This window comes from Cydia amplana, chromosome 9 (genome assembly GCF_948474715.1).
Source record: "Cydia amplana chromosome 9, ilCydAmpl1.1, whole genome shotgun sequence".
NCBI lineage: Eukaryota > Metazoa > Arthropoda > Insecta > Lepidoptera > Tortricidae > Cydia > Cydia amplana.
The window spans coordinates 311,153-583,466 of NC_086077.1; the positions used below are offsets into that span (position 1 = coordinate 311,153).

Genomic DNA, 272,314 nt, shown 5'->3' on the forward strand with positions numbered 1-272,314 from the left:
TTATTAGTCTTTACACTAGGAGGGTTTACTGTGCGCAAGATAGAAAATTACAACACAGGGATACATACTACTGTCTCACTCTAACAGTAAGTCGCTCTTTCACGTTGCGAAGGCGGCGGCGCGCCGGCGCTCCTGTTGAAGTATTTTATGCAGCAATTTATTTCCTGACGAAACATTTTGTAATCTAATAAATGATGGCTATTTTTTCTGATGTTTTATTTCTGTAACTGTGATTTTGTACGGTTCGCACACTAATGTGAAAACTGCGTCACGTAGGTAACCTACCAAAACGTGACGCACACGCTAACTTGATAGTCCCGAACTGGCAAATCATATTCAAATTTTAGTTGAAACTTGACCTATAATTTCTATAAGCTTTTCTATCTTGATAACTATCGCAGGTTTATGAAATTTAAAAGTTCTCATTTTTAGTTACCTACCTAGTTAAATTAATAATCAAATGCATGAGTGCTCTTCTCTTGGCGAGAACCACAATCAAAGAGTATAATAACTATATATAGTAAACCACAATTTAGCAATGTTTTCCAACATGTACCTAATTCGTGATATTTTTTTGAGAAAAACCAGAGTGTAGAAGGTGCTAACAAATGAGGTACCAATATTTTGCAGTATGATGTTTTGATGATGTTCAAATACCTTCTTTACATAAACCTCCTTTGTATAATTTAATTTATTTCTATAAAAGCCCTACCTACACTACGTGTGACACTGACATCAGCTTGTCAAAAGTACACATACATTCGCCATACTTTCAATGTAATGTTGAGGTTATTATTATTGATGGTATGCGTGAGCCACGCTTGTGGGTCGGGCGACGCCATGCTGGAGCGCCTGCTGGTGGGCGGCGCGCTGCCGGCGGCGGTGTGCTCGGGACCGGGAGCGGGCTGCCGGGGCGCGGTGTGGGCGCGGCGCTGGCTGCTCGCGCGCGCCTCGTGCCTGGCGCGCCACCACCGCCCCCGCGCGCGCGTGCTGCTGGGGAGGGGGCCCGAGGAGTGCCGAGCACTCGATGGTTAGATGCCTAAGGCAGCAGAAATATAGGCATTTCCCGTAATGGTTTGAACTTTATTTCAAAGTGATAGGGTTCAATTTAGCGTAATTTTTACATGACTTCCTTATGCCCGCTTGTAGGGTAGTGCTATTTTACTCTATTAGGCGCTCGAGTACGGCTAATTTAGAAGGTTTTAGTTTTCTTTCTTTCTTTCATTTACGAGGAAGGAGCTTCGAGTGACAGCGAATTAAGTTGACTGTTCGAACAATCTTGTTAATGTTCTGTTGCAGTGGGTAAGATTATAGAAAAGCACGATAAAACAAACCCGTTCAAACACCTTTCCAATTATATTTTACACAAAACTAACTCCTATTGTTTTCGACACAACATCGGTTAGGTACTTATTGACAAAACAAATTTGTAAAATTTTAAAATAAGGTAAGTAATATTCAACGTACGATTAAACGCGTACCTGCCTGCCTTGCATGTATGTACCTAATGTATGTATGGTGCAGGTTCCGAAGCCCCCGGCCTGCAAGCGCTAGTGAGCTTCGTGCACCCAGGCTACTCCCAGCCCGCGTTCGACGATTACGAAGAGCCGACGACGCCCGAGCCGCTGGACGCTGCCTTGGTGCTCCTGTCTGCGAACGCGCCACCCACGAGAGCGGACAACCATTCGGCCACCATTGCTCTGCTACCACAGTTAGTACCAGTAGTAACCACACCTTCCTAAGGCCTATAATAATTTACTCTGCCCGCGTTCGACGACTTTCTTCGGATCTTAACATATTTAAAGTAAAGCCTGACCAGTAATATTGTCAAGGGGGCGCTGTTATTCTCATGTATACGGTGCCCAATAAAATTAAATTTAAAAAAGCACTAATGCTACACTTACTGAAAACACTTGGGTGTATGCCTGTACCTGCAAATGTCACTCAAGTGAAGTTAGTTATAGCTACGATGTTAGTTTTAATTTTTAATATGTTACGTTGATTATATAAGTACTTACAACAGAGACTCGCGCCTGCAGTCAAACTGTGCAAACAGTTTTGCAGGGAACTGTATTAGATTATAAGTTTATTTCATGTATTAATAATAACAAATAAATAAATAAAATTAATAAATAAAATAAATAAATAAACAGTTCAGTATAGTATGAAAAAATTAGTTCCAGTGAAACTCCGGAACATGGCGCGTGATCATATATTCCTGGTCAGGCTTTATAAACAAAGCAAACCCATTGCAGCCTGAGCTCGTGGCTGCGCTACGTGCCGCTGCGCGTGTCCCCCGCGCGCGCGCGCACCCCGCTGCGCCTGGCGCTCGGCACCGTGGTGGCGCCCTGCACGGGGCTGCTGCTCGCCTTCCTCCTGCTGCTGCGGTGGCCGGAGCAGACCAGCAAGGAGGCGCTCGTGGAATATGAAGTGCTGGATGATGAGGCCGAGGCTGATTTTAAATGTTAATTGATGGGATAATATACGCAAAACTTGTTTAGAATGTTTAGAGTAATTTTTTCCCTTCAGAGTATGAAGATTTAGGTCCCTTAGAACCTCTTCCCTAGATCCCTTTCAGGTCCTACATAGACAGTTTGTTAAATGCTTTTCATGTCCATAATGCGAAGAAAAACTGTTTTTACAGTAGTGGTATAGCAAACATGGCAGCAAATCATTTTTTAAGTAGATCAATTTTTATAGATTCAGACTAGTACTGTACTTGCATTAAAAGTAAAGTAAATAAAACTTTTCGCATTAGAAGATTTTATTTACAATATAAATATGTATTTCACATCAACCAAAACAATGTCTCTGCATAGCAAATGCAGCACTGGGACAACTAAATCTGGTGGAAAGCCTGGAAAACAACAGCTCCTCTGATATAATATTCAAATTAACTATTAAACTAGTCAATCACTAATACACAAATGTCACAATTACTTCTGCCTAATTCTCACAACTGCACCAACATTGAACAGCCAATGATTGTAGTTCTTGACGGAGAGGGAGGCAGCTAAGTAACCAACGCGACACTATTCCGTCTTCTCCTTGTCAGCGTACCGGCGCCACACCTTCACCTTCCCCCGCAGTTCCCTTAACCGCTTCATCTCCTCCTTGAAGTCCTGGTGCTCGTCGCGGAACAGCCCGTACTCGCGCAGGCGCAGCACCAGCGCGTGCGTCTCCACGTGCCGCGGGTAGTAGTGGATGATCTCCTCATTCGTGTGGACCGGCTTCGCTGAGAACATCTTTACCACCTTCATGGATTTGGGATTTGTGGGTATAGCCACCTCGCCGAAGATGCGGTTGGATAGGCGCTTCATTCGCTGCGCGTAGTTGCTCGAGTGTTTGATGAGTTGAGCGTATTTTGCGTAATTTGTTGCCATTTTTTGGGAGTCCTGTAACCATAAAAGTTACGTTAAATACTTACTAAGGACATTTGTTTATAGACTATTGTTTGTGGACAATATTTATAGGTATATCAATTGTTTTCTAAATAGTAATATAGTTAAGATTATTTAAAAAATAAAGCAAATACCTTTTATCACAAAAATAACATAACCTCAATTCTTATATCACGAAACTGTCACTGTCAAAAAATTTTTTTTTAACTTAAGGCGTTTTGATTGTCTGCACTTCTAAAGTGTTAACACACTATCGCACCGCGCCGCGACCTTAGTGCGTCGCACCCATAAGTGAGAGCGAGAAAGAGATATCCTTTTCTCACGGTCCGATAGTGTGTTATTACTTTTAGTGATGTTTTAAAGCCAAAACAGACTACGGCACCGCAACCTTGGTGCGAATGGTGCGGCTTAAAGACCGCGAGCGACAAAAACTTGTATCGTGATAAAATTATGCATAAATGAAAGAAAAATGAAATGAAATGAAATTTATTAACTTGGAGGATACAACTAAACGGAGTAGCCATTAACAGGCTTTCCCCTCTGTCGAAAATAGACGGCCAACGGTCATACACAATGTATGGACTGACGTTTATCTGACATGGCTATTTTTACGTTACGCATACATTTGACGTTCCCCTCCCCCGCAAAAATCGGCAGACTGTTTTGTACAGAAAATTACAGACATGGCGTCTCCGTTTGATTATATCCTCCAAGTTTATTAATGTATGTTGAGAATGACAGCGTTTTACACAAAAATAAAACGCTAATTAAATAACTTACCATATTCGGAACCTAAAGTAATATATTGAGAGTGGCAACACTGTAGTTAGTCGTATTGTCCTTTTCTAGCATATACGTCCATCTCTCTCCCACACCCCCACCACTTCAGGCAGTTGCGTTTGACAATTTTGACACTTAGAAATAAACGCAAATTACCTCATTGTCTCAAAATTATACATATTTACACCAGGCAGGATTAAAACTTTAGGTTCCGAATATGGTAAGTTATTTAATTAGCGTTTTATTTTTGTGTAAAACGCTGTCATTAAACAACTGTACCGATATTCGGAACCTAAAGTAATATATTGAGACGTGTTTGTTATCGCCTGGTGGTGGGAAGACGCCAAGCCAATGTGATTATACATGTACTTACATATTATGTATATGTAATATTATTATATTAGGAGTGTTTAATTAATTAATTAATTATGTAGTACACCCTTTATTTTAATACATGTGAGGAGAGAGGTATTTAGTAAAGCATACAATTTTATATGCCATTATATTATGATACTAACTTTCCATTTTATATACGTATTTAATGTAGGTACTTATAAATTTTCAACGAAAATAAGTGAGTCACCACAAGGGTGCTATAGTACTTAATTATATGTATGTGAGACTATGTAAAAGAAGATAAGTCAGTCTACTCTTCAGGGAGCATACAACATCTGTGATATGGAGTGATGTAATTAAAATATGAAAAGATAAAAATCATAAAGTACTCGAGTAGTTTTTATTTATAACTCCCAATTATTGACAAATTTGATAATAATTATCTAGTAAGGTAAGCAGTTGCAGGATATAACAAGGACAAGACCTTTCTTATTTCCAGAATCCCTCAGGATTAAGTAGACGAATATTTTAAATATTCGTTATATCACTATCACTACCCACAAAGTTAATATTGGGTAGGTACTTAATAAAATGTCATAGGGAATACTTTTAATGATTTTACTGAATTCTTTTAATGACTGTGAGCCAGTGTGAGCTATTTATTTGGTTATAGCTATAAAATTCATTTAATCGTTTGTACGCTTTACTAACGCGAACGCGAGCTAATGGACCTAAACAAACCTTACTTAAAATTGTGAAGGTTACTTTGAGAGCTTAAGCCATATCATAATACTCATGTGGGCACTAGTTACGACGCTTTTTGGTGCTCTTGGCGTTCAAATGGTAAATGTAGAATTGCCACAGAGCTTTATCAATGATATTTGTATAGGTGCAGCTCATTCTGCTTATATTCATGTTTAGCTATTATCAAGTGACCTTAATTGTACTCATTATTGTCTATATATGCAGTATGAGTAGTTTACCTTATCTGGTGCCTACTAGTAGACATAAACTTGATTGTTTCTGAACGCTAAAGTGGCTTAATTTATGTAAACCATTCATAGACATAGCTTAATTCTGAATATTCAGTCTTCTCTTTCCAGATTAAGAATAAGGTACTTAATTCGAAACCTTAGCTCATCGCATATTTGTTTTTAACCAAAATGAAAATTTGTGTTTATTTTGTGATTTTACATTATTTGCAATAACTGTGCGGAACCATGGGGTCCCCGACCTTTTGCCGGGCACCCGTGGGCCCAAAGCCAACAGCGCAGATGCCGTTTAAGAGGAACCTATTTTATCCAATGCTAGGGTCAACACTTTGTCGAATATATTTGATATTTATGTATATTTATCCTCCTTATGACCTAAGGGTAGGTAATTGTAACTTTTTGATATCAAATATACGCAGAATAGTCAATTATTTTGTATTCTGAAGTGCATATAATATTACTGGATTTGGGCCAGTGTGCTTTTGTATACTATATCTCTGGCCTACTATATAGGCTAGTCTATTAACATCCCGCCTCCTGGAAGGCAGTATACAGACTTCTTAGATATATTCACGGTAGTGCTAAGAGTGTGGACCTGGTTTTCCGACACTTGACTGCATGAGATTATTTTTTCAGGTCTCGAGCAAGAAGGGTGCCTAGATAGGTTGAGGTCCTCAACTTGTGGATTTGGTAGGAGCAAGACACAGACGGGGTGTAAATTAGTTAATCCACCATGTTTCAAGAGATTCATGTGCATTCATGCCTTCAGGTTACACTGTAGAGACAGACTAACACTTTGGCAGAGTTTTGCTAACATATAATAAATGATTGCATTTGTTTGGGTGTACAATTACATGTTCCACACCAAAAACATAATTATTTATATATTTCAATCTATTTTTGAAAGGTTTGCGTTTCAAAATAGCTTCGCCTTTTCGCAAGGCGTGCTCCTGTTCCCCTATTTTATTGTGCAAAGCGAACAGTATCACAATGCTATAATTTTGTATAAATTGAGAACTAGAGGGTCATGCCCTAGACGTGACCGCCCAGAAACTGTGCTAGAACCGTTCGTGCAAACCATTCAGTCACTATTTTTAAAAACCTTTTGTAGTGGGTACATTCCACGGTCTTAAATTTATTAAACGTGTAGTATCAAACTATGACAAGTCATGATAAGTGAAATAAGTGATAACAGTATCTGGTCCGTGCATAGAAGCACTTGCCCTTGAGGTTAGGGCATGGGTAGTTTATTATAAACTTAATCCGTGCATAGGAGCACTTATGATACAGGTGGTTTAAAACTTCCAGGGTCACAATACAGACACAAGGGTGTAAAATACATAATTCATAAACGCCCGTTAGGCCAGTTTTGTATATTTTATTTCAAACATGCTTGTGCAGCACCGCCAGCACATGATAATTTTCCTAATATACCATGGCAGTCAGGGATATAATAATTATGTAAAAAGGTAGGTAACCTTGGTCATGTCGTGTACATAGGTAGGTACTCGTAAACATGTTAACTGAAAGACAAGTGCTCTCCAGCCAAATGTAATTTATGCAACTGTGAGCTGCTCTTACATTGGGATCATATGTATTTATTTCTAGTCTGTCATATTGTAGCAGGCCTAGACTTCAAAGGTTTGTAGATGTTTATAGGGCCGTTAAACGGACCCTTTGTACACCTTGAGCAGGCTGTTTGTTTCACACCATGGGTAATATATATTGTAAACATAGCTTATTTCAGAATGGAATCGTAAGCTCTGTCGTGTCGTGAGCTTACCGAGTCTGATTTAATTAGAGTCCACAGATTGTATGGACCTTGGAGGATTGACCACTCCTTATTCTAATTATCAATATTCTGCCTGGGCTTATAGTCGAAATTAGGTGACTAAATCTCTTAGTATTATCTATGCCACCCAAGTTACGAGGCTTAGCGTCTCCAGACCACAATTTTATATTAGGGTGCAAAGATTTTTTCATCTTTAAAATAAAAATGAGTCGAGATAGGCCTGGAATCTTAGGTTTTTATTTTACCTATTATAATTTTAGAAATGTTATGTAAATGGAAAGCAGTTTTCACTTTTACCACAGTTAATTAGCCCAATTTCGGGTTTAGCCAATAGGGTGTTCGGGACCCTTGAAATAGATTGGTAAACAAAAATGAAAACTCTAATAACGAAGCCTTGCCTATTTCGACTGATTTTTAGCCAAAACATTATTTTAAACCATTTTTACTTTCTCTAAAAAGAGATATTTACAACTTAATCTTTGTAATATTTTTGTGATTGTGGTCTACTCGCACGCCTGTGTTATGACCATATCATTTATATTTCTGTGAATATGTCTGACGTGCCTTGCGCAGGCTTACATAGGTTATAATATCATCATCAATAACTTGACGTCAGTTTGTGAACGAATCAAAGATTCTTTTGGCACACCTTACGCAGGTGTAAACATGGCAGCCTTGCGCAGGTTTAGATAGGTACATAATATATTGGTTTCATCACAAATAACTTGACGTTAGTTTGTGAACGAATCAAAGATTCTTTTGGCACACCTTACGCAGGTGTAAACATGGCAGCCTTGCGCAGGTTTAGATAGGTACATAATATATTGGTTTCATCACAAATAACTTGACGTTAGTTTGTGAACGAATAAAAGATTCTCTTAGGCGCACCTTAGCAGGTGGAACCATAACAAACGTAAGTTTAAGAATAAGTATCATTCAAATCAAATACCCTGAGTTTATGGGTAATATTCCCTAAGTTGCGGGTTCCTTGCTCGACAAGGTGAAAGGCTTTACGCAGGCTTTAACAGGCACTTTTAGAAAGTGTCATTCACGGTGACGTACAGATTTGCCAAAACTAAACTTTAACTCTACAGTTAACTAATATAATTTGACAATATGAACCAAACCATGCGTCTTCGTCAATGAATCAATCTAAAGATTCCCGTATCGTTAATGCCCTTCCATGTCACAGGCTTCCGATTTTATTTGAAACGTTTAATTTAAGTGTACTATTTATGTAGGTAGGTAAGTAGGCTTAAGAATTGACCCTCTTGTATGTAGTTACGTATAGAATTAATAATCAAGTTATTCAAATTCAAAATAACACAAGCACATATAGCACCTACATGCAAGAGTTCTTTTCCTTAACCTTTAAAGCTGTAAGTACCTGCTAAGTTATATATTTAAGTAGGTACCTACCTACATAAATCAAAGATCTAGTTGGAGAGATATAAGTTGATAGATACAGAGTGAAATACTTCACGAATTCGCATGTCATTCTTGCGCAGAGCCATGCTAATCTCTCTCTATGTCTAGTCAGATTTAAGTTTATGTACTGCCGAAGTACTCACTTTCCACAAAAATAAATGCAATGTTTGCGATGTAGGTTTGTTCGTTACCTTGTGTCCCTTAGAGCGGAAATATCGTCGACTCCTATTCGGGTACACGTTATTTATCAGCAAGTTTATTACCAAAAAATTAATTTTGCAATATTCCTCCACACATCACCATTTAAGTATTATATAATTTCAACCGTTATTATACACACACAAAGATTTAAACTAAGAAGACTCGGAAGAGACTTAATAAAATTAAATTATAATGGTGACACGTGCACGCTTTACCAGCTCGATGTGTTTTCTACCATGTGATTTTAGTATTTTCATTGGCATAGCGACGGTGCGCGCAGGCAGCCTTTGAAAACACTTGCACATCACTATTCCGGATCATTTTTATTTGCTAGATAGTTTAACGGACAACTAAATTTAAATATTTATTTCGAACGGCAAAAGCCGTTAGAAACTGTTTTTCAATATAGTCAGCTAAACTGGGGTACAAATTCAAAAACTCACCAGCAGTTTAGCTTCACGACCTTCCAGATGGAAAAACAGCAAGCCAATGAGGTAATTTGCGTTTATTTCTAAGTGTCAAAATTGTCAAACGCAACTGCCTGAAGTGGTGGGGGTGTGGGAGAGAGATGGACGTATATGCTAGAAAAGGACAATACGACTAACTACAGTGTTGCCACTCTCAATATATTACTTTAGGTTCCGAATATCGGTACAGTTGTTTAATGGGTAATAAAATACTTTTTTAAACTGTCAAGTGTCAAAACATGGTAAACTGACAGATTCTCACGATGCTCAAAGTTTTCAATGTTTTCATTAATCTTTATCTATATCTACAAATAATAATGAGCTTTATTGCATTGGACTACATTCTAGATTGTGTTCTTTCGATGTAATTCGCTGATTGTAAATTAAAGCAAATAAATATTAACTCGATAATTGAATAAACAAGGTGTGTAGTGGGTGTGTATGAAATACACTGTATTGTATAGTTTCAGTACGCGGTTTTCAGGAATTATCATACGGTAAAATAAAAGAAACTCCCAATATTAACCAAATACTAAACTCGCTTTACGCTAACGCTAACATTGTTCTAGCCAGTTCTAGCTTGCATCCGCGCTGGTGTGGCCAAGGATACATTTTCAACTAACTGTTCAATAGCTTGTCTGAATGTCTGTGCTGGCGGCGGAGGTCCCGGCGGTCCTCGTGAAACCTGTAAGCTTTTCTAACAAGTCTAACAAAGTCGCAACACACCTAAAGACCAAACATTTCATATTGACTGGTGTTTCAGGGAAAAATGTTCGGCGTCTGGTCGGGCAAGCTAAAAATCGCGGTGATTCTTCTGGCGCTCGCGTTGTATGTCTACGTCCTGGTGTATTTGAAGACCATGTATATGAGGAGTAAGCGGCTTGACAGCATTGAGGAGTTGGTAAGATTTTAGGGATATACTTTTTGTGCAAAATGTGGGAGGTTTTGGGGGCGTATCAATATAGGTTTAACGAAAGTGGATAAAGTAGAGTAAAATGAGAAGTCCCTAATGACAATTCAAACTGCCAGGGACAGGAACGCATTCACTCAATAATTTATTTCTGTTTTAGGCTTTGAAGAATGAAAAGCTCATAAAGCACATCCACGGTCTAGACGAGCAGCTAGCAATGAGGGCCAACCGTCTCAACGAGTTCTACGAGGATTACTAGCGCCTGCGTAATTAGCCTGCGTAGCCAATTGAAAAATGGTATATTTAGGACTACTTAATTACAATCCCACCTACATTATCCAGTAAGTGTAAAGGATTTGTATAGCAAAATCTAGGTATTATCTGAGACTTACAATGCAATTAGTAATCTCAGTTTATCAGTTTATCAGTTTATTTATTGCATCCATGGTAGTTACATTTGGTGTTACATAGTAAAAGTAAGTTTCACATGGGCCCTGGTAGGGCAGAGCAATAGTCTTAAATCTAAAATAATTATGCTAGGTACTAGACAGTGTTAATGAAATAGTTGTCTCATAGGCATTAGTTATTGAGACTTGTGGGTCAAAAAGCTTCTATATGGGGATGCAGGAGTATTCCCATTTCTCCCCACCCCACTCAACTGCCGCGAATTCGCGATACATGAGGCAGGGACATATGGGAATGATTTATATAAATTAACCAGATACACCTATTCCCATCTGTGCCCGGCAGGGACAAATGGGAATACACCTTACACGAGGTCCCGAGGACTTAACAAAAAGTAGATTTTCTTACAAGTATAGTTAGTAGCATTGGGAAGAATTGAAAAACACATGTTGAAGTTAATTATTTGTGCCATCTGAATTCTGAACAAGAGGAAACATTAGTTAAGTATTATATATTCCAAAGCCTGTTCCAAGGTCTGGTTATTGCAAAGCATATTACTGCAAATATTTTTTGTGTAAATAGACAAGCGCAGCCTCATAATGTAAAAAAATGCAGGTAGGTTAGGGAGAATAAAATCATAATTTGGTGTCTTATTGGATACCACTTTCATATTTATATTAAGTGGAAGCAGAATGTATTTAAACTCTGAGAGAGTAATAACTTTTATTATTTGTTATTTTCTTTTGTTGTTTGTTAAAGTTACCATAGTTTAAGTTTTAACTATCAGCTATGTGTTTTGTACTTATATTTTTTCGGAATTATATTAATTATGAGTTACAAAATAAAAATCTGTTAATTGTTAAAATTTTATTCTTATTTCATTGTAAACAGTAAATATTATAAAATAAATAAAAGTTAAAACATACATTAAAATGGTCTTTATATTTTTAGTTTTAAATATCAGACTATTGTTAGAATTAGAAGGTTACAGTGTAACCTCCTAATTCTAGTAGGTATCTGACATGACATCTGTGTCAACTGTGTCCGTTACACAGTTGACACAGATGTCAGATACCTACTGGCAAGATTTGAGTACAGATCAATTAGTATAGTAGATAGTAGTAACATTCACATTCATACAACATTTATTACATTTTTATTTATGGGATTTTAAGTCTTATTGTAAACATCTAATTAATATAAAGATCATAAAGAGTATTTTAGTAATTTGAGTATTATTGTTTGGGAACACTGTGTTTTAAACACAAATATTTCATTAATACTAATTGGTATTTTATTATCTAATTTTTTTTAATCACAAAGAAGACATTGTCTTGATATCTCAGATATTAAAATGACTGTTCGATTTTCCAACATTGGATGTTCAGTCAAATACTTACGTAATAAGCCAATAGTGTTCCTACCAGAATCAGACTAGCATGACCACTTCGTCATACATCTTGTCACGCGACAAATTCTCTTCATATAGCACGTTCGTGATGTGTTGATAGATGATATGTTGCGATAGGGCCATCCCACATCTAGCGTCTTTCGAGCGTCGGCGTCTACAACTCTATGGCCGCTGCTCGACGCAACTGCGCAGCGACGTCATTTTCCATAGCGCTGACCAGACGCCGGTAGACGCCGACGCTCGAAAGACGCTTGATGTGGGGTGGCCCTTAGTTGTAAACGACATGTTAATTTTGGAGTATTTACGTAATCTCGTTGACGAATAAGCGAACCAACGCCTTGCTTTCCGGTAACTTTAAGCCCCCTCCACAATCGTGCGTGAATCACGGCGCGAAGCCGTGAATGCGAGTGTGGAGTCGATTTTCGCAGTCAGCAAAATCGACCCCACGCACGTAGTCTGGAGGGGGTTTTAGGATGTTGCCTCTACTGGCTAGCGCGGATAATACTGCATTAACGTGTTGTCGAGACTGCGGCACTGCGCGCTGCCCTCGAGCACGGCGTCGGGCGAGCACAGCCAGGGGTCGCGCGTGGCGCGCTGCCAGCTCGACAGGCGCTCGCGCAGGGAAGCCTCCACGTGCTCCAAGGCAGGTTTACCTGCAACGTCACGATTGTTAAAACGTTTCTGCAAAAGTGAACGCAGTCGGTTAAAGACAGACGGAAATAAGTAGGTTTTGCTCTTGAAAAGAAGGACAGGAATTTAATTCCGAATACGTAGGTATATAAGATATCAATATTATGTATGTAGTAGGTAACACTCATTAGTCGTCGTTATTTCCCGCACGTTTTGTACTGTATTTTGAGATGATGCCTACATAAGATGATTATCTTACGAGACGTGATATTAGCTAGTCAACTTTTAATAACTTAATGGCGGCGCGTCAAAAATATTCGCTGGGTAAGCTGGAGTTTATTTGATTTAATTTGGCTTGTTGTTTCTTAGAGATTTCCACAATAAAGTTCTCAGCGGTCTCTAAATAAGCAAGCCGGTGGGAATCGAGTTCTTTGGACGCTCCGCCAATAACACAAAGTTCTGTATTTAATTTGTATGTAGTAATGAAGAGCCGTATTACCGTGTAGATTGTTGGACTCGGTGGGGTCCGCTCGGACGTCGTAGAGCTCCCACTGCGGGCGGTAGTAGTACTGCTTCAGCGTCTTGTACCACGGCAGCTGCTGCTTGCTGCGCGTGCGGTTCAGGATGTCCTGGAGAGTAAACGGTTTTAATTAACTTATTATAAAACAAACTATCAAACCGTTACCCTGACCAATTGTTACTATAAATCTAGAATTTATTATCAAACCTTCTTCGAAGATTAGGTACGACTTTGATGGACTTTGCACTTACTAAGTATGTTTCTCTCTTCAACATGTTTATTTTGTACCTATGCGGGTTGCCCATAGTCCAGGGAACTGACTTTTTTTTATAAGTTCTTTATTACAAGGTAATTAATTAATCTAGTGTACATTTGCATCCTAAACCGTAATAACAATAAATGAATACAGTTTAGTGAGCTATTAGGCGCTCATTATAAACTTTTTAACAACTCAGTGTTAAAAAGTTTGGAACTGATTATTTTACCGACGTCCAAGGGAACTGACAACAAATAAAAATGCTTGCCAACAGGTATGTTTGACCACCACTGGCATATTTAAAATTTTGGGGGCATCAAACAATTTCTATGGGACTTCAAAATGTAATGTAGAGCACCTGGAAAGTAGGAGACGCGTAGAGATCCTGGTCAATAGGGAAGGGCATCCCGTAGTTAAGGTTGTGTATGAGCTTGTAGCGGCGCGTGCGCACGGCGCGCATCGGGTAGTACATCGTGATCTCGTGGTGCGTCTGCGACGCGAACACCGCGTCCAAGTCCGACGGCGGCGGCTCTGGGCAAATGGGAAACTAAATTAGTATAGCGGTGGTTTATCCATTTGAGGCAATTTTTAGGCTAAAATAAAATAACATACTAAGTACACCTTCAGCAAAGGATAGCGTGTGTTTTATAAATTGCGCTACATTTGATATTCGGCGTGGCGCTGCTAAGTCCTGTCCTCTATAGGTAATAGTCTCTCTTGATATCCTTGTAACTTTTAATTAATCTTCACGTGTTAACCCTTCGTATGTCTAAGCACTGATCGGTGCGAATAAATTTAAACCTATTGTAATTAAACAATGGATTTAAATTCATGCGCACCGAACAGTGCTTAGATATACGAAGGGTTAAGAGTGTAGAAAATAATACTAGAACGTGGCAGGTAACTGAAATTCAAAATAAACCTACAATCTATAATCGACTCACCCTTTTTCAAAATCGGCAGCAAACTTTTCGGCGTATCATCCTGCCAAATATCATTGCTTTCCTCATGCTCCCAGCGTACTCCGAACCAGTCCAGCACGGTCGGCATGACGTCCAGCAGGCTGACCAGCGCGTAGGAGGCCTCGTTCTTGCGCGCGGCGCGCGGGGCCGCCACGAGGAGCGGCTCGCGGAGCCCGGGGTCGTAGAAGTTGGTGCGCCCCGAGGGGAACGGGATGCCGTTGTCGGAGGTGTACATTATCAGTGTGTCGTCGCCGTGACCGGCTGCTATTAGCTCTTTGAGGATTAAACCCACGCCTGAAATAGATCGAATAAAATTAGACCTTTAAATACATGAAAAATGTTGATACTATGTGGCCTTTATGCAAACCGTCATCCCGGAGCCGATGTTCAAATACATTGCGTAGACCGAGTCATATCCAGTAATAGTAATGTAGGTACTCGTAATAAGAGACAAGATTAATACCTTGATCGAGCCTCGACATGGAAGTGTACTGAGCGGCTACATCTCTTCTGGCTGCTTCTGTGTCCTGAAAATGGTTAAACCGTTTAATTTTAACAATATCTATCACAGTACCAGTTTTTATCACACTAAAATTTTGAACTCGGCGCTGTGTAGTTCTTCAAACATTACTTTTTTGTATCCAAATTCTCAGGTTTTCAGAATAGCATTCTAGACATCCTATTAAGCGGCTAATAGTAAACGATGGGCTATAGCTCATTGTGATAAAAGTACTGAATATGGGTACCTGTATATGGAAGGGCAGCTCAATCTCGTCCCACTGGTAGTACCAGGGCGTCCAGTCCGCGATGCGACCCATGCCGGGCTCGCCGGTCCCGTAGTGCTCGCAGAAGACGCCATACTCCGGCGTGCTGTGCCCGCAGCGGTGCGGGTCGTGGAACCCGATGTAAAGGAAGAATGGTCTGCAAAACAAACAACAGGATGCGATCACCAAATGTGGGCAGAAAAACGCTGCCTACCTTTAGTCAGGAGTTCGGATCGGCGCCGAAAAACAAAACACCCGTAAGGATCAGCAATATTATTAGTATCGATATATTTTGCTGTATAATCGGCTGATCGCATGCTGCGAGCTGCAGGCGCTGCAGCTCACCACGACGGCGATTGGAGAGGAAGGGAGAAACTATCTAAATACATGTCGTTTGGACAGAAACTGGACGAGAGTAACCCGTTTTAATACAATACAATACGTTTATTTGTCGCTCAGCAGGTACATACAATTAGGAGCTCCACGTTTGGCCATATGAGGCATACAAATATTTAACGTAAGTGGCGGTGTAGCCCATGAATATAATTTGATACTTGTCTTACTTGTTTTCCTGGTTGGCCAGCTGCAGGAACGCCCTGGTGAGCAGCTTCATGTGCGTGATGTTGCGCCCCACCATGTTCACGTGGTTGTTCTCCTCCGTCTGCTCGAAGTCGAACTTGTACACGCTTTCTGGCCCGACGTGCTTCTTGCCGATTATACCTGAAGAAGATAACAACAACATGACGCATACGTTTCTCGTTTATCAATGTGGATAAAATGTGCACTGCATATTTTTATATTCGTAGGTACATGCAGTTGGCAGTTGTGTTATAATAGTTAGAGATGTATAGGTGAACCAGGATCTATTGAGGGTGCGCCATGTTGCGGAATTTCACTGGAACTAATTTTTTCATACTACACTGAATTGTCACCCTATACATGAGAATAACAGCGCCCTCTTGACAATTATCATATATTACTGGTCAGGCTATAATAACTAATAACAATAACTAAAGAAAAAAACGTGCTCCCTAGTTTGACAGTTGGAATAGATGGCGTTTTATCTCATCATAAGGTTTGTGGTTATTAAATTGTCAAATGTTTACAGCTTGGCAAAAAAGAGTAGAAATTAAAAAGTGGCAACATTGTAGTGTCGTCCCTTTCAAACCAATTTATATAAGAAAATGGGACGACACTACAGTGTTGTCACTTTTTAATTTCTACTCTTTTTTGCCAAGCTGTAATTTTGTCAACCAGAGTTTCTGCCTCCAGTTTTTTAATGTACAGAGCGGGACAGCGCCATCTACATCATCTGTCAAATTAGAAGCATGAATTTGTCTTATCTTTTACACGTTTTACATAAACAAACAGACAGACAAGCTCACCGGTATATACTCCTTGGCGCTTAAGTATATTAGGTAAGCTAGTGACGTTGTCAAAGGAGTTGAAGTGATGCACGCCGTGGTGCAGCCCGTACATGCCATTTTGATGGCTCGGCTTGCCAGTTAGCAATGCTGCGCGGCTGTAAGCAATATCAAGAAAAATAAAGGTAAAATTTATTTGGTAGCAGACACGTTTAATTTGGGACTGTCTGGAGAGGTAAACTTCCAACAACAATTTTCATAGCACAGACTGTGCAAGTGTTATTTAAATACGTCATAATTTCATAGAAGTTTGAACTCTACTCACTTTCATTGAAACTACATTGGTTCCCTGTTCGACATAGGTTTTGTCTTGTTGATATAAAAATAAAACATGAGTATTAAGTCAGTGACCTGGGCGAGCAGCTGCTGACGGAAGTGAAGGCATTGTTGAATATGACGCTGCGGCGCGCCAAAGCGTCGATGTTGGGAGTCTGGCAGATCTTGTTGTTGTACGCCCCCAGCTCGAATCCGCCATCGTCCGCTAAGTCATGTAAAACATCATTTTATTAAATACATTTAGAAATTTTGGCTTAAAAGACAATATTTCTGTCGTCCTCAACATTTTGTTTATCATCCATGTATATACCTATTATAAAATTTATAAACGTAGAAAATTGATTCTTGAGAAGAGTAGGAGAGTAATATATGATCAGGGACTGTACATTTTCCTAAAATCTGTAAAAATGCATCGCATGTTATGCACCGACCAAGTGCGAGTCGGACTCGCGCACGGAGGGTTCCGCACCATCAACAAAAAATTGAGCAAAAAAATCGTGTTTGTTGTATGGGAGCCCCCCTTAAATATTTATTTTATTTTATTTTTAGTATTTGTTGTTATAGCGGCAACAGAGATATACTTGGTCAACCAGATCTTGACAGTAGAAAAAGGCGGCAAATTTGAAAAATGTAGGCGCGAAGGGATATCGCCCCATAGAAAATTTGAATTTCGCGCCTTTTTTTACTAACAAGATTTGGTTGACCAGCTATACATCATTTGTGAAAATTTCAATTGTCTAGCTGTCGCGGTTCATGATATACAGCCTGGTGACAGACGGACGGACAGACAGCGAAGTCTTAGTAATAGGGTCCCGTTTTTTACCCTTTAGGTACGGAACCCTAAAAAATCAAAAAAATGTAAGATATGGTTTTTAGATAAAACTGTTGATGCTGTTCTCTCCGACTTATTTAAAAATCCACTTTGTATTACGTCAAATAGTGGCGAATGTCTTGTTTATCGTGTTATACTACTATATTGGCATCATGCTAGCCCTACTTTTCAGTTCGAGGTTGTTTGTTTCAGTACATTTAAGTTTTTTGAGTTAAATATAAGAATGGTTATATTAAACTTTCATCTTAATAGTTAAGAATGTTCAGTCATTTATTTACTTTAATACAAATTTGTTTTTCGATGTATTTTCATTAGCGCAAAAGAAAAAATATTTTATAATTGTTATTGTGCAGCGACACGTAAAATGAAACGTGACCGAACTGTCAAAATAAATCTACTGTACCATGGATTGATGTAAATATTGCAAAATCCACAAAAAAATACTGATAACACTTACCAAGCAGTATAAGAACGTTGCGTTGTTTACTTGATAACACGGTTTCTGTGACTGATAGGCACATTAACAACGCGTACGCGACCGCCGACGCGCTGCCCATGTCGTCGCCTGACGTGTCGAACTGAAGTGCAGTGTTGGCAACTTGGTACCGGGACCGCGCCTCGCCGCTCGCCCGCCGTCGGCGACCTGACCTACTTATTGACCGGTTTGTTTTGCCTCCAAAATTTAAAAGAAAAATACCACCACTACTATTTTCATGCTTAAATCTGAGCTAAATACGCAATGTCGGGACGAAAAAACGTACTATACTTGTTCGACGTGGACGGAACGCTCACAAAACCGCGGCAAAGTATCTCGGAAGACCTGTTATCATTCCTCCTGGACAAAGTGAAGCCACACGCGCGCGTGGGGCTGGTGAGTGGCTCGGATTACTCGAAAATCCTAGAGCAGATGAATGGCGAGCGTCACATGTCTCAGTTTGACTACGTGTTTTGCGAAAATGGTCTAATGTACTTTAAAAATGGTGAGCTGCAAAGTAAACAAAGCATTTTGAACCATGTTGGTGAGCAAAAGTTGCAGAAACTGATCAATTTCGCATTAGGATACATGTCTAAGATAGAATTGCCAGTCAAAAGAGGTAACTTTGTTGAGTTCCGGACAGGTTTGATTAATTTCTGTCCTGTGGGGCGGTCCTGTAGCCAGCAGGAGCGGGACCAGTTTGCTGCATATGATGCGGAGCACAAGGTCAGGGAGCAATTTGTGTATGCACTGCAGAAAGAATTTGATGATTACAATCTAACATTTGCCATGGGAGGGCAGATCAGCATAGACGTGTATCCTAATGGCTGGGATAAAACCTACTGCCTCAACCATGTGGCGGATGCAGGCTTTGATGAGATACACTTCTTCGGAGACAAGACTGACCCGGGCGGCAATGACCATGAGATCTACTGTGATGGCAGGACCATTGGACACAAAGTCACCTCTCCCAAGGATACCAGAGAGCAACTTGCTGCGTGCCTTAGCATTTGATTGTGATTTAAATATAAAAATGGGGGGGGGGGTAAAAATGGGGTGGGGGTTAAATGTGATGTAGAAATACAAGCATATTTTTTTATACAGTAAAAGTGCAATTTAATTAAGGTTTTCTCTTTTGTGAAACATAATCTGCAATATATTTTTTAATTTACAGTATACTTTTTCATGGTTTATTTTATTTTATTGAAATCAAATAAGGTAAATCTGCAACCAAAGAGTAGCAAGCTACAAAGCACATAAGGCAAATTGCATAAGGTGCATTTTGATATGAAATTGGTTGGTCTTAATACTTTTTGACAGCTGCTAAAACACAAAAACCCAAGTCTCCACTTGTTTCTTGCAGCTACTACTCGTATAATTTGGCCCTGGACTGTCTCATTTCTAATATAGACAGAGAGAATCATACTTTGTCTTACGCTAGTACTAACACCCAAAAGAAAGGGATGAGTATAGTCTTTTTTGTTCTTATTTACTGACAAGTTGTTTACCAGACCATACTCTGCTACTAGAGATCCTAGAGATAGGGTTAGACCTAGATAAGTCTGCAGCGATTTTGATAGCCCACACTAGACTGAGAAAGTGTTATTTATACGCCATACTTTCATAGAAGTTTGACGTTTAAAATAACACACGAAGTCTAGGCTACCTGTTAAACTTATTTTGGTCTAGGATATCTAAGTCGCTGCAGACTTATCTTGGTCTAATTCTAAAGCTTTTTACACAATTTTACGGACATTTTTTGCCATCAAACATTAGTTTACTAATTTCTGAATGTGTCGAAGCTGTCACTTCCTTAGTTTTGACTTCTGTCACTTTGACAGTTATTATTGTGTCAATTCCTCGTGTTGCTGTTGATTCGAATCGAAGTATTTATTTCTTTCTGTTTTGATCCAAGATATAATAAGTATTCAAACTACTAAAGATATATCAAGAAAATGCCTTCCGATTCTTATACTTGTGACCTTGATCCAGAGACGAATAGTACTCTTAAAATGTATCTTTTCAAGAACGTTGAAAATGTGGAGGAAATTCGGAACAATATTATCAAAGGAGCGTGGAACTGCGCTGTGATCAAGCCCAGCTTGATAGTGGACCCTTTCCAGGTGGTCGCCGCCGCGAACCGCGCCGCCGTGTCCGCGAAACTTGGCTCCATGGTAACAAGAACAGTTTATGCTGAGATTCTATACAATTTGTCGTTAACCAAGAACATTTCGCAGAGTTTAAGCAAGTTTGGAGTTGAGAAAGACCCGAATATGCTCGTCTGTTTCATCACGTCTGTAGGTAAAGACGAGAGCAATGATATTGTACCTTTGATAAAGGGAGAAATATGTCCAATGTCGGACCTAACACAGTTTACCAATATGAAAGACTTGAAAAGTGTGTATAAGCTAAATAAGGTTGATTGTAAGAGTAATAACGATTTGTTGGACATTGTTGTGAGTAGGATGGTTACAAAAAACTTTGTGTCACATTAAAATTATCCCAAATATATGTTTTTAGTGCAAAACATTCTTTATGAAGTATATTTTAACTTTAGAATTTTTATGAAAATATTGTCACATATTGTAAGTAAATACAGATATATAATATAAATACAGGTATAGGATGGAGGTAATTTGAAAACAACGCAATTTATGTACGATGTTTTATTTCAACAACAACAATTTTAAATTGTATAATGTACAATTAAATTACACAATTTGTAAAAGCCACTAATTAAATCAACTTTACAAATGCATACATGTTCATTTGACCGTCAGCGCTTTGTTCCCGCGGGGGCCGGCTCCTACGTCTAGTAAATCAACATAATGTGCTGTATGGCCACAAATTTCATTTATTCGGCGTGTTAAAATGTTCTACATTTTGTTCAATCAACTGCATCACAAACAATTGAAGTATAATAGATGTGCAAATTAAACAAGAATTTAAGTTTTAAAAAAATTGTTGTCAATACAACTCAGTCCCCGAACACCTAAAAGATAATTATAAGGATAATCTAATGACAACACTAATAAAATTCTTGTTTAAATCTGTAAGGCATATTTCAATATACTATGGCAAGCTAACTTTGTCAATAAACAGGTGCAAAATTTAAAATTTATCAATTTGCTACCATTTTCTACTGACAAAGCTGGCTAGCCAGAGTATATTCAGCAATTAGGGAATTGCTCGTAATTCTATTATAGTCCAATTATTTGAGACTGAATGTAGATAATTATTAATTTTATTTATCATTAAATGCTCATTTTATCACTTTAACCTAGCGGCCACCTGTACAAACTTATAAAATATAAAAAAATAATTCTTTGAAAATACACTTGCACATAATCTTTTCAACTATTGTATATTATGCTTCCCCACATCCATCACATACAACTAAATTATAAATAAGAACACATATTAGCTGCTTACATAGTGAACATAAACTTAGAATAAAAATGGCATCTAGTAATTATTAAGTGTTAGGAACTTTTTGTAAATCACTAATCACAAAATTCATTTGAAACAGAACTTGCTTGGTTTTATACAAAACTTACATTAGTTTGTCAGTTGGGGCAAGTATGCCTACTCCAGGTACAGTCATGCTCCGTGATTGTTACGCCATTTTTGGGTTCTAGCTAAATTTGACATTCCATAGCGTAAGTATGGAACAACCAATTTAGCTAGAACCCTAAATGGCGTAACAATCCCGTGTGGTGACTGTACAAACGCAAGTAAGGGCCCTTCCATCATGACTAAAGTGAGGACGCTAAGCACGTGGAATTTCCTATGATGACCCGCCTGCTCCTATCTCTATCCGAGCGAGCAGGAAACCAATATAACATAACATATTATATAACTACTAGCGACCCGCCCGGCTTCGCACTAACAAATTATACATAAACCTTCTTGAATCACTATTTAAAAAAACCGCTACAAAATCCGTTGCGTATTTTTAAAGATCTAAGCATAGGTGCATAGGTACATAGGGACAGACAGACAGCGGGGAGCGACTTTGTTTAATACTATGTAGTGATGCGCGTGCGATATACGTAGATAGGAAATGGCGGATAAATGTATGGTATGGAATTCTTCGTGCGTAGCGTCCATACTTTACACTTTTTCTAGTAAGGTAAGAGAATGGTTGGCTCTACGGCCTCTTACATCACACACTTATTTACAGTTGCACCTAATACAATATAGGCACAGTTCTTTGTACAGTCTGGCAAAAAATAGTCGAAATTAAAAAGTGGCAATACTGTAGTGTGTCGTTTTCAAATAATTCTAAGAAAAACGGGACGACCCTACAGTGTTGCCACTTTTAAATTTCTACTCTTTTTGCCAGGCTGTATGATGCGCATGCGCATAAGTAGGTACTTGCCCCAGTTGACCTCATTATAGCAGACAACTAAACTAATAGGTGTAGGTACTTTAGTTTAGATGAATCAAACATTTGCGTTGCCAGTTTTACTTATAGCACTGGGCTATAACCGCGAAAATCGAAGTTCGCAAATTGCGGGCATTTGTCTTTGTTACTCTAATTACGCCTTCATTGGAGTAAAAGAGAAAGATCCCCGCAATTTTCGAAATACGGTTTTCGCGGTAGCCCCTCTGACACTGAAGCCTGTTCTAAGATTGTCAAATTCATTGTGATGGTTTATTCCCATTTGTGTCCGCCCCACATAACCGTCGCCATATATGAGATGGGGACCGATGGGAATGATTCATATTGCCATCTGTTCCCGGCGGGGACAAATGGGAATATAATATATGAACCATTTTATTCGATTTCACACGTCTATTAGTTTAGCTTTCTGTATTTTATTGTTAATATTGTATACTTCCACTCTAAAAGAGGCCTTAGGGCGATCTTTAACAATGTCATCGGCCATCGCCTTAAAGACCCTTTTCCTGCGGGTCGACACATGCTGTGGTATGTCAGTGAGTCGATCAAAATGCGTGTAGAGGAAGTAGCACCCTTGAGCAGTGAACACTATCTGCGCCCCGTGGGGGCCTAGCCTAACTCGTCGATTGAGTGTATTGTGTTTACAGAACAGCGGGCGCAGCATGGTTCCATTTTTATCGACTTACATACTTGTTAGAACGTGACAGGCATGGTGACAAGCGATAAAAATGCGACCGTGCTACCGCCGCAGGACTAAAATGCGTAAATATTTTTAGATGTAAACGTAAACGTAGTTGTAGACTTGATGTCATCAGAAGTAGCCTTACTAACCTATAACTATAATATAGTATATATTATAGTAGGACAGTGAAAACAAATGAGTCTATCCATTTAACCAAAAGGCGTTTGCGTGCTCAAACTGTCAAATTGATATTTAGACAACCAATTAAGTGCTGTTATATATTAAAAAAAAATGGTTTAGCTAACTGGAAACATTAACCACTATAAATTTAAAGTAACATTTCGACTTTTTAGCACAAGCGCAGAAAAAAGTAGTCGTTTCTCCGTGTGCGAGGGACAATGCATCACGGCGGTGTATTCCCATGTGTCCCCTTCACGTGACCGCCGCCACATATGAAGCGTGGACCAATGGGAATACATCATGCTAAATGCTAGCTTGACTATCTAAAGCGGTCAGTAACTTGCAATAAAAATCACCACAAAGCGCAAAAATACATCTTATGGCTCTACAAATAAGATTGTTATTTACATATATGTATATATTTTTGCGCGCTTCGTGGTGCAAGATAATTGCATGCGACTGCACAAGTGCACATAAAGCATAACTACATTGTCAGTGATCAGAATATGTAGCATTATTTTGATTTAAAGTTTATGAATATTTTTTAGCACTTCTCTATTGATGCCTTAAAATTTCTGACAGTATTAAATTCATATATTCAATCAAGTATTTTGAACTTTTCTGCACATAATACATATACAGGTACAAAACCAGAAATAAGGGCTCATTTAAACGGTGCGAGAACTCGCATGCGATGAATTGATGTAACCTCAATGGTCCGCAATGCAACTTGAGCCTTAAATGTCAAGCTTTCATTCTAATGCTTCCAAAATCTACCAGTTCAATCATAATAGGTATATTCCGTGTTACATGGAATCTATACGGGAAAAAGGCAAAATAAATGCGTTAACTTCGTTACGAAACTGATAAATTGTATCAATATCGTAACAATTTTATCAGTTGCATAACTAAATCATATCGCTCCTAGACCAATTTATCAGTTTTGTAACAAAGCTAATACTAGTTGTCGGCTCGGCAGTAGTGGTGACTTACCTACAGTCAGCAGAAGTTGTTAAGCGGGCGAGGTGTTCAAAATTACCTTGACACGCTCTTATTCTCTTAACAATAAAGTCGCGTCAAGATCATTTTGAACGCCTCGCCCGCTTAACAACTTCTGCTGCTGACTGTACAATGGTAGGGACCAGTGATTGGCTGATTGGCATTTCATAGTGCCAATCTTTATATAGCTAGTTTACCCTACTTCTTTACCCTACTTCATTATTTGTCCCGTGTCCATAAGCTACGTATTCTGACTCCTGTTAGCGCAGTGCGGTTATCATGTATGACGTAGCACCAGATATTCCTAATAACTAGGGCTATTTCCACAACTTTAACATTTTGTCGTTTATCGAGTGGATAAAATATTCGTCAACGACATACTTGCCAGATCGTCGTAGATGTTTTATCACGTGGTTATTATACGTTTGATTTTTCATTCAAAACACATACAGAATAAAGTCAATATTTAAAACAATAATATAAGTTCATAATTGTCATGATTTCATTTTTGGTACCTACACGCTTTTATCGCTGACTGTACTTTTCTTTCAACACTTAACTAGTACTCATCGAGACAATTCTAACAAACCCAAACACAATTAAGTTGCATTGTTTCATCACAGAGTTCCTATGGCCACCTCCTGTCTCCATCATCAGATCAGCTCGATGGTACCATAATATTGCATATTGTCACCGGCTTACATATTATGTAAGCAAATTTTCAGCTTCATCGGGAGCTCAACCGGGAAGTGGGGTAAATATAACTTGCAAGATTTAACAAGTACAAACAAAGTTACATACATTGCAAGTTATATAAAAGATAGTCAAAACATCACAATCACGACGCTTCATATCGAGATTAGCGGCGGTGTCATGGTCGTATTTTATCATATGTCATGTTACGCGTCACTTTCGCACTTAACATACTTGTTAGAACGATAGAACGTGACAGCTATGATGACAGATGATAAAACCCGACCATCTTAGCCCTACAGAACTAGCAAAAACTAACTAGAGAATAATCCTTGCTGTATGAAGGAATTTTAACTGATTTCTTGACACAACAGCCTTTTTACTAAGTATCTAATTAAAGTTGTGTAACGTCGCCCCAGTTAAGCCAGCTGTCCGACCGGCGGCGACAAAGCTTCACGCGGTCGACTGTATTCTCGAGCAACAAATGTATATAAAGTAAGATCGCTAAGAACGAATAATTTCGTGCGTTCACCCGCCATTTCCTATCTCTATCGCACGCGCATTATTATATCACTTTTCCGCTCGCACAGTTGACCGCCGGCATCATAGGCGGAACAGCAATATAATTACGCGAGTGCGATAGAGATAGGAACAGGCATAATAATGTACAATATTCTTCGTGCTTAGCGCCCTAATTTAGAGTGCGGAAAAAGAGTCGTGGAACATAAGAGATTCTATGGCTCTTATCTTTCTGTACAGATTCTATATACTGTATGAATAATGGATGCAAATATTAATCGATGATCGCTGACTGACAACGTCTTTTTCTAAGAGCCCTATCACACTGGTGATTTGCGAGCGAGTTGGAAACGAGGCGAGCGTGCCTATAGCTGGTCAACCAAATCTTGACAGTAAAAAAAGGCGCGAAATTCAAATTTTCTATGGGACGATATCCCTTCGCGCCTACATTTTTCAAATTTGCCGCCTTTTTCTACTGTCAAGATCTGGTTGACCAAGTATATCTTAGTACGCTGTAAAATCTTTGGGCGCTCGCGGCGAACTCGTTGGGTGCTCGCGGCGACTCGCTCGCAAATCGCCAGTGTGATAGGGCCCTAAAATAAAACACTCACCCGCTAAAACTTGTAGTTTATCGCCGCGGGTCGGATGTCTGTTTATGACATATTTCAACGCATCCTACATTACATGTAGGTGTATATATTAGGTACATGTAAACATACGCAGTCAACACGTCAGTTCGGTCGCGAGGGCCATGTCACGAGGCGACTAGTGGTTATATCCTAGCGTTGAATAGCGTCCCATGTGGCGCGCCTCCCTGTAATATTAGTTTTGTATAGCAATAATTCCTAAAATCAAGCGAATACTTTAACAGTGACAGAAGGTTTGGTGCAACGACCCTATTTTACCTATGGATAGGTATATTCTATGATTTCGACGCGAAATATTCGTTTGATTTCCACTCCATCTTCATGGGACTAAAAGGGAAGCTCAGTTGACAGAACGATGGGAGTTCAAATCTCGTTGAAGGCGGTGCGGTGAAGTTTTCTATTTCAAAAATTCTGTTATGTTAAAATATTTTTGCAATAATTAAGTAAGTTGAGGAATGTATAGTTATTTGATGAAATGACGAATAATTTGTTGATATTTTAAATGAGTACCTGTGTGTCACCGGCGCTCCTGTGTCGCCCCCACGTACACGGACACCATGGAGTCCTTCGAGCCCACGCCCAGCGCGCATCTGACATACATAAGTTACATAACATAACCAATCTATTACAATTTCAAGAAAATCACTTGCTTAAGTTTAATTTTACCCTAAGGCAGTGGGGAGACACCCCTCCTGACTTCGGGCAAACTCGGCTCAGCATTGCTCCGAGCAATTATTAGGGTTGACACAACTTGACGTCCCTTTGCGTGCACGACCACAGATAGTCCAAGATAACGACTTGAATTTTGACAACCCTAAATAGCCGAAAGGGATAGTGCCATAAGTTAGAAAGGGATATCATGATTCGACCCTGCATCGCTGTCAAACTTTCTGTACAGTATTACCTACTATTACTTATTCTGCCTAAGGCAGAGCTGCACAAGGTAACGGGGCGGCGTGACCGATCGGAAAACATCCTCCACATTGCTAAAATTTCAAAAACCTTTAAGCACATAACAACACCAAGCAGCAATAATATTTAACTTAAGTGCTAGTCAAATCATATCATACAGTCAAGACTTCACGAGTCATCTATCATTTAATAAGTCTACATCACGAACTGGGGCCCATTTCTCGAACGGTATTAGACTAATAATTATTATTAGTGCACGAACTGTCAAATCGTATGGGTGTCCAATTGTCCATGACAACACACTGATAATAGACTAATATCGTTCGAGAAATGGGCCCCGTGTCGACACTGATATCAAACCGTACTGACCTCAGCGGGTGGAAGGCGAGACAGCAGACAGGCCCGATGCGCGTGCCCATGCCCATGAACCCCTCGTGGGATTTGATGGTGTTGAGCGCGTTGCCGCTCAAGTCGTATAAGCTGATCGACTGATTCACAGAACCGCTGTAACATTAACAATATCACTATGAGAGAATTATTGTCACTATAGTTAGTGTTTTTAGCATTAGAAAGAAGGTAAACGATCTTGACATGTCTTTTTATTCTGCTGCTTCTGCTCGCGACTTCGTCTGCATGGAATGATGATGATGATGATTGATAAAGACTACCCTATGTCCTTTCTCGGGGCCCAAACTATCTCTATACCAAATTTTGCCCAAATCGGTTCAGCGGTTTAAGCGTGAAGAAGTAACAGCAGACAGACACACTTTCGCATTTATAATATTTGTATGGATGACTTGACTCGGGACCTATAGTGAAAAGTATGCGATTACAGTTTGGTATACCATTACAGTAGAGTAGAAAAAAAACCAGCCAAGTGCGAGTCGGACTCGCGTTCGAAGGGTTCCGTACATTATGTCCGACTCACGCTTGACAGCAAATTTCTAATAGATTTTCCTGTCATATAGGTAAAGAACTATTTTGTGTATTTTTTTTTCACAATTTTAGACCCAATAGTTTCGGAGATAAAGGGGGGGAATGGTCGGACAGACAGACGCACGAGTGATCCTATAAGGGTTACGTTTTTTCCATTTGACTTCTGAGGTACGGAACTCTAAAAAGTAGTCCACATATACCACTCAATGAGGTCCAGTAACCTATCACCTGTGGAGTGTATATAAGGCTCACTTGCACCATTCCACTAACCCGCGGTTAAGCGGTTAAACCGTTAACCTAGTGTCAAATTGTATTGGTAACCATGGTAACTCCAGGTTTAACCGGTTAACCCCGGGTTAGTGGAATGGTGCAAGTGGGCCTAAGGGTCTCACCACGCGATGAGGTCGAGTAGGGGGTGCACGTCGACGGCGGCGAGCGGGCCGGGCGCGCGCACCGTCTCTATGGCTTCCATCTTCCGCGTGTCGTAGATGCGGATCTCGCCGTTCATACTGACAAACACAAATTACGATGCAATCAAAATCACAAGTACAGACACGCATTACAAACCACACATCATTTTCTGATTCAGTTTACTTTATTTTACAGTTGATTCAGGTGATGAAACACTTCAAAATGATCACCATTTCCTTGTACAATTGTCATTAGATATATCGGAGCAGCTCAGATATATCTGACCTCCGATATATCTGAAGACGCACTTTAACGCTTTGATAATATAGGCGTGTTTAGGTATTTGTCAGCGCCTTAGCCGCTCCGATATATCTGACGGCGACTGTATATGTTTTTTTGTTACTAATCAGCTGGTGTAATTGTGCTTATTTAATGTTGCGTTATTCCAAACAGCGCATGCCGTACACACGCTCGTTTAGAACATCCAACTGTGAAGTGTGCCGATAAGCCGAAATAATTATCTCTTGTGTTACCATAGACCGCTAGGCTTAAGTGAGACTATTGTCGTGTCGCGTTATTCCAAACGGCGCATATCACAGACGCGGTGATGCCACAGAGTGTTCCATATTTCCCAGTCGCAAATGCTTACGAACGCAATCGGTCCAGTAATGAGCGAGTTAAAAATGGCGGCCGTTTTTTCGTGTTTCACCTACAAATGTCACTATCTACCGACCGGCCGGCGATCAGCTCGCGGGTCTCGGTCCCGCGGCGGCAGCACAGTCGCATTTTTATCGCTCGTGGTGACGTACTTGCGCATGGTGATGCCTGTCACGTTTTAACAAGTACGTAAGTGACAGGCGATAAAAAAGGAACCATGCTGCGCTCGCTGCGCAGAAGGCAAGATTACAGGGGCACTAGAGGTGCGACCAGCTTGTGCGTGCTGGTCCTGGGCACGGCGCACAGCACGGGCGCGCGGTGGTGGTGCGGGTGTCTAGTGTGAGACCTACAGGTGTTAGTATATACTGACCAGCCGGCGACCAGCTTGTGCGTGCTGGTCCTGGGCACGGCGCACAGCACGGGCGCGCGGTGGTGGTGCGGGTGTCTAGTGTGAGACCTACAGGTGTTAGTATATACTGACCAGCCGGCGACCAGCTTGTGCGTGCTGGTCCTGGGCACGGCGCACAGCACGGGCGCGCGGTGGTGGTGCGGGTGTCTAGTGTGAGACCTACAGGTGTTAGTATATACTGACCAGCCGGCGACCAGCTTGTGCGTGCTGGTCCTGGGCACGGCGCACAGCACGGGCGCGCGGTGGTGGTGCGGGTGTCTAGTGTGAGACCTACAGGTGTTAGTATATACTGACCAGCCGGCGACCAGCTTGTGCGTGCTGGTCCTGGGCACGGCGCACAGCACGGGCGCGCGGTGGTGGTGCGGGTGTCTAGTGTGAGACCTACAGGTGTTAGTATATACTGACCAGCCGGCGACCAGCTTGTGCGTGCTGGTCCTGGGCACGGCGCACAGCACGGGCGCGCGGTGGTGGTGCGGGTGTCTAGTGTGAGACCTACAGGTGTTAGTATATACTGACCAGCCGGCGACCAGCTTGTGCGTGCTGGTCCTGGGCACGGCGCACAGCACGGGCGCGCGGTGGTGGTGCGGGTGTCTAGTGTGAGACCTACAGGTGTTAGTATATACTGACCAGCCGGCGACCAGCTTGTGCGTGCTGGTCCTGGGCACGGCGCACAGCACGGGCGCGCGGTGGTGGTGCGGGTGTCTAGTGTGAGACCTACAGGTGTTAGTATATACTGACCAGCCGGCGACCAGCTTGTGCGTGCTGGTCCTGGGCACGGCGCACAGCACGGGCGCGCGGTGGTGGTGCGGGTGTCTAGTGTGAGACCTACAGGTGTTAGTATATACTGACCAGCCGGCGACCAGCTTGTGCGTGCTGGTCCTGGGCACGGCGCACAGCACGGGCGCGCGGTGGTGGTGCGGGTGTCTAGTGTGAGACCTACAGGTGTTAGTATATACTGACCAGCCGGCGACCAGCTTGTGCGTGCTGGTCCTGGGCACGGCGCACAGCACGGGCGCGCGGTGGTGGTGCGGGTGTCTAGTGTGAGACCTACAGGTGTTAGTATATACTGACCAGCCGGCGACCAGCTTGTGCGTGCTGGTCCTGGGCACGGCGCACAGCACGGGCGCGCGGTGGTGGTGCGGGTGTCTAGTGTGAGACCTACAGGTGTTAGTATATACTGACCAGCCGGCGACCAGCTTGTGCGTGCTGGTCCTGGGCACGGCGCACAGCACGGGCGCGCGGTGGTGGTGCGGGTGTCTAGTGTGAGACCTACAGGTGTTAGTATATACTGACCAGCCGGCGACCAGCTTGTGCGTGCTGGTCCTGGGCACGGCGCACAGCACGGGCGCGCGGTGGTGGTGCGGGTGTCTAGTGTGAGACCTACAGGTGTTAGTATATACTGACCAGCCGGCGACCAGCTTGTGCGTGCTGGTCCTGGGCACGGCGCACAGCACGGGCGCGCGGTGGTGGTGCGGGTGTCTAGTGTGAGACCTACAGGTGTTAGTATATACTGACCAGCCGGCGACCAGCTTGTGCGTGCTGGTCCTGGGCACGGCGCACAGCACGGGCGCGCGGTGGTGGTGCGGGTGTCTAGTGTGAGACCTACAGGTGTTAGTATATACTGACCAGCCGGCGACCAGCTTGTGCGTGCTGGTCCTGGGCACGGCGCACAGCACGGGCGCGCGGTGGTGGTGCGGGTGTCTAGTGTGAGACCTACAGGTGTTAGTATATACTGACCAGCCGGCGACCAGCTTGTGCGTGCTGGTCCTGGGCACGGCGCACAGCACGGGCGCGCGGTGGTGGTGCGGGTGTCTAGTGTGAGACCTACAGGTGTTAGTATATACTGACCAGCCGGCGACCAGCTTGTGCGTGCTGGTCCTGGGCACGGCGCACAGCACGGGCGCGCGGTGGTGGTGCGGGTGTCTAGTGTGAGACCTACAGGTGTTAGTATATACTGACCAGCCGGCGACCAGCTTGTGCGTGCTGGTCCTGGGCACGGCGCACAGCACGGGCGCGCGGTGGTGGTGCGGGTGTCTAGTGTGAGACCTACAGGTGTTAGTATATACTGACCAGCCGGCGACCAGCTTGTGCGTGCTGGTCCTGGGCACGGCGCACAGCACGGGCGCGCGGTGGTGGTGCGGGTGTCTAGTGTGAGACCTACAGGTGTTAGTATATACTGACCAGCCGGCGACCAGCTTGTGCGTGCTGGTCCTGGGCACGGCGCACAGCACGGGCGCGCGGTGGTGGTGCGGGTGTCTAGTGTGAGACCTACAGGTGTTAGTATATACTGACCAGCCGGCGACCAGCTTGTGCGTGCTGGTCCTGGGCACGGCGCACAGCACGGGCGCGCGGTGGTGGTGCGGGTGTCTAGTGTGAGACCTACAGGTGTTAGTATATACTGACCAGCCGGCGACCAGCTTGTGCGTGCTGGTCCTGGGCACGGCGCACAGCACGGGCGCGCGGTGGTGGTGCGGGTGTCTAGTGTGAGACCTACAGGTGTTAGTATATACTGACCAGCCGGCGACCAGCTTGTGCGTGCTGGTCCTGGGCACGGCGCACAGCACGGGCGCGCGGTGGTGGTGCGGGTGTCTAGTGTGAGACCTACAGGTGTTAGTATATACTGACCAGCCGGCGACCAGCTTGTGCGTGCTGGTCCTGGGCACGGCGCACAGCACGGGCGCGCGGTGGTGGTGCGGGTGTCTAGTGTGAGACCTACAGGTGTTAGTATATACTGACCAGCCGGCGACCAGCTTGTGCGTGCTGGTCCTGGGCACGGCGCACAGCACGGGCGCGCGGTGGTGGTGCGGGTGTCTAGTGTGAGACCTACAGGTGTTAGTATATACTGACCAGCCGGCGACCAGCTTGTGCGTGCTGGTCCTGGGCACGGCGCACAGCACGGGCGCGCGGTGGTGGTGCGGGTGTCTAGTGTGAGACCTACAGGTGTTAGTATATACTGACCAGCCGGCGACCAGCTTGTGCGTGCTGGTCCTGGGCACGGCGCACAGCACGGGCGCGCGGTGGTGGTGCGGGTGTCTAGTGTGAGACCTACAGGTGTTAGTATATACTGACCAGCCGGCGACCAGCTTGTGCGTGCTGGTCCTGGGCACGGCGCACAGCACGGGCGCGCGGTGGTGGTGCGGGTGTCTAGTGTGAGACCTACAGGTGTTAGTATATACTGACCAGCCGGCGACCAGCTTGTGCGTGCTGGTCCTGGGCACGGCGCACAGCACGGGCGCGCGGTGGTGGTGCGGGTGTCTAGTGTGAGACCTACAGGTGTTAGTATATACTGACCAGCCGGCGACCAGCTTGTGCGTGCTGGTCCTGGGCACGGCGCACAGCACGGGCGCGCGGTGGTGGTGCGGGTGTCTAGTGTGAGACCTACAGGTGTTAGTATATACTGACCAGCCGGCGACCAGCTTGTGCGTGCTGGTCCTGGGCACGGCGCACAGCACGGGCGCGCGGTGGTGGTGCGGGTGTCTAGTGTGAGACCTACAGGTGTTAGTATATACTGACCAGCCGGCGACCAGCTTGTGCGTGCTGGTCCTGGGCACGGCGCACAGCACGGGCGCGCGGTGGTGGTGCGGGTGTCTAGTGTGAGACCTACAGGTGTTAGTATATACTGACCAGCCGGCGACCAGCTTGTGCGTGCTGGTCCTGGGCACGGCGCACAGCACGGGCGCGCGGTGGTGGTGCGGGTGTCTAGTGTGAGACCTACAGGTGTTAGTATATACTGACCAGCCGGCGACCAGCTTGTGCGTGCTGGTCCTGGGCACGGCGCACAGCACGGGCGCGCGGTGGTGGTGCGGGTGTCTAGTGTGAGACCTACAGGTGTTAGTATATACTGACCAGCCGGCGACCAGCTTGTGCGTGCTGGTCCTGGGCACGGCGCACAGCACGGGCGCGCGGTGGTGGTGCGGGTGTCTAGTGTGAGACCTACAGGTGTTAGTATATACTGACCAGCCGGCGACCAGCTTGTGCGTGCTGGTCCTGGGCACGGCGCACAGCACGGGCGCGCGGTGGTGGTGCGGGTGTCTAGTGTGAGACCTACAGGTGTTAGTATATACTGACCAGCCGGCGACCAGCTTGTGCGTGCTGGTCCTGGGCACGGCGCACAGCACGGGCGCGCGGTGGTGGTGCGGGTGTCTAGTGTGAGACCTACAGGTGTTAGTATATACTGACCAGCCGGCGACCAGCTTGTGCGTGCTGGTCCTGGGCACGGCGCACAGCACGGGCGCGCGGTGGTGGTGCGGGTGTCTAGTGTGAGACCTACAGGTGTTAGTATATACTGACCAGCCGGCGACCAGCTTGTGCGTGCTGGTCCTGGGCACGGCGCACAGCACGGGCGCGCGGTGGTGGTGCGGGTGTCTAGTGTGAGACCTACAGGTGTTAGTATATACTGACCAGCCGGCGACCAGCTTGTGCGTGCTGGTCCTGGGCACGGCGCACAGCACGGGCGCGCGGTGGTGGTGCGGGTGTCTAGTGTGAGACCTACAGGTGTTAGTATATACTGACCAGCCGGCGACCAGCTTGTGCGTGCTGGTCCTGGGCACGGCGCACAGCACGGGCGCGCGGTGGTGGTGCGCGGCGAGCGCGGCGGCGGCGGCGCGCGCGTCCCAGGCGCGCACGGAGCCGTCCGCGAAGCCCGCCACCAGCGACCACGCGTCCGTCGAGCCGCGCCACAGGGACGTCGCTGCGCTCTCGCATTCTGCGACATACACGAGCTCTTAGAAAAGGTCGACACGGGACACCTGATGTACTCATTTGATGATGATCGAGCGCGACTTCGAGTATGGACTCGCGCGCGAGGACGCGACTCATGCTAGACCGCCTGGTGTGCATTAAATTGCGAGATGTGATAGATGGATTTAATTAGTTGCGTCTGCTTAGCCGGCAAATATCTAAAATCTTGAGTGGATCCCGTAAAATAATCTAACGAATCGGAAACTCTTTGTGAAACGTTAAAACAATTTTTACTTTAAATCGAGAATATGGAAAAAAAAAATAATTAACGGACCGCACACCAATAAAAAATGCTGATTTTCACCGTCAGGACCAATATTCGAAGTACAGCAAACATTTCGAGTGATTGTGGTGCTACTTACCACATTTTAGACTGTTACGGCGTTATTCACAAACGGCTGCTAATATAATCAGTTTATGATCGTTGTTCGCCCTATTTGTCGTTATGTCATAAGGAGGAATAAACGACACTCATCAGCTGATGAACTTAGCAGCCGTTTATGAATAACGCCGCTAGTGATTACTAGAGATGCCCCGAATAGTGGTTTTGGCCGAATACCGAATATTCGGCCCCTCTCTCGGCCGAATACCGAATATTCGGCATGACATGCGAACATTTTGAGTCACAATTATTATGAAAACTGATCGCTAACAAAGCTCAACGTTACACGACGTTAGCTAAGATATATTTTTGTTGAACAGCATTCATGAATCAAACAAAACAGACTCATGATAAAAACAAAATGTTTTTTAATCAACAAATGCTCAAAAAAGGGTCTTCGTATTTAACAACTTTCCAAGAACACATTCTAAATATACCTACATAGTTTTTGGTTATTTTTATTGTGCAATTTTTCTTTTTATGTAGGTGCGACAGATATTCGGTATTCGGCCGAATACCGAATATTCGGCAAAGTGGCCGAATACCGAATATTCGTGGCATCTCTAGTGATTACCTGTGTTTATATCGGCTTCCAGTAGCTCCGTGCTGGCGTCCCACAGCCGTATGGTGCTGGACAACCCGGCCAGCGCGAGCGAGCGGCGCCGAGCGCACCAGCGCAGCAGCACGGGGGGTGGAGGGGGGCTGTAGGCCGGCACGCCCGCCACCCCGGCCGCACCGAGGGTGTCTAGTGATTACCTGTGTTTATATCCGCTTCTAGTAGCTCCGTGCTGGCGTCCCACAGCCGTATGGTGCTGGACAACCCGGCCAGCGCGAGCGAGCGGCGCCGAGCGCACCAGCGCAGCAGCACGGGGGGTGGAGGGGGGCTGTAGGCCGGCACGCCCGCCACCCCGGCCGCACCGAGGGTGTCTAGTGATTACCTGTGTTTATATCCGCTTCTAGTAGCTCCGTGCTGGCGTCCCACAGCCGTATGGTGCTGGACAACCCGGCCAGCGCGAGCGAGCGGCGCCGAGCGCACCAGCGCAGCAGCACGGGGGGTGGAGGGGGGCTGTAGGCCGGCACGCCCGCCACCCCGGCCGCACCGAGGGTGTCTAGTGATTACCTGTGTTTATATCCGCTTCTAGTAGCTCCGTGCTGGCGTCCCACAGCCGTATGGTGCTGGACAACCCGGCCAGCGCGAGCGAGCGGCGCCGAGCGCACCAGCGCAGCAGCACGGGGGGTGGAGGGGGGCTGTAGGCCGGCACGCCCGCCACCCCGGCCGCACCGAGGGTGTCTAGTGATTACCTGTGTTTATATCCGCTTCTAGTAGCTCCGTGCTGGCGTCCCACAGCCGTATGGTGCTGGACAACCCGGCCAGCGCGAGCGAGCGGCGCCGAGCGCACCAGCGCAGCAGCACGGGGGGTGGAGGGGGGCTGTAGGCCGGCACGCCCGCCACCCCGGCCGCACCGAGGGTGTCTAGTGATTACCTGTGTTTATATCCGCTTCTAGTAGCTCCGTGCTGGCGTCCCACAGCCGTATGGTGCTGGACAACCCGGCCAGCGCGAGCGAGCGGCGCCGAGCGCACCAGCGCAGCAGCACGGGGGGTGGAGGGGGGCTGTAGGCCGGCACGCCCGCCACCCCGGCCGCACCGAGGGTGTCTAGTGATTACCTGTGTTTATATCCGCTTCTAGTAGCTCCGTGCTGGCGTCCCACAGCCGTATGGTGCTGGACAACCCGGCCAGCGCGAGCGAGCGGCGCCGAGCGCACCAGCGCAGCAGCACGGGGGGTGGAGGGGGGCTGTAGGCCGGCACGCCCGCCACCCCGGCCGCACCGAGGGTGTCTAGTGATTACCTGTGTTTATATCCGCTTCTAGTAGCTCCGTGCTGGCGTCCCACAGCCGTATGGTGCTGGACAACCCGGCCAGCGCGAGCGAGCGGCGCCGAGCGCACCAGCGCAGCAGCACGGGGGGTGGAGGGGGGCTGTAGGCCGGCACGCCCGCCACCCCGGCCGCACCGAGGGTGTCTAGTGATTACCTGTGTTTATATCCGCTTCTAGTAGCTCCGTGCTGGCGTCCCACAGCCGTATGGTGCTGGACAACCCGGCCAGCGCGAGCGAGCGGCGCCGAGCGCACCAGCGCAGCAGCACGGGGGGTGGAGGGGGGCTGTAGGCCGGCACGCCCGCCACCCCGGCCGCACCGAGGGTGTCTAGTGATTACCTGTGTTTATATCCGCTTCTAGTAGCTCCGTGCTGGCGTCCCACAGCCGTATGGTGCTGGACAACCCGGCCAGCGCGAGCGAGCGGCGCCGAGCGCACCAGCGCAGCAGCACGGGGGGTGGAGGGGGGCTGTAGGCCGGCACGCCCGCCACCCCGGCCGCACCGAGGGTGTCTAGTGATTACCTGTGTTTATATCCGCTTCTAGTAGCTCCGTGCTGGCGTCCCACAGCCGTATGGTGCTGGACAACCCGGCCAGCGCGAGCGAGCGGCGCCGAGCGCACCAGCGCAGCAGCACGGGGGGTGGAGGGGGGCTGTAGGCCGGCACGCCCGCCACCCCGGCCGCACCGAGGGTGTCTAGTGATTACCTGTGTTTATATCCGCTTCTAGTAGCTCCGTGCTGGCGTCCCACAGCCGTATGGTGCTGGACAACCCGGCCAGCGCGAGCGAGCGGCGCCGAGCGCACCAGCGCAGCAGCACGGGGGGTGGAGGGGGGCTGTAGGCCGGCACGCCCGCCACCCCGGCCGCACCGAGGGTGTCTAGTGATTACCTGTGTTTATATCCGCTTCTAGTAGCTCCGTGCTGGCGTCCCACAGCCGTATGGTGCTGGACAACCCGGCCAGCGCGAGCGAGCGGCGCCGAGCGCACCAGCGCAGCAGCACGGGGGGTGGAGGGGGGCTGTAGGCCGGCACGCCCGCCACCCCGGCCGCACCGAGGGTGTCTAGTGATTACCTGTGTTTATATCCGCTTCTAGTAGCTCCGTGCTGGCGTCCCACAGCCGTATGGTGCTGGACAACCCGGCCAGCGCGAGCGAGCGGCGCCGAGCGCACCAGCGCAGCAGCACGGGGGGTGGAGGGGGGCTGTAGGCCGGCACGCCCGCCACCCCGGCCGCACCGAGGGTGTCTAGTGATTACCTGTGTTTATATCCGCTTCTAGTAGCTCCGTGCTGGCGTCCCACAGCCGTATGGTGCTGGACAACCCGGCCAGCGCGAGCGAGCGGCGCCGAGCGCACCAGCGCAGCAGCACGGGGGGTGGAGGGGGGCTGTAGGCCGGCACGCCCGCCACCCCGGCCGCACCGAGGGTGTCTAGTGATTACCTGTGTTTATATCCGCTTCTAGTAGCTCCGTGCTGGCGTCCCACAGCCGTATGGTGCTGGACAACCCGGCCAGCGCGAGCGAGCGGCGCCGAGCGCACCAGCGCAGCAGCACGGGGGGTGGAGGGGGGCTGTAGGCCGGCACGCCCGCCACCCCGGCCGCACCGAGGGTGTCTAGTGATTACCTGTGTTTATATCCGCTTCTAGTAGCTCCGTGCTGGCGTCCCACAGCCGTATGGTGCTGGACAACCCGGCCAGCGCGAGCGAGCGGCGCCGAGCGCACCAGCGCAGCAGCACGGGGGGTGGAGGGGGGCTGTAGGCCGGCACGCCCGCCACCCCGGCCGCACCGAGGGTGTCTAGTGATTACCTGTGTTTATATCCGCTTCTAGTAGCTCCGTGCTGGCGTCCCACAGCCGTATGGTGCTGGACAACCCGGCCAGCGCGAGCGAGCGGCGCCGAGCGCACCAGCGCAGCAGCACGGGGGGTGGAGGGGGGCTGTAGGCCGGCACGCCCGCCACCCCGGCCGCACCGAGGGTGTCTAGTGATTACCTGTGTTTATATCCGCTTCTAGTAGCTCCGTGCTGGCGTCCCACAGCCGTATGGTGCTGGACAACCCGGCCAGCGCGAGCGAGCGGCGCCGAGCGCACCAGCGCAGCAGCACGGGGGGTGGAGGGGGGCTGTAGGCCGGCACGCCCGCCACCCCGGCCGCACCGAGGGTGTCTAGTGATTACCTGTGTTTATATCCGCTTCTAGTAGCTCCGTGCTGGCGTCCCACAGCCGTATGGTGCTGGACAACCCGGCCAGCGCGAGCGAGCGGCGCCGAGCGCACCAGCGCAGCAGCACGGGGGGTGGAGGGGGGCTGTAGGCCGGCACGCCCGCCACCCCGGCCGCACCGAGGGTGTCTAGTGATTACCTGTGTTTATATCCGCTTCTAGTAGCTCCGTGCTGGCGTCCCACAGCCGTATGGTGCTGGACAACCCGGCCAGCGCGAGCGAGCGGCGCCGAGCGCACCAGCGCAGCAGCACGGGGGGTGGAGGGGGGCTGTAGGCCGGCACGCCCGCCACCCCGGCCGCACCGAGGGTGTCTAGTGATTACCTGTGTTTATATCCGCTTCTAGTAGCTCCGTGCTGGCGTCCCACAGCCGTATGGTGCTGGACAACCCGGCCAGCGCGAGCGAGCGGCGCCGAGCGCACCAGCGCAGCAGCACGGGGGGTGGAGGGGGGCTGTAGGCCGGCACGCCCGCCACCCCGGCCGCACCGAGGGTGTCTAGTGATTACCTGTGTTTATATCCGCTTCTAGTAGCTCCGTGCTGGCGTCCCACAGCCGTATGGTGCTGGACAACCCGGCCAGCGCGAGCGAGCGGCGCCGAGCGCACCAGCGCAGCAGCACGGGGGGTGGAGGGGGGCTGTAGGCCGGCACGCCCGCCACCCCGGCCGCACCGAGGGTGTCTAGTGATTACCTGTGTTTATATCCGCTTCTAGTAGCTCCGTGCTGGCGTCCCACAGCCGTATGGTGCTGGACAACCCGGCCAGCGCGAGCGAGCGGCGCCGAGCGCACCAGCGCAGCAGCACGGGGGGTGGAGGGGGGCTGTAGGCCGGCACGCCCGCCACCCCGGCCGCACCGAGGGTGTCTAGTGATTACCTGTGTTTATATCCGCTTCTAGTAGCTCCGTGCTGGCGTCCCACAGCCGTATGGTGCTGGACAACCCGGCCAGCGCGAGCGAGCGGCGCCGAGCGCACCAGCGCAGCAGCACGGGGGGTGGAGGGGGGCTGTAGGCCGGCACGCCCGCCACCCCGGCCGCACCGAGGGTGTCTAGTGATTACCTGTGTTTATATCCGCTTCTAGTAGCTCCGTGCTGGCGTCCCACAGCCGTATGGTGCTGGACAACCCGGCCAGCGCGAGCGAGCGGCGCCGAGCGCACCAGCGCAGCAGCACGGGGGGTGGAGGGGGGCTGTAGGCCGGCACGCCCGCCACCCCGGCCGCACCGAGGGTGTCTAGTGATTACCTGTGTTTATATCCGCTTCTAGTAGCTCCGTGCTGGCGTCCCACAGCCGTATGGTGCTGGACAACCCGGCCAGCGCGAGCGAGCGGCGCCGAGCGCACCAGCGCAGCAGCACGGGGGGTGGAGGGGGGCTGTAGGCCGGCACGCCCGCCACCCCGGCCGCACCGAGGGTGTCTAGTGATTACCTGTGTTTATATCCGCTTCTAGTAGCTCCGTGCTGGCGTCCCACAGCCGTATGGTGCTGGACAACCCGGCCAGCGCGAGCGAGCGGCGCCGAGCGCACCAGCGCAGCAGCACGGGGGGTGGAGGGGGGCTGTAGGCCGGCACGCCCGCCACCCCGGCCGCACCGAGGGTGTCTAGTGATTACCTGTGTTTATATCCGCTTCTAGTAGCTCCGTGCTGGCGTCCCACAGCCGTATGGTGCTGGACAACCCGGCCAGCGCGAGCGAGCGGCGCCGAGCGCACCAGCGCAGCAGCACGGGGGGTGGAGGGGGGCTGTAGGCCGGCACGCCCGCCACCCCGGCCGCACCGAGGGTGTCTAGTGATTACCTGTGTTTATATCCGCTTCTAGTAGCTCCGTGCTGGCGTCCCACAGCCGTATGGTGCTGGACAACCCGGCCAGCGCGAGCGAGCGGCGCCGAGCGCACCAGCGCAGCAGCACGGGGGGTGGAGGGGGGCTGTAGGCCGGCACGCCCGCCACCCCGGCCGCACCGAGGGTGTCTAGTGATTACCTGTGTTTATATCCGCTTCTAGTAGCTCCGTGCTGGCGTCCCACAGCCGTATGGTGCTGGACAACCCGGCCAGCGCGAGCGAGCGGCGCCGAGCGCACCAGCGCAGCAGCACGGGGGGTGGAGGGGGGCTGTAGGCCGGCACGCCCGCCACCCCGGCCGCACCGAGGGTGTCTAGTGATTACCTGTGTTTATATCCGCTTCTAGTAGCTCCGTGCTGGCGTCCCACAGCCGTATGGTGCTGGACAACCCGGCCAGCGCGAGCGAGCGGCGCCGAGCGCACCAGCGCAGCAGCACGGGGGGTGGAGGGGGGCTGTAGGCCGGCACGCCCGCCACCCCGGCCGCACCGAGGGCGTCTGTCAAATGTACACATTCACGCTATAGGCAAGAGTCCTAGATCGAATAATGTTCAAATCAACTTTGGGAACAAATCAAATTATATTATTAAATACTTTTGATTTGTGTTTTTATATAAATTATAAACTGAAATAGACGTCATATATCAAAGAAAAAGTGACGAAGCCTTTCAGTGGTGAAGGCCGGAGTGGTGGTGGTGGTGTTTTTTTTTTCTTTGATATATGACATCTAATTCAGTTTATAATTCGAATAATGTTATTCATAAACACTAGAAGCCTCAATTAATGTGCGAGGATGCGTAGCAACGGATGTGTCTGTTAAGAACTAATAGAATCAACCCATTAACCGATCTTCACTCAGCGCAGCTCTAGTGGGCAACATTTTATTGGTTTTTAAAAAACACATTCGTGGCCACGCATCCTCGAACATTAATAAAAAAAAAAATACATAAATTAACGCTCCAATTTATACTCCGTATTGAAGCATAATATGTATCACTAGTCACTACATAATATAAGACAAAGTCGCTTCCCGCTGTCTGTCCCTATGTATGCTTAGATTTTTAAAACTACGCAACGGATTTTGATGCGTTTTTTTTTATAGATAGAGTGATAAAGCAAGGTTTATGTATAATTTGTTAACCCGTGCGAAGCCGGGGCGGGTCGCTAGTAAATGATATGATGCCATGAATGAATGATTTCAAAACGCGGCCGTTTTTCAGAGCCTTGCTTATCATTATCACACACCGCGGATCCGCGCGTCTCTCCGGTATGCGAGCCGGACATCGCTATATACGCGCATAGCGCTGGCTCGCTTATACACTGGTCCTGATCAGTGTGATAAGGTTATGTTTAGGTGAAGCAGGCGTATGTATAGTATGAAGTTAGTAATGGCTATGTGGATGAACTCACGGTCCTGCGGCGGCGGCGCGGCGCGCTCGTCCGCGGACAGGAACTGCTCGGACACCAGCTGCGCCAGACCTGCGCACACGCACCCGTCAGCCCCCACGCCACGCACACAATGCCATGATATAACACATTCAGTGCCGAAAACCCGACTATCGGGTATTTTATGATTTCGTTCCCAGGCCGGACGACCCGATAGTCGGGATCGTGGTACTACAGCGTTATATGATGAAATTGTTGTGGCCTGGCGCGGATGTCTTGTTTGGCTGGGTGGCAATGAATGTGTTAATGGAATGAAGCATGCTTGGTCTTGTAGAGAAGTGTGAAGAGTTGTAAGACACAATGAAAAACATGATCGGCTTTAGGTTTATTCCGTGGACGAGTTTTCACGCTATCCTCCTAAGGTCCAGCCATACAAATGAAAAACCCAAAAGCCACTGAAATTTGAACCTATAGTGCAGGGAATAGAGTAGATTTTTATTTGTTTGAAAATTAAACGAGACAAATGAAATGCAACTCCGTTCCAATTGAATATGGTTTAAATTTCATCGAACTGAAGATCCTATAGGTAGGATCTTGGGCCTTAGGAGGCTATAGAAACCTCAAAATACACACACACAGACTAATCTTAGTGGTTCCGGAATACATTTGCCGCAACACACTACAGACAACGCTACACTAACTACGCTAGTCATTTCGGGTAATAGTTTTTTTGTCATTTGACCGTCGACCTCATGAATATAAACCTTATTTGTTCTGTAATAAGACCCTGTAAGTATAGGTACTGTAGAGGGGTTGTGAATGAACATGGACCACAGGAATATAAACCTTATTTGTACTGTAATATAGCCCTGTAAGTATACGTACAGTAGAGGGGCTGTGAATGAACGTGGACCACAGGAATATAAACCTTATTTGTTCTGTAATAAAGGCCCTGTAAGTATACGTACTGTAGAGGTGTCAATGAACGTGGACCACAGGAATATAAACCTTATTTGTACTGTAATAAAGCCCTGTGAGTATACGTACTGTAGAGGGGTTGTGAATGAACGTGGACCACAGGAATATAAACCTTATTTGTTCTATAATAAAGGCCCTGTAAGTATACGTACTGTAGAGGTGTCAATGAATGTGGACCACAGGAATATAAACCTTATTTGTACTGTAATAAAGCCCTGTGAGTATAGGTACTGTAGAGGGGTTGTGAATGAACGTGGACCACAGGAATATGAACCTTATTTGTTCTGTAATAAAGCCCTGTGAGTATACGTACTGTAGAGGTGTCAATGAACGTGGACCACAGGAATATAAACCTTATTTGTACTGTAATAAAGCCCTGTGAGTATACGTACTGTAGAGGGGTTGTGAATGAAAATGGACCACAGGAATATAAACCTTATTTGTACTGTAATAAAGCCCTGTGAGTATACGTACTGCAGAGGGGTTGTGAATGAACATGGACCACAGGAATATAAACCTTATTTGTACTGTAATAAAGCCCTGTGAGTATACGTACTGTAGAGGGGTTGTGAATGAACGTGGACCACAGGAATATAAACCTTATTTGTTCTATAATAAAGGCCCTGTAAGTATACGTACTGTAGAGGTGTCAATGAACGTGGACCACAGGAATATAAACCTTATTTGTACTGTAATAAAGCCCTGTGAGTATACGTACTGTAGAGGTGTCAATGAACGTGGACCACAGGAATATAAACCTTATTTGTTCTGCAATAAGACCCTGTAAGTATACGTACTATGGAGGGGTTGTGAATGAACGTGGACCACAGGAATATGAACCTTATTTGTTATGTAATAAAGGCTCTGTGAGTATACGTACTGTAGAGGGGTTGTGCGGGGGGCGGGCGGTAGTCGGCCGCGGGCCGCACGTCGAGCGCGCGCCACGCGGACACTAGAGCCGGCTCCATACTGCTGCCGGTTGGCCTGCACACAATAGGGATGATGACACATGTTGAATTTTATAACAAAATCTAGTAAAATAGATAGCAAACGAGCAATCTATCGCAATAATGTGGATATTAAAATAAAATATTGAAAATTTACAAAAATACAAGACCTGAATGTTTCAAAATTTAAGTTTTTTTTAACTTCCAAAAACGATAAAAGTAAGTGTACCATTCGATTCCTTACATTTCATCCAAAAAAATATTGTATAGCAACTATATACATAAACGCAATATTTCACCGACAAAAACGCAATTTTCTTGTTTTGTCCATACTACAAGATGGGCGATGACGTCACGGCCTCTGGCCGTTTTGTATAGGGCGTTTCGCTAGTGAAGTGCGACTGTCGGACTTTGACTACAATTTCTGACTTTTGTGTTACTTTAATGCAATGGGTCCCATATAGACATTTGATCCTAAAAACAAACCCGATCGATTGATACCATAAAAAAAATTAGTCATGTAGCCTATTATAATTGGTCAAACCAATTTGTCAGTCAGTAAGAACCAGGTAAACTATACTCATCCTTTTCTTTTGGGTGCTAGTACTAGTGTAAGACAAAGATAGGATGATTCTCTCTGTCTATGTTTGAAATGAGACAGTCCTTTGACAAACTATTATATCCATATGTTAACTATAGATCATAGCATGAACAGTAAAATGCAAAACTAAAAGCACGTCTCCGACCGAGACTCAAAAGAGAAAATGCTCAACTGACTAGTCAATATTAAAGTTTGCGATACCTAGTTCCATTGAAACTTCGAGAAACTTAGTATGCAACGTCACCACTGTGATTTTTCAAAAAAAAACCGGCCAAGTGCGAGTCGGACTCGCGCACGGAGGGTTCCGCACCATCAACAAAAAATAGAGCAAAACAAGCAAAAAAACGGTCACCCATCCAAGTACTGACCCCGCCCGACGTTGCTTAACTTCGGTCAAAAATCACGTTCGTTGTATGGGAGCCCCTCTTAAATCTTTATTTTATTCTGTTTTTAGTATTTGTTGTTATAGCGGCAACAGAAATACATCATCTGTGAAAATTTCAACTGTCTAGCTATCACGGTGCGTGAGATACAGCCTGGTAACAGACGGACGGACAGCGGAGTCTTAGTAATAGGGTCCCGTTTTTACCCTTTGGGTACGGAACCCTAAAAATGTAAAAGTAGTAATGGGATTTTCACCTATAAATGGCGACGTGTCCCTGATGACTAGCGACTGCGAGCAGCGCCCTCTCGTGGGCGTTGAGGTAGGCGAGGGCTGTGACTCGGCCCCACGTCTTGCGCCACGCGCCCACGCATAACTTGGCCGCTGTGCCCCAATCCCAAATCCTGCACATACAAAAACAAAACATAAATACGGAGACAACTCTGTCATGCTTATATGACACAATAAGCCTCTACAACCACTTCATATCAGTGTAGTGAGGCCACACAGCTGATCACAGCTGATTAGCTGACAAATAGATAAATTATAATTCTTTTCACGCTTCAATAATAATCGGTATTCCAATGTAACTCGAGACGACACAATTATGATTCATTGCGATTTTCCACATGATTGAACTCAGACAAAGGATGTAAATTAGTATATAAGGCCAACAATTTCTATTAAAGTATTCATTATTTACCCGACTATAGTGGTGTTACTTTCTACCCTTCCGTATCATAGATCATGGCGACCCTGCCAGTCGGGCTGCTTGAGGCAGCCCCAGTTTAGACGCCGCCCAGTAGCCCAGCCAGCCACCCAGCCAGCCAGCCACCCAGTCAGCCAGCTAGCCCAGCAGCATAAAATAGATACACGAACGAAGATCGCGCCGACCAGCCCAGCCAAGCCGAACCAAGCACCAACCCGAGGTCATGGACAGCCAGCCCGCTAAAACCTACCAAAAAGGAAAGGTCATCATCGCTCCGAAGGAGGCGTCCAACAGCGCAAGCACTAGCCAAGCTGACAGCGGCACAGTGACAATGATAACAATAATGATAACGGTAGATACCAAGGGACAGAAAGCCTCAAAAAGATCAGTCCAGTGGGCCACAAAACAACCTGGTTTTCAACGTCGACCCCAACTACCAACCCGGCCAGACCACCAACCGCCTCATGGACATAACAGAGTCAACACTTCCAGGAAGCAGAACCGAAGCCGATAAGTATGCCGCAGCCAAGCGAACATGACGACCAAAACAGCATCGAAACCTATAGAAGACGAAGGAAAAGCATATGAAAACTAACAAGTAAGCAAGCACACCAACTACTAAAGATTATTATTTATTTTTCTCGCCTTATTAAAATTATCAGTTTAAATTATCATTAAGTATAATATTAATCAAATCCATAATTTATCTATCTATGGGAAGATAGATCTATAATCTTAATAATGTATAATCTATTCTTCAAATATGCAGATTCGTCTGCGAGCGATATTCCAAATTCTACCATCTATTTATCTATTAATACAATTTCAATTAATTTACGATTACTACTTTATGACGAAAAACAAAACATGAATACATGTCAAAAAAAATATATATATATATACATATAAAATACATATTCACCAGTTAACCACAAGTAATTAATTTTAAGGTAAACAAAAAAACAAAAATATATTTTTCACAGTAAAAAAAAAAATGGTTATATATGTACATATAGATAAAATTGAATATCAACAACTTATTAAAATAAAACAAGTAATAAAACATACATATAGATAAAATTAAATATCAACAACTAATTAAAATAAAACAAAAAATAACATAAAAACATTTTCTAATATCCATCAATAATTTCAACCAGTGCATCATTCGTTAATTAAAACAAATAAACAAAAATTTAAACAAACAATACACATATAACGCGTCGCATGGTTAACTCAAAAAACTTTACACAATCAGCAACATTAAATAATTAACACGGGGGTGCATTCCATTATTCCCATTTTTGCAATTAACTTAAGTATATTATATATTTTAAAGGCTACAACATAAAAAAAAACCACCTCGACAATAACACTAACATTGACGTCATACTAACATCATTTAGCTTCAGTAAAAACAAAACAAACCACTAACCCACCACCACCCATAACTAACAATAACACTAACATTAACATCATAATATCATAATTTAGCTTCGTTTAAAACAACAACAACCCACTAACCCACCACCACCCACCACTAACACTAACACTAACAAACTAACCTAACATTTCAAAACAAAACCCATTTCCCAAGATAAAGACAAAACCACTAACAAACTAACCTAACATTAACTTTGACAAGCTGACAAACACTAGAATCTACTATTCCACACATTAAACAACATCACTTATGGTCTTTTCAAATTATTATCCAATTTAACATAAAAAAAAAAAAAAAAAGTAGCTTTCACACCATTTGGTTTTCAATAGGTAACATATATTTAATATATTTTTGCAAAGGCCCTCTTAACCAGTTACAAATTAATTTCGTGTTTAAAAAAAAAAAAAAAAAAAAAACCCAATCAAATCATATCACTATTACAATTAATCAATCAAACTTTTATTGGTAAAATAGAAGTATTTTATATGTCAGCACTTCATTACTATTCCAAAACACATTATTATTTTATACATGAAAACATTACTTACACAGAATATTATTATTATTTTAGGTCAAATAATTTCAGCTTACATATACTTTAATACCTTTAATGCGAATTATAATCTATTTTTTTTAAATATTATCTGTTCAATTTAATAATTTGATTTCATTTTTTTTTATTGATTAACGATTTTCTATGACATGTAGTCAATCTGAGTAGATATTTTGTTTTTAAATCTAAAAAGTGGATAAATAATAATCTTACATTAACATACATTAACTTACATTTATATATCAATAATATTCAATCCGCGAATCTACTACATAACTAATGAATTATTGCATAAAAATAAGAAAATGCCATCAGCCACTCACCACTCTCATATAAGTACTTATAACAACCAAATATAAGGAATAATACAAAAATTTAATTAGAAAAACAATATTCACATCCAACAAATTACCAATAACAACAAAACATACAAAGTAACACAAACATATCAACACTAACTACTAATCAACATAAACATATGATTAATGGAATGCACCAGACTTGTGAAGGCCGCGCCACGCGTGCTCGTCACACGTCAACCAATACGGAAGCACATGCAACATATGCTATGTCATCTAAAATTTCGAGTACATAGAAACAAGAAAAATAAATAACCACACAAAAAAAAAATTATACATTTGACGCATTAAAAAAATATATATAAAACTAGAAATTATTCACAACACGTAATGTGATGATAAAAGCAAAATTTAGGTATTATACGAGTAGCTATAAAAAATATATATATATAATTAAAGAAATAAAATAAAAAGAAAGGAAAAATATAAATAACACATTGAGAGAGCTAAATCAGATAAGTGTTGCAAACAAACAATTAGCCTGATCACCTAAAAGTTATTGCGACTCTTATATGCTTTAAGTTTTCAAAATGATGGTTTCCTTTCAAAACTGGGAAGCTCGTGGAAATAAATAATGTAAGCAAGGTACACCAGGATACAACCAGGCAATAACCCTTGAAACCTAGACAATTCGAGCGAGCTCTCAATTGCAGCGGTCCTTGGGCACACGGAAAGTTTTTTACAGCTGTTCCGATGTGTGAAAACAACTGTCTGGCAATACATATTAACGCGTAATATGTATTAGCGCGCTATAATAAATAATAAATAATGAATTTTTGTATCCTTAATAAATATATTGTATGTAAACAAAGGGTCGGCCGACCGAGAGCGCTATTAAAAGGCGCTGTGTACTTTTTAAAAGACAGGTGACAAGAATCACGAAGTCAGCTTACATTATTAGGTCACAATGCAGACATTACAAAATGGCTCATTGGCGATCGATTCTTGGAATAATAAACAGTTTCCCACAAATCACGAGCAAGAATTATGATTGAGAAAAAAAAAAAAAGTAGAAAAAAACCCAGGAAAATAATAGACACTATAACACTATTAGGATAGATTTTTTTTACCAAGCACTGAATCCTTGAGACATCATGGTACGGTCGAGTTACCTAGCATGAATATCCTTGGACACATAGTATGTTTATTAATATAAACATGTGTTAAAAAAAAAAAACAGCCTGTAAAAAAAACACATATGAAAATCTAAATATAACATTACACTAAATAAATAAATAAAAAACAACTCAATCAATACAGAAAAGAAAATAAATAAATAATTAAATAAATTATGAACCAAATATATTTAAGAATAAAACTAAATTAAAACAAAGAATATTAACCATATCTAAATTAAACGTAATACTTACATTAAATAAATACCTAAAATTACAGTGATAATGATAAATAAATCAAGTAAATAACAATAAAAATATATACTTAATTAAATAATTAATAATAATAATTTTATAAATTACAATTATATTCATATTATAAAAAAAACCCTAACTTAAGATGAAAGATAAATAAAGATTAAAATAATAATCACATAAAATACCTTACATGTAAAATATGAATACAATACACGTTGTATTGTGTCAAGAATATAATAATAAATAAGTGAATTCATGAATAGTTTACATGTCAAAGAGAATTAGCAAAGATAAGTAACTAACAATCTACTTGCCATACCTACAATAGGTCCATATGATAAAATATAAAAATGAATAAAATAAAATAAAATAAAACCCACTTAATTTAAAAAGATAGAGTTTGTTCGTCATCAATGTAGAAAAGTTCTTTGTAACCACATAGTTATAACTACCCAATGTATAAAGGAGCCAATTACTGTTATTCAAAATCAAGGTACAAATATTAGCATTCAGTAAAGCATACACACACACATTTTTATGAAACCTTTATATTGTCAATGACATATTATCAAAAGTATTATTTAATACTTTTCGGCATCTAAAAAAAACAGTTTAAATTAAACCGTAATCATATATAACAAATATTGTAAAACAAATAGACCCATTATAATTTTAACTCTTATCCCATAGACCTTAAGTATAGATTACAAAAATCCAGCCAAAAATTAAGTCAAAATTATCAAGAAAAACAAATTATGATGTAAAAACCAATCCCATAAATTATAAAACAGGAGATTTAGTATTAGTGAAAAAGGAAAATAGAGATAAAATGGACCCAGTGTATACGGGACTATTAACGGTAATTCAAGATCAAGGTGAGAATGTTAAAATATTAGTTTCAGAAAAAAGAATATTTGATGCATAAAAACCGAACAAAACCCTACCATGTATAAAAAAAAAAAAAAAAGAAAACAAACACAAAAAACAGATAAAACCTAAGATCTAAGCACATGCCGCCATCCAAATAAGGAACCATAAGTAAAAGAGTGTCCTATAACGCATAACATGTAGGTAAAGATAAACACATATAGTAAAATTACCTACTTATAGTAAAATTATTACATACATGTTATTTATTTCCTCAATATATACTATATTACCCAAGTATTTATTTAGCCTAAACATTAAACCTATCTTCACATATGTCATAGTATCATACAGTATAATATTATAAATACATACACAAACATAAACATATATATATATATACACATACCTATATTATTTTCTACACAAACTAAAATAGTCTTAGCCGTAGAGTGTTAAATAAAAAAAAAAAAAAAAAAAATGTAAATTTCTATGTCTACATGTTAGTGCAACAATGCATTCAATAGCTATCTTAAAAATATAATGTTAGAAATAGGCATGTAAGCAAATTATGTATCCAGGTAGCAGTAAGATATGTTAATTTAATCTTTAAGAACCAATATGTATACCATAGAATTAAGTACATATATTTGTAAACCAAAAATAGTTCTATAAATGTACTATTTTTGTCTCAAAAAAAAAGGAGAGAGTTGTAGTGAGGCCACACAGCTGATCACAGCTGATTAGCTGACAAATAGATAAATTATAATTCTTTTCACGCTTCAATAATAATCGGTATTCCAATGTAACTCGAGACGACACAATTATGATTCATTGCGATTTTCCACATGATTGAACTCAGACAAAGGATGTAAATTAGTATATAAGGCCAACAATTTCTATTAAAGTATTCATTATTTACCCGACTATAGTGGTGTTACTTTCTACCCTTCCGTATCATATTTCATCAGAAACACGATTTTCACGATTTGGAAATGATAAAGTAGAATAAAACAAATAAAGCTTTGGATTCCTCCGAAAGCGGTGCCGTCATATAGCGGCCGTCGTATAGCGGCCGCAAAAGACGGCCGTCTTTACGGTGACGACATGTGGAAAGTACCACGGCGTCATAACACACCGTCATCCACCAAGGTCAAAGCGGCAAATTTGAAAAATGTAGGCGCGAAGGGATAACGTCCCATAGAAAACTTGAATTTCGCGCCTTTTTCTACTGACAAGATTTGCTTGACCATCTATTATTTACTTGGAGGATGAAATATCATCAGAAGAGGAAAATAATCGTAGTACGGAATCATTTATTCAAATCTCGTGTCATTTATTCAAAATGGCGTCACCGCTATCTAATAAAACGTTCACGGAACTATCCGTCATCACGGCCGTCATCCAAATGACGGCACCGCTTTTTTACGTTACGTTGACAATCAACGCCGTCTAGGAAACCGCGCCATCTGGTTTACATAGACAACGTTCTAGTGACGTCATTCACTGCTATTATAGCGGCCGTCATATGACGGCACCGTTTTCGGAGGAATCCAAAGCTTAAACCATATAGACTGTTTAGATTACAACCTCAATCTAACTAGCAGGTTTGGTAAGCAATCTTTCTTTTGACAACACAGTATGGTTTTTTTTTCTTATCAGCGGACAATAGGGTCTGTATTCTTACCCGAAGTTGTCCTTGAAAGCCAAAGCAATGTGTTGTTCGTAGGGGTGGAAAAGTATTACTCCCGGCGGCAACTGACATCGCGAGTGGAAAGCTTGCGTCTCTAACCGCGGCACTTTTGATCCCACCAACGCTGAAAAATAACATTTCGATAAATCCCATGTCACCTTGGACGTGTTTTATCACCTTGGACGTTAAGTCATCTTGAGTCCATAGCGATGTTAAATTGTACGGTCTACCGTCATACCTTCTCGTAATATTTATGTAAGTTCATTTGCGCCCCTGATTTTGGCGTGTGAGTCACATTTTTCTTTAGGACGGTTACATTTACGTACTTATTAGGTATACCATCTTAATGACCTTATCTACTACTAGACTAGTAGTAGTTTCTTACCTCTGGCCTCGTTCCTGAGACTCCTGTTGCGCTGGTAGCGCCACACCCTGGCGTGGTGCGCTCGCGACTCCACGTCCCGCTCCGCGCCCGCCTCCGCGTCCGCTCGAGCGAACAGCGTGTGCCGTTGGCTACTGTATGCAGGTTACAGGTTGTCACTAGTACACTATTACCTCTGGCCTCGTTCCGCAGACTCCTGTTCCGCTGGTAGCGCCACACCCTGGCGTGGTGCGCTCGCGACTCCACGTCCCGCTCCGCGCCCGCCTCCGCGTCCGCTCGAGCGAACAGCGTGTGCCGTTGGCTACTGTATGCAGGTTACAGGTTGTCACTAGTACACTATTACCTCTGGCCTCGTTCCGCAGACTCCTGTTCCGCTGGTAGCGCCACACCCTGGCGTGGTGCGCTCGCGACTCCACGTCCCGCTCCGCGCCCGCCTCCGCGTCCGCTCGAGCGAACAGCGTGTGCCGTTGGCTACTGTATGCAGGTTACAGGTTGTCACTAGTACACTATTACCTCTGGCCTCGTTCCGCAGACTCCTGTTCCGCTGGTAGCGCCACACCCTGGCGTGGTGCGCTCGCGACTCCACGTCCCGCTCCGCGCCCGCCTCCGCGTCCGCTCGAGCGAACAGCGTGTGCCGTTGGCTACTGTATGCAGGTTACAGGTTGTCACTAGTACACTATTACCTCTGGCCTCGTTCCGCAGACTCCTGTTCCGCTGGTAGCGCCACACCCTGGCGTGGTGCGCTCGCGACTCCACGTCCCGCTCCGCGCCCGCCTCCGCGTCCGCTCGAGCGAACAGCGTGTGCCGTTGGCTACTGTATGCAGGTTACAGGTTGTCACTAGTACACTATTACCTCTGGCCTCGTTCCGCAGACTCCTGTTCCGCTGGTAGCGCCACACCCTGGCGTGGTGCGCTCGCGACTCCACGTCCCGCTCCGCGCCCGCCTCCGCGTCCGCTCGAGCGAACAGCGTGTGCCGTTGGCTACTGTATGCAGGTTACAGGTTGTCACTAGTACACTATTACCTCTGGCCTCGTTCCGCAGACTCCTGTTCCGCTGGTAGCGCCACACCCTGGCGTGGTGCGCTCGCGACTCCACGTCCCGCTCCGCGCCCGCCTCCGCGTCCGCTCGAGCGAACAGCGTGTGCCGTTGGCTACTGTATGCAGGTTACAGGTTGTCACTAGTACACTATTACCTCTGGCCTCGTTCCGCAGACTCCTGTTCCGCTGGTAGCGCCACACCCTGGCGTGGTGCGCTCGCGACTCCACGTCCCGCTCCGCGCCCGCCTCCGCGTCCGCTCGAGCGAACAGCGTGTGCCGTTGGCTACTGTATGCAGGTTACAGGTTGTCACTAGTACACTATTACCTCTGGCCTCGTTCCGCAGACTCCTGTTCCGCTGGTAGCGCCACACCCTGGCGTGGTGCGCTCGCGACTCCACGTCCCGCTCCGCGCCCGCCTCCGCGTCCGCTCGAGCGAACAGCGTGTGCCGTTGGCTACTGTATGCAGGTTACAGGTTGTCACTAGTACACTATTACCTCTGGCCTCGTTCCGCAGACTCCTGTTCCGCTGGTAGCGCCACACCCTGGCGTGGTGCGCTCGCGACTCCACGTCCCGCTCCGCGCCCGCCTCCGCGTCCGCTCGAGCGAACAGCGTGTGCCGTTGGCTACTGTATGCAGGTTACAGGTTGTCACTAGTACACTATTACCTCTGGCCTCGTTCCGCAGACTCCTGTTCCGCTGGTAGCGCCACACCCTGGCGTGGTGCGCTCGCGACTCCACGTCCCGCTCCGCGCCCGCCTCCGCGTCCGCTCGAGCGAACAGCGTGTGCCGTTGGCTACTGTATGCAGGTTACAGGTTGTCACTAGTACACTATTACCTCTGGCCTCGTTCCGCAGACTCCTGTTCCGCTGGTAGCGCCACACCCTGGCGTGGTGCGCTCGCGACTCCACGTCCCGCTCCGCGCCCGCCTCCGCGTCCGCTCGAGCGAACAGCGTGTGCCGTTGGCTACTGTATGCAGGTTACAGGTTGTCACTAGTACACTATTACCTCTGGCCTCGTTCCGCAGACTCCTGTTCCGCTGGTAGCGCCACACCCTGGCGTGGTGCGCTCGCGACTCCACGTCCCGCTCCGCGCCCGCCTCCGCGTCCGCTCGAGCGAACAGCGTGTGCCGTTGGCTACTGTATGCAGGTTACAGGTTGTCACTAGTACACTATTACCTCTGGCCTCGTTCCGCAGACTCCTGTTCCGCTGGTAGCGCCACACCCTGGCGTGGTGCGCTCGCGACTCCACGTCCCGCTCCGCGCCCGCCTCCGCGTCCGCTCGAGCGAACAGCGTGTGCCGTTGGCTACTGTATGCAGGTTACAGGTTGTCACTAGTACACTATTACCTCTGGCCTCGTTCCGCAGACTCCTGTTCCGCTGGTAGCGCCACACCCTGGCGTGGTGCGCTCGCGACTCCACGTCCCGCTCCGCGCCCGCCTCCGCGTCCGCTCGAGCGAACAGCGTGTGCCGTTGGCTACTGTATGCAGGTTACAGGTTGTCACTAGTACACTATTACCTCTGGCCTCGTTCCGCAGACTCCTGTTCCGCTGGTAGCGCCACACCCTGGCGTGGTGCGCTCGCGACTCCACGTCCCGCTCCGCGCCCGCCTCCGCGTCCGCTCGAGCGAACAGCGTGTGCCGTTGGCTACTGTATGCAGGTTACAGGTTGTCACTAGTACACTATTACCTCTGGCCTCGTTCCGCAGACTCCTGTTCCGCTGGTAGCGCCACACCCTGGCGTGGTGCGCTCGCGACTCCACGTCCCGCTCCGCGCCCGCCTCCGCGTCCGCTCGAGCGAACAGCGTGTGCCGTTGGCTACTGTATGCAGGTTACAGGTTGTCACTAGTACACTATTACCTCTGGCCTCGTTCCGCAGACTCCTGTTCCGCTGGTAGCGCCACACCCTGGCGTGGTGCGCTCGCGACTCCACGTCCCGCTCCGCGCCCGCCTCCGCGTCCGCTCGAGCGAACAGCGTGTGCCGTTGGCTACTGTATGCAGGTTACAGGTTGTCACTAGTACACTATTACCTCTGGCCTCGTTCCGCAGACTCCTGTTCCGCTGGTAGCGCCACACCCTGGCGTGGTGCGCTCGCGACTCCACGTCCCGCTCCGCGCCCGCCTCCGCGTCCGCTCGAGCGAACAGCGTGTGCCGTTGGCTACTGTATGCAGGTTACAGGTTGTCACTAGTACACTATTACCTCTGGCCTCGTTCCGCAGACTCCTGTTCCGCTGGTAGCGCCACACCCTGGCGTGGTGCGCTCGCGACTCCACGTCCCGCTCCGCGCCCGCCTCCGCGTCCGCTCGAGCGAACAGCGTGTGCCGTTGGCTACTGTATGCAGGTTACAGGTTGTCACTAGTACACTATTACCTCTGGCCTCGTTCCGCAGACTCCTGTTCCGCTGGTAGCGCCACACCCTGGCGTGGTGCGCTCGCGACTCCACGTCCCGCTCCGCGCCCGCCTCCGCGTCCGCTCGAGCGAACAGCGTGTGCCGTTGGCTACTGTATGCAGGTTACAGGTTGTCACTAGTACACTATTACCTCTGGCCTCGTTCCGCAGACTCCTGTTCCGCTGGTAGCGCCACACCCTGGCGTGGTGCGCTCGCGACTCCACGTCCCGCTCCGCGCCCGCCTCCGCGTCCGCTCGAGCGAACAGCGTGTGCCGTTGGCTACTGTATGCAGGTTACAGGTTGTCACTAGTACACTATTACCTCTGGCCTCGTTCCGCAGACTCCTGTTCCGCTGGTAGCGCCACACCCTGGCGTGGTGCGCTCGCGACTCCACGTCCCGCTCCGCGCCCGCCTCCGCGTCCGCTCGAGCGAACAGCGTGTGCCGTTGGCTACTGTATGCAGGTTACAGGTTGTCACTAGTACACTATTACCTCTGGCCTCGTTCCGCAGACTCCTGTTCCGCTGGTAGCGCCACACCCTGGCGTGGTGCGCTCGCGACTCCACGTCCCGCTCCGCGCCCGCCTCCGCGTCCGCTCGAGCGAACAGCGTGTGCCGTTGGCTACTGTATGCAGGTTACAGGTTGTCACTAGTACACTATTACCTCTGGCCTCGTTCCGCAGACTCCTGTTCCGCTGGTAGCGCCACACCCTGGCGTGGTGCGCTCGCGACTCCACGTCCCGCTCCGCGCCCGCCTCCGCGTCCGCTCGAGCGAACAGCGTGTGCCGTTGGCTACTGTATGCAGGTTACAGGTTGTCACTAGTACACTATTACCTCTGGCCTCGTTCCGCAGACTCCTGTTCCGCTGGTAGCGCCACACCCTGGCGTGGTGCGCTCGCGACTCCACGTCCCGCTCCGCGCCCGCCTCCGCGTCCGCTCGAGCGAACAGCGTGTGCCGTTGGCTACTGTATGCAGGTTACAGGTTGTCACTAGTACACTATTACCTCTGGCCTCGTTCCGCAGACTCCTGTTCCGCTGGTAGCGCCACACCCTGGCGTGGTGCGCTCGCGACTCCACGTCCCGCTCCGCGCCCGCCTCCGCGTCCGCTCGAGCGAACAGCGTGTGCCGTTGGCTACTGTATGCAGGTTACAGGTTGTCACTAGTACACTATTACCTCTGGCCTCGTTCCGCAGACTCCTGTTCCGCTGGTAGCGCCACACCCTGGCGTGGTGCGCTCGCGACTCCACGTCCCGCTCCGCGCCCGCCTCCGCGTCCGCTCGAGCGAACAGCGTGTGCCGTTGGCTACTGTATGCAGGTTACAGGTTGTCACTAGTACACTATTACCTCTGGCCTCGTTCCGCAGACTCCTGTTCCGCTGGTAGCGCCACACCCTGGCGTGGTGCGCTCGCGACTCCACGTCCCGCTCCGCGCCCGCCTCCGCGTCCGCTCGAGCGAACAGCGTGTGCCGTTGGCTACTGTATGCAGGTTACAGGTTGTCACTAGTACACTATTACCTCTGGCCTCGTTCCGCAGACTCCTGTTCCGCTGGTAGCGCCACACCCTGGCGTGGTGCGCTCGCGACTCCACGTCCCGCTCCGCGCCCGCCTCCGCGTCCGCTCGAGCGAACAGCGTGTGCCGTTGGCTACTGTATGCAGGTTACAGGTTGTCACTAGTACACTATTACCTCTGGCCTCGTTCCGCAGACTCCTGTTCCGCTGGTAGCGCCACACCCTGGCGTGGTGCGCTCGCGACTCCACGTCCCGCTCCGCGCCCGCCTCCGCGTCCGCTCGAGCGAACAGCGTGTGCCGTTGGCTACTGTATGCAGGTTACAGGTTGTCACTAGTACACTATTACCTCTGGCCTCGTTCCGCAGACTCCTGTTCCGCTGGTAGCGCCACACCCTGGCGTGGTGCGCTCGCGACTCCACGTCCCGCTCCGCGCCCGCCTCCGCGTCCGCTCGAGCGAACAGCGTGTGCCGTTGGCTACTGTATGCAGGTTACAGGTTGTCACTAGTACACTATTACCTCTGGCCTCGTTCCGCAGACTCCTGTTCCGCTGGTAGCGCCACACCCTGGCGTGGTGCGCTCGCGACTCCACGTCCCGCTCCGCGCCCGCCTCCGCGTCCGCTCGAGCGAACAGCGTGTGCCGTTGGCTACTGTATGCAGGTTACAGGTTGTCACTAGTACACTATTACCTCTGGCCTCGTTCCGCAGACTCCTGTTCCGCTGGTAGCGCCACACCCTGGCGTGGTGCGCTCGCGACTCCACGTCCCGCTCCGCGCCCGCCTCCGCGTCCGCTCGAGCGAACAGCGTGTGCCGTTGGCTACTGTATGCAGGTTACAGGTTGTCACTAGTACACTATTACCTCTGGCCTCGTTCCGCAGACTCCTGTTCCGCTGGTAGCGCCACACCCTGGCGTGGTGCGCTCGCGACTCCACGTCCCGCTCCGCGCCCGCCTCCGCGTCCGCTCGAGCGAACAGCGTGTGCCGTTGGCTACTGTATGCAGGTTACAGGTTGTCACTAGTACACTATTACCTCTGGCCTCGTTCCGCAGACTCCTGTTCCGCTGGTAGCGCCACACCCTGGCGTGGTGCGCTCGCGACTCCACGTCCCGCTCCGCGCCCGCCTCCGCGTCCGCTCGAGCGAACAGCGTGTGCCGTTGGCTACTGTATGCAGGTTACAGGTTGTCACTAGTACACTATTACCTCTGGCCTCGTTCCGCAGACTCCTGTTCCGCTGGTAGCGCCACACCCTGGCGTGGTGCGCTCGCGACTCCACGTCCCGCTCCGCGCCCGCCTCCGCGTCCGCTCGAGCGAACAGCGTGTGCCGTTGGCTACTGTATGCAGGTTACAGGTTGTCACTAGTACACTATTACCTCTGGCCTCGTTCCGCAGACTCCTGTTCCGCTGGTAGCGCCACACCCTGGCGTGGTGCGCTCGCGACTCCACGTCCCGCTCCGCGCCCGCCTCCGCGTCCGCTCGAGCGAACAGCGTGTGCCGTTGGCTACTGTATGCAGGTTACAGGTTGTCACTAGTACACTATTACCTCTGGCCTCGTTCCGCAGACTCCTGTTCCGCTGGTAGCGCCACACCCTGGCGTGGTGCGCTCGCGACTCCACGTCCCGCTCCGCGCCCGCCTCCGCGTCCGCTCGAGCGAACAGCGTGTGCCGTTGGCTACTGTATGCAGGTTACAGGTTGTCACTAGTACACTATTACCTCTGGCCTCGTTCCGCAGACTCCTGTTCCGCTGGTAGCGCCACACCCTGGCGTGGTGCGCTCGCGACTCCACGTCCCGCTCCGCGCCCGCCTCCGCGTCCGCTCGAGCGAACAGCGTGTGCGCCCACTCCACGAACTGCGTGGACACTATCGGTTTCTTTGACTGTTGACCTGTGGGGGAAAACATGCGTTTAGTTTTTACGAAAAATTGTTAAGTACTTAAAAAAGACTCTAAAAATTCCAACAAGTACATGAGTACTTATTGAGACTATTTGCACCCGTAAGAATTTCAAGGTTAAATGCTTATTTATGCCACGTGTGCATTTAGCGCGTGGGCTAAAATGAGCAGAATACTCACTAGAAGTGGATGAGACGGAGTCCCGCTCGCGGCTCGCCATGGAGTCCTCGGAGATGGTGCTCGGCAGCCCGCCGCGCGCGCGCCGGCTGTCTACACACACGCACGTTACCACACAAGCACAACTAGTCTAGCGGCTACTTCCGTTATGTCACACTCAGGTGACTAATTAGATTGGAGATGTCTAGATTGGAAATATTTACTGCTGATTACTTGATTAGCATACACAATAAACTAGAATCTAGATCATTCGAGTGTTTGAACAGTGTCTTTTTCGCTGTCACAATGGGGATGTAGAATTGTAGATTGATGAAATGATAAATCAAACCGGTTTTTTTTACTGTAGTTCGTTTTTTTAGCATTAGAAAAAAAGTAAACAGTCTTGGCGTGTCATTTTGTTGAAAAACACTTTTGAAAAATAAGTCACGGTAAATAGAAAATTGAAATTTGAAATGTGTAACAATTATTAATCATATACAATTATTTACATTCATTTGTTTTCATAAGTACTAATATTTAGTTACTGATTTTTAAAAAGCGTTGTTCAATTAAAAGACACTTTAAGATTGCTTACCTTCTTTCTAATGCTAAAAAAACGAACTCTAAAAAAAACAGACGCTTACTCGTTACTCTCGTTAGTACAATACAATACAGACAGACACATACCTCTGTTTATACTCACACCAGACACCAACCCCTCATACCAGAAGTCCCTCTCCGGGACTCCGGAAGACCCTGGTAATCTTGGCATCGCGTTTTTCATCAGACGCCCCGACTAATGGGGTTGGCATTGGCAACTGTCAATTGCATAGTTGGCGCCATCATAGCTTGCCGCTTTTTCTCTGAGATTTGGCTTAAATGGCATCCGGGGCATTAAAAAACAAAAATTTGACACAATTCTAGGGATTGACAGGGCAAGCTAAGATGGCGCCATCTGCTAAATACTTCGACCCCATTGCCCTCTGATGAAAAACGCCGCTGAACGACGCGCCTCTATAAGCCGCTGAAGTAGGGTTACCAGATCCAAATTTGGAATTTCCTGACAAAATTCCTGATTTGCGAATTTTTTTCCTGCCGCTCATATCGGCGGGCGACGGGGTCTAGCCGGTAATCGATATCTATGTATCCTTGATAAGTAAATTTGAATAATGTACCTTTTTAGGTACATATTGTTAATTCACTAAAAATTCCTGACATTTTCGTATTCCGGGCGCGTTCCTGACAAACAGCCAAAATTCCTGACATGTCAGGAAAATTCCTTGCGTCTGGTAACCCTACGCTGAACGGACGAAGAGACCTGAATTGAAGTGATTGAGCCGCACCAGTCCGGTGGTGGGGGGTGGTACTCACAGTGCTGGGGCTGCCGGGCGTCGCGGGGGCTGACGGCGGGGCGCAGGTTGGGGGAGGGGGGCAGGCTGGAGGAGCCGCCCGAGCCGTGCGCGTGCGCGCCCAGCCCGCGGGGGTCCATGTCGCGGGACACGTTGTCCAGCTGTGGTGTGGTGGGGGTGGTACTCACAGTGCTGGGGCTGGCGGGCGTCGCGGGGGCTGACGGCGGGGCGCAGGTTGGGGGAGGGGGGCAGGCTGGAGGAGCCGCCCGAGCCGTGCGCGTGCGCGCCCAGCCCGCGGGGGTCCATGTCGCGGGACACGTTGTCCAGCTGTGGTGTGGTGGGGGTGGTACTCACAGTGCTGGGGCTGGCGGGCGTCGCGGGGGCTGACGGCGGGGCGCAGGTTGGGGGAGGGGGGCAGGCTGGAGGAGCCGCCCGAGCCGTGCGCGTGCGCGCCCAGCCCGCGGGGGTCCATGTCGCGGGACACGTTGTCCAGCTGTGGTGTGGTGGGGGTGGTACTCACAGTGCTGGGGCTGGCGGGCGTCGCGGGGGCTGACGGCGGGGCGCAGGTTGGGGGAGGGGGGCAGGCTGGAGGAGCCGCCCGAGCCGTGCGCGTGCGCGCCCAGCCCGCGGGGGTCCATGTCGCGGGACACGTTGTCCAGCTGTGGTGTGGTGGGGGTGGTACTCACAGTGCTGGGGCTGGCGGGCGTCGCGGGGGCTGACGGCGGGGCGCAGGTTGGGGGAGGGGGGCAGGCTGGAGGAGCCGCCCGAGCCGTGCGCGTGCGCGCCCAGCCCGCGGGGGTCCATGTCGCGGGACACGTTGTCCAGCTGTGGTGTGGTGGGGGTGGTACTCACAGTGCTGGGGCTGGCGGGCGTCGCGGGGGCTGACGGCGGGGCGCAGGTTGGGGGAGGGGGGCAGGCTGGAGGAGCCGCCCGAGCCGTGCGCGTGCGCGCCCAGCCCGCGGGGGTCCATGTCGCGGGACACGTTGTCCAGCTGTGGTGTGGTGGGGGTGGTACTCACAGTGCTGGGGCTGGCGGGCGTCGCGGGGGCTGACGGCGGGGCGCAGGTTGGGGGAGGGGGGCAGGCTGGAGGAGCCGCCCGAGCCGTGCGCGTGCGCGCCCAGCCCGCGGGGGTCCATGTCGCGGGACACGTTGTCCAGCTGTGGTGTGGTGGGGGTGGTACTCACAGTGCTGGGGCTGGCGGGCGTCGCGGGGGCTGACGGCGGGGCGCAGGTTGGGGGAGGGGGGCAGGCTGGAGGAGCCGCCCGAGCCGTGCGCGTGCGCGCCCAGCCCGCGGGGGTCCATGTCGCGGGACACGTTGTCCAGCTGTGGTGTGGTGGGGGTGGTACTCACAGTGCTGGGGCTGGCGGGCGTCGCGGGGGCTGACGGCGGGGCGCAGGTTGGGGGAGGGGGGCAGGCTGGAGGAGCCGCCCGAGCCGTGCGCGTGCGCGCCCAGCCCGCGGGGGTCCATGTCGCGGGACACGTTGTCCAGCTGTGGTGTGGTGGGGGTGGTACTCACAGTGCTGGGGCTGGCGGGCGTCGCGGGGGCTGACGGCGGGGCGCAGGTTGGGGGAGGGGGGCAGGCTGGAGGAGCCGCCCGAGCCGTGCGCGTGCGCGCCCAGCCCGCGGGGGTCCATGTCGCGGGACACGTTGTCCAGCTGTGGTGTGGTGGGGGTGGTACTCACAGTGCTGGGGCTGGCGGGCGTCGCGGGGGCTGACGGCGGGGCGCAGGTTGGGGGAGGGGGGCAGGCTGGAGGAGCCGCCCGAGCCGTGCGCGTGCGCGCCCAGCCCGCGGGGGTCCATGTCGCGGGACACGTTGTCCAGCTGTGGTGTGGTGGGGTTGGTACTCACAGTGCTGGGGCTGGCGGGCGTCGCGGGGGCTGACGGCGGGGCGCAGGTTGGGGGAGGGGGGCAGGCTGGAGGAGCCGCCCGAGCCGTGCGCGTGCGCGCCCAGCCCGCGGGGGTCCATGTCGCGGGACACGTTGTCCAGCTGTGGTGTGGTGGGGGTGGTACTCACAGTGCTGGGGCTGGCGGGCGTCGCGGGGGCTGACGGCGGGGCGCAGGTTGGGGGAGGGGGGCAGGCTGGAGGAGCCGCCCGAGCCGTGCGCGTGCGCGCCCAGCCCGCGGGGGTCCATGTCGCGGGACACGTTGTCCAGCTGTGGTGTGGTGGGGGTGGTACTCACAGTGCTGGGGCTGGCGGGCGTCGCGGGGGCTGACGGCGGGGCGCAGGTTGGGGGAGGGGGGCAGGCTGGAGGAGCCGCCCGAGCCGTGCGCGTGCGCGCCCAGCCCGCGGGGGTCCATGTCGCGGGACACGTTGTCCAGCTGTGGTGTGGTGGGGGTGGTACTCACAGTGCTGGGGCTGGCGGGCGTCGCGGGGGCTGACGGCGGGGCGCAGGTTGGGGGAGGGGGGCAGGCTGGAGGAGCCGCCCGAGCCGTGCGCGTGCGCGCCCAGCCCGCGGGGGTCCATGTCGCGGGACACGTTGTCCAACTGGAAAATAATAACACCTATAACTTCTACTCTTCTACTTGACGACCGGTCTGGCCTAGTTGGTAGCGACTCTGCCTGTGAAGCCGTTGGTCCTGGGTTCGATTCCCGGGAAGGGCATTTATTTGTGTGATGAACACAAATATTTGTGTTTTCTATGTTTATAAGTATGTGTCGTCGCCTAGCATCCATAGTACAAGCTTTGCTTAGTCAATCAATTGGGGCTAGGTTGATCTGTATAATATTTATTTACTTATTCGTTTTCAGCCTTCGTCGACCAAAAACTTGTCGTAGTGTAGGCCTTTTTCAAACCTTTCCCCTCCATTTTTCCCTGTTCTATTCTAGGCAGTTTGGTTCCGGTTGCTGCCCGCCACTTTCTTGTCATCCTGCCATCGCATCTGGGGCTTTCCTCTTGGTCTATTTACAAGCTTTTGTTTAACTTGCCCCGTTAGTATACAGCGTGGATTTTCTTTTTGGGTCAGTGAGGGCAGCTACCAGATCCCGTGCTGCTACGAGAAAACGGTCCTAGAAGACCTTCCCTCGATTTCAAATTAATGAAGATTGGCTTTTACAGATTTTGGAAAAAACATACAGGATGCGATGTGATAGGCAGATGCGCGTATCTACACGTAGGTCTCGTAGTATACATATGTACACGTAAACCACGTAGTGGATACTTAGCGAATTAATAAACAGATAAAACACCTCTCCATCCGATAAGGGATTTCCTCTTCAAGACACGTAGTTTAATAATATATATAGTTGATCATTAGAATTACTGGGGAGATTGGTGGTGACTTGTAAAGTGACATGATATAAACTATAATACAGGAACCCGAGTTTAGTGTCTACTCCCCTCCCGGTACTCTGCCTATTTCAGCGAGAAAAAGGTCATTTTTGACAAACTTTTTTTTTGATGCCAATCGATCCCATTCCTATTGAGGATCAAAAGCTTGTATGGACCCGAAAAAAAAATTCCGGCTAGAAAAGCCACAAATCGAGGAAAACTTTTCCCATACAATTTGTATGAAAATAAAAACTTTTATTTTTCACATGCGATTTTTGTATGCCAATCGATTCCATTCCTATTCAGTATCAATAGTTTCCTAGGGGTCAACTTACGGTAATGTACTAAAAAGCCACAAATTATTAAAAACTTTTTCCAAACATTGACTATGGAGAAAACCTGAAATTTAATTCACAATTTTCTATCTGTCCCATCAGTCCTACAGCAATGTCTTCATACAGTATTATGGTCCTTAAATGTAACAGGACTGATTGGGCAGATAGAAAATTGTGAATAAAATTTCACGTTTTCTTCATAGTAAATGTATGGAAAAAGTTTTTATTAATTTGTGGCTTTTTGGTACATTACCGTAAGTTGACCCCTAGGAAACTATTGATACTGAATAGGAATGGAATCGATTGGCATACAAAAATCGCATGTGAAAAATGAATTTTTTTATTTTCATACAAATTGTATGGGAAAAGTTTTCCTCAATTTGTGGCTTTTCTAGCCGGAAATTTTTTTTCGGTTCCATACAAGCTTTTGATCCTCAATAGGAATGGGATCGATTGGCATCAAAAAAAAGTGTGTCAAAAATGCCCTTTTTCTCGCACCCTGTATGTTTTTTCCAAAATCTGTAAAAGCCAATATTCATTAATTTGAAATCGAGGGAAGGTCTTCTAAGACCGTTTTCTCGTAGCAGCACGGGATCTGGTAGCTGCCCTCACTGACCCAAAAAGAAAATCCATCCTGTATATGTATCTTATCTTATACCGTTTAACGAGCAATTCTTGTATATTTTTACATTTCGGGGATCTCGAAAACGGCTCTAACGATTTCGATGAAATTTGCTACATGAGGGTTTTCGGGGACGAAAAATCGATCTAGCTAGGCTGTATCTCTGAGAAAACGCGCATTTTTGAGTTTTTATATGTTTTGTCTCCCACATATTATGTACCTATGTATGTTAGTTAGTTAATGTGTGTCATGTTTACCTGGTTGGAGATGTAGTTGATGATGTCGGTGGCCATCTGCGAGACCTGGGGGTGGGGTTCCTTCGACATCGACATCAGGGTGTTCCACAGCTTCATGTACACCGATCCAAACCCTGGGTACAAACAATACAATACAGGGTGACATTTTAAGAGTCTCCGGCAAACTCGATTCTCCATACAAACGTGGTTAGCCTTTCATTTAAAAACGACTAGTTAGATTGCTCTGAAACTTTGTACTTACAACAGGATAATGTATATCTAGTTCTGTAATTAGTTAATATAGCTTCAGATATCATTGTTAAAAAATTCAGCGAATTTAATTTTTTCATATAAGAATTGTTTTTGCTCTATTACGTTTGTTTTATAAACTGGAGCTATATAAACTTATTACAGAACTAGATATACCTCATATGATTGTATGTGCAAAGTTTCATTACAATCCAACACGTAGTTTTAAAATGATAACAAAACTCCGTTTGTATGGGAAGGTGAAATTCGGCCGAACTTGCCGGCGGCAACTCTTAACCATACCAGCCATACTCTGCGGAGGGACTTTATAGGTCATACTGAAAAACTTTTACTGAAGCGCTGGTGGCTTAGCGGTAAGAGCGTGCGACTTGCAATCCGGAGGTCGCGGGTTCAAACCCCGGCTCATACCAATGAGTTTTTCGGAACTTAGGTATGTACGAAATATCATTTGATATTTACCACTAGCTTTTCGGTGAAGGAAAACATCGTGAGGAAACCGGACTAATCCAAATACGGGCCTAGTTTACCCTCTGGGTTGGAAGGTCAGATGGCAGTCTCTTTCGTAACAACTAGTGCCCACGCCAATCACTGGGATTAGTTGCCAAGCGGACCCCAGGCTCCCATGAGCCGTGGCAAAAATGCCGGGACAACGCGAGGAAGATGATGAAGATGATGATACTGTTTCATACATTCCGGCTGATGTGATGCGGTTGTGAAATTTGTTTCTCTCAAAACTTCCAGCGAGGGTGTGGAGGAACTCGAGCATCGGGGCCTCCGGCACGGCCTCCTCGGAGCCGGCCTCACGCTCACGCTCGGTGCCGGGGCCTCTGGCACGGCCTCCCCGGAGCCGGCCTCACGCTCACGCTCGGTGCCGGGGCCTCTGGCACGGCCTCCCCGGAGCCGGCCTCACGCTCACGCTCGGTGCCGGGGCCTCCGGCACGGCCTCCTCGGAGCCGGCCTCACACTCACGCTCGGTGCCGGGGCCTCCGGCACGGCCTCCTCGGAGCCGGCCTCACGCTCACGCTCGGTGCCGGGACCTCTGGCACGGCCTCCCCGGAGCCGGCCTCACGCTCACGCTCGGTGCCGGGGCCTCCGGCACGGCCTCCTCGGAGCCGGCCTCACACTCACGCTCGGTGCCGGGGCCTCTGGCACGGCCTCCCCGGAGCCGGCCTCACGCTCACGCTCGGTTTCGGGGCCTCTGGCACGGCCTCCCCGGAGCCGGCCTCACGCTCACGCTCGGTGCCGGGGCCTGCTGGCACGGCCTCCCCGGAGCCGGCCTCACGCTCACGCTCGGTGCCGGGGCCTGCTGGCACGGCCTCCCCGGAGCCGGCCTCACGCTCTCGCTGGGTGCGGGGCCTGCTGGCAACACTCACCGATGGTGGGCAGCGCCTGCTGCGGGCGGCGCGCGGCGGGCGCCAGGCCGCGGCCGCCCGCCACCAGCGCGTCCTGCCCGGCGTCCACGGGGCCGCCCGAGCCCGAGTGCGGAGCCCTGGGAAACAGTTTAACATTCAAGCTTGGTTGGACACTGTTGCCGGGAGATGGAATGAACGTGGCACATACGTTGATTGAAGAAGTTTTAAATAAATAGTTTTGAATAGTTTTTAGGGTTCCGTAGCCAAATGGCAAAAAACGGAACCCTTATAGATTCGTCATGTCTGTCTGTCTGTCTGTCCGTCTGTCTGTCCGTCCGTATGTCACAGCCACTTTTCTCCGAAACTATAAGAACTATACTGTTGAAACTTGGTAAGTAGATGTATTCTGTGAACCGCATTAAGATTTTCACACAAAAATAGAAAAAAAAAAACAATAAATTTTTGGGGTTCCCCATACTTCGAACTGAAACTCAAATTTTTTTTTTCATCAAACCCATACGTGTGGGGTATCTATGGATAGGTCTTCAAAAATGATATTGAGGTTTCTAATATCATTTTTTTCTAAACTGAATAGTTTGCGCGAGAGACCCTTCCAAAGTGGTAAAATGTGTGTGTCCCCCCCCCCCCCCCCCCTAACTTCTAAAATAAGAGAATGATAAAACTAAAAAAAAAATATGATGTACATTACCATGTAAACTTCCACCGAAAATTGGTTTGAACGAGATCTAGCAAGTAGTTTTTTTTTAATACGTCATAAATCGCCTAAATACGGAACCCTTCATGGGCGAGTCCGACTCGCACTTGGCCGCTTTTTTTTGTATCTTTGTGTTTTTTTTTTCAATACTATTGTTATTGCGTTTTTTGTAATTCGACATTTAGAGGCTTTATACATCTCTATGTTAGTTTGATTTGATATTTACGGCTTAGTTGTATTTTATAATTATTGATGTGTTTTTTTTTTGCTGTATGTAAATTCCATATTGACGTGTAAAAGTGCCCTTGTGGCCTATTTGCTGAATAAATGTTGATATTTGATATTGATATTTGATAATGATGAAACATTAAATTGTGAAGAATTGTTAGTTGAAGTACGCTTGATACTGAGATTGAACTTACCTGTCACTTTTCCTCATCCGTTCCTGGATATAAACTGCGATGAAGTGCTGCTCGAATATTAGCACCAGCCATTGAAGTGCTGTCAACAAAAGTAATAAAAATATTCATTACTGATTTTGAAAATAGTTCCTTGTTTAATAGTTTAATTACATTAAGGGGACGGTATATGACGTTTTCGATTTAGACCTCACTTTGTGCAATCAATTTGTTCAATGAATGATTAATAACTGCATTAAATTATACGTAAATCTGTTCACGAAGAAGCCGTGTACCGGCTCTTCACGCCATATTTTTTTTTATTTCCTGTAATTCTCTACAAATCGACACTAAAAGTGTCAAAAAATCAAAATATGGAGTTCCGTTTGAGCAAGACGCATTACAGTTTTGTCTTTGACAGTAATTGAGTTGTTGTGGGATTTTGAAGGCTAGATAACTAAACTACCAGATTATTATCTACTTATATTTTTACTCACAAATACAACACAGAAATTCAATCCCAAATGTAAACTTTCGTATAATTTCCATACATTGACGACATCACTCAAAACTCTTCTTCGAGTCAGATGGCCGTTGGCCTTGCATCGAAGCAGACGTGTACGTCGTCATAGCTCGTTTTTGACATTAATAAAGACATTTCATCATATACGCATACGAAAATGTATACCAGTAGATAAATTGTATTTCATAAAATAGGGTAAATAAATATAATCACGTCGAGCTCCAGTCAAATTTTAAATGTGAGTTGTTGTTATTTACGGGTCGTAACGGTCGAAAACAGCAGTAAATTATCCTAAAACAATACGATTACAATCGAATTTAAGTAACTTGTTCCTTCAAAACCCGCTTAAAATTAAAAAAGTTTAAAGACTCGTTTTACTGATTGGGATTGATTTTCATTATGCTGGTATCAATTTTGCGTCATTATAAAAATGTATATGACTTCTGTACGTCAATGACTTTTGATGTCAATTAATTGTAATCTTGTATTTATGTTAGAGAATATTATATGTTCATTTAAATATTACTCATCTATTAATACGAAGCGTAATTCGTTTAATACCTAAAGACTTGCAGTGTCTACACCTACTTTGTTGACGTTCGTTCCGTCTATGTATGCGATTACGTAACGTGCTGTTCTGATAATCTTCAAGAATCAAGATAATTAATAACGGCAAGACCAGCATTTAGTACCAGCGAGTTTTGCGGATTTGGAGACCGAGATGAAGCTTACAGGCCAATATCGCTGCGGCCTGGCCTGCTTATTGTTATGTGTATAAATCGAATGTTATATTAATTTACTATAAAAAACAATGTTTTATTTCAATGACATTCTGTGCGTAGAGGTATGTATGTTCCGGTGATTATAAGAATTATGTCCACACAATAATCGTGCAAAGCAGAGACTGCATTATTTCTTTACGGTATAAGCGGTAAGGAAAAACTCATTGGTATCCTGGCTCGTACCAATGAGTTTTTCGGAACTTATGTACGAAATATCATTTGATATTTACCACTAGCTTTTCGGTGAAGGAGGAAACATCGTGAGGAAACCTGCATACTCGTAGTGCATACATTTGCGAAGAAATTCAAAGCTGTGTGTGAAGTCCCCAATCCGCATTGGGCTAGCGTTGAGATTATTGTCTATACAGGGTGGTCCAAACCGTGACGTCCAAAAATCGTGGGCTATCATAATGTACCCCATATGTATGTTAGCCGATTTTTCGTACTTTTCAAGTTATGATTTTTTAAGCTTTTAACTTTTCCTATGTAGGTAATATTCTCCGACCGTCCTTAGTCTGGGACCGGTCTGAAAACCAGCGCCGGGCACCTAGGCCCGGCACACGCTGAGACTGGAACCCTTTGCCTAATACAAAGATCTTCTCACTTTTGTTTTGTATATGATAACAACTGTTTTATTTTATTATGTAAGTAATTCTAACTCTATTTTATGTTCATGTATGTGGCAATAAACAATTCTTATTCTTATTCTATTCTTATTCCTATGAAATTCCGGGGTTCCCATACAGAGTGGCTGAAAAATAACTGCATTCCGTTGCCAGGGAGGTGTTGGGATTATACTGAGCAACTTTTATTATGGGACCAACCCCGAAATCGCGAAAAAAAAATTGGCTTTTTATACATTTTGGCTAGTCCATTTTCTATGGAAGGGTAATTTTTTTTCGCGGTTTCGGGGTTGGCCCCATTGTAAAAGTTGCTCAGTATAATCCCAAAATCTCCCTGGCAACGGAAATGCAGTTATTTTTTAGCCACTCTGTATGGGAACCCCGGAATTTCATATGAAAAGTTAAAAGTAAAAAAAAATCATAACTCGATAACTACGAAAAATCGGCTAACATACATGGGGTATATTCTGATAGCCCACGACGTGAGGAATCTAAAAAAAAATTTTTGTACGTCAAGGTTTGGACCACCCTGTATATAGGCTGAATTATTATTATTATTTATAGGCGGTACGGTACCGTTATTATTTATCAATACCGCTTCGTTTTGAAGGTACTATACCTGTTGAAATATAAAGTACGGTACCGGTATAAAATTGCAGCAGGTACAACAATTTTTTATAGGTGTACAGTCAGCTGCAGAGAAAAGGTACCACCCCTGCATACAATCTTCTATGCAGGGGTGACCTGCAGCTGACTGTACCTAAACCATCACTGACCGAGCGTAGGCGAAGGTCTCCGTTTCAGCTTGGGCAAAAATACTTTCGTTTGTTCGAATGTTCTCCTTTGCATATCACATTTCTCAAATATCTCGAGAAAATTTGTAAGCAGGTTCGGTAGTTGGATATAATTACTCGGTTTCTTTTTTTTTTATAAGTTCTAATAGGAAGAGATTGTCATAAAGGACTTAAGCGACAGTAGGGTCTGTGGTACTTAAGACCATTGTGATTATTCGTAGTGTCCGACCGAAGATTCGGTTTCGGTTTCGGTTTCGGCCAGTTTCGGCCATAAAATCATGTTTCGGCCGTAGTTTCGGTTTCGGCCAAAAAACGGCCGAATCTTTCGGCCTGGCCGAAACATACGAAATAGTACTTCGTATTATGAAACTAAACTATGTGACAAAGACCAAAAGTTGGGGAGCAAGTAGGACAACAATATTTATATATACAGAAATTTGTGTTTCGGTCGGACACTAATTATTAGGTACTTACTGATTACGCTGCGCCGCGTGGAACGTGAGGTGCGTTGGGGTAAGTACATACAAATCATTCAAGAAAAAAATCCCTTTTAAGATCACTCGTGTGTCTGCCCCTAATAGACTAATTCAATTGAAATTTGGTACACATTTTTCACATATGACAAAGAGTCGGTGATCCAAAGATGAACTAGTAACGTAAATAAATAAACTTTTAACTTTGCGGCCATTTTTTTGTATCGTGTGATATATCAGATACTAAATTGTAAGATATTTACTAATAATAAGCATTGGTCACGTAAATTATTTTTAGTCTTTTTTTGCAAGTATGAATGATATAGAACATTATTTCAATTATTTTTAAAATTAAGCCTATCCAAAGGCGACTTGGAAGATGTGTCATGGGGATCTATATTCGTTGGGTGAAAAACAAGTTTTTTTGTCTAATTATCGTTTAAAACACAATCGATCGGCAATAACGCGGGCACATAAAACAAAAAACTTCTTTTTTCACTCATAAAACTCCTTAAACCTAATAAGAGCTAAACAAAAACAAGTGCGAGTCGGACTCGCATTCTAAGGGTTCCGTATATTAAGTCCGTCTCACGCTTGACTGCACATTTCTTATAGATTTTCCTGACATATATAGGTAAAGAACTACTTTGTGTATTTTTTTCAAAATTTTAGATCCAGTTGTTTCGGAGAAAGTGGGCGAAGAATGATCATTTTTTGCCTATTTTCATGAATAACTGCTGAACTATTAATCCTAAAATTATAAAAAAAATATATCTTTGAGATTCTTACAATGAGCTCTTTTATTTGATATGTAACACTATATAGTTTAAAAAACATATTTTTTAATTTTTTCATTTACCCCCCCCCCCCAAAAATGGCTACCGTATTTCAAATTCTCTAAAATACATTTTATTTACGTTACACGTCCATCTTTGGGTCACAAATTTACATTTGTGTGCCAAATTTACATATGTGTGCCAAATTTCAACTGAATTGGTCCAGTAGTTTCGGAGAAAATAGACTGTGACAGACGGACGGACAGACAGACAGACGCACGAAGAATTATATGTATATGCACTTATCCCAACGCACCTCTCGTTCTACGCTGCGCGGGGTTCATTGCCGCTCCTACCGCCGTAAGTTTAAGTACAACTACATCATCAAGGCTACGATCGAAGATAATCAGTTTAGCACTGAAATAATAGCGGTGGAATGCCAGTATAATATTTAATTATTTATTTTAATTTTATAAATTTAATAGCAAAACAAATAGCGAATATACGATACTCGTACAAGTAAATCTGTAAAGATCTTAGGGGTACATCAGCCGACATATATTATTAAATTTTATTTTGTCGGCCTTAATTACATTTCCACCCTGCCGAAACTTTATTTATTTAAATTTTTAATTGAATTGATTTTTCGCCTTATGAATAACCGTATAGAGTAGTAAATAACATTTTACATCTGACTTAATGACATCTGGGTTTATTCGGTTTAACTTTACAAAACGCGTATCTCGACAAAGCCATAATATGCAGAAAATAGTTAACAATCAAATGAATTAAGTTAGAATTTAAATACGTCACGTGTGACATGAACAGACAAGGAGAGCAAGATTTAATGTATTGTTTCTCTTTCTTCTTTCAATGGAACGTTTTTACAGTTTCTGTTCCTCAAAAGAGGTCAGTGGTTAACACTAAACTCAAAACGCTATCTTAAAAAAACTTGATGGGTCAATGACCTGTCCCAGTAAAGTGAGGTAGTGTGCGTGAAGTGCGCTTGTGTGTGAAATGGGGTAAATTGACAGAATCTGAAAATTTACCCACCTCTACCGTCACCTTAAATAGACATACATAATTTTTTATATTAAAATAAGTTTCGTCTTTTTTTTCGTCGCTAAAATAACAATAATAACAAATCGGCAGCGCCAACGCCGAGTCCAAGATACACGGGCCTTTTGGACGGACGGTGTGCCGCGCCTTGGCCACGCTAACCATAGTAACCCGTTCAGTAGCCTGACCCGTGGTTTTCACGGCCGTTTATCTCTTATGTACTGTACATACCGTGCAGGGTCTCCGCTCGCACTAGCGGGCTGGCGTCGTGGGGGAGGGCCCTCGCCAGCTCGGCGCCGACCTGCTGGTCCAGCGCGTTGGCGTGCTCGGTGCCGGCCGCCACGCACGTGCATGTACTGTACATACCGTGCAGGGTCTCCGCTCGCACTAGCGGGCTGGCGTCGTGGGGGAGGGCCCTCGCCAGCTCGGCGCCGACCTGCTGGTCCAGCGCGTTGGCGTGCTCGGTGCCGGCCGCCACGCACGTGCATGTACTGTACATACCGTGCAGGGTCTCCGCTCGCACTAGCGGGCTGGCGTCGTGGGGGAGGGCCCTCGCCAGCTCGGCGCCGACCTGCTGGTCCAGCGCGTTGGCGTGCTCGGTGCCGGCCGCCACGCACGTGCATGTACTGTACATACCGTGCAGGGTCTCCGCTCGCACTAGCGGGCTGGCGTCGTGGGGGAGGGCCCTCGCCAGCTCGGCGCCGACCTGCTGGTCCAGCGCGTTGGCGTGCTCGGTGCCGGCCGCCACGCACGTGCATGTACTGTACATACCGTGCAGGGTCTCCGCTCGCACTAGCGGGCTGGCGTCGTGGGGGAGGGCCCTCGCCAGCTCGGCGCCGACCTGCTGGTCCAGCGCGTTGGCGTGCTCGGTGCCGGCCGCCACGCACGTGCATGTACTGTACATACCGTGCAGGGTCTCCGCTCGCACTAGCGGGCTGGCGTCGTGGGGGAGGGCCCTCGCCAGCTCGGCGCCGACCTGCTGGTCCAGCGCGTTGGCGTGCTCGGTGCCGGCCGCCACGCACGTGCATGTACTGTACATACCGTGCAGGGTCTCCGCTCGCACTAGCGGGCTGGCGTCGTGGGGGAGGGCCCTCGCCAGCTCGGCGCCGACCTGCTGGTCCAGCGCGTTGGCGTGCTCGGTGCCGGCCGCCACGCACGTGCATGTACTGTACATACCGTGCAGGGTCTCCGCTCGCACTAGCGGGCTGGCGTCGTGGGGGAGGGCCCTCGCCAGCTCGGCGCCGACCTGCTGGTCCAGCGCGTTGGCGTGCTCGGTGCGCGGCCAGCAGCCCCCGGCCGCCACGAACGTGCCCAGCGCGAATGCGCACGCTGCGCGAACCTGAGAACAAACACCAAGTTTTAAGTCCAAATCTGTGTAATGACTTTTAACTATTTGAACGCTATACCTGTCAGTTGTGAGCGGCGCATCATCGTGAACCTTATCGGAATGCATGAAGGTTGATATTGGGCTGTAGCCGCGCACGTCAGTTGAAATTATGCACGCCCACTGTCGCAGATAAAACTACCTGTCCCTCATTAATTAATACAGTTTGAAAAGGCGAGATATTGTGGCGCCCCTCCCGTGCCGGGCCTCAGCTACCTCAGGGTGCGGCTCGCGCAGCAGCGGGTACAGCTTCTCGTGCGCCAGGTCGCGCACGCCGGCCCAGCGCGCCGCGTCGCAGCCGCGCCACAGCCGCCCCAGGCACACACGCCCACTGTGCCGGGCCCCAGCTACCTCAGGGTGCGGCTCGCGCAGCAGCGGGTACAGCTTCTCGTGCGCCAGGTCGCGCACGCCGGCCCAGCGCGCCGCGTCGCAGCCGCGCCACAGCCGCCCCAGGCACACACGCCCACTGTGCCGGGCCCCAGCTACCTCAGGGTGCGGCTCGCGCAGCAGCGGGTACAGCTTCTCGTGCGCCAGGTCGCGCACGCCGGCCCAGCGCGCCGCGTCGCAGCCGCGCCACAGCCGCCCCAGGCACACACGCCCACTGTGCCGGGCCCCAGCTACCTCAGGGTGCGGCTCGCGCAGCAGCGGGTACAGCTTCTCGTGCGCCAGGTCGCGCACGCCGGCCCAGCGCGCCGCGTCGCAGCCGCGCCACAGCCGCCCCAGGCACACACGCCCACTGTGCCGGGCCCCAGCTACCTCAGGGTGCGGCTCGCGCAGCAGCGGGTACAGCTTCTCGTGCGCCAGGTCGCGCACGCCGGCCCAGCGCGCCGCGTCGCAGCCGCGCCACAGCCGCCCCAGGCACACACGCCCACTGTGCCGGGCCCCAGCTACCTCAGGGTGCGGCTCGCGCAGCAGCGGGTACAGCTTCTCGTGCGCCAGGTCGCGCACGCCGGCCCAGCGCGCCGCGTCGCAGCCGCGCCACAGCCGCCCCAGGCACACACGCCCACTGTGCCGGGCCCCAGCTACCTCAGGGTGCGGCTCGCGCAGCAGCGGGTACAGCTTCTCGTGCGCCAGGTCGCGCACGCCGGCCCAGCGCGCCGCGTCGCAGCCGCGCCACAGCCGCCCCAGGCACACACGCCCACTGTGCCGGGCCCCAGCTACCTCAGGGTGCGGCTCGCGCAGCAGCGGGTACAGCTTCTCGTGCGCCAGGTCGCGCACGCCGGCCCAGCGCGCCGCGTCGCAGCCGCGCCACAGCCGCCCCAGGCACACACGCCCACTGTGCCGGGCCCCAGCTACCTCAGGGTGCGGCTCGCGCAGCAGCGGGTACAGCTTCTCGTGCGCCAGGTCGCGCACGCCGGCCCAGCGCGCCGCGTCGCAGCCGCGCCACAGCCGCCCCAGGCACACACGCCCACTGTGCCGGGCCCCAGCTACCTCAGGGTGCGGCTCGCGCAGCAGCGGGTACAGCTTCTCGTGCGCCAGGTCGCGCACGCCGGCCCAGCGCGCCGCGTCGCAGCCGCGCCACAGCCGCCCCAGGCACACACGCCCACTGTGCCGGGCCCCAGCTACCTCAGGGTGCGGCTCGCGCAGCAGCGGGTACAGCTTCTCGTGCGCCAGGTCGCGCACGCCGGCCCAGCGCGCCGCGTCGCAGCCGCGCCACAGCCGCCCCAGGCACACACGCCCACTGTGCCGGGCCCCAGCTACCTCAGGGTGCGGCTCGCGCAGCAGCGGGTACAGCTTCTCGTGCGCCAGGTCGCGCACGCCGGCCCAGCGCGCCGCGTCGCAGCCGCGCCACAGCCGCCCCAGGCACACACGCCCACTGTGCCGGGCCCCAGCTACCTCAGGGTGCGGCTCGCGCAGCAGCGGGTACAGCTTCTCGTGCGCCAGGTCGCGCACGCCGGCCCAGCGCGCCGCGTCGCAGCCGCGCCACAGCCGCCCCAGGCACACACGCCCACTGTGCCGGGCCCCAGCTACCTCAGGGTGCGGCTCGCGCAGCAGCGGGTACAGCTTCTCGTGCGCCAGGTCGCGCACGCCGGCCCAGCGCGCCGCGTCGCAGCCGCGCCACAGCCGCCCCAGGCACACACGCCCACTGTGCCGGGCCCCAGCTACCTCAGGGTGCGGCTCGCGCAGCAGCGGGTACAGCTTCTCGTGCGCCAGGTCGCGCACGCCGGCCCAGCGCGCCGCGTCGCAGCCGCGCCACAGCCGCCCCAGGCACACACGCCCACTGTGCCGGGCCCCAGCTACCTCAGGGTGCGGCTCGCGCAGCAGCGGGTACAGCTTCTCGTGCGCCAGGTCGCGCACGCCGGCCCAGCGCGCCGCGTCGCAGCCGCGCCACAGCCGCCCCAGGCACACACGCCCACTGTGCCGGGCCCCAGCTACCTCAGGGTGCGGCTCGCGCAGCAGCGGGTACAGCTTCTCGTGCGCCAGGTCGCGCACGCCGGCCCAGCGCGCCGCGTCGCAGCCGCGCCACAGCCGCCCCAGGCACACACGCCCACTGTGCCGGGCCCCAGCTACCTCAGGGTGCGGCTCGCGCAGCAGCGGGTACAGCTTCTCGTGCGCCAGGTCGCGCACGCCGGCCCAGCGCGCCGCGTCGCAGCCGCGCCACAGCCGCCCCAGGCACACACGCCCACTGTGCCGGGCCCCAGCTACCTCAGGGTGCGGCTCGCGCAGCAGCGGGTACAGCTTCTCGTGCGCCAGGTCGCGCACGCCGGCCCAGCGCGCCGCGTCGCAGCCGCGCCACAGCCGCCCCAGGCACACACGCCCACTGTGCCGGGCCCCAGCTACCTCAGGGTGCGGCTCGCGCAGCAGCGGGTACAGCTTCTCGTGCGCCAGGTCGCGCACGCCGGCCCAGCGCGCCGCGTCGCAGCCGCGCCACAGCCGCCCCAGGCACACACGCCCACTGTGCCGGGCCCCAGCTACCTCAGGGTGCGGCTCGCGCAGCAGCGGGTACAGCTTCTCGTGCGCCAGGTCGCGCACGCCGGCCCAGCGCGCCGCGTCGCAGCCGCGCCACAGCCGCCCCAGGCACACACGCCCACTGTGCCGGGCCCCAGCTACCTCAGGGTGCGGCTCGCGCAGCAGCGGGTACAGCTTCTCGTGCGCCAGGTCGCGCACGCCGGCCCAGCGCGCCGCGTCGCAGCCGCGCCACAGCCGCCCCAGGCACACACGCCCACTGTGCCGGGCCCCAGCTACCTCAGGGTGCGGCTCGCGCAGCAGCGGGTACAGCTTCTCGTGCGCCAGGTCGCGCACGCCGGCCCAGCGCGCCGCGTCGCAGCCGCGCCACAGCCGCCCCAGGCACACACGCCCACTGTGCCGGGCCCCAGCTACCTCAGGGTGCGGCTCGCGCAGCAGCGGGTACAGCTTCTCGTGCGCCAGGTCGCGCACGCCGGCCCAGCGCGCCGCGTCGCAGCCGCGCCACAGCCGCCCCAGGCACACACGCCCACTGTGCCGGGCCCCAGCTACCTCAGGGTGCGGCTCGCGCAGCAGCGGGTACAGCTTCTCGTGCGCCAGGTCGCGCACGCCGGCCCAGCGCGCCGCGTCGCAGCCGCGCCACAGCCGCCCCAGGCACACACGCCCACTGTGCCGGGCCCCAGCTACCTCAGGGTGCGGCTCGCGCAGCAGCGGGTACAGCTTCTCGTGCGCCAGGTCGCGCACGCCGGCCCAGCGCGCCGCGTCGCAGCCGCGCCACAGCCGCCCCAGGCACACACGCCCACTGTGCCGGGCCCCAGCTACCTCAGGGTGCGGCTCGCGCAGCAGCGGGTACAGCTTCTCGTGCGCCAGGTCGCGCACGCCGGCCCAGCGCGCCGCGTCGCAGCCGCGCCACAGCCGCCCCAGGCACACACGCCCACTGTGCCGGGCCTCAGCTACCTCAGGGTGCGGCTCGCGCAGCAGCGGGTACAGCTTCTCGTGCGCCAGGTCGCGCACGCCGGCCCAGCGCGCCGCGTCGCAGCCGCGCCACAGCCGCCCCAGGCACACACGCCCACTGTGCCGGGCCCCAGCTACCTCAGGGTGCGGCTCGCGCAGCAGCGGGTACAGCTTCTCGTGCGCCAGGTCGCGCACGCCGGCCCAGCGCGCCGCGTCGCAGCCGCGCCACAGCCGCCCCAGGCACACACGCCCACTGTGCCGGGCCCCAGCTACCTCAGGGTGCGGCTCGCGCAGCAGCGGGTACAGCTTCTCGTGCGCCAGGTCGCGCACGCCGGCCCAGCGCGCCGCGTCGCAGCCGCGCCACAGCCGCCCCAGGCACACACGCCCACTGTGCCGGGCCCCAGCTACCTCAGGGTGCGGCTCGCGCAGCAGCGGGTACAGCTTCTCGTGCGCCAGGTCGCGCACGCCGGCCCAGCGCGCCGCGTCGCAGCCGCGCCACAGCCGCCCCAGGCACACACGCCCACTGTGCCGGGCCCCAGCTACCTCAGGGTGCGGCTCGCGCAGCAGCGGGTACAGCTTCTCGTGCGCCAGGTCGCGCACGCCGGCCCAGCGCGCCGCGTCGCAGCCGCGCCACAGCCGCCCCAGGCACACACGCCCACTGTGCCGGGCCCCAGCTACCTCAGGGTGCGGCTCGCGCAGCAGCGGGTACAGCTTCTCGTGCGCCAGGTCGCGCACGCCGGCCCAGCGCGCCGCGTCGCAGCCGCGCCACAGCCGCCCCAGGCACACACGCCCACTGTGCCGGGCCCCAGCTACCTCAGGGTGCGGCTCGCGCAGCAGCGGGTACAGCTTCTCGTGCGCCAGGTCGCGCACGCCGGCCCAGCGCGCCGCGTCGCAGCCGCGCCACAGCCGCCCCAGGCACACACGCCCACTGTGCCGGGCCCCAGCTACCTCAGGGTGCGGCTCGCGCAGCAGCGGGTACAGCTTCTCGTGCGCCAGGTCGCGCACGCCGGCCCAGCGCGCCGCGTCGCAGCCGCGCCACAGCCGCCCCAGGCACACACGCCCACTGTGCCGGGCCCCAGCTACCTCAGGGTGCGGCTCGCGCAGCAGCGGGTACAGCTTCTCGTGCGCCAGGTCGCGCACGCCGGCCCAGCGCGCCGCGTCGCAGCCGCGCCACAGCCGCCCCAGGCACACACGCCCACTGTGCCGGGCCCCAGCTACCTCAGGGTGCGGCTCGCGCAGCAGCGGGTACAGCTTCTCGTGCGCCAGGTCGCGCACGCCGGCCCAGCGCGCCGCGTCGCAGCCGCGCCACAGCCGCCCCAGGCACACACGCCCACTGTGCCGGGCCCCAGCTACCTCAGGGTGCGGCTCGCGCAGCAGCGGGTACAGCTTCTCGTGCGCCAGGTCGCGCACGCCGGCCCAGCGCGCCGCGTCGCAGCCGCGCCACAGCCGCCCCAGGCACACACGCCCACTGTGCCGGGCCTCAGCTACCTCAGGGTGCGGCTCGCGCAGCAGCGGGTACAGCTTCTCGTGCGCCAGGTCGCGCACGCCGGCCCAGCGCGCCGCGTCGCAGCCGCGCCACAGCCGCCCCAGGCACACACGCCCACTGTGCCGGGCCCCAGCTACCTCAGGGTGCGGCTCGCGCAGCAGCGGGTACAGCTTCTCGTGCGCCAGGTCGCGCACGCCGGCCCAGCGCGCCGCGTCGCAGCCGCGCCACAGCCGCCCCAGGCACACACGCCCACTGTGCCGGGCCCCAGCTACCTCAGGGTGCGGCTCGCGCAGCAGCGGGTACAGCTTCTCGTGCGCCAGGTCGCGCACGCCGGCCCAGCGCGCCGCGTCGCAGCCGCGCCACAGCCGCCCCAGGCACACACGCCCACTGTGCCGGGCCCCAGCTACCTCAGGGTGCGGCTCGCGCAGCAGCGGGTACAGCTTCTCGTGCGCCAGGTCGCGCACGCCGGCCCAGCGCGCCGCGTCGCAGCCGCGCCACAGCCGCCCCAGGCACACGCACGCCCACTGCCGCAGCAGCCACGACGGGTCCGACAGCTGCTCCAGGCATATGGAGATCATGGAGCCCTGGTCAACAAATTACACTTTATACATTGAAATAGATGCCATATACTAGTGACTTCAAATTCGAACCGGCGTCATGACCCGGGCAGCCTATAGGTCTAGGGCGTAATTTATATATAGTAATGTGATTATGTGACCTACTTGAAAGAAACACAGTTCAAAATGTTTGATAAACTATTGGATTTGTTCCCAAAGTTGTAAATAACAGTTTAAATTTCAAATGTTCATCTTTTAACTCAAGGAGAACAGATGACGTTGTATGGTTTTCAAACTTTAGATGTCTTAATCATTATGACTAAAATGCATTACATGGCGACCCTGTCAACTGTAGTCTTATTTCCTTACCTGTTGCGCCGCTTCTTGTCCCGCGGAGTAGTTGTCCACGATTCCGGCCAGAACGTACGCCGCCAACGTTCGGTGCTCGCTCTGTAATGGACGGACATGTTACAGACTGAAACATTTTTGGTGGCCTATGAGGGGTTATGTATAAATATGAGTATACACCAAATTTTTTGTAGGATGTATAGGTAAACCAGAACTTTGGGAGTATTGTCAAGAGGGCGCTCGTTTTCAACTTTATATAGCAACAATTTGTATAGTGGGGACAATGGAAATTGGCAGATGATTTTTGTTTTATTCCGACAACTTTAATAAGTGCGAAGTTTGATGTTTGGATATTTTTTCGGTTTTTACGCTTAAATGGCTGACTCGATTTAGATAAACGCCGCCCTTCGCTAGCAATCCGTGATACCGATGCATGCGATACACCTAATACACAAATCAAATTATTACAAGACATCAACCAAATCGTGACGACCTGACTATAGTGACATTTGTCCATAAGTTTGAAACTTACCCGTCAATTCAGATGCTAATTTCGTTATGTTTTCTAATGGAAGAAATTTCTCTCCCGCACGTTTTTTTTCAATAAATAACTATATACACTATTTACAACTTTTTTCTCTGTAAAATCTAAAACTTTCGGCATGATTATTGCAGTCTAATAATGATTCACACGAAACTAGACAAAGCAATGTTTACATTGTCAATATTGACAACTATCATAGAGGGTAGATGTTGCCTATTATTAAAATTGTTGCCATTGCTAGAAATTAGTACCAACAAATTTCCGTAACATGGCGCACCCTCAATAGATCCTGGTTCACCTATAGTTAATTTCAACATATGGATAAGGGTTGAAAACTACCCTTTATGTTGTCAATTTTATCAACAAAAATGTTCAATAATCAATAACTAAGGGTTGTGGGCACACTCACGTCAACGGTAGAATCTGCCAGGATCGACAGGAAGTATTTGTGCCCTTTTGCGTTCACCAGGTCCACTTGGCAACTCTGAAACAAAAAAAAAACATAAATACCCTTCAATAATAAAAAAACGTGGGGGTAAAACCGGCAGCCTAGTAGCGTGCAGCTTCTAAACCGGAACTTAAGGGTTCGAAGCCTGGCTTGTACTGAGTTTATCTGAATATCGTTTAATATTTATTTAGCAGTCGCTTTTCGGTGAACGTAAATATCGTAGGATCCGGACTAATTCCTAAAATATTTAGTCCTAGAGTTATAAAGTGTTTTGTCGATTTCAGTCCCCGTACTATACCTACCTAGCTGTATAGCCCCTCATTAGTTGCAATAAATAATGTTTAGAAGCCAGACGCGTTTGCTTTGAGATTCACCTGCAATCGAAATTGAACCTTATCCCGTAAATAACAGTGACATAAAATAATAATAGTGCGTGTTAGTGTTAATACGTAAACACTAATAGTGTTTACGTTAATTCTTAGGATCAATTTTCTGAGTGCACTGCATGCTTCTAATTCCCAGGGACAGCAGTGGCAAAAAGCTGGGACAACGTCAGGAAAAAGTAAAAACTCTTTATTTCTCATCTTCAATAAAGGTAACAAACTGCTCGTACGAAACAAGAAGCAGTTGTTAGGCTGCGTTTCCACCAGAGACGTGCCAGGATGAGTGGGAAGGGATGTGTTCGTTAAGAGCCAATAGAAAATTACCGACTAGAGCTGCGTCGAGCGATGATAGGTAAAGTGTCATTCTATGAAACTTTCTATGTAAACAAACTGCCATATTGAAATCGTCTCTGAATGTCAATTTACTAGTGACTTTTGTTTACATAGTTACCAAGTTCCATAGAATGACACTTTATATCATCATCTTCCTCGCGTTGTCCCGGCATTTTGCCACGGCTCATGGGAGCCTGGGGTCCGCTTGGCAACTAATCCCAGTAATTGGCGTCGGCACTAGTTTTACGAAAGCGACTGCCATCTGACCTTCCAACCCAGAGGGTAAACTAGGCCCGTATCGAGATTAGTCCGGTTTCCTCACGATGTTTTCCTTCACCGAAAAGCGACTGGTAAATATCAAATGATATTTCGTACATAAGTTGCGAAAAACTCATCGGTACGAGCCGGGGTTCGAACCCGCGACCTCCGGATTGCAAGTCGCACGCTCTCACCGCTAGGCCACCAGCGCTTCTATAGAATGACACTTTATATGAATTAATCTAATGGTTCTTAACAAACCCATTCATTCTCGTATCTAATGTATGTTCGCACATCTCTGGCGGAAACGCTGTCTCAATTGTTTTATTAACAGATGGGCAGTAAATAGGGTCAAGTCCGTCGGTGTGTTAGGAGTCAAACTATTCAACTCGTTACCTGCCGACATCAGATGTGCCCCTAGTGACGTCACATTTGCTAATAAAATCAAAAAGATATTAGTAGAAATGGCCTGCTACACCATCGACGAATTTTTCGATAAGGTCATCGATCCACGCACACAATGTAAATAAGTAAATAGATCATAAGTTATTATTTATTGCATTTTTCTAATGTCTCCATTGTACCTGTGTACTTGGATTTTCAATTTGTAATAATGAAATTGACATTTGTATTGAAACGATTGTATAATTTACATTTAGTTAAATGTAATCCAATCGTATGTAACAGGGATGTTGCGAATATCCGCATCCGCATCCGCAACCGCGGAACTTCCGCACTATTTTCAACATCCACATCCGCATAAAATCGATGCGGATTTAATGCGGATGCGGATGTGGAACAGGTCGGTACAGGAACGTCTTAGCATCGGCGTAAGTGCTAGACTGCTAGGTAATTTAGTCATTAACCAAAAAACCTATTAGAAATGAGCAGTCAAGCGTGAGTGGCACTTAATGTACGGAACCCTTGGAACGAGAGACCGACTCGCACTTGGCCGGTTTTTTAAAATAGAAATTACTAAAATGTAATATTTGACGTTTTTTATGGTACTATCTTGACATCCGCATCCGCGGATGACAAAAAATCGGCATCCGCAACATCCCCGGTATGTAACAAATCTTGACGTGTAATTACTTTTATCAATAAAAATATGAATGTGAAATTAGTCACCGGGTCTTGGGCTATGATCTTGGCCCAGATGTACACCATGGAGGCCCTCAGCTCGTGCGCGGAGGCCTGTAGCAGCTTCAGCATGTAGGGGAAGATGCCGACGTGCAGCACGGCGCGGACGGCGGCGGGGCCTAGCGCCAGGAACCGGCACAGGGTCTGCAGCGCGCGCACGCGGTGCAGCGTGCTCAGCAGCACCTGCAGCACCATGGGCAGCTGGTCGGGCGGCGGCCGCGACCACAGCCCGCCGGTCAGGGAGTTGGCTGCAACCAAATATGTAGCTTACAAATAAATAAAACCGGCCAAGTGCGAGTAAATACAAATACAACAAATACAAATACAAATAATTTATTGAGAAAAGTATAGTACAGTGGTTGCTCTTAAAGACTAAGAATTTATAAAGACAAGTGATTTACAAATGCCTGAACTAGGATTCCCTGTGTTTCAGGCAGCGAAGGACAATATTAACTATTTATTAATTATTCACTTAATTATAAACTATAAGTAGTACACAATATAAGTCTTATTACCTAAACAAAAAAGTAGATTCTTAAGTATTAAATATCAGAATACAGTAGGCAGTAGGTAATCATTTTACGACTATACAAATATTACAAGATAAGCGTTTGAAAACCTAATCCGACTTAACTCCTTTATCAAAGTCTTTTGAAATGGTACTAATGGTAGTCTGATGTCTCAACGGGGTATCATAAACTCCAAAATCGGCTCATTAGTTTTGTCGTCAAATACATACATATTTACATACATAGACCGTTAAGAACATAACTTTTCCCGTAGCCGGATAAAAAAAACCGGCCAAGTGCGAATCGGACTCACGCACGGAGGGTTCCGCACCATCAACAAAAAAAATAAAAAAGCGGCCAAGTGCGAGTCGGACTAGCCCATGAAGGGTTCCGTATTTAGGCGATTTATGACGTATTAAAAACTACTACTACTTCAAACCAATTTTCGGTGGAAGTTTACACGGTAATGTACATCATATATTTTTTTTAGTTTTATCATTCTGTTATTTTAGAAGTTACAGAGGGGGGGACACACATTTTACCACTTTGGAAGTGTCTCTCGCGCAAACTATTCAGTTTAGAAAAAAATGATATTAGAAACCTCAATATCATTTTTGAAGACCTATCCATAGATACCCCACACGTATAGGTTTGATGAAAAAAAAATTTTTTGAGTTTCAGTTCTAAGTATAGGGAACTCCAAAAATTTATTGTTTTTTTTTCTATTTTTGTGTGAAAATCTTAATGCGGTTCACAGAATACATCTACTTACCAAGTTTCAACAGTATAGTTCTTATAGTTTCGGAGAAAAGTGACTGTGACATACACGGACAGACAGACAGACAGACATGACGAATCTATAAGGGTTCCGTTTTTTGCCATTTGGCTACGGAACCCTAAAAACGGTCACCCATCCAAGTACTGACCCCGCCCGACGTTGCTTAACTTCGGTCAAAAATCACGTTTGTTGTATGGGAGCCCCACTTAAATCTTTATTTTATTCTGTTTTTAGTATTTGTTGTTATAGCGGCAACGGAAATACATCATCTGTAAAAATTTCAACTGTCTAGCTATCACGGTGCGTGAGATACAGCCTGGTAACAGACGGACGGACAGCGGAGTCTTAGTAATAGGGTCCCGTTTTTACCCTTTGGGTACGGAACCCTAAAAAACCGGCCAAGTGCGAGTCGGACTCGCGTTCCAAGGGTTCCGTACGTTAAGTCCGACTCAAGCTTGACTGCACATTTCTAAAATTTAGCTTAATAGCATCGTTTGATTCATTTGCATAAGTTTCTGCTTCAAAAAAAAAAGAAAATTAATAAATTATTTCCACTGAATTTATCAATTTCTTGCACGTATGTTCTGTGTAGGTGTACATCATTTCAATTTTTAGGGTTCCGTACCCAAAGGGTAAAAACGGGACCCTATTACTAAGACTCCGCTGTCCGTCCGTCTGTCCGTCCGTCCGTCCGTCACCAGGCTGTATCTCACGAACCGTGATAGCTAGACAGTTCAAATTTTCACAGATGATGTATTTCTGTTGCCGCTATAACAACAAATACTAAAAACAGAATAAAATAAAGATTTAAGTGGGGTTCCCATACAACAAACGTGATTTTTGACCGAAGTTAAGCAACGTCGGGCGGGGTCAGTACTTGGATGGGTGACCGTTTTTTTGCTTCTTTTTTTTTGCTTGTTTTGCTCTATTTTTTGTTGATGGTGCGGAACCCTCCGTGCGCGAGAGACTCGCACTTGGCCGGTTTTTTTTGTATTGACAGGTTCGTTTTCGGCCTCGTCTCCTGGAGGGCTTGGTTACTTTTCCGTAGTATAAAACTTACATTTCCCGAGATCCAGCCACACTTGGAACGCCGTCAGCTGGTCCCTGAAGAACGGCGAGTGATGGTAGACCCTGGGAGAAGGCCCCAGCATGGCGGGCAGCTGTGCCAGCGCGAGGTCCAGGGTTTGGTCCCAGGCCGCCCACAGCGCGTGCTGCGCGAGCGAGGGTAGCGGGGGGGACGATACTGGGGTGCAGTTGTATGATCTAGAAGAAATTATATGGTCAACCGCTAACAGCTAAGCGCCACTAGCACCATCCCACTACCCTGAGGTTAAGCGGTTAAACCGTTTACCTAGTGTCAAATTGTACTGGTAACCATGGTAACTCCAGGTTTAACCGGTTAATCCTGGATTATAGTTCGGTTTTTTAGCATTAGAAAGAACTTGAAAGAAGGTAAGCGATCTTGAAATGTCTTTTAATTGAAAAACGCTTTTTAAAAATCAGTAACTATTACTTATGAAAGCAGAAGAATATAAATGATCGTATTAGATTCATAATTGTTACATATTTGCCGTAACTTATTTTTTTAAATGTGTTTTTCAATTAAAAGACACATCAAGATTGTTTACCTTATTTCTAATGCTAAAAAAAACGACCTATAGTAGGTTATTGCAAGTGGTGCTAAGAACAATAATTGAGAAGGCCTTATGGGAAGTAGTCAGCGCCGGCACACAGCAGATATTTGTAATAAGAGCAACTGATATGTTTTGTAGGCATTTAAATGTGCCTGTGATTTACTGATGTGCAACTTGCAGAAATTTCCCGAGAGTTTGGAAAGTTCTGGATAATTACAAAGGACTTTTGTGTTGATGTCTTTTTTTGGGTACTTTACGTCGGCACATCAGTGCGTTGCCTTCTTGCTGCTTTTTTCAGATCACTCTAAAAATTCTTCAAAAGCGACAGAAAATCATCCAAAGCGTTTTTTTTTTTTTTTTTTTTTTTTTTTTTTTTTTTTTTTTTTTTTTTTTTTTTTTTTTTTGCGCGCGAAAAGCGAAATTTGTATGTCTACATCACATATACAGATGACGGAAGGCATACCTCATAATCCGATCAGCAAGTAAGAAGTTCCGGCACAGGCTGGCCGTGAGGAGATCAGCTCGGAACAGCTGCTGGAACAGCTCCGGAGGTAAAGAGTTCCAGGCGATGGTGTCCGTGATGGCGGTGAAGATCCAGTTCAGCTCGCCGAGCATCGTGCGCCGGTCGGTCACCTGGCCCGGGATTCTGAAACCAACATAATAGGCTACATGACTAATTTTTTTTTATGGTATCAATCGATCGGGTTAGTTTTTAGGATCAAATGTCTATATGGGACCCATTGCATTAAAGTAACACAAAAGTCAGAAATTGTAGTCAAAGTCCGACAGTCGCACTTCACTCGCGAAACGCCCTATACAAAACGGACAGAGGCCGTGACGTCATCGCCCATCTGGACCGCATCGCCCGTATGGACAAAACAAGAAAATTGCGTTTTTGTCGGTGAAATATTGCGTTTATGTATATAGTTGCTATACAATATTTTTTTGGATGAAATGTAAGGAATCGAATGGTACCCTTACTTTTATCGTTTTTGGAAGTTAAAAAAAACTTAAATTTTGAAACTTTCAGGTCCTGTAATTTTGTAATTTTTCAATATTTTATTTTAATATCCACATTATTGTGATAAATTGCTCGTTTGCTATCTATTTTACTAGATTTTGTTATAAAATTCAACATGTGTCATCATCCCTATTATTGATTAGTTATTTATCGTATGGCATTAAAGTTACTGGATTTAATTTAAATATTATCCTAGAGATTGATGTTTGCACTCTTCAGATACTCGATGGCCCTTTCACTGAGGTTCGTGAGGTCTTCGATCCGTCCGTTGAATTTGGTGAAAGGGCATTCTAGAACAATGTATTCGACTGTCTGCTCAGGGTCACCACAGGCGCACTGGGGGGAGTCACACCAGCCCCATTTATGCCAATGGTAGGCACAGTTTCCCACGCCTGTTCTGATGCGGTTCAATTGGCTCCATACCCGGCGCTGTTTGTCGAAGCCAGGTGGACGTGCTTTTGGGTTGAGTGTGAAAGTTGTTGTTGTTGTGTGTAATTATTGATGAATCTATATTAAAAATTGCCTTTCACGTTTCGAAGATAACATTATCCTAGTGGTCTTGGAGAAAAAGAGGTTCCTCGTGTAATTAAACAGCAAAAATCCGCCTGAAGCTCTGGAAGGCTTTTGATATAGTTGAAATTCCCAATAAACTGCACAAGCGTAAATCACTGGCTGTTAGAGACGCGTAGACATAGACACATCGATTATTAGATAATTTAAACTAACATGCACTGTTTGCAATAAAAAAAGATTTCCTCTTTTAAACAAATTTTCTTTGGGAGTCTCCCAAGGGAGTATTTTATGTCCTATACTGTTTTTGGGGTAAAACTGTAGGTTACTCACTTGTCGATGAGGTCGTGCACGTCGTGTATATGCTGGTGCACGCTGGCAGCCCTGGTGTGCCGCAGCACGAACCACTTCATGGCCATCTTGACGGGAGTAGTTAGGCAGGCCGTGAACAGGTCCGCTGGTAGCTCGGGGCTCATGGGCAGGGACTGTCCGGCGGCGCAGGCCCCGAGCTGGATGCAGTTCTTGTAGGAGACTAGCGGGGGTGGCGTGCCGGAGCCTTTGCTGTTTAGTTGCATCTGGTAAAAAGGGTTAAATTATATTTATTTCCAATTTAATTATTCCCAAAATATCTTTTTACAGGAAAATAACTACTACTTATATGTGATTGTGGAGTGAGAAATGAGACCAAAAGAGTCTTAGGTATAACTCTAGTTCTCATGTTTACTAGTGAAACCACATAAACTATTGTAAGTTATAGACAGGAAACTTCCTGAACCCTGCGAAGGGTTTTGAAACACTACATATGGCAAAGTACTCAATAAACTGGACAATTTTAAAGCAATAGTTGTTGGGGACGACATTTATACAGGGTGTTTCCTGTAACATGAGCAATAAATTAAACCGTAGGCTGTACTCCTCAAACTGACCAACATTTGTTCAGCAACTTTTGAAAATAACTCGTGATTTGATTTTTATTACACTTTAAAGTTTATTCTAAGACGCAATGTATTACAAATTTTGTTATGTTTAAAGCGTGACAAGCAACGTCAAACACACTGATGTCAGCGTACATTGAAGGCAATATTTATTTTGTATGAAAAAGAGGAAGTCTAAAGGATTCATAATTTTTAAAAGTTGCTTAACAAATGTTGGTCAGTTTGAGGAGTACAGCCTTTAGTTTAATTTATTGCTCCTGTTACAGGAAGCACCCTGTATATGTATAGAAAGTAAACAACGTATACGCATTGTCATAAAATATAACTCTTGGAGTTCCTCAAGGTGTTTTAGGTCCTGTAGTATTTTTGATATAAAGCCGATAGCGATATGTATTGTGTGTGGTCTGTGAATGTGTGTGTGTCAGTCAGTGCAAATTGTATGGTACCTCGTAATCTCGCTCGTGCTGGTCCGCGAACGCGCGGAAGTTGTCGACGATGACGCCCGCGTTCGAGCAGTCGTACACGTAGAGTGACGGCGCGCCCATCCACGTCTGCAGGTCGTACATCGACAGCGGGATGTATTGTGTGTATGCCTGCAACAATACAGCGGCTCTTATGGCTGCAATACGTGGTTCGGAATGCAAATTTTATTTTCATATGCACACGACGAGCGTATAAAGCTAGTACACTTGACATTGTGTATAAATAATACTTACGTACTTACTTACTTGGCTGGCGCGATGACCCAAAATGAGTCTTGGCCTCCAATACAAGAGCACGCCACTTTGCTCGGTCCAGAGCGGTATCACGCCAGCTTTCGCCGACGCCGAGCTCACGGAGATCTGCCTCCACTCTGTCCGCCCGACGATATTTAGGATGACCAACAGGACGGCGTCCCGTTGCTCGACCCTAGTAGGCCCTTTTGGCTGCCCGATCTTCACCCATCCTTTCGAGGTAGCCAAGCCAGCGGAGACGATGTATTGTGTATAATATAATACTATAATATTTATTGACCCTTCGAACGCCACGCCTATCGTGCACGTCGCGTCATTGTGAACCTTGTTGGAATGCACGAAGGTTGACATTGGGCTGTAGTCTCGCACCTCGCGCATCAGTGGACGTCTTTGGCGGTCAAAGGGTTAAATATAAAGGTATTAGCCAGATATTTAGGTCTACCAACCCTGTTGAAGACCCAGATCTCTCCCTGGCTGGTAGGTTTGGGTACGCCGTGTCCGTTGTAGTGGAACAGCACCCGCTCATCTTTGGCGTTCCGTCGGAGCGAGCAGCACAGCTTTTTCACCTGAGGAAGCGGAATATATGGCATTCATAAACATACATCGGGGTTTTGGTGCAGAAATGTTTTACACTAGCCAAATAACAGGTAAAAAACTGTTAAAAACGATGCTAATTTAACATTTCTAAGCAGATTTGGACCTTACTACCTACGTTTAATTCAGTTTGGTAATTATTTTACAATAAACAAAGTTATAAATACACGAAATCATTCCCGCACCGAAAACCCCGATGTATGTTCATAAAACACAATTCTAAAAAAAGAATATTGTAACAAGATTTTCTATAATTCCCTCAAGAAAGGGCCTAAGTCGAAAACGAAAATCGGAATTTCGTTATCTGTCTATAACTATCGCTTTTGCACATTCGAAAGATAGAGAGACAGGTATAGATATTTCGATTTTCGCGGTAGAGCCTAAGGGCACTCTAGCGACTTTATACTACATACATATATTTAGTACTACTTATTTATTTTTATTATATTTGTGCCAATAAATAATCGCCACGAGTTGCGAAGTACCTATTCGCACATGCAGCGAACAACGTTTTACAGTACATATGGCCCTTTAAATTTTCGACATATGTGTAAAGTTAATTACTTGTATTAGAAATTAGTTTCTCCCAACTTTGTGTGGTGTGCAAATATAAAGCTAATAAAGCTTAAAAACTCCGATTGTATGGCGGCGGCACAATAAAAAATTACGAGAGATCCTATTTAAGAAATGTTATAAAACAGACAGCACGTAATATAACATTTAAGTTCCTAGACATTTTAATAACCCAATGGCCAGCTAACCATAACTTTGACGTGAGCCACGCCATATCTCTTATCAAATAAATATAAATGTAAGTATTTATCGCGTGACAGGAACCACTCAGACAGTAGCCCTCCAGCGACGCGAATTATCTAAATTTGCATGCGTCGCCTAAAAAACCGGCCAAGTGCGAGTCGGACTCGCGCACGAAGGGTTCCGTATCATTACGCAAAAAACGGCAAAAATCACGTTTGTTGTATGGGAGGCACTTAAAGATTTATTTTATTTTGTGTTTTTAGTATTTCTTCTTATAGCGGCAACAGAAATACATTATATGTGAAAATTTCAACTGTCTAGCTATAACGATCCTTGAGTTACAGCCTGGTGACAGAAAGACAGACGGACGGACGGACGGACAGCGGAGTCTTAGTAATTAGGTCCGTTTTTACACTTTGGGTACGGTACCCTAAAAACAAATGGCCCATTAATTGTGTATTTATCGGTGTAGCTCAGGAATGCAAATTGAATTTAAATATAGATGTATTAAACAGTCGATGTCGCCATTTTTAAATATTACAAGATAAGCGTTTGAAAACCTAATCCGACTTAACTCCTTCTTTTTCAAAGTCTTTTGAAATGGTAGTCTGTCTCAACGGGGTATCATAAACTCCACAATCGGCTCAGTAGTTTTGTCGCCAAATACATACATAGACCGTTAAAAACATAACTTTTCCCGTAGCCGGATAAAAAAAAAACATAGGCTATTCATTTTAATGTTTTGTTATATAAGTCCTAAAGTGTAAATGCTACTGATAAGTGAATAAATTATCTTCATGTAAATGCCCTCCTCACCTCATTAAAAATGTAGCTATACGACTCATTCGTAACCCGTTTTTCCAAGGTTTTATAAGGTTTTCGACTGAAATATTTATACATTTGTAATCTCTATTTCAAAGAAATCAGGTGAAAAAATGCCGTGTTTGGTACTCCTGGATAGTAAATAGGTAGGGTAGGTATATACCTACGGCAATAATTTGCAATCTAATACTCGTATTAATGAATGACGACGGGTATATTTGTATGAAATTCTCATTACATCATCTTATTGGTCACAGCGTAAAAAAGTTTCGCCTTACGCCAACGTAATACGGCAAACATGTCTTCTATCTATACGTCGTACCTCTGACGTCACACGATCCTAAAACATTTTGTACCTACAGTACAATATCAAATATACACCTAAATACAACCAAATTCTACCCACTACCCGTTTTAGAACCCTGTATCACCGCAACAGGGTTCACTTTTGCCCGTACCACCCTAAAGACCGGCCTTGAACCGAGTACGCCAACGCAACCCCCGTGGCCTTCACTCCCACCCCCCGGGGTGAATGAACTCCAGGGGCGCACCTATTGCTAATTCGGGTGCTTCCGTCAATGCTCTAAATGCCTACACTGAACTGTGACATACTAACAAAGTTTAATTTGACTAATAAAGAGGCAATTTCTTATATTACATCGGTGGCAAATAAACACGGTTTGAAATAAAACTATGTAAACGGATTGTATCGTTTATAACCCATTAACACCCGCCGTTACCCGTTTGTATACACGATAGGTATCCTTTCCTTACCTCATCGCTCGTAGGTAGGGCTTGCAAATATTCGAAACTTTCAGATATTCGAATATTCGACTTTTTCTGACGACGTATTCGAATATTCGAATAATTATTCGAATATTATAAAAAATAAGAAAAGGAACGAGAAATCGATTTATTATCGTTTTATTCAAAAGCTTTTTTCACATATTGCTAAAACTAAGGATATTTGGCAGAAATCCACTTAATTGACTAGATTTTATCATCCTACTATTTATAAGATGCCCACATTTATAAAAACAAGTAAAACGCCAAAATTAGACGTATTTAATATTTCTAGATAAAACTATTATAAATGCGTCGTTGCGTGAAATAATATAACTTTAACCATCCAAACACCTAGGTATGTAAGATATTTTTTTTAGTAGGTAATTATTTTCCGATTTAAATTAACTTGTAATCACTCAGAGTCCTGTAAAAAGGCCTTTAATTTCATTGTATTTTGAATCTTTATTGACTTTATTTGTTTTGGCAAGTTATTATTCCTAATGGTCGGCTAATTATATAATATTGGAATATTTAAGGGAAAAAGTTAGTTGAGTACTGGGTGGATTATTCGTCAGCTAAAGGTGCATGGTTAGATTACCAAGTTGGGCAGGTTTGGTATGATTAAATTTGAGAATTGCGATAAGTGGCAAGGTTTAGACTTCAAAAATTCGCTTAACGTACGCTTGTACTGAATAAACAGAATGACCCTTTAACTTAAAACTTACGCACCGTAAAAATAACATACTTTTTGATTTCGTTTTCTTTTAAATTGAGTTAGGTTTCACTGTATTCACGAAGTCTATCGAGAGGAATACAGTAAAAAAATTATATCCTTCGTATTTGGGTACCTACCGTTCCTCATTCACTGTAAATACCCGTAAAACACACAGAAACTGTATCTACAGCGGATGACATAGATTTTTTATAGTAATAAAAAATATTCGAATATTCGAAACTTGAGCGGCCGAATATTCGAATATCAAAACAGGTCGAATATTCAACAAATTCGAATATTCGAATTGCAAGCCCTACTCGTAGGGTCTAAGGACTGCTTGTAGCGCGCGCGAGGCTGCCACCGCTCGTATTTGGACTGTAACGCGTGCCCGATGTTCTCCAGGGCCTTGTTTGGGGACTGTAGGGTCTGACGGGCCTTACCTCATCGCTCGTAGGGTCTAAGGACTGCTTGTAGCGCGCGCGAGGCTGCCAGCGCTCGTATTGGGACTGTAACGCGTGTCCGATGGTCTCCAGAGCCTTGTTTGGGGACTGCGACAAGGGGTCTGAAACAAAACAATATTTATTACTTCTGAATGTAAAAGTAAGTGTCGCAAAGTTATCTCTAAGGCCACGCCGCATGCGTCTGCTGAACGTCTCGATATGGAACTCTTACAAAATCTAGACGTGCAAGTCGATATGTAGGAGCTGCAGACGTTGACGAGCTGCAAATGCTGCAATCTGTTGTATACAATTAAACCTATTACTGATAATTATTTCTCTAGAGACACTTAACTTTAAGATAGATTATGGCAAGACTAGGTATTTGATCGATCGATTGAATTGGCAGTACCTTAGTAGGCGGGCATAAAAACTCGCATGCAAGTTCTCGCAATCTGAATATTTACATAATAAGTACCAGTTAGATGTTTGAGCTCGTACAAAACTATGTTGACTGAGCTGTTATGGGATCACTTCGGTCTTGGAAATCGGTTAAGTAAAGGCGCGTTTTCCGGGCGGGGCGTGAGCGGGGCGCGCCGCTTTTACATATAAAACGCTCACGCCCCGCCCGGAAAACGCACCTGTGTGACGACGCCTTAACTGCGTTTTTTTAATACGCATAGTTATCCTCAAAAGACGCAAATTTTGGCGTATCGCGGTCATGGCCGAGCACCGTGAACCCAAATCGTCCACCCATGAGTCACCGGTCGGTCGGCGTACTATAGACATGCTAATACGCAGTTTGCAGGGGACATTACAGTCGCTATCAGATATATCGGAGCGGCCGAGGTGTTCACAATATCTGAGCACGCACTCTGCACGACTGTACATTCCACGTTTTTTTTTTACAAATGTAAATGTTATGATATTTTTATCCATTTACGAAAAACCAGAAGGGTTATGAAGGAGTCTATCAATGAGTTTTATGGAACTTGTGTTTGAAATATTTTTGGATATTAAAGGATCGCTTTTCGGAAAAGAAAAACATCGTTAGGAAACTGGACTTGTCCCAACAAGGCTTAGGTTCTGCTCCGGGACTAAGAAGGTCAGATGGCAGTCCCTTTCGTAAAAACTAGTGCCTGTGCCAATTTTTAAATAATTTATTTAATAAAGTTGCGTTAAAAACATTTATAATGATAACCTTTGAGCGCACATTTCGCTACTTATCTTCAGCAACAATTTTATAATTACATACATTTATTATTTAAACGATGTAGAAGATTTTATGCCAGTTGGATCCTCATTATTGCTTTCCCGGTCGCATTATAACGGAGGCTGCTGCCGTAGATGCTCATACTATTTTTCGTTAACCCGCTCCGTGGGTGCTCAAGTCTGCAAAGGGCCTCAGTTTCCTGTTCAGCATCCTTTATAAAGGTCTACCATTTAACTGAGGCAGTCCGTATGAATGGCTGCATGAACCTCATCTGTATTGTGTAAAAATGTAATGTAATAGGATAGTTCTAGTCCCAAAATGCATCATTCTACAATAGAAATTCTACTACAACAAAACCCTGATAACAAATAGTAGACCTATAGTTAAGTGGACCTATATATTACCGATCCAGCACTCGAGGCGGGCGCAGGGCTGGGTCTTGACGACGTCTGGAGGGTCCACGCCCACGTTGAGGCACAGCACCAGCGCTACGCAGTGTGTCTTGTACTGGAACATGCACACCAATTACTATATTCCCAGCTTGAAACGCCACGCGGGCCGGATTGGAACCCATTCGAAACCCCTGGTCTAAAGTCTAGACACTCTAGACAGTCATCCATGCGACAAACGTGGCCACTCCATCCTTAGTTGGCTTTTCATGGCCTCCATACTGGAGATATCGGCTCGGCGTAATCCGTGTTAGTCACACGGTCTTGCTACTTAATTCTAAGTATACAATGCATGTGGAAAGTGTCAAGATTTCTGATGTCTCCCTTGTACAGACACCAAGACTACACATACACATACTGGCTACATTGATACTGTCAGAGAAATTGTTAAATGTTAAATAATATTTATCTCTTTCCCTAATGACATGGGTTAGGCTATTTAAATATGATTTGGTTCACTGAGTGATTTAAACTTTACTACAACAAACTTTGCATCTGTAAAATAATTCAATTTATTCTATAATCCATCTTTTTTTTCCTTTCTATAATGTGAACAAAACTTTACCAAAGTAGCTTTTTAGGGTTCCGTACCCAAAGGGTAAAATACGGGACCCTATTACTAAGACTTCGCTGTCTGTCCGTCCGTCCGTCCGTCCGTCCGTCTGTCACCAGGCTGTATCTCACGAACCGTGATAGCTAGACAGTTGAAATTTTCACAGATGATGAATTTCTGTTGCCGCTATAACAACAAATACTAAAAACCGAATAAAATAAAGATTTAAGTGTGGCTCCCATGCAACAAATGTGATTTTTGACCGAAGTTAAGCAACGTCGGGCGGGGTCAGTACTTGGATGGGTGACCGTTTTTTTGCTTATTTTGCTCTATTTTTTGTTGATGGTGCGGAACCCTCTGTGCGCGAGTCCGACTCGCACTTGGCCGGTTTTTTATGATTTAATTTATTCTATATTTATTACTAAAAACAAAACAGTTATGACATAATTATTTATTTACAAATTTATTTGTAGAAGCAATGTTATCACTTTGACCCTGACTGACATATGTGTTATATTAATGCCCAATCCTAAATTTTGGGCTATTCCCGAACTACCAATGACTCATCTTAACGCCAAACTCAATTAAATGAGTGACTCAAAACATGGAATGTGTCCATATCTCCCGAAATTTCCCAATAGAAAATAACCACCAAATTGTCTTATTAGCATCTATGCAAACCGTGTTTCTAATAGAGAAGTACTAGTTTTATAAGAACAGATAAGCTGCGTCAAGTTTATTTATATTATTTCGCAAATTTGCCATCCTCTGCATGCCCATGTGTGTTTGTTGTCATTGTCATGTGCAACCCCAGATACGCAGTACTCTATTACTCTGGTTTTATCAATAATACCCGGCTTCTTACCTTTTCTTTGACTCTCCATGAGTGCTCCACACGTTCAGCTCCCTTTATAGGCTCCAAATGCCTAGGTTTTTCATAGCTGAGAGGCAAATCCCAGTCGTCAATCTCTGAACCACTCTCGCTATCACCTTGGGCACTGTCCTCCTCATCTTTTACAGCGAGATAAGGAGGCATGTCTGTCATTTTAACACAACACACAGTCACCACGCGCACTTGTCTTATTTTAAAACCATTTAGGTAAAACTTCGTGATAAAAAAACTTGGTTTAGTGTAGTATCAAGCTCTTCTTGGATGAAAACTAAACTAACGTGAGTGAGGATAGTTTTTTTTTAATGTCATCCCCTTTTCACATAGGACAATGATACAATGCCATTCAGCCAAGTTAATAATGCCTTCAGTTAAATAAAAACGGTTGCTATTAATTTTAAGATAAGCGGTTTTAAATAATAAAAATATAAAATGACACCAAAAGTTTTGTGTAGGAAAATATTTCAAGTTAGTTACGAATAAGCATTCACTACAATTAATTATATTTTGAGATTGTAATTTTATCTAAAGAAACGCAAATGTCAGCACCGACATGACAGTTGACCATTTGAGTTTGAGTTGCCAGTAGAAAATATATTTCTAGTGTGGCCAGGGGCCTATTACGAAATTTCATTAACTGCCTCTCTATATGTGTTAGAAAGAGAGGCAAACAGCATGAACTGTCGAGGAGCAGACGCGAAGTGATTCTAATAAATCCAAACACAAGTGTTGCGTTGGTTTATCACCGAGTTCCTATGGTCAAATCGGAAACTACACATTTATACTTTGTGCCAATTAGCAAAGGGCTTCTGTGCAGAGATGGGCATCATTCGAATAAACTTTTATCGGAATAATCATTCGAATAAACAATAATTCAGGATTTTTTTATTCGCGGATGATTCATTCGCGAATAATTCATCCGCGGATGAATCATTCGACCACTTTTCAAATGACGAATGATTTATTCGTTATTTCATTCGAATAAATCCACGAAAAATATTTAAGTTTTTTGGCTTATTCCATTCAAATAAACAACACGAATAATAGCACTTTTCATATGACCTTATTTTTACTGTATATTTGTTCAGAAGTTAAAGATTGTTAAGGGTTAAAAGATAAGCCCAGGTAGTATAATAAAAAAAGGATTAGCGTGAACACTTAATTACTCACAAAAAAGTTAGTAACTTTCTGGCCTGACCTAGAAAGAGATAGTTGTATAATAAAAGAGTGAGAACACCAAATTTTCTTAGCAGTTGTTTGCTTCAGAGCGAATCTCACAACGCATAATTATATTTACAGTAACTATTTAGGTAGTTGCATTGCGCATCACAGTTGCCAATCTTTTTAAACCGTGAAAAGTTAATAAGGTATTCGAATAAACAAATTATTCGTGGCAATTCATTCGACGAATAAATTATTCGCGAATAAATTATTCGACGAATAATTTATTCAAATAAGATTAATCATCCGACATTTTTATTCGTCATTCGCGATAAATTTTGTTATTCTTATTCGTTATTCGTCATTCGAATAAATTTTGCCCATCTCTGCTTTTGTGCTGCCCCCTACAGTTCATGCACATTTCCTTATTCCAAGTTGTGAAAGTAAATATAATAAAACCTTATACACAACAAAATAATAACGAAATATTAGTATGATACAAGTTTAATTGGCATAATGAAAATAATACAAGTCACTTCATTACAAAAGCACCGACACATCATTTGTATTCTATATTATATGAATATTATTTATTATGTTATGTATTGTATATGTACAGTCGCCTTCAATAAATACTTGTACAGTAAGCTGCAGAGATAACTGACTTCCTGCATAGAAACTTGTTTGCAGGAGGATCAGTTATCTCTGCAGCTTTTTGTACACAATTAAACAGGATTGCATTGCTAGCAGATAAAGATAAATTAAGTATAATAACGCCTAAGTATAATGCCATTTGTCCTAAAATGTCATGCACACGCCAACGTAATTGGTAGGTACATACAAATGTATCTTAGGTACTTGAAAATATGATGCTTTCTATGACAGCCGTCTTACTTCTTAGAAATCAAAAGCCAATCTACATTCTATGATTAACCCTTTAGCCCCCCTCCATACTCGTGCGCGAATCGCGGCGCGAAGCCGCGAACGCGAGTGTGGAGTTGATTTTCGCAGACTCCACACTCGCACTTAGGCTTCGCCCGCGATTCACTTTCACGCACATTACATAGTCTGGAGGGGGCTAATGAATTAGCGTAGATAAAAAATCAGCGTTGGTCAATCAGATCTTGACAGTAGAAAAAGGCGGCAAATTTGAAAAATGTAGGCGCGAAGGGATATCGTCCCATAGAAAATTTGAATTTCGCGCCTTTTTTTACTGACAAGATTTGGTTGATTTGGTGGTCTATACTTTCACATAAATGAGGGGCACTGCCCAAGTTTTTTTAATCGCCGCATTTATTTAAGGCGACGTTACAAATTTGTTAAAATTGATCGAGTTCTAGTACAATATAAACCTAATTTTACATGGAAAAATATGAATACATTTCGAATATGCAGAGTTCTATCTAGGGTTGAGCTTGTATGACTTACTAGAGTCAATAGTGTTTAGTTAGTAGGTAGTTCCTTTAACCATTATTATGCGTCTGTCACACCGCCGATGATTATCAAAATGTTAATTGAAAGCTCTAAACGGCCGTGAGAACAATAAGCGATCATGGAATAATATAATATATGCATCCCTTTTATTCACACGGAATCTACATCTTCAAGTTGATTTCTTGAGTAAAAAATGGTCGATAGCTTGTCGTTTTCTTGTCGGCGGTGGGACAGGTGCTTTATACCAAGGGGCTAGCACAACACAAGCGATATTGCAACACATGTCGCGCGCGGTGTCACCGTTTTGTGTACTGTGTCAAATAGAAACAGAAGTGAAGTGTTTTGTGAGTATTTAAGAGCCCATCAACGTGTACACTAGCGCCACTGCTAAATGCGTCCACAGTTAAACCGGCCGTTTTTGTTTTGAGTTCATAGATCGACAAATCCAGCATGAACATAAAAACTAGTTTGATGTATTCAAAAGGTACTTAAATTCAAAATACAGTACATAGCGCCCCCCTTTTCCAAATACCTGTCGTTAAATTTAAAAAGCGGCCAAGTGCGAGTCGGACTCGCCCATGAAGGGTTCCGTATTTAGGCGATTTAAGACGTATAAAAAAAAAACTACTTACTAGATCTCGTTCAAACCAATTTTCGGTGGAAGTTTACATGGTAATGTACATCATATATTTTTTTTAGTTTTATCATTCTCTTATTTTAGAAGTTACAGGAAGTGTCTCTCGCGCAAACTATTCAGTTTAGAAAAAAATGATATTAGAAACCTCAATATCATTTTTGAAGACCTATCCATAGATACCCCACACGTATGGGTTTGATGAAAAAAAATTTTTTGAGTTTCAGTTCGAAGTATGGGGAACCCCAAAAATTTATTGTTTTTTTTCTATTTTTGTGTGAAAATCTTAATGCGGTTCACAGAATACATCTACTTACCAAGTTTCAACAGTATAGTTCTTATAGTTTCGGAGAAAAGTGGCTGTGACATACGGACGGACAGACAGACGGACAGACAGACAGACATGACGAATCTATAAGGGTTCCGTTTTTTGCCATTTGGCTACGGAACCCTAATAATCACGATTATTAAATTTGGCAGTGGCGCTAGTGTGCACGTTGATGGGCTCTTAAGGTGCACTTCTGTTTAGTTAGCCCCGCTCGGATCCCCAAACGCTCTGCTGGCGTCAGCGCTCGCGCTGCACACCGCGCAATGGTCCAGAGATGGCGCCACTTGCCTCAAACACTCTATATGGAACGAATGCCTGCAGTTAAACACTATCAAATCAGACGCCTTCGACAAATCCCTAGTTATTATCCTCCCTACACAGCTACTGCATACAAAGTCATCCGTCACTGATATTCCTTTCTGCTGCCCGAGGATTAATTTCTCATGTAACTCAAAGTAGTTTTTCAAAGTTATCGGCTTGCAAGCCTCTTGAACGGATAGCTGTAAGTGGTAATCGCACATCATTTTTGCAAGGGAATCCTTTAAGTCTTTTATTTCACACCCGGGCTGAATATTTTCTATTAGCATCCGGGGATCTAAGTAATTCCCTATCCGTTTGAGGAGAAGAGAAACATACTCCGGCTTGTCAACGGTTTGTTTTATCAAATCCGTCCAAAGTTCTGTGTCGTTATGCTCCTGACAGAAAGTGATCGCTTGGTTTATATCGTTCAGTTTTTCTATTATGATCTGGAGAGCTTCCTGCGTTCGGCCTATTCGACCAAGTAGAAATACCATCTCGGGGTAGAAATGATTGCTTTGACAGATATCTAGTGCTTGCTCTATAGGATAGTTATCGCTGCTTTTAAGAAATGGAAGTAACTTAGGGCTTGCATATTTAGCATATAACTTTACTAACTCTCCGTGGTATTTCCCGTTATGTTCTACTTTACTGTACGCGTCCAGATATTTAAAGAGATACATGTCGTGGTTTTCTAATTGTTTCTTAACAACTTCTACTGGTATTTTATCGCGAGAGTTGACAAGAATAGAAAGAGTTTTATCACAGTCGAGTGTCATTAGTTCTAAAATCTTATTGTGTATGACGTTGTACATTTTATATGTTGTAATTAGTGTGAAGACATCCTTATGGCGGAGTGTTAAGTATGTGGTTAAAGCTTTATCGTACTTCTTTTGATGGCAATAGAGTAAAGCGAGTGCTTCTAAATATATATTCTTATCTACTTCCGTAGTAAGAATGTGTTCTAGCACAGCTTTGACGATTATTCCCGTCTTGTACAACCCAGGGTTCCACTCCTGGACAACTTTGAGGAATCCTGGAGGATCCACTTTGAGGTACTCATAAATAATTAACTCATATAGATGAGAACTGAGGGCTTTCTCAGGGGTTTTAGGGACGTACGCGCTCACCGCTCTCAGCTGATTCACTTCAGCAAATTTTAAGATCTGCTTTTCCCACATATCTTTATCACTCTTGCATATCCTCGCGCATAAAATGGCCGCTTCGCTGTATAAGTGTTTAGACATCAAGTGATCTAAGTACTGAACCCCAACCGTCATTACTGAATTCTTGTTCGTTTTTCCACCAACTTCTTCTAAGACACTAATCGCTTTCTCATACCGGCCATGCTCGGTTAGCCAGTGGACTCTATCATCAATATCATATGGACTGGCAATCACTATGTCCTTGGGCGATACTATGAAGAATCTATTCTCTTCTATAAGCATGTCTAGATAGTAATCGTTGCAGGAGTACTCCTCATAGCCTCTTATGTTCAGACTATCTGTTGAAACCTCGCTGAAGTCACAATCTTTGTAGTCAGCGACCGCTAAAACCGGTCTTTGCGCTTTCATAGTTTCTGCATCACACTCTTTAGGTACTCCTAGCAGTACTAATTGGTTCTCCAAAGGTCCTAGACCACTGATAAAGTAGTCCGTTTGGAAAGTGTAGACAGGGTCGACGAGGTATTCCGTATCGTCTCTTGTCTGAAGTTCGATTTGACTTCGTTTTCGAATGACGCATATCCTGATGGTGTCGACCCAGCCGATCATGAGGGTCTTGGGCGCGGACCAGAGGAGGTTGCAGCGGTAGTCCTCGATGGAGTCCACGCTGGTCTTCTCCCAGGGTATGAGGCCGAGGGAGCAGCGCGCCACCAGGTCGTACACTCGAACTCCGACCTGTGAAATATGAACCAAGTTTATTTGTTGAACGAACTAATATGGTTTGGCTGCCTAAACGGAAAATGAATCAAAGGTGATGAATTATTTTTTAAGGAAAAATGTGCAATAATTGACGTACCTACCTACATATGTAAGTATTGTAAGTGTGTGGGTACGTAGGTAGGTAATCATTTAGGGTTTACATGGGAAATATTGAATATAAAACTCCGAAACGAACCAATGGCCGAGAGTGCTAAAAAGCGAACCAGAGGACCGCGGGGCCGACGATGAGTTCTCGGGTGCTACAAATTCTGAAGGCAAAGGCCCGTCAATAGCCGTGAGTGCGGTGAAATGTAGTTACATGCGTGACCGACGGGCGAGCAGGATGTGGTGTTGAGATCAGCCACTGATAAATCTATGTAAACTATCGCTACATCCTTGATAGAGCCTAACCGTTATATGTAGTTACCTCACTGGCCCAGGCCACGAAGCGCTCGTGCCAGGCCACGGCCTGCACGTGCCCCTCGCACTCGCAGAGCACGGTGCTGCGCAGGCGGTTCAGGAATGTCTTCTCGTAAAGTGTCAGCTTGGTGTCGCCTGAAATACCAGACAAACTATCTTATCGAAACTACGGACTAGTTGACAGGTAGACAATGCCTCACGGCATTAAGCTAGCCTTTTATAGATTAAGAATGTTTCAATAAAGAAATAAAATTGAAATGTATAATACTATCTGTCAATCACAATATAATTAATTTACTTTTACAATTAGTTAGTAGTCTACATATTTATTTTAAGTTTTGCATATAGGGAATCAATATTTTAAATATATGTATATCCTCCATAAGGCATCAGACTAATCTCAACCCAGATAAAATTAGTTTTAGTTTACATAACCAAACTTTGTTTCAAAAAATAATTAGTTGTTTATCAGTTCCATTTAATTAGTTTTGGCTAATCAAAATTACCAGTACATACAAATGTGAGATAAAAATCCAGTACAGGCTGACCAGTGATTGAACCAAAAGTTAAAGTTTAGGCAAGCAGAAGTGCCCTGCTAGCATGAGTTGTGTTCTCGTGCGCGACTCCATACATCTAGCGCCACTTCAAGTATGGACTTGCGCCAGAGAAAGAGAATGTAACTCCTGTTAGCCGGTCTGGTCTAATTCTTTGTATATTTAATTTTTATAAGTGAGAACCTGTAACTGGCTCTGTAAATGTATTGTAACTCTTAGACATGTTTATAGCTGTTGGTTTTCCATGTATGTAATAAAAAAATTGGGGGGGGGGGGGGTCTGGACATTGGATGATGGTAGCATGACGTAGGAAGAAACGGGGTCATTAGAAGCATGTTTTTTGGATGATTTTAGGGGGGGGGGGGGGGTCAAAAATCGTCAATAATAGATGACGTAATTTATGAACAGCCCCCTATATATATAACTAAATAGATAATATTATACAATGTAGGTACAAAATTAATTAGGTATTGTAATTTCATTAGGTATCAAAGTTATACTTTGTATGAGAGAAGTAAAGTTTGAGTGAGGAAGTTTTGTGTGCCTTAAAATGCAGGGATTGGAATGGGTTTTTTGCAAAATGTTTGAAATAATCATATAGATACATATATGATTTCAAACATTTTGCAAAAAAAAACATTTTCAAATTATTTTATACTCCAAATGTAGAACTCAATTGTGTTTTTAAATAACGACTTCGTATTATTAAATTGCGCAATTGGAAATGAAATAATTAACAAAGAACGAAAAAATACCCGATTTATTCCCATAAAAAGACCGGTGTGCGATCCTTGCTAAAAAGTATATAAAAGGCTTGTTGAAATAATATCGCATTCGCATAATGGTTTGTTGTATCATGAGTAACTATCGCGGTAACCAAAGGCAATATTAAGGCTTGTTGAAGTTAAATTTAAAGTTAAGGTACGCTGAAAAGTGATGACTAATATTCACCTGTGAGAAATCTCCTCCCAGACCCCGACTTGAAGTAACAGGGATCCAAAGCCACAGACTTGACCACCCGGCCGAGGTTCAAGTTGTGGGCATTGTCGTCCGTGTACAGCCCGTACACCAGCACCTTGCCGTCGTCCGAGCAGCTCGCGATGTACTCCCCGTTCAAATCTACTGATATCCTGTTCACAGCTATTGCATGAGCTTGCAATTCTTTGTCTTTACCATCTTGAGATAATGGCACCGTGTTCCCTTCATGGTCCAACAAGTGAATCACACCCCACTGAGTCCCTAAACATATAAATTTCGTGTGCACACAAATACAGCTCACTGCGTCTTTCAACAGAATGTTTTGTACATCGTTTCCCATACGATCGTATTTCAGTTTTGGCTCCTCGTCAGGAGGCAAACTGTCGCAGCTATCTATATTCAACGCCATTTTCGTGATTTAAGCGCACTGAGGGTTCGTAATATTACATGTTGATAGCTATTTTTACGCGGAAAACAATTAATTATTTAGTTTTTTTCCTCATTAGCTCCGCTCCGATTACAATTCTTTGTTTTGACATTGACACATAAGATGACAATTGAGTTATGTTCGGGTCCTAACTGATCATTGTTACTGCTTGCTTACAGCTGACTTATTTACAAAGTCTCTAGTTACAATTCGGACTGTTTAAATGTAAAAAAATAAAATCGGCGGGAAAGTTGAAATGTGAAAGTTGACAAAGTTGTGAAGTGTGAATGTAGTATTCATCACTAGATAAATAATATATTTCGGAAGCATTCTTAAAAGTGTTAAACAACATGAAGCATCATAATTTTCATCAATTCAACCCCAATTGTTACAAGAAACATTTATCACCTTTTGGGCGTAATGTATTAGATACTTTGATAAAAAATTGGCGGACAGGTAAATTCCGCAATCCCTAAAAGGAAACTGCTTCTATAAATTTGTATAGTCTTATTTCTTATGATAAATATTACTTTGCGTAGTTATTACTGTATGAATAAAGTTTTAAATACGGATTTGACAGGATTTGAAAATGAAAATCGACGTCACATTCAAAATAGAAGACAATATACGAGGTACATATGAAATAATTATTCGTACACGAGGTGTCTCTGTCTAGTGTTTATTTTCGATATTAGAGGTAAATACGTGATCAATGATCTCATCTCATCTGATAAAAAAATATCTTTCCTCCCACGGACGCTCCGGCTGTGGAGTTCTTAAAAAAGAAGGTACAGGTTTTTAAAGTGTCGGCAACGCGCATGTCACACCTCTGGAGTGGCAGGCGTCCATAGGTTATGGTGATTGCTTTCCAACAGACAGACTGTGCTTGTTTGCCACCGACATGGTATAAAAAATCTATAAATAAACCTTACCCATTTACCTACACTATTTTTTTGACTGCTTCCTACATCGGTGCAACCAAGGTGGCCACAAATACTTGCAGTGTATATAGATCTTGTTCAGATATTATTGATCACTTTCGCGGTTCCGATATATTTCATGGCGATTTTATTAACTTAATTTTATTATCTTTATTTTAGAGAATTTAACAGCGACCCTCGCTCAGTTCCGTCTATACCGTCTGTGCCATCCAGTCCAGGACCTGAAAGTAATGGATTTAATGAAAATAGAGGGATTAACCGGACATCAGATAACCTTGATGCAAACAACTTTCTCACACCACGAGCACCTGCTGGCCAAGGTTATTTGCCGTCTACTACACGTCTGGGTATTAATACTGCATATGGAAAAGAAATCAACCAGGAATCATTCTATAATGATGACCACTTTGCTGTACCAAGATTACCCTCAGTCATACTCATACCATCTGAATCTGAACAATCAAACTTTGTAGACAAAAATGACAGTGAACAATTATTTCGTCCAACTAATCAAATTGCCAATAGTAATTCCCTGATACAAAACCATGATGTACAAAAGAATAAAAGGCAAACCCTTAGTAATGATTTTCCTGAATTGCCCATGAAGCAAGTGTTGCGTGATGTTACTAATTGTACATCACCGAACGAAGCTGTTCTAATAACTTCGGATGGTTTAGCAAAAACTGTTGATATACCAAATACGAACGAAGAAGAAATATTGACTGCAAATGATATGATAACTCCAGCAATTAATTTTAATGATATTAATGAGAAATTACTTTCGAGTAAGAAATACATTGATGCTAATATGCCGACAAAGACGTTTTTGCTGTTATTAAATAAAGAGGCTGATCGTATAAATGATCCGGTAAGAGACGTAAGTGTAACAAGTAGAAAAGAGAAAGTTGCAAATAATGTAGATTGGGACGATATGTTTGATACAGAGCTATTTGAAAATATAAAATACCCCATGCCAATAAGGTTAGAAGATGACACAGATCATACAGATAATAACTTTAAGATTGAATTTCCTAAAGATAAAAAGAAAAAGCAAAAACAATATAATAACAAAGTAATTAAACCTAAATCTGATGTAAAAGCTAATCGTACTTTATCAAAAAAGGTTAAAAAAATAATATGCAAGGAGGATATAACAGAGAAAACATTGATGAAAAACTTAAAAAAAGTAAATAGTACAAAAGCAGTTAAAAATTGGCTCGATGATGTCGATCCAAACAATTTTGTGGAAAACGAAATTGGCCAATACGGAGCCAGTGATATGAGTGTACCAAAAACACTCAAAATCCATGTAATAAATGTTGAAAAAAGCCCCTACGATGGTAAAAGTAGTACTGTTACTATGGCTACAGGTATTGAAACTCCTAAAGAACAAGCAGAAACTACTATCAAAAATGAATCTCTCTTAAGACCACTAAGCCAAATGGAGGAACTGTATAAAAACGTTGCAATGGAAATAAATGAACCCAAATCTGCATTACTTAACGGATCAGAAGCTGCAAAAACTCCATTAGATAAAGTAATCGACAAGAAACCGAAAACAAAGAATAAGAAAGTAGTACAATCGAGACTTGCTGAAAAGGACGGTAAAATGAAATTTGGACCACCAGTTAAAGGACAAAATGAAAGCAAGACGGAAGAGACAAACGACGATCAGACGAAAAATAAGGAGGCTGTCAAAGATAAAAAAGTAAAATCGAAATTTGTCCCTCCTATTAAATCACAGATTCCAGTGAAAAACGTTACATTTGAGGTGGTGACGATAGATGAAAGCAATTTACATCTCATTAATGATTTGACAAGGACAGAAGATAATATTGCTATGATATTAATTTACAAGTAAGTTTTATTCGAAGAACGGTAATATTTCCGCAGGTAATAAAGTTTATAAAACTAATTTTAAAATATTTTCAGGAATGGCTTTAGTCAACTCAACCATCACCACACAGAAGATAAAGGCGTCACTGAAGGCGTCATGATCCAATCGCAGGAGAAATTCTTCTATTTCAAAGATAATGAACGAAACAGGTAAAGTTTTACAACAATTACAACAAACCTTTGTAAGTCGTTGTTGTAATGTAGTATATTTTCATGGAATTTTTTGTTTCTTTCAGTAATCTCTTGAAGCAATTGCTAGAAAAGTGCCAAGTAATATGTTACAATGCCAAGCCAATGCTTATACATCTGATTGCAAAATATGGTATAGAGTTAAAGCAAAATGCATTCAACTTCTACGATGCCAAGGTAACAGGGATAATTTTTTTTGTCAGAGAAAATTAATACTTACATCTATTAAGATAAGGAAAAAATGTATGTGCTGTTTCACAGATAGGAGGCAGTCTCATAGACCCAGACAATCCTCCAGAAAATTTTGCGGAACTACAAAAGCTTCTAGGTTTCACACCAGAATTCACTATAGCCACAGAGTGCGTATTGCAAAAGGCTGCCTGGTACATAACTCTACTCAGAGAATGCTTCGACAAGCTGAAATCTTTGCTAACAGATAATTGCGTTTGGAACGTTTTTGTCGAAATTGAGATGCCTCTGTTACCCGTTATTGCAGGTGATTTCTAAAATTTGCACTGTGATATAATATATTTAATAATTACTTTATGTTGTGTAAGGATCTTCCCAAGTATGGAGTTCCTCAGGGTAGCCTTAGAGGACCCTCTTTATTTAACATATTTTTAATCTAATAGGAATGGAATATCGCGGAGTAAGCGTAGATCTAGAAAAACTAAAGTCAATGGAGGACATTCTTCTAACAAAAATGAAGTCAGTAGAGCAAGAGTGCTACAAAGCAGCAGGGAAGACTTTTCAGATAAATTCGACTTTGCAAGTGCGTACGATTCTGTATGACGAACTGCAGTTGGATACGAAGAGTAACTTGAAGATTAAAGAAACGATTGGCAAAGGAGCTAAATCTACATCGGAAACTATGGTTAGTTGTAACAATTGCTTATTCTATTTGAAATCGGATGCAAATTATTGAACCGTCTAAAAATGGGGCTTAATGTAGTTAAATATATTAAAAACGGGTCACTCACTTAATCACTTAATGTAATTGTTAATTTGGATGGGATCACTAAAAAACAAAAACATTTACTACCTACTCCCTTTCCTTCAGTTACGTGGGCTGGTCTCGGTACACCCGCTACCACAGCTAATCCTGGAATACCGTCATCTGCATAAAGCGCACGCAACTTTCCTCACCGGCATAGCCCAGCACGTGAAAGATGACTCTGTTAAGCCTACTTGGTAAGTCTACAGAATTTCTTTAGCTACTTTGTTCTGCCGTGATTGGCTAAACAGAATAATTCACTTATTGGTAGGGTGCAGATGGCAGCTGCTACTGGTCGCATCGCCTCAAACAACCCAAATCTGCAAGCCATTCCCAAAGCACCGTTCAGCCTCGTCGTGTTTCCTCAAAATTCTGATGATCAGGGTAATTTACATACCTTCCTTCCTTTTCTACTTTTCTTGCATAGTTACTACCTAAGATTAACCTTTATTTGTGACGTTCCACGAGAAAAGGTACCTTATGGCATTTGGCGCTTACGTCGCATAGCACCGCAATTGTATTGGAGCGGCGTTAATAATAGCGTAGGCGCCAACCGCCATAAGGTACCTTTATCCGTGGGACGTCACATTTAGTACTTAGATTTATCCCTGCGACTTTTATTACGAATAATTTTTGGGAAAATGTGAAGAGAAGACTCTGTGGCAGACTTGATATTCATATTATAGTCATCCTCATCGGTTTCGATGACTGCGACCCCAAATTAATATTATGGACGTTGTCTAGCGTGAGCCCTAATGTGGCTGGCCAGGCTGAACTTGGTCTTAAATACTCTATTGCACGCGTGACAATAATAACTCATAACTCGTGATCAGGCATCGGAGTTTTTATCGCATGGTAAGACTAATAGCAAGCTATGGAGTCGACATTTGCCATAAATGTAAACTCTTATTCATACTCATACTCATTTACATATTTCATTTATCTTAAAATGCCTTTAGAGCGGTCGGTCGTGTATCTTAGTCGAATTATATATAAAAATATTTTTCTATTACATTATGAATTCATAACTTCAATTATTTTAACATACAACTACTTATACAAACTACATCGCTGCGAAAGACCTAATGTCATGTAGGTACTGACCGCCTTGGAGGATATAATCAAACGGAGACGCCATGTCTGTAATTTTCTGTACAAAACAGTCTGCCGATTTTTGCGGGGGAGGGGAACGTCAAATGTATGCGTAACGTAAAAATAGCCATGTCAGATAAACGTCAGTCCATACATTGTGTATGACCGTTGGCCGCCTATTTTCGACAGAGGGGAAAGCCTGTTAATGGCTACTCCGTTTAGTTGTATCCTCCAAGCTGACCGCTGATAAAATTGATTAGTATTTGTCATGTGTCAATCACTGGTGATTGCAAACGTAGTAGTTATTTATATCTGTAAGTGGTAAATACGTTGTGGAATATTCCATAATTAATTATTATGCCTAACCCAGAAATAGCTGCAATTTTGGCATGGATAGAGCCATACAACGATTTACAATATGACTATGAAAAATCTGCTATAGTGTGCTTGAGTTGTGAAGTACAACTCACCCAATTAAAACATACATTTATTTTAAAACATATCTGTGTCATATCATCATTAAACTCATATACGTAGTAACTATTTAGTAATCGAGAACAGATTACTAAATAGTTACTACATATTAAATAAAATTAATCATGAGTATGAGTATGAATAAGAGTTTACATTTATGGCAAATGTCGACTCCATAGCTTGCTATTAGTCTTACTATGCGATAAAAACTCCGATGCCTGCTCGTGATCAAAGAATTTGCTTGTATTGTTGCCCAAACCTAACTTTACTCGTCTTTAAACTCCAGATCCATATAGTTTATGTGAATCTGCTTTTTCCCCAAGAGCCGACCCTAAACTTCCGCTCCGTGTACACCGCTCGTCCCTCCCACTGGTTCATAGCCGCCGACTTCAAGCACATCGAGTGCCGCGTGTTCGCTCACGCCGCCGACGATGCCACGTTACAAGATGTTTTAAGAAGTGGCCAGGACTTGTTCAAAGTGCTTGCTGCTAAGTGGTAAGCATCTACAACTAGACCGAGGGAAGTTTCAGGAACGCTTGAGCAAGTTCTTTCTACCAAGAATCTCACGCTGCAGATGGTATCATGATTCACGTTACAGTTCGGATCCAAAGCGGATTTTTGGCTTCTACCACTGAGATTGCCGTTCTTCTCTTTTCTGAGCTATATCACGCCAACGCCATTTTAGCCGTTAAAGTGGCGTCAGATCATTCTCGGCCATTGCAGGGATCCAACGGTAGGTACCAGCTAGTTGCTCACCACTATTCTCAACCATTCTCTCCACATGCGACCTAACAACGCAGTCTCACCGAATTTTACTGTATGGTAAATTTCATAGTTTACAGGTTTATTCGGATTTTGTAATAGACATCTATTAGATGTCTTTTAGACATCGCCAAGATACGATAACGATATGTTTAAGATCTAACCTATCAAATTTGACATTTCCGCGATTCTGGAGATAGGTACTGACTGTTGAACGATTTCCACAAGATATTACTTAGAGATCTAATTCACATCTAATAGATATCTATATCTAACACGATCTATCGTAAAAGTGACATTGGTTGCCCGAATTGCGCTGCAAAAGAGAACTAGTTGAAATCTAAACTATAACGTATCTAGAATGGATCTAGTAGGTGTCGTCTCTTGTGAATATCTTGAAGTTCGAATACGGCAGTTAGACCATTGTAACATCATATTTTTCGTCCCAGGTTGAACAAGCCGGTAGACGAAGTATTGTCGGAAGACCGCGAGCGCACGAAGCGTATAGTCTACGCCAGCCTGTACGGCGCCGGGGCTCGGAAGCTTATGGAAATACTACACATAAGCTATGAGCAGGCCTTGAGTGTTATGTCCAGTTTTAATCGTGAGTCCATTTTTTATATATTATCTTAAATATCAAGGAGAGAACTCTAATTATTTATTACCTATTATGCACACGTATAGCGATTTCTGTATTTGTTATAACAAACACCTGTGTAAATCACTGTGTAAATGTACTGTCGTATCGATGAGGAAAGGGTTTTGGGGGTCTTTAAACGCGTTATTAATATGATGTAGGGTAGAGGGTAGGTACCTATTTCTAACGCATCAAAACAACAAAAAGCAACCAAAATCAGTACCTAATATTTTACCCACTTTGCTTGGAATAGAAAAAGCATGGAATGACATACCTACTTTACCAAAACGTAACATTTACGTTCCATAAGGTACATTCCCCGCTCTAAAGTCCTTCGGCCGCGCTGTAGTCGCAAAAGCAACGAGCGGCGCGCTCCGCTCTCTCTGCGGGCGCGCGCGTCGATTCCCGCACATAGCCAGCGCCGACGCGACGTTGCGAGCTCAGGCGGAGCGGCAGGCGGTTAACTTCATCGTGCAAGGTAAATATGTATCTAATAAAGCCCTTGCTACACGGTCGCCGACAAGCCCCTCAGACCGCGTGGCCTTGGTCTGGACGGACCGTGTAGACAGTTGTTTCCAACAAAATTTGACCAAAACTGACCAAGGTCAGACCAAGGTCAGACGGTTAGAAGGCTTGTCGGCGACCGTGTAGCAAGGGCTTTACTTGTCATAAGATACATACTCCGCTCTAAAATCCTTCGGACCCGTTGTCGGCAGGGCAACGCCGGCGTGTATAAATAGCCAGCGCTGACGCGACGCTGCGAGCTGCTGATGTACCTAACAAAAACGCGAAGCACGACGTTCTAAAGTCTCTGAACTGACTGTATGCTGTATGAAATAGGGGAAACTGGGGAGGGTTGATCACCCCTTTTGTTTTTAGCATACATTTTCTTAACTATTTTTAGTATTGAAAATCTTTATAGACCATACGACTCAGAATTTATCTCTTCATTAATAGTTTGAATTAGAACAGATTTGTGCAATAAATTAGATCATTATTTAATGAAAACCCATACTGTTGACTTTTACCATGTGTCCCCTATGTAAGGGAGACTTGTTTACCCCTGGTCGGGAGCCTTGATCCTAGGGGGATCAAGTGACCCTGGTTCTTGGGACACATGGTAAACATATTTTTACCATGTCTCCCCATACCAGATTCTCATTGATTATATAACTCGGATCGCTATTAGCAATGCATCTATAATTTGTAAAATACACAGCAAACATATATATATTGCATCTTCCATGCTTTGAAGTTGTATTTCCGGTAATCAGATGTCTAAGCCGAAGGGATCAAGTCTTCCAGATTTGGGGACACTTGGTAAAAAGATTTTAAGTGGCAATGTCATATTTCGAGGGTAGTATCTACATTAATTTATTCACTTTATCTACAGAAAATTAATATATGAAGATATCAAACACATATTAATCCATAATCTTATACTTTTTAAAAACAATGTAATCGTATTATCCATAAAACAACATGCAATAGGGAATCAATTTTTGTACCAAAAAAAACAAAAATCTAAGTTATTAACATAAAATTTCTTGTAACAAGCTAATTTTTTTAAAGTTCTTATGAAGGTATTTTAGCGTCAGATACCTACAGCCATTTTAATTGTTTTACCCATCACTGGTCGTTATTGTTTACTATAATAAATAAGTTTAGAAATTTACTGCTCACGTTTCGAGGACGGTGTTTGTGCTGCATAATCCTAAAATCCTTTCTATGGACCGTCGGTTCTATAGTACATAAGGTCGGAAAGCCATTGAAATAGCATTTCATCCATAAAAACAAATATATAAATAAGTGTTTTTTGTCGACCGAGTAACATCCCCTGTGTGTAAAACGTTTAACTTGATAAAAAAGACCAAGTACGGGTAGTTCGTAAAATGTTGATGTCAACTTTAGTCAGTCTTTTCAAAGGCCACGGGGATAATTCCGTTTTCGGAGTCGGTTGTATAATTAAAAACTGAATTATACGCCATTAAATTCCGTTTTAATAAACAATACTGAGTCAAAAACCTTGAAAGTTTAAATCTGTTTCTCGATCTGGTCGTACTTTCGCGGCATGATTTACTAAAGAAAAGAAAATATTTATGATAGGTCTATGAATCATTTTGTAAGTAAATTTATTACAATGTATACTTGATCGCTTTGGGGGTGACATGATCCCGGAATCATATCTCCCCTGAAGAAAAAGACAAAGTCTCCCCATACATAGTAAGATTATAAAACGTGCCGTACTCGAAACATGTGTTCGCGTATATCAATGTAATCCAAGTTAATCATCACTTCAATAAACAACAAATAAAATAAGCACACTCACTAACATCATTTCCATCTCATATTATAAAATAAATCCAGTTAAAGCTTACCGAAAATTGAATATAGTACGCAGAAAATCTTTCACCGTCCGCCATTTTTGAACCACTGACTTTTCCGATACAGTGCCATGACAGAACGTGAAGTTAGGTACGAATGAATGAGTGTTACCAGCGCAAAAAATTGTATCTCGTTTGGTTTGATTAAAAATGAAGTTTACCAAGTGTCCCCTAGGGATCGACCCTCCCCACCCTCACATAAATTTTTCACCACACCAGCTCGGAAAGGCTTACTTTCAGTGGCGGATTTGCAGTCTTTGCCGCCCTAGGCTCCAGGCCTTGTAGCCGCCCCTTTCTCAGCATCAGCACCCATCATATTGACTACATTTAGGTCAGGCGACGAAAAGGTGTAGAGGGAAATGCTTGGGACACATTTTTAACTTAGTAACTCTATTTGGACTCGTTAGGAGGTGAACATATCAAAAGTCCCCTTGAGAGGGGGTAGGAGGGTTTGGTTGAAGGTCCCATTTTTCGGGTTTTTGCTTATTATATCTCAGTAACTATGCGTCCTTGTGACAAATTCATTATACAAAATCAAAGCTAATTAAATTTGCTACAAGTTTTATACAGTCGAGTTTTTCGATAGGTATTTTGTTTAGTTTTTGAGAAATCCGCTCTCAGTAATTTTGCATTAAATTTCCTTCAATACATAATATGTAAATATTTACGGTACAACTACGTACAACCTATCAGATTTTAACAGTGTATTCCTGTAGGGCTAAGATGGTCGGTTTTTAGGGTTCCGTAGCCAAATGGCAAAAAACGGAACCCTTATAGATTCGTCATGTCTGTCTGTCTGTCTGTCTGTCTGTCTGTCCGTCTGTCCGTCTGTCCGTCTGTCCGTCTGTCCGTCTGTCTGTCCGTCCGTATGTCACAGCCACTTTTCTCCGAAACTATAAGAACTATACTGTTGAAACTTGGTAAGTAGATGTATTCTGTGAACCGCATTAAGATTTTCACACAAAAATAGAAAAAAAACAATAAATTTTTGGGGTTCCCCATACTTCGAACTGAAACTCAAAATTTTTTTTGTCATCAAACCCATACGTGTGGGGTATCTATGGATAGGTCTTCAAAAATGATATTGAGGTTTCTAATATCATTTTTTTCTAAACTGAATAGTTTGCGCGAGAGACACTTCCAAAGTGGTAAAATGTGTGTCCCCCCCCCCTGTAACTTCTAAAATAAGAGAATGATAAAACTAAATAAAATATATGATGTACATTACCATGTAAACATCCACCGAAAATTGGTTTGAACGAGATCTAGCAAGTAGTTTTAATACGTCATAAATCGCCTAAATACGGAACCCTTCATGGGCGAGTCCGACTCGCACTTGGCCGCTTTTTTATGATATCATGCCTGTCAGGTTCTAACAAGTATGTAAGTACGAAAGTGACGCATAACATGACAAGTGATAAAAATGCGACTATGATATCGCCGCTGATCATATTTAATTTAAAGACTAAATGTCCTATAAACTTTTCTGGATCTCGCCTAGTTTCAGAATTATTACCAATTAAAAAACAAAACATCTAAAATGCATTTACGGTGGCGATGTTGCCACTATGCGACGTAGTCTACATATTATCCTTATTGATAAATGTCAGAAAGTATTAACGCTTTGCAAAAAAAATAGGTTTTACGAAAAAAGCAAATACTTATTCATTTTAAGACAGTTTTACCAATAACACATACATAGTTTTTATGTACAAAAACATTCAAAAAATCTAAAAAGAAACATAAGAAATTTTTTGTTTTGCCAAAATTCACCTATAAACACTCATATAACATTTTTTTTCCTTATTTTGGCCTCCAGCGAATTCCAGAGAAGTTGAAAGGACATTTTAGACATTTAATATGATCAGTAATAATCCCACCAAAAACATTTTCATGTAAAATGTTGCCAAGACGAAACCACAAGGCTCACACTGACAAAAAGTTATCAGATCTCTTGTAGAGCCAAGCTTCTAACTCTACAAGCCCTAACTTCACAAACTCTACACCTTAGTCAAAATTTGTGGCTTGACCGTTTCGCTACTGTCACATGGACGTAAGGTGAAAAATGTATTCACTATTCATTATTTTTTATAATACAATAGTTCTTGGAGTAATGAAACGGCCAAGCCACATATTTTGACTAAGGTGTAGAGTTTGTGAAGTTAGGGCTTGTAGAGTTAGAAGCTTGGCTCTACAAGAGATCTGATAACTTTTTGTCAGTGTGAGCCTTGTGGTTTCGTCTTGGCAACATTTTACATGAAAATGTTTTTGGTGGGATTTCACTTCTTTTTGTAATTTAAAGGGTTGCGCGTGTGATTTAAGGTACTATTAAAAATCCTGAAATACGTACCTCAGGGCATCTTTTATACATCTGCTTTTTACTGATTCCCCATACAAACTTCAACCCTCTTTTTCCCCTAACGCCCTTTTCGTCGCCAGTTTTGGGGTTGAAAACTATTCTATGCCATTCCCCATTACAAAAACTATCTACGTACCAAATTTCAACTAAATCGGTTCAGCGGTTATTGATTTCCCATACAAAATTCCACCCCCCTTTTCCCCCCCTTAGGGGCAAAAAATTTCAAGTTTTTGAATTATTTTGTTGTTTGTGTACTAATACTATCTTACATACCAAATTTCAGCTTCCTAGGACTTCAGGAAGTACCCTAGAGGTTTTGATGATCAACAGTGAGTGAGTGAGTCAGTGACGAAATTGGGGTTTTTTAGATATGAATAAAATCTTAAGTATAAGAGCTATGCAATTGAAATTTTTTATGTTTAATAAGTCCACTATTGACATCATATCCCGAGAATTGTGTTTATCTGGTATAATCCAAACCCAAGTTATGAGGGTTTAAAAAAACGACGAAGCGCTTCGAGAAAAGGTAGGTAGTGCCCTTGCGCTTCGCTTTGCTCGTCTTGGCGGGGGCACTACCGTTCAGTAATAAACTGTTAAAAATGTTCGGGTTCCTTTTTCCTCGTCAATATTATTGAAGAAAATTTAATGCAATATTTCAAGAGCCACTGCGAAGTCGACGCCACACTCGCGTTCGGGGCTTCGCGACGCGATTCGCGCACAAGTGTAGAGGGCCCTCAAGATATCGAAAAACTTGACTGAGTAAAACTTGTAGCAAATTTAATCATGCAGGTTTCATTTTGTATAATGATCATGTTTGTCGTTAGAACGCATAGTTTCCGAGATATAAGCGAAAAACCTAAAAATGGGCCCTTCAAACCCTCCTCTTCCCCCGGCTCAGCAAGGGCTACGGCCGGGGACTTTTGATATGTTCACCTCCTAACTAGTTCAAACAAAGTTACGAAGTCCAAAATTGTGTTCCAAGACTTCCAAGCATTTCCCTCTATGGGTACCTTTTTTTGAGAATTCGTTGCCTAATTTTGAATTATTTCTTGTTATAATCAGCGAATTTTTATTCACAATTTGCCGCCCCTAATATCTCGCCGCCCTAGGCTCGAGCCTACTGTGCCTTATGGGAAATCCGCCACTGCTTACTTTACACTTCAAAAACTGATAGCAAAGTTGCATTTTATTCACATGTGAGGCAAAGTAATCAAATGCTAATTTTGAGTTGTTTTCTTATGTTTACTGGTAGAATTGACTTTTAAATGATGATTTTGGATGATAAATATTTAATAACATTCATCACTCGGGGGAAAATTTTGTTTAACGCTCGTGCTAATATTGAAACCCAAGCAAGCGAAAGATTCCAAAATTGAACCACGAGCGTAGCGCGTGGTTTGAAAAATGGCATCTTGAGCGTTGCGACAACAACAACTTTGCCCCCTTGAAAAACAAATAACTATAGATATATTGATTTGAGAGTAAATTCCCTTCACAATCGCTTCCTCATTCCCCTAGCTAGTGGTAACTAGGAGGCATTATTTTATCCATTCTTTATTTATTAAACAGTTAACGAAAAATTACGGTCTTGGGTGAGACTTGAACTCACAGCCTCTGGATCGATACTCCAAAGCTCTGCCATCTGAGCCACCAAGACCACACATGGTGGAAACTGGAAAGATTGCTGGCTATGGCAGAGCGCTGGAGTATCGATCCAAAGACCGTGAGTTCAAGTCTCACCCAAGATAGTAATTTTTTTCATTTTTAAATTTATACTAAGCTTAATAGCATCGTTCGCAGACGTTTCTGCTTGTTAAAAATTAAAACAGTTAACGATTTCCGTACGTATGTCTATTCGTAGGTTCGGCAGCGGACTTATGCAAGAAAGCGATGGTCGCAGTGCAGCGTACCTTTGAATCCACAGCAGTGGCCAGTCGTTTGGTGTTGCAGATACACGACGAATTGGTATGGGAAGTTGCTGAAGGCCACGTGGATAGAGCTGCTGGTAAAATGGGGCATTATCTGTGATAAGGGACCTTATTGTCGATGGCGCTTACGCCGCACAGCGTCGCGCGGCATTGTATTTATTTATTTATTTAATCGGAGCATCGTTAACAATGGCGTAAGCGCCATCGACAATAAGGTCCCTTTTCATAGATATCGTCACAAAGTAGTAGGTACTACAGTACAGAAAGGACACTTCCTGCAAAACCGAAGTTTGACAGCAATTCAGGGTCGAATCATGATATCCCTTCCTAACTTATGCTGGCACTATCCGCTTTCGGCTATTTAGGGTTGTCAAAATTCGTCATTATCTTATCTGTGGTCGTGCACGCAAAGGGACATCAAAGGTGTGTCAACCCCTTGCTCGGAGCGATCCTGAACCGAACGGAGCCGAGTTTGCCCGAAGTCAGGACTGTCTCCCCACTGGCCTCAGCTTTTTCAACTTCACCTTTTACCCTGCTATCTGTATTCATTTTGTGATGTGATATTAACTAACTTATTCTGAATCTACAGTAATAATCAAGTATGCCATGGAAAATGTAGGCCGGGACTCTGGCATGAACATGACATTGCCTATTGAGCTGACGTATGGACGCAACTGGGGCGAGATGCGACCCTTCCAAGCCTAGACGATTGTTATTTTATGATAAATAAATAAATATTATATTAAAATATATTTGTATTACTTTTCACAGATTTAACCATTATTAGGGTTCCGTATTCAAAGGCTAAAAACGGGAGTCCTATTACTAAGACTACATTGTCCGTCTGTCTGTCACCGGGCTGTATCTCGTGAATCGTGATAGCTAGACAGTTGAAATGTTCACAGATGATGTATGTCTGTTGCCGCTATAACAACAAATACTAAAAACAATGGAACCCTCTGTGGGCGAGTCCGACTCTCACTTGTCCGGTTTTTTGTCCTTTCCGAGCGTCGGAGCGGCAACGTTTCGCTTGACAGAAATTTAAAATTATCGTTTTATAAAATGAAGTTGTTTTTCGAGACATTTTCCATTTTCTTAAGCTTGAACGGGAGTCGGGAGGACATACAAACAATACACTCTTTTTTTGGGCAGTCGTGTAAAAATTTGAGAGAATCGTGCGAAATCCCGTCCATCTGGCAACCCTAGCTGATGTGGCCAGAGGGGCTACCGCGAAAAACGAAATTCGCAAATTGCGGGGATCTTTCTCTTTTACTCAAATGAAGGCGTAATTAGAGTGACAGAGAAAAATGCCCGCAATTTGCGAACTTCGATTTTCGCGGCTATTGCCCTGGCCGTACAAATTTGCTCCACATCTAGCGTCGACACGTACTCAATTTAATTAATCACCAGTTTTAGATTTATGGCATTATTTAAAGCTAAAAGTACATAATGCTCCCAAACATACTAGCGTCACAAATTAGTCATCTTCGTTATCTTACGTCGACACCTTCATTTTATTTTATCGGTCATATCATAATCTTACAATCGAATAAAGTGAAATTGGAGGAGCCAAATTGGCGTTTGTGTCCATTGCGTCCACACTACCTGATTTATTCAGACAATTTATTTAGGTAATCAGCATGTAATCAGGCATCAAATTGCTCCCGTCTGGTCCGTCTGCCTTTTATGACTGCTGGCTGGTAAGTACGTACTTTATAATCGATATTAAACTTTCGTGAGACATATTTTAAACTGTTTATACGACAACGGTTTCACTCACTTGAATTTTTAGTCGCTATTGGCGACATGTTTCGGGCCGTTGACATATAAACCATTGAGATTTTGAAACCCTCGCAACGCTCAAGATTCCATTTTTCGAACCACTCGCTACGCTCGTGGGTGAATTTTGGAATCTTTCGCTATCTCGGGTATCAATATTAGCACGTGCGGTTAAACAACAACTTTGCCCCCTTGTAAAACAAATAACAGACATTTTTTTTCAGTTATCGACTCCAATAAAAATTTTTTTCCTTTATTTGGAAAATATTTTATTTTCTTTCATTTATACTGGTTTCCTTTACTGCCATGATACTTTCGAGTTACCCCAAAAATAATTTGAAAAAATATATTTCGGCTGTATTCCTACTCGCAGTAACGATTAACTTCTTCTGTAGTTATGGAATTTACAACTACCCACACGTATCTGGCGACGCCATAGACTCGGTTCTGTATAAAGAAGCCATTTCTACCGTTTTAAAGAATGACAGACCGAACTGCACATATGAAGATGTTCTAAAAAGTGCACATACAATTCACACTTGGCACGTGCGAAAGAGTTACGACGACTTTGACGATAAAGGCATTGAACACGGGACATTTTCGCCGGAGCACTGCAACCCACTCTTCAGTGTGGCAATACTGGTCACATATAGAAACATGCAAAAGCAACTTGATATCTTCTTGCCCTATATACATAACTTTTTGAGGAAACAAAATATTCATTACAAGTAAGTATTTTTGTAAAATAATGTTAGTTATTGTAGTGTACTAATGTAATTAGATTAGAATATCCTTTTCACCACATCAGCTCGTAAGGCTAGCTCCCTTTATCCTTCAAATACTGATGAGAAAGTTTCATTTTATCCACCTGGATGCCAGCTTGGACCCTTCGACTCAGTCCAAAGGCGCGCTATACATTGTTTGACATGATGTGCCATTTAACGGCCGCTTTCTATCACCGCACCGCTCGCCGTCGGCAGAGTGTTCATCCTCACACCCTAAATGGTCGCGCACTGTGCGATTTAACGCGCTGGCCACGACATTGCGCGACTGGCGACAACCATAGGTTGGAGCGAGACACAGTGATCGGACCTTTCGTTCCCTCCTATGGTTGTCGCCTTAGCCTAAGCCAGTCGCGCAAAGTCGTGTCGTGGCCAGCGCGTAAGAGAAATTTTCTCTCACGGACGCTTGGTTGTGGAATGAGCTCTTCTTAAATGGGGTTCTTCAAAAAAGGAGTGTAAATGGGTCGCGCATATAACGCCTCTGGAGTTGCAGGCGTCCATAGGCTACGGTGACTGCTTACCACCAGTCGGGGCAGACGCATCGTCTTACGTAATAGGCGAAAAACTCGCGAAGGCATTTAGGTAGCATTTTCCTCGTATTGGTGTCATAAAAAAATGTTTTTTTTTGTAGCAAAGTTCGTTTAACCCTGTCTCGCGCCTTGAGGAATAATATAATAAGTATCTCCTGTTTTACCAAGTCTTAACAGAGTTAATATTATTAGAAAATTTAGCTTGTTGAATATACCTCCTCTTTGGTACTAGTACATCTTTGTAACTTTACCTGCAGGCTATATTTGATCGAGCAGCAAGACCCCAAGCCCTTCAACAAGGGTCTCCTGTACAACGTGGGCGCCCGCGCCGCCATGGCCGACGGCTACCCCTGCCTCCTCCTGCACGACGTGGACCTGCTGCCCCTAGACTCCGCTAACCTCTATGCCTGCACGACGCAGCCGCGCCATCTCAGCGCGAGCATAGACAAGCTCCGATTCGTGTTAATCTATGACTGGCTGGTTGGGGGCGTGCTGGCCGTGCGGGCGGCGCAGTTTGAACAGTTGAACGGGTTTTCTAACAAGTTTTGGGGGTGGGGAGGGGAGGACGATGATTTTTATAATAGGATGGAGGAGCAAGATATGAAAGTTATCAGGTATTTGTTGTTTTTAGGGTTACGAACATACCTCAAAAGGAAAAAACGGAACCCTTATAGGATCACTCGTGCGTCTGTCAGGTCTGTCTGTCCGACCATTCCCTTTATCTCCGAAATTTCTGGTTTTTTTTTTTAATACACTAAATAGTTCTTTACCTATAGATGACAGGAAAACCTAATAGAAATGTGCAGTCAAGCGTGAGTCCGACTTAATGTACGGAACCCTTGGAACGCGAGTCCGTCTCGCACTTGGCCGGTTTTCTCTGGTGTAGGTATAAGTACAGAGTGCATGGAGTAAGTTGGTGAAGATAACGTAGTAAAAACGTGGTAAAATCTCCAATCCTTTGTGCTAAAAATATTGATTGTCCTAGGGACATGGCACACTGCGTCCGTCCGTCCGTCGTCGTCTGCGACAGACAACAAAGTGATCCTATAAGGGTTCCGTTTCCCTTTTGAGGCACGGAACCCTAAAAACGTGAAAAACCAGGGGTATTTTTCTAGGTTCCCTCGCTCAATGTCCCGCTACACGATGCTGCGTCACCCACCATCCGAGATGAACGCGGCCCGCTACAAGCAGATGGCGCTCAACCGCGCCGCGCCTAGAGCTGCGCGCGCGCACGACGGGCTGCGCACGGCGCAAGCATTCGTACGCAGGGTGGAGAATCGACTGTTTACACTGCTCGCGGTTACTATTATATAAGGGACTTAATCGCGTGTTTAAGTTTTAAGATTTACCTCCGACGTTTCGAAGACAGAGCGCCCGCCGAACGGGTTCCCGACACTCAATGTGTTAATAATATTGAGTGTATACATTTATTGCGAGGACCGCTTGAAAAATCACTATAGACAGGGGCAAAATAAAACAGTCAAATTATACAAAATTAAACTATTTAATTGGTAACTTTAATAAATGCTTAGAACATTAATAATAATATATGTATTTTATTTTATTTTATCAGTATAGTATAATAACTATGTATAGTAGTATTGTAAATAAGTAATAGACTTCTTTTTGTTGGGAGTATTTTATCCTTAAATTAAATTATGTCGCACTTTCAGTCGGTATTGTTGGATTTCTGAAACAAAAAGATAATACATATTTTTAATAGGTATAGATATAGATAATAGAAGTACTAGATTGCGCGTGTGTTTGTATGTTGGTGGTCGTAAGCGGTATAATTATACTCACATGGCACAGAGCGAAGTGTCCCAGTAGTATAGGTCCGTGTGCGCGCGCGCCGCCCCGGCAGCTCACGGACGCCACGCGCCGCCCCGTCAGGGGGATGCTGTAGTACCTACACACACGCTTTATTCTTTATTCTTTAAATAAATATGCCACATAACAATGCTCTAGATATGCCAAAACACTTATACTGTTAATACATAGTCATCATAACTATTACATATGTAGAGATTAAAAAAAAGGCCTGAAACTATACTAATTTACATAGGTACTCGTAGAGTTAAAAAAAAACTACTTTGTAAATCCTGATACTATACTAAAATTAGTTAAAATGGGGTCATCCATTCATTAGGTCACACGTTTAGGGGGAGGGACGGGGAGAACATGTGTTGTTGACTCCCCCCTTGAGTCAAAACTTTGTGACCTCACTTTAATGTCACCTGTAGCTTTTTTTTAATGCGAGGAAAATCGTTGTGTAGCCGAAATTTGTTTTGATTTTTTTGCATTCGCTGTAGTGTTAAATAACTTGTTTTTACAATGATAACTTTTCACTATGAATTTGATGCATCAAAGCGGTTCGTTTACTGAGGGCCTGGCGGGATACGCAAAAATCGAAATTTCGTTATGTGGCAACTACCTACGCAAAGTTTTGCGTAATATTCCCTGTTAGCACTTATCCAAACTAAAACCTCTCCAGATTTCGTACAATATTGATTTTAAAGAGATATTACTTACTAGTGTTGTGAATAACGCTCATTTCGAGGCTTAAAAACTCGAACCCTTAAGACTTTCGAGGCTTAACGCCTCAAAGGCGGCAAAGACGATTTCTTACATCCATACGCGTAAAATAAATAAATACAATTCTCAAATGAGGGTTTATTTTTTCTGGGAATCTATTTCTAAATTGAACCTTAAGTTTTCTTGAGCAAGGTTCTCTCTAGAAGTACCGCTAAGAAAAAAATAAACTCTTTTGAAAAGACACTCCTCAAATATAGTCGAGTCTTGAAGACTTAAGAGTCTCGAGTTTTAAGTCTAAAAGTAAGCTTTATTCACAACACTGGATATTACATAATAAACAATACTCACCTGACTTTCCATCCGTAAGCGTTTTCCACCGACACATAGAACCCGGGTTGGTTCAGCAGCAAGTACCTCTGCAACACCTTAAACCCCTCTCCACTAACAGCCGACACTGTCACAGCATTATCAATCCCATGCTCCCAATCCCTCATCCCAGCTAAAACCAACCTAGATTCATTCCAATCCTGATCTTTTACCGTCAAAACTATATTTAGAAATGCATCCGCATGTTCAGGCAAAGTTTTCGTAACCACACAAGCTATTAACGTATCTTCAATATTAAAATCGCAGTGAAATAAACGTATAAGTTTAAGTGGGTTTATTAAAAGACAACCGCCCCCCGTGAAACTGTCTTCTAGAAATAGTTCGATACAAGATTCGTCTTCTGTGCTTTGGAGTTGGTATCTTTTGGGGGGTTTAGGTTTTGGGTCGGTAGGGGGGGTTGTAGGGGGGGTTGTAGGGGGAGGTAGGGGGGTGAGTGAGTAGCCGTGGGGGCCGAGGGTAGCGTTGGGCTGGTACTGCTGGTGGCGCAGGTTGTACCATGGCACTGGGCCTAGTACCTGAAACAACATATAATGTTTTATAAGACTGTTTATTAGACTGTAAGCTTATTTGTGAATTAAATATTATTTTTTAGCTTTAAGTAACAAATATTGTACACCATTAAGATGGTAGGCTATGGTTTTAGTACTTATAAAATGTAACACCTTTTTTGTATACCTATAGTCACAATAAATATATTATGATTATGATTATGAAAAAAAATGAAAAAAAAAATGAAATAAAAAAGACTACTAGCGACCCGCCCCGGCTTCGCACGGGTTAACAAATTATTTTAATTTAATTTTTAATTTTCTTTAGAAACAAACAGTCTCTTATAGTAATACATTATTACAATGAAGGGTTATCAGACTTATAGACCTACAGTTTCCTTAACTAGAATATATATTAACCATATAACTTATATAAGTAGTACCTACTAAACTAAATGGTTTTCAAAGTTGAAATGAAAATTATACATAAACCTTCCTCTTGAATCACTCTGTCTATTTAAAAAAACCGCATCAAAATCCGTTGCGTAGTTTTAAAGATCTAAGTATACCTACAGACAGACAGGGAAGCGACTTTGTTTTATACTATGTAGTGATACAATATTGTGGTGGTAAATTAACAACTGAAATAAATGACAACCCTGACGCCCTGACAATAGAGGCGTGTTCAGATATTTGTGAGCGCCTTGGCCGCTCCAATATATCTGATGGCGATTGTACATGATGGACATTGAACAAATCGTAGTGCAACCTAGAGTGGATATTATTTATGGACAAAATTGCTTTCATATGTTCGTCTACTCTCCTCTATAGGCGGTATGTCTCAACCAATTCTCGTAAATTTTTGTAAGCATTTTCGATAATTATGTACATTGTTTTTTTGTCCATTAAGTTTATGGTTTTTTTTTTCAAATGGTCGAGCCATGAGGGAAACTGCAGCTCATGGAGCCACTAGTTAATACTAAATTATTTAAATATGACGAACCTCTCCATACAATCGCCTCTTTCTACCCAATCCAGTGCAGAAGGAGGTAGTAAAAGGCAGTGTTGTAGGCAGCTTGGTGTTCAGGAACGGCCACACGCTGGTCCAAAACGCTCGCTCTCTCAGGGTGTAGGTTCGGAACCAGCAGGCGATGGGGTCCAGGGCCTCGTGGGTCCAGGCGGGGGCGAATATGGCCAAGGATAGATCGTATTTATGGGCTATCTTTACTGCCTGGAAAGGAATATTTGAGAATGTAGAATATGAATGAATGAATGAATGAATGAATGTTTTCTTTATTCAGGCAATAGACCCATTACATAATTTTAAAATAAAATACAATAAATTTAGAAATAAAAATATATAAAATAAATAATAATAATATGATTCTTTGGTTGATTTTATATCACATACCTATTTATACTTAGTGTTGGTAAGAACTCGAGTCCTTTGAGTCTGAATTTGAAGAACTAGGCTCGTTTTTACGTGACTCTGCGCTTAAAAAAACCGGCCAAGTGCGAGTCGGACTCGCGCACGGAGGGTTCCGCACCATCAACAACACCAACGTTTGTTGTATGGGAGCCCCACTTAAATCTTTATTTTATTCTGTTTTTAGTATTTGTTGTTATAGCGGCAACAGAAATACATCATCTGTGAAAATTTCAACTGTCTAGCTATCACGGTTCGTGAGATACAGCCTGGTGACAGACGGACGGACGGACGGACGGACAGCGGAGTCTTAGTAATAGGGTCCCATTTTTACCCTTTGGGTACGGAACCCTAAAAATTGCTTCCTTGTTGAATATTTTTAAGAGCAATTCAAAAGGATTCGAGCCTTCAAATAAAGACTCTGTGAACAATTTTATAGGTTTATCCTAAATAACACTAAAGAAGTTAGTAGGCGTTATTGTATGATTTGTGTACCTAATCCACAAATTATACATAAAGACAATGAATTTCGAAATTGTAAAAAAAATCGAATTCTCTGAAAAGGACTCGAGTTTCTACAAAAGACTCGGGTCTCTATCAAATTGAAAATAATTCGAGTTTAGACTTAACTATAAGAGTCTGAAAAACGAGTCGAGTCTTGAAGCAGAGGACTCAAATGACTCGCGTCCTATACTCCTATCCAACACTACTTATACTAAAATGACAGTTTGTTTAACCACTTTATAAAAAATCCTGTTTTTGTAGCTTAGGGATTCGACCACAGAACATTATTAAAGAGGTTAGAACGGCTATCGCGCGCAGTTAGTATCGGAACCGGTGTCGCCGCTCGTTCCTCTGCACATTTCCACATTTCTCGCGCAACGGTAGTAAAAACTTGTTTTCCTGGTGAATGGATACGCCTCCTTTAGACAGATTTGATGTCTGGCTTCTTAATCTGAACGCTATTGTGGCGCAAAAGGCATGTTTACGTTTTTTGGTCAGCGCGGGCGAGTACTAGCATGCGAGCGTTTGCTCATAACCGGCGGCGACACGTACCCTGCTCGCATCGCCATTCTACTTGTTCTGTGGATTCGACGACTCTAGACGGCGGCCGATTTTTTACAATTTTAACCTTTTTTACACAGCCGAATGACATTTTAACCTTTTTTACCCAGCCGAATGACATTTTAACCTCTTATACCCAGCCGAATGACATTTTAACCTCTTATACCCAGCCGAATGACATTTTTACACCACTTCCGCAAAAAAGGAGTGTATTGTTTATTTCAAATACCTATTTGATCAAACCAGAAATGAATAATTTCAAAGTGGCGGCCAGTACCCATGAATTTACTGTCATATGACTTATACTGGATCAACCAAATCTTGACGGTAAACATTACTAAAATTTGAAGTTATGATAATTCACTCGAACTGACGTATAAAGGGCGGAAAAATAAACACGTTTTGGTTCGATGTACATTGCTGCTTTTCTTGGCGCAATTCTGCTCTTTGAGTGTTACATGGTGTTACCCTACTTTAATTTGCAGTACATTGCTACTGACAAGATTTGCTTGACGCACTATACAGGGTGCTTCCTGTAACAGGAGCAATAAATTAAACCAAAGGCTGTACTCCTCAAACTGACCAACATTTGTTCAGCAACTTTTAAAAATTATGAATCCTTTAGACCCTCTTTTTCATACAAAATAAATATTGCCTTCAATGTACGCTGAAATCAGTGTATTTGACGTTGCTTGTCACGCTTTGCAACATAACAAAATTTGCAATACATTGCGTCTTAGAATAAACTTTAACGTGTAATAAAAATAAAAAAATGAGTAATTTTGAAAAGTTGCTGAACAAATGTTGGTCAGTTTGAGGAGTACAGCCTACGGTTTAATTTATATTTATTTGAAATGTGAAAGTTGACAAAGTTGTGAAGTGTGAATGTAGTATTCATCACTAGATAAATAATATATTTCGGAAGCATTCTTAAAAGTGTTAAACAACATGAAGCATCATAATTTTCATCAATTCAACCCCAATTGTTACAAGAAACATTTATCACCTTTTGGGCGTAATGTATTAGATACTTTGATAAAAAATTGGCGGACAGGTAAATTCCGCAATCCCTAAAAGGAAACTGCTTCTATAAATTTGTATAGTCTTATTTCTTATGATAAATATTACTTTGCGTAGTTATTACTGTATGAATAAAGTTTTAAATACGGATTTGACAGGTTTTGAAAATGAAAATCGACGTCACATTCAAAATAGAAGACAATATACGAGGTACATATGAAATAATTATTCGTACACGAGGTGTCTCTGTCTAGTGTTTATTTTCGATATTAGAGGTAAATACGTGATCAGCAATCTCATCTCATCTGATAAAAAAATATTTTTCCTCCCACGGACGCTCCGGCTGTGGAGTTCTTAAAAAAGAAGGTACAGGTTTTTAAAGTGTCGGCAACGCGCATGTCACACCTCCTGTTACAGGAAGCACACTGTATACACATAATTACCTCCTGCGTGTTAAATTGCCCCCCACCTAGAAAATTCCGGCCCCACACGTCGACGCCGACAAACACGTCGCGGTGTCGCTCGCCGGCCGCCGCGCGCGCGTCGCTCACGTGTCGCTCGCCCCACGAGTAGTTGGTGAATATGCCGTCGCACGCCTCGAAGAATGCTCTGAAAACGATTATTACTGTCTCCACGTCTGCTGTTTTATGGTTCATTTGACGACTGGTCTGGCCTAGTGGGTAGTGACCCTGCCTGTTAAGCCGCGGTCCTGGGTTCGAATCCTGGTAAGGGCATTTATTTGTGTGATTAACACAGATATTTGTTCCTGAGTCTTGGGTGTTTTCTATGTATTTATATATTCGAACGAGCGAGCGAAGCGAAGCGAAGTTCTTACATTCGACTTTGAACACGCGGCTGGCTAGCGGCACGTCTCGGCATTTCGATGTTTTTAAGCTGAACTGTCAGAAGATAGTTTGATACTCAATAACTTAAGTAAATTTGTTCTAATTTAAATGAAATTGGCTAAACGTGTAGTCGAGGGCATTATATTTTAGTCATTAAATTATGAGCAGGCCCGATCAAGAGGTTATTGAGCTAGAAGAGCTTAGAAGGCCAAAAAGCTGTTTGTGAGAGGTCTTGCTATTCTGGTCATTTTTTTGCAAGAAACATGGTCGAGTTTAGTATCAAATGAAAGTGCTCGACTTACACTTTTATAATATTGTTTTTAAATTTACCATTTTGAAATAATTAGCAAGATAAAAATAAAATAGAATAAACATAATATATGTATTTGACATTTGACAGGAAATATTTCGGGTTAGCACAGATACAGTTTATTTTAATCTCTATGGTGGTGACTTAAATCCATCCAAATTAGGGACAGCCGCATAGATGGTAGTATTTCTATAGATGTGGCCTACCGCGTGCCCCCGTAAGGGATAGACATAGATGACGTCACAAACCCGGGGATACCATATAGGTAAAAATTACCCCAATATTACCAAATCTTTGATCCATTGCCGCCTATAGAGCGACATAAAATAGTAGAAATTAAATAAAATGGAACTCAAAAATGTCCATACTAAATTGTTGCCATGTAAGCATTTTACGTAAAAAATGTGACAGTTACGTAGAAAGTGGCGCCCTCATTTATTTTCTATTATTTTATGTCGCACTATACGAGTACCTAAGTAGGTGCAACAAAGTCAATCGCTATATAATTTTTTGTTAAACGCGAGTTCTCAGTTCGGGGCGAACTACTAGTTGTATATTATATATATCGTTGTCTGAGTGCCCACAACACAAGCCATCTTGAGCTTACTGTGGGACTTAGTCAATCTGTGTAATACAGTCCTATAATATTTATTTTTTTATTTTTATTTTTTATTTATTTAGACGGCGCGCGAACTCATTATACGATTTTAGTAACATTGCAGACCATTGAGGTTACAACAATCCAGCCGACCGATCAAATGACGCAACGCATGTAATGAAACTCGCATGCGAATTCTCGCACCGTCTAAATGAGCCCTTAGAGTGCAATCACAGGACCACCGTGACCGTGACATTGGAATCTCGGATACATTTTAAGAATTTTATTGCATAAAAAATATGGTCATCAGCATTTACATTTGTTATACTTGGTGGGACGAAACAGATGGCTGATAAAAATAAATTAAAGTAAAATGCAATTAACAATAAAAATGTCTTATTTTTTATTATAGAACATTCTTACACAGACTGATTTAAGTCCCACAGTAACCTTAAGAAGGTTATTTGTTATAAAACTAGCTTGAAAAAAAAAAACTTAAAAGTTAATTTCAGTTTTTTCTTATCAATTTCGGACACATATGTAGATATATTATATAAGGTTTATTCGGGTAATTCCGGAAATCGGGTAATCCCGAAAATCATTGTAAAATCACTCATATTCCGTTGTAGTAAGTCAGCTTTCGGGATTATCCGCCACTATTCGTCATTCGGAAATACCCGAATACACCTTACTACCTACATTTTACTGATTAATGTTAATCAATGACTTTTTGTTTCTCAATAAATAAATAAAATATACATAATATGTATATTATATAATATACGTAGACACTGTCATCAGTATACATACTTGTTGTTATCATTAAGGGTGTTCTGCCAGGCCAGTTCCCCGGCCACGGTGACCGAGTCGTACCAGATGAGCACCGAGTCCGGTATCTCACTGTGCAGCAACACATGCAGGTAGCGCACAAACTCCACCAGCTCTGCCGGTTTCGTTATCTGTACGATTCAAAACGATATGTACCTCAAATTGAAATCGATAAAAACTAGTGGCTCTGTGAGCTGTAGACCTCGCGAGCATAGCTTATTGGGACCGTGCACGATGACAGCGCCACACAGCGGTTTGATCAATCAACAATACAAAAATTTTAATTTATTAAAAAAAACTACGAAGTTAAGTGGAAAAAAAAATACAAAAAGTTATGTCTTACTGGGGATCGAACCCAGACTTTCTGTGTGCAAACAAAAAAAGCGATTGTTTACAAAATACGCCATGATAGTTCTTAGCTAAGCTGACGAAATTCGGCTACTCATTCTCGAGTACAAACTAAATATCTAAATACCGCCTAAACCAGCAATACAATTTTTCTGCATTTTTTGCCATTTACTATGTAAATATGTCTCAAAAAGAAAATACTCTTATGATATAGATACGACTATTTGTTTAAGCGCGAGGTATCACAACTCCTCCATTTTTGAAAATTTCCAAAAACGGGATCGACAAAAAAAAATTTACTCATAGAATCTGGTCACAAAATTTCACAAGAATCGGTTGAGAATTGCGACGAGAACATCCGGACATACAAAAGCAAAATGCCTGAGTCAAAACGTAGACCTTCGCTACGCTTCGGTCAATTAATCACTTTCGGCGTTATTCATAAACGTTTGCTAAGTTAATCAGCTGATGATCGTCGTTTGTCTCTCTCTATGGCATAACAGATAGACAAACGACGATGATCGACTGATTAAGTTAGTAGCCGTTTATGAATAACGCGATTAATATATACAATTTTAATTTAAATACAAATAATGTTTACCAGCTTATGTGCCTACATCCCAGTGGGCACAGGCTTCTAATTGAAATTTTCTCAGATGTATTTCTGTTGCCGCTTTGTTGTTATCAACAAATATTAAAAACAATCAATGATGGTACCCCCATCGTGCGCGAGTCCGACTCGCTTTTGGCCGGCTTTTTTAGGGTTCCGTACCCCGACCCAAAGGGTAAAAAACGGAACCCTATTACTAAAACTTCGCTGTCCGTCCGTCCGTCCGTCTGTCACCAGGCTGTATCTCATGAACCGCGATAGCTAGACAGTTAAAATGTTCACAAATGATGTATCTCTGTTGCCGCTATAACAACAAATACTAAAAATAAAATAAAATAAATATTTAAGGGGGGCTCCCATACAACAAACACGATATTTTTGCTCTATTTTTTGTTGATGGTGCGGAACCCTCCGTGCGCGAGTGCGACTCGCACTTGGCCTGTTTTTTTATTGAAGTGTGCAATAAATAGTATTTGTATTGTAATCTACTTCCTATTCCACTTTGCTTGCTCACTGGCCCCTTTTGTAAGACAAGTTCAGAAGTGTTATTGACCTTGTTTTCCACATTGAGCAGGTACCCATCGAACTTGAGCGTTTTGGCGACGGCGACCAGGTTGCTGGCGAAGCCCTTCCACGCCCCCGGGTCCGACAACAGCTCCTCCCAGATGTCAGCACCGTCGCCCCACTCCGTTATAACTGTGCCTGAAAATATTGTTAAATAAAGATTTTGCTAATTTTACGGCTTAGTAGTTAACTCGCGTATTTTTAGTCACTCGCGCGAAATGTCTCCATTCAAATTAATCGAACAATTCACTTAACGTGTAATAGTATGACTTACGACTATTTAGATTGGATTAAATAAAGACGTTGAAAAGTGTATAAAAAATAATTTTTTACATTCAGGCATTATTTCGTGAGAATCATAATATTAATTTAAAATTTCTCTTTCTCATTAATAATTATTGTATCCATAATCATTGTAATAAATACAATTGATTATTTTATTGAAGTTAACATAGGAACTCACTAGTTCACTCGAAACCCAAACACGCGCACAAGAGGACACTACCTTAAACTAGTAACAACAAAGCATAAAACAAATATCGGGAAAAACTTTATTGCAAATCGTATAGTAAATGCTTGGAACAAATTACCCTCTGAAGTTGTGAACTCTACAAGTGTGAATCAATTTAAAAATAGACTCTACAAACTATCAAAACAGTGAAATCGTGCTAAGTGAACTATGATTTAGAGTTTAGACGCACACCACCTGCCTCGATAACGTGTGTTAGCATTGTTATGGCAGGTGTCCGGACTTCTTTACAATAGCCCAGTCTCATTGACCACCCACACTTCAATCCATAGACCAATATACTGTTTACTTTTTCTACAATAGTCCCAATGCCTGCTGCGACCGGTTCATGAGTGTCTATTGTTGCACCTGTGAACGGGTTCCAGCAGGCGTTCTACATGACATCAAAGCTCTCCAAGGGGCCTCTACGTGTTGGATCTATATCCCCACGCAAGCCTATCAAAAGACCAGGATTATAGGCCCGTGATCCCAAAAAAGGAGATACAAATAATAATAATAATAAATAAAATAGATTAAAACCATCTGTCAAGAACAATTTAACTTTGAAATCCTGTAATTGAATAAAAATAAAAAAAAAATCCTTTACAGAGTAGTAATTAGTAAGAATAAAAAATAAAATACCTACAAAGTGCAATTTTTTTTCTTCAAGAAAGTAAAATGGGTGATTGTTAGAATCCATATATTTAAACAAAAATTGAATATCTTTGTCGATTTAAAGTCTGAAGAGCAAACAATAGTTACCAATAACTTTGACTCCATGAGCATGCCCCACGTTGATCCAGCCCAGCGGCGGCACCGTCACGAAATGGTGGCTGAAGTAGCAGAATATGTCCACCGCCGCCCAGTTGTAGAATGTGTACGCCTCATAGTTACCCGTCCCATCAATGTTGCTACAAGTTTATTTCAATCAATTTAACATAGAGCAAATATATCAATTTAAATTTATACATAACCTGCTGAGACCCCCGGTACAAAACTTTTGTACATATTCCACAATCTATTCTGAACTTTCTTTTATTAAGAAAAGGTTGAAATATTCAACAACAAAACAACTGTGTCAGGGTCTCAGGAGACTGGTCAATAAAAAAAGGAATTAACAAAATTAAAGAAAAACTTCTAACTAACATGGTAGCAACTTCATTAATTCTTAAACTTATAATTTCCTCATTGAAAGAATTCCTTACTCGAAAGAAAAAAATAGAATAAAATTACCAGTCGTCATGATATCCATTGGCCATGTCATGACACACCAAAGTCTTGGGCAAGTTTTTCCTCCTGTGTCTCTTAACATCCTGCTTGTCCAGGTCAAAGTGGCAGAACGGCTCTGGTCGCTCCAGCACTACCTCATGATCTGAACCCTGATTTTGCCATACAATATCCAAATTTCGGATGACCGTATCACTATGCGGTCGCAACTCTATACAAAGCGATCTCCACACCGGGGGGTTGTTCAAAAACTCTGAGACCTCCTTTAGTGATTTCAGCGGGTTGCAGACTATAATTTCTTCCGTATACTGGCGTGCAGCAGGCCTCGGGCGGCTGGGAGCTACGGAACGGGCTCCGTCTCGTGTATCTGAAGATATGGCACTCATTTTAGACGTTCTTATAAACGGCACTCAATTTTAAACAATGTCTAAAGTTAGCACTTAATTATACTACTTAATAAATAAAGTTATTATTGCGTAAAACTATATATTTTAATCATTAAAATGCATTGTTTATCACTGATAGCCGATAGTAAACATAGATGACGTTTGACAGTGACAGACCGGCTTCACAGACTGAGTAGTGATGAACCTTTGTAGAGAATATTAACCTTTGGGCTTGCCGTTCCAAAACAACTACTATTAAAATAAATGACTAAATAAATTAGGTTAGTTGATAAGTAGAGCAATTAATAAGCCCATCGGAAATGACTCAATACAAAATGCATCGTTATCAGCTTGATTGTTGCACTGACCTAATAAATAAGTAGAGTGGGTTTATTTGAAGGTGAACACGCGTGCTACTCTTTATGCTCAAACGCACTAGCTGCTTGTAGTAAACTTGCGCTAATGTATGCGTCACTTTCATTTTTACACGACTGCCCAAAAAAAAGAGTGTATTGTTTTCAATATTAAGAAAAAAGATGCACGATATATTAATCCTCTGATACAGCAACCTTGTCAGTAAAAAAAGGCGGCAAATTTTGGATTTCTCAACAGAGTCTCAGAAACTAAGTACACTTTATATACAAGGTGTCCCAAGAAGTAGTGATATACTGAAGCTGGGAGGTAGAGGACCTAGAGCGCTATCTGAATGACCCCCATGTATGTTCCGCGATTTTTCGTATTTTCGGAGTTATGATTTTTTTTTATTTTTCACCTATCGCCGAGTACGATGAGATTTTTATTTATGGTGACGTGAATTATTGCGGTAGATGCTTGATTTTTTTTGTGTGCTAAGCTGATAGATAGGCCAATTCAGTATGGTAAAATCAAGCATCTACCGCAATAATTCACGTCACCATAAATAAAAATCTCATCGTACTCGGCGATAGGTGAAAAATTAAAAAAAATCATAACTCCGAAAATACGAAAAGCGGCCAAGTGCGAGTCGGACTCGCCCATGAAGGGTTCCGTATTTAGGCGATTTATGACGTATAAAAAAAAAACTACTTACTAGATCTCGTTCAAACCAATTTTCGGTGGAAGTTTACATGATAATGTACATCATATATTTTTTTTAGTTTTATCATTCTCTTATTTTAGAAGTTACAGGGGGGGGGGACACACATTTTACCACTTTGGAAGTGTCTCTCGCGCAAACTATTCAGTTTAGGAAAAAATGATATTAGAAACCTCAATATCATTTTTGAAGACCTATCCATAGATACCCCACACGTATGGGTTTGATGAAAAAAAAATTTTTGAGTTTCAGTTCGAAGTATGGGGAACCCCAAAAATTTATTGTTTTTTTTCTATTTTTGTGTGAAAATCTTAATGCGGTTCACAGAATACATCTACTTACCAAGTTTCAACAGTATAGTTCTTATAGTTTCGGAGAAAAGTGGCTGTGACATACGGACGGACAGACGGACAGACGGACAGACAGACAGACATGACGAATCTATAAGGGTTCCGTTTTTTGCCATTTGGCTACGGAACCCTAAAAATCGCGGAACATACATGGGGGTGATTCAGATAGCCCTCTAGGTCCTCTACCTCCCAGCTTCAGTATATCACTACTTCTTGGGACACCTTGTATATACAGATTTATTTAAATTTTACTTTATTTTATTTTTTTGATCATGACTTACGCTGTTTGGCCTCTCCTGGGGCCAGTTACAGCTTGTGGTGTGAGTACTGCCAAGAATGAAGATTAGAGAGAAAAGAAAGGATGAAAGAGTAAAAGATGAAAGAGAATAGAATAGAGGAGAGAAGTTTACAATTTGTAGCAGAAAACTAATGACGCTTTAAATTTTACTATTTAAGTAGAAGCTACGTACATTGGTAAGAATATTCCACATGGAAATTGAGTGCACTTGAATTGCACAATCGCATCTGGGCTATTGCTATTATGTATGTATTGTTATCATATCAGTTATCGATAAGGGTCGCTATCTCTCACTCTGTTCTGCATATTATATCGGTCAAACTGGAGTACCACGTGCTTTGTACAGTCGGCATCGAATCGATGGTGATAGTGCCCAACCGGGGTGAATGGGGAATGATACAATTTGTGTAAGTATATATAGTTTGTCAAAGGACTGTCTCATTTCAAACATAGAGTACATAGACAGAGAAAATTATACTATCTTTTACACTTAACTAGTACTACTACCCGACTAACACCCGAAAGGAAAGGATGAGTATAGTGTTTTTATTTTTATTTACTGCCAAATTGGTTTGACGAACTATATTAAGAAATTGTCAGGTACATCTCAATTTAAGTTTTGTCCCTATTCACCCCCAGCCGTCTCTATTCACCCCGGTTGACGGTATATCGTAACACACCATTGTTACCATAGAAATTAGGATAATTGGCGACATATATTTTTATGTACTACGTCGGTGGCAAACAAGCATACGGCCCGCCTGATGGTAAGCAGTCTCCGTAGACTATAAAATTAAAAATAAAAAGTCATTTACTGTCGCAAAAAAAACAGCAATGGACACAAAGACAAAGCTATGGGCGCCTGCAACAACTCCAGAGCCTACAGCGAAAACCGAAGTTCGCAAATTGCGGGCTATTTTCTCTGTCACTCTAATTACGCCTTCATGGGGGTAAAAGAGAAAGAGCCCCGTAATTTGCGATTTTCGGTTTTTGGCGGTAGCCCCTCAGATATTCTGATATATATCTATTTGATGCTGACTGTACTGTCTTGTAATATGGCATCCAGAGCGGGCTCAGCACAGTTCCATTTTTATCCACTATCACTATGCCCGTCACTTTCGCACTTACATACTTGTTAGAACGTGACAGGCATGGTGATAAACGATAAAAATGCGACCGTGCTACTAGGGCAGGGGTTAGCCATACTCTAAGTGTGTTCCGCGTTCCGTGGAACCCTAGGGTACCGCGACACCTCTGCAGGGATTTGCAGACTTCCGCAAGAATTTAGAACACTATATGCTTTAGTCGCATCGGAAAGGTAAGGGTTCTTGGACGGTGCGCCCCGGGGGCAACGGTAAGTAATCTCTTGATTTCCAAGTAATTCCTTACCGGTGCTGCCAATGTCCTGTCGTGGGGGGGGGGGGGTTGAGGGGGTTCCACACAGGGTGTCCTCTCAATGAGGGAGAGTTCACCCGAGTGTGTGCTGGAGGGGGGCCTCGGCCCGGGCGGCTTCGGTCGCGGATGGGGCCTTCGGGCCGGGCGCCTTCGGGTGCGTGAGGGCACAGGAATGCCGCTGACCTGTATAAAACTGCGGTCCCCGTAACTGTCTAGGCAGAGGGCTTATGATGACGGCCGGGGGGGTTGCCACTGCTGGCCGGCGCCGGCGTGGTGGCCACGAGGATGACCACCTCTATAAAAAATCGCTAAGGCAACCTGAGGGGGTGGAACCCGGGGTTTTTCCATCTCCTCCCGGCGTGGAGGTTGTCATGAGGGACCAGTGTGTGGTGTCGCCCTGCATACTACCTTCGAGAGGGGGAGCTTCGGCTCCAGGGCCTTCGGGTCCAAGGAGGGGACAGCCTCGGCTGTCGGCAGCAGGCGGTGTTCGCGGTGGAATGCTCTGCGATCCCGTGTTCACCGTCACCATTGCTGCGAGACGGGCATACCGTGGAGGGTTTAGTCGGTATTTGGCCCCTTGGCCACGAGTCCGACATATCCGTCCTAGTTCCCCGGCTAGGCGGAATGCCTAAATGCATTACTCCACGTTAAAAAAAAAAAAAAAAAAGGGTTCCATAAAGTATTTCGCTTTCCAAAAGGGTTCCGTCAAAAAAAAAGATTGAGAACCGCTGCCTTAGGTCATTAGGTATTTATCTCATAAATATGAAAATGTTCAGATGTTGTTCTTCAATAGCAAAATTAGATGAATAGGTATCTCTTCGTTAAAGGGTGAATTCGCTAAATTTTATTGTATAATCTATTCGAAAAGAGAAGAGTCGTGGAATGTATTGGGCCCCATACATTCCACGACTCTTCTCTTTCCGAACAGACTTTATGGAAAGTTTCGTACCGGGCCGGGTGCCGCGCGCCGCGCCGGGTGACGTTGATCAGTCTATCAAGTGCGGATGATGGTGCAACTGGCACTTATACTCAATGGGGACTTGTATAATCATGTCAGTTATCGATAAGTACAAAGGGCGGGCGTAGATAGGGGCTATTCCCTTCAGCAGCGGATGATGAGACGAGTCCCCCAGATACTTCCCTTGTAAACTGCTGCCACTGGATCTCTTCCCCGAAGAGCACCAGGGTCTTGCCCGCGTTCACCGAGAGCTGTGACCCAAAGATGGACGTGTAACGTAAACAAATTAATTTTAAATATGGAGGCCATTTTTGGGGGGTAAATTATTTATTTATCGTATGGCATATGTACATGTCACTTGATTGCTTCTTGGGGGGGTAAATGAAAAATTAAAAAATAAAGTTTTTCAAACTATATCGTGTTACATATCAAATGAAAGAGCTCATTGTAAGAATCTCAAATATATTTTTTGATAATTTTAGGATAAATAGTTTAGCAGTTATTCAAGAAAATAGGCAAAAAATGACCGCCCCCCCCTTAACACCAAAATTACTGGGTCTAAAATTTTGAAAAAAATACACTTTACCTATAGATGACAGGAAAACCTATTAGAAATGTGCAGTCAAGCGCGAGTCGGACTTAATGTACGGAACCCTTGGAACGCGAGTCCGACTCGCACTTGGCCGTTTTTTAAAGTATCAAGAGTGCCATAGTCATACGACCGGTCTGGCCTAGTGGGTAGTGACCCTGCCTGCGAAGCCGATGGTCCTGGGTTCGAATTCCGGTAAGGGCATTTATTTGTGTGATGAACACTAACATTTGTTCCTGAGTCATGGGTGTTTTCTATGTATATAAGTATGTGTTTATCTATATAAGTATGTATATCGTCTCCTAGCAGACATAGGCGGGTCAGCACAGTTCATAATGTATGAGAGCTCTACATGAATTCTCACACTAGAGATTTTTTGAGATGTGATAACCTATGTTGCAAATACTATATTTAAAAAAAAATCTCCACAAAATATGTCACATGGTTTTAATAAATCCAAACTATTATTAAAATAGAAAAAATATATCAAAACATGAATCCGACACTCGAGATTTTTTAATATGCAGTTCTCAAACATATACTCATTATGTATTTATATTTTCTCCCAGCTTGACACCAAAACCAGCTCCCAATAATTTTCTTTATTAAAAATATTTTTTTATATAAAAATAACAACTATGTGTACATAACAATTACATGTTAATTAAGCTCTGTATATTTACTATATCCTACAAAAAAATCTCTCACGTAAATTAATCCATTTAATTACTATTAACCATTTTTGTTTTGAAAATGTTTTCGTTGCTTCGAGAAAATGGACAGTGGGTTTGTTTTTCACTTTCTCAAATCTCTTTCTCATGTTAGTGTAACAACAAAAAATCTCCCACGTATATGTAATATTGTATGGAATAAAACCATTATTAAATCATCCAAGCTATTTAAATTACCCTAAATGGCGGGTACTGATTCACTGTAGAGAACGTTTTATCGACTTCCATATCTCCGTCTCACTTCAATGTTCGCGGCAGACGATTGTTCCGCTTCAACAGCCGAGAGTTCGCGATCCGGTCGACCGTTAATTCTCCCATGACTATCTTACCCAGTTTCATCGGTATGCGTTGCGCGCTTACTTAACACACCTCAGGCCAAGCTCCTATAAAACGCGCAATGCATGCATGCATTGCGGTATCTCCTATACGTCACATATGTCAGCTATGAGGCTATGACATGGCTATGACAGACTGTGGCAGTTAGTTCCAAACAAGTATACAGACTTGTCTACCCACCATAAAGTTTAGCGTAAAGAGAATATATCACTCCTTAGTGAAAAACCATACGGTTTGTGCGAAGTTGAGCGTTATGTCAATGCTAATAAAGATGATGGTTTGACTTACGGAAATGAATAATATAATATCATTTTATTTTATATTTCCAATTCCCGTTTCATTTACACCCAATATTAAATCTTTTTCCGTAATAAAATGCGTATATAATTACTGTCATCATCTGTATTTATTTTATTTCTTTAACCCCCGTTATTCATAAACGCGCTACAAACCTCAATTAGCTAATAATAGTAATAATCGTTTGTCCTTATCTGTCACTTTAACTTATGTATTTGTAAGTAAGGGATAAACATAATTGAACTAAATCAGGCCCGTAAAGTTTATGAATAAAGTGGTTAATCTTTATTGCACAAAAGAAAAACCTTATAGTACAAGAGGCGGACTTAATGCCATAAGGCATTCTCTACCAGTTAACGATGGCTTGTCCTCCGGCCCATTTGATCGATGACCTCCTTTGATTATTTATTTTTAATGGACGCCAAAATCCAGACAGGAACTTCGATTTTGACATTTACCACAGTAATGCAGTCGGTAGCAATGTCGCGCTTCAAAATTGCTGCAGGCGACTGCATTGCTGTAGAAAACGTGAAAAAGGTCATTCAAAGGATAATAGGGTTATATACACCGCGGGATTTAATAACCCGAAAGATTTAAACCAACGATTTTAGAGCCTAATTAGAGTATATAAAGTTATATAACACATAGTCCAAAAACCCTTAATTTAAGAGATATTAATTATTTAAAACAAATCACAAGTAAAAAAATCTCAATTCTAACACACCCTTATGCGTGACGTAGCCACCAACTAATTTTACACGCAGATGCACTAACTACATGGTTATTAGCCAGTTTCACTTAATTAAGTTTGATATCCTATAAAAAGGTTTCACTACCGAAATTTTGTTCTGTTCTCAATCACGAGAGTACAAACTATTTACCTTTACGATAACTGGCTGATAGTTTGACGAAAATGACGAAATTGATGTCAATAAAATGACATATTTCATATGTCACACAAGATATGCGCAAGATAACATCTTTAAATTTGATTGACTGTAATAAATAAAATTCATTTAGCGGATATTCACTTTGTGTACGGATTTGGAAACCCGAAGAACTATGTGCTTCCGGCACGACGGACCCACTTCAGCCTAGAAGTTCGTAAATTGGCTAGACGAACAATACCCTGAGAGGTGGATTGGCCGTGGAAGCAACGTCCTAACCTGGCCCGCCCGGTCACCCGACTTAACGCCATTGGTTTTTTTCTATGGGGAACTCTGAAAGATAAGGAAGGAATACTCAACACCAGTGAACTCTGGAGAAGAATTATTAATAAAAATTCGAACGGCTTCCGAAGAAATAAAGAACACTTTTGTAAACCTAAATAATGAAATCCGTTTAAAATTAAATCTTTGTGCTGAAAACGGTGGTACACACTTCGAAAACCTAATTCATTAAATAATTAAATAAGCGTAATTGTTTAACATAGTTGTTTATTTTACTTTACTCAGTATAAATCAACACATCGAGAATTTAAAATACGTACTGATAAGCATGATCGATATTTTAACAAAAGGTCATTCAAGTAATCATCCCTTTCCAGCTGTAGTATGAGTTAAAACAATAAGAGGCATGATTTCTTTCGGATATAATCATGGTTAATGGCTTTGGTTACCTCACTCAAAGGAAAAGATTTTATCGCAAAGTTTCAACAATAATAACTGCACTATACCTACTGTTGTAATAATTAATAAAGTTTTGATACAATTTGTGGTATTTTGAGGTGCCAATCAATTGAAATAATTTCAACGTAAACATGATCCTAGACATAACTTGACACTTCTTGTCATGGAACACATGTCACTGCATTCGCCGTGCATCGTATGATATCGGAGTGATTCATGAAATGTCATGCTCGCTCTCTGTTTCTCTACTTGAGATTAATTAAACTCGCTCACTCTCTGAATAAAGGTTTGTTCACAATGAAGCGGTAAATTAATATGATTTAATTTGTACTGAAATAGTAGTTTAATTAAAATATATAATTGGACCCATGTTGATATAACATTATTTACTCGTACTGTCGTCAAAAATACGTGATTTAAATCTTTCGGGTTATTAAATCCCGCGGTGTATAAAATGAAATGATGCATTAATAAAACTTTAGTTAATTAACAATATTATATTAAATCATTAACAACTTTGACAGCACGATCTCTTCGCAGGTAGGTGCTCTACAAGGAGTTTATATTACAACATTATTTCCAAGAAATAATCTCTCATTGTTACGAAAATGTTGGTAGGGTGGCTTTAGGTTACTTTTCGTTCATATCGTCTTGGATATGGGTGAACATGGTGTTAATACACTCAGTATCAATCAACCTGTAAAGATATTGTAGCCTGGCCTTTTCTCGAAAAGTCTTCTAGAAAAATTTACGCTCATGTCGTCTCGGATATGAGTATATTTGGTATCAGTGCATTCAGTATAATATCCTGAACACAAATATATGAGATGACAAGCGCGAAAGTGGTGAGGGTAGTTGCTATGACGCAAAGTTTTTACCATTTTTCTTTTAAACATACCATGTGGGGTACCAAATGAAAGGGCCTTGTGAGTAGATCACAAATATATAACACACTGTCACTTTTACTACTTAATCCAACAAATTATTTGAAAACGTTCAAAAATTTCACAATGAGTTGAATTCCAACTGCTCTAAATTGACTAAGATAACTTGATCCCAAGTTTCCTTGCAATTATACGTAATCGAGGGCCAGGCTCATACTAGTTCTCATGTCGCGATGCGCTAACGCTAACAAAAACTAAGCGTTACGAATTGCTGACATTTGCTTCTTTTAGTTTCACTCTACTCAAGCATCGGATGACAGGATCGTTGAAAAGGGACAAACATATCCTTTGACGTTACGTTACTCTTCTCGTGAATTGTCAAATTTTAAAATTCGAATTTTTTTTTTTTTTTTTTTTAACAGTTATGGCCTGGATGCGAGTCCTTTAAGCCAATTAAAATTCGAAATTAGCTTTGGAATTTGTCCGGGTGGCTATTCGAAGTATAACTTGGTGGACGGTACTTACTAACCAAATAAGCTTGAGATCCAGTATCATAGATAGTTGTAAGACTTCAAGGGTCTATTTATATCTGACTGTGCATCCTGTATTCTAAACGTTTTGTGAATAGATATAAAAATTGACACCTATCATTTTTCACATAAACACAGACACTTTATGCATTGAATTATTAAACCTTAACGCAATGCCATAAGTCATAAGGTATATTTTCCTAATATACCTTGATGCTAATTCGAACTTTGTTATAAAAGATGTCATTTTATATCATTCGCGCGTGCATTTCACTCGTACTAGATGAAATATGTATTGGTGCGAGCGAGACGGTTGGGCGAATGATAACAAAATGATATCTTTTTGACATCTTAAACAAAGTTTGACTTGGCCTCTGTGGAAGCCTGGAAATACAGCATACTTCATTGACTTTTTATGCTGGAAATTGATTTAATAATTGCGAGAAAAATAAGTATGTTATTCTTCAATAACTTGTACAGTTACTGTCAAAAAACTAGAAGTGTCCATTAATTGTGTAGAACATTATTTGCTGTTTGTTTCCAATATCATGCTGCTATTCTGCGAATATAGCAGTTCCTCAGGCAGATAAATTAAACATGATCGAAATAAATACTATTAACCACAATAGTAAACTTTTCTCTCAGTGTGGGATATTCTCGGTCATGAAAAACTTACAAAGTTATTGTTTTTTTCATTAAATCTATAATTAATATTATTGTCGGGAGAAATTCTGACCGTGTAGTCGTGTAAGCTTCATAGCCTATTCTTCAAAAAATCTCGAGTGTGAAATTACTGTTTAGGTAGTATAAAATATAAAATAAAAAAAATGTTATTTCTCAAAAACGGGAACAGATATCAAGTTGTTAATTCGCAGCCGGGTATTCAATATGATATATAATTCACCCGTGTAGAAACATTTGACTGTGCAATTAATGTAACTTTAACTTTATATTGACTCCACTAACATAGTACAAGCTTTGCTTAGTTTGGGGCTAGGTTGATCTGTGTAAGATGTCCCCTAATATTTATTTATTATTTATTTATAGTGCCATTACTAGCTCGTGTGGTAAAAAAAAAACTATAGGGTCGTCGATACTCATCTATAAAATAAAAATACATTTTATTTATTTCACATGAAAATTATACTAAAAAGACATTACGTACATACAATTATAATTTTTCTACATTAACAAAATCTGTTATTTTAGTTTGTTTGAAACACTTCTGTAGTACGTACGCACTTTGTAGTTCACGCTGAATTTTAATTAAAGTATTGTAATAATTTCCCTGCATGTGAAACTGTTCATTAAAAATAACAATTTTTCGTAATACATTGACAGCATTGAGACCATCATTCAAAGTTGGCACTGTAAGTTGTTCTTCAGTCTCTTCCTGTTCGTCATTTTCCTCTTTTTCTTTCCTTTCCTTCCTTTTCCTTTCCTCTACTAAACCACTATGAACACTGGCAGCTTCACCACTCATTTTCCTGCCGACGATACCGTGCCTAGCTCGGAAACGTTGAATCCAACTGGACGAGCAAACAAAATCTTCACCAAAACGCTGAGCAAAATCGTTTGCTTTTTGTTGAAGAATTGGTCCATTTATTGGCACATTATTTGTCTTTTGATATTTAAACCACTTTAGCAAAGCTTTCTCAATCTTCGTATGCTTCGTTGTTCTTGCTCGTTTCATTTTTAATAAATTGTTCTCAAAAAGTGTTTGAATTTTTTCTCTCTCTTTCCAAATGGTTGAAATTGTGGAGTGTGATACACCATATTCCGCGGCCAAGTCTTTGTTTGGAATTCCACTCTCAAGCTTTGATATAATACGCGATTTTTCTTCTATAGTAATTTGTTTTCTTTTTCTTTGCGACATGTTAAAAGTTTCACGAATAACTCAACAATATGTTTTGGTGCGTCTTGTGTTCGGGTAAGTAACAAACTGACTGAAAAGAAATGAGAAAGCGGGCTTTGGGTTTCGATTATACTGTATACCTACATGTGTACCTATTTTGTTTCTGAGAAATACAATAGACCCTAAACTCGAGTTGTTTTTGTTTACTTTTGCGATCTTAATGACTTTAGTGTGCCAGATGTGGGAAGGGGATACTGCCCTCACCTATTCAAATGTTTACAATACGGCTGGTCGTTCTAACTTCTAACAGATATAATTCTCCGAAAATATCAGTTAAATGTAGTCGCTTAAAGCATTGTTGTCTGTGCTTAAAGAGATATGTTGTAATAAGCGATGTCGTAAAAAGCGGTGTTTTTTATAAGGCGGTCTAATAGAATTCAGCCGGGACCTTTGATTTTGGTCAATATAGTTAACCGGTATGTTGTTCTAAACTAAACGATGTCTTCGTAAACGGTTTTGACTGTATTTACTTCGTCACAGTGTGGAGTTCTGTTAATAATTTTGTGGATACGTTGATTGACATATTATGTAGAGTCTGTGCGGAAAGAGAAAGTAGTGGAATGTATGGGGCCATGGGGTCCAATACATGCCACGACTCTTCTCTTTCCGAACAGACTCTATAAGACGTAAGGAACCCAAAAAAGTCTATTATTGTCTGCAGTACGTAGTAGTTTGTTTAAGATTTGTTTTTGGCATTATCTAATGAGTCATTAGTAATGACATGTTTTTAAACGATTGCAGCGACATCTGCGTTAAGCGTTGCGCGTTTGTTGATTACATTTACTTATGGGCAGAGCCGGATTAAGCGTGTCGGGGCCCCTAGGCAGTGCAATGCTCGGGGCCCCCTTATAGTCAATTCTGTATACATAATGTTCGGTATAGGGAAGTAAGTTTTCGGTTTTAATTTCAATCTTCAGGTGTCGGTTGAGCCGATCCGAACAAGCCGAGCGATGTGTTTTTCGCTAGGTGGTTAAATATTTTGCGAGGCTGAACAGCGATTGTCCGACCGTAAGACCATACGCTGAGCCACATGATTAAAATTAAACTATGTACTAATAATGATTTTCCATGTATTCATTGACCAGTTAAGCTACCATGTAGGTACAGGGCCAACCAGCAAAAAACGCGAACTTAGCGAGCGTGTTAGAAAGGCCGGGCCGGCCCTAAAAATTCGAAGTTCCCCAGTGAGGCGAGCTTTCATGCGAGGTCAAAACCGTGCTTCAGGACAAGCTCAGCTGGAACACAGATGCCAACGAATGTCCATTGTATTAAAAAGCGAGACCGCAGGCCGAGCTTGGCGCAGCGAGACCAAAGACTAAGCTGAAGAAGAGGAGATTTGGAAGACAAACCAAAAATTGAGGTAGCCTCACTTTTGGCTGAAGGTCGAGCTCAGCAATCCACATTACTTAACAAGCCCAAAGCGTACTTATAACCAGCGAGGTGAGTTTTCATGCGAGGCAAAAGGCCAAGCTTCTGAAATCAATGTTGATATTTGTTAAAAATCGGACGCCGAGGATCGAGCTGTAAGAAAGCAGCGTGAAGCGCTCTGACACGAACCAATCGTCAAATGTTACCCAACAATAATCAGATATTTGTCAGATATTTTTTTTTTTATTGTTTATTTTATACATACTAGCACTTACAGATAAACCTTACGTGCTAATAGTGTTGTTAGTATTATTTATTATATTATATTATTGTATACATTCTAATATTATACAATTCAACATATTAATCTCTCTGTGATTACAACATATTAATCTCTATGTATACAATTCTATCAACTGTTTCATGTCGAACTATATCATAAAATAGGTCACTCATTTTTAACCGACTTCAAAAAAAGGAGGAGGTTATATATTATTATGTCATAATGAAATTACAATAAATTATTCTTATTATGTATGTATGTATGTCACATTATTAACTACTTTTTTATTACCAAATATTACACTACAATATAATCCAAACGAAATTTCAACATATTATCATTATTTCACAGTACAATATAATCTAATCTTACTTACGAGTGATCATTATCATTATGTCACAGATTCTACAATTGAGCTAGGGGTTACAATATTTTCCAAGTAGCGAGATGATGCACTTAAAAATTTAGTATCGGAGGAGAAGAAAATGTCAAGCTGCTTGTCACTGTCCAGTATGTCATTCATCAATTTCAACGCGTGGTGCAGTGGAGAGGAGGCAAGAGCGCGCGTGCGCGCCGGAGGGATGCCGAACAGATCGCGGCGGCGAGTACGGAGTTGTTTGTTTGATAAACGGGGAACGCGCAACGGTATTTGTGCTAACAGCTGGGAATTTGTTAATTGACCTCGTATTAAATGGAAAAAATATTTAATTAAGTATATGTTTCTTCGGGCTTCAAGGGAAGTATAGTTTACCATACCATATATGAAGAGCGTTGGATATAGGAAAGGGTATGCGCCGTATATTTTCTTATATAGAAATCGCACAAACGATTTTTGCACTCTTTCCAATAGCAGCACGTATTGTTGCTCATGGGGGCTCCAGATGATGGCATTCGTCTCCAGCTTGCTACGCACGTAAGCGTTATACAAGATGGTAATGGCGTGCTGATTGGTAAATGGTTTAGCTTGCCGAATGATGAATCCCAAACATCTTCTAGCGTCATTACCAATGTTGACTATGTGTGGATTAAATGTTAGTTGGGAATCAAACGAGACACCAAGGTCTTTAATTTCATTGGTTCGCTTCATGGATTCGCTCTGCAGAGTATATTGGTAGGTTATAGGCTGGCGAACTCGGGCATATGTCATTACCGAGCATTTGTCTTTGTTTAGGGTGAGGCTATTTTTTGATGCCCAATTACAAGTGGCCTCTATATCAAGCTGAAGTAACGTGGGATCACTGGGATCACTAATCGGGAGAGCTAATTTTAAATCATCAGCAAATAACAGACAGGTCGAGAACTTAATTTCTGCTGGTAAGTCGTTTATGAGAATGAGGAACATTAAGGGTCCCAGATTACTTCCCTGCCCAATACCAGAAGTGACCAAGAATGGGGAAGATCTATAGCCATTAAACTGGACGTACTGGTGCCTATCTGAGAGGTAACTGGCTAAAAACTGAAGTAGGTGTGCAGTAAATCCGGCCATAGACAGTTTTTTAAGTAAAATATCGCAATCCACTCTGTCGAATGCTTTTTGGAAGTCAAAGTAGGCAACATCTACTTGCCTTCTTTGATCCAAGTTATTAGCTATTAACGTGACAGTATTAATCAGGTTTGACGTAGTTGATCGCTTTTGCAAAAAACCGTGTTGCTCGTCACAAAACCAACCATTCAGCTGCTTTCTCGCTTGGGCATATATAATGGACTCAAATACTTTTCCGAATATCGATAATATTGCAATCGGTCTGTAATTATGTGTATCAGATTTGGATCCGGATTTGTGTATTGGTAGGACTTTTGATGTTTTCCAAACCGACGGGTATGCTTTATTTTTTAATGCCAGGTTGAACAAATAATTGAGTGGCTTGACAAATGCTTCACGGCAGTCCTTCACTACGAATTGAGGTATGCCATCGGGGCCCTGAGTAGACTTGGGTCGTAGACGATTGATAGCCGTGCGAATATCCGCATCATTAATATGGTCAATGCTAACGATCCGACCAATTTTATCTTGTGACTCTGCCGTAGCAGAAGTGCATGCTGCCGTTACATCCAGTGCGGGGGGATTCTGGAGGAAAACACTTTTGAAAAATTTGGCAAATGAGTCTACGACTTCTTGTGGAGACATGTCGCCGAACGTAGCAGGTTGGTTAGAACCACGGCGGCTTTTAACATATGCCCAGAAAGAGGATGGGTCCGTTGCAATATTAATTTGTAATTTGTTAATAAAAGCTAGCATGGCAGATTCTGATTGGATGTTTATCATTCTTCGATAGTACGTAAATAAAGCGTAGTATAATTGATGTCCCGTTTGTTTAAATAGTTTGTGGTACGAGTTTTTTACTTTGTTTAACTGTATTATATCGGGTGTAAACCATTCAGGATAGTTTTGACGAGCTTTATTTTTTTGGGGGCTTTTTAATGGGACGCATTCGGACAATATACCATTCAATATGGAATAGAAACACTCGACGCAGTCATTTATTTCACTTATGTCATATAGTTGTGACCAATCACAATTTGCCAGCCTATGATATAGGGTAATGAAATTAGCTTTTCGATAATTTCTCTCTCGCGGTGTGATAGTAGGTCGACTGTGAGTTTGAGGAGTAGGTCGCTTATTAAATATCGTAGGACAGGTTATTTCTATGTTAATGGGAGTGTGATGTTTTTCAAATGATACTAGCCCTGCGATAGTCTCAGTAACAGTCAGCTCAGTAATCATATCATTTGACAGGACTAAGTCTAATATTCGATTGAGACTATTTAATACGGTATTTTTCTGTGTAAGATTACAATAAGACAAAAGACTATCAAAGGCATTTCGTACACTTATCGTGGTCGAGTACAAATTGAAGTCACCTACAATTATGATAGGATAAGAGTAAGTATTTATGATTCTCTCTATACATTGGAAAGTGGAGTAATAACGATTCTCATGTATTCGGGGCGCTAAGTATATAACACACAGAATAAAACGGAAGTGTCCTTTCGTAACGAGTGCGCAAATTATTTCGTCCTGCGGGTGCGCACCACAGTCCAGTGCGCGCAGCGAGTAGGGCGCGCGCGCGGCCAGCAGCACGCCCCCGCCTCCGCGGCCGGCGCGGTCGCCGCGTACCACTCTGAAGTCGCCAGGGAACAGTTCGGAGTCGTGTACTGAGTTATCTAGCCTTGTTTCGGTCAAGGCTATTATATTACTTTCAAATGTCGCTAATAGATTCTTCGTGGTCGCCAATTTACCTTTAAGCCCTCTAACGTTTTGGTAGAAAATATCAATCCTACGACTTTTTGGGGGTTTCTGCACGAAAAAACGGCCGATTTCCACTTTTATCATGCTCCACATCGTCGATCTTGGGGCTGCCTGTCACTTCCATATTTGTTGCAGACGGTGCGCATTCTGCAGCTGGATCGAGACGGTGTTGTATGTCGATGGTGGGGATATATTCATCTCCATCTATGAATAAGCGGTCATTTCGCATTATCGCGTGTTTTCCATTCCGACGGGCCATGATGAGACAGTCTCGTATGTGTTTTCTCTTTTTCAGCGATTCACTATCAAGGATTTCTGCAATAGCGTAACCGGTATTCCTAAAAAGATACGCATTTTGCAGGATATGTTTTTTTAGGCGCTTGCTTAATATTTCAATAATTAGTGGACGACGACGATTGCCTTTTCTTCCTATCCGCTTAACTGATTCTATCGAGCCGTAGATGTTTATGTTATAGATGTCACCAAACATGTTATTAATTCGCTCATATAGATCCTGGTCCGTTTCATTGTAGTATTCATCAAGGCCGTATAACACAAATTTTTTCGATGTATCATCTCTTCCTGCATTGTCCAAGCTTTTATATTGAGTCTTAAGCTCTTTTAATTCTTCTTGCAATAAAATACGATCTTTTTCCATTTTTTCTATTTTGGTCTTTGTGTTTAAAAGTTCATTTTTCAGGTCTTGCTGCTCTATTAGGATTTGTTGATTTTTTTGCGAAAATTCCGTCTTAAGGTCGTTTATTGCGGAGCCTATTTCTGCGTGTATTAATTGCTTCAGGTTGTTGAAGATTGTTATGTTGTTCATATTTAATTTGGCATCCAACAATGCGCTAATTTGTTCAATTGTTACGCTTGGACTACTGGGCGAATGATTCGGGGGTTTCGAAACAGGCAGGTCTAGTTCTATCAGGCTCATTTCTCCTTCACCGTCAACTGACATGGTTGTGTTGTCTAATGAGGTCATATCAAACTGTTTTCGAACTGGAGTGGAGTCATTCTTCCGCCTTGTTGTGACATTTACGCATATAGGACAACGCCACGCCCGGATCAGTTCCTGTTGGTTTTCCTTAAAAGTCGCCGAGGTCATGTTTAGGCATTGGTAATGGTAATTTCCTTTGCAGGCTACGCATGTTAGCAGCTCTAAGTTATTTGTGATCGGTCTCGGACACGCCATACAATCCATTGTGAAAGAAATTAATAATTTAAAAAGGCAACAAAGTTATCACGTCCACGGAGTTTGAACGGAGGCACAAAAAAAAAACAAATTGAACCAATACAAAAAAAAGCAAAAAAGTTTTATTGTTCACAAGTCTCGAACCCGGAACTATATGGTTTCACTGTCAGTAGTAATTATGTTAGACCACCAAGCCAAATATTCTTAGCGAGTGTTGGCGAAAAAGTCTTCTACACTCTAAGCGTTATGTTCGTCGATATCGTCGAGACTGGTATGGTAGTGATTTTAATTTATCTTAATAAGCTACCCTTTTTTTTCGTTATTCACTGTTCTTTGTTTAGCACTTTATTTTTAATCACTAAAATATGTTCATGGTAAGATATTTATTGCTTAAAAGTTGTGTTTTTGCATAATATTACCGAGTGTCACTATTTTTAACTTGCACTGACATTAATAGTCCTTTATTGTAGACAGTATTTCATTTTACCAAAATATGTTATTAATTCTATAATTAGTTCACGTAGCACTAAGATAACAATAACACAGTCAATTTACACTAAGTCTTATATTATAAAAGTTCACAGCACTTAAAACTATGACTAAAACTATTTTTTAAGTTGATATAATCGCAGAGCCAATGTTTACGTGACGCGAGCGCCATCTCCAACCAATAATATGTGTCATATGTAAGTACAAGAGTTACTCGGAGGGCCGAAGTTCCATTGATGAGGTTTTAGGCCCTCAGGAGCCTGAAATTCGTGCTCGACATTACATACTTTAAAGCTATAAAATAACATAATTTACATAATCATCTAATGATTGTGTGTCTGAGAAACTGATATTGGACATTAGGTACCATACATTTTTTTTTAAATTTTGAACATATGATGAAACAAATATCTTTATTTGGCACGCGTGGGGCCCCCTAGCCGAGGCGGGGCCCATAGGCAGTTGCCTACTCTGCCTTAGGGTTAATCCGGCCCTGCTTATGGGTAAAATAATCTCAAATGAAATTAATTTTATTCATTTTAAATCAAGGGCCAGAAGCGAAAATCGTAATTCGCAAATTGCGGGGATATTTCTCTTTTACTCCAATGAAGGCGACAAAGAAAAATGCCCGCAAATTGCGACCTTCGATTTTGCGGTTATAGCCCTGACTTAAAACTAGCTGGTGACTTAACGTGTTGTGTAAAGAATATCAGCCGTTATCACTGACGCGTTGATGGCGATAAAGCCGATTCAAGACGGGCCGAAGAGAGATTCTTCAACTCAGTGCTTGTACAAGTGCCTAGTTAGCTAATGGTGTGTTACAGAAATTATAATTGGAAAAAGTTACATTTATTACAGAACATCAAATTGTGTAGGTCTACATTTGGATAAGTTTTAGTGATAACTAGAAAATACACAAGAAAATCTATGTTAAACTAAAGTAAGCCGATTTTGTGAAAAGACAGAGTAAAGTTTGGTTTTAATTTACTTTCTAATTTCTTTTATGTTAATCCTCTTTTTGTATGCGACACTCTTGTCCAATTTACGGGGGTATTTATTGGGATGGGTCGGACAGATTAGAGCGATCGAACTGTAATTTTAGTATCAGGGTTAAAACGTGAGAGTTATTCTGGATTGCCTATCAAGCATTCGACTCCGAATTAATTTGATAATGTTAAGGTGTAACAATGTGCGCGGGTGACGGCAGCGGCGTTGGCTCAGCGGTGGCGGCGGCGCTGCAGTTCTTCGCCGCCTCGCAGTGTCTGGTGCAGGAGGAGTGGTTGCCGGACGCTACTGTACACAGTGAGTACAACACTCGTTTGTCGGCGTGGGCTCAGCGGTGGCGGCGGCGCTGCAGTTCTTCGTCGCCTCGCAGTGTCTGGTGCAGGAGGAGTGGTTGCCGGACGCTACTGTACACAGTGAGTACAACACTCATTTGTCGGCGTGGGCTCAGCGGTGGCGGCGGCGCTGCAGTTCTTCGCCGCCTCGCAGTGTCTGGTGCGGGAGGCGTGGTTGCCGGACGCTACTGTACACAGTGAGTACAACACTCGTTTGTCGGCGTGGGCTCAGCGGTCGCGGCGGCGCTGCAGTTCTTCGCCGCCTCGCAGTGTCTGGTGCAGGAGGCGTGGTTGCCGGACGCTACTGTACACAGTGAGTACAACACTCGGTTGTCGGCGTGGGCGGCGGCGCTGCAGTTCTTCGTCGCCTCGCAGTGTCTGGTGCGGGAGGCGTGGTTGCCGGACGCTACTGTACCCAGTGAGTACAACACTCGTTTGTCGGCGTGGGCTCAGCGGTCGCGGCGGCGCTGCAGTTCTTCGCCGCCTCGCAGTGTCTGGTGCAGGAGACGTGGTTGCCGGACGCTACTGTACACAGTGAGTACAACACTCTGTTTAGCAATGTCGACGAGCGGTGCTTGGAACGCTCTAACTACATCATAGAAATCAGACTACATTCCATTATTGCTACTCAACCAAACTGATTCGACACTGCGGTTGCCAGGGATTCAAGGATAAAGGATAAATTGCGATATATCTACTCCGTCTGTCATAGGTACTAAACGCATTTAACGAGTCAAAGATGACTTTTCGCCAGCATACCGGTTAGGTTCACGATGAACGCACTTTCTTGGAGCTCATTATCTTGCACTTAACTCCGGCCAAGTTAGCTCTGCAGTTGCACAGATCTTGTAGTGACTATACCTCTCGCGTAGAATAATGGTCCCTATGACACAATTACTTAAATTTTACATTAAATTTCTAAATAAATGAATGTGCTATGACTTTCAAAACACGTCTTCAAACATTTTAGGTACGTGGGTACGTGACAACAATTCCATACGTCGGGTGACAAGTAAAAGTCACTAACTAACACGTACGTACCATTGAAATTATTGGACAATAAACCGTGTTACAAAGTGTAATAAAGTGCATTGTTACTTGTTACTTTAATTTTTGATAGTACTTAGTGATACAGGATACTCCGAGAGTACGTGTCCGAAACTATGATATACACTCGACTTTTACTTATCACCCGACGATATAACAATAAACTGTCAACAAACTCGTTGTTCCACCTTTTGTTTCACGATTTTATTGGTTAAAAATACGTTGGACGTCATTTTGCATAAAATTGTTCTAACAAAAACTCTTCAAAGTCAAAATGACATATTAGCCGGTATATTCCAGACGGTTCCTCGTGGGACTTCATCGTGGTCGGCGGAGGGACGGCGGGCGCGGCGCTGGCGGCGCGGCTGTCTGGCGCCGTGCTGGTGCTGGAGGCTGGGCAGGATCCACCGCAGGAAAGCATAGTTAGTATTACATTACTACTTCTTTCCGCAGGCCAGATTATTAGCTTTTTGATGGTATATTTTGATGGGTGATGATTTTAAACGCTTTTTGGAAACGTCGTTTGCTGGTCTGGTAGACAGTCGAATCCATCACCTTTAATAATCACCTAAAAAATACCAACCGACTGGAATCTCAAAATAACGTCGTCTGTTCTCTAAAATAAGGTATCACTGCTATGTATATCGGAGCCCTTCTTATTTATTTCACTGCATTTAATAAAATTTAATTGTTGTGTAATCACGTCCGCAGATACCAGGATTCCGCCACCACCTGAAAGGCAGCGAATACGACTGGAACTTCACGTCCGTGGACGACGCCAAGTCAAGCCAGGCGCTTATCAACGGCCAGCAGCTCCAGCCGCGGGGCAAGATGCTGGGCGGCAGCGGTTCCATCAACGACATGGTCTACGCCAGGGGCTTCCCTGCAGACTACGAGGAATGGGCTTCCCTCGTCGGAGAACAATGGAACTGGACTAACGTCCTAAAATACTTCAAGATGACTGAACATCTAACTGACGAAAGGATTATTAACGATCCTGAATTAATGAAGTATCATGGAAGGAATGGAGACATAGAAATCACCGGCTTCAATGAGTCCACGTATACGACTCAAAAGTTCCTGGACGCGTTTGAAGAGTTGGGTTTTCCAATGGTAAAGGATATGAGCTATCCAGGTTTGATAGGGGCTGGAAGATTCTCGCACACCATCAGAGACGGGCAGCGAGACAGTTCTTTAACCGCGATGCTAAATAAACAATCATGGAATGAGAAATTGAAAGTGGTCAGAAACGCATTGGTGACCAAGATTTTGATTGAGAATGATAAAGCTTACGGAGTAGAAGCGCTTATAAATGGAGATAGCTTCACCTTTTTGGTTGACAAAGAGGTTGTAGTTTCTGCAGGGACTTTTAATACTGCCAAGTTATTGATGCTATCTGGTTTAGGGCCCAAGGAGCATTTGGAAGAGATGGGGATTGAGGTTATAAGAGACTTGCCCGTGGGCGATAACCTCCACGACCACGTGATGGTGCTGACGTACTTGGCAGCTGACAATGGAACGTGTTTCTACAACGAGGCAGAGTCTCAAATGGAATTGATAAGGTATCTGTACGATCGAACGGGCTCTTACTCGAGAACCGACAGCATGGGCGCATATATAATAAACAAAGACGGCACAGTACCGGAATTTGCGATTTACCCGTCTTGTACCCCAGTAGGACAAAGCTTTTATCAAAACTGCGTAAATTTGCTCGGGTTTCAACACAAAATTTGCACTAAACTCCAGTCGGAGCTGGAAACGAATGAGTTATTAGGATTAGCTGTTGTTCTTTTGAAGCCGAAATCTCGCGGTAAAGTGCGGTTGAAGTCCGCAGATCCGTTGGAAGCGCCGTTGATATATTCCGGCACTTTTAGCGACGTTTCTGACTTGGATGGATTTCCTAGCGCATTGGAGACAGCGTGGTCGATAGCAAACACTTCTTATTTTAGAGCAATGAACGCTCGGATTGTTGAGTTAGATATTGACTATTGTAACGATATAGGAACAGAAGATTTAAAGTGTAAAGCTCAAGCGATGGCGACGTCAGCATGGCACGCTGTTGGGACCGCCGCGATGGGGAGTGTGCTGGACGGCAAACTGAAGGTGAGGGGGGTGCGGGGGTTGAGAGTGGCTGATGCTAGTGTGATGCCGAAGGTGGTTCGAGGGAATACTAACGCTCCCGTTGTTATGATTGCGGAAAGGGCGGCTGACTTCATCAAAGGGGAATTTTATAATTTTGACATCGATTAAAACAACCGTATTTGGTGTTTACCTTAAGCACTTGGTCTTAAGAACTTTAAACGCTAAAAGATGTACTCATTTTCAGTATTAAATATGATTTTTATCGTCCCTATTATCGTGACATAATAAAAATGTATGCCTGGCTTTAGAGAGCCATATATGCATGTGCTTTCAAGGAATTTAATTTCAGTACCGTTTCGTAAATTGTCACAGTGACAACATCTGAGGTCCCTAGCGATTTTTATAGTCACTGTGACAATTAAGGATGACTCACGCTAGACCGGGCCGGGGCCGGGCCGCCGGAGCATCCGGCGCTTCGTTTTCTATGGAAAGCACCACGTGATCACCGATCAGCCGTCATAGAAAATGACGTGTCGGACGCCTCGGCTCGGGCCCGGGCCGCTCTAGCGTGAAGTCATCCTTTAAGTCATCATTTATAAGCACGAAATGGTACGGAATAGTTATTTGTACAACAAGAGATCAAAGTTTGATATTTCTTCGAGTGCTTATTTTGAGTCCCGTGCAAGCGAAAGATTCTATACTATTTTCACGAGCGTAGCGAGTGAATCTAATTTAGAATCTTGAGCGTAGTAAGGGATTCAAAAGCGCACGAGATGTAAATAACTTTGATCTCGGGTAGTTCACAAAACTTTTCACCTCAGCAGTGAGAACATATTAGAGAACCCGAAAATAAGTTTTCACCTCAGCAGCTCGAACAAGGGTACTTTGCTACTTAAAAACATTTTGTCTCACTCAGTGAGCAAAATACGATTTTGATCACTGTTTTTAAGTAGCAAAGTACCCTTGTTCGAGCTGCTGAGGTGAAAATTAAATTCTTTTACTGTACTTATTTACTCGTAGTACAAAACCATGGTTGTGATTTGATAGTATAGGTTCGTTAAGTAGGTTAGGTACCTAATTGAATTGTAGAGATAAACAATCGCAAGATGGATCGAAAATACGGTATGTATGTACTCGTAAGTATTGAAGCGTGACGATGACATGATAAACTTTATAATTAATTGCATATGCTGAATATGTAATAAATGACATTGCAATATTATAATGACATGTTAAAAGTAGGTAGGTAGGTATACTAGGACCATTATTACCCAACCATATTATTATTTTATGTATTCATAAGACTTCCTAGTATAATAAGTAAATGTTACTTATTCATACAAATTCATTTACCTTATTATTTTAATCTCTTAATGGCACAAACCGTTAAGTAACATACATAATGTACCTATGTCATTACTAATGACTCGCTCATTAGTCCAAAACTAGAGCAGAGACGAAAAATCGAGATTAAACCCAAGTTAAAGACGATTGGCACCTAGTACTTTTAGTGTTCGTACATTTGGGACCTCCATTGCTGTGTTGAGCTCATAAAGCACCCCTTAGGTGAAGTTAATGGATGCACAAACACAGTCGAGGGCGCTAAGCGGGAAGTCGCAACCCTCACACTGATTGATCACTTTAACGTTAACGTACCATTTAGAAACATTCCTTGTTGACAGTTTGACTTTGACACGTGGGACTGGGAAGTGGTACAATCTTGTATTCTAGTAGTCTACTCAATCGACTGGTTATAATAGAGTATTTAACTAGTAGTCAAATCAGTTTCTTATTTCGAACTGTCAAAACGATTATGCTACTATGGAATTTATATGAAACACTAGCATGTGACGTCACAATCAAATTAAGTACTCTTTATAGTTTTATACGGGTTTTAAAATAGAAATTGTGTCTAAAAATAGGTAACTGCTGTCTACGTTTCTCTATTCATCTTCTAGTGCTTTATTTCATGCATAGTGTAAAACAATTAAGACCGAGGAAAAAATATTTCAACCAAATAAAAGAAGGTTAAGGAGTTGGCAGAGGACCGGATGAGTTGGAGATTGCTCCACCGACAAGAGCACAGCTCTTAAATAAGAAGAAGAAGACAGTCAAATACCCTATTGGATATACAGTTACAATTGAAAAACTGGCGGTGTCACAACCGCGTTAATAAGGTTTAGATTACTTTAGATATTGCGTTATTTTATTCTCATAATACAAAAATACACGTATAAGTTACGTTTTGAATGATTCACGGTTAGTTTCACTTGAATTATATCGAATTTATATTTATTATGATCGTCATTCTTACATAAGTACCTACATTACATCATAGAATCACAGATACAATTTATAAAATGTAAATAATAATAATAAAGGATTGTGTATGATATAGTAAGTCGAATGAGTGTATGTATGTTACCTACTTTTTAACCGACTTCCAAATCTCAAAGAAGGAGGTTATCAATTCGGTTGTATGTTTTTTTTTTCTTTTTTATTTTTTTTTATGTTTGTTACTCCATATCTCCGTCATTACTGGACCGACTTTGAAAATTCTTTTTTTGATTGTATGTATATGCATACAGATTGGTCCCGTTTTGTCAAAACCCAGTTCTGATGATGGGATCTATGAGGAATCGAGGGAACTCCTCAAATCTTAAAGGCATACATATAGTGATTTTTGTGTTTTTATCAACAAATCAAGCATATACATTCAGAAACGTGACATTTGATGAAGTGGAACTGCTGATGATGATCAGAACAGAACTCTTCAACGACGCATAGTTCACGTTTGGCGATTTGTCCTCTTCGTTATGTTTGTTAAGTAAGTTAAGTTTTTAAGACACATTTTTGTCAAGCTCGAGTTCTGATGATGGGATCCATGAGGAATCGAGGGAACTCCTCAAATCTTAAAGGCGTGCGTATAGCGATTTTTGTATTTTCATCATAAAAAACTGTCGCATTTGATGAACTGGAACTGCTGATGATGATCAGAACAGAACTCTTCAACGACGCATAGTACATGTTTGGTGATTTCGAATTTCGACTTTGACTTGGACTGGGACCCGGACTCGGATCCAGATCCGGACTCGTACCCGGATCCGGTTCGGACCCGGACCCGGACCTGGACTCGGACTGACTCGGACTCGGACCTGGACTAGACCCGGACTCGGACCCGGACTCGGACACAGACCCGGACCTTGACCCGGAAAACCACTATGATACCTAAACTAAATAAACCACTATGATTATACCTACCATAAAATGTAGGTATAAAGTATGATGAGGCCAAACCCCTCCCGCTCAAACCCCCGTACACCGCACCGCATGCGCCGTTAAGTGGGTTAGGTTAGGTTTGAACTGCTATCCTCACAGAACCGAACAAAAGTGGGTTAGGTTAGGTTAGAACTGCGAGCCTTATAGAAACGAAATGCTACTAGAAAAGTGGGTGGTTTTACCTCCTTTTCTACATAGCGCACCATCTACAATAATCTTTCACCGGGCCGCATAGAAGTCGGTTTTTTTTCTTAAAAATTATTATATATTTATCGTTAGATTTAGACCAAGAAAAGTGCAAAGATTTTGATAGCATACGCAGTGCAAGTGTTATTTATACATAGAAGTTTGACGTTTAAAATAACCCTTGCACTGCGTGTGCTATCAAAATCGTTGCAGACTTGTCTGGGTCTAACTAAACTTGGTCTGGGTTGAACAAGCGAACTTTGACCACAAATGTCACCTTCCTTTCCTTTAATCATTTACCTAGTCATTTATTCAATATTGCATTGTCATGTACCTACATAATAAGGTGTTACAATTTAAGAGGCCAGTTCATGACACCTGGTAAATAGGTCCTTGCATTATGTTTTATTTAACTACAGTCCGTAGTGAGACGATTAGGTACCTAGATAAAATTTAATAACCCTTTTTTAATTGACACACCTAACAATTGCAAAATAACTCCACAATTGCTCATAACAATAAATTACAGTAGACATTTTAATTTCAAGTCCCTCCCTAAACCTTTTACTGTGCTTATAAAGGACTAAAACTCGTTTAAAAAAGAATAGGACGCTAAAATGATAACATCATCATTACGGGCAAAATGAAAACGGCCATGTTGTTAGAAAAAAACCGCAATGTGGCGCCACCGGCGACCGGAAGTGAGGAGGAAATGGCCACTAATGGCCGCCGCGCCGGAAGCGACGCCATTATGGCGCTAGTGCTGCTCAAATAATTACTTTGGCTAGTATATTTGGTTAGCAAAATGCGTTGGATGACTGTGTACATATTTTATTTATATCATCACTACATAGTATAAAACAAAGTCGCTTCCCTGTCTGACTGTCTGTACCTATGTATGCTTAGATCTTTAATGATGCGTTTTTTTTTATAGATAGAGTGATTCAAGAGGAAGGTTTATCTATAATTTGTTAACCAGTGCGAAGCCGGGGCGGGTCGCTAGTCATTAATAAAATGTAATAACGTCAATCTTTATGCGAAAAATCAGGATTTTGATTATTCAAAATTGACCTCGTTTTGAATCTAGTTCTCTATCAAAATTCATTTATGATAGGTGGTTACCTTTAGAGTCTGACTACGCTAAGTCTGCATGGAATTTGAAATAAAATAAGCCAATCGCTGATCAGAGGGTTTACCGCGAAAATCGAAATTCGCGGGGATCTTTCTCTTTTACTCCAATGAAGGCGTAATTAGAGTGACAGAGAAAGATGTCCACAATTTGCGAACTTCGATTTTCGCGGTTATAGCCACTTATGTTTATTAAATGTAAAAAAAAAACAAAATCATTAATGTCAAATTTATAGAAAAATATGACGTTTACAATGACACTCCACTTGGTGCAGCCGCAGCTAAGAGGGACTATATTCTATGTATTTTTTAATTACGCTGAATAATTTATTCTCACGAATTTACTCTTATTTATTTATTGTCACGTTTTAACGTGACGTTCGGACTTCGGAGTCACAGACATAACTCGTTGCTAATATTTTATTAGCAGGCGTTGTTAAAGTGGAAAGTGGCCATTCAAAACTATGTTTAAGTTACAGAGGCAAATCAAATAAAATTTATTAGGATTATTGTCTAAAACGCAATCTAACTTATTAAACGAGTTCCTCATTATTTTCATAAAACAACAATAAAAACCTATTGCGACGAAAATAATTTAAACAAAGAATGGAAACGGCAATGCGGAGAATATACGCGTTCAGTGTTGCCAACCGAATAAAAATAAATCAGGCGTGATTTATTCTAGCTGCGACCGTCGCATCGCCGGTGCACGGGCCGCATATGAGGCCTCTAGGGTTACCAGGCGCGGGGTCTCTTTGTTTGACATAAGGTTTAAAAATTCATAATGTACGAGGGGCGTTCAATAAAAAGTGAGAATGAGTATGTTATATACAACTTTTATTAAATGTTATTTTATTTTTCGACATAGTCACCTTTTAGCATAATACACTTAGTATATCTTTTTTCCAAACTTAAAATTCCATTTCTAAAAAAGGTTTCATCTTGAGTACTTAAAAAATCTTGTACTGCAGCGACTACCGCGTCGTCGTCTTCAAATTTCTTGCCTCTTAAGTATTCCTTCAATCTCGGAAATAGGTAGAAATCACTAGGAGCGAGGTCTGGTGAATACGGAGGATGCTTAAGGATATTGAACCCAGCATCACGTATTGCAGCCATTGCAACGGCGGACTTGTGTGCCGGTGCATTGTCCTGATGGAACAACACAATTTTCGAGAGTTTACCTCGCCGTTTTTCACGGATCTCATTGCGCAATGTTGCTATTTGTTTGGCATATAAAGTGCCCGTAATAGTGGCTCCATGCTCGAGATACTCAATCATTACGACCCCTATACCATCCCAAAAAACAGAGCCGACCTTACCGGCAGATGGGCCCACCTTGAATTTCTTCGCAGTTGATGATGATGGCCTTTTCCATGTCATAGACTGCAGTTTCGTTTCAGGGTCGTAATGATGGCTCCATGTTTCGTCCATTGTTATAAATCGCGCCAAAAAAAGTTCCTGGTCTTGCTGTATCAGGTCCAAAGCTTCTTTTCAAATCTCGACTCTAGTTTGTTTTTGCGTGTCAGTAAGCATTCTGGGTACCCAACGCGCCGATACCTTCTTTTCATACCCAAGCGTTCATGTAAAATATTATGCACGCTCCCCGTTGAAATTTTTACATTTTCAGCAATAAAACGAACCGTGACACGACGATCCGCCAAAACTAAGTTTTCGACTTTTTTCACAATTTCTTCAGTTACTGCTGTAGTAGGGCGTCCGGAGCTGGGGTCATCCATGGTCGATGTTCTTCCACGTCTAAATTCGGCGCGCCAACGTGCGACTGTCGAATACGGAGGAGCATTAGACCTTAAAGTGTCCCGTAAATCTAAATTGACTTGGTCCGTAGAAAAATTTTTCAAACACAAGTATTTGATAACGGCGCGCAGTTCAATTTTCTCCATTTTCGCTAACGTACTCAATAGTATCGCAAAGATATCGCCGTATTTTTTTTTTAAACAAAAAACAGTTCGTTTTTTTTTTCATGGCAATCAGCTAGGTAGATTAGCTTTTCCGGCCAGTATTTACTTTCCTAATATTTAAAGAGTTTGCATCTCATTCTCATTATATATTGAACGCCCCTCGTATTGTTTGTCATATTATAAAAAATCCGCGAGTAGGCTTAACCGGAAGTGATTCTTCCTGCAAAGGTCTTTGTTTCTAGGTCGTCATATCAGTCATAAAAATGTGTAGGCTGGGCACGAATATTTGACCCTGTGTTTTGTGCATTTTCTGTGTGTCGAATTGTGTTCTTAATTAATCCATATTATTATGTGTACTGTAGGTATGTATAATAGGATATCGTTCGCAGAGTACCAACAACCAACAACCGAAACCTAATTGAAAGAACTGTGTTTATTTTTTTCAGTTCACCATCAAAAATTAGGTAGAGTCTGGCTAATGAAAGTTGAACCTGAGATAACGCGGGAATTTCAATAAAAACCGCACCTGGCAATAAAATTACTATGAAATTAAATGACAGCTTGAAACTGACAGCTTATTTGATAGGAAAAAAAGTTGCCATATAAAAAGTTTTAAATAAATCTAGGCTCAACTTTCATTAGCCAGACTCTACAGTTGGAAGTTTTAATTTATGACCCATATAACCTTATCACAGTGACAATAGTATATGAGGTCTCTAGCGACCTTCATATTAATTGTCACTGTGACAAGGTACGAAATGGACCATAAATTAATACTTTCGACAGTTCCTACTGAAGTTTTGGTCAGTTTTCCCATAAATGAACAAATTTCCTAACGCCTGGTAACCCCAGACCAGCTGCAAGGATCAAAATGCAAAAATCTCTGCTTATTTGTACGCGCGGCACGGAAATTTATGCCCAGCGAATACACAAGTGCGGCTAATGTCAAATTCAAGTGTTTGTTCCGGAAGAACGGGATTTTCTACAAGACTCACTCGACTAGTATTTCAGAATTTATGAAATCATACTAACTAGCACGATTGTGTTTTTATAAAGATATTGATCTCTTTTATTATCTTTTCGCATTGGTAAAATAAAAAATGGCATTATAAATGACAATGAAATATTACTTATTTTGCAGCGTACCTACAAAAAAAAAACGAAACAATCCATTTTTCAAATAGAAAATGAAAGTTTATTTTCAATAGAACAAATAACAGGCTAACAGCAGATCACAAACTTTACAGTTTAGTTTTGAATTATATATACAATTTTTAGTTACACAATATCATTATTAGATAGCTATCCATATCTTTAAAAACGCTATATATAAACGATCTAAACTCGCTTTCACGTACAAAACCGCATTTAAATCGGTCCATCCGTTTGAGAGCTAGAATGCCACATACAGACACACAAGCAGATAATGATGTCTAAAATATAACACCCCTCTTTTTTGCGTCGATGGTTAAAAAACGGTATGTATAGGTGAACCAGGATCTATTGAGGGTGCGCCATGTTGCGGAATTTCACTGGAACAAATTTTTTCATACAACACTGAATTGTCACCCTATACATGAGAATAACAGCGCCCTCTTGACAATTATCATATATTACTGGTCAGGCTATACCTCGTCTCGTCCAGAACGCATTTTCACCCGCCCCAAACTTCGAAAACGTTCTAAAATCAAAATTCAAATCGCGGCCGATCGTCGGGCGGAAATTGACTCGCTTGACCCGCTGTCAGAGTGACAGTTCGGACAGCCGTCACAACCCTTCCCGCTTTGAGAGCTTTTCGACCGCTAATAGCTGGGTTCTATTTCCTTTGGCTGGGTACTTGGAGGATACAACTAAGCGCCACTTGCACCATTCCACTAACCCAGGGTTAACCGGTTAAACATGGAGTATCCATAGTTACCAGTACAATTTGACACTGGGTTAACGTTTTAACCGCTTAACCCCGGGTTAGTGGGATGGTGCAAGTAGCGCTAAACGGAGTAGCCATTAACAGGCTTTCCCCTCTGTCGAAAATAGGCGGCCAACGGTCATACACAATGTATGGACTGACGTTTATCTGACATGGCTATTTTTACGTTACGCATACATTTGACGTTCCCCTCCCCCGCAAAAATCGGCAGACGGTTTTGTACAGAAAATTACAGACATGGCGTCTCCGTTTGATTATATCCTCCAAGGCTGGGTATGACCGTATGATTCATTAAATTTGTTGAGATAAAATTATTAGCGTTTTATAATCGTAACGTGTTAGGTTGGAATTATGTAATAAGAATAGGTAGTAGTAGTAAGCTAGTACTTAAATACTAATGTTGGGTTTATTAAGCTTTTACTTGCATTGGGAAGTATTTTTTTAAACTTATATTCTTGTTTGTAGTTACCTATGACTTATGACGATCAAGATAATTCAGATAAAAGCTCTGTTTTTAACAAGCTTTTATTAGGAAGGGTCGACCTGTATGTAACTTATGTAATGGAATCTAAGGTAACTAATTTAACCATCTTCCAAGGATCGTAGCGTCATGAAAATTGGCAGCTGTATGACAATACAATAATATGGTACTGTCGAACTGATCTGATAATGGAGACAGGAGGTGGTTATAGGAACTCTGTGATGAAACAACGCAACCTAATTGTGTTAGGGGTTTTTAGAATTGTCTCGATGAGTATTAGTTGTCTATCGTAAGAAAAGTACAGTCAGCGATAAAAGCTTGTACCAAAAATTAATTTTTTGCTAAAAACTTATTAACTCCCGACACAAAAAGAGGGGATATAAGTTTGACCGCTATGTTTGTGTGTCTGTCTGTACCTACTGTATGTGTGTGGCGCCATGTCTGTGGCGCCATAACTCTTAAATGCATAAACCGATTTGGATGCGGTTTTATTTTAAAGCAGGTTTTCTAGCGGTGGTTCTTAAATTTGTTTTATCAAATTCAATTAATTGCGTTAGGTTTTTTTTAATTTATTCTTATATCGTATGTGTAATCGTGTGTGTTAAGTAAGATATAATGTGTGAAGTGGTAATCTGGGGCTCTGATATCCACTAAAAATATATCTTCTCTAGCTTACCACATTAAAAGCGGTTTATCCTTACCATCTTTAAAGTGCCTGAGGACGCATACGATGTTTCTTACACCAACTAGTTCCAAAACGTTAAAAATCAATTGCTGACCCCAGATGAATAGAACCTGATAAAACCTCTTTTCATATCAAAAACATAACCTCAAAAACGTCGACCGCTATAATCGTCTCTAACACAGTTTAGTTTTTGTTCAAAGTGTTTTTTGTGTGTTTGTGAGTTGTGATCTTTTAGATTGAAGGTAGAGTAATGGCGGGCTGTAATGGCCGTCACGGCATCGCATCGATATTACCAATAAATCGGGCGCATGCGCGATATAGTCCTATGAAGCGGTCACGCGCAGTCTTCCTGGTGCTAACATTGTATGGATAATTTCAAGGTCCGGATTTAGAGACCCAGGGCCTTGGTATGGCACTCAGAATTTAGAGGGGACCCCTTCTCCATATCAAAACCATTGCTAGGTTGTTTATATGCACAGTAAAAAACTTCGTCGACGTATATTTTTGGACCATCTGCAAAACACTTTGCAGAATGTAACACCCATCAAAAACATTACATGTAAAAAGGTGCAAGTCTCGCAACGCTTAAATTACTACAAAAAAGTTTTGAGATGTAATGTGAAATCAAGTCGGTTATTTTCTTGGAGGATATAATCAAACGGAGACGCCATGTCTGTAATTTTCTGTACAAAACAGTCTGCCGATTTTTGCGGGGGAGGGGAACGTCAAATGTATGCGTAACGTAAAAATAGCCATGTCAGATAAACGTCAGTCCATACATTGTGTATGACCGTTGGCCGCCTATTTTCGACAGAGGGGAAAGCCTGTTAATGGCTACTCCGTTTAGTTGTATCCTCCAAGGTTATTTTAATCAGTGCCAGGGGGTGTTAAAACCGTATCAATAAGATAACTTTAATTTGTAATACGTATAATGACTTGGCCATCGCACGGCTGCATAATGACAAAAGAATCATCGTCACCTATTAAAAATAATTCTAATTGAACATAACGCTAGCGCTAATTGCAGTTTGAGCATTACACATATTTACGAGTACGGTACGAGTAAAGCATTATGTGCGATTGCCAAGTCATTATATGTATTACAAATTAAAGGTATCTTATTGATACGGTTTTAACACCCCCTGGCACTGATTAAAATAACCGACTTGGTTTCACATTACATCTCAAAACTTTTTTGTAGTAATTTAAGCGTTGCGAGACTTGCACCTTTTTACATGTAATGTTTTTGATGGGATCTCATCTCTTTTTGTAGGCAGTCCTTCTTTTCGGGTACTCATACCCATACTATATATACACATATCATAACTAAACATATCTTCATTCATACTCACATCGTACATCGTAGTGTACCTTTACTTTACCTATTTGTAGGAACTGCAACAGTAACTTTGTAATATCATATATTTATATGGGATTACAAACTTACTTATGCAGTTCTCAGATCTTTAAAACGTGACTGATATTGCAATATTTTTAGGTTTACCCTTTATGTGGCCATTAAACCCTAACTCTGTACCAAATTTCAGCTCTCTGAGTTTATGGGAAATATTAATTCTATTCTGATGATCATGAGTGAGTGAATGAATGAGTGTCATAAATGCGAAACTTTGCTTTCGCTTAACTTCGGAACTAAATGACCTACAGACTTGAAATTTTGGATTTTAAGTATATGATTATAGCTTACTGGATGACGAAAATTTCTGCGTTCTGGTCTTATCCAGAGGTTCTCAAATAGGGGCCTGAAAATGCGGCGAAATGGTTCCAGTAAAGGATGGTACGGCAGTGTTTGCTTCGCGCTCGACTTGGCGGGGGCACTGCCGTGCCCCCACCCAAGTAGCATGTAAGTGTCGGCAAAATCAATATACCAACCAATTAAGAACTTAGAGTAATTTAAGGGACGTATAAGTGTGTCAGAAAAAATTTAAGCTGTATAAAAGGTATTTTACAGTTATTATACAGCTCAAGCTGTATAAAAGCATTATAAAGGATACTGCGTAAGCATGAGGTGCATTATCAGAATATAAAAAATCTATAAAACTTTAGGTGATGTGTGACACTACAAGCGAATTATATCCTTAAAGCTGTATACAGGCTGTATTGTAGTATCACTTGGCACTTGTAGCTGTACAAAAGTATTTGTCAACTCCGTTTTAAAACTTTAAGAGTTGGGAGACACTACAAGCTAATTTTAGCGTAAAAGCTGTATATTGGCTGTATTGTAGTATCACTTGGCACTTGTAGCTGTACAAAAGTATCCGTCAACTCCGTTTCAAAACTATTTCTTATGGCGTAATTTTACTCTCCTATAAGTATAGTAGTTGTATAACTTCTGCATATAAGGGTATTATAAAACTAAAAGAATAAATGATAGCTATAGTACAGCTTTTTTCTGTATTACTGACAGAGCCGATTAAAGCAATTTTGTGGCGTAATTTGACACTCGTATAAGTATAGTATAGTTTTACGAGTTCTCACCGAGTGTATTATAAAACTGAAGCATTATACCTTATGTAAGGAGAACCAAAATATAGCCAAACAATTAAAAATATTCTATTTTAAAGCTGATTTGAATCCAAAAGCTATAAAAGTTACTCCACTAATTACATAGTAAAGCTACTAAGATTATAATGCTATAAATCCAACTATCTTGTAGGTTGTTTAAAAATTGTCGCCATTTTACAATGAATAAAAACGTATTTAAAAATGTAATTAAAGAAATACTTTCAAATATTTAGCAAAAACTAAAGCCGTTTTAAGATTACCAGCTTAAAATAAATTGACTATAATGACTATAGCAAAAGAAATTATATTTAATAAAAAAAATACATTCTAACCTTAAAAACAAAAACTAACTTAGCAATTTTTTTTATTTTTTCTTGTGTTTCTCTTGATTATTTTGCAGGCGCGTGAATATTTTGCCGGTAAATATACACAGGTTCACAATAAATATTAATCGGCACTTAGGTATCTATATAATATCCGCTCCCAAGGTCCTTTATTAATATTTAAAGTCCCTTACTTATCATCCACTTATAACATTTGTCGCCATTACAAATATTACGAATGAACAAGAAGGTCAAGAAGACATTTTAGTTTCTTAAATTATTTTTATTCTCTTGTATTTCTTTTTAAAAACTTATTTACAACTTATATTCTTAAATCATACTTATAAGATATTATCTGTAGTGTTAAGGTTTCCTTTACACCAAATTAGAGCTATAATACAGCTATTATACAATTTATACAGCTACTCTACAGCTCCAATAACGCGAAAAGGTGTATAATTTGGGCCCTTTTTTAACGTATAAGGGCTGTATAAGCGCTTATACAGACTTTGTACAGCCTAAGTGTACAGCTTATAGTATACAAATAAACTTATATACAGCTTTTATACAGCTTGAAATGCTACTTGGGCAGATTACGCGTACAAAGTACAAACCTGGAAATAGCGGCGTAAAAAAATGCCCGGTGGAGCTACATGTACCAGCTAAGCTAATATATGCTTCCTAATTCATTTCTAATACCTATATAATAAGCTTCTTACGTAATTAAATGGTTATACATATAATGTTGTTTGCTGTACCTAACAATAAGAAATCTTTGCATGTGTAACGCTACCCCAGATGAGCGTGCCGTAAGACATTAGGGATCGAGAATAAGCAAAGTAAAGTTGTAATTTACTATTATTACTACTCTTTGTCACTATATTATGAAACCTTCCCGTAATATTTTTCCTAATGCCTATCTCCATACTAGCCCAACTCGCTCTAGTAATGAAGACATACTGTTCAGTACCACGCCCCCTCTAAGCGGATAATTGAGTCATTATCCCTCCTTATCCACCAAAAGGTCGTAAGCGCCTTTAAAATCCATACAAACACAACCTTTTTGAAAATTTATTAGAAAATCTCGCAGATCTACGATCGAGCGATATCGGCCCTGCCTCGGGTACTTTCGGAGGAGTTCGTATGAGAACTTGTTATAGATTTCTTATGATCTATCAGTTAAATAGAAATTACGTTTTGAACGATATTGCTTATTACTTTTATGATCAAAAGCGCTCGTGGCTTGTTAGGTATCGAAAGGTGGATAAGGTGAACAGTAATAATTGTGCGGAAATAATTTTATTCGAAAATAACGTTACGGTAGACGTCGCGGCATCGAATTTAAATTTCCCCGATGCGGTGATCTTCGACCCAAAAGTTTACCCAAAAGTTACAATACACGGTTGATTCAATATGCTTGAATTAAAGGTAGGTTTTATTTTCCTCATTGAAAAAAAAAGACATTTATTTTCAGGCAACTACGGCCCAGAGATACATAATAGGGTATTTGACTGTATTTAAAATAAATTAAATCACTCCATGCATGAAATAAAGCCAGATAATTATTAGAAAAACATGGATAACAGTTATTTTTAAACACAAGTTCTATTTAATAAATCGGATAGAAATATAAAAAGTAGGTGGGTTGACCATGACGTCAAATGTTGTGTAATGTTTCATATAATTTCCATACATTAGCAAATCGTTTTGACAGTTCTAATAAAGACACTGATGTGACTAGTAGGAGAATACCCTATTACATAGGTACCTTACAAACTAACATACATACGTAGATTACGTAGTAAAAATGTTAAAAGCTCAATAAAATAAAAATCATTTTGGCAGATTCCCACGGAATTGCCATTATTAACTATAGCGTGTTCTATATTTTGATAGAACTTTATTTTTTACCAGTCGTGACTTAAAAATTATGCTAGAGTCCGTCTAAGCTAACTTAGCACCGATTTAAACTGAGCAAAGTGAGTTAGATTCATTATATACGTCATATTGTCATATGAAAACATTGCCTACTTTGCCATTGTAAATAAATGCAGTGTTATCTTGGTCATAATACAATTATACATATATTTATTTGTGATAGTCGGCAAACGAGAAGACGAACCGCCTGATGGAAAGCGGTCACCGTCGCCCGTGGACATATAAGCAACAGCGGGGGAGTCACTTAAGCTTGATATGAAGTTTACCGATAAAAATAATAACATTATAAAAAAAGAGTTAACACTGTATATACAAATTACATAGTGGTATTTATACATATTTATATTGTAGTCGTAATGGAATTAGTTTTCAGAATTTCCAATAATAACAAGTCAGTACGCCTGGGGGACAGTGGGAATTTGTATGAAACAAAAATGTCGTCACCCGAGTCACGAGGAATTTTCTATAAAAATGGAAAAAGTTTGTTTTATAAAACTAAGGCAAACACAAAACAATAATAATGATTAAATAATTAACATCTAATTACATCTTTTATGTAATAAAAAGTAGTGTTTACTATTTTAGAAGTAAACGGGACGCGTTTGTACAAAAAAAAGTTGATCGGCCCAAATACTTAAAATTACAACAACGTGAGTCTTAAAACGAGCCGAAAAAGATAAAGTAAGTTTTTAAACGGTTTACAGTTTTCATTGTTATCATTCAAAGGATAAGAAATAACGATAACAAAATACCATGCCAAATTATTTTCCCAATAGGCACAGCTTAGGTGATAATGAAGCAATGGAAATTAGAAAGCCCCCGGGGATCAGCTCAGGTATAAAGATAAGTACCTGGGGCTTAAATTTAATACTTAAATAACACGTGCATACCAAAATGTAACACCTCAGTAGGTATGGGATTAGAAATTAATACGATTTATGTCGATTATACGGAATTGTATGTAACTATGTAAGAAAGGAATTGATTGAACGAATGAATTAAGCAAACAGCGCATGAATCATGAAATAAAACTGTAAAGGGTTTGAAACGTCGGGTTGTATTTTAAAGATAATGGTAGTTTATTATTCAAGTATTTAGGCATATAAGGTATATTACAAATTCATTATACGCGATATAATCCGTGCATTATAATATTTGTGTTATAAATAGTTTTATTTTATTTTGTATCGTAAGCTGGGTTTAAAAGATTTATATAATTTTTATAAACATGTGTAAAATGTTTGATATTTGTACGTTATCTTGTTGGAAAGGGACAAAATTTAATCGAGGTTCCCTAAGTTATGTAAGGAAATTAATCAATTTAGGTGTATATTTTTTACATTCCTAATATAAATTACGGATCATGAAATTTCTGTTGCTTCAATTAGGAGGCCAATTCAAACATTTCAAACTTACATTTGACATAATATGGTATTTAAATGATTTTATTTTGTTCTCATTCGCCCGTGCGTCTCACTGGCGCCAATACATGTACGGACCAGTACGAACAAAATGCATTCGCGAATCATGATAAGTAACTGACTTAATTGAAGGCCTTAAGATACATTTGTAAGTATTAATCTTTATATACAAAGCTATTTGTTAGATAATGATATTCATCTCTCATTTAAGTAAAACTTATAAGTGTATCTTAGGCCTAAATATAGGTAATCTTGATGTCCGAATAGGCTTCCTTGGCGCATCTTACTTCTATTGTGGTTTTATTTTCATTCATGAATATTTTTCACACATAGATACTAGTTTTTTTGAAATGAATAGTATTTATTTGTCAGGATATGGTACATTGATGTGATCTTAAATTAGAATTAATGCAAGTTCCATCATATTAAATATTTTAAGATACAGGTTTTTATTTTGGATTTTTAACCTACTCGTATTTGATACGGAACTTTGGGATCAAATCAAATTATTTTATTAAATATTTTCATTTGTGTTTTTTAAGTAGTCACACTATAGGTACTATAGTTATACTTATACCACTGGAGGGCTGCCTAAATTTTTCGTTATTATGTATTATGACATCTATTTCAGTCTAGCAAATACTGCACCATTGAAAACTGGAAAGTACATCAGTACCTATAAAAAGTTTTATTCCTGCCATGTAAGCTGTATTGTTATGGATATGGGCGTGAAGGCCATAAAAAAGTGCCCGAGCACAGATGTTTTAAAATTTGCAAGATAACAAATATACCACGGAATTTCACGGAAACAATGGAGCGAGGAACGGTGCGGGGTGAAGAGCGAGTTCCCCCTCTCTCCCGCCGCGCGGGCGCTATACGGGCCCGTTGAAGAGCGATGCATACCTACGCATCACTTCGCTCTGCGCTGCCATCGTGCACAGACGCGCTCCGGGTATCGCTCCCGTTATAGCCACGTATATTAGTTATTCGCGCCTTTTCTATAAAATCGCTGCAGTTTTTAGTGTATATCCCGCTGGCATTGTTTATTCTACGTGAAGTTTTCAAGTGCTTGCCACCAAAAGTTCAAAGCCGGTCCCGCTCAAACGGACGCCCCGGTTGAAAGTTTGCGGTGGCAGGCAAGTGTCGACACCTTGTCGATCGCACCGTCGATTCGACCGTCATAACGACACAGACCCAAGAGCGACTTGAAGAAAGTTAAGAAGAAGAATCTCGCTAGTGAAACTTTGACACTGATGAAATCAGTACACCGCAGATAAAAATCACCATGCTGACTTATTACGCCAACGGCACCTACACTAATAATCCGCGTTCAGTGAAAATGTGTTACAAACTGCTTGAGTGGCAATCCTGAGTTGTAGCAACATCAACCAGGTGATGCTTGCAGTCTTTCCTATTTTTTGCGGGCCGTCTCTTACGAGTACCTACCGTTTTACGGTGTTTTGTTGTCATACCAATGTTGTCCTTCATATAAAATCTCTGAAAAGTGAATGATTCTGGTGGCAGTGGTTCCATAGCCATTGTCGCAGTTAATTACCAAAACAATCTTCTTCCGTTACTTCTACGGTGATCTTTCCCTCAACTTGTTGTGTTGATATCCCGTCGTTTGGCTGAGATATGTGTTTAAGGTTCTCTTCGCCGTTGGGTAGATTTAGGACATTGTCTTCGCTAATTAATCTTTAGGCGAAGATAATATATTTTATGTACTTACTGTCTCAATTCATTGAGAGGTCTTGTTGTATTTTGGGTGTTTTTAATTTCATTCATAACATAACATAATATATATCTGTTTCTTGTTAAATATTAGCCGGTGTAGCTTTATTTGACCTTCATAAGCTCGTTGTAATATGCCTACTTGAATAAACTTTATTTATCTTATCTTTATCTTATTATCTTTCTAGCAATTTCAACGCCTTTTGTTGTTTGGAAATTTCGTTTATTACTTACCACGAGAAATTTTTTGACATCTTTTTCATGTGGAAAATAGTTTATTTTTGGTCGCAATCGCAATGCAAATCGCAAACCTGTAGTCGGACTTATTAAGTTTCTTTCGCATCAAAATCGATATTTGAGCCTTATACTTACCATTATACTATCGAAGAAATTTCTTACGTCATTCTGGAGTTCCGTCAGTCGTCCTTTCTTGCTCTATTGTAAACGATACATACTTATCGTTATACTATCGAAGAAATTTCTACCGTGAATCTGGAGTTTCGTTAGTTGTCCTTTCTTGCTTTATCGTAAACTATACATACTTACCATTATACTATCGAAGAAATTTCTACCGTCATTCTCTAGTTTCGTCAGTTCAGTTGTCCTTTTTTGCTCCATCGTAAACTATACAATGTACTTACCGTTATACTATCGAAGAAATTTCTTACGTCATTCTGGAGTCTCGTCAGTTGTCCTTTCTTGCTCTATCGTAAACTATACATACTTACCGTTATACTATCGAGGAAATTTCTACCGTCATTCTGGTGTTTCGTCAGCTGTCCTTTCTTGCTCTATCGTAAATCGTAAACTATATATACATACTTATCGTTATACTATCGAAGAAATTTCTACCATCATTCTGGAGTTTCGTTAGCTGTCCTTTTTTACTCCATCGCAAACTATACATACTTACCGTTATATTATCGAAGAAATTTCTTACGGCTCCAATATTTTAATTGTATTTTCTTATCTATTTTACTCATATCTTGAGATTCTGACGGATCATCTTGATTATATAAAATCTGACCATTATAGGCGACGGTGTCTGTGCTGTGCCAGCTTTCAAAAGGAGGTAGCGGCTTTCTAGAAAGAGCAAAACTGTCTCCGTTTAGAAATTGTAATTATAATCTTATTGAGGTCGTCCCATGCGGTCCCTTATTAGGTTTCTCGCTGTCCCGTGCGATTCTAAGCTGGATGTAAGATTAATATTTACTTCCTTCTGTAAGTTTATTAGATGATCGTTCTGAAGGGCCTCAATGTTGCCTTTTAGTAGTTGAATATAACTTGTGCTAAGGCTGGTCCTTTGTTGTAGAGCCTTGTCTTGGCATGCATTATACAATTGTGTAGGGATTTGATCCTTATTTTTTTTCTTGTTCAAATCGATAAAATAAATGGCTTTGTGCTACAGGCGGTCCAGCTTTTGTCACAATATAGTGTTTAGTATTATGCTTCTTTTGTGTTACCGCTGCACCGTCAGCCTAAGTGATATCGGCTCTGACTCGGCTACCTAGCTGGTGACTGTAAGGTGTGTCGTGGCGTCTATCAGTCTATGCCTTGTTGAGTCGACTAGTAAGTCAAAATGGCTTAAAAAGTCTACACTAATTATCGTCTCAACCACATCAGCAACGACAAATCGCCATGGGAAATCTCGGCGTAACTAGTCCGAGGTTTAGGGTAATCGTCGAGAAACCGTAAGTTATGATCAGGATGTTGTTCGCTGCAACTAGCTCGTATAAAAATTCTTGATTGTGAGAGGCTAGGTTGCGAGGAGAGACACCTACCCCGTTCCAGTATCAATTATAAATCTAGTCCCATAGTTTCTGTCGACGATGAATTTCTCGTTGTGAAGTTGTTATGTTTGGGCAACCATTCGCCGTTCATGGCTTCCGCTCGCGTTTCCCGAATTTATCGGCCAATTTGAAAGTGCAGAGCGGTATGCATTTATGTGCTTTATTACCGTAATTATCATGGTGCCAACCCATACTATTTGGCGTTTGTTTATGTGGCATTCTTCTTCGGCGTGCCTAATATTCTTGCACAATCCTGCGATATTAATTAAATTACATACGCCCCATCATCTTGTACGACGATAAGTTTTCGAATCAAATACTATTTCAAGACTTTACACTGCTTTTTAGGTCGTTCAATTAATCTATCATTTCCTGGACGTTTATTTGTGATGGCTTGTTTAATTTTAAACCAGACACGAGACGTGCCTTCTTCGTCGCTTGATTCGTCTTTATTTTCTAGGTAACAATAGTTCTTGAAAGTATTTTCAGAGAACTAAAACGTTATCAAGCATTAATTTACACGTTTTTAATTTTAATTTCTAAAATCAAAACAAAAACATTACCATAAACGTTATCGTTATCGCCCTTGACTTCTGTGATTGAAGCACATTTTTAATGCATTTCGCTAAGGCTACCGTCTTCATTGCTTGTGACTCTTGTGAGACATCGACAGAAGAATAAGTAGTTTGCTCCATATCAGTTATCATTTTATGAATACCTAATTTCTTACCAGTAAAATCTTTTATTTTTTTATTATCTCTTGAGCGAGTGGTTGAAGTTGTGATGTTGTGTTTGGTGGCAGAAAAATAACTTTTTTAATTTTTACACAAATATGGAAACAGTAATATCTTTGATGGGTTATTGAATTGTCGTCAGATGTAAAGTTGGATAAGCAACCATCACAAATATGTGTAGCATGTTGTGTATTGGATAATTATGTATATAGTAATCTGTATACATTTTTTATAATTTTTATAAAGCAAAATCTTCCTTACTCTTTGGTTATGGTAATGAGTTCAAGTGGGTAGCTTTTTTTGCATTTTCTTAAGTCCTTTTCCTGCCATGGGTTTTTACATTCTGATTCATATACGGTATCTAAGAGTAATAGGCTAATAGGACCGTTAGCTTTCTTACTATACGGTCGAGGACATCTATACATTATAATTAGATCGTCAGCGTAGGACAATATTAACGGTAGCTGGATTTCGTTATTTTGGTCCAGTCTGACTACACCGTTTTTTTCTTCTAGCGTGTGAAGTACGTCATCCATTAAAATAGTGAACAACCGAGGAGACAATGGACAGCCCTGTTTCACCCCTTTTCCTTTCTGGACCGCTTCCGAACACTATCCGCACCAGGATATAAACGTTTTCTCGTTCATGCACGCTTTGATGCGATGAACTTTTAACTAGGTACCTACCAGGTTGTTTTGCTCTACAAATTTAATTAGAAGGGTGCCATTAAAGTTAGAGACCTCGTGAATTAAGTTTTTTTTTACAAATACATATAAGGCGATTGATGAATAACGTCATTTATACCTAGGCGGGCGTTGAAATCCCCTAATAGGATAGGTATAGCAGTTTTCGGGCAGCGTTAGTATCGCTCCTATTTTTCCTAAACAAGTCGTAGAGTCGGACGGCATATGTGTGTTAATATTTTGTTCCTTTTGTTTTCCGAGATTGAGCCTGATATGTACAGCTAGTATGTTGTCATATCTGTTATACGTGTTTATTATTTCATACCTCCTCTTTGCTAATGAGTATGGCTATGCCTCTCCTTTCTTGCGCGCGCTTGCCCCATCTCAGTATTCAATCATAGTTAATCGAGGATAGTTATAGTTATCATAGTTAATAGAATGTTCCGCGGGCAAGATGTGTTTCTTGGAGACCTGCAATAGTTATTCGATGCCCTGCTAGCTCTTGATCGTGTAGCGAGGCGCATCCCCTTACGTTCCAAGTTGCAAGTGCAACAGCTAAGTTGGTACATGTGTTAACGGGCGGCTCTGATTTGTTTACTGCTTGCCTAATTAGTCTATGGCCTGTGGCATCCGTTTCCTGAGGCCCTATGGAGTTGTTAAATCTTGGCGTAGATAGACACCTGAGAATCCCCTCCATATGCTCGTGTGGCCCATGGCTACATGAGAGCGTTACACCTACGCTATTGTCATGAAATACTACGCTATCGTGGTGCTGATTTTGAAAATACAAGTGAATAGGTTTGGCCGGGGTGGCAAGTGATGCCGGTGCTTTATAAACTAATGGTTGATTGTGAACCCCGTGGATATGTACGTCCTGGATGAAAAAATCAGATGCGGCAATAATGTCTTCCCCTCCCCAAAAACCCTCCGTGAACTGCTCCCAAATGTAAGCGTCGATCTCATCCTCACTCGCTTGTATTGGGTATTCCTGTCTATGTGTTTCTGTGACGCTACATAGTAAGGCTTGCTTTATTCTGGGGTCCTCGCGATTAGCGGAAACATAACTAGCCAGCTCACTTGGGACTATTTTGCAGTCGTATTGGATCTGACCTCCGCCATTTTGAAAGATTTATTATTTCTGGCTACATGCCGTTTCATCTGAGGCCATACTAGTTTTATGGGATATAGTTCACAGTGGTAAGGGGGCAACCTTAATATTGATACATTATGTGCAGCCACTAACTCATCCACGCATATTTTTCATGAGCAGCCTTCTCCTTCGTAACATTACTTTTATCTCCATATGTTGTGTTCTTAAGTTATATGATTTTAGGGTTTGCAATCCGGATCCGAAATATCTGAAATTATCTGGATCTGGATCCGGGTCCGCGGATCATCCCATACATTTCAGATCCGTCGTCAATCCATAATTTAGGCTTTGTTCCATTCATTTGTAGGACCTTTTTCCATTTTCCGGGGATTTCCTTTCGTAAGGAGCATTATTATCTATTACTAACACTGCGTTAGATTTTAATTTAAGCAGTAGTCCAATAAGCCATTCTTCAAAATGTTGTGACTTCATTTCTTGATGATAATCTTCAGTATCTTTGTTTGATTCAAATACAGGAGAATATCCATTTGCAATGTTGGCTATCGCATATACCTATGCTAACTTGCTCCTCGAGAAGCAAGATAAGGAAATGAAAGTTCTAGTGGACGAATGACCACCTCATCAACGTCCGAAGGCGATATATGGCGAGAAGGAAGGTTTTCATAATAGTCATAGACATTGAAAAGGCTTTCGACAACGTCGACCTCAATGCCTGAGGACAACCGCATAGAGAGATAGACGTAGCCGCATAACCGCTCCTCTTACAAAGAGAATTATTGCTGCATGTATGAGAGAGAGAACACATTTTGCATGGCTCGGATAAACCACCGAGATAATAAACCAAGGTATAGGAGTCAAGCAAGGATGCCCTTTATCGCCCAGACTGTTTACAATCCCGATAGATGACGTACTTAGACAACTGGAGGAGAAGGATGATGCTATAACTCATAATGAAATTGCTTTACCCTTAATATTGGCATTCGCTCGCATTAATCGGATTTCAGTATCTTAAAAAATTTAAATATGTAGGTACTAAAATTTATGAGAGAGCTGGATTGAGGTGAAGCGATTCATGTGGCGGCGGAATGAACTTAATAGGGCCAGAAATAAAGTGGCTGAAACATAAATAATATACTAACACTTCGAACTCCGAATAACATGGACGGAAAGTAAGTATTCTGAAATACGCCATCACCAACGCCGCCGGAGGGCTTAACACTTCCACCGACTATGGTGGCCGCTGGCGGAACCACATGGGCTTCCGCTGCTGCCGAGGCGCCCAGAAGTACTCGATCACCCGGCACCTCCGCTGCCACCAAGGCGTCCAAGGCGCCCGTTAACACCCGACCCGGCAGGAAGGTGACCACCCAAACCAAAATTACCTCTCCATACTGAGAAATGTAATGCTGCAGTCGGTAAGAGCTATCTATCCAGCGACAGAAATGCCCGAAATATTGTTAGTCCATGACAACTGCCTGATTCACAAGTGTCGATTATTCTCGAACGGTATAACCCTGAAAACGTGCTGCCAAATCAAGAGTCTGGATGAGTGACGGTCAATATGTGGGCGTGAATGAGTGCTGATGGTCCTGGTGAGCTGGTATTTTTACCAGAAAGTGCCACTGGGGAAAATTACCTCTCAGTACTGAGAGATGTAATGCTGCCGTCGGTAAGAGCTATCTATCCAGCGACAGAGATGCCCGAAATATTGTTAGTCCATGACAAATGTCGATTAGTCCCGGACTGGATAGCGCGGGAACCTGGACTAACAACAGTACAGTGGCCCGCCCGCTCCCCGGATCTCAATCCCATTGGAAATATATGGGCTATTATGGTTCGGCGGTGGGACATGAGAGCCGTAAGGACCAAGAAAGGACCAAGGAAGCACTTGTCGACCATGTTACAGAGGTTTGGGATTCGCTTAGGGGAACTACTGTGTGTGAAAACTTGATAGGATCAATGAACAGGCGGTGTAGAATGGTAAAGGAGGCCGGAGGGGCAATGACTAAATATTAGCTGGATGATTTCTCAAAACATTGTGAGGAAACCTGCAGAGATTCAAAGGTGTGTGTCTATTATCCGCTAGCCGTAGTTTCTTTAGTATTTCATTACATAAGAGGCCTCTGCCCATTAGTGGGCTTCCGCTGCTGCCGAGGCGCCCCGCCGGGGTACTCGATCAACCGGCGTCTCCGCTGCCACCAAGGGGGCTCCTCGCCAGGAGCGGAACCGCAGCGCGCCAAATTAAAAGTTAAATTAGTTAGGTATTATTAGGTGTTCTTATTAATCCTAAGATTCATATTTATACCTTAGTTTTTATTCTTATATTATAAATATAAATTAAACACATCAATATTATTATTTAGAGTCAGACCGAGAAAAGTCTGCTGCGATTTTGATAGCCCACGCAGTGCAAGTGTCATTTTAAACGTCAAACTTCTTTGAATTTATGACGTGTAAATAACATTTGCACTGCGTGGGCTATGAAAATCGCTGCAGACTTTTCTTGGTCTAACTCTATTGACCTTTGTATAAATTTATTGATGATTAGGGAGGCTACTAGTCTCCTCGGTTGTTCACCAGTATGACGTACTCGTACTACGCACGCTAGATGTAGATGAAAATGTCAGACGGGGCCAAGACAACGAAATACAGCTGCCAATAATACTGTCCTACGCGGACGATCGAATTGTATTTAGGTACTGTACACAAGCAAATTTAACCCTATGCCTGACGCGTAACGCCGGTAGTTGATTCCGCCGGCCCGTCCACTGACGCCGGCGCCACGCCGTTTTTTTACAATGTAAGCACTTCTCCAGATTCAGCACAGCTTAGAGCGAAGATGGCCCTCAGCATGACCGAAGAACAGCTCCAGTGCATCATCGATGGCTTCGATTCCAACTTTCTAAATTTTATGATTTTAACATGTTTTTATGGTAGTGGATAATGATATTTACTTAAATCCATGTTTAAAATATTTTAAATGATTCTATTACAATTAATTTGTTTGCTAGCAACAGCAGTGAATACTATTAGTACTTCCCTTTCTTTGTCTATGGCGTCCACAGTGGCGCCCCCTGGCATAAACCATAGGTCATTGTCAATTCGTTATATGCAACGAATAATCCTCATTTGAAGTGCTAGCTTGTGATTGAAAGTGTACAAAAATTGCGACTTAATGGAATTGATCATTTGATATTGAAATTCCCAATAATTTGGGACAGCAATAATTTATATCATGGTGATGAATTTCTGACCGAACTTGCCCGTCTATATAGATCTTTTCATACTGTGTATAAATGACGAACCTCAATAGTGAGGTTATAGAATTTTAAAATGCTAAACAAGAAAATCAGGAATCACAAAGATCGTCTCCGTAGATTAAAGGTATATATTGTTCTCAAAAATGGACGGCAAAGTCGACGTTGCCGGTTAAAAAATTGGTCGCGAAGTGCGTAGTTTATGGTCAGTCAAAAAATTAAAAAGTTAAAAACATTGCAGTCTCGATTTCGGGACTGCAATGTTGCATACAAATCCCATTATTTAACGAGTTCCAAACTTTTAAAAAGTTGAAATGGCCGTATCAAATGAAGGCATAATAGGTCCAATTAACCAGCCAAACAGATGATCAGCACTTATTATTATAATGTTGGTACCGCGACTATTTAGGTGTCTCAAATAGGTTGGCGTATTTTCAGCAGAAAAAACACTTCTTTTTTTTAAAGGCGGCAAAGCAAATATTTTCAATGGTTTTACTTTTTTCTGCGATAATTAGACCGTTGCTCCGGTAAATAATTTATATTTCTTGCAGCATTTTTGAGAAACGCACTATATATGTCTCGGCTAGAAGGCTACTTGCGGGCTTCGGATTCAATTAAACGGACTTTTTTTTTGTGAAAATCCACTACCTCTAATTGTGCCTTCGGTTAACATAAAGGGTATAGCCCAATCGCGAACTGTCCCCTCTAAACATTCAAGAACCGCTTCTATTTCATTGCCATCAGATACGACCTTTTTAAGATACATTTCTAGGTCTTCTAAAAATGTCACTGGATGCGATTTAGTTTTGCCAAACTTGGGGCGTTAAATATTTGCGTTTTTAATGTTGTATATGATAGTCTTCTTCTCTTCAGTAGATAGCTCCTTTTCAGTGCCTAAAACTGTTTCAGTTGGCTCTGCATCTTCTGATGGTTGTTCTGATGTTGTATCTGCAGTTTCTATAGTTTCCACTTGTACAGGACTAATTGCTGTTGCGAGCTCGTTTCGTAGTTGACTAAGCCCCGCTGTCATTTTCTGTTCAGTCTGTTTCAGTAAATGATAGAACAATCCACGTCTAACATCTGGTTTCTTCTTAATACTTTTACGAGCTGCTCGTTCTTTTTGTTTAACACGTTCAACAGTGCCTCTCTTGACAGATGGCGTAGTTCGTTGTATGTTTTGACGTGTAGATGTAGATTTCGTTCGCTGTCTTGTGGACCTCTCCATTTTTACTTATTTTTAATTAATTAAGTAACTCACTTTATGACACTGATTTAACACTATTTTTCACTTATTTAACACTTATTAAACACACTTATTTAACACTTATTTTGTACACAAATTTATCACTTTTAACACTTCAGTTTCACTTTGTTTTCAACACTTTGATGATACAGTAGAACCTCCCTTACTTAAACCTTGATAACATAAAAACCTCTATAAATTAACAAAATGTTGTGTTCCCTTCCCCTCACAGCCAAAAACCTTTTTATCTTAAAACCTCTACAACTTAAAGGAATAATTTGGGCATTGAACCTCAATATCTTAAAGTTGTGTTTTGACGACCTCCTTAACTTAAAGCATTTATAAGACATTTATTCTCAAAACAAAAGGTTCTGTTGAAAAATTTATTTTTATTGCGCTCACGTGTTGACCAGGTGGCTAAAAGCGTAAATTGTACAATTATTGTTTATGTTTGAATTCGTCGAAGTTCTACCTGATGTCTAAGTACGGCAACTTGTTTGAGTCATTAGTTTCTAAGTAGTTGTTCTCCGAGAAGTACACATTTTAAGTGAAATGAATTCGAAACGTAGATTAACATCACTAACTTACGCTACGCAAGAACTAGCAGGGCATCGAATAACTATTGCAGGTCTCCAAGAAACACATCTTGCCCGGGGAACATTCTCCTCCATTAACCATTGAATACTGAGCGAGGGCAAACGCGCGCAAGAAAGGAGATAGGTACCATAAATAGGTATGAAAGAATAAACACGTATAACGGATATGGAACATACTAGCTATACATATCAGGCTCCAACTCGGAAAACAAAAAGAACAGGATATACTTTTTATTAACACATATATGCCGTCCGACTCTACGACTTGTTTAGGAAAAATCGGAGTGATACTAAGACGCTGCCCGAAAACCTATTCTATTAGGGGATTTCAACGCCCGCCTAGGTATAAATGACGTTATTCATTCAATCGCCTTATATGTATTTGTAAAAAAAAAAATTACGAGGTCTCTAACTTTAATGGCACCCTTATTCTAATTAACTTTGGAAAAACTACACACACACTTGGGAAAACTTACTGACGCAGGACATGGAGTATTACACCAGGCATCCATCTGAGTGGATCAACATGGCAGACGACAAAGGCGAATTCATCAAAGTAGCAAGAGAAATATATCAACTGGACGAAACCGACAGCGAATCAGAGAAGAAACTTTGGAGAATCAACCCCGTCCGCAACCGCCAAGCGTTATTAATGGCCAGCGTTTGGAGCAAATGATCGCCACCTATGAAGAGCATCCATTTACGCCTATTCGGCAGTTTGCGGCGGTATTTGATTGTTCTCCGCAAACCGTGCGAAACGCTCTTCATAGAGCCGGCATCCACCACTGAAAGCCGGCAAAAAAAATTGTTTAGACAGCAGTACAAAAGACATCACGCGTCAATTTCGCTCGAGATATGAGGGATTTTGATTTTACACATGCCATATCTTCCGACGAGAAGTCCTTTAAGTCGAGCCAGGTGGGTCGCCGGAATTTATGGCGTGTGGATAATACACGATACGACCCGCGGAATGTGGTCCCATGTTTAGAGTCAGGAAGAGTTGTAGTTAACATGTATTGTAAGCGTGGATGAGTGCAGGTGGGCCGAGATTGCATAAATGCTAGCTTGGTCCTCGAGAAGCTAGATAAGGAAATGAAAGTACCAGTGGACGAATGACCACCTCATCAACGTCCGAATGGTTCTATAGATATCCCCTGGCCAGAAAAAAGGAATAAGGTTTTCATAATAGCCATAGACATTGAACAGTCGACAACGTCGACCTCAATGCCGTAAAGGACAACCTGCTTTGCAGCATAAGCGCTCCTCTTACAAACAAAATTATTGCTGTATGTATGAGAGAAAGAACACACTGTATGGTGTGGATAAACCACCGAGACAATAAACCAAGGATTTTATCGCCCATACTGTTTACAATCCTGATAGATGACGTACTTAGACTACTGGAGGAGAAGGATGATACAGTAATTCTTAAATAGGTAAATGAAATTGCTCTCCCCTTAATATTGTCATTCGCTGACGACCTCAATTATGGAAGGCGACTGCATTAACAAACTAAAATCACTACTAAGCATGGTGGGAAGAGTTATTAATGACACTAAAACGAAGCTTATTATCAGAGATCCCTTCGGACCACCTTTATCGGAACACAACCGTTGCACCTTGAAAGAGTACAAAAAATAAAGCCAATCGAAACAATCCGCTACATGGGTACTTACATAACGGCCATACACGATAGGCGAGCCGCAATTAAAACTAGATACGAAAAAGCCGTCAGAAACGCGAAAATACTTTGTAAATTTATACAAAAGAAGAATAGAATCAATTGGAGATTAGCGAGGATACTAGTCTCCTCGGTTGTTCACCAGTATAATGGATGATGTACTACGCACGCTAGAAGAAGAAGATGAAAATGTCAGTCGGGTAAATTTTAAATTAAATAATTTCAGTCACCGGAGCCTACGTCGTCGTCACGCGCGTCTCTGAAACTTCTTCTTACAAATTAGGTTAAGTTTGTAAATAAAAAAAAATCTTTAGTATTTTACTTTTATTTTATTTTAATTAATAATAGGTCTAGATATAAATCGACGTAATATATATGTCTAAACGAATAAACGTCATTAAATGTATAAATCGTATACAATTTTGTTTTGATAGTATTTATTGACAGAACAAGTACGATCTTTTTTTTAGTAGTGAACTGAAGATATAAGGTTGTAATAGATCCCCAACTAGGTGAAGCATTATGGCTGTGGGTAATGCCCACCCATTTTGTGAAAAATGACTATTGCGTGCATTGTGAACGAGTGCACTTGAATATGCTAGGAGATGACCATTATATTTTGGATTTCAACCATGCTGACACTATACGATTGTTTCTTTTTCATCCGAGAGTGTGGTGTGAAGACTATGGATTTTGTTTGTATTATCATTACCTACCGGATGAGTGTACGATATGCAATGCACAGGTGAGATAGATACAGGAATCTGTACAAGTAAGTACATACTTATATTGTTACGTGTTTTTTTTACTTCGCTGATCATATATCAAATTCGTTTTTGAACAAAAAGTAGTTTGTCCCAGGGCACTTGACACTTGAAACCTCAAGCTTTAAGTGGATTTCGTACTCTCAAGTCATTGTTTCGAATGATTTTGAACGAAATGGACCCATTTATTGATGTGGTTGTGTTTTTGAACCGCGGAGAGTTATTAAATTTTATTAATAATGGACTAGTTTGGCCATGGGATGAGACGCATTTCGTGGCCAGAGACAATTGTGCGGGTGTGGAGTTTGGATTAATTTAAATATAAGACATTTTTATGTAGATTTAAGTTATAATCAAAATGTATTTGTGATATTGGACACTTTGAGGAAATTTGGTGTGATGGTTGCGGGACGTGTCGCTACGACCATTACTTGCCGGACGAATGTGACGTGTGCCATCAGGTAAGTGTAGAGAGATTCCTCACTGTTTTTATTATCTCTATTATAAGAATTGGACTAACCTATAATGTGTATGTAATAGCTTTCTGAAAAAGTAATACAATACCTATTGTCTTACTACTTAAACTCAGAATACAAAGTAGGTTTCCACCTGTGACGTGAGTGTAGTCGTAATGTTAGGCTTTTAGGGGGTAGATACTTGGGTCAAGGAGGTCGTATCCCCTAAGAAGAGATCTTGATTATGTTGAGTGTCGAGGGTTTATTTATGACAACTAAATAACTAGTTTGGCTAGGGCAACACAGTTGGCCACTGCTAGCGCAACAGTCGGTAGTTAAGGAACCCACCACACTAATGATGAACCCTAACAGTAGCATTGCAACATTGTACAATATTCGCGCAACTGATGTAAATTAGTTCTAGCTAATTTGACTAATCCGATGTCAAAGCGAAAAGGCACGGACAAAGGTAATAAACTTATAATTTATGAGTATTACGTGCTACTCAAGGTGTTGTACATACACATGGTGAGTTTCTTAAGAATTCCTTTGTGCAGAAATCCGTATATAAGGTGAGCTGCGTCTCCCAAGCATCATTCCGGGTCTGCTCCTCTCTCCGTACAGTTGTAGTAATTATTACTTTAATATAAAGTTAATTCTACTCTGTTGGTTTTATTCGACATCATCAATCTCCAAGTGATTCGCCGTTCAGCTAATTCATCAGTTCCTCGCTAACGCAACCCATAGCGACGACATTTGTGGCGCAGTCGGTACAGATTTTCTGAAGGACTCCAGGTGACCAAAGACATTGAACTAAGTGGCCACCCTTTATTGTTTCCGCCCCTGCGAGTTCGCTTCTATCAAGAATTTATCAGAAGAAGATTCCTACATCCCTAATTTTGAAGCACTGCTGCGAATTTCACCTATTAATTACCAACTACCAACATATAGAGAGAGAGAGAGAAACCTCGGGATCGGGAGGATCCATAAGGTGGAGAACAATACTCACTTACACCATTCCTTCCTTAAAAAATAATAATAATTTATCTTTAATTGTATTATAATTTATATAGGAGCTCCAATTCCGCAATTTAATTTTTGCTAAAGTAATTTTTATTTTTGTGTGTGTGTATTTTATATTCTTGTGTGATAAAACTTTATGCCAAAGGGGACATTCACGCTTATAAATAATAGGGAGTGTACTATAATTTATATTAAAATAGTACACGATTTAAGGACTCGTCCTTGCACTTTAATAACTAAAAATAATCTTAATCATGCATATTCTTTATATATTATAAAATTAATTTTTATTTCATCACTAGGTCAATTTGCAGTTAATATAGAACAAATTGACTTGTAAACTTAATTGAGTTTTAAATTTAATGGATCTGTTGGCCCAGGCAGCTGATAGCCAAGCCATGAACCAAGCTCAAGCTCAGGTTTCAGCTCAGGATCAGGCCCAAGCTCAAGCACAAGTACAACCCGCAGATAATTTAGCAAACCAAATGCAGGCTAATTTAAATTTAGATAACGAAGCTGGTTATGAAGAAGGTTCGGATGAGGTCGGAAGATATTCCCCTTACCAACCAGAAATGCCACCAGTATATGCTAGAGTAGCGGGATACCAAATGCCTTCTGTGCCTCCTCTAGGCATCCCAACAATCCAGGAAAATAATACAGAACGGAATCCGCAAATGCCTACGTTAGGAGAAATGATGAAAATAATTCCTACTTACAATGGTGATCCACGTCAATTAAGCAGATTCTTGCGGAAATGTGACTTTGTATTACAACACTATAGAAATGGGTCGGAAGATCGTTATTTATACATTCTAGAAGTAATAACCTCTAGACTTACCGACAAAGCAGCAGAATTAGTAAGTGAAAATGACTATTTAGCTCAAAATTGGTCTATGTTAAAACAACTTTTAATTCAGCATTTCGGTGATCAGAGGACGGAAAAACACCTCAAAACCGAATTAGAAAATCTAACCATTAAACAAGGAGAAAAGTTAAATGAATTCTGTGCTAGAATACAATCAGTGAAAAATCAATTGTTTTCCAAAATTGCCGAGCAATATGACGAATCAAGTTTACAGATAAAAATGAACATTTATAATCATACGGCACTGGACGTATTTTTATATAATATCCCAGTAGGTAGCTCGTTAATCCAACTTTTAGCGGATAAGAGTCTAGCTTTTAGTGCTGTCTTCATTGTTCGATGCCAACGTTCAAGGCCAACGTTCAAGGACACCGTTGCATATCGGATGGTACGGTGTTGTGCGCGTTTTTTCGATACCAAGCAGCTGTGTTAAGTGCGCGAACATTCGGCTTTCGAACTGTCGACCTTGATCCGTTGTTATGGTAGCTGGGCATCCGAATCTTGACATCCATCCTTCGTAGACGGCCTTGGCAACTTCTTCAGCGGTGACTTCTTTTAGCGGGATCGCTTCGGGCCATCGAGTTGCGCGATCAATGATTGTTAGACAGTAACGGTAACCGTCTGACGTTGTTGGCATTGAACCGATGATGTCACAATGTAGGTGTTCGAAACGGGCTGTAGGTTGGAACGTCGATAGAGCACTTGTAGTGTGTTGCTGTATCTTTGTTCGTTGACATGCGATGCATGCTTTTGCCCATGTTCCGATGTCCCCATTGTGCGAGTGCCGGGATGACTGACGTTGTGCATAAATAGTCAAATACAGTGCGTCGGTAATCCGCAGGTAGGTACGGACGATCGTTGCCTGTGGTAGTTTCGCAGTATATATTGTAGTCAGTTCCGGGAATCTTGATTTTCTTCAGTGATATGTTTGCCTGTTGCTGCAGGCATTGGATGTTGCTATCCCTTTCTTGAGCTGCGGCTAATTCTTTGAAGTCGATCGGCGTGGGGCAGGTAATCGCATCAATGCGCGAAAGTGCGTCCGCTACAGCGTTTTCCTTCCCACTTACATAGCGAATATCGGTCGCTTATGAAAAGTAGATGGCGAGTGCGTCGCGGTGATTCGCCGTCGTTTGATGCTTTCGTAAATGCGAATGTGAGCGGCTTGTGATCTGTGAATATTGTTAGCGGTCTTCCTTCAAACATTTTTCTAAAATGTTTTAGAGATAAATATATTGATAGAAGTTCTCGTTCAAATGTGCTGTATTTTTTCTGAGCTTCTGTGAACTTGCGCGAAAAATATCCAAGTGGCTGCCATCGTTTGTTGATGAATTGTTGTAAAACAGCGCCAGCCGCGGAGTTTGGGGCGTCACAGAATATCGCGAGTTGCGCTTCGTGCTGCGGGTGTGCGAGTAGAGCGGCGTTTTGTATGCTCACTTTACACGCTTCGTAGGCTCGCGTAGCTTCTTCGGTCCATTCGATTTGCGACTTGTCTCTTTTCTTCGTGTTGTGCAAATACTTGCAGAGTGGAGATTGAATTATTGCGGCATCTTTGATATTTTCTCGATAAAAGTTTATCATACCGAGAAAACGTCGTAAAATTCCTCGATTGTTTTAGGTTTTGGGTAATCGGCGATAGCTTGTACTTTTTCCTTCGGTGGCTGGATACCGTCCTTGTTCACTTCGTAGCCAAGAAACTTCACCGTGGATTGACCGAAAACACATGTTGCGGGGTTAATTGTGATTACGTACTCGTCGAGACGGCGTAGGATGGCGCGTAAATGTGCTGGGTGTTCCTCTTCGGTGGTTGAAGCTACTAGTAGGTCGTCGACGAACGGGAAAACGTAATCCAGCCCCCTGAGTACTTCGTGTATGAATCTTTGAAATGTTTGACCGCAATTTATTAAGCCTGGGCACATTCGCGGAAATTCAAACAATCCAAACGGCGTAATGATCGCTGATTTTTCGAGATCTCGCTCGCTTATCGGAAGTTGCTGGTAGGCACGGTTGATACGTAAAGTCGCGTATGCGGTCGGAGCTTAGGTATGCGTTGCAATAATAACAAAGTGCACTTTTATGGCCAGACAATATTTGCCGTTACGGGACCGGCAGTAGTAAGCTAATTACTGTTTCTGCGGCACCCCCGCGCCTACCTGCGGCGCAGATTTTTTTTGATATTTTTTGCTCTATCCTTAATGGATATATGTTTACAGCTTCTGCGGCGGTCATTGCTTGTGTGGAGTGGATTTTTAGTATTGCCATAAACTAAAGCCACATTTCGTGTGCCCGTCCATTTTTTTTTGGTTTTGACAAGCGTGTGACTCCATGTTTTTTTGAGGTAGAATAGTTTATTAGGGGTTGCTTACGTATTTCTTTAAAACGATTTATTTTATTAAGGTTAAAGTTTTTGCCATTTATTGTAGCCTCCCACACTGTAATAATTAGATCTTTTGGAATGCAATAATATTATAAATTTATGCGACATGGGCCGTGAGAAGTATTTTTAGAAAACCCATAAAATATCATTCATTATTACGAAATGTCATGGTCCCCGAATTTTATTGTGTATTCAATTATAGAGCATTTCATAAAACTGATCAGGTACAAACACGTTGCAACCCACAGGTGTCTATTTTATTTAATAGGGGTTTTGCCTTAGATAACCAATAAAATATCATTAATTATTACGAAATGTCATGGCCCCGTATTTTATTGTGTATTAAATTATAGAGCATTTTAAAAAACTGATCGGCTACAAACACGTCGCAACACTCGCAACGTGTCGTATCATACAACGCACAGGTGTTTGGGTTATTTAATAGGTTTTTGTCTTATCCGCCATATGTATGCATGTGTGTGTGTTGTACAATAAAAGGAGAGCTCAAATCGATGGGACCGCCATTCGTTCAAACGTGTTTGTCTTAAAACAGTGTCAAGTGCTAAAAGTATACTTCAAGTAGTTTAAAGTATCGCAATACAGTACTCTTCGTCATTAGTGTTTATTTTGCAAATCAGTATACAACTTGCAGCGAATTAAAATGGAGGTAAGCTGAACATTATCTGACTGTTTATACACAAATATTATCTACCTGTTTCCATTTATATCAAGCGTCTCACAAATGTTTTCTTTTGTTTTAGATTTCAAACGAGAATTCTCTTGAGTGCACATTCAAAAATTATTATTATGGCAATGTGAGCGACAATGAAACTGAAGTTTCAAAACCACTTAAAATCCATACCCAAAAACGAACCAACAATATTGATGTATTTTTCGAAAAGCCTACGAAGAAACAAGCTGCAGAGTATTCGTCTACTGTTGCCCAGTTGACAAATTATATATCTTCTCGCGTAGATGACGTTTCAAAGGCCACTCATCTCATAAAAATTGATGTCTATGACATGAAAAAATTGCGAGGTGTTCCAAGCGATCAGCACTGGAAATTCGCGAATACTAGAATCAAATACTACACGCAGACTGAAGAAGATGACTATTATTCCAATACACAAGAATTAATTTACAATATTACTAAACATATTGCAACTAAAAACAACTGTAAAAAATATTTCATCGAAGCAAAGCCATAAATCATCCCTTACGCCGCCCACACGTAGAAATCCCCCACCAACGAACAAACGATTTTTGGGCCTATATATAGATAGACAACGCAAAGCAAAACCATACCGTATCCCTTTTGACACCCGTAGAAGCGAAACAACGAGCACAAAATGGACCTACAAGATTCGCAATACGACGAAGATTTAATTAAAATTTGTGAAGACATTGAGATGCAAAATCAAAGCTCTAAAGGATATTCTCCTGCGTCACCGCCTTTATACGTCAGTTATGCTGAAAACCCTCTTTTGATAACGTGGGAAGATGAAGAGGAAGACATAGAAATGGACAACACGGCAATATCTATCAGCGAAGATGCATATGAACCATTATGCTATGACGCGTTCGCCACCTGTGCTACAACATGTTCGTCGCCTGTGCCACAATACGATGACTGGAGATTGGAGTGGGGGAAAATGGTGTGATATGCATTAAGATGCCAGATATTTTAAAATTAAGACCGTCTTTATATGTGTTTTTATGTGAAACGTTTGTGTGTAAATGTAGGAAAGACTTGTGTGTAATTAGTTATAGCGAATAAATTTGTTAATACTTCTCCTGTATTTTACTGGTATAATTCTCTTTCTGTGTACTTGCAACACTGACTTAATATAAAAGAAATAGACACACAAAGCAGAACAAAAACGTCAACAAATGTGGATCCCAATGACGTTTCGCACCATTTGCATTGATGATAAAAACGCTTACGTAAATATTGAAGATAAATGTTTCGTACATAAAAGAGCTTAATGTCGTAAGCATTAAGTGTCAAATTTGCAAACAGAGATACCAACACTGTTAAAAAATTTAGTCCGATGGCACTAACGTAACGTATTTACGTCAAACAACGTCAAACGAGAATAATGAACGAATGGAGTCACTTTGGTACACTTTATTAGGTATTACTGTACAGTACCAGTAAACCAATTGAAGTAATAAATAAAACAAATTTAATTTAATCGGGAGCTCAAATAAAATTAAATCGTGGTTCAAATTCAAACAAATTTAATTTTTAATAAATAAGTATACTTCTTTAACCTTTTAACCGCCAGCAATTTTTGATCAAGCGTACTCGTGTCGCCACCGACAGTAATTGTACCACGCAGAGTAAGGTTGGCATAGTTACGGGAGTTATAAATGTGCTGTAAAAACCTAATCAGATAACTTATTAAATATAAAAACAATTTATTAAATAAAATAACTGTGTATTTTAGATCTACTCATCGCACGGGTGCACGGGGACATTTATTGGTACTGATTGGATTTTTGAGAAGCGGGTAATTTTTGAAGTGAAAACTTCTTTAGCGGCGCTGGGCACTTTTTGAGGTGGGGAAAAAATGATAAAATCGAGACAGCGTAAGGCGATCACGTGACCGTAAGGGGCGTAAGGCGATCACGTGACCGTAAGCCCCGTAAGGTGGCCACTCATAATTTAGATGGCATTTAAATCAATAAAGAAAAACTCAATGTTATTTGACATTTCTGTCGCGAACTCCTTTTCAAGACTCTTTACCTATGTTCAAATAATTTGACGTTGTCATGGCAGTATGTAAATAAACATGTCAATGAAAAAGTGTGATCTTAATTGAGAATGATAATAATATATAATAAATAAATATAATACCTCCGCTAAACGTATGTATCGTGTTACCGGGCGTCGGTAACATAGTGAGGTGAGTTTTCACTTCTATCGGCACTCCTGGAGTGCAACCATTGTTGCTTGTTTTTATAAAGTCCATACTTTATAAAAAAAAAATCCTGTGGTTGTCACTGTGTTCAGACAGGTTTAGCATTTACAGTTAGTCGATATAAGCCCTTATTGGTGGTGTATACCTATGTAGGAAACAGGAAAATGGGCCGAACACACAAGTGCCGTTTTGCCTTGTATAAAACTGCATCACCCCTATCTCTTGCTATAATTAAATAGCAGTACACTTTGCACGTGTCATAGGTTTTCTTGGAAATCTTGAATTTGAACATAATGTTATTCGTTACGAATGCCATATAAAAATATAAAAAAATATTGACCTCATATCGACTCATTAGATTTTTGTTCCTTGACATCCCTTCTTTGGTAGTAACAAATTAATTTATTCAAAACCATAAAATTACCACCAGATTACATAAATTATGTAATGTTATTCCAAGAACTAACCGAAAGAAATACATTCCATCCTTTTTCCTTGTTTTATCATTGTTATTTTTACATATTTCGACGGCACATTTCGTAATTGTTGACAACTTCACATTTGAGCGTTTCAAACAAGACTAAACGAAAAAGTAATGCGTGATCTGTTTTAACATCACTTTTGTGGGGCCATTTTTTGCGGCTGATTGGGTATCCAGTTCTTTATTCTATATCAATGACTTGCAATAAGAAATAAGGAAAGAAAGTAAAGACATTGTCTGATAAAGTGATAAAATATTTATTTATTACACAAAAAAATAGATCTATACATATTTTTCACAACCCAATCATTATACAAGGTATTATTTATAAATAAGCTTAAAAAATCAAACATCGTTTTACCATTAAATTTAAAATATATATAAACTAAACAGTATTCGCCACAAACTGACGTGAAATTATTTTGAATAGATACATTGTTATAAAACCATTTCTTTGAATTTCTTTTTAAAAACAACTTATGATAACCAGAAGGCTTTCTACCAAAAGAATCAAAATATTCACCATTGCCATGCATATCAATATGAATTGCTACCCAGTGTGATCCCGGTTTAAAATCTGGGTCTAAATTGCTTATGATATAAACCGGAAGGTCCATGAAAACAGGTATTCTGTTAGCTGGATAAACATGCGACTCAATCGTGGGACAGATTTTTTTCATACATAATTGTAATTCCTTGGTATCCATTACAAATTACTTATTGAATTCACAGATGAATTCGTTACCAAGGTTCAAAAACTAATGAGACAGTGTTTCATATATCTATTATTATATACACTAATATATTATATAATCTAACTATTAAAATCTACAGTCACATCTCGATGTTTGTTTATTTCGATGATATTATCAAACTCTGCATAAACAATGCAATTAACAGTTGTGCTAAGAGCATTTTCAAATCGAACTTCTAACCGTACACTACCATGTCTAACAAGATTCCAGTGAGAAGTAGAACTTGCTGATAAATCAGGTGTTAAATCGAAACACATCAAACAATAACTATTTCCATAGTCTTCTCGACTTATTGAGTTCCCTTCATTAAGAAAATGAATACCCGTTCCAGAAAACAAGGTGTGATATGTTGAAAACTTGAAACCATTAAACCGTTGCTGAAAGATGGTTGTAATGTTTTTGAAGGAACTTGATGACCATCAACGTACAAACTAAATAAGTTCATATCGTGGTGGTGGAAATTAAAAGGATTACTTTTTAAACTACCATTAAATGCTGTATTATCAACAAAACCCACAATACAGATTTTTGGCACTTGACCGAGGAAAATATTATCAAGTGACCAGCCAGCCTATTATGGATAGCTTTATCCATCTTTATCCACGTGATAAAATAACTGTCACTGTTTAACACCGTGGGAAAGAAAGTGACGGACACCGTTTTATCACGCTGTCACGTAGACAAGAACGACCATCATATCCGTACTGATGGTATTGTAAGTACTTTAACTTCCGCTCTTGTGATGGGATACTTAGCAGTCGTTGAAGCTAAAACCTTTTGATGTGCAAGTAAAACGCTCGGGTTAATTTTTGTTCTTCTAATTATTAAACTTGCATCCTAAGTTTTTTATCTTGACTACACATAAGATTAAACGACTCCTTGGATCGTACTAATTTAACACGAACTTCAACACCATTTATTAAAAACTTTTCTTGATTAAAAATATCACCGTGTAGGTGTCCTATCATTTCAACTTCCTTACTGTTTTCGATAAATGTTTCTGTCTTGGTCCAACCTTTATTAGTCGCATCAGTTGCATTCATATGACCCGAAGTGTCTTCGTACCATAACCCACATGTAAGATGAGACTGTTTTGCTGCCGGTCCATAATTTAATAGAGTTTCCATATATGCACGGTATGCGTATGTATTATTAGGCGGTGATACTAGTTTTTGATTTAAATAAATATCTATATAACTGGTTGAAAAGTGAATGTAACCAATTATTAACTGGAGCAACATGCGTTTGTGAGATACGTAGTATAAAAACAAAGATCACACTTACATTTTCACGAAATAGTCCACTTTTGCTAAGCTAATACGTATATCGAAATAATAAGTTAGAACTGCTGTTTAATTACACAACTACCCTCCATGTATATTTCTTGACCATAACTGTCAGAACATTAGTAACGTAAATAAAGTATCCTATAATAATAAGCCATGATATTAAATTCGTATTAATTTGCTATTAATTATTCTATAATAAATTAAATTAAAATGTAGCAAATACATTTGTTAAATTGAATTATTATGATAACCGGATGTGCAGGAAACATCTTACTTGTTATTCCTACCAAGAAGTGGTGGAAGCGGTGAAGTCTGATCGAATATAAGCGGGTGTCTGACAGTTGTGGCTCACTTCTCAGTTGGAGAGCTAACGACGACAAACGAAGCTAAGTGTCCATTTTATTTTATTGTGTTTTTATGACTTGTATGTTTTCTTTGTGTTATAGTCTAATGGTATGTACGTTACAACCTTTAATGTGAATATAAACCTTTGATGACCTTTTAATTAACAATTGCTATGTAACGTATATTCCAACTGATTACGGGGTAATACATCATGTAGCTTATTGCTAGATCTTTATTACTGTTTTGAATTATGTCAGTGTGTACGTTAAGGTAGCCAGTGCTAACTATAAGCCACCAATATCTATTACGCAGCGTACCTACTTGACTAATTTAGCAATACAATATTAAGATTTTTGTGAATTGTGTGGTAAATAAAACCGATTAATTGTTCAGTAAATCTACAATATACTTTTACTTACAATCTTCTTATATAAATATATTACTTAAATGATGTTTACCATTTTTATATTCTAAACCTTGTAGTTGTCCCTATAATAAATACATTACTTTGACCAATAACTAACTGATCTTAATTAAATACTGCATTACATCCTGATTTCCTATGTTATTAATGGTCTTACTATTAGTAAATCTGACACGTTTCTGCCGATTTAATGTTAGAACCATCTTGATTCGATATCTTGGCTTTGATATGCAGTAAAGTGTGAGACAGGTCAATATAGTCATCACCTGATCCTGGTACTTGAAATTCAATAGGACCATCATCACTAAGAGAAGAAATAGGTTTATAGTGTATCCACTGCCCATTTTCTATACTTGTCTGCGTTGATGGAAGGGCAAACAAATCACCGTTCTAAAACCGCTGGATAACAGAGGAAATACTGACCTAAACAGTCCCCCCAAAAAACTTCCTATGCCATGTCCTCGTTGGTGAAGAACACCTTTATATACAATGCCTACCCCTGAACCAGCTTGATGAGAATAATAATGTTCATATGGACAGCGAATATTTTCACGGTTATGATTCATTTTATCCGTTGAAAATGTAGTTTCACGCATGAAGTTCCAAACTGGAATGGAACCTTTCCACCCGTATGCATTCTTATATCAATTTCAATTGTATCAAACTCTCTACGCATAACGGGTATGTAATGTGCAGGAGAGAAGCTATGCATTTTATATGCTCCATAAATGTATTTTGTCGGATCAAGCGGTATTATTCTTACTAACGATGTCATAACATCCCCCACTACCTGAGGTTGAACAATGTCTGAATATATAAATAATTGTGATGGTAGGCCTAAATATAAATTAGCAGGAAATTTTCCTAGTTGACATTGTATAAGGTTCGTATTAGGTTTGAAACCTAGCTGAAGGTTTAGTATTGGCGTTGCATGTACGGAAACAATTTCTTTGTGCGAAGAAGTCACCTTGATAACTTTCGATATTCGGTCATAACTAAATTTAACCTTGTTTTTCAATAATGAGTTTTCATTAAAGGCAGATAAAAAGTGATCTATGTCGTCATATGTTGTTGCCGGTATATGAGACTTATATTCAACGGTAACAGGTGATTTTTCATTTTGTAATAATACGTGCTTTTTTACATACAGTACGTTTTCAAGGAACACGGGTAATGAAACTCCACTAATCCGACAACCCATTCTCCTTCTAATTTTATTCTCTTTGGGAGTTTGGTGAGAAAGTTTGCTGTTGTATTTTCGGGATAATACTGCATTGAGCTGTTGCTCAACAAAGTTAAATAAAAACTATCATCACTCATATTTCTTCTAAACTCGACGCAGATATCCAACTATTGAATTTATTTGGATAACCTTTCCACTTCACAAGCACCTCCTTTCTGTTACCAACTCGTCTTGAACGTATTATTTTATCTATTTTACATGTCATGGTGGGGGTTATAAGTAACTTTTTGTAGTTCTTTAGAATAGAAAGTGCCTATGATTGGTTCACCTTGTAGGTCCTTTAAGGTATAAACAAAATGAGGGAATCTTTTTATTATTGATTCGATAACAAAGATTTCATCGCTCCAATTGGTTTCGTAACCTTTTTGAAATATGTGTTTATATTTAGTTATTCTGACATGATCACCGACATTGAAATTACAAGTATAATTATTTTTTGATATATTTCTTGGTGTGTCGTATAAATGAGTCCATACAGTCATAATGTTGTTAAAATTAACATCTATTGGACGCATTTTTATACTAGAATGATAACTATGATTATATGAATAAAGGAGATCTTGTAAAATATCAATGTATTTATAAGTATTTTTGTGTGTAAAATAGCGCCACATTTTCATTTTTAATGTTCTTTGAAATCGTTCTACAATACTTGCCTTAATGTCAGGATTATTTGTTGTATAGTAGTTTATATTTTTACTCTTAAAATAGTTCCTTACTTCTTTGGAAACGAATTCAGTCCCTTTATCAGATTGAATGTGACGCGGAGTTGCTCTAGCTTCGGTAAATATATCATCAAAACATTGCTTAACTGTTTCTGAATCCTTCTTTTTCATGGATCTAGCAAAAGCATACTTACTAAAGACATCAATAACACAAATTATGTATTTAAATCCATCATTATATTTACTATATGTACGCATATCACTTAAATCGACTTGCCAAAGTTCATTATAATTAGAAAGAATGTATTTGTTTCGTGTAAAACGTCTTTGAACTGGTTTATGTAACGTATAGGTTTCCTGAGACCGTAACCAGTTTTTTACCTCATCTTTGTTCATTCGACCATGCATTGCTTTAGCTAATTTATCAATACTGCTGTAGCCAGCTGGATTAGAAACATCATAGTAAATCCTATTGATATCTAATAAGGGGTCCATCTCTCCCAATTGATTTTCTTTTTTGATGCTTCAGGAGTTTTGTGTGAAATTGGCGTAGAGGCTTCTTTTACTTGAGTCGATGTTGATCTGGTGTTTTTATATATTGGCGAATCTTGAACCTTGTTAAACTGCAGACTATTTATATATTCTAGATTAGATTGATTGCCTATGCAAGATGTAGGAACTCCAATATCATTTAAAACTGAAGCAAATTCTTTACAGCCAGTGGGTTTTGTTTTTCGTTTGAGGGGTCTCACAACGTCACTTATCAAATCAGTGATATTACTTTCTGGAATTACTTGATTATTCACTACGATTTCACCTCCTTCTTTCCACCAAATCTTCGGTTTATTTTTTAAAATAGAATCAAGCAGGGAGTAACCTTTTTTTTTGGTAACTTTTTGGAATTAAATTTATGATATGTGATGGAGTAAACTGTTCAGGGTAAGTGTGAGTTGAAGGAGTACTAGCAGCGTCATATTCGTGTGGATTTGGAGTTGGTAATGTTACATTATAATCAGTTTCATCTCTTTTAACCATAGATTTATCGATATACTAATCAAAGTCTTCATGAACTTTTTTTATATCATCAACAATAATTGGTAGCTTGAACGGTTTTCGATCTGTTTCTGTAAAATGCAAAAAACGTTGCAGTGCTTGAGAATATAATGCCCATTTTTCACGATCTCCCATTTTACTTTTCAATATTTTTTGCATGTCTGCGTCTAAACGTGATAAGGAATTCAAAGGTGCATTGTCATCATGTTTAAGCTTCTCAATGAAATCTGGTTCTACTAGAATCATTTTCTTCGTGTTCTCCATTTTAATTACGTTAATGAGCTCAATAAACTACTTAAAACAGCGCCTAGTATAATTGGTAAAAACGCACCACCCTTTTGAATTATAATAGTCTTTCTTAATTTTTGTTTACCCTTAGAAACTAATTTCCGTAATATATTTTTATGTTTATGTCTTGGTCTTTTCTGTACTGTCTAATGGAACTTTTCCCCTTAAAACGTTGTAAATGCACTCACATATAATATTTATTTCATCTTCATCACATGCTTTAAGTAAAGCTTTACGATACTTTGGTTTTAACGTATGTAGAGCTTTAAGTAAATGTTGATGTGTGGTTACTCTATCAGACATCATTTAGAACTGACAAGAACAGAATGATTACTGACATATTTAAACCCTTTTTTCGGAATATATACTGTACAACATTTGTCAAATGGAAATAACTTAGTTTTAAAACGGCATATATCATCAGTGCTTTGTTTCAAATCAATCATCAGATATCCGTGTGCTGGCGTAGTTGCATCTTTGTAGGCTTCTTCAACAAATTTTGTATTTTCGGGATAAACTTGTCGTGACAAATACCGTATTTGAGTTTTGTCTCTAGGGTTTTTAAAATAAACAATGTATGTTGTGTTCAAAGATATGTCACGTTGTCCTCTCCCTTGATGAAATAGATTTTGAGTTATATAGAAAACGCTTAAATTTCTATGGTGGCTGCCTTTAGTAAAAATATCAACAATGCGTCCATCTGATTCTCTCATTAAATCATCGATTATAAGTAGTTTAGGTTGCTTTCCATCAAACATACTTAAATCGGGAATGCCTTGAATATAATCGACTCCATTTAAATTATATAGTGGCTGCATTTCATCATAGCACCACAGAACTTGACTGAATTCCGTATTACACATTTTTTCTACATTTTTCAGAAAGTTAGTGACAAAGTTTGATTTCCCACAACCGCTTGGACCAGCAATAATTGCTGTAAAAGGATGGATAAAATGATACATTATAGAAAACGGTCTTTGTCCTTTAAACACTGTCAAGAAAATAAAATCCAATTATAAGATTATGTGTATATATGCACTCCTTCTTATACACAAAAAATGCATATTTATTCGAAATTATTTACTACGTTATAAGTAAATCAAAAACATTTTTTTTTGTTAGCATATTTATTTCTAATTATTTAAACAATTGTTAAAAGATACTTAAGTCACAAAAAATATATACAATTTATATCATACTAAACTACATCTTTTATATTACATCTACATCTTATTGTTTTAGACACACCTTATGAACAATAAATAATTACTATAATTATTACACATACGTTTATTAGAAAACTTATATTTAAAAAAGATTATTAATTAAAACAATACACTTAAAATAAAAATACATTATCATCCCTCCAACTAACGAACAAGAGCCAATTTAATTAATATTATTTTTACAATTAAATGACAAATGCACAATCGATCCAATAACTTTTATGATCGTTCAGCTTAATATTTATTTCACTACTTTAACTTATAGTGACCCCAAGCGAAGGTGTCAAATGATTCTTGACAAAGATATCTTTTCGTGTCAGAATAAGATAACGAAATTTTATTGATTTTCTGTGTAAAAATTACATGTTTTATAGATCGAAATCTGTACATTACTGTTAATAAATTTTTCTTTTTATCTAGACAATTTTTGTAGTCTTCCAACTGAAATTTCGTAGTGACACGTTTATTCACACCTTTAGCCTTAGCCACTATTTTTTCCTCGATATTCAACGCATACATTTTAGATCTTAAACCTACAAATTCTTTTAAAATTTTACCTTTATTTTCGTCTTTGAAATATCCTAATTTTTTTTTATTTATACATGGAAAACCGTATATATTATTGGGAGCATAGTCAGATGTATCGAAATGTTTTTTCAAGTCGTTTTTTATATCAGAGTAGAAATCTTCTGTAAAAATTTGATAAATAAAACTGTCAGTATCTGTGTATAACAACTTAACATTATTCCTGAATTTTTATTGCATATATCCATAATGAAAGTCATACATTAATGTTTTTGATAAGTCTAATATACAAAATCCTAAGTATATAGGCTTGTTGTATACTAGTCTAGTTTTTTTTAACTGTACTGCAGCTAAGCTTTCGGTAAAAATAGAAATACTATGGAATTCAGGACGAGCGATATAACTTTCAAGTCCTTTTTTGTGATCTTGACTTTTCCACTGTGATAGTAAATACACATCCACTCTTTTCTCAATATTTTCCATGGTTTTTCCAAAAACTGCATTATTCATTAATTTATAGAAGTCTTTTTCGAAATCGGTTACTGCAGATATCCTTAACGTAGTGTTCAAATCAATATACTTTTTGAGCCAGTTAGTTTGTTTAAATTTTAAGATTCTATGGACTTTTGTTAAAATTAATCCGTTGTCTAAACATTGTATAAGATTCCTATAGTGTATAACGTATTTTATTTTGTTTTTCAAATTTGGAATCAATTTTTTTTGTTTACTTTCATCTATTATATGTTCAGCACAAAATGGTAGATCTGAGTGAGAATCATGCAATGAATCTGGGTATTCCAAATCGACTTCTAAAATGTACCCATAATCAGCATCGTTTGAAAGTTTAAAGTCCGTAGTTGGGTCAACCCATTCAAATTCACCAACAGGAAGACGTTGTGACATCGCCCAACCATACAAGTTATTAGCATCGAGGTAGATAAGATAAGATGACGGTTCATTTGGATCAAACTCTGACATATAGTAATTATTTGACTTAGCATAGCGATTACTACACTGTGATATACCACCTCGAAGCCCTTTTTTAACAAACGCAATTTTATCAAAATCTGTAAAGAGTTCAAGTTGAATTCCAGTCATTTTTATTTTTTTAACATAGCATCCCAACTGAGACCAGGAGCTGTAAAATAATGAGCTGGATCTAAGCTGTATGTATTAAGACACACTGAGCGAAAATTTTCAAAGACATCGGTTAATAGGAGAACGTCTGTTTTTAAATACAAGTTAGAATAATCTAACATCGTTTTACAATTGAAATGGGTCCATACGTTTTGCGCATGTTGATAATCCTCATCTGTTATACTGCTATCTGTTAAGACACTGTTAAAATCAGATTTTTCAGGCAACGATAACGCTTCAAGGGATTTACTCGATTTCATAAACTCGTATGGAAATATACCCTTTTGCTTCAGAAGTTTAAAATCATCATATCTAGGGTATTGTTTCCTTAATTCATAGAATTGGTGTTCCTGGAGGTTTCGGGCTAATTTATCTAAACTACTCGACATGAATCTAAAGGAATCAACAAATCTAAGTGATAACAATTTTCCATCAATTTTAAGTTCCTTGCTAAAGGAAATATATTTTTCTTTATTTTGAGGTATAACCTCGATTTTCCCTTCACGGAAATTTAATGCTTTTACAATAAAATGAGCATCGTAATTACTTAGATTATGAAAAAATACTGGTACAAACGATTGAGGTTTGAATTTATTATTACAAGCCTTATGTGCCACTCCATGGAATTTTCCCGTAGTCCAATCATAACTGAACACGCTTTCAGATTCTAACGTTTTATCACATACAAAACACTTATTATTAGCTCCAATTTTGTTTAAATCGCTCTGATTTAATCGAATGGGTTGTTTCCGAAAGTGAATAAATTTTATTAATTTTGTTAAATCATTGTAAAGAGTTTCCATGAATACTTTAGCACAATCTGAACCTGTATATGATCGATAGCGTGAAAAACTATCATCAAATGAACACTTTATAAAATATCCAAAACTATACACTTCATGTTGTTGAACATTTTTTGTGTACGATTCCGTTTTTTTAGGCTTAGGTTCACTTTTTGTGTACGATTTCGATGTGCTAGGCTTAGGATCACTTTGTGTGTAAGATTCCGACGTGCTAGGCTTAGGTTCACAAGACGATATAGGTTTTAAAAATGCCTCGAAATCTGCGTAAACAACAAACGGTACTTTAAGCTTACGATGATATTTGTCAAAAAATATCTGTTGGTTCGAAATTTCTTTGCCAAACCAATCTTTGTGCTTCTTATCATGATTTGGGAGTTCGACAACAACGTGAGCACAATCATTTTGTTGATGATTCGTTAGTTCTTCATTCGAGCAAAATGCTAATAAACACCCATCGCAAATGTAAAAGCTATAATTGGTTGTAGAAATCTGTCGGCTTACTAATCGAGATAGATTTTTTATAAAACAGTAATGGCTACCATTAGATATGTAAAGTAAATTAATATGTGTTGACTTACGACATTTGGTAAAGTAAAGTGGGCCGTTTACTTCATGTGATTTGGAATTTTCATTATAATGTAATCCGAAAACATTAATGCTTATATTATTTAATTTTTCAATTTTATGAACATCTGTTAGTTTAACTGGAAACGGTATATTTGAAAAATTTAATTTGTTACGATGAGTGATATAGGACGACACTCTTTGTGAACTGTTCCTAACCGGGTACAACGCTGAAAGAATCGCCCATTTCAAACACTCGTGGTCATTGTTTTGTACGTTGATTATAGCTTTTTTGGTTTTAATATCATGTGGTAAATCGATATACGAAGAACCACGCAATGGATTGAATTGATTGATGTTCATGTCTATGTATTGTATATTTTTAAGGCTCCATCCGCTGTCTTTCTTTTCAAAGTTTGAAATTTTATTTATGAGTGACATTTTTAAACTTTCGAAAAATTCTTCTGTTGTCACCTTTACAGATTGTCCAACTTAAAATATTAAAATCAAAAAAAATGTTGATTCCTTTAGTTTCTTGTATAAATTCTGCGTGTAAAATAAAGCTAACCTTGAATATTGTTAATTGTTGAAGGGCATCATCTATTAAATTATTTAAAGGCGTTTTAATACTCTCAAAAAAAAGTTCCGGCGTCTCAAATTCAAGGTTACCTTTATTCACATTTGATGATATTCTATAAGTCAATAATCTATTTCCAAATGCAGTTTCAATAAGATCTACATTTGGATAAGAATGATGAAATTTTAAACTATTATTTTTGTGTACATTACTTCTTACATGCTGGGCGTAGTACCTCCTTGAAACGTTCCGATTGCAAGTTTTACATTCGACAGTATCAACAACGACAGGAGTAGATGTTGCCTCAGCTGTTCGAGAAGTTGATGGTTGTGGCTCCATGGCGGCTGCTGGATGCTGGCTTGTTAAATCATATGCTGGAATAGGTTCCTCTGACTCACGTTTTCTTTTTATTCCACGTGTTACGCATCTGAAATAATAAAAAAATAATTGATTAAAATACTTATATACGAGAATGGGCTAAATAAATACAGTACGAAAGTCATTTGTACCATAATACCTGACATTAAATTTGACCGGCAAAGAGAACAATAGGCTTCCATGGTTAATACACCATCTATCTCATCATAAGGCGAAATCGACGATCGCTTAACAGTTACATGTCCACTACAGGGGGTGATATAGGGCTTAAAATCATAATCGTGAGCTATACTCGGATCAAGTTTTCCACTGATAAACCACAATCTTAAATATTTATGAAAACTTTTCAGTAGTACTGATTTGCTGAACATTTTAATGTCTTCGCTAGTAAACTCCATTGTGATGGTGAAGGTTTATCAAATGACACAGATCGTTTAGGATTTCATTTATATTGGTTTCATATCTCCCCCACTACTAAGCAGTAATTAAAGTAAAACTAGTTGAAAACTTGAAACATGTTTAAAATATTTATACTCACATATTTTGATGTTGTTTCTCGGCTTCCAAACAACGTTCATAGAGTTCATTATCAAAAACTGACTTATTGAGCTCTGAAACATCTTCACAGCGTTCATAGAGCTCATCGTCGTATTGCGAATCTTGTAGGTCCATTTTGTGCTCGTTGTTTCGCTTCTACGGGTGTCAAAAGGGATACGGTATGGTTTTGCTTTGCGTTGTCTATCTATATATAGGCCCAAAAATCGTTTGTTCGTTGGTGGGGGATTTCTACGTGTGGGCGGCGTAAGGGATGATTTATGGCTTTGCTTCGATGAAATATTTTTTACAGTTGTTTTTAGTTGCAATATGTTTAGTAATATTGTAAATTAATTCTTGTGTATTGGAATAATAGTCATCTTCTTCAGTCTGCGTGTAGTATTTGATTCTAGTATTCGCGAATTTCCAGTGCTGATCGCTTGGAACACCTCGCAATTTTTTCATGTCATAGACATCAATTTTTATGAGATGAGTGGCCTTTGAAACGTCATCTACGCGAGAAGATATATAATTTGTACCTCCATTTGTCAACTGGGCAACAGTAGACGAATACTCTGCAGCTTGTTTCATCGTAGGCTTTTCGAAAAATACATCAATATTGTTGGTTCGTTTTTGGGTACGGATTTTAAGTGGTTTTGAAACTTCAGTTTCATTGTCGCTCACATTGCCATAATAATAATTTTTGAATGTGCACTCAAGAGAATTCTCGTTTGAAATCTAAAACAAAAGAAAACATTTGTGAGACGCTTGATATAAATGGAAACAGGTAGATAATATTTGTGTATAAACAGTCAGATAATGTTGAGCTTACCTCCATTTTAATTCGCTGCAAGTTGTATACTGATTTGCAAAATAAACACTAATGACGAAGAGTACTGTATTGCGATACTTTAAACTACTTGAAGTATACTTTTAGCACTTGACACTGTTTTAAGACAAACACGTTTGAACGAATGGCGGTCCCATCGATTTGAGCTCTCCTTTTATTGTACAACACACACACATGCATACATATGGCGGATAAGACAAAAACCTATTAAATAACCCAAACACCTGTGCGTTGTATGATACGACACGTTGCGACGTGTTTGTAGCCGATCAGTTTTTTAAAATGCTCTATAATTTAATACACAATAAAATACGGGGCCATGACATTTCGTAATAATTAATGATATTTTATTGGTTATCTAAGGCAAAACCCCTATTAAATAAAATAGACACCTGTGGGTTGCAACGTGTTTGTACCTGATCAGTTTTATGAAATGCTCTATAATTGAATACACAATAAAATTCGGGGACCATGACATTTCGTAATAATGAATGATATTTTATGGGTTTTCTAAAAATACTTCTCACGGCCCATGTCGCATAAATTTATAATATTATTGCATTCCAAAAGATGTAATTATTACAGTGTGAGGCTACAATAAATGGCAAAAACTTTAACCTTAATAAAATAAATCGTTTTAAAGAAATACGTAAGCAACCCCTAATAAACTATTCTACCTCAAAAAAACATGGAGTCACACGCTTGTCAAAACCAAAAAAAAAATGAACGGGCACACGAAATGTGGCTTTAGTTTATGGCAATACTAAAAATCCACTCCACACAAGCAATGACCGCCGCAGAAGCTGTAAACATATATCCATTAAGGATAGAGCAAAAAATATCAAAAAAAATCTGCGCCGCAGGTAGGCGCGGGGGTGCCGCAGAAACAGTAATTAGCTTACTACTAATGTGCGGTCTTAACCAAAGCCAATAGATCTAAACTCAGACGATACGAACGAATAATCTTAAGAGACATGATAAATAAGTCAGGAACAACGCCGAGGCCCAGTAAGATTCGCGATATACTACACGGCAAAACAATAACCAAAAGGATAAAATGCCTACGAATGTGCTACCTAGGACCCACGGCCAAAACCGCACCTCCTAGAAGCCGGATATAACTATAGAGCCAGAAAACTTAAAGTTGGCAGACCAATCCTATTCACTTGTATTTTCTAAATCATTACTACGATATATCGTAGTATTTCACGACAACAGCGTAGGCGCAACGCTTTCAAATAGCCCGACGCCAAACAGTAAACAAATCAGAGCCGCCAGTTAACATATGTAGCAACTTGGAACGTAAGGGGATGCGTCTCGCTACACGATAGATTAAATATAGATCAAGAACTAGCAGGGTATTGAATAACTATTGCAGATCTCCAAGAAACACATCTTGCCCGGGGCACATTCTCCTCGATTAACCATGATTGAATACTGAGCGAGGGCAAACGTGCGCGAGAAAGGAGATAGGTACCATAAATAGGTATGAAAGAATAAACACGTATAACGGATATGACAACATACTAGCTATACATATCAGGCTCCAACTCGGAAAACAAAAGAAACAGGATATACTTTTTATTAACACACATATACCGTCCGACTCTACGACTTGTTTAGGAAAATAGGAGTGATACTAAGACGCTGCCCGAAAACCTATTAGGGGATTTCAACGCCCGCCTAGGTAAAAATGACGTTATTCATCAATCGCCTTATATTATGTATTTGTAAAAAAATAAAATTAACGAGGTCTCTAACTTTAATGGCACCCTTCTAATTAACTTTGAAAAAAATACATACACACTTGGTAAAACTTACTGACGCAGGACATGGAGTATTACACCAGGCATCCATCTGAGTAGATCAACATGGCAGACGACAAAGGCGGATTCATCAAAGTAGCAAGAGAAATATATCAACTGAACGAAACTGACAGCGAATCAGAGAAGGAACTTTGGAGAATCAACCCCGTCCGCAACCGGCAAGCGTTATTAATGGCCAGCGTTTGGAGCAAATGATCGCCACCTATGAAGAGCATCCATTTACGCCTATTCGGCAGTTTGCGGCGGTATTTGATTGTTCTCCGCAAACCGTGCGAAACGCTCTTCATAGAGCCGGCATCCACCACCGAAAGCCGGCAAAAAAATTGTTTAGACAGCAGTTCAAAAGACATCACGCGTCAATTTCGCTCGAGATATGAGGGATTTTGATTTTACACATGCCATATCTTCCGACGAGAAATCTTTTAAGTAAGGCCAGGTGGGTCGCCGGAATTTATGGCGTGTGGATAATACACGATACGACCCGCGGAATGTGGTCCCATGTTTAGAGTCAGGAAGAGTTGTAGTTAACATGTGGGCGTGGATGAGTGCAGATGGGCTGGGATTGCATAAAAGCTAACTTGGTCCTCGAGAGTTAGATAAGGAAATGAAAGTACCAGTGGACGAATGACCACCTCATCAACGTCCGAATGGTTCTATAGATATCCCCTGGCCAGAAAGAAGGAATAAGGTTTTCATGATAGCCATAGACAGTCGACAACGTCGACCTCAATGCCGTAAAGGACAACCTGCTTTGCAGCATAAGCGCTCCTCTTACAAACAGAATTATTGCTGTATGTATGAGAGAAAGAACACACTTTGCATGGTTCGGATAAACCACCGAGACAATAAACCAAGGCAAAGGAGTCAAGCAAGGATGCCCTTTATAGCCCATACTGTTTACAATACTTATAGATGACGTACTTAAACCACTGGAGGAGAAGGATGATGCAATAACTCTTAAACAGGAGAATGAAATTGCTCTACCCTTAATATTGTCATTCGCTGACGACCTCAATCATGGTAGGCGACTGCATTAATAAACTAAAATCACCACTAAGCTTGGTAGGAATCGTTATCGTTGCACCTTGAAAGAGTGCAACAAATAAAGCCAATCGAAACAATCCGCTACCTGGATAGTTACATAACGGCCATACACGATAGGCGAGCCGCAATTAAAACTAGATGCGAACAAGCCGTCAGAAACGCGAAAATACTTTATAAATTTATACAAAAGAAGAATAGAATCGATTGGAGATTAGCGAGGATACTAGTCTCCTCGGTTGTTCACCAGTATAATGGATGATGTACTACGCACGCTAGAAGAAGAAGATGAAGATGAAAATGTCAGACGGGTAAATTTTAAATTAAATAAATTCAGTCACCATGCCAGTAAATTTAAGTGAATTGGAGAAACAATGTCAAAAATAGGAACGCGATTATAAAATTATACAAATTAATTAAACAGTTGTGTTAAGTTAATTATTAAAAGATTACATACCTTGTTAAATTGGTTTTCACATGTGATCGATTACCTTACAATACTTCAACTTATTATTAATTAAATAATATTATTCGTTAACTTATAGAGTAGAATTGTGCTATTTACATATACACTTTATCACCTTGTAGCAGAAAACATTTTAGCTGTTTACATGGAGTGTTAGATAGAACAATATGTAAGTAGATATTAGTTCAATAGGTAAAGGAGGGTTGCAAGAAACATATTTTGATCATTACTTATTGCATTTTTTTAGAGAGCTTCAGTACGCCGCTGGGTTCATCGCTACGACGGAGAAGGAAATTTGGAAAAACAACCACGTCCGCAACCGCCGCGCATTATTGATGGCCAGCGTTGGGACAAAATGGTCGCCACCTATGAAGAGCATCCATTTACGCCTATTCGACAGTTTGCGGCGGCATTTGATTGTTCTCCGCAAACCGTGCGAAACGCTCTTCATATAGGGCCGGCATCCACCACCGAAAGCCGGCAAAAAAAATAATTTTAACTGACCGTCAAAAGACAGCACGCCGCAATTTTGCTCGAGATATGAGGGATTTTGATTTTTCACATGCCATATTTTCCGACGAGAAGTCTTTTAAGTCGAGCCAGGTGGGTCGTCAGAATTTATGGAGTGTGGATAATACACGATACGACCCGCGGAATGTGGTCCCATGTCTAGAGTCAGCGGGCTCAGCACGGTACCCATTTTTATCCACTATCACTAAGCCCGTCACTTTCGCACTTACATACTTGTTAGAACGTGACAGGCATGGTGATAAATGATAAAAATGCGACCGTGCTACTAGGGCAGGAAGAGTCGTTGTTAACATGTGGGCGTGGATGAGTGCAGCTGGGCCGGGAGAGCTGGTATATATACCCGAGAGGGCCAATGGCGCGAGTTATCTGGAGGTTCTGCAAGACGCAATGGTGCCGTCAGTGAGGACAGTGTATCCGGAAGAAGACGTGTCTGAAGTAATATTCATACACGACAACTGCCCTATACACAAATGTCACCTGGTGCAAAATTGGCTTGCACGGAAACCCAGTGGCATTAAAGCAATAGAATGGCCCTCGCGCTCTCCGGATCTCAATCCTATCGAAAATCTTTGGTCCGTAATGGTCCAACGCTGGGATGTGAGATCTGAAAGGACCAAAAACACACTCGTCGCACATGTTAACGAGGTGTGGGACTCGTTGCGCGGATCAAATTTGTGCGAAACCCTCGTAGCTTCGATGCGGAGGAGATGCGATGCAGTCATAGATGCTGGCGGGGCACTAACAAAATATTAACCGTGCTTTGCACAAAGCATTGAAGTAGCTTTGTTTAAACAACGGTTAATATTTTGTCATTTTGTGGTTCATCGGTGTTTTAAGTCACTGCCTATGTTATTTACGTGTCAATATATTATTTATTTACGGTCATGCTAAAAATATTTGTTTAAAATATCTGTTTTGTGTTATTGAGTATTAATTTGTAATTTTTTTTGACGAACTTAAGACATGTGTTTGTGACTGTCTTTCATGTGACTGTGTGTGTTAACTTTCATGTGGATGTAGCTTTGTTTACACTACGATTCATACTAAATTTGTGCAGTGGTTCATAGGCGTTAGTAACGCTGTAAGTATAAGTAATCTAGGGTTTAAGATCACGTGTCAAGAAATTTAATTATGTGTATAACTTATTTACAAAAATATTTTTTGTAAATAAGTTAGCATAAGTAGTATTATTAGATTAATTAAGGTAACTAGAATATATATTAGCTAAGGCTAAAATTTGATTAAGTATATTTTGTTTCGAGTTGATGTTAATAGTGATTGTGATAGTAACTTTAATATAGTAACATATTTATTATATAGATGCACTAACCACTAACTAATTAAATCTTACAAATTTTACAATATAACATTTTACACCATTTATTCATTTTTTTTATTCGACCCGATAATGCCCGATAGCAACGCAACCCACACTGTATAGTGATTATGATGTCTCCGGGTTATTTTTGCCGCCTTGCCCCGACTCACTCTTTTTATACGCACTACAACACATCAAACGGGCGCCCGACTTTCAAACTGCCGTCTCTGTATACTATGCATACGCGTATTCAAGAATGACTTACGGTCTCGTTTTATGGGGGAATAGCACTGACATGGATAAGATCTTCATTCTTCAAAAAAAGATGTAGAGATATAGATTACTCTACCGTCAATGTACATCCTGGAATCATGTAAAATTGTTAGGAAACATCGAGAGTTATTTACTCCGACAGCACCAAAAATCAAAAGGAACAATCGAAATTTAAATAAACTTCTATTACCCCTCTCAACACTAAAAATAGTTGCATCCAGCCCTCACTATATGCTTATTAAAATATACAACCACCTACCGAACTCCCTAAAAAATATTGAAAAACTGCCGATGTTTAATAAACGCTTGAAAACATTTTTATCCAGCAAATGTTACTATAATATTAATGAATTTTTTAGCGATAAACATGATTAACAATGTTAATTTATATGCATGTTAGTCTTAAGTATGTTGCTGTGCCCTTGCAGGGTGTCACATGTAAACCCACCTACTCATAAGAGTCATAAGCTCCACCTAATAATGTGTAATGTGATATGCAATAAACATTTTGAATTTGAATTTGAATTTTGAATTTGACTCATAATCCCTATTTTACTTGTGAATGTAAACATCTGTTACTACATTTTAAGTTCGACACGCTGTAACAATCGGAATGATCAACACGTGCAATATGTTGACTTGGATAGATACAGATAATATGTGCTAGTATGTGTTCTTCTTCAAATATTGTTGATTTATATTCATTTAGTTTCTCTCATTTAATTTGGTTAAATTAATTAAATGAAATGTCATGTAAAATAAAAACAATATATTTTACTAAACGTATTTATTTTACCAATAATATAAACTAGAACTAAATAAGCCTACCTTGACTAAACTAATTATCATAAAATTACACCTAAACACAAATTATGTGACACCACGTGTGATGGTATTGGGGGTTGATTAAATATACCAGTCTAAATCGTTGGATCATAAGGAGAGAACCTACATGTGATTACTGTCCTATGAAAGGGGTCTGAGCTACTTTGGCGTGTCTGTAGAGAAAATGCGCATGGCGATTTATATACTTGAATTTATTATCGCAAATTTGTTGGGTATTGTGCGTTCCTATGAAAAATTCCACAAGGCATTAGTTTCCTAGAAGTCAATTATTCGTGCTTCGATATAAACTCAATAAGTAATCTTTGCACTGTGGTAATACAAATATGGAGTGCAATCGTGGTTATCTTAACTATTGGTCATGCACGCAAAAGGACGTCAAGTGGTGCCAACCCTAATAATTGCTCGTAGCAATGCTGAGCCGTACGGAGCCCAGTTTGCCCGAAATCAGGAGTGTCAACCCACTGATTGAGGCGAAGGGCGAAGCGATTCAAGTGGCGGCAGAATGAACTTGAGAGGGCTAGAACTAACTAAGTGGCTGAAACTTAAATATTTCCACTCCGACCACAGAAGAACATGGACGGAAAGTAAGTACTCACAGACTAATATTGTTTAAAAAATGTTAAAACACCAATTTATTTAGGATATTGATACCATATTGCGATAGCGACATAGTGCTTAGTAACTTCGTTCTAATTAATGACTTTATATTAAACTTCAATAGAATAAGATTTGATAACAATTAACTGTGCATTCTGTTTGCAGCGGAATAAATACGCCACCTCCAACGCCGCCGGAGGGTTTATCACCTCCTCCGACGCCGCCGACGCCGGAGGCGTCTACTTCTTCGGCGAGCGAGGCCGGCTCGCCGCCAAGGTCGCCTTCATTGCCGCCAACGCCACCACCTGAGCTGGTGGCGGCTTTAATATGGTGGCCGCCGGCGGGACCACCTGGCGACCTACTCGGCGATCACCCGGCGCCTCCGCTGCCACCAAGGCGCCCATTAACACCCGACCCGGTGGGTAACCCGGCTTCTCGGCAGGAGCGGAGGCACAGCGCGCCCAATTAACACATGGACATGGACCCAAAGTAAGTACTCACGGATTAATATTGTTTAAAAAATGTTAAGTCACCAATTTTGGATATTGATACCATAGTGCGATAGCGCACTGGATAGCGCGGATCCCTTTGTTTGACATAAGTAGGTAATTATTGAAAGTCATAATGAAATGATTGTCATATTATCATCTATCTATATATATAAATGCAAGTGTCCTGACTGACTGACTGACTGACTGACTGACTGACTGATTCATCAACGCAGAGCCGAAACTACAAAAGCTAGAAAGTTGAAATTTGTACACTAGGTTGCATTTGTAAAGTGTACAAGGGATAAGAAGCGATTTTGAAAAATTCAACCCCTAAGGGGGTTAAAAAGGGGATGAAAGGTTGTATGGGGTTCAAGTTTTAGTTTAAGCTAGGAATTTGAAACTTTGTGGAAATGTATTATATTAAAAAACAAGAAAACTAATTTCAGCGTTTTCGAAAATTCATCCCCTAAGGTGGTGAAAAAGGGGTTGAAAGTTTGTATGGAGATCAAATATTTTTGTGAGTGTGAGACTTGAAACTTTGTATATGGGAATATTATTATAACACAGGAAAAGTAATTTTAGCGTTTTTGAAAATTCATCCCCTAACAGGGTTAAAAAGGGGTTGAAAGTTTGAATCCATTACAAATGCGTTGAAACTTCTTAGAAAGGCATAATAGCCGATTACAAAACAAAGTAATTGCGACGTTTTAGGAAATTCAACCCCTAAGGGGGTAAAAAAGGGGATAAAACTTTGTCTTGGGGTGCAAATTTTATTTTAAGCTAGGACCTTGAAACTTTGCAAAAAGGTATTAAATTAAAAAACAAGAAAACTAATTTCAGCGTTTTTAAAAATTCATCCCCTAAGGGGGTTAAAAAGGGGATGAAAGGTTGTATGGGTTTCAAGTTTTAGTTTAAGCTAGGAATTTGAAACTTTGTGAAAATGTATTACATTAAAAAACAAGAAAACTAATTTCAGCGTTTTCGAAAATTCATCCCCTAAGATGGTGAAAAAGGGGTTGAAAGTTTGTATGGAGATCAAATATTTTTGTGAGTGTGGGACTTGAAACTTTGTATATGGGTATATTATTATAAGACAGGAAAAGTAATTTCAGCGTTTTTGAAAATTCATCCCCTAACAAGGTTAAAAAGGGGTTGAAAGTTTGAATCCATTACATATGCGTTGAAACTTCTTAGAAAGGCATAATAGCCGATTACAAAACAAAGTAATTGCGACGTTTTAGGAAATTCAACCCATAAGGGGGTAAAAAAGGGGATGAAACTTTGTCTTGGGGTGCAAATTTTATTTTAAGCTAGGACCTTGAAACTTTGCAAAAAGGTATTAAATTAAATAACAAGAAAACTAATTTCAGCGTTTTTAAAAATTCATCCCCCGAGGTGGTGAAAAAGGGGTTGAAAGTTTGTACGGAGATCAAATATTATTGAGGGTGCGGGACTTGAGTCTTTGTATAAAGCCATATTATTAGAACTCAAGAAAAGTAATTTCAGCGTTTTTAAAAATTCATCCCTTAAAAGGGTTAAAAAGGGGATGAAAGGTTGTATGGGGTTTAAGATTTATTTTAAGCTAGGAATTTGAAACTTTGTGAAAATATATTATATAAAAAAATAAGAAAACTGATTTCAGCGTTTTCGAAAATTCATCCCCCAAGGTGGTGAAAAAGGGGTTCAATGTTTGTATGGAGATCAAATATTTTTGTGAGTGTGGGACTTGTAACTTTGCATATGGGTATATTATTATAGGACAGGAAAAGTAATTTCAGCGTTTTTGAAACTTCATCCCCTAACAGGGTTAAAAAGGGGTTGAAAGTTTGAATCCATTACAAATGCTTTGAAACTTCTTAGAAAGGCATAATAGCCGATTACAAAATAAAGTAATTGCGACGTTTTAGGAAATTCAACCCCTAAGGGGGTAAAAAAGGGGATGAAACTTTGTCTTGGGGTGCAAATTTTATTTTAAGCTAGGACCTTGAAACTTCGCAAAAAGGTATTAAATTAAAAAAACAACAAAACTAATTTCAGTGTTTTTAAAAATTCATCCCCCGAGGTGGTGAAAAAGGGGTTGAAAGTTTGTACGAAGATCAAATATTTTTTAGAGTGCGGGACTTGAATCTTTGTATAAAGCCATATTATTAGATCTCAAGAAAAGTAATTTCAGCGTTTTCAAAGATTCATCCCTTAAAATGGTTAAAAAGGGGTTAAAAGATTGTTGATTGTAACTTTATTTTAAGCTACAAATTTGTAACTTCGTAAAAAGTTATTTCATTAAAAGAGAAGAAAACTATTGTCAGCGTTTTTCAAAATTCAACATTTAAGGTGGTGAAAAAGGGGTTGAAAATTTGTATGGAGGTCAACATTTTTTGTAAGTACGGGACTTGAATCTTTGTATAATGACATATTATTAGAATACGAGAAAAGTAATTTCAGCGTTTTTATCCCCTATAATGGTCCAAAAGGGGTTCAAAGTTTGTATAGGGTTCAAATTTTATTTAAAGCTAAGAACTTGAAACTTCGTAAAAAGGTATTTTATTAAAAAAACAAAAAAACCTATTCAGCGTTTTTAAAAATTCATCCACCGAGGAGGTGAAAAAGGGGTTGAAAGTTTGTATGGAGATCAAATATTTTTGAGAGTGCGGGACTTAAATCTTTGTATAAAGCCATATTATTAGAACACAAGAAAACTAATTTCAGCGTTTTTAAAAATTCATCCCATAACAGGGTTAAAAAGGGGTTGAAAGATTGTATAGGTTATAATTTTATTTAAAGCTAGGAACTTGAAGTTTCGTAAAAAAATATTTTATTAAGAGAAAAGAAAACTAATTTCAGAGTCTTTGATAATTCATCCCCCAAGGTGGTGAAGGGGGTCGAAAATTTGTATGGAACCCAAATATTTACTTGAGTGCGGGACTTGAATCGTTGTATAAAGGCATATTATTACAATACAAGAAAAGTAATTTCAGCGTTTTTAAAAATTCATCCCCTAAAAGTTTCAACAGGGGTTGAGAGTTGGTAGAGGGTTCAAATTTTGTTTAAAGCTAGGAACTTCAAACTTCGTAAATAGGTAGTTAGGTAGTAGGTTTTATTAAATAGTTGACTTGAAAATCTTCTGGGGGTTGAGAGAGAAATTATATCGAGAACAATTTTATTCAGTTAGGGTCTTGAAACTTCGTAGCCAGGTTGTGAAAGACAAATCTCATGCGTTGTATAATAATTAACAAATGATGAACCGTCCCTACTGCTATCTTTTGCTGCATAATGTTCTAAGCTAATGTTGAATTTATAACCACCAATAAGTACGTAACAATAAGTACGTGTAAGTACGTAAGAAGCAATCTAAGCTCTTATAAAACCCGTGAGCAGCAGTCGGGTAGAAGCACGCGCGGTGAAAGTCTCATTCTGGTACCGGCCCATACTACCGCTAAAGCTAAGAAATCCCTTGGTGTTTTAGGCGTCAGACTGTTCAACACGTTACCTGCTGAAATCAGAGATGTACGTCTTTAGTGATGTCACATTTACTAGAAAGATTAAAAAAATGTTATTGGAGATGGCCTGCTACACGATCGACGAATTCTTCGACAGGGTGTCATTGATCCATCCATACACACAATGTGAAAGTCTAAATCACTGTTTCGATGGGACCATGATGGGACATTACTTTCACTGTAAAATGTTATTTTTAATTTAGATATTTTAATATGGATTATTAGAAAGCCTTAATGTAACTATTTAAAATTATTTAACGAAACATGGAATTATTTTAGTTTTAAGTTTATAATTATGATCGACACGACATATGCATTTCTGTTCTGCTTTTATTTGTTGTTAAGTATGTTTACATTTAGTGAAATGTAATTTTATTTTATGTACTTACTCCTAACATGTAATTGACGTTATCAATAAAATATGAATATGAATATGATTATGAATATGAATATACAAATCCACGCGTACGAAGTCGCGGGCAACAGCTAGTTAGTCATAATTCTGAAACCGTTAACTTTTCAGGATTTTCGTAAGGTTAACGTTAAATGTAGATAGGTTAGGTTTGTTTTATGGCAATCCTGAGAAGTTAGGCGTTTCTGAGAAAAACCAAATTATGAGTATTATGACTAATGAAAATGCAGACAAACAATACATTATGACTTAAAACTTTATGGGGAAACAATAGAAACCTGCGATAGCGACATAATGCTTAGTAACTTCGTTTTAAATTCAAACACGGCACAAATTCAAACCCATCCAACATTTCTCAATGACGGTGCAGCCATATCTAGCCCGTTCACCTCCACCCTGCACTAGCGCCATGTTTTTGTTGTTGCTTATTCTGTTTTTTATAATTTTACATTTTACATTTATGTTTTACTTCGTTTTAATTAATGACTTTATACTAAACGTCAATAAAATAAGATTTACTTACTTACATTAAGATAACTAACTGACGGATGTACATAAAATGGTCATCGAGCCCACCATCACATACGAGCTCAAATGCGCGGCCTTAACCAAAGCCAATAGATCTAAACTCAGACGATACGAAAGAATAATCTTAAGAGACATGATAAATAAGTCAGGAACAACGCCGAGGCCCAGTAAAATTCGCGATATACTCCACGGCAAAACAATAACCAAAAGGGTAAATTGCCTTCGAATGTGCTACCTAGGACACATCCTAAGACGGCCAAAACCGCACCTCCTAGAAGCCGCGTATACTATACATAACTATAGAGCCAGAAAACTTAAAGTTGGCAGACCAATCTACACTTGGGAAAACTCACTGACACAGGACATGGAGTATTACACCAGGCATCCATCTGAGTAAATCAACATGGCAGACGACAAAGGCGAATTCATCAAAGTAGCAAGAGAAATATATCAACTGGACGAAACCGACAGCGAATCAAATTACGGCAGAGAAGGAACTTTGGAGAATCATCCCCGTCCGCAACCCCCACGCGTTATTGATGGCCAGCGTTTGGAGCAAATGATCGCCACCTATGAAGAGCATCCATTTACGCCTATTCGGCAGTTTGCGGCGGCATTTGATTGTTCTCCGTAAACCGTGCGAAATGCTCTTTAAAGGGCCGGCATTCACAACCGAAAGCTAGCAAAAAAAAATGTTTTGACAGCAGTACAAAAGACAGCACGCGAAAATTTCGCTCGAGATATGAGGGATTTTGATTTTACACATGCCATATTTTCCGAAGAGAAGTCTTTTAAGTCGAGCCAGGTGGGTCGCCGGAATTTATGGCGTGTGGATAATACACGATACGACCCGCGGAATGTGGTCCCATGTTTAGTGTCAGGAAGAGTTATAGTTAACTTGTGGGCGTGGATGAGTGCAGATGGGCCGGGATTGCATATATGCTAACTTGCTGCTCGAGAAGCTAGATAAGGAAATGAAAGTACTAGTGGACGAATGACCACCTCTTCAACGTCAGACGGGTAAATTTTTACATGTTTTTATGGTAGTGGATAATGATATTTACTTAAATCCAAGTTTAAAATATTTTTAATGATTCTATTACAATTAATTTGTTTGCTAGCAACAGCAGTGAATATTATTAGTACTTCCCTTTCTTTGTCTATGGCGTCCACAGTGGCGCCCCCTGACATAAACCATAGGTTACAAATTGGCAATTCGTTATACACAACGAATAACCCTCATTTGAAGTGATTGATTGCTTGTGATTGAAAGTGTACACTATTCAAAAATGCGACTTAATGGAATTGATCATTTGATATTGAAATTCCCAATAATTTGGGACAGTAATAATTTATATCATGGTGATGAATTTCTGACCGAACTTGCCCGTCTAGATCTTTTCATACTGTGTATAAATGACGAACCTCGCTGTAATTTTAAAATGCTAAACAAGAAAATCAGGAATTTCAAAGACCGTCTCCGTAGATTAATAGGTAGTACAATCATTATTGTCGAGGTTCGGAAGTAGCTACTTTCAGGCTGAGGATTCGTTTTAAACGGACAACCTTTAAAGGCTACTAATCTCCTCGTACTCCTAATACTAGTCTCCTCGGTTGTTCACCAGTCTAATGGATGACGTACTACGCACGCTAGAAGAAGATGATGAAAATGTCAGACGGGACTAAGACAACGAAATACAGCTGCCAATTATACTGTCCTACGCGGACGATCGAATTATATTAGGTACTGTACACAAGCAAATTCAACCCTATATCTGACGCGTAACGCAGGTAGCTGATTCCGCCGGCCCGTCCACTGACGCCGGCGCCACGCCGTTTTTTTACAATGTAACCACTTCTCCAGATTCAGCACAGCACAGAGCGAAGATGGCCCTTCATCATAACCGAAGAATAGCTCCAGTGCATCATCGCAGCTCTAGCACCGGCAAACAAAAAGGGATCTTTCTCACAGTGCAACACAACATACGACGGGAGCGGCGAAACCGAAGCTGTGGATATATTTCTCTCAGCCATAAATGTCTACAAGAAGCTTGAAGACATCGAGGACGAGAACGCACTGGAAGGGCTCACCATACTACTAAAACTGCCGCAATCTGGTGGAAAGGTGTGCGGACATCCTGTATCAATGGATTATAGAGCAGAAGCAGGATGCGAAGACCCTCACCGAGAAGTTCTTCGCCAAGAAGAGCGCACTCATAGCGCAGCTGCCCGCGCCAACCGTGCAACCCCGTCGGAGAACCATCAACTGCATATGATTTATGGTCAACTCCATCACATTCGCATCTAGTTTTATAACAACCATAGATGCGAAAATGCCGTCAGAAACGCGAAAATACTTAATAAATTGATACAAAAGAAGAATAAAATCGATTGGAGATTAGCGAGGCTACTAGTCTCCTCGGTTGTTACGCACTCTAGAAGAAGAAGAAGATGAAAATGTTAGACGAGACCAAGACAACGAAATATACTGCCAATAATACTGTTCCGAAAAAGACGAATTATATTAGGTAAGTACATAAAATGGTCATCGAGCCCACCATCACATACGGGCTCAAATGCGCGGCCTTAACCAAAGCCAATAGATCTAAACTCAGACGATACGAACGAATAATCTTAAGAGACATGATAAATAAGTCAGGAACAACGCCGAGGACCAATAAAATTCGCGATATACTCCACGGCAAAACAATAACCAAAAGGGTAAAATGCCTTCGAATGTGCTACCTAGGACACATCCTAAGACGGCCAAAACCGCACCTCCTAGAAGCCGCATATACTATACATAACTATAGAGCCAGAAAACTTAAAGTTGGCAGACCAATCTACACTTGGGAAAACTCACTGACACAGGACATGGAGTATTACACCAGGCATCCATCTGAGTAGATCAACATGGCAGACGACAAAGGCGAATTCATCAAAGTAGCAAGAGAAATATATCAACTGGACGAAACCGACAGCGAATCAGAATACGACAGAGAAGTAACTTTGGAGAATCAACCCCGTCCGCAACCGCCACGCGTTATTGATGGCTAGCGTTTGGAGCAAATGATCGCCACCTATGAAGAGCATCCATTTACGCTTATTCGGCAGTTTGCGGCGGCATTTGATTGTTCTCCACAAACCGTGGGAAACGCTCTTCATAGAGCCGGCATCAACCACCGAAAGCTGGCAAAATAAAATTGTTTTGACAGCAGTACACAAGACAGCACGCGTCAATTTCGCTCGAGATATGAGGGATTTTGATTTTACACATGCGATATCTTCCGACGAGAAGTCCTTTAAGTCGAGCCAGGTGGGTTGCCGGAATTTATGGCGTGTGGATAATACACGATACGACCCGCGGAATGTGGTCCCATGTTTTGAGTCAGGAAGAGTTGTAGTTAACATGAGGGCGTGGATGAGTGCAGGTGGGCCAGGATTGCATATATGCTAACTCGCTGCTCGAGATGCTAGATAAGGAAATGAAAGTACTAAAGTGGACGAATGACCACATCTTCAACATCCGAATGGTGCTATAGATATCCCCTGGCCAGAAGGAAGGAATAAGGTTTTCACATTGAACATTCGACAACGTCGACCTCAATGCCGTAAAGGACAACCTGCTTTGCCGCATAAGCACTCCTCTTACAAACAGAATTATTGCTACATGTATGAGAGAAAGAACACACTGTGAAATTTCAAATTAAATAAATTCAGTCACCATGCCAGCAAATTTAAGTGAATTGGAGAGAAGTAAGATTGTGGTCCTGTGGGAGCAGGGTTACAAGAAAGCGCAAATAGCAAGAGAGATACACCTTACTTAAAGGGCGTGGAGTAAAGAGAACAGCATCTGTGTCGGAGATGGAAGAAGTCTCGGTGAAGAAAACCGTCCAGCAGTTGTTCAACATGTAGCATCGACATCATTCGAACCAGCCCCCGATGTTAATGACAACACAAATAATAATGATGAAATTGCATATTCTGTGTTTAATAAGTTTGTCTCTAAAATATATTTAAAAAACCATTAAACAGATTTAAGAAACGGCGTTCGACCTACACCAGCGACATCATAATACCGGTGACAGACGGCAACCTGCTGCTACCCTGTATCTGGAGTATTTCAAATGATGTTATCAGTGCATTATAAGACAACATGCAAGTGCAAATGATAAAACAATAAATTTATGACGGTCTGCTAATGCAACGGGCGACAGTGTGATTGCATACCAGACACAAGAATCTAAGGCATTTCCGCGTGCCTACGTGGCGCATGGGTACGCGTCCCTACTACATACCCCGTCGTGCTCCAGAATATAACCCCGGAATCGGGCGATGATCCGGCAGTTCGTACCCCTGAGCTCCGAATCGCTCTCGGTATCCTCACTCACTAATCTCATTTAGATAGAACTATATTTGTAATTGTAACAATAAAGTATTATACGATCTGCATCGAGTTTTACTCTAGAAGACATCCGGCCATCCCACGAGAGACTACAAAACTATAGTAATATCCATAAAAATAATGTTTTAATGGATGATATTGAGTTAATTGAAAACACATTTAGGAATAGGGTTGCTACTTACAGAAAACTGTTAAATGAAATTGTACCATTTTCACCCGAAACCATTTTGCAAGAAAAATAAAGAGAAAGTCTTTGCATTATTAATCGCTCCCTTACTGAATATTGTGTTCTATAATTAGGATTATAGTGATTTGAACCAAAGAAGAAAATGTTCCTGCCGCCTTACATCGCACGACCTGCCGCTGCCAAACCACTCAGTTCTACGAGATGATCGTCGTTCTAACCAGACCCAGGAATGAAAACCTAAATTCAAGTACCAACGCCATACAAAAATAAAACTAGATAGCTCTTCGGCAGTATAATGGATGGATAAATAAATTTGAGACCGACGGCAACGTTAAGAATAGAGACGATACGATTCTTTAAAATTATCTTCTCTTCCCTCTAAAGATATTTTTTTTATGTTTTTGACCATTGACCATAAAAAGAAACAAAAATCGAACACTGCTAAAAATTACGCCAAGCCGTTTAAGTCCCAACTCATTACAAAAGATGAAGGTAAAATTAGCCACACAAATATGTTCCCACTCAGTAGGCGCAGCGATCAAAACAGCAATACAAACTATATAGACTAAAGGGAGAAAATAATAAAAATCCAAGCGCTAGAATTTTGAGGTCTGTCTTTCGTAGCTATTTGACTGAAATGCCGTCGTTCAAGCCGATAGCACAGAGACTCCCACTCTCGAGCAATGCTCTATCATTTATTTCGCAGGATATTTAGCAAAAAATGTTTCGACAAATTTAAATGTAACAAATGCTTGAAATCGACTACTAAAGATGTAGATATGAGTGACAAAAAACAACTGTTTATATTTAAAAAAAGAAGATCGTCTTTCTAACCAGGCCCAGGAATGAAAACCTAATATTCATGTACCAACGCCATAAAAAAACATAACTAAACAGCTCTTCGGCAGTATAATGGTGAGTATAAGAAAGCATACAAATGATTCATATGAAACCATTTGCTTGAAAAGTGAAAATGCACTCACTAACAAAAACCGCAATAAAGCCGTTGAGTTGAGCTGCACTCAACAAAAATACACAAATCGAAATTAAAGGAAGAAATTTCCTACTAGTGAATAAGAAGCAATTGTTTTTTTTATAAAGACAATGGGAAAAGATTCAAATCATTTGTAAGTATGCGTTCAGCATTGTGTGCCGTAGATGTTCAAAATTAAGACTAAGTATTAGTCAAAACCAAATAGATAGACACAATCATGTGCCAACACGACCAACTACCTATCGAAAACGGACCCGACATGAAGTCAATTTCGAAAATGAAAAACGGTACAGTTCCAGGCACTGACCACATCGCATCAGAACTCTATAAGGAGGCGTTGAAAGTATTCATAGAACGGCATCGTCAGAAAACGTAAATGAATATAGGAGAATAGTACGAGTATCTGCAATGTCATCTGTCGTATATATGCCAACTTTCTCCTGGAGAATCAAATATAGAAATGAAAGTTCTAGGGAACTACCAAACAACGTTTTTAAACAATAGATCCACGGATGATATCAACTGCAGAGAAGGAAGGCCTTAGACATATGTATATTGATAGCAAATGAGCAAAAAACATAACAAAGTACGAGAGTAGAGTTTATGCACATAAAAGCAGCCCATATATGACACGACCCCAGACCCCCAAGTATAACGTGTTAGCACTAGCACGGAAAAGTCATATTTTTTGTTTTAATTATAACAATAATTACCATCTCGATTGAGCCCTACGGACCAAAGTCCCCTCCCCAGCCTACTGCAATCTACAACTCTAGACTGCGGAGGGCATTTTGCCAACTTACAAACGCCAAAAGTATTTGCAGACGATATATTCGCGGCAAGTGCGATAATGCCCTACGAAAAACTATAACGCTAACCCAGACCATTCGGAGCATTAAATATTAATTATGATACGAAAGTCCCCATAAATACAAACTTTTTTAACGACAGATTTACAATTTGAACTGCTACCGAAAATAAATTATTTTAATATAAAGGAGATGACGAGCAACTTTCAAGCAAATAAACACAGATTCTATTCAACAAAAGGCGACTGACTAGTCAAAAAGATAATATTTCACAATGTTACATGAAGCAATTATATTGTATTTTCAAGATGCGAAAATACGAGTCCAACGGTAACTGCCAATAAATTGATACAATACATGACTGTACTGTCTTCGCTAAAAAATTTTAACAGCGAAGACAATGTTCTAAATATCTACCCAACAACCAACAACTAAGATCACACATATATCGACTAAATGATGAGAAATCAAAAGAAGCAGTCGAGGGAAAAATCAACGCAGAAGTGCCGGAAGAAGATTTTTCGGCTTAAAAATGCGTCGAAGATTTCAAAAATGCAGTGTGTACTGTACAGACAAATTTTTGTGAAGGTTTAAATTGGCATAAAAATCGATAAAACGGGAAGTACGCATGTAAGACGGCGCACAAAAAATAGGAAAAACTCCAATAATTATTCTTTCACGAACATAACGACAAACAACCACGATCTGATCTCCATTCAATACAGGCCCCTCTCTGCCAGTGCAAGTTGATAAACCCGATGCAAATGCTGAGATCGTGATCATTTCATCAACACCACATCTCGACAACAATAGTGCAGGATTGGCGTCCAAGTAGCCTTTAGTAAAAGTACCAGTGGCGTGAGAAGGTCGCATGATGGTTTCTTATCTGGGGCGTAGAGATTTCGTCAGTGGTGCGGTAAAGGCGGCGTGGCGCGTGATATTCACGGTTTCCTCTTCTATATTATCTTCTATTCGTTCTTGGTCAAATCACTGCTCTCAGCGTCTGGGATAATAATGAGTCTACCGAAGGCAGGTGGTGGTCGCTGTTAAAGTGGAGGCTGGGGTGTCCAATGTAGCGATGGTGGTCGGATCGGGGGTGATCGCCATGGTGTCGATATTTGCCTACCACCGCAAACTTTCAACCGGGGCATCCGTTTGAGCGGGACCGGTTTCGAGTGATTGGTGGCAGGCTCACGAGATAGTCGCAAGGAAATACGAATGCCATAAAAAAACACTTTTTGCAGAAAAGGAGCGAATAACTAAGATACGTGGCTACAACGGGAGCGGTACCCGGAGCGCGTCTGTTCACGATGGCAGCGCAGAGCGAAGTGATGCATTGCATATACGTCGCTCTTTCACGAGCAGCGCGCCGCAGGTATAGCGCCCGCGCGCCGGGGAGAGGGGGAACTCCCGCCTCACCCCGCACCGCTCCGCGCGTCGCTCTACGTGCTTCGTGGTGTATTTGGCTCTCTTGGAATTTTTCGAAACATGTGTTCATGTATTTTTATGGCCTTACGGCCTTTAGTAATAGTTCAGCCGACACGATATGGCAGAAACAAAGCCCTCTTTGTATTCCACTTCCCGGTTTCCTTTGAAATGGATTTTTGCCACGATTCCTAGGACTATTAAGAATTAGGTTGTAAAATGTTAGTAACAAAGAAAAAAAACGCACATTGTTACAATATTTAAGTACTAGCGACCCGCCACGGTTTAATCGCACGGGTTAACAAATTACCTATACATAAACCTTCCTATTGAATTACTCTATCTATTAATAAAAACCGCATCAAAATCCGTTGCGTAGTTTTAAAGATCTAAGATCTAAGCATAAGTACTACATAGGGACAGACAGACAGCGGGAAGTGACTTTGTTTTATACTATGTAGTGATACGATACTGATTTGAACTTGTTAACCAGTAAATTCATGATCGAATTTAAAACATCGTGAGTCATACTAGGTACGAGTATCTAACATAAGTTAGGTAATTGTACGGAAAATGGTGTGGTTATATTATCTTTGATTGTACGGTATTTTTAGTCCCTCGCGCCTAAATATATGAGCCGTAAATTAGCTTATTATACATATTGATAAAAAGTTCAGTTAGGTAAATTGAGTTCGGCTCATTTAGACGGCGCGCGAACTCTTTAATTACATTACAGACCATTGAAGTTACATCAATTCAGCCGACCGATCAAATGACGCAATGTAATGAAACTCGCATGCTAGTTCTCGCACCGTCTAAATGAGCCCTTACGCTCTTATTAATAAGTATTTTACAAATGTTAATTACTTTCTACCTGATACATATCCTTAATTCACATTAAAATAAGTCTTAAGTTTTGGCGTCCATGTGTTATTTAAATCTCACCTAGACTTAAGCAAGTATACACCCCTGAGACTCGAATGGGAGCAGGGACACAAGTTGTAACCGATTTAACTATGAAAATAAACCAATTCTGATTCTGATTCTGTTATTTAAATAAGTAGGTACATATTAACTTTAAGAATTCCATAATCTTTAACCTGAGTTGATCCATGGACGCTTTCTAATTCTCATTGTTTCATTCAAGCCCAGTGTTGGAGCGAAACAGACCCTATGGTCAAATATTCACCAAGTTGTTTTTATTATCGTTATCTTTTTTCCTTTCAATGATAACAATGGACACCGATTTAAAACTTACTTTATCCTCTACGGCTAGTTTAAGACCCACGTTGTAATTTTTTAGACTCTGTTAATTTTATCTGATGTTATGATGTACCTATAGTTTTACAGGTTTATTTTTTTTTGTATGACATGGATAATTGGATATACCTATACAAATCTTTAATTTGTATATCACTATTGTAATTATTCAATATACTTGTAAAATATAATATAATATACGAAAAACATAATAACTATTAATAAAATAAAAACTATAAATAAAAAATTTGGCCTAGGTCGTGGTCGCTCGCTATTGTAATTAGTTTGTAGGTAAACTTAGGTTTCAAGGTTAAGTCTTAACTTAGTTTTTATTCTCTCTTCTTCTTGAAAAAGTACATTTTAATTTAACCTGTGTTTTGAAATAAATGTTTGATATTATGATAAAGACATTTACTTTAGCGATACAACAAAAAACAAGTGGTATTGTAAAATAATGGTAGTAAAAACAATTATATAATATTGATTTATAATTTTATTTTTAAACATTTTAGTAATTTTTCATGCAGCATGTGAACATTCATTAAATGGGAAGATTCCCCCGCACATCACTACTCAGTGGTAGTACAGCGTTGAGCGTACGTTATCCTAAATAAGAACCTGTGATTTGTGGCCGTCCTATTGTGCAATTTGGCATTGTAAGCTTCTGTACACACAGCAACACTCCTAACTGTACATCGGTGGATCTTATTACAAAAGGCATTAGGTCCAGCGATGTACAGTTAGCAGTGTGGGCGATGGTACGTTAATGTGCAGAGATTGTCGTCTGTATTGGTTGTTTATGGCGGGCCCGGGCCCGGTTGTTTGTGAGTTGCCACAGTGAATATTGGAATAGGAGAGACACAATACATTATAGGGTAAATTCTAAATAGTACAGTTGGTAAGAACTCAAAACGTATGAGTGTAAATTATTTTATGCAAGTAGGCCTCAAGGGCTTTTTCACAAGTCAATACAACATTTAATTGACATCACAGAGTAAGATGAAAAAGTACGTAAGTGAGACAGGGAGCCAAAGTAAACGAATATACGAGAGTTATGTCGCGGTAAGCCCTATGATTTGAGCGATGTAGAGATAGATAACGAAATTTAATAACACTTTGTTACGGGTTCAGCGGGGGCCCTATAGTGGTATAAAATAAAATAAGGAATTACTGTATTTAAGGGTATATTTCTTTCACCTTACAATTTGCTACGCCAGCTTAGCGGTAGGATTAGGTTATGTAATAACTAATAATGGTAGTAAACTAGCTCAGTCTTAATTTAAATTTAGAGCACAGGGGGTGAGTCTGTGTTTCAAGATGCTGGAAGACCTCGGTAAACTACTGGTAAAGGTAACTAAATATTGGGCGCCTTAATAAAATAAAAGGGAACACTCTGACCTCGTCTGCAAGACCACACTCCTGCACTGACGCCATGCTTCGAATTAGCACTGGGGAACAGTCCGGACCTGCTCCCACCAGTCCACTCTCAGCTGCAGACAGCCTCAGGGTGCGCTTGGGACAACGCGACCAGGTGAGGAAGTAGGAACATTGTGTACAACTAGCAAAACGCTTGGCCCTGACGACCGCGTGGACTAGTAAAGTAGTAAGTCGTGAAGCCCTGAAAATTACAAAATTAATAAGCAAAGGAACGGAATTTCCGCAAAATTATTTAGAGTTCCACACTGCGCAAATGAGGGTGACTTACCCGGGGCAGACAATAGGCCTTCAGAGGATATGTACTGCATAATTTCAATGCCACCGGGGCTCACTCTTGACAAAACGATTCACATCTAATAGCTGAAATAAAGATAAAAATAATCAGTACTGCACTAATTCCACACGAAATTTTGAAGGAAATAGGTAAATTACTTACGATGCAGCGGTTTAAACCGCGATTTAAAACAAGAAGGCACACTGGCCTTTGAAGAAAACGGATTACGTCTCTCTACACCATCTCATACGAAATAAAATGACAGCTGACAGATCAAACCACAGATACTCCCACCGCTGCGTCTTGTTGCGCGTACGACGTAGATACAGCTACCGAAACTAGTTTCAATAAAAAAGTTAATAATAATTTCCAAAAAGGAAAGAAGAAAGTTATAAAATATTTAATTGTGTTTTAATATTTGTAAATTAATAAAAGTAAACCTTTTATTGAAGAAAAATCAGACGGAGAGCTACTCACGCCCTCTGTCGATATTTTTAGCAACTAATTAGCTTTCGGACCGACGTTAATACGATCAATGCAAGTATTACCATTGCTTAACGCTAGATGGCCTTTGAGGTCTAAAAAAATATTGTTACAGTACATCCCTCCCCGAATAAAATTTTGACGTAGGCAAAATTTTGAGCTGGTCTCCAGCTCCAAACATCTATCCGCAGAAAGTAAACTACAAAATAAAAAATATAATTAAAAAAAACAACCACCCAAATCGAACCCACGCACTAAACCACAAACTTAATTTATAAGACTTGACGTTCGCAAGTAAATCTCTAAGCTACATTACTACGAAACGTCGCATCGCTTATATTTCTTGGTGGCATAACGAACGGCCCAGGCCGCGGGTTATGCGTCCAAGAGATACAGCGGAAGACGGCATATAGCCAAGTGAAATTAAACTATGTACTTAACTAAGATCGGTGACTGCTACTTTACATTATTTAAGTAACGCGCGCTTATCAGGCCGTGCCTTAAGTCGACACAGGTCTGGACGCTAATACCTATAAGACAATACCACACCACAACGATACGTTAACCAGCTGTGTCTGAACGACAGGCAGACGGTAACGTTCGAAACAACACGAGACACACGGAAGTCGACTGTACAGACTGCATTTCAGGCAATGCAAGTCTGTCAGTCTGATACACAAAAATCCGATGTTTGCGGATAACGCTTTAAGGCGTGTACCACAGAACACCCCCCAACATCAACATTAACGTTCACGCATATGATTTAAGTCATACCGCAAAGCGTTAACAAGGAATACGACACTGCTATTAAGAGTTTGACGGTTTAAAATCCGCCAGAACCCGACCAGCCAGTGCCGATTGGAATGCTGGTTTAAAGCGCCAGCACCCCGGTAAAACACGCGAAGAGACTTTAAATCGTCCTCTCCGCCCACCAACAACAACAAACCACGTGCCTGAGTTACGTTTGCTCAGACACGATCGAAAGAAAGTAATACGCGTGTTCGAAAGGTAATTTTCCCCTCCGGACACTACGTACATAAACTCCTGCCCGCAATACACAAAAAAAACTCCTACCGAACATCAACAATAAAAAAAACGCGCAATCACCGATAGTAAACTAATAAGGTAAATATTTACTCCATGTAAAGTAACAACCATAAGGGAAAAACTCGATTTAAGTCGAGATAATAGATAAGGAAAAGTAGGTAATAAACATAACTCCCGTACGAAACAACTCTAACATCACTACAATAAGACTCAAGTTAAAGATAACCCTCAAAGAAATGAACCCGGTTATTGTTAAATGCGCACGCTGGATTAAGTTAAACTATTAAAGAAGTAAGAGGTCACCCAGTAATTTTAAAACTTAAAGGGATGTCGATTTTTTTTTTAAAGAATCACCCTGAATGCTCTTCACATGTTTAACTTACTGTGTTAAGGTTCCATAAGTATTTTACATGAATATATTGTGCTACCATTTACAAAACCGCAATTCACTATCATTAAGTTTTAGTAATAATATATACAGCACCAATAATGTGCCTGACTGTACTTAATTATTCTCCTACGCATCTACAGTAAGTAATAATATTTAATATTAAATTAAGCACCTTCCGGAACAACAGTAATAATTTTAGTACAACATTATAAAAAAAATAACCTGCTGACTGTACATCGTTCACATCAAAAAGACAAATTCATCTTCAACTACTAAGTATAAAAAGAATGGACAAGCTTGCGGTACTATTTAAAAGAAAATTGTAGGTATCATTTGCTTACACTTCACTTCGGTAAAGGAATAACATATAGGTTATGGTTAGCACTTTCAGCAATTAATAAATAAAATTCACTAATTATATTTGGTAACTTACTAAACAAGGGTTAATAATTCCAACTGACTGTACTTTTAACACGAGAAACCATTATTTTTAAACAATTATTTTGCCAACCATACCAATGAGGATAAATGTACACTAAAATAGGTACAGAAATACTAGTAATACACTGTTCATAACATTCTACTTGAGATTATTTAACTTGCTACCTTTATAACTACAAGCTTTAAGATTTATAATATTACACCCTCAAAAGTACAAATAAAATATTTAGTTTTAATTACACAGTACCGCAACACTCTAAGGTAAATTAATAGGTATTTGTAATAATACAAGGATGGCTATAACTTTATAACCTCCATTTTACACATCACATCGTACTTAACCGCGTTAAGTACAAAAGGAAATAATTAATAAAATAATGGTCTTCCAGCTTGAACACACTAGAGCCACACGTAGGGCTGCCACTGTTACGGGTTCAGCGGGGGCCCTATAGTGGTATAAAATAAAATAAGGAATTACTGTATTTAAGGGTATATTTCTTTCACTTTACAATTTGCTACGCCAGCTTAGCGGTAGGATTAGGTTATGTAATAACTAATAATGGTAGTAAACTAGCTCAGTCTTAATTTAAATTTAGAGCACAGGGGGTGAGTCTGTGTTTCAAGATGCTGGAAGACCTCGGTAAACTACTGGTAAAGGTAACTAAATATTGGGCGCCTTAATAAAATAAAAGGGAACACTCTGACCTCGTCTGCAAGACCACACTCCTGCACTGACGCCATGCTTCGAATTAGCACTGGGGAACAGTCCGGACCTGCTCCCACCAGTCCACTCTCAGCTGCAGACAGCCTCAGGGTGCGCTTGGGACAACGCGACCAGGTGAGGAAGTAGGAACATTGTGTACAACTAGCAAAACGCTTGGCCCTGACGACCGCGTGGACTAGTAAAGTAGTAAGTCGTGAAGCCCTGAAAATTACAAAATTAATAAGCAAAGGAACGGAATTTCCGCAAAATTATTTAGAGTTCCACACTGCGCAAATGAGGGTGACTTACCCGGGGCAGACAATAGGCCTTCAGAGGATATGTACTGCATAATTTCAATGCCACCGGGGCTCACTCTTGACAAAACGATTCACATCTAATAGCTGAAATAAAGATAAAAATAATCAGTACTGCACTAATTCCACACGAAATTTTGAAGGAAATAGGTAAATTACTTACGATGCACCGGTTTAAACCGCGATTTAAAACAAGAAGGCACACTGGCCTTTGAAGAAAACGGATTACGTCTCTCTACACCATCTCATACGAAATAAAATGACAGCTGACAGATCAAACCACAGATACTCCCACCGCTGCGTCTTGTTGCGCGTACGACGTAGATACAGCTACCGAAACTAGTTTCAATAAAAAAGATAATAATAATTTCCAAAAAGGAAAGAAGAAAGTTATAAAATATTTAATTGTGTTTTAATATTTGTAAATTAATAAAAGTAAACCTTTTATTGAAGAAAAATCAGACGGCGAGCTACTCACGCCCTCTGTCGATATTTTCAGCAACTAATTAGCTTTCGGACCGACGTTAATACGATCAATGCAAGTATTACCATTGCTTAACGCTAGACGGCCTTTGAGGTCTAAAAAAATATTGTTACAACTTGCACAGCGTGTGCTATCAAAATCGTTGCAAACTTATCATGGTCGAACTCTACCTGCTCTAACGTGCAATATTTAAATATCTACAGTCTTTGATGAACGTATCAAATTCAAAACTTTCATTCAGATCTATTTTTGTTTTACAAAAAACTTGCTGGACATTGTTTTTAGCTGAAATTCAGTTAAAACCCGCCTTCCTGTCGCCTTTAAAATGTTAAATCACAATATGGTGTACACCAACGTCCAAAGAATTGAATGTTATCTCCTTGGTTCGACCTCAATATGATCTACAGACCGTTTTAATTGCGTCGGAGGCGATATTAATTTTCAATAAACAATTATCAGTAGCGGTGACTTGAAAAAAGAATGTTCTTTAATTTATTACTTGGTTTTTTGATAACCCTCGTATCAGTGTCTTGGCCGTATTAGTCGACTACTTTCAAGTCGAACACTTTTGTACACATATCTATTTAATTACACGAACGGGTCAGCTGAAATGTCGGAATTTAAGGTAAAACCAATGAGATTATCCCGGTAGACCCGTTCGTGTAATTAGTAATTACCTATAATAATGTACTTTGAAGTAGGTAGATGTGTGATGTGAACGTTAGAGAAAATTTGTCTTTTTGGCGTAGATTTAATCTAATCTGGCATAGTTTTGGTCGTAACCTCGTGTCTAAGAGACATGATTATTATTAGTCTTTAATATTATACGTACTGTGTTCGTGGTATTTTTTGGTCCGCGTACGTCATGGGGATTATCAGTAGGTAAGCCCTTCTTCCCCAGATTATCATGCCCTATTATCTTCTGCCATTTACGCAGACAGTGATCATGCGCCTTTTTAGTAACGTGACAGCACCACATGTTACCAAATACCAATGATAACTTCGAAACCCAAAATTTTACTTACCGTGATTCTTTGCCGTACTTATTAAATACCTACTTATGTTGGCTCGATTGTTTTATGGGTAACGAGCACCAATGGGCATATTTGGAATGTCCAAACAAATGCGATTTTTAATTTAATAAGTATAACTCTAATACGCTGGATGACTAGATAAGTTAGAGCTTTTATCGATATTTCGTAATTTTAGATTCAATTGTAACGTCAGTAGCCAGTATTTTTGGCACATTTGATCCGTGAGACAATCAGAGTGGGGGGTAATATTTTATTTGTTAAGTTAGTTTTACTAATTCTTAGGTTTATTTTAGTTTATAATTTGTATGTTTAATCAATTTGTTAATATATTTAAAGCAACTTAATAAAACTACCAATACATAAATAAATAAAGAACCAGATTGTAAGTGTCCTCTGCGCTTTTAGTTTTTAACCTCATATCATAAAGGATGACTCACGCTAGACCGGGCTGGAGCTTCCGGCGCTTCGTTTTCTACAGAAAGGACCACGTGATCACCGATCAGCCGTCATAGAAAATGACATGTCGGACGCCTCGGCCCTTCATCATCCTCTTATCGAAGCTCAAGCGTTCTATCTTCACAAGTCACGTTATATTCAACTAATTGTCAAACATCGGCACAAATTAATACAGATTTTTTATCTCCCCGCCTCTGACCCGACTTGTTTTGGTCGTTATAATATAATAATAGCCGTGACGTTATCATTTTGTTTTGCTGTGCCGAGCATTGCCTAATTATTACAAGTACTAGTTTGTTATTGATTTCGCTGTGGAGATATATTATGTTTTGCTGAGTCCGGTTGATAACTTTTGAGGATTACGAAATAGTTTGAGAAAGATGTGCCTCTATGACATATCCAGGTTTATTATCCACGTAACAAAATATCCGTCACTTTTTAACAGAGCGCGAATGAAAGTGACGGATACCGTTTTATCACTCTGTCACTCACGTAGACAAGAGCGACCATGATATCCGTACAGTTTACATTAGTGCCTGTAAACCGCAAAAAAACCTGTATCTGTAACCTGTAAAACCTGTATCCGCTACTTTTAGTACTATCAGCATTAAAAGTAGCGGATAAAAGCACGAGTTAAAAATTATTCATGCTAGATAGCAGCTTTACGAAGAGATAGGTATTTGTATTTTGTTTCATGACAATTTTTTTTAATATCAAATAGAATCAAGGACTAAATCACACAGTACACCTTATAAAATAAAGTCCCCTGCCGCGTCTTTCTGTATGTTCGCTATAAATGCGATTTTCATCTATCAAATTAGAATGATTTTTGAGGAAGGTTTAGGTGATGTATACTTTGTTAACCCGTGCGAAGCCGGGGCAGGTCGTTATATGTATAAGTTTTTATAGTAGTCAATAAATATGGCCCTTACCTATTCCCAAATTATTTGTGAAATCATTGTATCATCATTCATTATCATCTAGGCTACTTAACTTTAAATTTGTAAAATTCAGTTATTATTGTAGATATTATTTGTCATGCAGTGTCTTAAAAAACCGGCCAAGTGCGAGTCGAACTCGCGCACGGAGGGTTCCGCACCATCAACAAAAAATAGAGCAAAACAAGCAAAAAACGGTCACCCATCCAAGTACTGACCCCGCCCGACGTTGCTTAACTTCGGTCAAAAATCACGTTTGTTGTATGGGAGCCCCACTTAAATCTTTATTTTATTCTGTTTTTAGTATTTGTTGTTATAGCGACAACAAAAATACATCATCTGTGAAAATATCAACTGTCTAACTATCACGGTTCGTGAGATACAGCCTGGTGACAGACGGACGGACGGACGGACAGCGGAGTCTTAGTAATAGGGTCCCGTTTTTACCCTTTGGGTACGGAACCCTAAAAATGCGTTTAATAAATAATCTACTTCTTTGACTTTGACAAATGTCCTAGATAAAAATATAATAAAAACCTTTGTTGTAGTTCATAATTTTGTTGTTTTTCATATCTTGCATTGTTCGTCACTGCAAGCTGTGAAATATTAGCAGCATGTTATCGTGCCAATTAGTCTTGTTATTAAGTGATTGTTTACCGTATATAGGCTGGATAAGTTATTTTTATTAACTTTCACGTGACATGGTAACGGGTTTCAGTCTTTACTTAAAGTTCATGTGTAGTTACACTTTGTAAATATTACGTCGCAATATATAGTTTGTCAAAGGAATGTCTCGTTTCAAACATAGACACAGAGAACCATACTACATATCTTTATCTTACACTAGTACTAGCACCCAAAATAAAAGGATGAGTACCTACCTATAGTTTTTTAGTTCTTATTTACTGACAAATTTGGTTTGAACAACTATAAATACCTACCTACTTACCTACTTTTTAACCGACTTCCAAATCTCAAAGAAGGAGGTTATCAATTCGGTTGTATGTTTTTTTTTATTGAAAATAAATGAAAGAACTAACTAATTTTAATGACATTGCCTACACAAACACTTTTTTTTCACATTTGGGATTTTTTGTTATTTCTACTCAGAATCACGAGCTCTTTCTATTCTAATAGGACAAAAAAAGTGTCCTAACGTTTTTATTTCCATTCCGTCACCATTTTTAATAGACTTTTTATGGTGGTCGCGTAATGGAAAGGTCGAAAAATGTATGGATATTTTGGGACACTTTTTTCTCTTATTAGGATAGAAAGAGCTCGTGATTCTGAGTAGAAATAACATAAAAAATCCCAAATTTGAAAAAAAAAGTGTTTGGACAACAAAAAAACAAAACGCCCATAGTCTGGCAAAAAAGAGTGGACATTAAAAAGTGGCAATAGTAGTGTCGTCCCTTTCAAATCAATCTAAGAGAAACGGGATGACACTACAATGTTGGCACTTTTTAATTTCTACTCTTTTTTGTCAGATTGTTTTTTAAAGGTGTTACCACACGGTTCCTGAAGTTTGAAACGTCCACTTAGGTATTTCACGTCAATAAAAGTACCTACACACAAGCAGAATATTAAAGCAAACAACACACGACAGGACAACCAATGGAAAACCAATTACTTCCCTCATCCATCATCAGCATAGGTACCTAATGACTAGAGATGCCCCGAATACTGGTTTTGGCCGAATGCCGAATATTCGGCCCCTCTCTCGGCCGGAGCGCCGAATATTCGCCATGATATGCGAATTGCGAACATTTCACAGAGTCACAATTATTACGAAAACTGTTCGCCAACAAAGCACAACGTTTGCTAAGATATATTTTTTGTTGAACAGAATTAATGCATGTATTTAGAGTAAATCAAGTCAGACCCATTGGCCATAAAAATAAAATATTTTGTTATCAACAAATGCAAATAAAAGGGTCTTCCTATTTAACATCTTTCCAAAAATACATTTTAAATATACATATGTACCTAGTTCTTGGTTATATTTTATTGTGTAATTTTTCTTTATAGGTAGATACCTACCTTGGTGCAACAAATATTCGCCAAAGTGGCCGAATAGGCCGAATACCGAATAGTTGCCGAATATTCGTGGCATCTCTACTAATGACCGCTCGAAACGCGGTAGCCCTCCATTAATCAACCTTTAATTAACATATTTAATTCGCATTCCTTCCAATTAATACAACATATAAAGATTGTATGCAAATTAATTAATTAAAATAAAATAAAATAAAATAACTACATCAGTAATTAATATTCTTAAACACTATTATGATATTCACTTTCCTAAGCGAAAACAACCTATTAAAAAGATTGTAAACACATGGGTGAATGACCTCTTACGTAAACTACGCCATAAATTGCGTGCAACCAAAGTTAAGTTATCTAAACAACCTAATGACATCGAGTTACATTCGAGCCTATTAAAATTGGAAACAGCGTATTGGGCTACATTACGTAATGACCGTGTAGAATTTATAAATAGCAAAATAGTGTGTAGCGCAGGTGGTAATGTCTGTCGGGCTATGTGGAGCGTCATCTCGTCAGAGACATGCCGGCGCAGTAGCAGCAGGAGCGGACCCCTGGACGTGCTCGTGAGCCGTGCGCCGGGCGACTGCGAGGCTGCGCGCGCCGCGGCCGCCGCCGCCCAGCTTAACCACTACTACACTCACACGAACAATGACTCGCGCCCGTGCATAGATGATGCACTCGCATATCTCGACAGATATCTGCCACAGGTACCATCTGCTTTCTTATTTAAACCGTTCACTCTTGAGGAAATGGTGAAAACATGTAAGGTCGTTAAACGTAAACAATCTAAGGACATCCATGATATGACGACCTATGTCATTGATCTTCTCCCGCCGAATGTCATATCCTTACTGCTTTTTATATTTAATAAATGTGTTAACGCGGGGGTGTACCCCGACACGTTAAAGTTAGTTAAAGTTCAGCCTATCTATAAGGGAAAGGGTGAAATGCATATACCTAAATTCTATAGGCCGATATCCCTTATACCTACAATATCCAAGGTCTTTGAGCGCCTATTAAGTACGCGGATGATGCATCATATTATATCAAATAATCTTTTGAATAGCCAGCAGTATGCCTACCAGACAGGTCGTTCGACGACTGATGCGGCGCGCGATGTGGTCGCGCGAGTGATGGTGCATCTCGAGGGCGGGCGGCAGGTCGCAGCGATATTCTGCGACCTTTCGCGCGCCTTTGAGATGATCGACCACTCATTGCTCCTCTCGAAATTGGCACGCTACGGCTTCGAGGGCAACTTTCTCAACACGATTGCCTCTTTTCTCAGCAATCGACAGCAAAGCACCGTTGTTCTTGGCGTGAAGTCAAACCTCGAACCCGTAGGGGCTTGTGCGGTACCGCAAGGATCGATGATGGGCAATAACCTTTTTTTGATACTAGTTAACGATATTATGACGGCGTGCCCTGAGCCTGAATATATTATGTTCGCAGATGACACGTGCATAATAGTTAACGCAGATAATTTTGACAACCTAAAAATAAAAACGAATAAAGTAATTAATAACATTGCCAAGTGGTTCTCGTCAAACGGCATGCTACTTAATATTGATAAAACAAATATTATGCATTTTCAACTTCGTAAAATTGGTATATGTCCACTAGATATAGTCGTAAACAATGTAAAACTCCCCCAGGTTGAGCAAGCAAAATATCTGGGTTTTACTATAGACTCGGGACTAACCTGGACCCCCCATATAGATGTGGTCTCTGACAGGCTAGCGTCAGCGTGCTTCGCCCTTGGCAGACTCGCGCCATCCCTAACGCCTCAAAACCTCAGAATAGCATACTATGGGTACTTCCACTCAATTTTAACTCAAGGTGTAGAACTATGGGCTACTGCAGCTGAATGTGATAGACTATTTAGATTACAAAAACGTGCCCTAAGGATAATCTCAAAGAAACCCTATGATTATCCAGCTAAGTCATTATTCATAGAACACAAAATACTTACGCTACCATGTGTTTACATACTAACAGCCTGCAAATATGTAAGGTCTAATCTGGGGCTATATACAACTCGTGGGCAGAACCACGGCCGCAACACGCGCGGCGAGCACCTTCTGCTAGTCCCGCGCTGCCGACTGGCCAAGGTGCGGAAATCACTCGGTGTCATGGGTGTAAAAATTTATAACACACTTCCGAAAGAGGTCATTAACTCAGCTAGTGAGGCAATATTTGTAAGTAGACTTAAGAAAATGTTAATTGGTTTGGCTTGTTACACTATAAGTGAATTTATGTTGAGAACTGCCGATGTCCAAAAATGATATTATTTAATTTAGTGATAAATTGATAATTATGTATATAGCTTTGTGACGTGTAAAATTATTTATGATTTTATAAATAAATATCTCAATCTCTCAATCTCAATCTCAAATTGATCACAAACTTTTGCGTCTCAAATATAAATCCGCCGAATAACTGTTGTCACAAATTGAATCTTATTTTATAGTTGATAGATTCGATTTCTAATTGTAGTCGTTATAAAGTGACCATCCGATGGCGTCGACATAATTTACTGCTCAGTTGTGACTCTTATTGTAAAGAGGTCTACAAGTGTATAGATTTGTTAAAACAATGTTTGGTAACACCTCGGAACCATCTTTGGATGCAGTTTATCTCTTTCACACCTGCGTATTGGGTAAGTAATTTAATCGACGAGGGCTATTGTGTGCATGCGTATGACTTAAGCGTTACATTTCTTGTAGGTACCCAAATAAAGTACCTGAAAGTCCTTACCTAACCTAACAAATGACCCCGACACGGCCCGGTCTAACGTGAGTTATCCTTTATTGTTGAGGCCTCAGGGCCTACCGCTATAACGTAAATCGAAATCTCGTTATATGTCTCTATATCGCTCTTGCATATTCGAGTGAGAGAAACAGATTAAGCAATTTCGATTTTAGACGGTAGAGCCTCTCCTCGTCTCCTCGCTGACTGGACTATAACGAGCCACTTTTACAGTAATAAACCGCCTCAAATAAATAAGACGATTCTCTTAATATTTATTCTCAGCCGATTGAGTTGTTCGACGATTAATCGAATTGATTTGTTCCCTCCGCCAGCGAAAACTAATTATTTCACGAACACCTTTAGAGGCATTCCACGATTGAATATCTCATCTTGATTTGACGGTAGATACTCAACGCATCTTGCTTGCACCAATATAATCAATTGGGCCATTTTATTTTAAGTTGTCCCCTACACATTTTTTTTTAATTTGCGAATTTCTATGTTATTTCTAATCAGAATCAGGAGCTATTTCTATCCTAATAGGAAAAAGTGTCCCATGGTTTTTTTTCCATTCCATTACCATTTTTCATAGACTTTGTATGGCGGTCACAGAATGGAAAGATCGAAAAATATATGGAAATTTTGGGACACTTTATTTCTCCTATTAGGATCAAAAAAGATCATGATTCCGAGTAGAAATAACATAAAAAATCCCAATTTTGAAAAAAAAGTGTAGGGGACAACTTTAAATGAAATGGCACAATTTCACATTGTGACACGTGACTTGATCTAATCTTTAAGAAAAACAAAATATATTGCACGCCGCACGAAACTTGCGGAATTTTACATTTTAACTCAGGTGCTCTAAAAATATACTTCTGTTTAAAATATTGGTCGTCAGATGTCTCGGGTAAATCACTAGCTATTTTATACTAAAATTATACTGATATTGGTATGCAGGGTCGTTACCTTCACTCCCTGCCTACCAATTACCAGTACCAGTTGTATATTGTTATATACAAGTGAAAATAAATGCTAGCCTAATGCGGGAAAGCTAGTGGTATATTTATTAATACATTCATTACACATTCATAACACACCCAGCGAAACAAGACATCCGCGCCAGGCCACAAAAAATTCTTCATATAAAGGTGTAGTACCACGATCCCGACTATCGGGTCGTCCGGCCTGGGAACGTAATCATAAAATACCCGATAGTCAGGTTTTCGGCACTGAATGTGTTAAAATATGTAAATATTCAAGATAAAAACTACAATATTGCGTTAGCGTTAGCCCCTTATTAACTTTTGGGACACACGAGGCAACTCTTGTTTCCCGTGGTGTATATGACCCGGCCTTTCTGTCTACGAGTAGATTACATTCGTATCGGTTGTACGTTGTTTCATATACTACATTTTCGTAGAATTGCGCTTCATAGAAAATGTTTCTCATATTATCATTTCATAGAATGATCAACTTCCAGTGCACATACATTGTAGAAGATCTATTTGTATATTTTTTATAGTTTAGAAAATTAATGTTTCGAAATTCATTTTATGAAATTTCAGGTCATATTTTATTATTCCTTATAATATTAAGTTTATATAAAACTTGTTTCCAAGCCTGCATATTCATAGAATTGTGTTTCTCATTTTATTAAACTTAATATTTTAATTTTCTAACCTAACCTAACCTAACCTACTTTTCTGGCAACAGTTTGTTTCTGCGGTGATCGCAGTTCTAACCTAACCTAACCTACTTTTCTGGCAACAGTTTGTTTCCGCAGGGGTCGCAGTTCTAACCTAACCTAACCTACTTTTCTAGCAACAGTTTGTTTCTGCGGGGGTCGCAGTTCTAACCTAACCTAACCTACTTTCCTGGCAACAGTTTGTTTCCGCAGGGGTCGCAGTTCTAACCTAACCTAACCTACTTTTCTAGCAACAGTTTGTTTCTGCGGGGCTCGCAGTTCTAACCTAACCTAACCTACTTTTCTGGCAACAGTTTGTTTCCGCAGGGGTCGCAATTCTAACCTAACCTAACCTACTTTTCTAGCAACAGTTTGTTTCTGCGGGGGTCGCAGTTCTAACCTAACCTTACCTACTTTTCTGGCAACAGTTTGTTTCCTCAGGGGTCGCAGTTCTAACCTAACCTAACCTACTTTTCTAGCAAAAGTTTGTTTCTGTGGGGGTCGCAGTTCTAACCTAACCTAACCTACTTTTCTGGCAACAGTTTGTTTCCGCAGGGGTCGCAGTTCTAACCTAACCTAACCTACTTTTCTGGCAGCAATTTGTTTCCGCAGGGCGCGCAGTTCTAACCTAACCTACTTTTCTAGCAACAGTTTGTTTTTGCGGGGGTCGCAGTTCTAACCTAACCTAACCTACTTTTCTGGCAACAGTTTGTTTCCGCAGGGGTCGCAGTTCTAACCTAACCTACTTTTCTAGCAACAATTTGTTTCTGCGGGGGTCGCAGTTCTAATATTACAATTCTTTGCATTGAGTTTATTTTCAATAAATTTGAATGAAGTGAATAAGTTCTGAAATAATAATATTTGAAAAGAAAATACTCGAACTAAATGTTATATTAAACAGTTCCTATGAAATAACAATCTATGAAATCTGTGTCTACGAAACAAGAATACACGAAACATAATTCTACTGTTTGATAAGTTTCTAAATTTAAAAAGTTTGATAGTAATATTCATTCAACTGAATTTCTGTGAAATATGTTTCAACCAAGTAAATAGTCTATGAAACAATAATATTGAAACTGAAAGTATATGAACCAAATAATATATGAAATAATTTCTGAGAAACGATATTCTATGAAATTTCTGTCTGTGAAATAGGGTGACACCATTCGTATCCTTTAAGAACATATAGCATAGATAAATATATGTATATGTAATGATACCGTGTATCTAGGCCGACGTTATGAATGGGCGCGGGCAGCTGGTGTTTTCAATGAGCCAACAATAATTAGCGCCATTACTTTGTTAAATGTCCAATTGAGTGGACAGGTTTATGCAATCACTCCCTGTAATTATGAAATAATGATTGAAAAAATATTGAAAGGGCATATGATAAGTACATTCAGGGGTGCAATTACGAATTTTAGTACGATGCTGACGCTGGGAAACGCTGGTGGCTTAGCGGTAAGAGCGTGCGACTTTCAATCCGGAGGTCGCGGGTTCAAACCCCGGCTCGTACCAATGAGTTTTTCGGAACTTATGTACGAAATATTTGATATTTACTAGTTGCTTTTCGGTGAAGGAAAACATCGTGAGGAAACCGGACTAATCCCAATAAGGCCTAGTTTCCCCTCTGGGTTGGAAGGTCAGATGGCAGTCGCTTCCGTAAAAACTAGTGCCTACGTCAAATCATGGGATTAGTTGTCAAGCGGACCCCAGGCTCCCATGAGCCGTGGCAAAATGCCGGGATAACGCGAGGAAGAAGAAGAAGAAGAAGCTGACGCTGGGAAACAATTTAGTTTATTTTATAAACAACCATTATGATGATCATACGGATCATACACCGATTTAACGCGTGCATATTTGGTTCGTGAAACTTATGACGTAATAAGACAGTACCGGTAACCTTTGTAATTTTTAAATAGGTATTATAATCGCTTCTACAACAAAATGAAGTCAATAGTTATTCGATGTAACATTAATTAGAGTTATACCAAGTCTGCAACGATTTTGATAAGCACACGCAGTGCAGGTGTTATTTTAAACGTCAAACTTCTATGAAATTATGACGTATAAATAACACTTGCACTGCGTGTGCCAACAAAATCGTTGCAGACTTGTCATAAGTCTAACTCTATTTTCAGAATGACAAGAGTCAATGTCAGATGTCAGAAGTTTAAAATTGTAATAAGAATAAATCAAACAGGTTTGCAAATAGATATAAAATAACACCCTTAAAAAAATATGTTTAGGTACTTTAAGGACGACCCACATTTGTTATTCTGATTTAGAAATTGCTTGCCATTGATATAGATAACACTTGATTCGATATTTAATTAATCACTAGCGCTGATACGTTTTTGCCCCCGAAAACCGGGCTATGATGATGATGAATAGATCAACTTGCAAACTAGTGCATAGTGCCATCCACCTCGGTCAGGGGTTATCAACTCGTCAAATCCTGCATCCGCTCGATAGCCGAGATGAATGGAAACTGCATTTAGTGCATGTAGTACTGATAACAAGATCATAATTCATGTTAACACTTAGACTGGGTAATAGGTATTCAAGTGTTTGATAATTTGAGTCTAATGTTAAGCAGCGTATCTATAGAGATTATTTGTTACATTATCCTCTGCCAGTGCACAGTGACGCAGTCTGCTTAAAAGAATTAACGTATTTTCCCCCTAAATTGAAAAAAAAAAACTTAAAAGAGGATATAACTTACCGGAGACGAAAACAGTCTGCCGATTTTTGCGGGGGAGGGGCACGTCAAATGTATACGTAACGTAAAAACAGCCATGTCAAATAAACGTCAGTCCATACATTGCGTATGACCATTGGCCGCCTATTTTCGACAGAGGGGAACGCCTGTTAATGGCTACTCCGTTTGGTTATATCCTCCAAGGAAAAAAAGTATTATTTAGCACGTATATTTGCTAACATAACTGATTTTCAAGCATCTCCACAGCAATTGGTAGTTTTGCCAAACAGCAGCGATACACGACCCGGGGGACACATAACTTAAGCGCCGCGGATCAAAAATGGCCGGAGGACGCGCCTGATTTACGAGCTGATACCCTCAAATAATGGCCGATGCTCTTACATGGAGAGCATTATCTTTCAGTTTACGCTAGTTTATCGTTCTGCAATGGAGGCTATTGGGCTTTACAGCCGAATAGTATTGTTTTGGCTTAATGCTACAAGATTTGAAGCAAGTTTGCACACATACATATAGGTGCAAATGATTGCACAAAATTTAGAGGAAATACACAATACTGCACAATAGTAACAATATGGTTAATAAAATACTCACCCAGAAAATTCGGGTTGTCGGTATGTCCACAGAAGAGACGTAAATTGATTGCTGTGTATAAGTTTGTGTAGGTACCTATTTTTTTAAAACCGTACCTAATAGATACGTCTACTCAAATAAATAATAAGCCAGATCTTATACATCCTGATTAATAATATCAAAAGTTTTATATTTAGCCATAAAGGACATTAAACAAGTAAATCATAGCTACAATTGTCGCCGTTACTCGCCGCCATGTATCGTCTGAATGGGCCATAAACCTGACTAACGGCCTTAACAGACGATATTCACTAAACTGGAATTGAAGATAAGTGTGAAGAATCTTTTCGGGACTAAATCGAAGAGTATATGTATAGGGTTAGGGAAAGTAGGAAGCAGGAGGCAGACACTAATAGCCCAATTCGAGTTTTAGTAATTTGATTTGACGTGACGTTTTTGGTTGAGAAATTTCAATTTTGACACTGACAGATCATTATGTATCATATCGGAAACAGATCTAATAAGTAAAACTCGAATTGGCTTGTAAGTCATTAAGTATTTATAGTGCGTCAAGCAAATCTTGTCAGTAGCAATGTACTGCAAATTAAAGTAGGGTAACACCATGTAACACTCAAAGAGCAGAATTGCGCTAAGAAAAGCAGCAATGTACATCGAATCAAAACGTGTTTATTTTTCCCCACTTCATACGTCAGTTCGAGTGAATTATCATAGCCTCAAATTTTAGACCGTCAACGAGCATGATTGCACATTGTAGGCACCTTAGCTTTACTTGAGGTCATGCATAATCTTAGTATTTAATGGTGACAGCAGAAATTTCTCTTGAAATAGAAACGATTTAGAATGTAAACAATAAGATGATGGCTGTCATTCACGATCCACATTCCACAGATAACACACAGATGACACGCGATTTTGGAATTATTCGAACACAGTGTTGCTAACCCGCGATTTTTCAAATTTGCCGTCTTTTACTACTGACAAGATTTGGTTGATCCTTGTCAATCTCTGCATTCGCGGTAGATGCCTCAACCACCCGAGTTACGGCGGTAAGGGCCAAAGTTTCTCGAGTAGCATGCAATATCTTAAAGCAACCCCCCAAACTTTTTTTAGGCACACCCCCCTACTTCCTAAAATGAAGTTCCCACGCCCCCCTTCGCTTCGATGCAAGGAAACGGAGAACTATTGGCAATCGTGTTCAAATTTCCCGAGGCCCCGCGCCCCCCTTAAAATGTCCCCCACTTTGAAAACCTTATGTTAAAGGCTTAAAGGCTTATTACGGCGCCCTTTGGCCAACTCTAAGGTAGAAAAGTATGCTTTATACCTACTTTGTGCCGCGTGGTGGCCGGGAGCCGCGTGGTGGCCGGCTTTAGAATAGCGCCAACCCTCACATGGGATAAAGGTGTCGTACGAGGAGACTAAGTCCACAAACGAAGCAAAAAGCTGTTTCGTCACAGGGGAGATGGACCTCTTAGCATTGGCTTGCAATCCATCTAGGAGAAGGATACTCTAAAATTAAATCCCGGAATGGAGTTACCGCAAGGCGCGAGTAGGGTCCAACCTGAAATAAGCGGCAGATTCCTGCAGCTGTCCTGTCTCCACACGTATTGGCTCGCCTTTCCTGTGGGTTAAGACAGTGAAGCCGAGAGGGTAATGCAGGTGCTGGGCATCCCTGCGTTTCCTTAATTCAGTCCCAGGCGGTGTTAAGTCCGGAGAGGTCATTGTCTCTCCGATTTGCACCATAAATCGTCTGCAATAGACGCAAAGGCCAATGATTGATTGATTGATACCTTGGTATGTATCCTCCCGCGTTTTGTCTATGTTCTTTCGTTGATGTTGACAATGTCATGAGTTAGAAAATATATTCTTTTGTCCTGACTAGAATCCAGAGTTTTATTCATGTTTATTTATCGGATTATTCCCATCCTCGTATCCGAATCAACTCAGATGATTCCCTGATAGCGAGATAGATGGCGTTACGTAGTATGTTGGCTGTTTTCTAAAATAAATATCGAAAACCCGATTCTTTCAAATCTGGACATTCTTGGGCTCATTCTACTCAGAATCGACAGCACTCTCCATCCTACCATTAAAAAAAGATGTCCCAAAATGTCCATTCCATTACGTCACGTTTTTAGTATGAGAAAAATTTTCACTTGTATGTAACGTGACGTAGTGCAGGAATGTACAATTTTCATACAAAATTTTGAGACAATTTTTTTTATCGTCAGGATTGAATATGCTAGTGATTCTGAGTTGAAAGAACCCAAAAACACCAGGATCTGGGAGAATCGGGTTTTCAATATTTATTTTAGAAAGCGCCCATGTTATGTTTTGCTACAGCTTGCAAACAAAAAGAAAACCCAAATTAGCTCGGGCTTGGCTACAAATACTTTTCACGCGCCGTTACAAGGATGTAATTATGTTTTAGCATAATTTAGTACATGTTCTACAATAATATTATTAGCCACCTATGAATGGCGTTATCATTCAATGAGTGAACTAATCAATAAAGGGCACCCAAGTTACTAGAACGGAAGACTAGTCATAGACATCTAGGCCGAGAGAGTGCCGTCCACATGATCCTTGATACCTGGGAATAAGGTTAGAAATGGAATGATGAAGTGGTAATTATAGGTTGGTTTAGGGCCTTTTGTGGATGCCGCGGCGGGTGATTCATTTTGTGTTTGATGCCGCATATTGGCTCATATTTGATAGACGTGACATATAATATATATGTTTGAGGTATTCAGATATTATAAATAATAAATAAGTCAAACCCTATCTTGTATTGCCAGTGGAAAAAGAAAGAATCAGACTCATGATATTTGTATAAAAATGTAAGTAATTAAGTACTGTTGGAGGTATAACTAGGTTGATGATGAAAACTGATACTTGTACTAATATTTTAACTTTATTCGTCTGCTACAAGCATAATAACAACCATTTTACAATAAATATTACAAGACGTCTTCACTGTAACTTGTCCGTACTCAAACTGGCCACTTGCCGTTGGTGGTATATGAACATATTTGTACAGTACTTACGTGTTTGTTTTTGTTTTTGTTTTTGTGATATTTATATATATAATAAATAAATAAATGATGGAATAACGTTTATTTAAATTTAAATACATGGGTAAATAGGTAAGTACCTATGTATAGTTTTGTTTAGCTTAAATCTTAATTACAAATAAGTTTTCGCAAAGCTCGTTTAAATAAATGTGTTTATATTTATGTTTGGAATATGCACTCTAAAATGACTTATTTCTCTATGGTAACACAAAATGAGCTATTATTTTTCATGAACGTGTAATTTTTAAGTTTTACGACACATTTTAAAGCACAATTAGTGTGATTGTGCTGCAGACCGTAGTTAATAGTTTAATTTATCTAATAAGGTAAAAGTACCTACCTACATACTGCAATTGTAATGTACCATAATTATATATGTTATTGTCTACACGATGGACTGATAAGTTCACTGATGTGATTATGATTGTCTTATAAAATTGTCATAGAGAAGAATTTTGCTATTTTTTAGAAAAAAAATAGTGTGGGTGTTGTGGGCCTTTGAGTGCCACTTCGACCAAGGAGTGATCTATTGTGACGGCCCTTTAAAGTTCACTACTACTTAATGCCCGTTTAATAGAGTAGAGGTACCTACATACATAGCAAATATCCATATATACTTCAGGGACAAATAACTCGTCACAGAAAAAACTAAATAATAATTAATAACTTACATTAAAAATTGTTAACTACTACCACTTATCCACACCTCTGATCCACGTATCGGTTCCCAACGATATGAGTTGCGGTTCCCATTATGTTCTGAATTCAAATCTCTCATCGCCGCGGGACTCCCGCGCATCCCAATTAACTACCTATAAATAATAAAATAAATCCGGACCAAATACGAGTCGGACTCGCATTCTGAGGGTTCCGCATCATAGCACAATATTTTGAATGATTAATGCTTGGTTGGTTTTTATTTTTTGTTGCTAAATATTACGTCGCGTAGTAACAAAGACATGATTTTCTTTTATGACTTTACGCCATAGGGTATACTCTCTTGTGGCTTTTTTTTTATACGGGTCATTTTTTATATTATATGGAGGCGTAATGAAGGCGTAATTAGAGTGACAGAGAAAAATTCGGTTTTCGCGGTAGCCCCTCTGATCTCGGATTGGACTATGTAAGTAAGTAATATTTATTATCACAAAAAAAAAAAACAAAAATTCATTAAGACTAACTGTGCTAAAAGGTCCTCACTCAATGTCCCGAAGTGAGTCCCGGACATACAGCGTGACGCTGATTTTCAGTGAGGTAAAACTAAAAACTGATGTAAAAACGCTCTTACGGTTCTCGAGACAAACAGACCGGTAATGGAACCCTAAAAGTAAAGGTGTCACAATGACGTGCTAAATACTGAATTGATATACCCCTCACTGAGTCCTGCTGAGGTTGAGGTAATATTAATTTGTTAATTTCAATTCGAGGGACGATTTATTGTGCTATTTTTATGACTTTATCTTACATCAAAAGGTAGTTTGCAATTTTTAAATAACGCATTGTATTGCGAATATCAGTAATATAACAAGAGTAATATAGGGTCATTACTCTAGTTTTCGTTCACTTGACGGATTAGCAAATAATATATTTCGTTTTTAATTAGCTACTTGCGAAATATATTTTTTTTAAATATCTTGTTTAGACATTAAGGATTGCAATAAGTCCATATTTGTGCAGCAATGTAGGTTTATATTCAAATTTCGTCAACTGGACGAAAACTAGAGCTGGACGAAAACTAACGCATTTACCCTATAGCATTCGGTACTTATTAATATGATGATGCAGCAATTAAGTTCACTAGTGGGTCAAATCAATTAACTATCAATTGTTAAACATCAAAACATTTTTCAAAAATAGCAATAGATAAGTAATCATTATTAGCAGCGTTTTACCTTACAATAAAACGCTTATTAAGCGAAATACCTTTGGTTTGAGTACGATATATTCATCCATCCTTTAGAAAATTACATTAAAGTAGTATGTAGGTAGGTATTATGTATAGTGTAACGGCACCAGTCATGGGACATTTAAGAGGAAATTTGGAGTATTTGTGATATTTCCCTGATACATGTAAAAATTCTACCGCCTAGCTTGTTAAAAGATGAATATCCTATCCTTCTTTCATGTTTCAGGCGTGTTGTATCAAAGATACTGCAGTTAGTTTCCACATAATTAATAAATTAAAAGTATGTTTTTTTTCTCCAGTCATGGACACCAAAGCTCCAGTAATGGAACCCCGGTAATGGACGTGGATCCAGTAATGGGCCCCCTATAATGGGCATACCCTATCAGTATAAGATATTGGAATAGGGAATAAGTTTTTGGCAAAAAACTAGTTATTAGTCATTTTTGTCACCCGATTGCATTGTCATCCGATTTGCATACGTATCCAAAATTTCAACTCAATCGGAAATCCGAAAGTGGCTCAAATGCCATTTCCAAGATTTGAACCACACTAACTAATACAGGGTGGATTTTCTTTTTGGGTCAGTGAGGGCAGCTACCAGATCCCGTGCTGCTACGAGAAAACGGTCTTAGAAGACCTTCCCTCGATTTCAAATTAATGACGATTGGCTTTTACAGATTTTGGAAAAAACATACAGGGTGCGAGGAAAAGGTAATTTTTGACAAACTTTTTTTTGATGCCAATCGATCCCATTCCTATTGAGGATCAAAAGCTTGTATGGAACAAAAAAAAAATTCCGGCTAGAAAAGCCACAAATCGAGGAAAACATTTCCCATACAATTTGTATGAAAATGAAAACTTATATTTTTCACATGCTATTTTTGTATGCCAATCGATTCCATTCCTATCCAGTATCAATAGTTTTTTTGGGTCAAAATTAAATTTCACATTTTCTCCATAGTAAATGTAACTATGGAAAAAGTTTTTATTAATTTGTGGCATTTTAGTACATTATCGTAAGTTGACCCCAAAGAAACTATTGATACTAGATAAGAATGGAATCAATTGGCATAGAAAAATAGCATGTGAAAAATAAATGTTTTGATTTTCATACAAATTGTATGGGAAAAGTTTTCCTTGATTTGTGGCTTTTCTAGCCGGAATTTTTTTTTTAGTTCCATACAAGCTTTTGATCCTCAATAGGAATGGGATCGATTGGCATCAAAAAAAAGATTGTCAAAAATTACCTTTTTCTCGCACCCTGTATGTTTTTTCCAAAATCTGTAAAAGCCAATCTTCATTAATTTGAAATTGAGGGAAGGTTTTCTAAGACCGTTTTCTCGTCGCAGCACGGGATCTGGTAGCTGCCCTCACTGACCCAAAAAGAAAATCCACCCTGTATACAAACTAACAGGGCAAGTTAAATAAAATTTTGTAAAAACGATATTAATTTATCCGAAGTCCGAGAAGACCTCCTGACATAGTTCGTACGAGTAACTACATTATACTTCTGTATTGTTTAAACATGAAATTACGCCATGGCAAGCATCATTATGTACGAGGGGCGTTCAAAATATTCTCGGTATTGATATCTTACAACCTCTTCTAAAATTTCTTTCGTTACTGGCCGCTAAGGTTTATTCATTGACATTAAAAAAAAGTATAATTCGAACCGAGATGTTCTTTTGTTTTTCTGCAATTGCTGAACAAACATGAACATCATGTGGGAATTGACAATGTTAACTAAATTAGAACATCGATGCGTGATAAAATTCTTGACAAAACAGGGTAAAAATCAAAAAACCATAAAAGAGGAAATGGATTGTGTTTACCGTGAGTCTGCTCCTTCTTTATCTACCATTCAAAAGTGGTCAAGCGAGTTTAAACGTGGAAGGGAGAGTGTTGAAGACGACCCTAGACCTGGCCGGCCTGTAGTAGCTACTTCACAAGAAAATATTGATAAAGTGGAAAAACTTATATTGGAAGATGGTCGAGTGAAGGTAAAATCTATAGCACAAGTAACCAATCTCTCTATTGGTACCGTACATGATATTATCCATGACCATCTTAATATGTCAAAAGTAAGTGCAAGATGGGTTCCGCGAATGCTGACTCGGCTTCAAAAAGACATGCGTGTAGCTTGTTGTTCCGATTTTATTGACCTGTGCGGTGAAAATCCTGATGAGGTGCTGCAAAGAATAGTTACTGGAGATGAAACCTGGGTTCATCATTATGACCCAGAGAGTAAACAAGAGTCCATGAAGTGGCACATTAAGGGTTCAGCTCATCCCAAGAAGTTCAAGGTCATCCCTTCAGCTAGCAAGGTCATGGCCACGATATTTTGGGATTGTGAAGGAGTATTACTGATCGATTATAAAGAAAAAGGTGTAAATATCACAGGACAGTACTACGCTAACATTCTACGTCAATTAAAGGATGCAATCAAAGAAAAGAGGCGAGGAAAGTTAACCAAAGGTGTTATGCTTCTGCATGACAACGCCCCCGTCCATACTGCTCATATTGCCAAGGCAGCTATTGTTGAATGTGGGTTTGAAACTGTTACTCACCCACCGTATAGTCCGGACTTAGCCCCCAGCGACTTCTTTTTGTTCCCCAATCTTAAAAAGGATCTGCGTGGAAATAAATTTTCCGATGATGAAGCATTGAAGGCGGCAGTGGAGGAGCATTTTTACACCAAAGATAAAAAATATTTTTATGCAGGATTAAAAAAAAAATTGATCGATCTTTTAAGTGTATGAACATAGGGGGGGAGTATATTGAAAAATAAAAATATCAAACTTTTCGTACTTGTTTGTTTTCATTCTCATACCGAGAATATTTTGAACACCCCTCGTAAATTATCCCATCATAGGAGGTATGCAGTTTTACAGCTCCTATAATGGGATTGGGCAAAATACCACTATTTTTTATACATCTCTAGAGTCACAACATAATGTGTTGTATACCTTATCTCATGGTAAATGCAATTAACGAAACACAATCTAGTTTACACCAAGTAATAATTAATTAGAATTTAATATATGAACTCACCTCTCTTAGCGAAGTTGTTAAGAATTCTTACTGGTTATTTTTTCCAGTGACACGACAACTTTTGGGTTGGCGCCAATTTCTTAAAAAGTAACCGAAATTAATAAAAAGTAAAACTTAAACAGCTCTATGACTCTTATTTATGGTAAAATATTGCCAGTGTTTATAAACTACTTTTACATACTTATTTTAGAGGATTTGTGGTTTTATGTCCCATTACCGGTTCCACGTCCATTATAGGGTCCATTACTATATACCTATATATTATTTTCCAATCGGCCGGGAATACCTCGCCTCGACAGCCTCGACACATCTATTTCAAATGCAGCACCCAAAGAATAATGCTGCAGCTTTCCCATTGACAGTATTAATGACAGACCCAATACAAAACGGTTTTACTCCTCAACCTGACTCTCCATAAGAAAATTCTATTACACAATCTTTTTAAAAACGCCCGGAATGCGCGCGACTAATCGGCCAGTATCGATATTCGAAAAACTAAAAAAAAAAAAAACGTTCCAAAACGAATGCAACGGAAATGATCAGCACGACAGGTGAGAACGGCTCCCGAAATTGAATAAATCGATACGATATCACAAAGTTGGAATTGAAAGACGATTGATGGAAAAAACTAACGATTTGATGCTCCGGTTACGATTGGAGGTGCAGAGAATTGAGAGTTAGCTTGGATTATCGATACATTTATCGATGTCAATGATTTTCACATCCAAATATTTTTATGTCATTAACTAGGACTCATATTTTTCATAGAAATTTGACATTAACAATGACATTGCCACACTTTGACACGCATAATTAGCTTGGTCTGACCATATCGATTTTCCCGTCTGTAAGTATAGATATTAACCAACCAATCTGATTTGAGAAGAAATTATATGCTGAAAATAAAGACGCTGGATAAAATCATAATAAGGGCCTCTTAAATGTCATATAATTACATGCGATTTTCGTTACACTGTGGCATCTACAGCCGGCAATTATCTAAAAAAATGGCTCAAGCTACCTATTTATTTTGTTGCAAGGTCTGTAGAATCTTTTACCTTTCTCCGGAGTCGGGTAAAAAGGACACTCTCCTGATAAGATTTATATTTACGTTTCATACTTATAAGTGTAACTCATCGATAAATAATCGACCAATAATTCCTAATTAGAAATCGATACACGATCCCTTCACTCAGAACGAGAATGACACTTCGAAACGGTAGCCGCTCAGCGGGGGGCGGAGCGTCCGCCATCTTCATTTTGTTTTTTTTTTTTCGCCCTTGTTTATCCAGTCAGCGACGCGGCTCACTGAGCCTCGCAATCAATAAAACGTAACCGTGTCTTTACGGAATTAAATAGGCTCGATTTGTAAATAGCTCAAGAGTCAATGGTCATTTTTATATAACGTTATCGAGGTTGTTGAACTGACGACCCTGGTTACAAAATTTGCCGGCTTAAATTTGCCTCCCTATATAGTTATGTGACTTGTGTATATATTACGTATAATGAAAGAGCGGTGTCTCTTGACACAGATATTTCGATACTTAATAAGAGACACCAACCTGCATGTTTATTTATCTATTGTAAAACTGTTTGGTTTACTCCGTTTACCTACTTACTAAAATAAAATAAAATAACTATTTTTTTTTTCATAATATATTAGTACTTAACTTTATAAAATAAGATATATCTTTTTCCGTCAGGATGTTAAGCTAAGCTTATGTTAATAATGTTTCAAGTTCAATAGGCCTAATGGACCAAGGTCACAAAGAAAGTTTCTGACTTATACGAATACCTATACTAATACGAATTCATACTTGATAGGTACTACTTATACGAATCTGTCTTCAACAAGCGCAATTAAAAAACCGTCAATTAACATTTCATCCATGTAAAATAAAATATGACTTCAATTTAAGACACATTTAATTATGACTTTTGGTTGATTATGAATGTTATGATGAATAAATTTAAATAAGTCCCCGTTGAGTAAAAGCAGTAAAGCTCTAGCTGCGTGTTTCCTAATAAAACCAAAATAAAAGAAGTATAAATATACATTGTTAGGGTTCCGTACCTCAAAAGGAAAAAACGGAATCCTAATATGATCACTCGTGCGTCTGTCTGTCTGTCCGTCCGTCTGTCACAGCCTATTTTCTCCGAAACTACTGGACCAATTAAGTTAAAAGGCTCACATATGTAAGTGACCCAAAGATGGACGTGTAACGTAAATAAATGAATTTTAAATATGGAGGCCATTTTTGGGGGGGTAAATGAGAAAAAAATAGTTTTTCAAACTGTATTGTGTTACATATCAAATAAAAGAGCTCATTGTAAGAATCTCAAATATATTTTTTTATAATTTTAGGATTACCTAATAGTTTAGCAGTTATTCAAGAAAATAGGCAAAAAATGACCACTTATCTCCGAAACTACTGGGTCTAAAATTTTGAAAAAAATACACAAAGTAGTTCTTAACCTATAGATGACAGGAAAACCTATTAGAAATGTGCAGTCAAGCGTGAGTCGGACTTAATGTACGGAACCCTTGGAACGCGAGTCCGACTCGCACTTGGCCGGTTTTCTTTAGTCGAATCACGGCTTTTCTACCGTTCCGCTCCGCTGAAGGTAACAGTGTTGTAATTAAAATTGTACAAGAAACCTTACGAAGGGCCTTATTTTTAGTTTAGGTAACTGTTGTTTGTGTCGTAAAGTCAAAATACCTACCTGTTTTAGTAACCTGATACGTTTTGTTGCCTAAATTGTATTTTGTTGATTTATTTGCTATTTTGTCGCCACCGGCAGAAACCATGATAGGTACTGTATGCAATTATTTGAGCTTTGCTCGGAAAACATATAAAAACTCAAAACACGCGTTTTCCAAAGATATAACCTAGTTAGATCGATTTTTCGCCCCGAAAAACTGTATACCTAAATGAATATACAAGAATTGCTCGTTTAATTTATATACTTCGGGGATCTCAGAAACAGCTCTAACGATTTCGATGAAATTTGCTATAGGACATATAGGGGTTTTTCGGGGCGAAGAATCGATCTAGCTAGGTCTTATCCCTGTCTTATCTCTCTTATGTCTTCATCTCTCTCTAGTTTTTTTTTGTTTTCCGAGCAAAGCTACAAATAACGTAAGGCTTTAATAATGATAAATTAAGTATCAAGTATAGGTATTTCCAATAAGTAATGGTTTTGGCATATAAGACATTGAAACCATGTTTTCTCTCTTATTTACACATACGTAATACACTTATTTTGCCTTTTAGAGCTGAAGGTATTTTAGTGAGTAAGGTGCATGGTTATGATTTTAAAATAAGATCAACTGGACTTTGGAATCGATCTCAGAGTCTTGCACTAATGTATGTAAGTAAGTACGTCTTAATATAGAAAAGTTAATAAAGTTATTTGTTTCCAAACCCAGGTAGATAATATACGTAAAATAGCCGTTTGTTTTCGTGTTCATCTTAAATAAGTCATGATTTGACAATCATTTTATGAATCTTTGTGAAAAAAAAAACTTTTAAAACACTCTGTACCTAATGTACTCTATACTTATATAGCTGGTCAACCAAATCTTGTCAGTAAAAAAAGGCGCGAAATTCAAATTTTCTATGGGACGATATCCCTTAGCGCCTTCATTTTTCAAATTTGCCGCCTTTTTCTACTGTCAAGATCTGGTTGACCAAGTATATTTAACACCGATTTAATTTTTTTGTTTATTTGAAGCGGTGAACCAGAGAAAGTATTAAATTTCTTTTAAGAATCCGCCTTTGAATCTGAAACTGAGTGAAAATTCCACTGGATTATATAAGAATTTTGTGTGTTATAAAAGTAGGCACCCCTAACATACCGCCACCCTTATAAATCGCATAATACTTGTATCACATTAACGATTTCCTTTGCTCCTTAATAGCCAAATAACCGTAATCCGTCGATCCGAACATCAGACCCGCTAATTGGTAACTCCACCGGATAAAAAATCATCTTCTGAGCCTCCGGGGACCAGGATCTAATAAGGAATTATAACCAGCATCCCGGTGGCAATTTCACACTTTATTAATGCAAGTATTACGGCTAATTCCATCGCTCGACACGTGCCGAATCTGTTCCCATAAAACCTCGGCGTCCCCTGCAAAAACAACAAAACATTGTAGACTCAAAAGTCACGCCTATAGACTTTATGTTGGCGCAGTGCTGCAGTGGGACTAGATAAACATTTGAAAAGTTAGCTTATTTCTTTAGTAACAAAGCTCAAATTACAATATGAGTTTTAGAGTGCATTTTGTCGCATTTTCCCTCCAATTTTTGACTGATACGCGCGCTCATAGATGGCGCTAATTCGGACCATAGATCACAGCATAATTCGGTCACGCTCTATGGTATTAAGTGTCAGTTATCGTCTCTGTGGGGCTTAGAGCGCAACTTTTTCGAGCTCCCCTTTGTAATAACAACATAAGTGAGGTTTACCGGGATTGAATACGGTATTATAATGAAATGATTCATATTTAAGTGAGTCCTCCCCTCGCAATTTGATGGTGTCGGGGATCGGAAGCAATGTTTCTTATTAAAGTGGGTGATGTTGCTTTTGTTTTTATTGTGTACGAATTCATTTCCTTTATTAAGTGTTGCGGAAGTTTTTCGATTGCTCATTTTATGGTCGGTGGCTAGGTGTTATGTAGATGATGGGCATCGCAAGGTGTCGTAAATTTGAGGGAGTTGCGGCTTTGCGAAGCATATAACTGTTGTGGAAACAATATTTTTAATATATATGGCGTGGCAAATTGGCAATCATTTCATGAAAGGATCGGTTGGCATCACTATGTACCTAAAAGTTTGACCTAACCTAACCATATATCATGAAGTGATCAATTTAAATTATATTATTTCAATTTCAATATTAGTATAGTAATAGCCCTTAACTACATAATCTACATATCACCTAACATAACTTTTACCTAATACCACAGATACAAAATGTAACATATTGATAAATTAGGTACAACAGTTATGTTCTTTTATTCACTGAACACGACAGATGATTCAAACAGTTAAACAATAAATTGACTCGGTAGCCGCAGTGACTATTTCTCACTTTAATTTTAAACACCTAAAAACTTGCTTTTTAAATCAAAATGATAGAATCCGCCGCAACAGTTCCCAAGGTTCCTAAATCCAGCTAATCTAAAAGATAAAACGATAAGAATTGTATAATAGTAACAGGATAATGTAGGAATGGTTCCTTAATGCCCGCTTATAATGGCCCGGCGCGTGGCGGCCGCGTGCTGTTTGTATGTTTGTCTGTCTGTCCGGGGCTTAGCACTTTGCAGTGGCTTTAATTACTGATGGATGCTGGAGATATGTTTGTTGATGGTGGGGATTAGAGGATTGAGGCCGGGTTGGAGCTAGAAGCCGTGTGGGAGTGGGTTATGTTGTGTATGAGAATTTTTGAATGATATTTTGATGAAAAAGTAGAAGGAATAGGTACATCATACCTACTGTAAAACAACCCAAGTAGGTATAACCCAATAGTGTAACTAATAATGGATGACGCGGTGGACGACTGGTCTGGCCTACTGGGTAGTGACCCTGCCTGTGAAGCCGCGGTCCTGGGTTCGAATCCCAGTAAGGGCATTTATTTGTGTGATGAGCACAGATATTTGTTCCCGAGTCTTGAGTGTTTTCTATGTAAACTGTTTAAAATATGTCTCACGACAAATTCAAGTGAGTGAAACCGTTGTCGTCTAAACAGTTTTCTATGTATTTGTATATTATATAATATATCGTTGTCTGAGTACCCAAAACACAAGCCTTCTTGACCTTACTGTTGGACTTAGTCAATCTGTGTAAGAAATGTCCTATAATATTTATTTATTTATTTATGGTCCACAAGTCCAATACAGAATTAAGTACGTATGTGGTATGTGGTATGTGGTTTTTGGCAGCTCGTTTATAAACCCACACTTGTATTTTAATGCATTTCATTATGTAGCTGCAGTCTCATAAAATAGGTACTAGTTTAAAAAAAAAATACGAATGGTAGGTACAGTGATACAGTCGCCATCAAATATATTGGAGCGGCCGAGCTGCTTAAAAATATCTGAACACGCAATCTAGCGCCTTGACAATAGAGATGTGATCAGATATATGTGAAGCACCTTAGCCGCTCCTATATATCGGATGTCGACTGTACCTGAAACTCATCCAACTTTTATGAAAGCAGCTGTGGTTGTTAGCGATAGGTAGTTGTTCATCGGTGCCTTTTGAATCAGACCCCCAAATCGCTCGGCAAAAAGGTGGGATCTGATTGGACACTGTTGTGACACGCGTTTTGATGGCCGCCACACCGAATTGTCACTGCTGAACCGGTTTATGCAATATAACATTTTGGTAGTAGTAGTAAAACACTTGTACAAAAAAGAAAAAACACATCATTAGTACATAGGTGAACTTTAAGGGATTCACGTTAATATTATTTATTAAGTACACTTACTACATATTTGAACTTTTTTCGTGCTTGTTGGTCTTTCGCCTTTGAGGATAAGATACTTTCTTATTTCGTCAAAAGTTTTGCTGGTAGTAAGGAGTAAGTACTCCCGGTGTTGTTTTTGTATGGTGAGATACTTTTTGAGATTTGGGATTTCGTATCCTTACAATCCAACTTGTCTCGGTTAACGGCTAGCGGCGGCGGCCAGTTTATTATAGAAAAGGTAAAGCCCACCTTATCATCGCGTCTAGCAAAAAAAATCGCGATAATATTTACCCATGATTAATGAAATGACTATTATTTCATCACTCGCCCAGTGCGCTGCGTGGCGAGCGAGAGTAGGGCCGCTACAGATGGACTGCAACCCAACTGCAACTTGTATTACTTGTATAGGAACTGACTGCACGCCAACTGTAACGTCGGCGTGCAGTTTTCATACAAATTGCAGTCGGGTTGCAGTCTGTCTCCATCGGCACGCGGCTGTCGTGAGTCGTGACTGCTAGTAATGCACTGTTAGCTGTTAGTGATTGAAAATCTCCGAAACATGTCGCATGAGGCATGAGATACTAAATAAGTATGTAGGTACGCGAGTTAAACTGGACTGGTTACTTTTTGCATAGTCCAGTTTGCAATAGTCTGATAGTCGCCGTAAACACCGCGCCGCCTCAGCGAAACCTGCCGATTCAATTTATTTTATATGTTTATCTGACCCCGCCATTCGCATATATATTGGCCGTATACTGCAATAGTTATTTAGCACTTTTTCTATACGTTTTGTTTAAGGATCTTGGATTTGAGTGGGATTTTGTACGGTTTTATAGCTTTGAATAGTCTTATTTGTATTATATGGTGGAAAATGTATTGGAATCGTAAAATTCGTTGAATAATTTGCAATAAGATTTAGAAATTGGTTTGGTTGGTATGGAAATAAGAAAATGGTCGTACATATTAAAATAGGTTCTTCAAAAAATACAAATTTATGATTTTAATAGCAAAGTCATAAATATGTTTACAAAACGTTTTGAAATCCAAAATAATATCCACAATCAGCAGCAGAAGCAGCCAATCGTTGAAAGTAGGATTTAGTACGCAAACGAAGTCGCGGGCGGAGACTTGTTCAGCTAGTTATATTAGGTGTAGTGTAGCCCAACTAATAAATGTAATTTCAATAAGCCAACATCCCACATACCTTTAAGTAAGTCTTCATAATGACCAACAACCGATGCCCCAGCCATCATTATAAACACCTCCAAATAAATAGATATTACAAAACCAATTCCCATAACCTCTAATCCTATTGTGTATTCTATAAAAACACCGCACATTTGTGTGTAATATCGTAATAAAAATAAATAAAACGACCGATATGATATCGGGCCCGGGGCGATGAAAAATAAATAAAAATGAGGCCTGGGAGGAGCGGGAAATGAAATCCCACTTAGCGTTCCCTCGCGCCCGTTCGGCGAAACGTGGCTGATAAAAGGCTATACAACAGCTATATCTTTGACTGAAAATATACCTTATTTCATCGGTATAAAATTCAAGAATAACCAGTAAATTTGAAGCCTATAGTAACAGCAATAGAATTGGCTAAAGTAGACCTTATTTCAATGTTATAGGGCTTAAGAATAATCAGTGACTTTGGTACGAAAAATGGGCTAAACAGCCAAAATGTAATCTTGTGACGCTCATTTTGTTGCGGCGGAAAAGTGATCCTTGATTTTGTTATTTATTAAAAGTCTGGAGAATAGATTAGCGTGGTTTTTAATAAAGAAGTGTTTTTTTTATGAATTTCAAAAACGGAAGTGGAAATATAATGCCAATGCTTTGGTAATGGATGAAATGCTATGGCCCTGTTTTAGGTAAGTATATTGGAAAATACTTATATGCCTATACCTACCTAATACTAGTAGTCTCTCTACCAATACCAAGTGACATATTTAAGTCCACATTTTGTAACCGTATATATATTTTTAAACTGTACATACAATTAAGTTACAATACCTAAATGAAATTTGACTTCATTTCAACCTTTGACTCTTTAGTTTTCGAATTCGAGCTAAATGAGATAAGTTTGTGTTGCGTATTTTTTCAATGCATTGTAGCAAATTTGCTGCCGCAGCCAAAGAAAAAAAAACGTTTTTTTAAACATTTTTAACTGTTTTGGCTGGTAGGTATATTCACAGACATTATATTGTTCACTCTTCGGAGCAACGGTCGAATATCCAAACAAGTAGGTATACGTTCGAAAACATATCGAATCCCAACTTCACCCCCTGTTACCAAAAAGCACATAATTTAAAATAGCGAACGTTCGAATACAAAATACAAACTTGTTACCAACAAATAACAATGTTGTAAAAGACGCGTAAATAACAATCGTACAAGACAAGATGTACTATGAGATAAAATTTACGATCGCTAATGACATCGAGTAGCGAAAACGTCGGCCATATTTCATGGTTTTCCCGCGCTTTCCGGGCAATATTTTATTTTTTTCGGCGCGCGATTCGGCCAGTTACGTGTGCGTTACGAGTAAAACCTTTTTTCGATAAACATAAATTAGGAGTAGGTACGGGAAATCTTTATGGAGCAGATTGTAGGCTTGATGCTCAATTCATGAATCTTTTTCATGGGAGTTGAACCTATTTGTTTGGTGAACTGAGCGGTTGGTGAACTGGTGACAAAAGATAACAATAACAATAACAACAATATCAATATCTTTATTCCATGCTTCGAGTTTGTCAGTAAACGGCCATAAATAATGCACATCGGCAATCATCGCATTTCCGAATACAAACGAATGCTCATTTCCATGTACATCAATTATTAGGTTAGTCGTTTATCAGAATTTGAATTTAGAACTAAGTACTTTATTGTTGTTTTGTTTTGATTTCACGTGAAATATATAGAGCTTTACAGCTCTATATATTGCACGATGTAACTATTTTTAATTATTGCTATATTCTTGTTAGGGAAAAATAATCTTCATAAATATATATTTTATTTAAGATCGACACAAAGTGTAATATTGTAATGACAAATTGCTAGGCCATCGGCCACAACACGGTTTAACCCTGTACCTTTAGTCGACTTATGCGACACCCCAGGAAAGAAAAGGTTGGCGTTATTCTAATCGAACACCGCACGGGGAAAAATACGAAATTATAATAAAAACAAAATCGTGTATATTCAATTCCTTCCATTTCACTATCTGTGCTCTCATTGAGGTCTGTGTCACTGCCACTATCAGCTGTATTTATTACTAGCCTATCCAATCTATCTATTCTGTCGTCCATAGCGTGTTGAATTCCTCGATATTCATTCTCGCATTTGATCGCATGATTGCAAGCCTTTTTCCACTCATCAGCCCCGATTATGTTTACTTTTTCAGTTAGTAATGTCTTTATTGAACTTAAATTCATATCCACATTTCTCGCGGCTACATAGCCTTTTAGTTGAGACCATATATTTTCAATTGGATTAAAATCCGGATGGTACGGTGGCAATCGCAACACAGTGTGCCCATGTTCGGCTAGTATCTTGTCCACGGAAAACTCTGTAAATCTGTCCTTGTGCTGACATATAATATTATATATCTGGGGTTTTGTTAATTTATGATCAACTGGAATTTCGTGTCTTTGTAACCAATTGATCATTTCCGGTTTATTGGTGTTTGAGTTGGGGGGTCTTTCAACATATTTATTGTGATAGGGTGCGTTGTCGATAACCAGAACAGAATTACTAGGTATATTTGGAATTAATTGATTAACCAGCCACTTTCGTAGTTGTCGTTATTCATTTCGTTGTGATAATCACCTTTAGTGTCCGTGGATTTATACGTTAAAAAGGCTCCTGGTACAAAGTCTCTCTCGTTACCTGCGTGAACAATTATCAAACGTTGACCTTTTGAAATCGGTTTTTTTACTCCTATTTGCTTATCGTCACTCCAAGTTTTTCCTTTAGTGTGGGTTGTATGTATGTAGGACTCGTCCATATAGATAATATTTTTTCCTGCTTCGCGAAATTCGCGTATTTTGTCCAGATATTCAATTCGTTTGAGAGCTACATCTTGCTTTTCCATTAGCACTTTTCTGTTGTCTTTCATTTTAGTGAACTCAAATCCCATTTCATAAAGAATTTTTCTCAACGTCTTTACAGACCCATTATAATTAATAGCCTAAGATAATTTAGCTTTTAATGATTTTACTGTCAGCAGTTCTTTGTAACGCAGATGAAAATCGTACACCATTCTTCTAACAACATCATAATCAAAATCGTTCATATCTAAACGAAATTGTTTTTTTGGTCTCCCATTTTTTCGAGTGCTGGATTTTGTTCCACTGGAATGTGTATTATCAGTGCCAGTGCCGACGTCGTTTAATAAATTGTTCAAAGTTCTTCTTGAAATTCCAGTGGCATCTGCAACTCTCTGTTGAACCTTCTTAAAATAATTACTTACATTAACATCCTCATGTTTTTTAAATTGGTTGGCTTCAGATAAAAAATATTTATAAACATTGTGGATAATTTCGCGTGACTGGTAGAGTAACGGCTTACCTTTTTTCCCTATAGATGCCATAGTACAAATTTAATTTTATAGGGGTTTTAGCAGCTCTATATATATATTAACTTAGATAGGCGACTGCACTCTCTCGCATTTGAACCATGACTGACAAAACAAACGTCATGGTGTGTGCGACACAGATATCGCTATACGAAGTCGAAATTAGCCGATTGCCTCTTTCTAAAGCTCGATGTGCATTCTTTTTGGCCCTTTACTGTACGAGTATGTAGGACACGTAGGTTTCATTAAGAAGGTGTCGAGAAGTACCTGAGACAAGACATGAAAATGAAAAGAAGTACAGTCAGCAAAAAAGTGTGTGTAACAAAAAACCGGCATTACGCAAAAAACGGCAAAAAAGTCACGTTTGTTGTATGAGAAATATCTGAATACAACAAACCCCACTCAAATATTTATTTTATTTTGTTTTTAGTATTTGTTGTTATAGCGGTAACATAAATACATCATCTGTGAAAATTTCAATTGTCTATCACGGTTCATGTGTTACAGTCTGGTGACAGACAGACGGACAGCGGAGTCTTAGTAATAGGGTCCCGTTTTTGTTTTTACCCTTTGGGTACGGTACCCTAAAAATGACAGACACTTGTTTGCAATTTAACTTTCATACAACTCTACAAAAATATTGAGATTTTCTGGACATGCATCTCCATCGCAACATAGGGAGATGTACCTGTCCTATACCTATTCCTATATTATATATTCAAATAATAATGAATTTGCATTATATAGGTTTGTAGTCGTCATTGCACATCAAATATTCCATTATCTGTCCACCATTATTAAATAATCACTTTATAAAAAAGCGACACAAATACGTTATCGGCCAGAATCGCCACCGGCTTTATTTCCCCTTGAGGGGTTCTATTTTGGCAGATGTGACAATTACAACTTTTACAACTCGTGTGACACCGCAACACACGGTATAAAACGTCATAAGTGCCATAAAAATTAAGTAAACTTAAGTCTTTTTTTATAAACACTTTTATATCTCCCGTGACTCCGCAACACGCGTTGTAAAACGTCGTAAGTGCCATTAAAATTAAGTAAACTTAAGTCTTTTTTTATGAGAATTGGATAAAATGACGGAGTCGATTGCGGTTGAATAGATCCGATAATATTTAAACGGTCGGTGTTTGTTTACATTCAAAGGCTTGGAACGGGATTTGACAGGTTTTGCGTGTTGTATTATTCAGATTATGGTAAAGATAATAAAGAAGAAAAAAGTTTTACGCTGAAGCTAGAAATTAATTTTATACTTGCCGATCAAGATTATATTTCGCGACGCCATTGCTATTATAGCCTGGAGCCCAATTCAGATTTTACGATTTGTTATGATTTGGTACTGGTTTTGAGACAACCTTGACGTACATCTTGGTGAGTCGTACGCATCTCACGCATGACTTTAACTTCATTTCGCATGCACCAATCAGCGTGAACGATCTTCAAAGTCGTATCAAATCCAGTTCAAATCCATAATAAATTAATAAATGTGAATCGGGTTCTTGCTCATTCAATTCAAATAGGCACATGAAGGTGCAACGTTTCAATGACAAATATTACAGTTTTGACAAATAATTATCCATCAGTGACCAAAAGTTGGGTGCAAATAACTAAGTTTTAAGTATGTACTACTAAAAAATTTTTATAGATACAATTTTCAAATCTATCCTAATATGCTTAAGGATCTCATCATAACTTATTTTATATATAGATGACCCATTCAGTTAGCGTAATTTGCCACCACCACCGTTGTGACAGATTAATAGATGTAACGATAACAACACTAATCGGAACATGTGTCTGCGCGCGCTTATATTCAAGCTGTTGATTTGACAACTGTCAGCACTAGTGTAGTGTAACGTTGTCATAACAACTGTTAACGGTTACACTGTAATGGTATACGGCAATAGGATTTTTTTATTACACCAAGAGTGAAATTGCCATCGTAAGTAGGAATCTTGTTTTGTTAAGACTATAACTGTAGCGTCCCAAGGTTTTATTGATGGTTACATAACATTAATAAATGTGCTGGACATAATCGGTGTCATATATATTCCTACTAGGAATAAAACACAAAAATACCAAAAATTTATTATAAGTTATAACGTCTGTAATAAACGACCATAAACAATAAAAATTGCGTCTAATATGTTTTATTTTACCCTTTCCTAGTTAGAATATCATTTACCTTGTAAGAAACTTTTACTCATGCATCAGTATCACCATCAGTATGTTTTTTACATATTGCTGTTTAAAAGTACAAAATTCTGTAGAGTGAAATTGTGTGGTGCAATTTTTGGCTTAGGATTTTACGAGTTCATTTAAACACCTTCTCTTCGTCCTTACTTATTTTAGCTCCAAAATCTAACCTCTCGTGTCAAAAAAAATACCGAAAAGCCCCTTAGTTTTCATCTGCTTTTGTTCAAACCCTCCCCAGTTTGTCATTAATAAGTACATTATTATTATCAACCAAGATGACACAAGATAAAGCACCAAAAGTAATAGAATTCCAAATGCCGCGTTGTCTGGACAGATGCGCGAGTTAACGTTACGGCTCGCTGGGGAACTGCGTTCCGTTATTACAAAATGTCTTATACGCCATTTATCTGCATTATTTTATAACTTTATAATGACGTAAGTACAATGTTTTTGGTATGAAAATAAGTCGTTTGGATGTGGAGAGATATGCAGTGACGATCGACCCTGATGTAATCTGTGATTATTTCATCTGTAACATCATTGATTGCATTTCGAGCTAAGGTTTTGCTAACAAAGGGCTTGATTTAAAATTGCTTACCATGCAAAGAAAACGGTCATTCTTTACAATATTCTTGCCTTTGTCTAATTCCTAATAATGATAGCGATTTTCCCATTATTACTACAGTCACTAGGTACTTACAGTCGAGGTCACAAATATCTTTACGTTCCCAAAATATATTTACACACCTCTAATAAGACACTGACAATAAGGTCGTGTAAAGATATTTTTGGGGCAGTTGGGTTGTATAAAAGATGTTTGTGAACTAAACTGAACGATTACCTACGTCTAATTCTACTAGAAACCCGAATATCATTCTTAGAATTTACGCACAACAAACGGTTGCGCAAAGGCTAAAAAAAGCAAGAAACATATAAATACTTACAACCTAGACAGCCTAACGTCTACGCAGACGAAATAACAGGCAGAATACCTGGTTCCTATCAATTGTTTCCCAATTCCTCAGACATACTTCATTTCCCTCCTAACCGATCCCAAAAACTAACAATTTACGTTTCCCCAAAATCCAATTCCAAAAGGGCAAAACTCATTTCCGCACCCATCAACGTCGCAGCTAATGTTTTTTAAATATTGATAACAAGAGATTGATGTGGCGCACGCGACTTTAAACGTGACACAAAATGGCCGCCGTACCTGCGAAACAACATGGCGCTTACGCCGCTTTAAGAAGGGGCGGTAATTGATTCGCTAAACGAGATGATGGATGATTCCTGAACGGGTTGTAATGATGTCTAATAATTGGAATTGTGACGTTTGAAATGTATTTTTTATTAATAAGCTTAAAGGGTGGCGTGCGAATTTGTGGGAGCTTTATTATTTTATAAATTTATTGATTTTTTTAAGGGTTTCTCATATTATTAGTAGATGGATAATGGGCTTCTAGCCGAAGGGTGTCGTGTTGCAGAGGTTCCGGGGCAAACTGCTGACTTCGACACAGGAGCAGACGATTCAACGGCGCCATCACCAGTACACCACGCCGTTCTGACGCCAAAATAGTGTGTAAGTAGTTTTAAGTTTATGAAAAGTTTTTGAAATGTATGTTAATCTGTAAGGTACTTACTTACCTAAGTATGTATGGGATGGGCCTTTGATGCCGCAATATATTATTTAAAAAAATTGCTAGTTTCTCCAATCGAGCCAATTGAGGATTTTATTCGGTAGGTAAAACTAAAAATTGGTTAAAAAATTATCTATCTGTTCAGTGCACTCTTAAATATGTACATACATGTAGAAATGATTCCTCGCCAAATATTATAACATAACCATATTCAACATTCAACGCTAATGATATGGATTTAAAAACCTGTCTAGATGATCCTAATGTACCTATAAATGATCCTAATATAAATAGGAGCTATTCAATATTCATTATACGACATTACTACACCAATGTAAGCTATTTTCCTATCCCTCCAATAAAAATCATGCAAGCGTAATTCAGGAACTTCATTAACTGGGTCAGCGACATCTATCGGGAAACCTAAAGATTTTATCTATAAAGAACCAACCATCACCGAGTGGCGAAGATATTAACCGAACAAAGTAGGATGGTTCGGAAGGTATAATATTATAGATTATTTTGTGTAACGAAGGGCCCGATTCTGATTTTGAAATAGACATCTACTAGATATCTTTTAGAGCAGTGGTTCCTAACCTTTTCAGTCCGGTCACCCCTATGACTAACTAGGGAACCTGATTTTACCCCTCCTCCATCCAATGGTAATAAAAAATAAAACGTGTACGTTTGTTGTATTGTTATATTAGGTTAGCTTATTACCCCCGTAAAATACCAGTTTTACCCCCACGGGGGTAATTACCCCCAGGTTAGGAACCACTGTTTTAGAGATACGATAACGATATTTTTAAGATATAATCTGTCAAATTTGATACTTATCTTTGATTCTGGAAATACTCTTGAACGATTTTCACAATGTCTAAAACGTCTCGTTACCTATGTATTTTTAGATCTCAAAACGAATTTGAAACGATCTTAAAACGATAATTTAATCTAAAAGTGACATTGGTTGCCCGAATCGAGTTGCAAAAGATATCTAGTTGAAATCTAAACTACTAAACTAGTTGGTGTCTAGTAGGTACATATCGTATCGTTCTCTTCTCTAGAACGGATCTTGTTTTCCGAATACCGCGGGAAGGCTTTTCCCGACTAGACATATTCTGGTATACGGATTCGGAAAGGGAAAACAGGCGGGTGTCAGTAAATTATGGAAAATCTTCTAACTACCGACAGTTCGCACCTTAGGCTGGTCCAGAAAATGGACTTATGGGTATAGTCAAAGTTTCGTGGTTGTAGAGATAATCGATCATTTCTTTTTTAGTATTCTGTACCTCAAAAGCAAAAAAACGGAACCCTTATAGGATCTCGTGCGTCCGTCTGTCCGACCATTTCCCCCCTTTATCTCCGAAACTACTGGACCAAACAATTTGGAAAAAATATACAAAATAGTTCTGTACCTATAGATGACAGGAAAACCTATTAGAAATGTGCAGTCAAGCGTGAGTCGGACTTAATGTACGAAATGTACGGAACCCTTGGAACGTGAGTCCGACTCGCACTTGGCCGGTTTTATTAGTATTGTTAAATTGACCCAAGATTGTGTTGTGCAATTAGACGTACTCTATATCTCACTGTTCCCAATTATCCGCCATTCCTATAAGATATAAGTAAACATAAGTTAGGTACATTTCCTTGTCTATGTGTCTCGTGTAAAGACGGTAAAGTACTTGTAACGCTAAACGAAGGTGGTTAAAAAGCGGTCGCGTTCATAATCTTGTTAGCGCGCAAATTTGCATTAATTAAGGAGGCTGGAAGAGTAGGGGGTGTGGGGGGGAGATAATATTCAAATGGTACATGTAACGACACCCGACGCCGACAGGCAATATAGAAGGTACGCTCGCGGAGAAAAGGGTTTTACGGCGTTTTAAATACATAAGGCATTTACGGAACGTAAATACTGTGAAATTTGGTTAAGGTTCTGAAGGGACCACGTCAAAAACCTATGTTAAGAGGCTAACGCAAAGTTGTTGTTTTTATATTGAATTTTAACGCGTTTTAACCCAGGAACATGCCATGAAAAGAAAAATACTAGACTATAACTATTTGCTGGGGCATAGACTATAACCATAACCTTAAATTGGTAAAATTGGTAGATACAAAAAAAAACATGAAACATGTCTAATTTTTATTTGTTTTCAGTTGTAACTATATTGTTATATACCATAATAGCAGTAGGTATAATATTAGTTCCTGAGTTAGGGATGTTATCTATGTATTTTTATTTAATCGTCGCCTAATAAGTATTTAATAACCCATGACCCATAGTAGCTACTAGGTACTACCCATAGTAGCTTTGCTTAGATTGGGGCTAAAATCTATTTATTCATAATATTATGTGAAAATGGAAATATGAACGAGACATATTTTACACAAAATATGTAGCTGGCCTCAAGACACAATCAATATAACATATAACATAAGTATAAATAAATCACGTCGTTGCAACCATTTCGGCCGCGCCAGTCCTCTCTCCGAGCGCCGAGGGTGCCCGACAATTTCCTCCTCGGGTAATTCACTAGGATTTAATTTAAATTAGTTTTGGCTTGGCTTAATAGCTTCCCCACCCCCTGGCGGAGTGGGGGTGCAGCTGGCTGTATTCTGGAGCGTCTCGAGTCTGTATGATGGTTTGATTTGAAATGTTGTAACATAATACCTACCTATGACCGGTCAGCAAATAATTTTGTTCAATTAATTTGGAATCAAAATGAATAAAATATTTTAAGCATCTGTAAACCGTGTAAACGATACTACATTTTGTTAAATTAAACTCGCTTCTGGTAAGATTCGGTATCGAAGTTGGTTAACCTTGTAACCGCCATAGACTGATATATGAGACATACAAAATCGGGCCAATTTTGCCGCGGTCTGATAAATAAGACAAAACTTTGTGTAACTTCGTACCGCAGCCGACGGCGGCGACATGAGCATGCTTGATGAAAAATTCTATGGCGGTCAAAAGGTTAAGAGTGATAAGACATCAGGTTTTCCAAAAGGTCGCAAGGTGGAACGAAGTCTCGCAGCCAGCAGTATTCAGGAGTAGGTATTACCTTGAGAGATGTGACGATTGTTAAGTTATAAAATGAAAGTGATTGTATGGTGGTGGCTAGGTCCGTGTGACTCTTAAAAAGTTTCCAAGTCATATACAGATACCTGACACCAGAAAGACTGAGTCTCTCCGTGACCACAGCTGGTGCAACTCGGCTGAAACGTCGGAATTTAAGGTAAAAACAATGAAATTATATCGCGGTAGACCCGTTTGTGTAATTAAATATGTAATAATATGTTATTAATATTTCTCTTCATCGTCTTGTAATTAAACAGGTACGTAAGTACACTTTAACCAAAAACTCCTGAAGAAACCGAATAAAAA

At 41.2% G+C, this 272,314-nt stretch overlaps 11 protein-coding genes, 1 long non-coding RNA gene and 1 other non-coding gene across 13 annotated transcripts; 5 read left to right on the forward strand and 8 right to left on the reverse strand.

The window, feature by feature from the left end:
• Window positions 1-3,021: 3,021 nt before the first annotated feature.
• Window positions 3,022-3,587, reverse strand: LOC134650636 (small ribosomal subunit protein mS33). Its single transcript, XM_063505570.1, has 2 exons — window positions 3,536-3,587; window positions 3,022-3,395 (listed from the first exon to the last, which is right to left on the reverse strand). Exon 2 carries the CDS (start codon window positions 3,381-3,383, stop codon window positions 3,033-3,035), a length of 351 nt encoding a protein of 116 aa, XP_063361640.1. The 5' UTR covers window positions 3,384-3,395; window positions 3,536-3,587; the 3' UTR covers window positions 3,022-3,032.
• Window positions 3,588-8,764: 5,177 nt separating this feature from the next.
• Window positions 8,765-8,868, reverse strand: LOC134651282 (U6 spliceosomal RNA). The gene has a single exon (XR_010097102.1). It is a non-coding gene; the product is annotated as a U6 spliceosomal RNA (small nuclear RNA).
• A 3,727-nt stretch (window positions 8,869-12,595) lies between these two features.
• Window positions 12,596-18,378, reverse strand: LOC134650880 (N-sulphoglucosamine sulphohydrolase). Its single transcript, XM_063505816.1, has 10 exons — window positions 18,245-18,378; window positions 17,031-17,160; window positions 16,641-16,777; window positions 15,819-15,975; window positions 15,238-15,412; window positions 14,955-15,018; window positions 14,474-14,785; window positions 13,888-14,060; window positions 13,253-13,382; window positions 12,596-12,776 (listed from the first exon to the last, which is right to left on the reverse strand). Exons 1-10 carry the CDS (start codon window positions 18,342-18,344, stop codon window positions 12,613-12,615), a joined length of 1,542 nt encoding a protein of 513 aa, XP_063361886.1. The 5' UTR covers window positions 18,345-18,378; the 3' UTR covers window positions 12,596-12,612.
• Window positions 18,141-19,296, forward strand: LOC134650881 (phosphomannomutase). Its single transcript, XM_063505817.1, has one exon. The coding sequence runs from the start codon at window positions 18,527-18,529 to the stop codon at window positions 19,274-19,276; it is 750 nt and encodes a 249-aa protein (XP_063361887.1). The 5' UTR covers window positions 18,141-18,526; the 3' UTR covers window positions 19,277-19,296.
• Window positions 19,297-20,139: 843 nt separating this feature from the next.
• Window positions 20,140-20,769, forward strand: LOC134650638 (EKC/KEOPS complex subunit Tprkb-like). The gene has a single exon (XM_063505571.1). The coding sequence runs from the start codon at window positions 20,218-20,220 to the stop codon at window positions 20,755-20,757; it is 540 nt and encodes a 179-aa protein (XP_063361641.1). The 5' UTR covers window positions 20,140-20,217; the 3' UTR covers window positions 20,758-20,769.
• A 5,706-nt stretch (window positions 20,770-26,475) lies between these two features.
• LOC134650787 (regulatory-associated protein of mTOR) lies at window positions 26,476-97,299 on the reverse strand. The gene is given in 35 exon segments (XM_063505720.1): window positions 26,476-26,554; window positions 26,898-26,977; window positions 27,669-27,803; window positions 28,628-28,744; window positions 34,225-34,417; window positions 40,869-41,050; window positions 42,130-42,202; window positions 43,968-44,071; window positions 45,275-45,421; window positions 52,010-52,139; window positions 59,031-59,201; window positions 59,389-59,478; window positions 60,902-61,096; window positions 61,234-61,428; window positions 61,566-61,760; window positions 61,898-62,092; window positions 62,230-62,424; window positions 62,562-62,756; window positions 62,894-63,032; window positions 65,197-65,309; window positions 66,819-66,934; window positions 67,935-68,013; window positions 74,117-74,279; window positions 80,076-80,252; window positions 80,595-80,675; window positions 81,527-81,601; window positions 83,668-83,927; window positions 86,027-86,229; window positions 87,064-87,246; window positions 88,465-88,706; window positions 89,513-89,659; window positions 90,247-90,366; window positions 93,914-94,035; window positions 95,528-95,630; window positions 96,991-97,299. Coding segments are annotated over 34 exon segments (5,088 nt in total). The 5' UTR covers window positions 97,171-97,299; the 3' UTR covers window positions 26,476-26,554; window positions 26,898-26,904.
• Window positions 97,300-100,767: 3,468 nt separating this feature from the next.
• On the reverse strand, window positions 100,768-105,355 carry LOC134650882 (vacuolar protein sorting-associated protein 41 homolog). The gene is made up of 3 exons (XM_063505818.1): window positions 104,716-105,355; window positions 103,218-103,345; window positions 100,768-102,766 (listed from the first exon to the last, which is right to left on the reverse strand). Exons 1-3 carry the CDS (start codon window positions 105,149-105,151, stop codon window positions 100,769-100,771), a joined length of 2,562 nt encoding a protein of 853 aa, XP_063361888.1. The 5' UTR covers window positions 105,152-105,355; the 3' UTR covers window position 100,768.
• A 1,269-nt stretch (window positions 105,356-106,624) lies between these two features.
• LOC134650788 (DNA polymerase nu-like) lies at window positions 106,625-119,530 on the forward strand. Its single transcript, XM_063505722.1, has 12 exons — window positions 106,625-107,967; window positions 108,043-108,156; window positions 108,243-108,372; window positions 108,457-108,691; window positions 108,828-109,069; window positions 109,256-109,386; window positions 109,461-109,573; window positions 111,079-111,250; window positions 111,967-112,121; window positions 112,465-112,632; window positions 118,759-118,902; window positions 119,415-119,530. Exons 1-12 carry the CDS (start codon window positions 106,712-106,714, stop codon window positions 119,528-119,530), a joined length of 2,976 nt encoding a protein of 991 aa, XP_063361792.1. The 5' UTR covers window positions 106,625-106,711.
• A 1,380-nt stretch (window positions 119,531-120,910) lies between these two features.
• LOC134650789 (beta-1,4-galactosyltransferase 2-like) lies at window positions 120,911-123,230 on the forward strand. Its single transcript, XM_063505723.1, has 3 exons — window positions 120,911-121,332; window positions 122,174-122,530; window positions 123,032-123,230. The coding sequence occupies exons 1-3, from the start codon at window positions 120,911-120,913 to the stop codon at window positions 123,228-123,230; spliced, it is 978 nt and encodes a 325-aa protein (XP_063361793.1).
• Window positions 123,231-123,585: 355 nt separating this feature from the next.
• On the reverse strand, window positions 123,586-135,118 carry LOC134650790 (cytosolic endo-beta-N-acetylglucosaminidase). Its single transcript, XM_063505724.1, has 9 exons — window positions 134,682-135,118; window positions 134,211-134,359; window positions 132,930-133,078; window positions 131,401-131,549; window positions 129,281-129,446; window positions 126,330-126,557; window positions 124,800-125,353; window positions 123,720-123,825; window positions 123,586-123,606 (listed from the first exon to the last, which is right to left on the reverse strand). Exons 1-9 carry the CDS (start codon window positions 135,059-135,061, stop codon window positions 123,586-123,588), a joined length of 1,902 nt encoding a protein of 633 aa, XP_063361794.1. The 5' UTR covers window positions 135,062-135,118.
• An 18,701-nt stretch (window positions 135,119-153,819) lies between these two features.
• Window positions 153,820-157,266, forward strand: LOC134650791 (ecdysone oxidase-like). The gene is made up of 4 exons (XM_063505725.1): window positions 153,820-153,934; window positions 154,056-154,166; window positions 155,317-155,438; window positions 155,728-157,266. The coding sequence occupies exons 1-4, from the start codon at window positions 153,820-153,822 to the stop codon at window positions 157,264-157,266; spliced, it is 1,887 nt and encodes a 628-aa protein (XP_063361795.1).
• Window positions 157,267-206,436: 49,170 nt separating this feature from the next.
• LOC134650639 (uncharacterized) lies at window positions 206,437-207,472 on the reverse strand. Its single transcript, XM_063505572.1, has 2 exons — window positions 207,259-207,472; window positions 206,437-207,164 (listed from the first exon to the last, which is right to left on the reverse strand). Exons 1-2 carry the CDS (start codon window positions 207,262-207,264, stop codon window positions 206,706-206,708), a joined length of 465 nt encoding a protein of 154 aa, XP_063361642.1. The 5' UTR covers window positions 207,265-207,472; the 3' UTR covers window positions 206,437-206,705.
• Window positions 207,473-229,467: 21,995 nt separating this feature from the next.
• On the reverse strand, window positions 229,468-230,118 carry LOC134650640 (uncharacterized). The gene is made up of 3 exons (XR_010097065.1): window positions 230,056-230,118; window positions 229,888-229,979; window positions 229,468-229,800 (listed from the first exon to the last, which is right to left on the reverse strand). It is a non-coding gene; the product is annotated as an uncharacterized LOC134650640 (long non-coding RNA).
• Between the last annotated feature and the right edge of the window lie 42,196 nt (window positions 230,119-272,314).

What these genes read in the sequence shown, in the direction of transcription:
- LOC134650880 (XM_063505816.1), bottom strand. Translation starts at nt 18,344, where the DNA reads ATGGGCAGCGCGTCGGCGGTCGCGTACGCGTTGTTAATGTGCCTATCA. An exon ending in AGCTGCCCTTCCATATACAG is followed by an intron (nt 15,019 to 15,237) that starts GTACCCATATTC and finishes AACCATTTTCAG; the next exon opens with GACACAGAAGCAGCCAGAAG. An exon ending in CATGTCGAGGCTCGATCAAG is followed by an intron (nt 14,786 to 14,954) that starts GTATTAATCTTG and finishes GATCTATTTCAG; the next exon opens with GCGTGGGTTTAATCCTCAAA.
- LOC134650881 (XM_063505817.1), top strand. Translation starts at nt 18,527, where the DNA reads ATGTCGGGACGAAAAAACGTACTATACTTGTTCGACGTGGACGGAACG.
- LOC134650638 (XM_063505571.1), top strand. Translation starts at nt 20,218, where the DNA reads ATGCCTTCCGATTCTTATACTTGTGACCTTGATCCAGAGACGAATAGT.
- LOC134650790 (XM_063505724.1), bottom strand. Translation starts at nt 135,061, where the DNA reads ATGAGTGCCATATCTTCAGATACACGAGACGGAGCCCGTTCCGTAGCT. An exon ending in GGCAATTTAACACGCAGGAG is followed by an intron (nt 126,558 to 129,280) that starts GTAATTATGTGT and finishes ATTCCTTTCCAG; the next exon opens with GCAGTAAAGATAGCCCATAA. An exon ending in GCTTACGGATGGAAAGTCAG is followed by an intron (nt 123,826 to 124,799) that starts GTGAGTATTGTT and finishes GCGTGTGTGTAG; the next exon opens with GTACTACAGCATCCCCCTGA.
- LOC134650882 (XM_063505818.1), bottom strand. Translation starts at nt 105,151, where the DNA reads ATGGCGTTGAATATAGATAGCTGCGACAGTTTGCCTCCTGACGAGGAG. An exon ending in TGGGAGGAGATTTCTCACAG is followed by an intron (nt 103,346 to 104,715) that starts GTGAATATTAGT and finishes CTGGTATTTCAG; the next exon opens with GCGACACCAAGCTGACACTT. An exon ending in TCGTGGCCTGGGCCAGTGAG is followed by an intron (nt 102,767 to 103,217) that starts GTAACTACATAT and finishes CATATTTCACAG; the next exon opens with GTCGGAGTTCGAGTGTACGA.
- LOC134650636 (XM_063505570.1), bottom strand. Translation starts at nt 3,383, where the DNA reads ATGGCAACAAATTACGCAAAATACGCTCAACTCATCAAACACTCGAGC.
- LOC134650788 (XM_063505722.1), top strand. Translation starts at nt 106,712, where the DNA reads ATGAAGCAAGTGTTGCGTGATGTTACTAATTGTACATCACCGAACGAA. An exon ending in TCTGTTACCCGTTATTGCAG is followed by an intron (nt 108,692 to 108,827) that starts GTGATTTCTAAA and finishes TTAATCTAATAG; the next exon opens with GAATGGAATATCGCGGAGTA. An exon ending in AATCTACATCGGAAACTATG is followed by an intron (nt 109,070 to 109,255) that starts GTTAGTTGTAAC and finishes CCTTTCCTTCAG; the next exon opens with TTACGTGGGCTGGTCTCGGT.
- LOC134650791 (XM_063505725.1), top strand. Translation starts at nt 153,820, where the DNA reads ATGTGCGCGGGTGACGGCAGCGGCGTTGGCTCAGCGGTGGCGGCGGCG. An exon ending in GCCGGACGCTACTGTACACA is followed by an intron (nt 153,935 to 154,055) that starts GTGAGTACAACA and finishes GTACACAGTGAG; the next exon opens with TACAACACTCATTTGTCGGC. An exon ending in GCCGGACGCTACTGTACACA is followed by an intron (nt 154,167 to 155,316) that starts GTGAGTACAACA and finishes GGTATATTCCAG; the next exon opens with ACGGTTCCTCGTGGGACTTC.
- LOC134650789 (XM_063505723.1), top strand. Translation starts at nt 120,911, where the DNA reads ATGATACTTTCGAGTTACCCCAAAAATAATTTGAAAAAATATATTTCG. An exon ending in AAACAAAATATTCATTACAA is followed by an intron (nt 121,333 to 122,173) that starts GTAAGTATTTTT and finishes CTTTACCTGCAG; the next exon opens with GCTATATTTGATCGAGCAGC. An exon ending in CAAGATATGAAAGTTATCAG is followed by an intron (nt 122,531 to 123,031) that starts GTATTTGTTGTT and finishes GTATTTTTCTAG; the next exon opens with GTTCCCTCGCTCAATGTCCC.